The sequence below is a fragment of the Dermacentor variabilis genome, chromosome 1 (assembly GCF_050947875.1).
Source record: "Dermacentor variabilis isolate Ectoservices chromosome 1, ASM5094787v1, whole genome shotgun sequence".
Lineage (NCBI taxonomy): Eukaryota > Metazoa > Arthropoda > Arachnida > Ixodida > Ixodidae > Dermacentor > Dermacentor variabilis.
Window position 1 is genome coordinate 207,085,815 of NC_134568.1, and position 260,775 is coordinate 207,346,589.

General features: G+C 46.6%; 3 protein-coding genes across 4 annotated transcripts; 2 read left to right on the top strand and 1 right to left on the bottom strand.

Annotated features, from left to right (window-relative positions):
- Positions 1-36,551: 36,551 nt before the first annotated feature.
- LOC142591494 (proteasome subunit beta type-5-like) lies at positions 36,552-107,979 on the bottom strand. Its single transcript, XM_075703824.1, has 7 exons — positions 107,781-107,979; positions 107,569-107,719; positions 92,222-92,333; positions 87,024-87,123; positions 72,213-72,242; positions 55,834-56,038; positions 36,552-36,697 (listed from the first exon to the last, which is right to left on the bottom strand). Exons 1-7 carry the CDS (start codon positions 107,925-107,927, stop codon positions 36,606-36,608), a joined length of 837 nt encoding a protein of 278 aa, XP_075559939.1. The 5' UTR covers positions 107,928-107,979; the 3' UTR covers positions 36,552-36,605.
- A 1,845-nt stretch (positions 107,980-109,824) lies between these two features.
- LOC142591482 (phosphoenolpyruvate carboxykinase, cytosolic [GTP]-like) lies at positions 109,825-175,382 on the top strand. 2 transcript variants are annotated; one of them, XM_075703818.1, is made up of 10 exons: positions 109,825-110,157; positions 157,693-157,959; positions 159,742-159,926; positions 160,184-160,387; positions 162,031-162,218; positions 162,610-162,823; positions 164,655-164,960; positions 168,754-168,849; positions 169,639-169,880; positions 174,739-175,382. In XM_075703818.1, exons 1-10 carry the CDS (start codon positions 110,132-110,134, stop codon positions 174,955-174,957), a joined length of 1,947 nt encoding a protein of 648 aa, XP_075559933.1. In that variant the 5' UTR covers positions 109,825-110,131; the 3' UTR covers positions 174,958-175,382. The 2 variants fall into 2 exon arrangements, with proteins under 2 accessions (XP_075559933.1, XP_075559928.1); XM_075703813.1 differs by lacking the exon at positions 109,825-110,157 and adding an exon at positions 153,129-153,303.
- Positions 175,383-225,988: 50,606 nt separating this feature from the next.
- LOC142591501 (phosphoenolpyruvate carboxykinase, cytosolic [GTP]-like) lies at positions 225,989-245,540 on the top strand. The gene is made up of 10 exons (XM_075703828.1): positions 225,989-226,150; positions 226,641-226,927; positions 228,319-228,503; positions 229,009-229,212; positions 231,940-232,127; positions 233,171-233,384; positions 239,137-239,445; positions 240,140-240,235; positions 240,661-240,902; positions 245,233-245,540. Exons 1-10 carry the CDS (start codon positions 226,145-226,147, stop codon positions 245,449-245,451), a joined length of 1,950 nt encoding a protein of 649 aa, XP_075559943.1. The 5' UTR covers positions 225,989-226,144; the 3' UTR covers positions 245,452-245,540.
- The last annotated feature ends 15,235 nt before the right edge of the window (positions 245,541-260,775 follow it).

Sequence of the window (260,775 nt, forward strand, 5' to 3'; positions counted from 1 at the left end):
GCGTAGTACGTGGTTTATATGGTGACGGTAGCTTCCGTCGTGAGCGCGTCATTAAAGGGAAGCTGAAGAGTCTGTCGAATTCAATAAGACGCTCATATACGGATGCGGGAACCTTATAAACCATGAAGGTAAAATTTTGGGGAATTTTCACTTGGGAGCGACGCAATCGTCGGTTAAAATTGCGCTGTAGCTCCGCCCCCCGTCGAGCGCCGCGCGCTGCTGCTGACGCTGACGATGCGAGCGGAGACCGGAAACCGCGGCTTAGTGACGTCAACACTGGTGTTCCGCTCCTTCGCAGTCTCCGTGACCGTGCCTGACCGGGCTTATTTCTGCATGCGCGCCGTCCTAATCTGCTTCGCTCGACCCTAAATTCCTTTATTTGTGTGTATATAGGAGTGGTAGTTGACGTGCGCAGCATCAATTGAAATAGTAGGCCGATCATGCCGGCGTTCTGTGCAGCCTACGCTTGCACGAACACCAGCGGCCGTGGTGATATTCCGATGTTCCGTTAGTTCCTGCAAGACAAGAAGCTTTCAGCTAAGGGGGAGGCTGCTGTGAAGCGAAACAACTTCAAGCGCTCAAGAACAACAGTGTTGTGCTCTAACTACTTCCGTGACGATTACTACCGGAGTTTATCAATAATGCATGCTTTGGGTTCTAAAAAAAAATAGATAGCACGCTGAACGGAAGGTGCATGTTTATCGCCCACCCTTGACGCAGGTTTCATCACCAAGCACCGCGAATTTTCTATTCGCACGTGTGTTGTGAAACAGCCTGCATGCAGCTACCATAACGCAGTGCAAGCGTAAAGTTTGCATGTGTTGGAAAGCCTGCTCACGCCAAGACGCTGCGCTCCCCCTTCTCTCGCACACATGAGAAACCGACCATCTCACGTAGCCGACGCAATTCGCCGGTTACGAGTAGCGTGCGGATGGCGCGCTGATGAAGGTTCTATACTACACGTGCTACAACAGCCGGTAAACTTTTGCCGCGTTTAAACCGTCTGTGTAGATTGCCGACAGCTTTGGGGCAGCGCACAAATGCTGAAGATCGCATCACCGCTTACGTTCTACGAGGAGGCATGCAGGAACATAACACTACAGTTGTTTGCCCGGAAACGTACTCACTGGAACGCTGAATACAGCTTAGCAAAAAACATATTCGCCAAAGAACATTTCCAGCACAAGGAGATGCTAACACTTCGCCTTCGTTCGCGTGGAAAGAAGTGCTTGCACCAGCATTTTTTGCTTCTTGGAGAGGCCGGCTCTTCACAATCGGCTCGTACATGTAGTATGTGCAAGTATGTAGGTACGTGTAGTATGTAAAAGTATAAACCCCTTACAAGTGATCTTGCACGCGACAGCGCTACAAGCCAGGCGATGGCTGTCGCGTTCACTCGTCGTCTGCAAGCCGAACTCCACGCGAGCGACGACTTCCCGGTATGAGGGCAGCAATATACGTGCCGAAACTAGCGTGACGCATGCTTTATCAATTTAAGTTGATGTATTTTACTGAAGAAGGAGCATAAAATATTTCTGAAGGGCACTAGGTTCTTGCACGTGTAAAATTCAATAGTTTGCTCGTTCCGTGCGACAAACAGTAGTATTTGAGTTATGTAGATCCAGTTTCGGCTTCGCACAATTGGATAGTCACTCATAGAATTTCCGAGCGACGAGTTCCAGATTTCTAGAAACGAGCGATCGAGCGACAACACCGAGCGATTTGTTCAAGCGACGGCCCGTTTTGTCGCTCGAAGCCGTCGCCCGTCACCTTCGTGCGCAAAATCGCTCTCGTAGAGTTTGGACTTAACGCCGAACTCCTCAGAGAAACGCAAGCTCTCGAAAATTTCCATGACCGTCTCAGCAAAACACCACCAAACTACTTTGCACTGTGCTTCGTGTGTAGCGGCAGCAGTCGGTCCGGACGAACACCATTGTTGACGTCACGAGGCGCCCGACCAATCACAGGCGGAAACGAGGCGCGCGAGCTGGGCGTGTCTGCTGCTGCACTTTTCGTCGAATTAAAATATGTTTGCGCTTTCTTTCGCTCAATTTCGATGCGACATTCGAATTCAGAGGGTTGAAAACCACGGCGTACTGCTCTTCACTCAGTTTTTCTGGAAAACCTTTCAGCTTCCCTTTAAGAACAGCTCGCTTCCTTGGCACTGTTTCTACTCTTCGTCATGAGTTGCTGCGCCTATGGTTGCTGTATTCGTTTCAGTAAAGGAAAAAGGCTTTTTACGCTGCCGTCTGGCAAGCTTGGTGTGGAGCGGAGAAAGACATGGATGCACCAGATCGGTCGCACAAACTTCGCCGTTTGCACGCCGTTGTGAGCTAAGTAGGAGGTTTCTAAATAACTGTTCCGGAGGTATTTATTCCCAAGCTTTCACACCGCACAATGTAACCGCGGATGTCGTGCGCTCCTTCGTTGTGCACCATGTCGATGCATTTTTTCTTCCTTGAGCAGTAGTGTGCACTCTTTTTTACATTGTTTGGCGAATATCACAGGAAAATTTGTTCGTCACGCGAAAAGTGTAATGCCGTGTATCTGTACAAAAAGATGCGTAATTTCCGAAGTTGAGACATTTAATCAACAGTGTAAATGTAGATGATTGGTAGCTCTATAAGCGATATGGAACAATTGAAACAAAAAATATGAAAATGATTAAGGAGAATACTCATAGGATACATAGGGCTCCATAGAAAATGCATGGGGGAGCTAAGAGTAGGGGCGGGCCAGCTTGAATTTTGGGGGTATGCAGCATAGGCGCCGACTATTAGTGGGGGGGGGGGGTCGATGCCGCCTGTTTATCCTGAACGAGGACGAAGCTTGGATTTTGTGGCGAAAGGATGTGCTTTTCGGGGCTCCGTGGCGGCGACGAAATCATAAGTTTTTGTGCATGCTTTGAGCTTCTGTTTTTGATTTGCTGATTTGTTGCCTTTTAATAGTAGTTGGGTGGTTTTTCTATTTTTTTCCTTTCTTTTTTTGTCTCGTATTTCGGGTGCGCGGGTGTGTTTCATGCATATTTGGTTTTGCAGGATTGTTAGATCGTCCTTTCGCGCCACGTGCTTCAACACGTGCAGCCAGTTGGGACGTTTTGTAGTCTTTAAATAGTAGCTTGGAGGTGGCAATATTAATAGCTATTAGGTAGTTTTACTGTGCGTCTTTGGTAGGAAAGTGAGAGCGTGTCATACCTTCGGTCTCTACGGCATTGATTGCTTTTGAAACAGTGCCGAGTTGCTTTGCAACATTTTGAAGATTTGGACCCTTTGCATATCGGTTCTTGCTAAAAGGCACGTGCTATGCATTGATATAGTATTGTAGTATTTGCAAAAAGCCGTGCAACACATGGCGAGAAAGAGGGGAAAGCAAGCAGTGCGCGGAGGGTCCCTCAAGGCAGATGAGAAGACTGATGAGAATGGAGAGGGCGTCGAATCAACCGGCACACAATGTGATGTCGATATTAGGCTGCAGAAAATGGAGGCTTTCCAGGAAGAGCTCAAACAGGTGCAAGAGCTCAAAAACAAGCTAAACAGGGAGCGTGCTGCACGGAAGGTAGTTGAAAAGAGACTTGAAGCAGCCGAGGAAAAGCTTGAACAGGGCCGCCATTGTGAACGAGAATGTGCGTGACAATGGAATGCAGACCCCCGACGCGACAGGCGAGGGAGGGTCAGCGAAATAAGTGCAATGCATGCAGCGTGATGAAGGGTTAGCTGGAAAGAATGGCAGCTACCTCGAGGCCACCGCGCGGAAAAAGCAGAAGCCCAGGGGACAATGCCCCTTGTCGAGTTCGAATTACGCAGAAAAGGACAAAGGAAAGCAGGGAGAGGTAGGAGAGTGAAAGGGTGATTATCGCCAGCGACTCAAACATGGCTAGTTGCTCAAGAGCAATTGTGAAGAGAGTGAAAGGCGTAAAAGAGTGGCGGTGGGGACATTTCCAGGGCGGACACTGGGTTCTGTCATGGAGCGAGCAAAAGAATAGCTCGCGGAAAATGCCCACGTGCGCAACCTTGTTATAGTAGCAGGTGGGCTAAATGACGTCCTGAACAGGAAAGGGACAGGACTAGCCCAGCACTTGGCGAAGGGGGTGGACAACTTGCGCGAGCTATCCCCTCGGGTGCAGATCGTGGTGTGCACGGTGCCGGAGGTGCCTGTATGTGACAGTCACGTTCAAAGAGCCGTAATGGCTGCTAATGAGGCAATATGGAAAATGAGCCGAGAGATAGTCTTCGAGGTGGTCGAAGTAAATGAACGTGAGAAGGTGTGGTGGTTTTAAGCGAGACGGTATCCACTTCAATTACAGGCTGACACAAGAAGCGGGCTGGCAAATTAGTGGTTGCGCTGTTGCTTTTTGAGGGAGCCCGCTGGCGCTCAGGAGGCCAGTGTAGATGGTAATGAAGAAGGTCCCCTAGGGGAACCTCGGAAGAGCATCGCCATCAATAGCAAGAAAAAGGAGGAAAGCAAGAGAGGTCACCATGCAATAGGCTACATAAACATGCAGGGCGGCAGAAGAAAGGAAAAGTGGGCAGAGATTGAGGAACAGTTAAATAGTTAAATAGAGTGTATGCGGCTACAGAAACGCACCTTAGAGGCTCGGAAGAGCCGCCAGTTATTGAGAATTATGTTTGGGAAGGGGGAGTGCAACACAACTAAGTCGGAAAGAAAGGGAGGGAAAGTCGGAATGCTCATCCATCAGGGAGCCAAATGGAAAAGAGTAAATTCAAGATGTCAAGAGCATCTTTGGTTATCAGGTACAATGAGGGGAAAAAACTTGGCTGGGCGTTACGTATTTGTGGGCCGGAAATAATTGCACAGAGAAGAATGAAGAGTTAGTGGAATGCGTAAGCGCTGATATTAAGGGTTTCAGGAATGGTGCTGAAATTATCCTATTAGGTGACATGAATGCCCACATACAGGATTTAGATGGCTATACCGACAACAACGGGAAGGCAATGCTGGACCTTTGTGAGCAACATAACCTTGTTATCGTGAATACAGGCCCTAAGTGTGAAGGGCAGATCGCGTGGGAAGTGAGAAACCGACAATCGACCATTGATTACTGTCTGATGACAGAAGGAACTCATGATAAGTTGAGAGAAATGGTCATTGATGAGGAAGGGTATAGCAGCATAGGGAGTGACCATAAACGCATCATCATAAAAATGGGATATGTAGTTGGGAAAGAGAGCAAGGAGCGCAAAATGGCCAGTCCAAATTTGAAGACTGAACAAATAGCAAATATAGTCACTAGAGTCAAGAAGAAATTTGAAAATGGCCAAGAGTGACAATGTAGTGAGCTTCTAAGTGTAATAACGACAGAAATACGGAAAGAGAAACAACATGTTCGTTGGAAAGGAACAAAAACCGAAAAGCTGGTGGAACAGGGAGACACAAGAAGCGATCGCAGAATGACAGAAAGCATCTCGAGAGCACAGGCAGGCAAAGAAGGTGCAGTTGCCGCAGGATGAAGTGACCAGTAAATGGGAAATATACCGGGAGAAAAAGTGTATGGTTCAAATACTTGTGCAAGCAAAATTAAAAGGTGAAAGTGAACGTTGGTTGTCAGAAATACGTGAGAAAAAGAAGGCCGCACCTAGAATATTTTGGAACCACATAAAATTATTAGGCAGGAATTCAACAACAGTACAACATATCCTAGACGAAAATGAAAACAGACAGGAAGGAGAAGCGGCAATAAATTACATCTTAAAAATAACAGCCGAATCTTTCCATGGAAGTGGAAAAGGAGCTCGTGCTGACAAATTTCAACTGGAAGAAAGCGGTAGAGAAAATTACTAAGCGCACAGCCACAGGGCTAGACGAGGTTCCCGTTAGGCTGATTAATGAACTAGGACCAAAAACTAATTGCGAAGCTCTGGTGAAAGCAGCGGAAAAAACTTTAAAAGATAGACGAGTACCAGACAATTGGCGACAAAGTAGAATTAATTTATAAAAGTAGGGGGGGGGGGGAGAAAGAATTCACTTGTATAGACCGTTCACCATTTTATCGGTAATACACAGGTTAGCAATGCAGGCAATCAAATTAAACCTGCAAGCATGGGCAGAGAATAGTGGCATTTTGGGAGAACTTCAGAATGGCTTCAGAATAGGTAGGCGTTTAGATGATAACTTATTTGTTCTTATTCAGTGTATTGAAATATCAAAAGTAGAAAGCAGACCATTATATGTGGCCTATTTAGACATTACAGGAGCCTACCACAACGTAGACCGCAACATTTTGTGGGATATTCTGGAAGGGGAAGGCTTGGGTAACGATTGTCTACAGCTTTTGAGAGAGATTTACCTAGAAAATACCGTTTGCGTTGAATGGTAAGGGATGAGAAGCGAGGAGAAAGTTCGTATCAACAAGGGACTGAGGCAGGAGTGCCGTTTATCCCCACTGCTGTTTATGATGTACATGGTGAGTATGTAGAGGGCGCTAGAAGGAATTAATATCGGGTTTAATCTCATACAGGCGGGTACAGTAGTAGAGCAGCAGCTACCAGGTTTATTTTATGCGGACGCCATTGTGTTGCTAGCTAGCTAGCTAACAAGAAAAGTGATTTGCAACATCTGGCTTATATCTGTGGACAGGAAGGCAACAGTTTAGGTTTGAAATTTAGTGTTCGAAAATCGGGTGTTATGGTATTCAATGAAAACAGTGAACAGACAGTCGCAATACAGGGCCAGGAATGACCCCAGGTAAAAGAATATAGATACCTTGGTGTGTGGATAAACGAAGGCAATAAATATATGGAACAGAATAGTGCAAACCAGGATGACCACAATATGAGAGGGACACACACAGAAGTGCTTCTGTGTGTGTGCCTCTCATTCTGTGGTCGTCCTGGTTTGTGCTATTCTTTCACTGGACATGTACCAATTCGCCCCTACAGAAGTTCTACAGAGATATATCGAAACACAGGAAAAACAATAACAGTAAAGGGGAAGAGAAATTCAGCCATAATAAAACACTGAGCGCTATGGGGATACGATAGGTACGAGGTGTTTCAGGGTATGTAGAAAGGTGTAATGGTTCCAGGACTTACTTTTGAAATGCGGCTGTTTTCTTGAAATCGGGGGTGCAATCAGGACTCGATGGCAACCAAACGTCAGTGGGACGCCTTCCATTGGGCGCTGACAGGAAGACTACAAATGAAGCTGTGCAGGGTGATATAAAAAAAAAAATTATGGGATTTTACGTGCCAAAACCACTTTCAGATTATGAGGCACGCCGTAGTGGAGGACTCTGTAAATTTCGACTAACTATAGGGTTCTTTAACGTGCACCTAAATCTAAGTACACTGGTGTTTTCGCATTACGCCCCCATCGAAATACGGTCGCCGTGGCCGTGATTCGATCCCGTAACTTCGTGCTCAGCAACCCAAAACCACATACCCACTGAGCAACCACGGTGGGTTGGAGGCTAGGGTGATATGGGCTGGACAAGTCTTGGAAGTGAGGGAAGCTCGCAGTAAAATTGATTATGACGAACGACTGAGGAATATGGAAGAAAGTAAAGGGGCTGGGAGGGTGTTGAGGTATCTGTACAGGAAAAACTGATTCACAGTGGAGGAAAAGCACTAGGAACTTACCAGTAAGTATGCGGCCTGTAGGGTGGGTAACACAGCAATAAAGAACGTCAAGCGGAAAGTTAGTGGCTGAGATAATCTCATGGGTGGCGGCAATGTAAAACAAACCTTGCATGAGTAACTACTTAAAAGGAAAAGAACGAAATCAGGAAAGAAATAATTTATGATAACTCAAAGGGAAGCTCATTACTTTTCGAAGCGAGATCAGGATGCCTTAGAACAGGCACCGATAAAGCGAGATATAAGAAGAAGCATGTGCTTGCTGCGGTAAAGCTAGGGAAACGATGGAGCATTTTTTATTACAATGTGAAGATATCTGCCCAGCGGTCCCAAGTTAGGCACCGCTGGCCTCTTCGAAGCCCTTGGGTTCCCGAGACGTTCATTTGAGGGATCGCCAGCCATTTGTACGCAGGTGTGAGTAGGAGCGGGTGTGAGAGAGAAAATCTGGGGGCTTTTGCTCCTTGAATATATGACTCTGCCTAGGCACTGCAGAGGAGGTTTCTTAGCGCGTGTTAGTAAGTAAGTAAGTTTATTTTCCAGGTTCATCTGGAGGGTTTTCTGGCAAAAAGCTGCATGAGCAGCTTGACTATGTCCAGAAAACCCCTACAAGCAGTAGTACACAAGTGGTACAGAAATCAGACACACATACAATAGTTACAGTCAATAAAGAGAAAACATTCACCAGTTATACATACAGACTCTAATAATCTATTGCACAAAAATTTAAACAATAAAATCGGAAATAGAAACGCTCAAATGGTCATACAAATGTTCAGAATTAAATAGGAATAATCAAGCAAAACATAAAAAAGAAAATATTTCCGCAGCTCAGCTTTGGTATATCCTATATGTGTTTAGAACAAGGGGTAGGTTGTAAGACAACATTTGTAATTTATAGTTAGTGAGAAAACGTGGTATATTCCATGCATTAATAGTTCTTGTGTGTATGTTAGCATGACGCATGTCCAAAGATGCCAGAGTCGAATAAAAATCGGCAATGGATTCCGTCGAAAAATACATTTTTTGTAACAACTTAAAGTGATACAAATGGTTGACCTGGACAATGTTATGTGCTTCAAAAGCATATTTGGAGGTAGTTGTATTACCAATATTGGCGATTATTCGAACAATTTTCTTTTGCAGTACGAGAACCTTATTTATGTATGCGTTTGTCCCCTAGACATGCCGGCATTGCGGAGTGCGGTCAGTTTGTGTACGCTCCGCCGCTGGCTGCCCGCGCAATGAGGCAATGGGTACGGACACCCCATTTGGTGATCGCTGTCTCTGTAGTGGCAAGGTTCTGACTGGTGTTGTATAAGTCGCGGGTCGCTTTTTTTCGTCGCGACGATAGATTGAATTTCTTACAAGCACTGCTCCAGGAGGGCACATATAACTGGCAAACGAGGCCTCAGGAGAGCACCTGAGGTTATAATAAAGCAGGCGGCGCAGGATCTCCAGGGCACCCAAGGAGTAGCGGGGAGACCAAAGCAGGAACCAGGGCGGCCCGTAGGTTGGAGCCGCGGAGGCCGAAGCGTGCCAGGGGCTGTTCGAATAAAAAATTGGCTGTCCGCAATAGCGGAGAGCCGATCTTATACACGCTTGGCACGCGGAGGACTCGGCGAGCCCCAACCCACGGACCAGTCCGGGTTCTAGCTTTGGTGTCCCCGTTGCCGCTTCGGTATCCTGTAGGCCCCGCCAATAATGCGAAATAATGACACGTTGTTACAATTAGCAAAAAAAAACACGATTTAATAAATATAATTACGTCCAGCCGCCAACTTGTGACGCTAAGTTCAGCACTACCGCGCCCCGAGACTTGTGCACCACCAGTCAGAACATTGCCTCTGAAGGTACGTCGGACAGACCTTCTCGCGCATGCGGCGCTGGTGCCGAGTCGGTCACCGTCACCGGCGGCCTTTCAACCACTTGCGTTCAACCGCGGTTGCATTCTAGATCGCCGTATGCGGCGCGAGAGAGCTATATGATCCACCACGACTGAGTTAGCACGAGCGCCGCAGGTGCGAGATGAGCGAGTGAGTGAGTGAAGTAACTTTATTTCGGTCCAGAGAAGACGCAGGGAAGACCCCGCGTCACCCGGCTAGTCCCACGTAGGGACCGCCGAGCTTGACGGCCCGATCGCGGGCACTCTGGACGGCCAGGGTTTGGTCGCTGAGGTCGGGGCTGCCCAAGAGCGCAGCCCACCTATCCTCGCTGAAGGAGGAGCCGATGGCTTCACACTCCCACAACACATGGTCCAATGTTGCCCTTAGTCCACAGGCAGGGCAGTCCGCACTGGGATATCTTTCAGGGCATATGGCATGAAAAACCGCGAGTTTAGGGTACGCACGGGCTTGTAAAAGTCGAAGGGTAACCGCCCGCGCCCTGCATAAGGCGGGGTGCGGGAGGGGGAATACCCGTCTTGACAGATAGTAGTGCGTGGTGATTTCATTAAACGTAAGCAAGGGTTCCCCGCGGGGCAGGGGGACTGCTGAGGCGGCGCGGTATTTGGATCCCACCGATGGCATCGGTTGTTGGGAACTCGGCGCTGACGCCCGTGGTTGTACCTGGGTCGCAAGCCCCAAGGGTAGCGTTGGCCTGGCGGCCTGGGGTACAACTGGAAGCATCCGAAGGTCCCGGCAAAGCATGAGTCGACTGGTAACAACAAAACAACTTGTTTATTTTAACATTGCAAAGAGTTGGCGGTCAGGTTGACCGAAGTAGAGAGACGGGAGAGCACTTTACTCAACAGAAGAAATCGGAGCCCTCCTTTTGGCGTCCGGGGGCAGCTGTTTTTATACTCTCGCAGTTGAGGGCAAGAAGGAACCCCTCAATAGACGAGCACGTGAATGTACAATGGGCTAATGGTGACGCACACTGTCGTAGCGCTGCCGGTCGGGCACAATGACTGGAATGAGAGGGTGATCCCTGCTTTCGCATCGCCTGGTTCGGGCACAATGGCACATACACTCACACACGCACATGAAGACACGTGGCATCGGAACATGCCTGGAAACGCCTGGAAACACCTGGCGGGGAGCGTTGCGGCGACGACGATCGGGCCAAAATGTCTGCCGCCCCGCCGCAGTCGCGCCGGCAAAACCGCGTGTCGCAGGCGAAACGCAACAGACCGCCCCGCCGGGGGAAGGAGATCCCGATGGACAGGGGACTGCATCCGCTGTCCGGAGGGATGTCGCTCGATGATGCTCATAACCGAAGTCGGGCGTCCCTCGACGTTTCTTGAGCGCAGCGCACAGAGAAGGCCTCGTTCTCGTGTTCAGGTTCGCACGGGACACTGCAAAGTGACTTCGGGAGAGTTCACATTTTTGTTCTCGTTCCCGGCAAGCGTTAGAACTACGCTGAAACTCAACCGCTCAGTCAGCAAGCACGGCACAACCCTCACTAAGCCCTGCCAGGCTCTTTCCCCTTTTTATACCACTGCCTAGTTCCTTACAGTAGTCTAGCATCACTCAGAACGCGTCCACAAATTGGAAAATTGCACTAGAAAGCATATCATCACTTTGAAACACTAAACAAAAGCAATATGTTAAAAAAAAATCCTGCCTCAGGAAGAAAAACATCAGTAACCAACAATTTTGAGGCTGATTCCTACGTTAGGGGCTTCGACTTAAGCCATCGGCGTTACCGTTGAGACTCCCCTTTTTGTAACGCACCTCAAAGGAATATTGTTGTAAAGCGAGGCTCCAGCGCAGGAGGCGGCCATTTTTGGGAGAGATGGTCTGCAGCCATTGGAGAGGGCAGTGATCCGTCTCAATGATAAACCTCGAGCCGGCTAGATAGCATGACAATTTCTGAACGGCCCACACGAGACACGCACACTCTTTCTCGGTGGCGCTATACGCCTGCTCACGACTGGTCAGCTTACGACTAGCATACAGGACGGGGTGTTCTACTTCTCCATTTTCCCGTTGGCACAGTACAACGCCCATGCCTCGCTCACTAGCATCGCACTGAACAACGAACCCTTTTGTATAGTCTGGCGATCGTAGCACAGGCTGGTTTGTTAGGGCACTCTTTAGGGCGCTAAAAGCTCTTTCCTTTGTCTCGTCCCAGACGACTGTTTGAGGCTCTGTTTTTCTTAGAGCATCCGTCAGGGGAGCCGCGATATCAGAGTACCTGGGGATGTACCTCTGATAGTAGCCGGCGACACCCAAGAACGACCGAATATCGGTCTTGGTGCGCGGTTGCGGAAAGTCTCGCACAGCGGCCACTTTTATTTCAGAGGGGCGGCGACGACCCTGACCAATCACGTGACCGAGGTAGACAACCTCGGCCTGTGCTAACTGGCACTTAGGAGCCTTGACTGTCAAGCCCGCTTCGCGCAGGCGGGTTAGCACTGCCCGCAAGTGTGCCATATGCTCAGACCAGGATGCGGAGAATATCGCTACGTCGTCTAGATACGGTAAAGCGAATTCTTGCTGTCCCCGCAACACTTTATCCATGAGGCTTGAAAAACAGTATGGCGCGTTCTTCAAACCAAAACTCAACACTTTAGGACGGAATGTTCCCATTGGTGAAATGAACGCCGCATACCTACTAGCCTCTTCTGTAAGTGGAACCTGCCAATAACCCCTGACAAGATCTAGGGTGGAAATAAACTGAGCGCTACTAACTTTCTCAAGGCGCTCCTCGATGTTAGGGATCGGATAAATTTGATCCTTAGTGATGGAATTAAGCCTGCGGTAGTCGACGCAAGGACGAGGTTCCTTGCCCGGTACCTCAACTAAAATCAAAGGGGAGGTATAATCACTCTCACCTGCCTCAATAACACCGAGCTGTAGCATTTTCTTTACCTCAGCCTCCATAATATCGCTCTGGCGGGGTGACACCCGATACGCCTTGGATCGTACTGGCTCTGGGGAGGTAAGTTCTATATCATGAGTAAGTACAGAAGTCCTACCAGGCCTCTCAGAGAACAGACCTTGAAACTCTTGTAATAGCCGGTGTAGTTCGGTTTTCTGCTCGGGCGACAGCGGTGCTTTACTGATAAGGTCACTAATGACTTGACCGGTGTCTTCCCTGTTCGTCACTGAGCCTAGTCCCGGAAGCTCGACCGGAAGCTCTTCAGGAACGTTTACCATCATGCACACCACTGCTTCCCTTTGTCTATAAGGTTTGAGCAGATTACAGTGGTAAACTTGCTGTGCTTTCCGCTTTCCTGGCAGACTTACCACGTAGTTAACGTCCGACAGTTTCTGAACAATTCGTGCTGGGCCCTCCCACTGCACGTCTAGTTTGTTGTTTAGCGATGTGCGCAATATCATGACCTCATCGCCCACCTCAAAACGACGGGCCCTGGCTGTCCGATCATAATAAACCTTGGCCCTCTGCTGGGCCTTTGTCATTGCTTCACCTGACAACTCCTGTGCCCTTCTTAAGCGTTCGAGGAGCTTAAGTACGTACTCCACCACGACTGGGTCGTCGCCCCTACCTTCCCATGATTCTCGAAGCATGCGAAGCGGAGACCGAAGCGAGCGACCGTACACCAGTTCAGCTGGCGAAAACCCCGTAGCTGCATGCGGCGCGGTCCTTAAAGCAAACATCACCCCAGGCAGACACAGCTCCCAGTCAGTTCGATGTTCAAAACACAACGCTCTCAACACGCGCTTCATGACGGAGTGGAGCTTCTCAACGGAATTCGACTGTGGGTGGTACACTGAGCTGTGTAACAGCTTTACCCCACACCTTTCGAGAAAAGTTGTCGTCAAAGCGCTAGTAAACACTGTGCCCTGATCTGATTGGATTTCCGCAGGAAAACCAACTCGCGCAAATATGGACAGTAGTGCATTGACTATCTCAACTGAGCTGAGTTCTTTAAGCGGCACTGCTTCAGGGAACTTTGTCGCTGGGCAGATCACAGTCAAAATGTGTCTGTACCCCGTGGCTGTTACCGGCAGAGGTCCCACTGTATCAATAACGAGCCGTCTAAAAGGCTCCGTTATGATAGGTACCAATTTCAACGGCGCCCTTGATTTGTCCCCTGGTTTGCCCACCCGCTGACAAGTGTCACATGTCCTCACGAAATGGTCTGCGTCCCGAAAACACCCTGGCCAATAGTACTCTTGCAAGAGACGGTCCTTAGTTTTCTTAACTCCTAGGTGTCCGGACCACGAACCCCCGTGTGACAAGCGCAACAGATCCTGACGATAGCATTGAGGCACGATCAGCTGATCGAACTCCACTCCTCGGCGGTCTAGATACTTCCGGTACAGGACTCCACCTCTTTCCACAAAACGCGCAGTTTTCCTGGCGATACCTTCTTTGACATTGCAGCGCACGTTTTCCAGGCTGCCATCCTTTTTTTGCTCGGCTATCAAAGCCGACCGGCTGACTTTTAGCAACCTATCAAGTCCGTCTGACGTAGGCGCGATGAGCAAATCAGTAGATAGCTCTTCTAACTTTCCCGCATCGGGATTTTCCTCTCCGGTATCTGGTGCCTTTAACGTTACAGACTCAAGTTTATTCAGTTCGGGCGTGCTCTGAATATCAGCTTGCTGCGCCTCTGACCCTTTCTCGTTGTTTGATAACGTCGGCCCCGCAACTACCGCCTTTGCAGCGAGCTCCCGAACCTTCGATCTGGTTAAGGCCTGAACACTAGCTTCACCAAACAAAAGCCCCTTCTCGCGCAGGAGGTGATCGGACCTGTTTGAAAATAGGTTCGGGTACTGGGGTGGCAGCATAGATGACACTGCCGCCTCCGTCTCAAGCGCTCCGAAAGGTCCTTCAATAAGCACCTTTGCTACTGGCAGACACACGCTATGAGCTTCCACGGCTTGCTTGATCCATGCGCACTCGCCCGTGAACATATGGGGTTCTACGTAAGACGGGTGAACTACATCCATCGTAGCTGCGGAATCGCGAAGCACTCGGCACTCTTTCCCGTTCACGAGGAGGTCTCGCATGTAAGGCTCGAGAAGCTTCATGTTCTCGTCAGTGCTGCCTATTGAAAAAAACACAACTTTTGGTGTTGTTTCCGGACACTGCGCCGAAAAGTGACCCGGCTTCTGGCACGTATAACAAACGCGCGCTTGCCTCATCTCGAACCGCTTTCTGCGTTCGGCTTCGGCTGCCGCCGTCTCCTTAGGTTCGGTCGCACTGCTTCCACTCGCATCCGCACTACGCGTGTTCCCCTTTGCTCTCATGGGTGTGAACTTCGGCCTCTCAAACTTCAAGCCAAATTCACCCTTTTGACCGTCCTTAGCTCCGCGAGCCCGACGCGTCACAAACTCCTCGGCTAGCTCAGCGGCTTTAGCCACCGTACAAACGTCTGGCCTATCCAAGACCCAGTATCGCACGTTCTCCGGTAACCGACTATAAAACTGTTCTAGCCCGAAGCACTGCAGAACTTTATCGTGGTCACCAAACGCTTTCTCTTCTTTGAGCCACTCCTGCATGTTCGACATAAGCCTATACGCAAACTCTGTATATGACTCACTTTTGCCTTTCTCATTTTCCCGAAACTTCCGACGGAACGCCTCCGCAGACAGCCGGTACTTTTTTAGAAGACTCGATTTCACTGTGTCGAAATCCTCTGCCTCCTCTCTATCCAAGCGAGCGACTACGTCGGCCGCCTCGCCGGGTAACAAAGTGAGCAAGCGCTGTGGCCACGTTTCCCGAGAGAACCCCTGCTTCTCGCACGTTCGCTCAAAGTTAACCAGGAACAAACCAATGTCCTCTCCAAGCTTAAACGGCCGCATCAGGTCAGTCATTTTGAACAATACGCGTTCTCCTGCACCGTGTGCCTGACTTCCATTACGAGCGCGTTCCATCTCTATCTCGAGACGCTTCATTTCCAACGCGTGTTGACGGTCGCGCTCTTCTTTTTTCTCTTGTTGCTCTCGCTCTTTCTGTTCTTTACGTTCACGCTCTTCTTTTTCTTTCTGTTCTTTAAGTTCGCGCTCTTCTTTTTCTTTTTGCTCTTTAAGTTCGCGCTCCTGTCTTTTTGCAGTCTCCCTCTCTTCAATGGTCTCAAGGCATTCCGACAGCTCGTCATCCTCAGCCTCTAACTCAAGAATAGCCTTTAGCAGTTCTGGTTTTCTGAGTTTGTCTGAGACATCCAGACCCAACTCTCTTGCAAGCTCCAACAATTTCGGTTTGCGCAACGACTTCAAATCCATGGCTGCTCTGAATGCTGCTTTCTCTACTGCTTACTATTGTCTTGCCGCAAACTAACCCGGCAGCAACGACAACCACAATTACCAGCTCTGTTTCTGACACTAACAAAAGCCTGGCAAAGCTCAGAAGAAGAAAGTCCCGCACTCACCAAACCTCGCAGGCAGGAATTCCGCGCAGTCGTTCCGCTGCAGGCAACCAGTCGTCACACAGGGCTCGTTGCACTGCTCCCGGATCGTCGTTGAGCTGCTCAGCATACAGTCAACTGCATCTCTTCGCTGCTGGCCTCCGTTGTCGCGATCCCACCGCTGCCACCAGTTATTTGGATCCCACCGATGGCATCGGTTGTTGGGAACTCGGCGCTGACGCCCGTGGTTGTACCTGGGTCGCAAGCCCCAAGGGTAGCGTTGGCCTGGCGGCCTGGGTTACAACTGGAAGCATCCGAAGGTCCCGGCAAAGCATGAGTCGACTGGTAACAACAAAACAACTTGTTTATTTTAACATTGCAAAGAGTTGGCGGTCAGGTTGACCGAAGTAGAGAGACGGGAGAGCACTTTACTCAACAGAAGAAATCGGAGCCCTCCTTTTGGCGTCCGGGGGCAGCTGTTTTTATACTCTCGCAGTTGAGGGCAAGAAGGAACCCCTCAATAGACGAGCACGTGAATGTACAATGGGCTAATGGTGACGCACACTGTCGTAGCGCTGCCGGTCGGGCACAATGACTGGAATGAGAGGGTGATCCCTGCTTTCGCATCGCCTGGTTCGGGCACAATGGCACATACACTCACACACGCACATGAAGACACGTGGCATCGGAACATGCCTGGAAACGCCTGGAAACACCTGGCGGGGAGCGTTGCGGCGACGACGATCAGGCCAAAATGTCTGCCGCCCCGCCGCAGTCGCGCCGGCAAAACCGCGTGTCGCAGGCGAAACGCAACAGCGGTCAGTGAGTCCTCGCGCGGCCTCGTGTGCGCCCTCATTAGGGTTAGAGGGAGAACCCTCAATCGACCCTAAGTGAGCGGGAAACCAAATGAGAGAATGCGGAGAGATACTTTTGGCGCTTTGGAGAACGCGGAGGGCCTGGGGGGAGACCATACCGGTTTGGTAGGCCTTAATGGCTGCGACCTTCGAGCACAGCCAGCGCGATTGCAACCTGTTCGGCTACCACGGGCCTCGAAGTGCGTACCGTAGCGCAGCAAGTGAGCCTTGAATTGGAGTCTACGATGGAGACAGCGAATGCCTCTTGTTGGACATATGCCGCGGCATCCACGAAGCTTGCCTCAATGTGGTTATTGCGGACATGCTCGAGTAGAGCTGTACCCCTGGCCCGACGTCTGCCAACGTTTGCGGGGTGCATATTGCGGGGAAGGGGCGCGATGTGCAGTTGAGACCTGATGTCGCTGGGAATCCGCACGGCGTCAGGGCACTGGTCGACAGGATTGAGGCCCATCTCGTCGAGTATCTTGCGGCCTGTCGGGGTGCCGGATAGCCTGACCAGCTGTGAGTGCTCTTGTGCCTTGATAATCTCTTCGAGCGTGTTGTGGACTCCGAGCTTCAACATGTTTTCGGTGTGGGTGCTTGCAGGTAAGCCGAGGGCAAGCTTAAAGACTTTTCTGATGAGTGAATTGAGCTTGTTCCTCTCTGCAACATGTCAATTATGCATGGCCGCCGAGTATGAAAGGTGGCAGAGAACAAAAGCATGTATAATGCGGATGAGATTGGTCTTCCTTGATTCCCCGGTGCCTGTTGGCGATCCTCCGAATGAGGCCGAGAGCACTCTCCGTCTTGGCGGTGATCTTTCTGAGTGCGGTTGCATTGGAACCGTTAGACTCGATATACATCCCCAATATTCTGAGCGAGTCCACTCTGGGCACCAGAGACCCGTCACCAGTGAATAGCCGTATTTCGCTTTCGGACGACGGTTTCCAATCACGATGGCCGCCGCCTCTGGGTCTGTTCTTGTAGAGAAGTAGCTCAGATTTTGATGGAGAACATTTGAGCCCAGTGGGGAGGAGGAAGCGCTCGGTCGCATCGATGGCGCTCTGCATGGCGGCTTCAACTTGGCCGTCACTCCCACCGACGCACCAGATGGTGATGTCATCTGCGTAGATGGTATGGTTGATTCCTTGAATCTTCGCGAGCTCCTTAGAAAGCCCGATCATTGCGATGTTAAATAATGTTGGCGAGATGACTGAGCCCTGAGGCGTGCCGCGTGAACCGAGGGTGTCTCTTGCGAAAGGTATCCTTCGATCTTGAGCTTGGCAGTTCTCTGGCTAAGGAAGGATCGGACGAAGTCGTAGGCCCTCTTCCCGAGCCCGAGGCCGGCAATAGAGTGGAGAATGAACTCGTGTGAGATATTGTCGAACGCCTTCTGCAGGTCTAGCCCAAGGATTGCTCTGGTATCTCCCGTGCTCCGGTCGATGATCTGATGCTTTATCAGCTTCATGGCGTCCTGTGTCGAGAGGCCGGCTCTGAAACCAATCATATTGTGGGTGTACATGTCATTGGCCTCGATGTGCACCTTGAGCCGGTTGAGCAGGGCATGCTCTGCAACCTTACCGACACAGGACGTCAGGGAAATTATCTTAGATTCTCTATTCCTGGTGCTTTACCGGGTTTGGGATGAGTACCGTGCAGGCCGCCTTCCACTGTGTGGGGACCTGTCCACTGCGCTAGACTTCATTAATCCTTCAGTGAGAAAGTCGATCGACTCATCATCGAGATTCCTCAGCATCCTGTTAGTGACGCCATCTGGGCCAGTGGCAGATTTGACGTTGAGTGAGAAGAGGACATCTCGGATCTCGGCCGCGGTAAAGTCCTGGTCCAACTCCGGCACCGCACACCCCGCGTAGTCCGGAAAGTGGGTAGGGGCAGAGCTATCCGCGACCGGCAGGTACTTGTCTATGAGCCTGTCGACAATCAACTCGTCCGGGGTAGAGTCCGTAGCGAGGTGGATGGCTCGCGCGAGGGATCGTCTCTGGCTGGATCTGGTGCTGCCCTCATCGAGAAGGTGTTTGAGCAGACCCCAGCTCTTGCCTGATCTGAGCTGACCCTCGACGGATTCGCAGAGCTCATCACATTGTTGCTTACACAGGTTCTTGCAGTGCTGTTCGATCTCCCTGTTAACCTCCGAAACCTTCTTGCGGAGCCTCCTGTTATGCTTCTGCCCCTTCCATCGTGATGAGGGCTTGCTTGGCTTCTAGCAAGTGCGCCAACCTGCTATCCATCATGTCAACGTCGAGCTCAGTGACGACCTCCTTGGTTGCCGCCGCGGCGTCATCCCTGATCCCTTTGCACCAACCTTCAAAATCTGTCTAGGCCATCGGTGCGCGCTCGGCTCTGATCTTGCGGAAAACGTCCCAGTCGATCAGCTTGAATTTCCTCGTCTTATAGCGGGCAATCGGGAGGGAGACTTCGATGACGTAGTGGTCACTTCCGAGGTCTAGAGCCGTGTTGACCCACTGGACCTCCCCTACGTTCTTGACAAAAGAGAGGTCTGGGGTAGTGTCCCGGCATGCGGAGTTGCCTCTCCTAGTGGGGAAGTCCTTATCAGTGATAAGGGTCAAGTCCAGTTCCATCGCAGTCTGCCACAGTTCGCGTCCCTTGGGCGTGTCATGGGTGTACCGCTACACCCTATGTGGGGCGTTGAAATCCCCGACGACGACAAGGGGGTGCCCACCGGCCAGGCTGACGGCCCTCTTGAGGAAAGAGTTCGCCCTCGCCCTGCGGTAGCTGGGGCTGGAGCATACGTTGAGGATAAAGAGGCTGTTTCTTTTGAGGCCTTTTCTGGGTGGGTTCATGAGGATTTCAGTCATGCCATCACCAACTGCGCCGAGATCGCGAGAGAGGCAGTTGTACCTTTTGTTGACAAGGGTAGCAACTCCCCTACCTCCTGAATGGGAGGATACTACCAGATAACCTGCGAGTTTGATAGGAGCACTAGTTGCAACTTCCTGAGTAGCGATGATTTGGGGCTTAATCGTGAGAGTTCTTAAATATTGCTGCAGAAGCGGCTTCTTGTTGGGAAACCCTCCGCAGTTCCATTGCCATATACTAAAGTTCTCGTCCGCACTATCCATGGCTAGGCTGAGAGGAGGCTTGAACGGCCCTGAGAATCGCGCCCTCAGTCCGTGGTGCTAGTACATGACGTCGTGCTGTGACCTGCGAAGGAGCGGGGCTGGGTTCTCTCCTGGCATCGACCTCCTCTAATTTGCTTATCCGTTCACTGAGTGCACCTAAGCCCATTTTTGGGTGCGCTATAGCTTCCTGGACCTTTGCTAAGCTAGCCTGCATGCTGGCGAAGGCATTCTTGAGTTCTAAGAGCAATTTTATAGTCTCGTTTTCCTCTCTGTTCTCTACCGCTCGACGCTTGGGCGCGCGAGCCATGTGGGATGTCTCGGACGTATTCATGGCGACCGGGGCCAAAGCGGGTTGCGGCGAGGAGGGTGAAAGCGCTAGCTTCCTAATCTCCGCCATCTCCGCAGCTAGCCTGCGCATTTCTTGTTTAACCTGCGCGTTTTCTTTCCTCAACTGCTCGTTAACTCGTCGCAAGCCCTCGTGTGCGTGGTGCGAATCGCGAGGCGGGTAGTCACCTCTTGGACCCTCACGTCCCCCTCGAACCTTGTCGGCCCAGGAGAGCGTGAACTTGCTTCCAAGGGCGGTGGGCGTGCGGGAGCGGGACCTGGTCCGCCGCGACGTGTCGCGCCCCGGCCTGGAGTTGGAGCGAGGCCGAGAACCGGAGCGTCCCCGGGAACAGGCCCGTCCTTTGGACCCACGGCGGGAGCCGGAACGTGCCCTGGAGGCGGAGTGGCCCCTGGATACGGAACGGACTCTCGAGCGGCCCCTGGAACCGGAGCGTCCTCTGCGCTGAGCACCCGGAGTGGACGAAACCTGGACGAGTTCCGCAGTGTCCGAGCGCCGCTGAGGGGACTGCCGCTGAGGGGACGCGGCACTGGCCATCTTGGCGCGCTCACTGCGACGACGACGCACGATGTATGGGATCTTGAACCTTTGAGCGCAGTCCTTATTAGCCGTGAGATGCTGGCCACGACAGCGTTTACACTTGGGGGTACACTGATGCTGCTCATCGGGACTAGGGGCATCACAGCCACGGCAAATAGCGTCACCTGGATTGGGACACACGTCGGCGCGATGACCGAGGCGGCCGCACGTATAACACACGTCGATTTGCTTGCGGTAGAGTGAACACTGCATGAGTAACGGTCCATACGTGACAAAGTTCGGTACACGATGCCCGTCGAACGCGACGATGACCGCGCCGGTTTGAGCTATTCTCTTTGCTGCTAAGGCGAGTGGATTATTGGCGTTGACAATCTTGGCATCGATGACGTTAGGGCCGTCTTGAAGAGGGATGTTGCGGATCACCCCCTTGCACGTCGAGTGCGGGGCCGTCTCGTAGGGCACTGAGCTCATATACCTTGACCGAGATGAGCACCTGCCTCATCCCGACGTAGCGTCTCGCATTCTCGCGCTTGGGAGTACTGGCAACCATAATATTTTGCTGTAGATTCGGGCATAGATCTTCCTGACTGATGCCAGCGGCGGCGAGTATTGCCTCAGTCACCGTAACAACGCCAATCTTGGAGATATTGAGTCCACCTCGTGGCCTGATCACAATCTTGATGTCATCTCGAGCAAGTGAGGGCATTCGTCCCGCTCGTATCACTTTGGATTTTAGCGCAGCACCGCCTGGTTTGCCACGGCGCGCTCCCGGCTTGGGCGATCAGCCGTGCGCGTTTTGGCGCTGACTCTTCTGGCCCCCGCAGACTGCCAGCCTTGATCTTGGGTAACCTCTTCCGGGGAGATATCCTCCCCCGCCACTTGACACTTCATCTTGAGTAATAAATGAAGCGTACCCCGCCTTCAAAGGGCCAGTACGCGGCGGGCAGATGGTTCACGAGGCGAAAAGCTCGGTCTCAAAGCTCGGGCACGAGCAGGAGGCTCGTGGCCGAAGCGCGAGGCGCGTGGCCTCGGGGAGCAAAGCTTGGCAATCCTCCGTAGGCTTAGCTTGACGGCCGCCGCCTTGCTGCTGTCAAAGCGTGTAAATCTGTGAAAAATGAACTCACAGCGCTGCGGATGGTCTCTCTGAATGCCGCTTTTCGAGCTGCGTCGAATGATGCAGATGTTCTGGCGCTTCCAGGTTGCAGTCCGCAAGAAGTACACGTTGAATCGGGAGCTCATGTGGAACAAGTCCGTTGAGTTGGCCCCCTTCCGACACAGCGGTCGCCAAATCGGGCATCAGTGCACGCTTCTTCGCCTATTTTAGCGCGCCGGCAGCCAGCGCTCGAGCGTAAACAAACTCTACCTCACTCCGCTATGCCGGCCTTTCTAGGGGACAAACGCCTACAACACGCGCTAAGAAACCTCCTACGTAGTGCCTAGGCAGAGTCATATCATAGTTATATTTCTTTCTTTATGGTCATATAATCAAGGAGCAAAAGCCCCCAGATTTTATTTCCTTGCGCCCGCTTTTACTCGCGCCTGCGCACAAACGGCTAGCGATCCCTCAAATGAACGTTTCGTCTTGGGTTCGGCGAGAGAAGGGGGAAAGTAAACACACCGATCTATATGGCGGTGAGGAGCTACGGAGTCGCCATCTGTCGGAAGCGCCACCCTTGCGTAGTATGAGGGATCACGCGGCGCGCTCCTCATAGGTTTCGCTTACGGCGCTCAATAAGAACACCACGCGGCAGCCCTCCTGGGTATTTTGTAGGTACTCTCAAAACGAGGGAAGTTTTTGACTGTCGATATAATAATCTTGGGCAAACTGAAAGCACAGAATCGTTTACAGACGTTATCTGTTTACCGAATACGTACAGTGAACGCCACTGCGCGCGGTCGCCGCGATGGAGTCTGCCGAACCGGCTTCTTGCGTGAAAGGTAGCCAAACGCTGAGAGTAAACTATGTGAAATATGTTCTCATAGTGGGCTGTCTGTATAACCAAATGGTGCATAACAGAATGAAGCCTCAGTCTAGCGATCTCACGGGTTCGCAGCGACCGACTGCGCGTCTGCATGCCTGTCCGCGCACAATGTTTCGCTTTCGCTGTGAGCGCGTTTTCGCACCATGCCGTGAGCTTTAGGCCGCAGCATATGAGCATTTGACAGTACACTAGCAACCACTGTTGCGTGGACGCTATCAGAACTGTTCAAAAATAATTTCGTTATAGAGACTTCGACGCCTAGCTACGGCGACTGTGATCCCAGGTAGCACACAAAGTCTTGAAAACGGCGTATTAAGGGATTCAACGTCTGAAACAGATTTTTGACCAAAATCGACGCATCAAAGACGTTCCAAACAAGATAGCTTAAAAACGAGGGGTGAATACGTTTTGATAACGTTGGAAGCCAGGCAGCTTAAAAACGAGGGGTGAATACGTTTTGAAAACGACTCAAAACGCCACCGCCACGCCACGGCGCGTCAGCCTCTTTAGCGGCTTCTACAATATTCAACAACCCATCAACGCGATCCAACTTTGCGCAAGGTGGCGATACCGTCGTCAAATCATGTGACCAAGGTGGCCACGTGATTCGTGATGCCGGGCGAGCCGGGCATAGTCGCGTCGTCATGGCGTCGTCGCATCACCGCACTCGCATCGCGCTGTGGTGTGTTTGCGGCTGTTCTGAATGTGCTGCCGCTGCCCTTTGCTATGTAAGTGTTGCGGTGTTATGCTGTCAAGAAAACGATATTCTGTGATCAGTTTGGGTTGTGCGATATGTTTGTGTGGTTTTAATTTGGAAATCAGTAGTGTTTTCAATTGTTATGTGACCAAGGCGGCCACGTTATTCGTGAAGCCGGGCATAGTTGCGTTATCGCACTCGCATGGCACTATGGTCTGTTTGCGACTGTTCTGAATGTACTGCCGCTGCCCTTTGTCATGTAAGTGTTGCAGTGCTTTGCTGTCAAGAAAACGACATACTGTGATTAGTTTGGGTTGTGCGATCTGTTTGAGCCGGGCATAATAGCGTTATCGCACTTGCATTGCGCTGTGGTATGATAGCGGCTGTTCTGAATGTGCTGCCGCTGCCCTTTGTCATGTAAGTGTTGCAGGGTTTTGCCGTCAAGAAAACGACGTTCGTGATTAGTTTGGGTTGTGCGATCTGTTTGTGTAGATTAATTTGGAAATCAGTAGTGTTTTCAATTGGAGGGCGCGGAGTGGAGGGCACTAATGAGCTCTTCAAGTTCACTGTCATGTTATGTGAGGCGCATTTTCACTGACGCTGTAATTAAGGCGTTAAGGGCAGTATAAGGACGAAAGTTAGAGGGCCGAAATCGTGCCTGTGTGTCCCTAGCGTCGGGATCGGCCGCTATGCGTGATCCTAACAAGAAAGCATTTTGCAGAATGCAAAGAAAGGCGGCAAAATTTCTGTCTGTGCGCACCTTGCCGATCTCCGCAATAGAGCCGTCATCGTGGTATTTTAGTCTCCCGTTTAGCAAGAGTGTTGCAGACAAGGGAACTGGTTCAAACAGGCTTTTTTTTTAATGATTCAATACTAGTGCGGTATCCCAAAAGGTGAGGTCAAGTGCTCGCCCTATTTTCTTCCCTCGCGCTACAGCGCACTGACAGAATTTTGCGTGCACCATACCGTGCTTTTATCGTTTGCGCTTCAGGTTCTCGATTGTGTTTTCGCCCCCTTTACCCACGTAATGGGTATTTCATGGTCTTACCGGGTACCACATGTGTCCATATATTGTGTCCAATATATGAAACGGCCAAATTCGATTTTATTTGATGCCTCAAATTGTAGTAATGTATTGAGTCCCTTGTAGCTTTGTGCTTGTTATCAATTTTACTATTTGGCGAATGGATACAGCATGTACGCTGCATAACTCGCTTGTGGATACTGCATACGTGAGTCGAGTATGCCCTTGGTATAAAATAACTTGTATGCTTTAGGTAACACGATTGTTTGCAGTTTGGGACATGTCTCGGAATGTACGCTGTGCGCCCTTCGCGCTTTACGGCGGCCTGCCGAGTTCGTGCGGGTGCCATGTGTGCGCATGGAGTTCGCAAAGCGCTCTGGCAGTTTTATATATATATATATATATATATATATATATATGTGTGTGTGTTCTGTTCACGCGCTTCGCACAACAGGGCATGTCGCAGTTCTTTGTCTTTGTGCAACACATTTTCCTAGCGTACGTCTGTGCATTATTTGATACCGGTTTCACACGGGGCTCTTTTAGCCGCTATCCAGTCCGTTACAAATCGAATTTTTCGGTCGTGATTGGCTCCTCTGCGCAAGCTACGAGAGTGAGCCAGTCGCATCGGTAATTTCGATCCGGATCGGGCTTGATCGCGATCTAGAGTGGTCGTGTGACACCGGTTTTACACATGGCTCCCACATAGGGAACACTTTAAGTTCAATGCTACTGAGTGAAGAGCAAGTGCATATATATGCCAGTGGTGGTATGTGGGCAAGTCTTTCTGGCGAAGCCAATACTTGTGCATTCAAAACATTTCAATTACCAGCGTAGTGCATCAATGTGTCTACTTCGATAAAATGGAGCACCAGTGCAGATATCTGAGCATACCTGTCCAGGGCAGCAAGTGTGTCTACATTGAAACCACTACCAGCATGTGCGGCAGTTCTATTTCCAGCAGCGGGACTGCACAATAATCAGTAGGGTGCTCTCAAGCTGTTTATCTATGAAGCTCTGCCTGGATTGTGTGCCAAATATTTTTGGACGTGAAAGTGGGGGTGAATTGGTAAACATCAGTGGAACTGTGCCTGGACTTTGTGGCAAATGTTTTTGGATGTGAAAGTGTGAGTGAACTGGCAAAGAATTTGCTCTGGGCTACATGTGTTAAACGTTTTTCTCATTCAGAGTACTTTTTTTTACTTTAGGAGACTGGAGATGTGCGCAAAGTGTGACATGTCAGTGTGCTAATTAATGTATTTGCCGGTTTGCAAATTATTTGTTGCAACTTTGTTTTTGCCAGAGAGGTACAACTTTGCCGCTTGTAAAGGGCTTTTTAGATAAAACACTTACTATTTATTATGACCATTGCTTCCTTTGTTACACAAATGCAGCTTCCAGTGCATTCCAGTTTATTTCCATGTTTATGTAAGTTTCTAATATGAGGCTTGCATATTCATTTCTCACGTTCTGGAGTGGCAAGATGCAGCATTACTGTCTCATCGTTCGCTGTACTACAGTAGTGTTCACTTGTTACACTTTTGACACGTTTAAGTATTCTGCACTAATTTCACTTTATTGCTTTTTGTTGTATGGTTATTTTTTCTTGCCATTACCTTCTTTGATATATCCTAAAGGCAATATTTCCAATTTTGCATTGTTCCCATTTTTTTTATTTCTGCCACAGGATTGTTTTATGATGGTATGCGGTGGTATTTCTTTTTGTGCTCTTTTCAAGCTTCTAACTGATTGGTAACATTCCTTGGAGGCAGTTACCATCCGATTCATACTCTTGCATTTTTCAGTCTAATTCTTCCATTCGCTCCGATGTCACTTTTGCATAACTCTAGTCCATCTAATAGCACGTGCTCTTTACTATGATAAATTAGACACTTTAGTACACTCCAGGTTTTTCTGTTCATTTTTGTATGTGTACTTGGAATTTTGTTTATGTGCTAGTGAATGTTCACTTTCGAGTTCATTACGAATCCTTTCTGCGACTTTTGTCATTGTTGATGTACTTTTACTTCTATTTGCATTTCTCACAGTTTGTTCGAACATTGCATAAGCATTACATTTTAATAAAGTGTTTTTGCTTTGTCACAATGTTCTCATTTCATGCACTCTTGGCATGAAGGGCTTGGTCTGGCCACCTGCCAAGACGTGGCCATTTGTTCTTTGCAGGATGTAATTCCCATTGTGGTTGTAAGCATCGTAGCTTACTAAAGGCGGTATTAAGGATTTATTATTCCTAACAGGCTCATTTTCGTGCGACTTGGTAGAGGATGCGTCGGCCATGCGGGGAACAGTGCTTGGCACTGCGCCATGGCTCTTACAGTCAACACCGACGCTTCGACTCATCTGGGGCGCGATTGGAGATCGTTGTTCGAAACGCCCGATCAGTTTCACCTCACGCGATTGGCCTAGGCCGTGCCAACGGCCTAGGCCAATGAGGTTTGTTTCGCGTGAGGCGAAACTAAACGCGTGTTTTGAACAACGATGTCTGATCGCGCCCGTCACCCGCGAAAATTAGCTTCAGATGATCGTAAACCTTTCAAGACCGCTTCTAGACCAGCTTTTTGATAACGTCCTAAAAAAGTTTAGAAATTGGTTACGAATAGTTTTGGCAAAGGGATTACTTGTCTTTCCCAATCCTATTTCTAGACCAGCTTTTCGAATACGTCTTGCAGACCTGTTCTAGATCGTCTCAAGAAAGTAATTAAGCCGGACATTAGCAGAGATATACGACGTTTTCCCGCCGAAGTTCTCTCATTCGTGTCTTCTTTAACCCGTCTTTATCGTCTTGGATAAACGCTACGAAAACGTTACGTGTCTCTTTTGTGCTACCTGGGCCCAGGTAGCACAAAAGAGATACGTAACGTTTTCGTAGCGTTTATCCAAGACGATAAAAACGGGTTAAAGACACGAATGAGAGAACTTCGGCGGAAAAACTTCGGATATCTCTGCTAATGTCCGGCTTAATTACTTTCTTGAGACGATCTAGAACAGGTCTGCAAGACGTATTCGAAAAGCTGGTCTAGAAATAGGATTGGGAAAGACACAAGTAATCCCTTTGCCAAAACTATTCGTAACCAATTTCTAAACGTTTTTAGGACGTTATCAAAAAGCTGGTCTAGAAGCGGTCTTGAAAGGTTTACGATCATCTGAAGCTAATTTTCGCGGGTGACGGGCGCGATGAGACATCGTTGTTCAAAACACGCGTTTAGTTTCGCCTCACGCGACTGGCCTATGCCGCGCAGATGTCGTCAGCCGCACCCGTTGGCACGGCCTAGGCCAATCGCGTTAGGTGAAACTGATCGCGTGTTTCGAACAACGATATCCAATCGCGCCTCAGATGAGTAGAAGCGTCCGTGTTGACTGTAAGAGCCATGGCGCAGTGCCAAGCACTGTTCCCCGCATGGCCGGAGCATCGTCTACCAAGTCGCACGAAAATGAGCCTGTTAGGAATAATAAATCCTTAATACCGCCTTTAGTAAGCTACGATGCTTACAACCACAATGGGAATGACATCCTGCAAAGAACAAATGGCCACGTCTTGGCAGGTGGCCAGACCAAGCCCTTCATGCCAAGAGTGCATGAAATGAGAACATTGTGACAAAGCAAGAACACTTTATTAAAATGTAATGCTTATGCAAGGTTCGAACAAACTGTGTGAGAAATGCAAATAGAAATAAAAGTACATCAACAATGACGAAAGTCGCAGAAAGGATTCGTAATGAACTCGAAAGTGAACATTCACTAGCACATAAACAAAATTCCAAGTACACATACAAAAATGAACAGAAAAACCTGGAGTGTACTAAAGTGTCTAATTTATCATAGTAAAGTGCGCGTGCTATTAGATGGACTAGAGTTATGCAGAAGTGACATCGGAGCGAATGGAAGAAGTAGACTGAAAAATGCAAGAGTTGAATTGGATGGTAACTGCCTCCAAGGAATGTTACCAATCAGTTAGAAGCTTGAAAAGAGCACAAAAAGAAATACCACCGCATACCATCATAAAACAATCCTGTGACAGAAATAAAAAAAAATGGGAACAATGCGAAATTGGAAATATTGCCTTTAGGATATATCAAAGAAGGTAATGGCGAGAAAAAAATAACCATACAACAAAAAAGCAATCAAGTGAAATTAGTACAGAATACTTAAACGGGGGATTCAGTGTAACAAGTGAACACTACTGTAGTACAGCGAACGATGAGACAGTAATGCTGCATCTTGCCACTCCAGAACGTGAGAAATGAATATGCAAGCCTCATATTAGAAACTTACATAAACATGGAAATAAACGGGAATGCACTGGAAGCTGCATTTGTGTAACAAAGGGAGCAATGGTCATAATAAATACTAAGTGTTTTATCTAAAAAACCCTTTACAAGAGGCAAAGTTGTACGTCTCTGGCAAAAACAAAGTTGCAACGAATAATTTGCAAGCCAGCAAATACAATAATCAGCACACTGACATGTCCCACTTTGCGCACATCTCCAGTCTCCTAAAGTAAAAAAAAAAGCACTCTGAATGAGAAAAACGTTTAACACATGTAGCCCAGAGCAAATTCTTTGCCAGTTCACTCACACTTTCACATCAAAAAACATTTGCCACAAAGTCCAGGCACAGTTCCACTGATGTTTACCAATTCACCCCCACTTTCACGTCCAAAAATATTTGGCACACAATCCAGGCAGAGCTTCATAGATAAACAGCTTGAGAGCACCCTACTGATTATTGTGCAGTCCCGCTGCTGGAAATAGAACTGCCGCACATGCTGGTAGTGGTTTCAATCTAGACACACTTGCTGCCCTGGACAGGTATGTTCAGATATCTGCACTGGTGCTATTTTGTCGAAGTAGACACATTGATGCACTACGCTGGTCATTGAAATGTTTTGAATGCACAAGTATTGGCTTCACCAGAAAGACTTGCCCACATACCACCACTGGCATATATATGCACTTGCTCTTCACTCTGTAGCATTGAACTTAGTGTTCCCTATATGTGGGATCCATGTGTAAAACCGGTGTCACACGACCACTCTCGATCGCGATCAAGCCCGATCCGGATCGAAATTATCGATGCGACTGGCTCACTCTCGTAGCTTGCGCAGAGGAGCCATCACGACCGAGAAATTCGATTTGTAACGGACTGGATAGCGGCTAAAAGAGCCCCGTGTGAAACCGGTACCAAATAATGCACAGCCGTACGGTAGGAAAATGTGTTGCACAAGGACAAAGAACTGCGACATGCCCTGTTGTGCGAAGCGCGCGAACAGAACACATGTATATATATATTAAAAAAAACTGCGAGAGCGCTTCGCGACCTCCATGCGCACACATGGCACCCGCACAAACTCGGCAGGCCGCCGTAAAGCGCGAAGGGCGCACAGCGTACATTCCGACACATTTCCCAAACTGCAAACAATCGTACTACCTAAAGCATACAAGTTATTTTATACCAAGGGCATACTCGACTCACGTATGCAGTATGCACAAGCGAGTTATGCAGCGTACATGCTGTATCCATTCGCCAAATAGTAAAATTGATAACAAGCACAAAGCTACAAGGGACTCAATACATTACTACCATTTGAGGCGTCAAATAAAATCGAATTTGGCCGTTTCATATATTGGACACAATATATGGACACATGTGGTACACGGTAATACCATGAAATACCCATCACGTGGGTAAAGGGGGCGAAAACACAATCGAGAACCTGAAGCGCAAACGATAAAAGCACGGTATGGTGCACGCAAAATTCTGTCAGTGCGCTGTAGCGCGAGGGAAGAAAATAGGGTGAGCACTTGACCTCACCTTTTGGGATACCGCACTAGTAGTGAATCATTAAAAAAAAGCCTGTTTGAACCAGTTCCCTTGTCTGCAACACTCTTGCTAAACGGGAGACTAAAATACCACGATGATGGCTCTATTGCGGAGATCGGCAAGGTGCGCACAGACAGAAATTTTGCCGCCTTTCTTCGCATTCTGCAAAATGCTTTCTTGTTAGGATCACGCATAGCGGCCGACCCCGACGCTAGGGACACACAGGCACGATTTCGTCCCTGTAACTTTCGTCCTTATACTGCCCTTAACGCCTTAATTACAGCGTCAGTGAAAAGGCGCCTCACATAACATGACAGTGAACTTGAAGAGCTGATTAGTGCCCTCCACTCCGCGCCCTCCAATTGAAAACACTACTGATTTCCAAATTAATCTACACAAACAGATCGCACAACCCAAACTAATCACAGAACGTCGTTTTCTTGACGGCAAAACCCTGCAACACTTACATGACAAAGGGCAGCGGCAGCACATTCAGAACAGCCGCTATCATACCACAGCGCAATGCAAGTGCGATAACGTTATTATGCCCGGCTCAAACAGATCGCACAACCCAAACTAATCACAGAATGTCGTTTTCTTGACAGCAAAGCACTGCAACACTTACATGACAAAGGGCAGCGGCAGCACATTCAGAACAGTCTCAAACAGACCATAGTGCCATGCGAGTGCGATAACGTAACTATGCCCGGCTTCACGAATAACGTGGCCGCCTTGATCAAATAACAATTGAAAACACTACTGATTTCCAAATTAAAACCACACAAACATATCGCACAACCCAAACTGATCACAGAATATCGTTTTCTTGACAGCAAAACACTGCAACACTTACATAGCAAAGGGCAGCGGCAGCACGTTCAGAACAGCCGCAAACACACCACTGCGCAATGCGAGTGCGGTGACGTGACGACGCGACTATGCCCCGGCTCGCCCGGCTGCCCGGCATCACGAATCACGTGGCCACCTTGGTCACATGATTTGACGACGGTATCGCCACCTTGCGCAAGGTTGGATCGCGTTGATGGGTTGTTGAATAATAGAAGCCGCTAAAGAGGCTGACGCGCCGTGGCGTGGCGGTGGCGTTTTGAGTCGTTTGCAAAACGTATTCACCCCTCGTTTTTAAGCTGTCTGGCTTGCAACGTTATCAAAACGTATTCACCCCTCGTTTTTAAGCTATCTTGTTTGGAACGTCTTTGATGCGTCGATTTTGGTCAAAAATCCTTTTCAGACGTTGAATCCCTTAATACGACGTTTTCAAGACTTTGTGTGCTACCTGGGTAGTCGGGTGGATGACAATTTTTCATTTTCAAGAGCCTTCCTCCACCTTGCGGAGTTCTCCAGAGCCGATTTGTGAGGGCTGTTAGGAATGGCCGTACAGGGTGACAACGTGCCAGCTATTTCAGCCCGCTGCACGTGTTCCAATCCAACCGGGTGGGGCGCACTTCAGAGAACTGCGAATAACCGGCAGCCACGTGGCGCGCGGTCAGCTCAGGAATGTGCTACCTGGCGTGCCACCCGGGACGGAGCAGAGTTCTACGAAGCCCCTCTGACGTCGGCTCCGGACCTTTACACCTGTGTGTGTGTGCGGCACTGAAACCTGTGCAACACGTGTATGTGAGCCCGCCTCCTCCAAAAGGGCGGGTCATCTTCAGTGATGTCGAACTATGACGTCGAGCGGAGAGGATATAAGCAGCGATTGTCGGCTGCTAGTGTGTGCTCGTCGTCGGGAGCTGAGTGCTCGTTGTCGTGCTCGAGATGTACTAGTGAGCTGTGTGCTCGTAAGCTGTTTGCTGTATGTTAGTCTTGCGGGCTCCATATGGGAGTCACGCTAGACTGTCGAGGTATGTCTTGGCTAAGATGTAAATAAATCCTGTTCACCGAGTTCCTCTCTACGACCTTCAACTCCTTCAAATGGTGGCAGCGGCGAGATCGTCCGACGATTCCTGCATCTGGTTGACAGCGGTGGGATCGTCCGACAACTCTTACAGGGCTAACTTTTCTGATGAATATTTGAAGGTTCACCCAATTATTAGCTCTTCAAGCTTAATATCAAGCAGAATTCAGCAAAATAGCAAAACAGAAAAATCAGCTATATAATATTCAAAAGTGCGTGAACAGTGTAGGCTATTTCACGTGCAATTTTGCATGAAAAATGTGAGCTACACTAGAAAATGCATCAGGGAAGGTCGTCAGTCTAAAACAAGGAAATAAGAGGACCCACTACATGTTGATATTGGCGGCGAGCTCCACCACTGGAATAGCTGGCGCCACCGTCGGCGTGATGTGGCATGAGGGATCACGTGGACACAGCGGCCGCTTCGGAGCGAAGCGGTTGTGATTAAGTGGTGAGGCTTTCCCGACTTGGGTGTCTGCTTCACAACATTTGAGATCACTATAATAGGCAGTGGCTGCCTTTGGAGGCGGGCAGCATGGTAGGCTACTGCTCGGTGCCGCAGTGCCGGACGTACGCAACGGAGCCGGTGTCCGCCTTATTTACACGTAGCCGCTGGGCAAGGAGCTGCGTGAAGCTTGGCTGGCGAAACTTAGAACCGACAGACAGCCATCGGCCGGGTATGCAGCAAGCACAGACGCGAGGAACATTTCTGCTACGGCGCCGGTATTGCGCGATGTTCAGAAAAAAAAAAAGGCACGGAATATGGTCATGTTTGTGTTATAAATTAATGCACTGGATTGCGAAAAAGAAGCAGAGGGAAATTGCACGCTGAAAAGACCCATAAACATACAGTGCGACGCAACTTGAGAAATAATATTGAAATGTCCTAGAATTTAGAAGCAAAAAAATAAAATACTGAATCATCGCGACGGCACATCACAGTCGCCGTAGCTAGGCGTCGAAGTTCTGATAGCGTCCACGCAACAATGCTTGCTAGTGTACTGTCAAATGCTCATATGCTACGGCCTAAAGCTCACGGCATGGTGCGAAAAGGCGCTAACAGTGAAAGCGAAACATTGTGCGCGGACATGCGTGCAGACGCGCAGTCGGTCTCCGCGAACCCGTGAGATCGCTGCATGCATTGAGGCTCCGTTCCGTTATGCGCCATTTCGTTATACAGCCCGCCCACTATAAGAACATATTGACACGTGAACTCGTTTATCTTTTACGGGTGAGCGCTTTTAACGCCTAAGAAATGTTATCGCTCAGCGCAGGACGCGTCTACATGTATCGGAAGTTTCTAGAATGTTATCGATGCTTCTATCCGCTGTCTCTTGTAGCCGAACCTTGTGCATTTCTTAGGCGTTAAAAGCGCTCACCCGTAAAAGATGTTTAAACGAGTTCACGTGTCAATATTTCACATAGTTCGCGCTCAGCCGATTGCCGACCTTTCACGCAACAAGCCGGTTCTGGAGACTCCATCTGTATAGGTGTTCTGCGACTCCATCGCGGCGACCGCGTGCAGTGGCTTTCACTGTTCTTTCAGTCTGCCCAAGATTATTATTTAGACGGTAATAAAGTTCCCTAGTTTTGAGAGTACTCACAGAATTGTACAGGAGGGCTACCGCGTGTTTTTATTAAGCGCCGTAAGCCAAACCTATGAGTGCGTCGCGTGATCCCTCGTACTACGCAAAGGAGGCGCTTCTGACAGATGGCGACTCGGTAAGTCCTCGCCCCTAATACTGTTATTGCAGCAAACATGCATCTTGCAAGTCCTTTCTATGTCGTGCCTGGCACATATAAATTTTGAGGCACATTTCCATTCAGAATTCTCTTGAAGGAATTCGTGAAGGAGTTTAAGCACTATTATTTTTATTAGTACTTGACATTTAGAGCCATTTTCTTGGCACTTCTAATTGCGCATGCAGTGCACAAAAGTGATATGTAATTGTACATTCACAAGTTTCCTGCACTTGTACATGATCATAGTAAAAACTGGAAGTTAGCACAAACATTTCGCCTTTTCGTGGAAGTAATGTCAGCCTCTTCAAGTTATCCAGTTCATGGATTAGAATTGTGCTATCGGCCATAGGCGATTTTTAAAAAGTCTGTATAGTCCAAAAAATAAACACCCTATACTTGCTATATCCTTACATTTATCAACATACAGCAATTTTCGAAGCACTCATACAAAAATGCCAAACTATTCAGTATAAACCACTGCCAACCAGTCAAGCAAGGACTAAGTTAAATAAACTAAAATATGCAACTGCATACATATAAACAGCCCTTTCTTCCCAAGTGTGCCTGCCTGTGTGCCAATGGATTCTTGAAGCGTTCGAAGCCACAAGGCGAGAATGAGACAAATTTATACGCTCCCGCTCGTGATGCAAGGAAGAAAGTCATGAATTTTATACAGTGGGCGAATGGAAGCTAGAGGGCACACAAGTGCTTCGTTACACAGGTCTAGGTGCTCGACCGCAGTGTGTGTCGGCATGACAGAAGCCTGCATACAGTTTGCACACCGCGCTGCTGTGCCTGCGGCATCATGGGTGAAGTGATTTAAGAGGGGATGTGGGGCTAAAATAGCTATTATCACCAGAAAAGTCCATTTTCTAATTTTGCTTGTTTTAGATATCTAAACATATATGTAAAGAAGTCCCTTACCAAGTTTGGTTATTATCTGCCTGATAGAAAGGAGAAAATGAGAATTTGCTTTTAATTGGCGGTGAATGCGTTTCCCATTGAAAGCAGCTGCGAACAGTTTTCAAGATGTCGCCGTAGAGCGAGAAAGGAGCCAGATGCGGAGTCAATTCACTCGTTAGCAAACTTGTTTTTCGCGCTTTCTAGTGATAGAGACCTGTTGAGAGTAATCAAAAACATGCAAAGAAAAAAAAAACATTTTTGGTCACACCGAGTCCAGATTTTCTGCTTTTCTGCAATACCAAAAATGAAGCCGGAATTTGTGGATGCAACTCTCGACATTCCATTCTTCTTCCCACCCGAGGGGTTTTTCTGCCCAGCCCTCTTAATCGACGGTGCTGGTCATCTTTGTATTGCTCTGTGTTTTTCTGCTAGTTCATTGTGATCGGCAGGTGGTTGGCACTGTGGTAGACTATGCCTGCCACAATGTCTTCGATGTGGAAATAGTAGAAAAGCAATTGCCTGTGAGCAATGTTGAGTTGAAGGAGATGGCTCATCCTGTGCAGCAGGGGGCATTCAATTGAGCACTGCTGTCGAGACAGTATGGCACATTCTGAAATCTGAATAAATTTTCCTCAGTTGGCACTTTTTGGCCAATTTGCACTTACAAGACTGCATATAACAATTGTTTTAAAACTGCAATGACAAAAGTTGTTTGCAAGATTGTTTTTAGGCAGGAATCTTGTGAGGAACAAGACTATGGATGTCTTGAACTTCTAAATTGGTTCTATCAAGAAAAAATTAATATATTTCTTGATCACAGTAAAAACATACACATGCAAATTTAGTTATTCAGAAAAGCTTTATCATCATAATTTTTAAAATGATAGTTTTCCTAAGGCAACGCACTTATTTGCTCAATTGGACATGCAACTTTTTCTTGCATTTGTGCTAGAGTAATGAAATTTACGACATGTTCTAAAGAAAAGACAAGGAATCCCAACGTATTTTGTTAAAATCAGCATGTCTGTTCAAAAATTGACCTCTCAGCTCCGCATCCTCACTTAAAAGTGGTTGAACCAGGAACAGGATTTTTTAAACACATGAATAAACTAAACTGCCTGAAGTGATACAGTGCCTGTCAATAATGAACATCTTTTTCACCAAATAAGTGTGGTGGTGAAGTACCAATTAAGGAGAAAGGAAAAGAGGGCATGGTTAGCCAGTGTGTAGAATTAAGCTTTCCCATCGTTTTGACCACACTTACGGCAACTTGAGAAATCGTGAGCAGAAGCTGGCTACCGTTAACTATATCTGAAAAGAACTGAAGAAGGCAACAAGTTCACAAAACCACAACTTTCAGCTACTTTCCAGAGAACCACATAACTGTTTGAATAAATACCAATATATAACCAAATAATTCCAGACTTGCACCAGCAATTAACCACCTATTGCAAAAGTTCTCAGTTCAACAAACTAGAAATATTGGACACACTGCTGCGCACGAGTGCTGCTGTTGCTGGACTAATTTCTGAGTTAGGAAAACTGACTGAACACACACCATGCAATAATTGTAAGTGTACAAAAAGCAAGTGCTACAATTAGTGCATGCATTGTGTTCATATGTAATCATGAAACCAGTATGCTCATTTTAAATCTTGCAAGACTGTGTGACATGGTATTTAATGTCAAAAGGAATGGTGATTCAATTTTGGTCCGCATAGAACATCACATACACTTTAGAAAAGGAAAACTAATCTAATTACAGCTGGGATTACTGTTTATTTGTGCAATGAAAAACTGCAGGGACAAAGTATCACTGCATCTTCTCTGCTTGGTACTTGTAGTACAAGTCCTTGCAGTCTTCTTCACTGATGCACTCCCAGCCAGTTTCTTTCACACGGTACACTGCGCAAAAATACAACAGGATTAATGATCTCCCTGGCTCTTACCGAGTGGCTGACATAAGCAGTGCGGGCACAGGCATAAAACTCTTTGTGCATGTATTGCAAGCACCTCTTATTCACAATGTAGGTATGAATGGCTTTAGATCTTAGCATGTGCCCTTTTGTGTCTTGAGAAATTGATCATCAGCTCAATCAGAAGAGGTGTTTTTGTCGGAAAATTTAAGAGTAAATTCTGCATGACAAACGACGAAACCCAGCCTTCGAAGACGCGTACACAAGATGAGAAAAAAAGAAAACCATAAATGCTGGGATTAGCAAGAGAGTTTAATGAAACACTTGGTTCGAAAAAAACCTGCAGTTTTAGTGCCAAAACAATGATCTGATCGAGAGGCACGTCATAAAGGGGAGGGGGGGGGAGAGGCTTCGGATTAATAACATGCATGTTTTTGTTCAAGCTAAGCAAGCTAAAGCAAGAACTTGCACATACAGTTGAACCCACTTCAACAATATTCAAGTGACACGAAAATTCAATCGTTATAACCAGGTTGCATGAAAAAATCAAAATAGGGGGATGGCAGAGCTGATATGAGAAAACTATATAGGCAGGGGGGCCAGTGCCCCTCCCCACCACCTTCCTCTGCCCGGCTGCTGATTGTGTTCACTCATTTAACTGCGTCCTGGGTGCTCCCATCATGTGTAACAAGTTGTGGCTGTCAGCATTGAAGAATTGCACTGCTGTAACTACAAAGAGGTGTCATGCGTGGCAAGTGATATGCGAGCACTGCCGAGGCATCATTTTGGTGGCCCCAAAAGGGGCCTTTCAAAAATTGCGAGAGGGCTGCCGCGGCAGCCTGTCAGCTTCATAAATCCAGAAGAAATGCTGAGGAGAGATCGCCACAAGCATCTCGCCATGCATTTCTCACTGGCTTGCACAAGAAAAGTCTATGTCCGCCAGCCATGCATGCTTTACGCGAAGCTTGCAGACATCCTTCTCCAAGGCATCCAAGCGCTCCACGTAGTGCGGCGGAAGGTTCCTCGCGAAAACGAAGCCCCAAAGTGACTGAATCATGCCGGGCCTCCTGTGAGGACAACGTTGAGGCAGCCTGCCCTACTGCGTCATCGATGCCGTTGTCGCTATCCGATGCAAGCACGTTCACAATGTTTGGTTAGAAGCACTTAGTTTCCAAATCTATAGCTGTGCGCTTTCTTTTCACCGGCAACGTCGTGCATTGCCGTTGATCAGCGGGCGGATCAGCCATCTTCCGTTTCGATGGCGCGTCAAGCGAAGTTGAGAAACCACGTGGCCCGGAACGACTTCGACACAACCAACCAAAACGAACGCAAGCAATTAAGCTGTTCGCAGAGCTGTACTGAATGAGGAGCCAGCGAGCAACATGTGAGCAATCTTCTTGTGGTGCAGTTGCTGCGATCCATTTGTGTTTTGGAGAGTGGGGTAGCGTCGTAGCGCTATGGGCGCAGCCCATTTGTGTTTGGAGGGGTGGAAGGGAGAGAGCCACACAGAGATGGCTGAAAAATGAGCGTGCAGCGGCCCATCGTGCAGCGGCTTTTTTTCTTTTCAAGGATTTCGCATTTCACTACCTTTCGGCTCGGACACCCAGCAGCCAGACTTCATCGTTATAACTGATAATGCGGCATCAGGCATTGTAGTAACCCGAGTTATTTCACCATGGAAAACAAAAGTCGACGGTGCAGCAGCTTATTGTTATAAATGATATATTGTTAAAACTGGTATCGTTATAAGTGGGTTTGTAATAATATGGCAATTATATGAAAACTAAGCTAAACAAATACTGAACACCATTACATTGTTAATAAACGTTGATCAAACACAGGTGTCCAGTGCAGCACAATCACCTTGCTCTGCATGAAGAGGAAAGCACAAGTCGAAGGGGGTCGCGGTCGGTGGGGGGGGGGATGCAAGTGCCCCAGAGTTCAGGACACTTGTGAATGTGACTGTCAAATACATCATGCTTGGCTTTTTCTTTGGAAAAGCGATTGAAAAGTTATTCTGCACATGCTTGATGCATAAGTTGTTAAAATACAACTTTTGTGCACTCAGCAATTTGGAATTCGTCAAGGATGTTCTACAGAACCTGGCACCTATCACATTAATGTTAAGGAATTTATTGACAGGGGCCTAATTATGGAATCTGTATTTATCGATCTGATGAAAGCCTTTGATACTATAAATCATCACATACTGCTTGTCAGACTTGAACCATTAGGCATATGTGGTCCTTCTCTAAACTTTATTCAAAACTACTTGAGTAACCGGTCTCAGAAGGTAAAAGTTGATGGTCATATCTTGTCATCCAAAATTATCAAGGTAGCAGTCCCCCAAGGATCAATTTTAGGCCCCCTCTTATTTTTGCTCTTTAATGACTTACCTATCATTCTTAACAAGAAAAAATGTATACAGTATTACATGCTGATGACACAACAATCTTCACATCCAGTAATGCAGTTCCCACACTCCGGTCGAAACTGCACATTGACCTCAACATTATTTTATGGTGCAAAAAATAACCAGCAGCTCATCAATTCCACAAAAACCACATTCATGGTGTTTCAATCAAAGTTCAACCTTCTGTTAACAGCGCTGATTATGACTTACTGGTTTCAAATGAAGCACAATTTCTTGGCACCATAACAGATACTGAACTGAAACTTATGTCCATGCTTGTTCAATGTTGAAAAAGATTGCATTTGGCATCTACATCACAGCCGAACCCACTTATAACAATACTGAAGTGCCACGAAAATTCCTTTGTTATAACCGATTTTTATAACTGGATTGCATGGCGGGCAGGCCAGTGCACCTCCTCACCACATTCCCCCATCCAGCTGCTGATTGTGTTCATTCGTATAACTGCTTCCTAGGCGCTCTGATCGCGTGTAACAAGCCGTGGCTATCCGCGTTGAAGAATGGCACTGATATAACTGCAAAAAGGAGTCACAGATGGCAAGCGATACGCGAGCTCCACCAAGGCATCGCTTTGGTGGCCCCAAAAGGGGCCTTTTAAAAAATGAGAGAAGGTTGCCGTGGCAGCCTGTAAGCTTGAGAAATCTATAAGAAACACTGAGGCGAGCCGCCACAAGCATCTCTCGCCCCATATTTCTCATTGCCTTGTATGAGAAAACCCTATGTTTCAAATGAAGCGCAATTTCTTGGCGCCATAATAGATACTGAACTGAAACTTTATGTCTATGCTTGTTCAATGTTGAAAAAGATTGCATTTGGCATCCACATCACAAGCAAACCCACTTATAACAATATTGAAGTGCCACGAAAATTCCTTTGTTATAACCGATAATTTCCTATCCTATCCTATCGCGCCCCATGCACTTTGTGCTATAGGTGCGAGTGAAAGTGTGCGAAGGTGAGACAAGAAATATGGTGGTTTGAGGAGTGCCGCCTTCATGCGCGAGCAAAGGGAAAGCCGGGGAGGGGAGTGAGCTCACAGTAATGCGATCAAGCGCACGTGAGGGAGCGGGCTGGGGCGGAGTGGGGAGCAAGTTGGCATCCGTCTGGTCTCAGCAGCCGTGGCTGCGCATGGCTGTAGGTGCGGCTGAGCACATACGCAGCCGGGCACCCTGCTTTAGAGGTAATCTGCCGCGTGTGCAAAGAGTGGGTGTGCTGAGAAGGCGTGGCACCATGTAAACTGTCTTACCGCATGTTTAGTATCGGAGGTTGCGTAATCTCGAGTTTCGGTGACCCCTTGGAGGGAGAGGCAAACGAAGCATTCACTCCCCTTTGCCGGCGACGCCATAGAGAAAGAATTTGTGACGCTATCAGCCGCGGGGGCTTGTGAAATAAACTTGAAGCTCTAAATCATGGAAGCTATGGAGGGAGCAAGCCAACGTGATGAAGGATGTTAATGGCAAGGATGCACGTGATACTCCAAGAATGTCATGACAGGACATGCAATACGTGCACAGGGCCAATGGTGCCAAAGCGAAAGCAAGCGCATGCATGCATAAGGCTATTGTGATTTCATCACAAGGCTATCATGAGCCTTGTGAACAAAGCTCCCGTACAGGAGTCGAAACACCATTATCATTTGTTTGTGGTCGTCATCTATTTTTACCTTTAACAATGAAGTTCGTTAATTCGGGTTTAATGGCGCAAAAGCGACTAAGGCCATGCTGCGTTAGTCACAGGACAGTATGAGATCCAATGTTAAGGCAGCAATAGCTGCGTTACCTTAAAGTTGATGTAGATAACCGGTTTCATCTAAAAACTCTTAACAAGTTAGTGAATGGCACTAGTGGATCATCGCCCAATATTAAGGCAGGGTGTAAAGGTATATGCAAGTGAAAAATTTTTTAAACGTTTCCGCCTCTGTGTTTCAGTGTGTGGACATGACATAATGATGTGGCTTACTGTAAGCGATTCATGACATTTCTTGCATGTTGGTGGGTTTTCATTTCGAAGTAGAAAACTGTGTGTTAGATGCACGTGTCCAATTCGAAGTTGACATAAGATTACCTCATTGAGCCGTTCTTGGTGCATGCATGATTTCCACTGGCGAAGCAGGGGTTTAGTCATATTAACTTGTTATTTAAGCACGAGTTCCATTCTTGTTGCCATTTTGATGCTAGGGCCTTATGAATCGCTCGGATACTGTCTTTGTATGGAAGTGTTATGTGTGTTATGTTCTTGTGCGCTGCCATGGATGCGCTTCTATCTGCAGCTTCATTCCCTGCTATCCCAACATGGCTTGGAACCCAGCAGAATCGTATGGTTCCTCTGTATTTCTTGTTAAATAGTACTATGTTTAGGATATCGCCAAGCAGGGGTTCAGACACGGAGTTAAAGTTTAGAGCTCTTAGGGCACTTAACGAGTCGGTATAAATAATAGCATTCTTCTGCTTGTCGGTAGTAGTTTTCTTAACCGCCATCCATATCGCATAAACTTCAACGGTAAACACTGAAGAAAAATTATTTATCCGAATGCTATTTTCCCAATTTTTCGTTATGATCCCTACACCGACGTATTCTTGTGTTTTAGAGTTGTCAGTGTAAAATTCCGTGTAGTTTATATATTTTTCTTGAATAGCTCGGAACTCTTGTATTATGTGTTCTTGTGGAATGTCTTTTTTCTTTACATGTGTTAACGACCAGTCACATAGCTGTGTAAAATTGCACCACGGGGGCAATCTTGGTGGCCTTTCAGCAACCTGCAGGGCTTCAGGAGGAACATCAAAGTCTGACAGTATTGCTCGTGTCGTAAGACGAGTGGCCAAATCATGTTCGGTTTATTTGTGTAGTGTACTCGTGATTTGCACTGTGTTACGATGTTGTAGCATAAGAAGCCAACAAACACTGACACCAAGGAAAACATAGGGGAAATTACTTGTGCTTAATAAATGAAATAAAGAAACAATACCTTAATGGAAATTCAAGTGGATGGAAAAACAACTTGCCGCAGGTTGTGGGTTCGGTTCCCACCTGCGGCAAGTTGTTTTTTCATCCACTTTAATTTCCATTAATTAATCGTCTCTTTATTTCATTTATTAACCACAAGTAATTTTCCCTATGTTGTCCTTGGTGTCAGTGTTTGTTGGCTTCTTATGATATGACGAATAAAAATTGGGCCCCTCGGTTAACCCCCTTTCTTGATGTTGTAGCATGTATGTTGTGGTGATGACCGAATTCTTAATACATAGCAAAGCGTAAAGGCTCATTGCAGTCAACATATAAACTTAGGACAGGCGATGTTCTGTAGGCACCACTCACCAGTAGTCGCAGGCCAAGATTATGAACTGGGTCAAGTCGCTTAATGTAGGACTGCCTAGCTACACTGCAAACTACACTGCTGTAGTCGAGGATGCTACGTACAAGGAACCAGTATATACGTAGTAGACAAGTTCGGTCAGATCCCCAGTGCTTATGCGATAAAACCTTGAGGATATTTAGTGCTTTATTTGCTTTAATTTTAGCTGCGTTAATGTGGGCCAGGAAGTTCAGTTTTGTGTCAAAAGTTACGCCTAAAAATTTGTAGTGTTCTTTGACCGGCAGCGTTGTACCATCAGGGTGTCTACCAAGTTGACATTTCCAAATTCCCCGAGTTTTCCAGGTTTTCCCTGAGCACCTTTGCAAAATTCCCTGAATGAGCCAGAACTTTATTTTATGTCAAGACAGGCTGACACCACGTTGCCCGATGCTGTCACTCTCTAGTAAGCATGCTGAAACAAAACAAAAATAACTTAATCCAGTTTGAATAGTAAGGATTAATATCTATTTTATTTAAAAAGAAAACAGAAGGAAGGTGTTAGTAAAATGCACAGTGAAAGAAATGGTAAAGCCCATTCCAAATTGAGTCGAACATTTTCAAATACGAATGAAAAGGAGATGCATACATAAGTAAATATTTTTTAATATGAGCTATTTCTATCAACTGATAGCAAGCTCATCTGTATGAGGCCCTGAACTTTGTCACAACTAAGGTTCTCTCTCAGCAGCTGGGAAGTCAACCTCAACTGTCCTGACATACTCTCAGCCCGTACACAACATCTCAGTGTTGGGTTTCACTGCTTAAAACAGTTTATTTTGGTTTGCATGAGGGACACCTGTATCTCAGCGTCAGCCAACACTTAGTTTTTTTAGCTCAAGCTCCTTCAAAAAGGCGGCGGCACCCTTCCTTTCCCGTTAATTCCTCAGTGCGTCAGTCCTTCCTGTTCTGATCCTCCTTCTACCACGCTTTCACCACATGGATCATCTGAAGCATCCTCTTGGTCAGTTGTACAGTCAACGTCCGATTTTTCGAATTCCCTAGGGGCCGCAAAAACATCCGAAAGTCGGGCAGTCCAAAAATAATGAATGCCTGTCTTTGACTGCCCTTAAAGGCTAAAATTGCCACAGGCACGCCCGAAAAGAGAGAGAGAGAGAGAAAATGATAAATGAAAGGTAGGGAGGTTAAACAGGACTGAGCCCGGTTGGCTACCCTACACTGGGGAAAGGGAAAGGGGGACGGAAAGATTAAAAGAGAAAGTCCACTGGGGATATCAGTCGGTCACTTAGTCCGGATCACAGACGCTGACTCAATCCGGTATCTTTCAAGTATCGCAGCAGCGCTTTTGTGGCCTTTTGTAGCGCTTTTGTGGCCTTTTGTAGCTGCGATATTCGAGGCCATGGTCCCAAGATCTTTTTCAAGGTGAACGGCTTTCCATCTAGCTGATTGAGAGCTGTGCAGAGGTCTTGCCTTTCATCTTCAAAAGATGGGCAGTAGCACAGTAGGTATTCTATGGTTTCCTCGACACCGCAGGCATTGCACTCGGCGCTATCAGCCATTCCAATAAAAAATGCATATGCATTGGTGAATGCGACGCCCAAACGTAAGCGGCACAGCACTGTTTCCTAATTTCGCGGAAGACCTGGTAACAGCCGCAGTTGCATAAAGGGATCGAGGGAATGCAATCGATGTTGAGTGAATTCAGGTGTGTGCCACTTCTCCAATGTCAAAGAGTGCGCTAGTTTGCCTAAGTGTTGGGCTGCATTGGTCCGCGATAAAGGTATAGAAACAAGGGTTGCTCCTTCGTGTGCTTTCCTAGCAGCTTCGTCAGCGAGGTCGTTGCCGGAGATACCGCAATGACCAGGCAGCCACTGAAACACGACGTCGTGTCCTTTCGTGATCATGTGATGGTGCATTTCTCGTATCTCCGACACGAGTTGTTCACATGACCCGCGACGAAGAGATGACAGAAAACATTGTAAGGCCGCCTTTGAATCGCCCGAAAAAGCTCTTAAGGCCTGCCACTACACTTATTAGGCATATCGGTGCTCATACTGTGACAGGAGATGGGGGTGCATGTGTGTATAATTAAGGAATACATACTGTGTCCCGTGACAATTGCCCCTTCCCACGCGACGAAGAGATGACAGAAGGCATTGTAAGGCCGCCTTTGAATCGCCCGAAAAAGCTCTTAAGGCCTGCCAGTACACTTACTAGGCATATCGGTGCTCGTACTGTGACAGGAGAGGGGGGTGCACGTGTGTATAATTAAGGAATACATACAGTGTCCCGTGACAATTGCCCCTTCCCACGCTTGTTATGTTTCACCGCCTAACACTAATGTAACGAGGCGAAGCTAACTTTCGGAGACTGACATTACACAACGCGCTGTGCTCTGCGAGCTTCAAAGCCAATCGCGAGGATTACAAAGGCGGAGTCGGTGCCATTGGTGACAGCGGCGAATTCTTTCAATGAAAAACACGGCACATGGCGCATGGCAAGAAGCTTAATAGCGAACATAGAAGCAGCTGTGGTGGTGGTTACGGCTGCCAGCGGATCTGCGTGCGAGAGTGCCGGTTCGAGGCGGCGAGATAATCAAAATAGCGGCGGTGGTGGCTTTGATTAATGCCATTTCAGACCTGCAGTCAGGGCAATATACATTGACTATATGGAGTACGTGGTGGTGCCGCAAAGCCGTGCAAATTATCGGGCATGTCCGAAAAATCGGGCGTCTAGAAAATCGGTCGTTAACTACTCTGGCAATACATCGTGCCGATGACACAGCGTCAATGACGATTCGTTGCGATTCCTCTGTTACTGGAGCCAGCATTAACACGACTTTCGTTCCCTTTCAATAAAGTTACAGCTAATTTTCCCTGATAGAAGCACAAATTCCCCGAGTTTTCCCTGAGTTTTTCCAGACTGTTCAAATTCCCTGAGAATTCCCGGTTTTCCCAGTTTCCCCGGTTGGTAGACACCCTGACCATGTAATGTGAGAGCTGGAGTGCAGTGTGACCCTCATTTCTGGGAAAAGAGAACTGTAGCAGTTTTGAGTGTTGAAAACCGGAAAACATTTCTGTCAGTCCATTGTGTAAGATTATTTATCGTTATTTGTAGTTGTCGTTCGCAGGTGGGTAAGTTTGAGGCCTGGCAAGCCACTTGCAAATCATCAACATATAATGAGTGCATAACAGATGATGGGGGGGGATGATCTTATTTACAGAGTTAATTTTGACTATGAAGAGCGTTGTGCTCAGAATGCAACCTTGTGGAACGCCATTTTCTTGTGTGAACGCAGGCGAAAGTATTGTGCCGAGACGTACTTGAAATGTTCGGTTTGACGTGAAATCGCATAGACAATTTAGCATTCTTCCGCGAATCCCCCCCCCCCCCCCCCCATGTCAGGCAGGTCTCTCAAAATTCCCTATCACCATGTGGTATCATACGCCTTTTCTAAATCAAAGAAAACCGCGAGGCAGTATTGTTTGTTAAGAAACGCGTCATGCATTTCATGTTCTACTCGCACGAGATGGCCAGTGGTGGAGCAGCCCTTTTTGTATCTGCACTGGTGCTTGTCTATTAGGCTTCTTGTTTCAAGGATGAATGTGAGTCTTATGTTTATAATGCTCTCGTAGGATTTGGCTAGACAACTTGTTAGTGAAATGGGTCTATAGCTGCTAGGGGATGTTGCGGGTTTACCAGGTTTTAGAAGAGGCACTACTACGGCGTTTTTCCTATCTGTAGGCATTACCCCAGACTCCCATACCTTGTTGAATTTAAGTGCCTCAACCGATGCTTCAGATAGGTGTGCCAGCATTGTGTAGTGGACACGGTCAAAGATAGATAGGACAACTTTATTGAAGAATAAAACGCTCAATGGTTGGATCCCCTAGACAAGGGCCCCACTGGCTTCCGCACGCCGTCTTGCTTGTTGGATGATGGCCCTTTGGACCTCTTCCTGTGAGCTGGACAGCGCCGCCTCCCATTGTGTATGATCCGTAATTTCTGTGTTTGTCTTTTGTGTATATGCCGTGTATGCCCATGAGATGTGGTCTAAGGTTGGCATGGCTCCGCACCATGGGCATGTGTCCGCATATCTTTCAGGGTGAATTTTATGGAGAATGTGCAGGTTGCTATGTGTATACGTTTGCAGCTTTCTCCATATAACCTGTTCTTCCTTACTGAGGTTCTTATCTGGGGGTGGTAGTTTCATTCTATTTCCTCTGTGGTAGTTTAAAATTGCAGAGTAGTTCTGGTCAATCGGGATCAGGTCTTCAGAGGTGTCCTGTGAGCACCCGTGGTGTGTAGCATGCGCACGAGCTACTCTGTCAGCCTCTTCGTTTCCCTTGATTCCCTCATGACTGGGTACCCATATAAGGTGAAACCTGGCTCGGGGTTTTATATCTCGTATAATCCTATAAGCTGTGGTGCATACTCGTCCCCTGAGGTAGCTTCTGCATGCCGCTTGAGAGTCTGACAGGATGGTTATTTGTTGTTGGTTTGGTTCCGTCGCTTTGATAGCAAGGGCTATTGCGATATCTTCTGCTTCCATGATAGTGGTGTTGCGAGTGGAGGCGGTAATGATTTCTCTGCCCAAATAGTCAGTGACAGCAGCTACCGTTCTTTTCTGCCCGCCTGGGTATCTTGCCGCGTCCATGAAGCGGGAGTTTGGTTTGTCGCCGTGCGTTTTCTCAATGTATGCAGCTCTGGCTTCTCTTCTGCCTGCATGTAGAGTTGGGTCCATATTTCTGGGTATTGGCGCCACTTTGATGCTGTTTCTGATTATTGTGGGGATGGGTTTAGCTTGGTTGTGTTTTTCTAGGAACTTGTGATACCCGAGTCTGCCAAGGAGTTTCCTACCCGTGGTCGTTTGTGCAAGTCCGTTTCTTTGAGTTATCAATTGAGCTTCTGCCAGTTCTTCGAATGTATTATGAATTCCGAGAGACATGAGTTTTTCGGTTGAGGCGCATTGCGGAATTTGTAGGGCGATCTTGTATGCTTTCCGTAAGCACGAATTGATCGCATCCCTCTCTGTTTTCGTTAGCTCGTAATACGGCAAGCTGTAAATGAAGCGGCTAACCACCAGACTTCTGATTAGGTGAAGGGTGTCCGATTCCTTCATCGCCGTCCTTTTAGTGGCTATCCGCTTTATCATTCTTGAGACTTGTGTTGCCGTCTTGATGAGGTTGACCTGTTGCCGTTTTTTTTACCAGCAGAAAGAACTCTGTTTAATTGATGTATTGTGAGGGGATTATTATAGTCTCTTTTTCTCCGCCAACTCTTTATATTTTAAGAATGTATTTGAATAGTTTGCTGAGCTGGATATGGATAAGTGTCCACCTAATAAGTTGGCCTGGTCCTGTAGTGTTGTATGTGTGCCTGGACATGCAAGTAGTGGTATTGTGTATGATGAGTACTCTCCTCTAAATTTCCTCACCTGGTCCCACATTCGTTTTGATGCGACTGTACTGTTGATTGAGGATATGTATTTTTGCCATGACAATTTCTCCGCCTTTCTTCGAATAAATCGTGCTTTGGCTTTGGCCTGTTTTAAATTTAGAAGATTGTTATAAGTGGGGTACCTCCGTAGGATTCTCCAGGCCTTAGTTTGTTCTTGTTTGGCTTCAGTACATTCGTTTGTCCGCCAAGGATTTATCTTTTTGCGCACAATACCGGATGACTGGGGTATTGTCTTTTCTGTCGCTGAGATTATAACTTCAGTGATTTTTTTTATTAGTTCGTCAATACTAAGCTCTGGCGAAAAGACATTCTTCAGTTTCGCGTTCTCCATAAAAACCAGCCAGCCAGCGAGCTGTAATTTCCATCGGCATGGTCTTGTTACTAAGGTTTGTGGTGATGATAGTGACCATATGAAATGCTGAGAGCTTCCCATTTAAGATCAGTAAAAAGAGAGGGTGAGCAAAAAGCTAAATCTAAACAACTAAAAATGCGGGAAGTCGGTGAGAAGTAGGTTGGTGCACCCGAGTTTAAAAGACAGATGTCATTTGACAGAATAAAATCTTTGAGTTGCCCTCTTTGGTCAGTTTTGACACTGCCCCAAACAGTACAATGAGCATTAAAATCTCCTGCTAAAAGAAATGGCTCCGGTAACTGACCTGTTAGATAATCTAAGTCTTTAATACAGTGAAATATACAGGTGGAATATACAGTGAGCAAATGGTGATGGCTTCGAAAGATAGAATGGTGACAGCTACGACCTCTAAAGATGTATTCAATTGGACATTTTGGGTAGGAGTGCCGCCCTGCACGACTGTAGCCACTCCACCTGACAAAACGGCTGGAACATTCGCGGTCCCTTTGGACAACGGTGAAGCCTCTAAGGAAATGACTGTGTTTAGGGCCTAAGTTTGTTTCCTGTAGGCAAAATGTGACTGGTGAAAACTTATTTATTATGTCTTTAATGTCACCGAAATTGTGAATCAGTCCTCTATAATTCCAATGCGTGATAAAGCCATAGTGGCTGAATTGAGAATGTTAATTTATTTACATGTACTAAGCAACTGTACGTGACATTTGTTAACGGAAATGTATTATTGGAAGAACGGTGACCAATCAGGTTACTGGTCCCTTTCTTACCGTAGTTATTGTGAGCTTGTCTTTCTTAATGTGCTCCACAGAGCGCTGATCTTTTGGCGTCGATGATGCCAGAGTTTTTGCATCAACCCCCATAGCCTTCTCCGAGGCGCTGGATGGTTGAGAACTAGGCGCTGAGACGCGCGTCTCAGGCCTGGGAGTTCGGTTTAGCCTGGGGCCCTGCGAAACTAGGGTCTGCAGGCCCGTCTTTGATGATAATGGAGCAGCACTGGCTGCTGCCACCAAGGGGGTGGATGGAGTTACTACTGGGCCACTGACTGCAATCCCTGTAGACTCCAGAGACCACTGCGGCGCTTCCCCCTACTGCACTGCACTGGCGTAGGTTGTTTGAGTCAAGTGTGCTAATTTCTTTCATGCTTCATAGAAGAAAATCTTTTTCGCCGTAAGTGCAATTATTTCTTTTTCTTCCTTCCAGCAAGGGCAAGATTGTGAATACGCTGGATGATCTTTGCAGTTTTTACAGTGGGGAGCAGCAGCATTGCAGTTGTCCGACTGATGGTCATTGGCACTACACTTTGCACATGTCGATTTACCTCCGCATGATTGCGATGCATGTCCGAACCTCTGGCACTTGATACACCACCTCGGGTTTGGGATATACAGTCTCACGTTGATCTTCAGATAGCCTGCATCAAGTGTACTAGGTACAATACTGGTACCAAAGGTAAATATAACGTGTTTGGTTGGGATTTGTTCATCATTTCTTCGGAGAGTTATTCTTTGAACCTTGATTACATTTTGTTCTTGGAAACCTTCCAGGAGTTCTTCATCGCTCAAGTTTAAGAAATCTTCTTCTGATATTACGCTCCTGCTTGTGTTAAGAGAACGGTGCACTGAGATTGTGACTTTGATGTCACCGACACTGGCGAGAACAGCAAGCTTTTCAAAATACTTGGTCTTTGGTCTTGAGTTCAAGGAGGAGGTCCCCACTTGACATCTTTAAAACCTTGTATTGTTTTCCAATTTCTTCTGCTAGGTATTTTGCTACTAGGAATGGGGATAGCTTTCTCATTGGCACAGATCCTTCACTGTGCATCACATGGTGGCGTGGGAATGTTTCTATGTTGCTTTTTAGAGTGAAATCAAAAATTGCTTCGGTGCGCCCTCTTTTGTTAGGACAATCTCGAAGGGGCGGGGGAATGCATTTACCATGTCATTCTTAGAATATTCAGTGGCGATGGTAGCCACCTACCACCGAGCCCAACAAGGGGACGCTACGAGGTTAGGAACATATCTGTAGACATCAGCTATACAACGCCGCTATAACCTAATACATGTACCCAAGGCAGGGTAGATACACACGGTTAACCCTTGCTGCCTGGAAAATGAGAAGTAAAATGAAATGAGTAGAAGATAGGAAAGATTGAAAGTGAGAAAGAAAGACGAAGAGTGGAGAGGGGGACAGTAAGAGGCAGCTACCCATTTCCCCCGGGTGGGTCAGTCCGGGGGTGCCGTCTACGTGAAGCGGAGGCCAAGGAGGTGTGTTGCCGCCACTGAGGGGCCGTAAAGGTCCAAACACCCGGAATTGGCTCAACGCCCAGGATCCCTTTTTCCCCGGACACAGCTAAGCCGCGCACGGTTACATGTGGGGGGTCCAACCCTCGTGTGCTCGGGTACGTGGTGTCGCAACACAGCAAACACCTGCTGGCGCAGACGCCCTTGCGGGGTTTAACAACGAAGTAGAAACTATGTGACACAAGGCACCTTTGATTTCTATGGCCGCTCATGCCAATGCCTAAAGAGGCACTAAGGAGAAACACTAAATATGTTTAGACTTATAAAACGTTATTATTAGAGACCGAATTTAGAGGCAAATACCTCATTCTTCCTGCACATCAGAACTGCACCCCCTTGGTGTATGAAGACAAATTATAGGTTGTGAAATGGTTACTAATGGCAATGCACTAGGCAATGTGACCTAGCAAGTAAGCGCTAGTGTTGTTGATGTTAGTTGAGCTTTCGATGGCCTTTCACTATCTGCCTGATGCTGTTTAGCAATGCCAGAGAAAAAGATCACCGAAAGTATTTATTTGGAAGTTAACAAGCAACTGTTACATTGCAGGTGGAGATTTGAGAAAGGCACAGCATTTTGAGAAAGGTGTACTGTAGATTGTAGCCTGGAAAGACTTGACTGTAGCGTGTTCTCTGTGGGTGCTACGTGGAGGTGTGCGAATTCTGCTGCAGGTACTGCTGACTGTAGTTTATCCTTTTCCAGTGCATTCGCTGCTTTGAAATTGCACACCGTGTCATCTGCTCAGCAGCTTTTGAATTCGTGGTGTATGATGAGCATGAGCAAAGGTCCCACATGTCACATCACTGTAACATATCATGCATCAAGCAAAAAGAAATCTCTTTAATCCTGCCATTAATCACTGTTACACTCGAAATTATATTCTGCTGCGCAAGGATATTGCCCGCGTACTCCTCGTACCTTCGGCAGCACTGTAAACAACTTGTGAGATGGAGTATAGTTATCACTAGAAAAGAAAATGACAACCGAACTTCCTGCACTCAAAACCCCAGTGCTGATACATCAGTGTGGTGACCTCACGTATTTGAAAGTATTTTTTCGTATTTGTGCCACTGTATCAGAGTAAATGCTCTGAAGCTGGTTTGTGAAAGTCAAGACAGCATTGCTTCCTGTCTTGTTTCTGCATTATCACTGTTCAACTCAATTTGAGCTTTATATGAAACTCTACCAAGCAAAATTGTATGAACTAAGGATTCCGCAATAAAGCTGATTTTCTTCTCCGCCTATGATTGTAACATGAAATTGAGGAATGCAGACAAAACTTGGTATTGCGAACTTTCCAGCGCACTCACCAATTTCAGTTTGTGTCTGAATTCCAAGTAAGTTATATTCTTCCACAGAGCTTATAGTTTTTATACTTTTGCTCATGGGTGTACACCTAGAGGACAATAGCTTTTCCCTCTTCCTTCTTTCCCTTGTTTGTTGTATCACAGTTCATCTTCAGATTTTCAGCACTTGTGTTCTGCTTTGTTTTGTTGGTCTAGCACATCATTTTCCTTGATGCTGGTTACAACTGCTGCATGCACCATTGTGCATGCCAGAATGGGTATATTGCAAGAAACTTAGCACGTGCACATTGTTAAAGTCATGGGGGTATAACTGGTTGGAAAGAGCTGGAAGGTGCTATGTTCATAACCAGTTTCAGGGCTGTCTTTCTTTTAAAAATCTTTTACATGTTTAATTTTATCGTCACCATTACCAGGGAGCCACTGCAACGCCAGTGACAAAATACTGGTGCAGCTGTAAATAATTTAGGCTAGCAAATGGCACAGTGGTGCATCTTTTGTTTACCACTCCTGTGTGGGTTATTTCTGTTGAGTGCCAAGCAAAATTGTGATGCTTAACCAAATCTCTAAATTGAGAAAATTGTTTACTACAAGAGCATTCCAGGGAAATGAAACAGTTTTTTTAAACCACTGCTTATTGTTGTGTGTCCCAAATCTATGCCACAGACATTTGGGGGTCACTATGGTTGATGGCAATTGCAATGACCTGAAGTGGTAAGTTAACAAGCACGAAAATCTCGCCAATGTACATTTTCTTCTGAAACGTGGCTCCCACAAAAGAAAGAAACTGTGATCTTACACTAAGAGCAGCTCAGACATGCCAGTAAGTTGGGAGAGAAAAAGTGGGCCTAGCACATTCTGATTGCACATGCTTTGAGAACACAGACATACTGTATTTTAGCGCATATAACTCGCACCAAAAGTCACAGTAAAGTTGGCGTGCAGTTTATCTGCAAATTTCACTGTCAAGTGCGGCTTCACGGCAGTGCATGCTTCAAATGGCGGACCTTGAGGTGTGGCTTCACTGCAGCACGTACTGCACTGCCATACCTCACAAGGATCTCCGCCATTCAAAGTTTCGTTATCTCCTAGGGAAACCCACCCTCTACACACCCGTGTGTTGAAACTCCATTTACCTCTCCTTCATGGCTGCCCAAACTCCTCTTCTTTATCGGTTGCCATTTTGCGTTTAGTAGTTAGCAAATAGCACATGCGGCGCCGGCAAACTCGCACGTCACCCGTTCCTAAAGCGATCTCTCAGTCCGTGCAAAGTGCTTAGTGATATGGCAGTGAGCTCAATCACCGTTGAGATTTTCAGCTCTGTCACATTTGCTCCACTGCCGCTGCCCATGTGACGGCCGCTTCATCTGCGCTGCCATCCTCTGTCGTGTGAATGCTAACTGCAAAGTGATCCAATTCAGATCGCGTATCACATGACTGATTAATCTATGATAACGTCCACCGTGTGAATCCAGCTTTATAAGTATTGCCAAAGAATGGGGAACAGAGCCGCTGGCCGAAGATATGGTGTGGACCGTGACTGTCTTTTGCAGATTTGAGCAATGTTGTATGAAGTTATTTCCATGGATTATACGCGTGTACTTTCTTTCCGAGCTGTTGTAACTTGGGGTGCAGGTTATATGCAGAAAGATACAGTATATGTGATGGTGCCCAGTGAGATAGAGAGAGCTTGGCTTAGTAGCGCCTGTGGTGACCCCTTCACAAATGTTGCAGCCATGTGTCCATGCTGTGTGCAGCTCTGCTTAGCGGTCCACAAGAAGCCACAAGTACATTTTTGGCAAGTGAATTAACCATGTGGAATGCATTTTCAATGTGATTTTGCCTGAGGTATTGGTGCATCTATTTCATGCTGGATAGTGATTACACTGTAATCAAGGGAGAACTGCATCTCAAATTATTGTCGGTTGAGGCTAGAAACAGGCGGAACACCATACTGCTGCAATTACAGCATGCACAATGCACAGTGTGAAATAGGTATGCCGACACCACACCCAAAAACATACGGCAAATACAGGTGACTCACGAAAGAATGACATTAGCAGGGAAGCGAAAGAATTTGCTTTCATGAGAATTTTGTCAATGCAAAATGAGACAGCACCAACAGCGAATGTTCTGCAAAACGAAACTTCAGCGTCAAAATTTCATTAGCCTACTTTGGTGAGCCTTGCTTGAGGTTATAGAATTATACCTCAATATAACGAAGTAGGTAAAATCAGCAATTTGCTTTGTTATATCAAAATTTCATTCTATTGAAATTCGACCTTTTATGCAATATATATACAGTCGCCGATCAATTTTTTCTTACACGGAAAGGGGGCGCAGAATTTTCCAAGTTATCTGGCAATTGAAAAAAGCAAATCTGAATGAGAAAACAATTCATTTTGATGAATTTGGGAGTCGGCGACGAATGATACGGTTTCATGCCATGTCGACGATATATTCACATCGGCAGTACGAATTAAGTGAAGCCAATCCTGCTTTCGTGTGCACTCTGCCCCCGCGGCTGCAAAGGGGAGCACAAATGCTTCGTCTGCCTCTCACTCCAACGGGTAACCGAAACTCAAGATTACACAACCTCCTATACTAAACGTGCAGTGAGGCAGTTTACACGGTGCCATGGCCTCTCGGCACGGCCACTCTTTGCACACGTGGCAGATTACCTCTAAAGCAGGGTGCGCAGCTGCGTATGTGCTCAGGTGCGCTTACAGCCATGGGCAGCCATCGCCGAGATGCACCAACTTACCCCCCCACCCCACCCACCCCCTCACGCGCGTTTGATCATGTTACCGCGAGCTCGCTCCTATCCCGCTTTCCCTTTGCTCACACGGGAGCGGTTGTTGCGCTGCGCGCTATTTGAGAGGTGCGTTTGCAAGCACCTCTCAAATACAGTGCTTGTAATTCAATCGTTCGACCATGTGCGTCTACGGAAGTTTTTACTTATTGTCTCGGTATTCCTTTATGGGCGGGAGCGAAATTTCGTTATGCTGGAGATAAGGGGGATGATAAGAGTGGCAAAGAATTTAGCCGGATTTGATAAATTTTACTGGCCCTGCTGTGACCACACCAGGCACATTGCAAAGTGTAAAATAGGTGTGTTGGCGCAGCATCAAAAGCACATGCCAATTACCATATTTCAATTACCGTCTTTGCACGATTCTATCGCACCACCGATTGTAACGCACAGTTATTTTACCACCCAAATATCCCCAAAAATAACTTGGTGCAGATTCTACCATGCACATCAAGTGACGAAACCTGAGTAGACGCGTAACGTGTTGAAAAAATTGAGAAAATGGAATATACAAAAGCACACAGACATGCACACCGCTGAATCTTAGTGGCTAGTCGTTGTCGAAGTCTTACGACACCTCCTTTTCGCTGTCTGCCAACCACAGAAAGTCATCTTCAGTTCTATATAATGCATTAAAAATTTCTTTGTCACTGCCTATTGCTGACGCATGTCTCGGGAATGCATAACACATGCAACCCTGCCCAGTTACCCTGTTCTTCTGCCAGAAGGATTGCCTTACGCTTGAAGGATGCCTAGTAATGAAAATGCCTTTTTTTCCCATCCAGTCACTGGACTACCAGCACAAGAGGCAGTTGAGCAGAAGCGCTATGACAGGCATATAGCAAACTGCAAAAATGGTGACCATAAACCAAGACGTAAAACGAAGACGTCTGTTCGATGACAGTGTGGCTAGCTATCTTGCAACGAGTTTTTTTTTTAAAGTGAATATCGGTACTGTTTTTGATTTTGAGTAGAAATAATTACAACTAATGTGCATGTCAATTTGACCACACTTTTTATTAAAGAAACATGTTTGTTAGAATCGTGCAAATACGGTAATGCATTTGATTTTTCTTCTTTTAGGGTACGCCAAGGGATACACCAAAGTCATTTCAAAAAGCCAGAACTAGTACTTACCACGTACAATGCCTCCACTGGCAGAGTCCCTGAATGTGGCATGAAAAATGGCTTTGCGACCCAGCTCAAAGGCCTCCTCATCTGACATCTCGTAGCTGTATCCATTGTCAAGGATACCATAGGCATATGTTGATCCAGAGCCACATGAATACAGACTACCTGGAAGCCGGTTGCCTTCATTATCCACATAGTAGAGCCCAGGGCCCTGCAAATCCATAGAAGGAAACCAAGGTTTTTTTCCTACAGTGCATCATCACCGCTCGCAATCTCTGCCAATGAACACAGGTTTAGTGCTGATGCAGGCACCAGAGCATGCTCACTACAAAAACATGCCGACAAAAACACGGTAGCTCACCGATATAAATATTCTACACAATCATTACAACTGGTTATTTTTCAGGCAGCAGATGGCAGAGGTAATTGATTACTCTACCATGTAGGCTCTGTGAGGGTAACGTGGCTGGGATGCACGTTAGAACTTTCGCACTTTTCCAACTTAGCTATTACAGAGTTTGGGCCAAGAACACACTTTTTCTGCATTTCAGGCACCTATGTACAAGTAGAAGAGAGCAGAGGAAACTTTATTTTCATAGTACTCGGTTTCCAGAGTTAGAGACCAAAAAATTGAAAAAAAAAAAAAGAAAAATCACTTTGAAACCGGTATTTTCAGAATTTCCAACTATTATTCTACCACTTCGCCAAATTTTGCGCACTCTAAATCAATATTTTAGCCATAATATAAATTTTTGGCACCAGTGTCGGCTAAATACGAGCCAAAGTTTCCATAAAGAAAAAAAAAAGTTTTTTCCACGGCGCGTGACGGCCCCCGCAGTCGTTCGGTTGCACCGACCCATATATCGTTTGAAAGAGCAGTTTCTCGTTTTCATTTTCTCGCCTCTACCGGTTCCGTCTGCGCATTGGCAGTGAAGAAATTCTGCCTCAAAAAGATGACCCAATGCGTGCTGTAATTGGTCGACAAAGGCACGAGACCCTCAGCTAGCCATGCCATTAGCTGGACTTGCGTCTTCGCATCACTCCGCGACCGCTGTGCACACGCCATGCGTGCCAACGTTTGCAACGCTGACATAGATGCTGACCTTGACTCCGAAGTACACTGTCCGGAATATTTGGTCGCGCGTGTTCAAACAAAGATTTTGCGCTCACCGCTGCAGCGTTCTTGCTCAAATTTTGCAGAATGGTCGCATTTAGGCGTCAACTTTGTTTAGTATAACACTTGGCACGATTAGCCGCTTGTTTTTTAAGACAAAAAATGAGAAACTTATCGCCTATGAGGAAAAATCGCGTCTGAAAAGCTGGTCCTAGGTGGATGGATGGATGTAAGCGTAACCTATGGAACTCTCCCAATCTCTTGCTATTATACTGCCAAATGTCCTACCTAGGTTAAAAAAGGAAAATTTAGCAAGAGCAATGCACCGGTGAGCGCAAAATTTTTTTTTGAACATGTGCAGCCAGATATTCAGGACCCTGTACAAATTAAAGAGGGAAGGAAGAGGAAGTCGGCATACAACTTCAAGAGACGATGCTCCACCGTGCCACTTCCCGATGACATCGATAACAGCCCACTCCCGCAGTCGAGCGATGCCAGAGGTCCTAATGGCGTGTTAGGCCTAGTCCCCCGAAGCACTTCTGACAACGGCCGCATTTCATCGACATTTTGGCACGACGCTACTATTCTGCAGCCGGAATTTTTTCGGCGTATTGACGGTGAAGCTCAAGGAAAACTTTAAGCATTAGTGTCAACTCCTGCTACTGACCGAAAATCGGAAGTGCTAGATCGCGTTGACGACACTGCTGTCATGACAAACGAGCTGGCTATGCCTGCTGAGCATGCAGCTGCTGAAAACTTGCAGCGGGTGCTCAGAAGGCATCACCATAATGACACTAGCCAGACAGACTACATTGCTGGAGGCTACTAATGCAATAGAACTTGTATACATTCAAATATTTTGTGGTGTTCTGTTATAAAAATAAGCTCATCTTGTTTTTCCAAGTTTTCTCAGAATCTCATTTGTGGTGCTCTTTAAAGTTGTTGAAGCGCTATCTCGTCTTCAGGGCACATAGAGCCATAATTTTAGCAGCGGCACGTAGTTACATGTGTGTACTACACAATGCTAGGAGCAGATTTTTAAATTTTCGCTTTTGTAAATTTTAAAACCTGGCTACTAATTGGACCACTTGATTGCCATGTCTGGAGACTGAACTTCAAATTGCTGTAAAACTGGTAATATCTGCAAAATAAACAAAGTAGTCCTACAGCTGTGTTGCTTACACTCTGTAGTATCCAGCCATATGCCTTTTAAACATTCTGGCTGATACTCTTAATACAACTGTTCCGATAAACAATAGGTGATTCATCATCATCATCAGCCTAGTTACGCCCACTGCAGGGCAAAGGCCTCTCCCATACTTCTCCAACTACCCCGGTCATGTACTAATTGTGGCCATGTTGTCCCTGCAAACGTCTTAATTTCATCCGCCCACCTAACTTTCTGCCGCCCCCTGCTACGCTTCCCTTCCCTTGGAATCCAGTCCGTAACCCTTAATGACCATCGGTTATCTTCCCTCCTCATTACATGTCCTGCCCATGTCCATTTCTTTTTCTTGATTTCAACTAAGATGTCGTTTACCCGCGTTTGTTGCCTCACCCAATCTGCTCTTTTCTTATCCCTTAACGTTACACCCATCATTCTTCTTTCCATAGCTCGTTGCGTCATCCTCAATTTCAGCAGAACCCTTTTCGTAAGCCTCCAGGTTTCTGCCCCATATGTGAGTACTGGTAACACACACCTGTTATACACTTTCCTTTTGAGGGATAGTGGCAACCTGCTGTTCATGATTTGAGAATGCCTGCCAAACGCACCCCAGCCCATTCTTATTCTTCTGGTTATTTCAGTCTCATGATCCGGATCCGTGGTCACTACCTGCCCTAAGTAGATGTATTCCCTTACCACTTCCAGTGCTTCGCTACCTATCGTAAACTGCTGTTCTCTTCCGAGACTGTTAAACAATACTTTAGTTTTCTGCAGATTAATTTTCAGACCCACCCTTCTGCTTTGCCTCTCCAGGTCAGTGAGCATGCATTGCAATTGGTCTCCTGAGTTACTAAGCAAGGCAATATCATCAGCGAATCGCAAGTTGCTAAGGTATTCTCCATCAACTTTTATCCCCAATTCTTCCCACTCCAGGCCTCTGAATACATCCTGTAAACATGCTGTGAATAGCATTGGAGATATCGTATCTCCCTGTCTGACGCCTTTCTTTATAGGGATTTTGTTGCTTTCTTTGTGGAGGACTACGGTGGCTGTGGAGCCGCTATAGATATCTTCCAGTATTTTTAAATATGGCTCATATACACCCTGATTCCGTAATGCCTCCATGACTGCTGAGGTTTCGACTGAATCAAACGCTTTCTCGTAATCAATGAAAGCTAAATATAAGGGTTGGTTATATTCTGCACATTTCTCTATCACTTGATTGACAGTGTGAATATGGTCTTCTATTGTTGAGTAGCCTTTACGGAATCCTGCCTGGTCCTTTGGTTGACAGAAGTCTAAGGTGTTCCTGATTCTATTTGCGATTACCTTAGTAAATACTTTGTAGGCAACGGACAGTAAGCTGATCGGTCTATAATTTTTCAAGTCTTTGCCGTCCCCTTTCTTATGGATTAGGATTATGTTAGCGTTCTTCCAAGATTCCGGTACGCTCGAGGTCATGAGGCATTGCGTATACAGGGTGGCCAGTTTCTCTAGAACAATCTGTCCACCATCCTTCAACAAATCTGCTGTTACCTGATCCTCCCCAGCTGCCTTCCCCCTTTGCATATCTCCTAAGGCTTTCTTTACTTCTTCCGGCGTTACCTTTGGGATTTCGAATTCCTCTAGATTATTTTCTCTTCCATTATCGTCGTGGATGCCACTGGTACTGTATAAATCTCTATAGAACTCCTCAGCCACTTGAACTATCTCATCCATATTAGTAACGATATTGCCGGCTTTGTCTCTTAACGCACACATCTGATTCTTGCCTATTCCTAGTTTATTCTTCACTGTTTTTAGGCTTCCTCCGTTCCTGAGAGCATGTTCAATTCTATCCATATTATAGTTTCTGATGTCCGCTGTCTTACGCTTGTTGATTAACTTAGAAAGTTCTGCCAGTTCTATTCTAGCTGTAGGGTTAGAGGCTTTCATACATTGGCGTTTCTTGATCAGATCTTTCGTCTCCTGCGATAGCTTGCTGGTTTCCTGTATAACGGCGTTACCACCGACTTCTATTGCGCACTATTGCGCTCATGAGATTGTCGTTCATTGCTGCAACACTAAGGTCCTCTTCCTGAGTTAAAGCCGAGTACTTGTTCTGTAGCTTGATCCGGAATTCCTCTAGTTTCCCTCTTACCGCTAACTCATTGATTGGCTTCTTGTGTACCAGTTTCTTCCGTTCCCTTTTCAAGTCTAGGCTAATTCGAGTTCTTACCATCCTATGGTCACTGCAGCGTACCTTGCCGAGCACGTCTACATCTTGTATGATGCCAGGGTTCGCGCAGAGTATGAAGTCGATTTCATTTCTAGTCTCACCATTCGGGCTCCTCCACGTCCACTTTCGACTAGCTCGCTTGCGGAAAAAGGTGTTCATTATCCGCATATTATTCTGTTCTGCAAACTCTACTAATAATTCTCCTCTGCTATTCCTAGAGCCTATGCCATATTCCCCCACTGACTTGTCTCCAGCCTGCTTCTTGCCTACCCTGGCATTGAAGTCGCCCATCAGTATAGTGTATTTTGTTTTGACTTTACCCATCGCCGATTCCACGTCTTCATAAAAGCTTTCGACTTCCTGGTCATCATGACTGCATGTAGGGGCATAGACTTGTACCACCTTCAATTTGTACCTCCTTTTAAGTTTCACAACAAGACCTGCCACCCTCTCGTTAATGCTATAGAATTCCTGTATGTTACCACCTATTTCCTTATTAATCAGGAATCCGACTCCTAGTTCTCGTCTCTCTGCTAAGCCCCGGTAACACAGTACATGCCCGCTTTTTAGCACTGTATATGCTTCTTTTGTCCTCCTAACCTCACTGAGCCCTATTATATCCCATTTACTACCCTCTAATTCCTCCAATAACACTGCTAGACTCGCCTCACTAGATAGCGTTCTAACGTTAAACGTTGCCAGGTTCAGATTCCAATGGCGGCCTGTCCGGAGTCAGGGATTCTTAGCACCCTCTGCAGCGTCACAGATCTGACTGCCGCCGTGGTCAGTTGCTTCGCGGCTGCTGGGGACTGAGGGCCGGGGTTTGATTGTTGTATTGATATAGGAGGTTGTGGCCAAGTACTGCACCAGGGTGGCCAATCCTGCTCTGGTGAGAGAGTGCGTTACCGGTTCTGGTCACCGGGATCAGGCCGTACTCCAGGCCTGTTTGTGCAATTTTCTCAACACACGTTTTTTTTTTTTGTATTTTCTGGTGGAGAATTGCGCGGCAACGGGATTTGAATCACGGTCCTCTTGCACTGGAGACTGATACTCTACCGTCCCCGCAGGAGTTAAATTAAAAAATTGGGTTATGGGGTTTTGCGTGACAAAACCACTTTCTGATTATGCACGCCGTAGTGGAGGACTCCGAAAATTTCGACCACCTGGGGTTCTTTAACGTGCACCAAATTCTAAGTACACGGGTGTTTTCGCATTTCGCCCCCATCGAAATGCGGCCGCCGTGGCCGGGGTTCGATCCCGCGACCTCGTGCTCAGCAGTCTAACACCATAACCACTGAGCAACCACGGCGGGTCCCACAGGAGTTGTACGCCTCATTTAACCTAGAGTGGTGCCCTATTTGATCAGTCAAGGTGGGCCAATCTGAGCTCGGTTATACCGCATGGATGGCACTTGGCTAGAGAACCTGGTATTTATGACTTGCACATGTGTGGTCACACATAATTGAGGATAAATAATTTTTTTTTTAGGAGGGTTTCCGTACAGTGATAAAATGAAGGAAAAGACATTAAAAAGAAAGAAAAAAAAGGGGAAAAAAAAAGGAACATAACTTGTGATTTGAACACGTGATCCTTCAATGTTGCCCGGAAAGGCAGCTCAGTCGGTTGGTTCGTCAAGCCAGCGGTTACACTCAAGCGCCATAGCTCCTGCTCCGAGCCTCATACTTATGTGGAAAGGGACTGATGTTGTCCGCGACAGTTTCTTGGCATAATTTCTTGGAAAAATGGCCGCCAGAGGAGCAGCGTGAACTCGAGCGGCTTTAGAGACTAGGAAAACTGCCTTACAATATTTAGACTTGAGGGGTAGTTTCGTTAACAAACTATAACACGGCAATCAGCATTCGAATACGACGAGAATAATTATTGAGACGCGGAAAATTCCCTTGAAGTAAATCTGGTTTGCGAGACAAATGCTTGTATGTACTGAATCTCTTAAAAGATGAGGGGGGAAATATGCGCTCACCGAGAGGGCATCGTCAGCACGAGACCACCACCAGGCACCTTACTGAGATGTGGAGAGCTTCGCGGCCGGAACGAAGCCTCCCCTCTCCGCCGGCCAAGCGTGGAAAACGCGCTTTCCGATCGCTCAAGGTTGCGCAGGCATAGTGTAGCTCTAGCGTCTAGGAAAAGCTTAAACAGGTGCGAAGGCGGCACGCATAGCGTGGGAAGCTAGCCGCCGGAATAGCTATCTCAAGTAATCTTCATTATATCTGGAACCACTCAGTCAACTTAAAAAGTAATTATGTTTTTGAAACCAGCAGGAAAATCTTTCTGAGAGACAATTTTTATTAAACTTAGTTAAAAAAAAAGGTTTCTAATCACCTCTTCTCCCCTTAAAGGCGCCCTGAACCACTTTTTATCGAAGTGGAGAAAGGCATTTGAAGAGAAAATAGGCTATTTCAGAGCTACTTTGCTGCAAAAAGTACTTGAGTCCGTTCGGCAGAAGTGGAGTTACTGGCAATTAAACACTGCCTTCACTGCGCTCTCGTCCCCTCTTCAGTGCCCTGCACTGTGAAGGCTATGGTGGAGAGGGATGTGCCCTCAACACTGTTTTCTAAATGTCACCGTGGCATGCAGGTGAAATTTCATTTTGGATGCCATGACTTCAGATTTTAGTGCCTGTGACGCACTAAACGTAAGCCAAACGCGGTTGTCCTCAGTGAGCTGCAGTGTGCTTAGCCAGTCCTGCTTAGCTCCAGCCCGGACGTGCAACTCCAAGCCGTGGAGCGAGTCGAAGATGTCGCCGTCACGCATCGCCTGGCGGCGATCTGGCCTTTCTGATGTGCCCATGAATTAGCTCCCCACTCTGATGAATAAAGTAGTGTCTCTCTCTCTCTCTCTCTCGTGGCAGCACCCCGTGGTGGCTGCAGTACCGACCCTACGTAGCAGACTGCAGCTACTAATATTAGCCGTGTATGGGAATCCACTTTATTACGAAATAAAGTGTCCAGAAGAGAAAGAGAAGCAGGCTTCTGTTGAAAAGAGAGCGTTTGATAGAAAGGTGACTTCGCGCTCCGCTTGCGAGGTCCACACACTGTGTACGACAGTAAACCTTGGCTGAGATATTCACAGCAGCGTATGCTACCCACGAACTATGTTATTTCACCAAGCCCAAGGGGGTGGCTCAGAGCCCCTTTAATGCTTTGATGGTTTACTGTACCATTTGAACCATACGATTTGTACCATTTGAATTATCCAGCACACACACATGCCAAGCTAAAGGTTCTTTTAATTCTGATTTTTTGCAGCAGCAAAGTCTCTCCTCTAGTTCCTTTTGTATTTTGCCACTGCAAATGACGTAGCGCCCTCCCTTGGGCGGCACCTAGAACCTGGATAGCGCGCGCCCGCATGAAAAGAAAATAAAGACTGCGCCTGGCCGTGGCACGTGAAGCCACGGCTCACAGTTCTACTGTGGCGTCGATTCGGGTCAGCTGTCTCATTCCTTCGTGCCTGAGGCATAAGCCTACAAGTGGTGACCTAGTACGAACACAATGACTGATCCGCCCGAACCCTTTTTCAGAACAGGATTCCCGTCCGCAGGACACCTCGTCGCTGAAGCTTCGCTTCCCACCCTTCTGGCCCCAGAACTTGCATGTTTGGTTTCCCCAGATCGAGGTGCAATCCTGCCTCTACCGCAGCACCTCTGAGGCAACGCGCTGCTACCATGTCGCCTCAGTCCTTCCTCCTGATGTTGCCAGCAAGCTCTCGGACGTTATTTCTGCCCTCACGGGCACTACACCATATCAGCACCTCAAGACCAAGGTACTGGAAAGATTTGTGCCATAGGAACGCACCCGCCTCCAGCAGCTTCTTATCGAGGCAGACCTTGATGACCGGCGCCCCTTCCAACTACTGCACCAGATACGACAGCTTCTCGGGAAGCACGACGTCCCCACGTGTTGCTTCAAGAACTTTCCCTCCGACGTCCTACCCAGCTGATCCGCCTCGTCCTCGCGATGGCAGGCGATGTCCATCCTCGACCGCCTGGTGGACCTTGCCAATCAAGTTCATCAGGCAAACTCCTTGCCCCTCACTGCTGTCTTACCGCCTACAGATTTCACGCCTTGAGGCGTGAAATCGCGGGCCCATACCTTGAAAACAATCTGCGAGAGGGGCAGAGTGCAGTGTGTGCCAAGAGCTTCATGAGCACTGTGGTCTCGCTGCTTCGATCGCGTTGAAGTGACAGGTAGCAGGAAGGTAAAGTCGCTCATTGCTGCGGGCTCTATCTTAAAAGCAATCGTCTTATGTGACAGACAGTTGTTCTCGTTGGGTGAACAGAGAAATGCTTACGCATTTAACAAAGCTGTTGGAATAAAGTTAAGGCAGAGGGGGGAGAAGGAATAGTTCTCTCTGCATTTCAGTGACTTGAGTCAGGATGCACCCACAGCTTACCTTTGCAGTCTACATTCCACCTCCACTACTGGGCTGAATAGCCAAAATATGAATGAAATAGCTCCATACTCTAAAGGGACAACTTCCCATCTCTTTAGAGGGAAAAAAGTGAAATGGTATGGAAAAAGCTTACTGAATGAGCACTTAAGAAGCAAAACTTTTAGGAAAACTAAGTGGAATCTAAATTGCCACACATGTACACTCTGAGGCACACATGTACTTGAGGAGGGAACAGAAGAAACTGGTACATAAGAAGCCGATCAATGAGTTAGTGGTAAGAGCGAAAATAGAGGAATTCCGGATCAAGCTACAGAACAGGTATTCGGCATTAACTCAGGAAGAGGACCTAAGTGTTGAAGCAATGAACGACAATCTTATGGGCATCATTAAGAGGAAGCTTTAGCTCAGGTGCTCCTATCTAAATACATGTAAAAGGAGAATTTGTTTTTCTCTGCAACCACTGCACCAAATTTGACGAGGTTTGTTTCATTTAAAAGAAAAACTTAAAATCTAGTGACTGTTGGTTTTGAATATTGGAGTTAGGTCGTCAATATTTTAGTAAAAAACGTCAAAAATAAAAAATTTCTAGAAAACGAAACTATCAAGTATACAACCCTAACTCAAAAAATGATAATACAATTCTGTAAATTGCATCTAATAGTACATCTAAAGTGGACAAAATTGGTATGTTACACATGAATATAAAAAATTTAGCAATATGGAAATGCAGCTTTTGCAAAACCCTTGTAACCAACGTAACAAAGTCACATAAGATGTAAAATGACATCAAATTTGTCAGCTTTGAACGATCTAATGGATGCCGTTTACAGAACCGCGATATCTGTTCTCGATGCAGAGCTATGAATTTGTAAACTTTGTGCTTCTATTTCTTTTCAAAGAGTCAAATATTTGGCACTTTTTTAACAGAATTCAAGCCCTAAATCGAAATTCCGCTTCCAACAGTCACTAGAATTCAACTTTCTCTCTCAAATTCAACAAATTTCATCAAAATCGGTCCGGGGGTTCTCAGAAAAACGTTTTTGCATTTTACATGTATTTGAATAGGCCACGTTGGCGTTGGGCCCGAGCTAAAGCTTCCTATTAAGGAGTGTACAATAGAAGTCGGTGGTAACTCCGTTAGACAGGATACCAGTAAGCTGTCGCAGGAGGCGAAAGACCTGATCAAGAAACGCCAATATATGAAAGCCTCTAACCCTACAGCTAGAATAGAACTGGCAGAACTTTCCAAGTTAATCAACAAGCATAAGACAGCCGACATAAGGAAGTATAATATGGACAGAATTGAACATGTTCTCAGTAACGGAGGAAGCCTAAAAGCAGTGAAGAAGAAACTAGGAATAGGCAAGAATGAGATGTATGCGTTAATAGACCAAAGCAGGCAATATCATTACTAATATGGATGAGATAGCTCAAGTGGCTGAGGAGTTCTATAAAGATTTATACAGTACCAGTGGCACCCACGACGATAATGGAAAGGAGAATAGAGGAATCCCACAAGTAACGCCTGAAGAAGTAAAGAAAGCCTTGGGAGCTATGCAAAGAGGGAAGGCAGCTGGGGAGGATCAGGTAACGGCAGATTTGTTGAAGGATGGTGGGCAGATTGTTCTAGAAAAACTGGCCACCCTGTATACACAATGCCTTATGACCTCGAGCGTACTGGAATCTTGGAAGAACGCCAACATAATCCTAATCCATAAGAAAGGGGATGCTAAAGACTTGAAAAATTATAGACTGATCAGCTTACTGTCCGTTGCCTACAGTATCGCTAAGGTAATCGCAAATAGAATCAGGAACATCTTAGACTTCTGTCAACCAAAGGACCAGGCTGGATTTCGTATAGGCTACTCAACAATAGAATATATTCACACTATCAATCAGGTGATTGAGAAATGTGCGGAATATAACCAACCCTAATATTGTCGCGTGGTGGTGACCTAGAAGAAAACATTGGCAATACTGTGAACGACAAAACTAACTTTTATTGGGCGAACCTGTGCCCACAAGACGGGCTACACTTAAAGCATAACGATAGCGGCGAACGTGGTCGGCGATCGGCGAAAATCTGATCAGCGGGTCAAGCGCGTCGGCTTGTATAGATCAGTCGTCGCATGTTCCAGATTAACCGCTGGGACCCGCGTGTCTTCCGCAAAGTTCTACACTATTCGTGTCGCGCATACATGCAATCAGATTACAAAAGTTGCGGTGAAAGACAGTGGACGGAACCATCGATAACATTCCAGAAACTTTTTTTACATGCAGGCGCGTCCTGCGCTGTGCGATAACATTTCTTAGGCGGTGAAACGTAGTCACCCGATAAAGATAAGTACAGTACACGTGTCAATATATAGCTTTCATTGATTACGAGAAAGCGTTTGATTCAGTCGAAAGCTCAGCAGTCATGGAGGCATTACAGAATCATGGTGTAGATGAGCCATATGTAAAAATACTGAAAGACATCTGTAGCGGCTCCACAGCCACCGTAGTCCTCCATAAAGAAAGCAACAAAATCCCAATAAAGAAAGGCGTCAGACAGGGAGATACGATTTCGCTCTCCAATTCTATTCACAGTGTATTTACAGGAGGTATTCAGAGACCTGGATTGGGAAGAATTGGGGATAAGAGTTCATGAGAATACCTTAGTAACTTGCGATTCGCTGATGATATTGCCTTGCTCAGTAACTCAGGGGACCAATTGCAATGCATGCTCACTGACATGAAGAGGCAAAGCAGAAGGGTAGGTCTAAAAATCTGCAGAAAACTAAAGCAATGTTTAACAGTCTCGGAAGAGAACAGCAGTTTACGATAGGTAGCGAGGCACTGGAAGTTGCAAGGGAAGACATCTACTTAGGACAGGTAGTGACTGCGGATCCGGATCATGAGACTGAAATAATCAGAAGAATAAGAAAGGGCTGGGGTGCGTTTGGCAGGCATTCTCAGATCATGAACAGCAGGTTGCCATTATCCCTCAAGAGAAAAGTGTATGACCCCCCCACCAGCTGTGTCTTACCAGTACTCACATACGGGGAAGAAACCTGGAGGCTTACGAAAAGGGTTCTACTTAAATTGAGGACAATGCAACGAGCTATGGAAAGAAGAACTATGTGTGTAATGTTAAGGGATAAGAAAAGAGCAGATTGGGTGAGGGAACAAACGCGAGTTAATGACATCTTAGTTGAAATCGAGAAAATGGGCATGGGCAGGACATGTAATGAGGAGGGAAGATAACCGATGGTCATTAAGGGTTACGGACTGGATTCGAAGGGAAGGGAAGCGTAGCAGGGGGCGGCAGAAAGTTAGGTGGGTGGATGAGATTAAGAAGTTTGCAGGGACAACATGGCCACAATTAGTACATGACCGGGGTAGTTGGAGAAGTATGGGAGAGGCCTTTGCCCTGCAGTGGGCGTAACCAGGCTGATGATGATGATGACACTCTGAGGACACCACTAGACAGTCTGATGAAAACTGCCTTTAAAGGGACACTAAAGGTTACCAGAAAGTCAAGTTAAAGTGGTAGAGCAATGTTCTAGAATGTCTAAGGCGTCAATATAATCGCGAACAGAACTTTAGTTACTGAGAAATTGAGGCAAATGCATGACACGATTTGAGTCCCTCCAGCGACATTCCGGTACTAGCCCGATGACGAAAGCACTCCTCATAATTTGTGTTACTAATACTCAACTACTCGTATTAAAAATATAATTTCATGCGATTATAAGACGGAAGAAAATGCTACTTGACTACGTCTATTTGATTCTAAGAAAAAATAACATTTTGATGTTATCCTTTAGTAGTATGGGTGGTCGAAAGGTTTCGTTTTCGCTCGACTCTGCGCCGCGTACGCTTTGGAGTTTCAGTAGTTTCGTTATCGCGTCGTGCTGTGCGGGTTCTGCTGGCTCGCGAAACTTTCATTTGGAACAAGCAGCGAGAATGCCACGTCCATGTGATGTCGTGGGAAGCCCTCATTGCTTTCCCGCTCCGGAGAGCCAGTGTCGAGGCCGCCGTCGTAGTACGCAACGACGCTGGCAGCGCGAGCCATTCAGCAGCAGGTCGCGCTCGTCAGTGCTTAAATCACTGAAGTTGAGCCCAGCTTCGCGAGCCAATCTGTCGTTGTCAGGGTCCATTGCGACGAGCGTCGAAGTTTGCGCCATAGAATGAAGTACCAGCTTATGGTCGCACATTTCTCCTTCCGCTAGCCACCATACTCCCGCTTTCGCTCTGCTGTCGGCTGTGGCTTGGCTCTGTTTCTGGCCGTGCGTTGTCGTTTTGCGCAGAAAAGCCGTAGTGCCGTCTGCGTACGCCGTTTTACTCAGAAAATAATCTAGTAACGTTGGTTTTACTCACCGACGGCGCAACGTCACTATGAGACCATGATGTCAGTGCTCCTCGATCGGAGGGCGGGCGATTTGAACTGCGCTAGAGGAACGCGGACGCTTCAGAACGCATTTTCTCTTAAAATAAGTCTCTCCTTGGCACGAAACAAGCGTTTCGAGGTTTCTGGGATGGTATTTCAACAGTCCACGTTGACTTAATAGTAACCTTTAGTGTCCCTTTAAAGCGGCCCTGAACCACCCCTCGGGCTTGGTGAAAAACAAAGTTCGCGAATAGCATACAATAATATGAACATCTCAGCCAAATTTTGCAGTCATGCGTGGCAGGTGGAGCTCACAAGTGGAGCGCATTGTCACCTTTTCCTCAAATGCTCTATTTTCAACAGAAGCCTGCTCCTCACTCTTTTCTGGTCACATTATTTTGTAGTATAGCAGATTACCACACATTGCTGCTATTGGTTAATAGCTGACATCAATTAACAAGGGTGTTTGGGTCCGTGCGCTTCTTCCTACAGTTGCTACGTATAGTATATATATTGATGCAGTTCAATATACAGGCTGAAGCGAGCGAAAATTTGCTTTTGAATTTCTATAATAATTACGAACTTCTGGAAGGACCCAACTATCATCTGCTGATGCTACTAGTTTTGGACACTCCATTAGCCTTAAACCACACGGAACTTAAGGTTAGACCACACGCACGCTTGCCAGCGCGGGCTCACTTCTGGCTGCTCCTGGTTAGATGCCTTGACAGCGCTTCAAAATTTGCAAGTTGGATGTGGCTACTATCCGTCGGTCAAGCTGGTGCAGGACAAAGCTGGTCTGCACCACGTAGCATGGCCAGATTGGAGCATACAAGTGTGAGCATACACTCAAGCCCTGTCGTGCACAAAGCAAACGCTGCGCATATGCACTACAGTTGCATGCAGCTGCAGGGTGCCGCGAGAAGTCCGCTGAGGACGACCGCATTTGGCGTGTTGTAGGCAGAAAAATCAGAAGTAGTGGCATACACTTCAACATCCAAAGTCAAATTTGAATGGCGCGCCACAGTGATGTTCAGTAGGTAAAGTGTTGTGGGCACGTCCTGCTACGCTGTAGCCTTCGGAGTGCAAGTCATTGAAGAAGTGGACGCACCAAACAGGGGACAAACAAGCCATGCTCCCTTATAAATATGTGGTCAGCCACATTTCAATGTGGCATTATGTTTTAACTAAAGGTGGGTGAATACAGTAAAACCTCGTTAAACCGTACTCGCTTAAACAGTAGTTTCGGTTTAAAAGTAGTAAAGTCAAATCCATGACTTAGCGGCCATTCAACATAATGTGTTTTGTATCTGCATAAACCGTACCAGCTTATTGCGTACGCATCGGTTAAAATGTAGCGTTTCCACTTTTCGTCACGCAAACACGGCGGTGCGTCGTCTCTATCGGGCGGCCCGGCAGAACAACAAGCCTCAGAGATCGAAACAACGGCCTCCAAGCGCCCTGAGCATTAGCGCGTGAAGCCAAATCAAAATCAACATCATTACGACGCCGTGCCAGAGAGCGTTGTGGCGTTGTGCAAGAGAGGACTCTCGTCATGCTGAAGCTCAGATAAAAAAAGACGCCGGGTGCTTAGCATAGAAGAAAAATTAGACATTGTCCGTGCTATTGAACGTGACATGAAGAAGTCTGCGCTGGCATGCGACAGGGATCTGCTGTTGACTACAGTGTGTGGCATTTGGAATGTGAAGAAGTTGCTCGGCAGCGCTGCTGCGACTGCGAAGAGATGTCGGCTACGAGGTTAGACTTTTCGCCATCGTTGCCTCTGTTGCGGCCGAAGTGTCGACTAGCGACAGTGATGAGGACGACACGGAAAGTGACAGCACGGGCGATTCAGGCCCGACAGTGGCAGAAGCTGCGCATTACGTCAGCCTCATGAATGCAATCATCGCGACAAGAACAGGGGCGCGATAACCTAACTATTCCAAACGAAAAGTATTCCGAACTCTGGCACCCGGTAATGAAAAAGGCGCCCCGGGATTTCTGCAGCACTACTGCGCGTGCACGAACAATATGTAACGCAAACGAGGAATCTGCCATGCGAGTGTTTGCCAAGAAGAGGGGACTGGCTGAAAAGCTGGCACGCAGCTTCAATAAGTTTGAGGCCGCTGTCGTCATGCTAGGCCGCCGCGGCATCGAACGAAAATAGCACTTTTGTCGCGTGAAGTGAATGAGTACTGCACGTTTTTTTCCCCTTTCATCGCACTCTCTCCAAGTTCCGTTTTCGACAGTCAAGCGGGCCTCATGCTATTTCGGTTAAACAGTACTACCGTTTATTACGTACTTTTTCCGAGCTCCGGCCAACTACGGTTTCACGAGGTTTCTCTGTACAAACATTTTTAATAGGAATTGCAAGTATCAAATATCGAATCGCATATCGAATAGCAAAATGCAGACGCATATATGTACAGCAAATAATACTTTTTCTGGTATAATTAAGCATCGTGCTTACGAAGATTAGTGAAAAAAAAGAGTGCACCATCACAGACAGTTAGGATCAGCTTTAAAGAAGATCACTAACTGCCATTAAAAGAACTGCACGAAAAGCCCCTCAACATCTTGATAGCCTGGCTGCAAACAAGCTTTCCAAGAACGAGTGACTGCCGTATGACTAGCTTTCCAAAAACACTAAATAAATTGTTAAAAGAAACATCGTAAGTTGTGGAAAAATAAAAGGAAAAGCTGCTGAAGGACTTGTGAGCCATATACACATAAAAGGGTCCATTGTGAGGCAAACATCACTGGTTGCAGCACAAAAGATAAAACTGCTGCACGACTAGACTGCAAGAAACACTAAATTGCAGAGTAGAAGCAAAAATCACAGGTTGTCATTTGTAGGCTTACACCACGAAACCGAAAACGAAGCTTGCAATATCCATTTTGCTCTTGCAGTGCTTGAAAAATTTTCATTGTTATTTCACTTCTGATAATTTGTGATACTTTGATTGGGAGGCAGAAGAGTAAACAGACTTTACTAGTTGCCTGTTATGTAATATCTTAGTGTGAAATATTCAATGCGTATTCAAAACCCCTACCTAGCTTTAACACACAAAAAAAAAAATGGAAAAACAACAAATGCTTGTCTTACCCGTTTGTCCCAGCCACAGATCATGACGCCCTAGAAGTGAAAAAGGAAAAAATATATAAGACATGTGCACATAAGAATGAGAAATATAAGACAATGTTATGTCTTATGACAGTATTTGTCTGAATTTAAACATTTTTACTTGACACAAATAATTTCTATCAGCACATCAGTATCAATGCTTAGTATATTTATGAAAAGCAACACCTGAAATTGACAGCGACACCTCACTATAACAAAGCAGAAGGGAGAGCCTCTCCTACTTCACAGTATATCTATTAGTTAAACCTCGCCGATACATTCCTGTTGGTTATGCAAGTTTTCCCGGCTCTTACATTCTGCAATGCCAGTCCCATTTAGGTCGCATAACAGTCATATGTATTAGCTTCCTGTCTGTTACCTTTACCTTTGCTGTTGTTACACCTAAAAACTGTGACGGTGCATCATTGATGTGGCATTGTTGGCAATGCCTTCAATAACCACTGTATGTCGCCACTGAAAACAGTCACTACAGAGCACCTGCCGTGCGGCGCCGACGCTATGGCTTTGCGGAAAAGGAAGGCACTTTCATTTAAGAGGGGGACGCAGCTTTCGCATCACGAAAAATGGGCAAAAAAATTTTTTTAAAATCATATTTTGAGTTTCCATAACTCTTTTTCCAAAATATCATCACTGTAAACCACATAGAAGTGCTCTAAAAAATTTGTTTTATCAGTCAAGGCTGCGAAATATTTTGCGAAAATCGAAAAAGAACAGTTTTTCAAGCAACAATATCTCCGGAACAACACGGCGCCATCCAATGTTTTTAGATCTCTTTCAGTTTGCAAGCTCCCACCGAGCCGCGTACGAGAAAGCGGCCCCCTTCCGTTTCCACTCACCATGCGACGCTGCGGTCACTGTCGGCCCGGAGAGCTCGCGCTCGGCAGCGGCTGCGGCAGCCTTCTCCGCTGGATCTCATCCGCTATAACGTCGCGAATGAATGCGCAGAATTCAAATTTGTTGGCCTTTTTTTAGTTGTCACGTAGAAACTGAATTCAGTCTCAAGGTTAAATAACTGTTTGGCCTGAGCAGTAAGGGTGAGATAAAGAGCAGGCTGGAAGCAAGATCGCGAAAAACTGCGATCGTTTACTTGCTTCGCGTTTTATCTATCGCATCGTATTTGCGATGTTTATCCTGGATAGTTTAGTGCCTGTTGGCGTAACGCTATCAATAGTTCTTGTGAATAGTTCACGAACCATAAAGGACGATTTAAAATAACCATGTTCCGTTCTGTTTTTAGAACAGTCATGAAATTCTGCGCTCTGTTACCAACGTACGGAGTACAGCACAGAGAGCAGGGTTTTTCACGTTCACTTTGAACATTTATTTAAGTGCACACAAACAAACACTGAATGCAGACACACCTGGTACGAAACATGGAAGGAATGCCTACAGAAGACGAGCTTTTTTATTTGCAATGGTGACTTTTTCTCTGCTTTCCAGCCGGCGATTCACATCTTTCGTGTAGAAGTGCTTGCGTGCAACTATGACAAAATTCAGCACCTGGCATGTAAAAGAGGCCATATGCTCTGCACATCCAAGCCGCGCAAAGTTTCTCAATTCCAACTCGTCCAACACCTCCCAAAACATATCCGCGGAAAGTGGGCCTTCTTTCAATGAAATTGAAACTGCTCCGTTTACAATATTTGTAAACTCTAACATCTTTTTGGTAGGGTGCTTTAGGCAGCCTTGCTTGAAGCTCCTGTACACCGTGAGGTATGAGTGACTGCCAACAACTGGCACTGGAGAGCCGATATCCTCTATGCAGGAAGGGCATGTTGTACTCTTGCTGAATTTATGCACCACATAGCCCGAAAAGTAGTAGGAGATGCTTTCATCTACTTCTCCCTTGGAGTAAATGTGGTCACTGCCACTGTGCTGGGGCAAGTCATTAGGTTCAGAGGTTAACTCAAGAATTCTGGATTCAATCAGGTCATGCAGGTGTGCTTGCTTGCTACAAGCACAGCACTCGGTGCACCCTCCACACTTCCACGAAGACCGGTCTTTATAGGTGTGTACAGACTAAGCAGTCGGAATATTTGTGTGAAATTCACGACTGTACCCCACAGCGTAAACACGCACACGTGAAAAAAAAACACTGCTTGCTACTTTGACAAGGCGGCTGCAGCGGCGGCGACGATAGGGATGGACTGGGCCGATCGGGCAAACAGTGTGGCGAGCGCCACCGCGCGGCAGGAAAGAGAGACACTCCACGCGCCGGAGCTTTCAAACTGAAAGAGATCTAAAAACGCTGGGCGCCATCTTGGTCTCGGAAAGTGCATTTCTCTGTTATGGTGGCTAGACTGGGAGGCGAGTATCAGCCGCCTCCGAGAGTAGCAAGTGATCATGCCAGCAGCGGCAGCGCTGCTGTCGACGCTTAGATAACTGTTGCAGTATGCTTGCAGCGCGGGATGTGGCTGTTACTGTACGATCCCTTCACTTGCGCTTTCCTTGTTTTATTTACGTCGAATAGCATGCTACGACTCTATCACGCATGTACATAACATGAACTGCGAAATATTCATTGCTCGACCTGATTGTGCGATGAGGCGACGTTCAGCAAAATGTGCAAAGGAACAGGTTTTCGAATGCTCTAGCAGTATGATACTTTACTTTGCTGTTTTACTTTGATGTTCTAGAGCATTGAAATAGACTGAGAGGATGTTGTTCAATGCTGGACTTAATTTTTCCTTGTATCTGACGTCACCCTATATTTATGCTAGGAAAAAAAAAAAGAAAAAGAAAGAAAGAAAAAGAGAGAGAGAGAGAGAGCTTCAGAATATTACAATGATTGTCGAGGACAACCTGCGTGCTTTACGCTTGTTTCCAAGCTAAAAAAAGTATTCAGGGAACGTGGCAGTACAACACAGGAATTTTATTTCAGGACCAGACACATGTGATCAATCCCAGTCAGCAAGAGAAAAATTGTGGCACTATAACTGAGGATAAATACACAGCAAACATAGACAAGTTTCAGAGCAAACAAGAGAAAAAAATTGTGAAAACAGTCAATGATAAATGCGCAGGGAACTAATGTGAATCGAAAAAATATCACAGCACACTCCTCACATAACATGCCTCAGCTTGAGGTGGTGCATTTTTTGCCTCTTGCCCATCCTTGATTTGTTCTCGGCTTGAACTATAAAATGAAGTCTTGTGAGAGCATACAATTTTATGACTGTGTTCATTACCACCTTGCTGTGTTTGCCACAGCCAACTATGTTCAGCTTGTTCCTAGCCAAGCATGAGATCAAGTCCGTCATGCTGTCTGCCTTTAGCCTGTTAAAGCTAAAGCAATACGTGAACGAGTCCTCCAGTCCGCCTTTGTCCACCTCCTGCGTCAAGCAGGCTTCCTCTGGAAGATCAGAGCTGGATGGCAGAAGCAATGTCCTCGAGCAGTCATCTCACTGTTTTTTTTAAGATCTTTCGAGCAACATAGCCCATGACATAGTAGGCGATATGAGAGTTGCTTTTTAAGATAGTGGCATCATGATCACTTAATAAGCCACACGATTCAAGTACCTCATTGACTTCATTTAGGCACCCAAAATCCATAAGGTGGTCCACTTTTCCCAGAATTTGTTTAGGCCTTTCGCTGCTTATCAGTGAAGGTGAAACATTGCTATTTGCTGGAGGTTTTGCCAAACTACAAAATTTACTGACAGCAAGAACTGAGATGGAGTAGGGTGATCGTTACTCCCAGACATCTACCTCAAGATGCCAAACAAATTCTCTAATGGATCCCGACTCAGACGTGCAGTCAATAAGCACTTGTAGCCAAGCTTTATTGTCACATACTCCAGGAGGTACAATGTGCTGGCTAGCGTCACACGAAGGCCTTCTGCAGAGCCAGGTGTGAGGAAGCGTAGCTTCCCAACCTGTGCCTCCCAAGCATCTAGGTATGCTAGAAAATTCACTTCAGTGTGACTTGTTGACCCGAGGCACATGGCACCATGACTACACCTTGCATACCTGCCAACCTGGCGAGATCAAAAATCGAGAGACTTTATTTGCGCCAACCGGGGGGAGGGGGGGGGGGTTGCATCACTGTTTCAACTTCCGGTGGCCTTAGCAACTCGGTGAAACATGTTTTCCATCAGTGTTTTTCATTTTTCCAACCATAGACCGCTGCATGTCCCACCTTTCTTTATCAAGAATGTCCTCTGCAAGACTGTACGCCTGTAGTGTGACAAATTCAGCTTCGAGAGCATCTAACACGTCTTCAGCAGATTCATTGGCGTCTCGGGGCAGCAGCTGAGGGAAACTCTGAATAAAGAAACGAAGACTCGAGAGCGATGCCTGTGAAATTTCAGGTTGGCCACCTCCACATTCTTCATAGTTGCGTTTCATCAGAGTTGCGTTTCAGAGTTGCATCTACATTCATAGCGCTTCGCCTTGTCTCATTTCGGAAATATTTTCCGTGGAAGAGGCCCAACGTAGTCGCTGACACTAAGGGGTAGGTTGTGTTCGACGAGGAATCCCGTAAACAGGCACTCCACACGTATGACACTGTCGTTGCACTTGTTCCCGAGAAAGTTCACTATGTTGCCTTGCTGCTCAGCGGTACGAACATAGCTTTGATGCTTCACCATGGAAACGTGCAGTTTCAAGTCGCCGTTGACACGGTGAGACATGCTGACATCGCATCCAAACGTTTTACAAAATGCAAAATGTTCTCCTTTTCTTGATGTCAAAAAGCACGAAAATGCAGAAGTTCGCAATAACTTCTGCAAATACCTTTTCTTCGACTTTGGTAGCGCCATGGCATCAAGCACACGAGAAATCTAACTTTACATGGTGCACCGCACACACGGCCTAGCCCACACTAATCATACACAAAAGCAGCAGCAACAAGATGCACCATGGAGGACGACATGCATGGAATGCAAGAACTACATTGGCTCTGGCTTTGGTCGGCTTACTAGGCGCAGCAGTCGGCTGCTTAGTCGATGATACCGATGGGCCTAGTGCTGCCGTTGTTGGTGATGCCAACGATTATGATGCGGCTGTAGATTCCGCGGTGCTGGTTTCGCAAAAACCATTACTGCACGAACAGAGACCACTTTTCGGGAGATATAAGATAGTGATAGCACAATCGGAAAGTTCAGTAAAAAATCGGGAGTCTCCAGGGCGAATCGGGAGGGTTGGCAGGTATGACCTTGGATGTCATAGCTGCAATGACTTTCGGCATCCATCGTACAAAAGATCCTGTTGCTGAACAAGAGCCAGAACTGCACATTCTTTCGATGTCATCAGAGTAGGCATACAGCCCTCTGAGCGCCTCGTCATTAAAAAGTGAAAAGGCGAAGTTCAAAATCCATTCGGTTCAATTACTGCCCTAGTTACATGAGGAATTGCTTTTAGCCTTACAACATCCCGGTTGTCACACATCCATGCTTCTTTTACGACATCCATTCGGACATATCCTTCCGGTATATGAAGGCCTGTGGATACAAGAGTTACGCGCACACTTAACCAGGTGAGCAAAGTCTGATAAAAAGTGCAAACTTCTATTTTCATCTGCAGGGTGATGAACTTTGCAGACCGTTTCTCTGATGCCAAACGACCGCCACATGCCGCGGTTCCAGGACGCAGCATCTGTGGTCACAAAGTCCATGCACAGGCTGGACTTTTCTGATGCCAAGCTGGCACCAACGATGATTCTGGAAAGGACGTCTCCCTTCACATTACTGTGGGACCCGAAGACGCCAAGAATCTGTTGGAAATTGCCGGAAAATGGCTGGAAAAGTACTACCAGACCATGGTCGCAGGTCTCCATGCTCTGATCCAGGGAGGTGTGGCACCCAGGTACATGAAGCCTTCAATACACCCACTGCTTGTTACTTTCAGACACTCCAACTTCATCTCATCAACCGAGATGCCTCCGTGCCTCTCAAACTCATCGATGTCTTTGGTCTGTCCTGCGATTGCCGAAAAAACATTCTAATTGAGACCATAACAGTGCTTATAGCCCTTGATGTACCTGTGCAGACAGCTCTTGCTGGGAAGCAACATTAGATTGTGCCTGCAAATGTGTTCGTACAGCTTGGGGCTTTTTATTCTTGTTAGGATGCACTCTAATACCCACTCCTGTTTGTACTTCATTCCCTGTGTTTTTCTTTTGGAAGCTTGAAAGCAAGCTTGCAGTTGCTGTAACTGCTTTTGAGGTAGTCTAGTGAGGCACTCTTCAACCTTCTCTTTGGACATAGTGGCATTGTCCCACTTTATCCTTGCAATTGTGGTTTGAAGATTACCAACCTTCGCCTTTTCACGATGCAGCTGCAGGTTGCGTTTGACAAGTTTTTTCGACATGATTGCTGTCAAACTACTGTCATTTTCATCTTCTTGTAACCGGCTTGATTCACCGACAACTTCCTAAGGTATCTGCACTGCACACACGGCCTCTCGTCTTGCAATATCCCAGGACAGTCTTTGCTGTGCAGCTTGTTTCCATGCAGCCTACAATTACTTTTAGCTGTGGCTACGACGCTGTTCACTCGGTGCCAAGCTCTGCTCAAGCCCAGGGCACACAGACATTTCGTCAACTGAGGAAAGAAGATTTTCGACACCTTCGGTGTCAAGTGCATAAACTTTCTTCAGAGTTGCGCCTCACACGAGCGCGGAGCAGTGATAATGCGTATCGTCTGCCAGCACAACACTACCTTCCTAAAGCAAACACTGTCACCAGCCAGTGCACAAACACTAAATGCGAGTGTTTTTGGTGCTTCCGCAACTAATTTTCTGGACCAGCTTGGACTTGGAAGCTTTTCACCTTTCAAGTGGTCTAACTTTTCCACGGTGCAGGTGTCATGAAGCACTGCTGGTTCGTCTGTGGATACGGTTTAAGTTGGTGCTGTTAGCCTTAAAAACAGCAGATGCACACGACATACCGTCGTTTCCTTTCATTTGTTTTCCGAGCACTTCTCTTGATGTTCTCAACTCCCTACACTACTACTACTACTCAGCTTTGACAGATACCGTGGGTGAGGAAAAGTGTCAGTACTGCGTCCTCAGTGAGGCACGGTCGGCCGTGGGAAATCTTTACATCACCAAATTTACAATGTGGGTGTAGTCACGCTCGATGAAGCTTTGCTCAAAGTGCAGCTCACATAGCATCGATTTCTTCTCCAGGGGTTTGTCTGCTCATGGGATCGCCCGCTGCCACACTTTGAACCTTTGATCATCTGTGAGCGCAGCAAAGGTAGATAGCTTCACGCCTTTCTTCCTGGCGGAGACGTACTCTGACGTGCAACCAGGGCCAAAGCAGTGTGTTTGGCGCTTGGAGCGCTTTTCAATTGCCACATTAGTGCTCATGGCTCGTTAAGGTTAAATCACACAAATGAAATCATAACAGATAGCACAAAAGCTCATACCAGCCTGGGAGGGGAAAAAAAAAAAAGATCACAGCCAGTTCGGCCAGTCAACCCCAGAAAAGCGCTTCGGCCGACGCAGAACGAAGAGAGATTTAAGTTGCAGCGTGCGCAACTTAAATCTCTCTGTTGAGCCTGTCGCTAGCATGAATAACTGCGACAGGCTCTCGCATGCACGGCCCGGCGTGCTCACCTCCCCATCTAGCCACCATATCTCCGGCTTCAAATCTGCTGCTTCAGCTATCTCCTCCATACAGGAACAAGCAGACAAAGAGCAAATGATTGAAGGTCATGCCGGAGTCTTGCGATTGGCCGTGCCCTCCACGTGACTCTAGCGCAGTTTGCCATTGGTCCGGCACTTGCGTCGTCTGCTCGGCTCTTTGCACCTTGCGAGTCTGGGAGGCATGGCTTGCGGACGAGAGAAAGGAGAGCTAAGTGGCTCTTCTGGACCAAGCCCAGTGAGCCACTTGCGCCAGTAGAGCCCTGGACTAAGGGCCCAACCACGCTCGCATACTTTTCTTTTTTTGGAAAATAAACTTTTTCTTTCCTTCCTTCCTGGATGTCTCAACTCGCCGTGTCTTGATGTGTGAAAACGGAAAGTAGCATGCCCGATCCCAACGTTTGTGGACGTCTTAGACTCGTGGCCAAACATTCCGAGCATCGGCAATGCGGACTACGCAACCAAGATTCGTGCGCGGAATCCTCGGGCATGCAGCTAAGCCTTTCAGCATTTGGTGTTTCGGAATTCGTGACCAAGCATATCGTACACGCAATCCTCGGACCCGTGGCTAAGCATTTCGCGCATAGGAGTCTCGAACTCGGCAATCAAGCACATTGTGGGCGGATTTCTCTGACCCTCGCCTAAATATTTTGTGCATCGGCGCCTCTGACTGCGCGACTAAGCACATCGAGTGTCGACTCCTGGAGCCCGCGACTAGGAATTTAGTGCGTCTGCACATCGGACTGCACGACTAAGCACAGCGAGTGTCGAATCCTCAAGCCTGCGACTAGGAATTTAGCGCGTCGGCGCCTCGGACTGCGCGACTAGTACATCGAACGTCGACTCCTTGTATCTGTGGCTAGGCATTTCGCACATCGGCACCTCGGACCTGCAACCAAGCACACTGCGCGTTCACTCTATTATCATATTGTCTTGATAGCTCGTAACAATATCTATCATACCACCGCTTCATAAAGAGGACCTCGTCATGAGCTCTGTTCACTAGGCCCCTTGGGCTGGCACAGACACCTGGCTGCAGAAGTGATCGAGGCATCATACAAAAGTACAATTCTGGAAAGCACAGAGCAGCTGCATACCTATCACTAGCTCTCCGATTTTAAGTTCTACAGCCATTGTCATGTAAAGATGACTTGGGAGGCTGCTGACACTCAGAGCCTTCAATCAGTAACATGGTCAATTCTGCCAAAAGAAAAAAAAAAAAGCCTCACTAATTGTACTGGAGATGCTATCAATCGGGCAGCCTGCAGGTACAGGCTGCCTGAATGTACACTGGAACTATATTCATGCCCACACAGAGTTCTGCACCTCACTTGGTTTGAAACCCAGGCACCATGCTCTTTGTAGAGCAGCAGCAAATGCCATACAAAAAAAAAGGGGGGGGGGGGTGCAGACCAGAGGCCACATGTACAAGAAGCCCCCCCCCCCCCCACCACAAAACACCCCAAAAACCACAAATTTGGTGCCTTTAAGAGAACTGACAAGAAGGTAAAACTTTGAGAGCCGTTCTTTCAAAACTTCTTTTTTTGCCTTTCTGCTCAGTTTCTGGTGCTGATTTCGTTGTTACCGTTTAGAATATTTTGACTTTTTCTTTTGTTACATCCCTTGGGCTACAGTGCAGGTCGTGACATTCTCGCTTTTTTATCTCGATGCGAAGGTAACATAAAAAGTGACACTCAAAAAAAATTTGTGTTGTGAAAAAAAGAAAGAAAAAAAAAGGGCAAGAATGCCACAACCTTCAGCCTGCATTTAGCTATGCAGTCAATACTTAACAAGCCTTCTATCAGGTATTTTTATTTTTTTAAGTTCCCCAGGCTCTCCAGAAAGTTAGAGGGAGAAACATTCTGCTCTATAAAATTCACCAAAAGGATCTCAAGATATCGCTCTGATGCTTTTATGGAACCATCAGGGAGGCATTCTAAACATTTGTGCCAATTTTCATCAAAATCCATGAAGAAATAAGGAAGTTAATTTTTAAAGCCACGTCCTCCCTTAAGAAGCACAGCATTTTCGAGACAGCAGCTTGCAATTCCAGTGAGAAAAGAAGAGACCACCAGGGACCTCAGCCTGTCACTGTCAACTGTGAACAGCATTGTTTCCAAAGGACTGCGAATGCTCGAAAAGAAGCTGTTAGTACCGAACCTTCGGCCCAAACAGCAGATGGAAATCGCAAGCTTCATTCAGTGCGATTCACGCCTAAGAACACTTCAAAACAGTGTTAAACATTCAATCCAACCACCAGGTAGCGATAGTGAACTTTATTTAGTGAGTGCTCAGTAGTTTGTTGGCTTTCTATTTTATTTAAAATAAAGTTTTCTTTAAGAGTCCCTTTTTGCCTCATTAGAAGTGCTGCTACAAGTGTTATAGGATGTTAGATTTTCCCAGATCATGCATTCTTTTTCTGCAGTCCCTTAACAAGGGGGCCATACTGTAGTTTGTTATGATTGCCCACCCTCACAGCTCACACTGACCACCAGTAAAGGCAAGGGGTGTGCTCTTAGTGACCACTGAGTAAGGCAATGTAAAAGCCCTCTGTGTACTGCCAAAGGATTGCAAAATATTGTTCTCTGCCATATCTTCCTCAGCGAGATGACTGCTTTCTCTAATCCAGCTGTCAATGCTAATCCTTCTTTGCATGCTCAAGTAGTGATGCAACACGGCTTACAGTGTTACCCGAGTATGCTGGCGAAGTTCTGCAAGCTTGATTTTGTAAAATGCTCGCAAGAAGAGGAGAAAGGATGGCAAATTAAATTGATTGTTATATGGTCTCTTGACAGCACATCTGCACATTATTGCGACTGCAGTTGAAGGCCAACTGCAACAGAATTTTGCACCGTGCAAAAAGCCTTGTTTAGAGAGAACATGACACCAATTTCCTATATTGTGCCGAGCGAGCATGTATCTTCCAGTAAAGAACCGGTGTTTCAGCTGTGCATGCATGCAGGAAACTTCCGCTTTGCTCAGCTTGCCATGGCAATTGTTCAACTTGCAGCGGCTGAAACAATGCCTCTGTGGTGCCTATGTAGCTAGCTCTGTGGGGTGTCAAAGTGAATGGAGCAAGGAGCGCTCCGTATTGTTCTTCAGGTTCCTCAAGGAGCTCGTCAAGCGTAAGGCTTGGGAGATGAATGTCTGCAAGAAAGACTGGCACTCACCTGACGCTTTTGTATGGTTCTAGGAACACTTCATGAAACACAGCTACAACAATGATTTGCACCTGCTTGCCAAGTTTGGGATACCCGTGAAAATGCTGAGGCAGCGGCAAGACAGGATGCCGGCCGTGTTCGCGCACCAACCCATCCGGCAGGCAGTACCCCGGCCAAACGTCAGCCTTGCTATTTTTAAAATCAATATCGGGTGTAATATTGCAAGTTCAAGCGAAGGTTCAGCCAAACAGTACACTTCGCAAGATCCTTGCGCCGTGGACACATGTACATGGGAATTTGTTTACATATGCCCCCCGCAACTACAGAGGGAGAAAAAAAAATCTGGTGGGAAAGCATGGCAGCTTAACAAAATCATAGTTTTGTTGAGTATGGATCCAAGAAACATGCATGCATGGAATGCATGCCAGGCCATGCATGCCAGGAAACAATCTATGCACATAACAATTTGCATTGTGTGATGCAGCACGAGACTTCGTCTCCTGTGAACGGCTGACTAAGCAGTGCCGCACGTATGAAATATGAAAAATAAAGCTATGGTACTCTACAGTGCGGAAAGGCATCAGCAGCATTTCAGGCAACACCGATGTCGAAATCTATGTTGATCACGTTTACTACGCTGCCTTCATTTATGGCCTTCAAGATTTGTGACATCAGCCAACATGCACAAATCTCAGAGGCCATGTTTTATCACTTGAGCTGGTGGCAATGGGGTCAAAGTCAAAATGCACAGCGTATGTGATGCTGTCACTGCTTCTGCTGCTCAAATATTTGTCACTTGCTTCTTCGTGCAAGTTGGCGATGTCAAAGACAAGGCACGCAATGTCTGGAGTAACAAATGGCAGCTGTGCTCTGACCTCATGTGGTGTGGTGGCTGATGTCACAAATGGCATGGCAATATGGCGGTCGGTGGCTGAGGGCGGGGCTTGGAGCCGGCGAGTTCTAGCTCATATTTTGGACAGAAATGCGCTTCTACTGCCCAGTTTTTACATGTGTATAGCCATAATAAACCCTCTACTACAATTTGTTGTGGAAAAGCGCAAATTTTTTGGGTGACCGTGTCATGTCCCCTTTAGTATAGTGGAGATACAGAGGAGCATCTACGCAAAATTTTATACTTTAAGTATGAGTGGAAGAATCATGAAAGGCTCACAAAAGCAGACATTTGTTATACCAAAACTTAAAAAAAAAAAAAAAATTACTGCTTGCCAGAACTGACACATGACGTAGAATGCTCGGCATGACTTTCTAGATTGAGTGGTGCCTGTGGCTGCGTGCAGCGCACTGAAAAATTGTGGAGGCAATTTGCTGGGATTTGCGTCATAGCTGCTAACCACCATGTGCACACGTCATATACTTAGGTGTTGTTTAGAGGCTGCTAATATGAAAACTTTACAATTACCAGAACTGAGGCTTTTCCAAGATTGCTTCAGTGGTATATAGTACATACTATTTATTTATAACCAATTTAGTCAAAGTAAAATTTCATTGCAGTTGGCCTTTAACATGGCTGCTACCGTTGCACGTCGGGTGCGTGTGGATGCAAGCGCGCAGGCAATGCCTTGGTCTCACGGCTGTGAATGCTTGCAACAAGTGTGGTGAAGTGGAGACCCTCGAACACCTGCTCCTGTTGTGCAGTGCTTTCAAGGTACCCCAGGAGAAACTTCTGAGCTGCTACCGCGCGCACAGGCTGGCGGCCGACAGCGCCAAGATGATGATATGGCCACATGGCCCCCCTCACGTGTGGGAGGCAGCTCACAAAACAGTGTGTGGCTTGGTCAAACAGTCGGGCCTGGCCACCCTGCAGCTCTACACGACTTAGCAGTGCTGGTGCACAGGGCAGAGTGACAAACTCTTTGAAGAAAGTCGCTCACAAGCAAACAACTGATATTTTACTAAGTCACTATGTTGTACATACATAACAGTTCTTTACTTTATCCGCTTTCCCTGTACTAAGCAGCCCACAGCCTCTATTAAAGGGACTGACAACCAATTTTCATGGTATCCATTTTTTTTTGTGCAATGGAAAGCTTACCAGTCAGAGTGTCTAATCATGAAGTGGTAACACAGAAAACACTGCGGAACATTCCTTATCAGAATTTTCCAATCTGCAGTAAGTATGTAGTCGTTCACTGCAAGCATCCTGAAAACAGTGATAGGTGATCGTGATAGCAATTATGCGCCGGCATTGGTGGGAGGCAGACAAGTGCGGCCGCAGCTGCGAGAAAGTATTACTTTCTTTATCAAACCGATGTTTCTGCGATTATGTTTTTCAAAGTGTTAAATTATTTCTGCAATAAGAGCTACGTGTTTTTGTGGTTTCTTGTCCAACCGCTTTGGTAATGAACTAATCATGTATGTTTTTTAGCAAGCTCTCAAAAGTGAAGTGACGCTGCAGATCAGCTTATAGCCGTAGCCACACGTGTACTAATATTGTAGTGTTGCCACCCATTTATGGAACTAGTCGATAGCATTTTGTATCTCATAGGGAGAGCACAACTCTGGGTACTTACTTGCGAACTCGTGCACATGCAACAGCATTATGTGTGCTACTACGCATAGTGGGACATGTGTGCCACTCGTTAGTATGGATTTTTCTTTACCTCATAATACGCATAGAATAAACTGCAAGTGTATAATAATATACAAGCTGAAATTTTAAGCCATAAGTATGCTGAACTTAGTAACAGCAGACTTGGGTAATCTTGTATACTACATCCGGAGTACCACGATTTCACCCCCAGGCCACGCCACTTACTGGTTCTTGAGACTTTCTTCGCCAATTTAAAATTATAATTCCTAATTAAATCATGAAAAGCATGCTGGATTCTATCACTAAATTTCATTTTCATCAAGATCACAACACATTCTGGCCACTTGTCAGTTCCTTTAAGGTCTACAGACACTGCGAATATGCAGGAAAGACTAGCATAGCATCTGAAAAGCATGAACAGAAAAGGTGCAACATAGTCATATTTGCAACCCCTTCTGCATTTAACCGAACTTTAGTGGCATGATAGATAACATTACTTCTTTAGCCTCTTTAGTGCCACGCTTTTACCCAGAATTTTGACCAAAAATGGCCCGAATTTTTATTGCGAAATTTTTTTTACAAACACTGCTGAGAATGTTTTAGGTATTCATTTATTCAAAATCTTTACTATTGCAAAACTGAATCTTAACAGCACTGTACCATATACCGTGCGATCGGTATAAAAAGAAAACATTAAAATTTGTGTTTGCCTGCAGAGTACACACTGTAGTACTCCAATGGGTCACCTGTGTCCTCCACATCAAACATTGTAACTAGAGCCACCAAAAATGGGAAGTGAGACGGGCGTGGAGGGGATTTATTTACACCGAGTTCATACCAGCGCCTTGTGACATCAAAGTCACCAAAAGTGTAACTCTCAAAAGACCAGCCGAGTCCACTTAAAATCTCAGTGTCTTCAATCGAAGAGCAGTACACTTGAATCACTCGATTTTTCGTCAGCTTTTCTTTTTCACAAGGAAACCAACAAAGCTTCAGCTGCCGGTAGCACCATTTGAAAGAGCCAAGTTGCCAACCTGTTTATGTTAATCTGTAACAATAAACTCACTCGTGTTTGTGCTGCCCCACAGATTGTGTGCTTCCATTTACAAGAATTACGACAAAGCACCAAGACGAAACCAGCCTGTCCGTAGCATTGCTAGAAAATAACAAGTACCATCGCTCGTCCTTGGCCGTTTTTTACCAGAAACGCGTGGATGCACTCGGCTCGTCTAAGGCATAGAATAGGTTACCTAACAGCACCACTGAAAACTGCAGCAGCATAGTGATGAACAGTAATGAATGCTTCAACACTGGTGGTGTGATAATGCGGAAAGCCCATCCAAATGCCACTCTATACGGATGACAAAAAAGCGGTATCTTACTTGTGTTAGAGGGACCCTTTGAGGAAGGTGCATAAAGATATAGAGACAAGTGCCAATTTCAAATTGAAGACATTCAGAGCACTCAACTAACCAGAGAGAGCCCCATGCCCTTGTAGTTGTAAAGGATGTTTGCCAGTAGCTTGGACGCTGCTGCCACAGAGATCCGTTCTCGGTTTCTGAGTTCATATATGCTGTGAAAAGAGAAGGCAGGGAGGAAAGGAAAACGCGGTAAATGTTTGATACTGAAATGCCCCTTACAAGAAATGCAGATGGCCATTAAAGAAATAATGATAAATAAACGATAACACAAAACATATCATACACAAGGTCATACAGCAAGAAACTGACCACAATTTTTCATCCCCACTGGTAAAACAGTCATACATTTAGCACAAAATGCTATAGGGGGTGCACGAGGTGATCCATGATGGCCTGCACAGAGATTATCAGGATTGCAGAGTGCACGTTTGTGTCATAGCACGCCAAGCTTATTTCACCGGCTGCGAAAAAAGTTAGTGATGACGCTACATTTTTGCAAAGCAGATGTCTTTAGCAGACATGATGGAGCACGTTCAAACCTCTAAAAGAGAGAGAGAGAGAGAGAGAGAGAGAGAGAGAGAGAGAGAGAGAGAGAGAGAGAGAGAGAGAGAGAGAGAGAGGACAAGGAATTTCTGAACGCCGGCTATCTCATTCATTGCGGCATCCGTCAAGACGTGAAGCACTAAAGCTGCTACTATTCAAGGGCTGTTTGTACAGACATTGCACATTCAAGGCGAGCCTCGTAGGAATGCGAGTTTAGTTGCGATGAAGGCAGTCGTATCAATATGCATGAGCTTTTTGTTTTATTCTTCAGTCACACTGTCAGCGTGCCTTGCCACGCTGTGCACACCTCGCGTAAATACATAAATGGCATTCTCAAATTTATAACATTTCGCACCCTGCGCAAGTATAAATGACTATCATGCATACCCAGCATGGTGTGCTTGCTTGCTGCACGGTACACGGGCATTTTTGATTTCGCCCCCATCAAGATGAAAAAAAAAAAAAAGAAAGATGGGGTTTTACGTGCCAAAACTACTTTATGATTATGAGGCACGCCGTAGTGGAGGACTCCGGAAATTTTGACCACCTAGGGTTCTTTAACATGCACCTAAATCTAAGTACATGGGTGTTTTCGCATTTCGTCCCCATCCAAATGTGGCTGCCGTGGCCGGGATTCGATCCCGCGACCTTGTGCTCAGCAGCCTAACACCATAGCCACTGAGCAACCATGGCGGGTCCCATCAAAATGCAGCCATCGTGGTTGGGATCAAGAGAAATTACATTACTGCAAAACCAAAAGAGATAACCCACCCTGTTTCTGGAACAATTTTGTAGTGAACTATGGCAGGTCACGTGCAAGATACATAAAATAACATGTCCCGATTCTCGTCATTTTCACCTTTCATCGCGAAGCAGGAATGCAAGGATGCGGCATAGCTTCAATGTGGAGAAAAAAGTGGAGGTTGTCCAATGGTACCGAAAGGCCAGCAGCAATGTAAGATCGCATGCCAATTTGGGCTAGACCGAAAGCAAGTCAGGCAGTGGAACTGTGCTTATGAAACTTTCCTAAAGGAGTGTCACGGAAAAGGAAAGTTTAAGCACTTGTTGAACAGCGGTCGATCTGTGTTTTCCGAGGAGATTGATGACTGCCTTTTTTGAATTTCTGCAAGAAGAGAGAGTGGCGAGAAGGGCGGTTAGTAATCGTCTGCTACAAGAGCATGCAAGGAAGCTCGCATGGTCCAGCACCTGCTTGTCCTGGACCAGGCCCCAATCCCCAAGATCAACGTCATCTGCAAGGCCCTTACGTCAAAGGACATCGACATTGTGTTCATTCTGGGTGGCTGCACATTGATAGTGCAGCCAGCTAACGCGGGCTGGATGAAACCATTCAGGGACAGCATTCGGGAGACCTGGGCAAGCTTCGTTCGAGCTGGGGCAGTGACATCTAAAGGGAATCTTGAGAAGCCATCACGACAGGATGTTGTCAACTGTTTCCGAGGCTTGGGCAGCCGTGAGTGAGGAAGTTGTCGTGCGCTCCTTCAAGTGGTGCGGTATATCAACCGCCTCAATGGATCAGGGGCCTTATTCTGAAACGTTCGCCTCCCGCGATAGTTTTGCCGCCACGATAATCATGTTCAATAAATCAAGCGACTGCTTACCCGTGACGTCAGCGTGCACTACTAACATGCGCTATTGAACATTTCACATCACATGAGAGCATGCACCGTGCGAGTACTGAGTGGCTCGGGTGTGTTGTTTTCGAGTGTAGTGGCTGCAGTACGGGTTCTGCGCAGTGACTACTGTTGGTTACGGCCGCATTAGGTAAAATAAATTGAATAAGGAAGTGTGAAATGTTTATTTTAAATGAATTAACAAATATCGCCGCGAAAGAATGAGTGCAAGACTGCACCAAAAAGGCTACTATAAACTACCACCTATCTTATCTCTACTACACTCTACCACCAACCGAACGGCAAAATACATGTTCATTTATTCAATATATGTCGAGAGCACCCATCGACACCACGACGTTAAAATGACGTAGGCCGGAACTACGAGATGGCGCTGCTTATTTTCTGGTTTTGCTAAAAACCGCCAATCAGCACTCACTGTTGGCGGAGGCCTGGCCAAGGTGATAGTTTCACAGAAGGCGAGCATTTCAGAATATGGGCCCAGAAGACAGGAGAGCTTCATGAGCAGCTTGCTTTCGCAGTACCCCTTTCCGCTGTCCTACCAACCATGTTGAACACCCGCACATGAGGAGGTTGTCAACTTTTTGTATGAGAGTGACAGCGACTGTTTACTTGCCGGTTTTGACGATGAATGAATTCAGTGCTAACAAGCATGTGTTCATTCTTTGACTGCTATACATTCTCAACTTTTTTTTTTTTTCTGCACACTGAAAGTTTGCCCCCACGTTATATTTTCACTCGATTTTTTCTCAATGTTAGGTGGGCTATCTCTCGGGATTTTATGGTAGTTGCTTCTTTTGTTCTACCAAAGAGTGGCACTGCATAGTTCTTCAAGTGCGATAGATTAAAACGTTAAAAACCCGTCACAAAGCTACTGTGCCAAAAAGTAAGACTGGAAGAGTACTTGAAAATACAGTCACATGAACGTACGCAGTGTCGCAAATGGCCTGTTAAAGCTATCGACCACCTCTCAACATTAATGCACCATTCATTTTCTGCTGGCACTCGAAACCCAGAAACAGCTGCCTAATGGGTCTACAAGTAATCAACTGTTATGGTGACATTCTGACAGCCTTGCAACGTAGGGCATAGGTGCAGACTCGTTAGTTTGTCTTTTCATGTCATCTTGAACATCCCATTCACGTAAGCTACAGCCACAATGTCGTAAAACCTTAATGCTTATACTTTCGCGATCGATACAAACCTTCACTGGTGCCATCACATACTTGCCTATTGGGAGCTTTACTGCTTACTGCTTTTTAGACCCGCATCCGTCAAAAAGGGATTGAGACTCATTTCATCCTTCACCACTTGACTGGTGCTTTGAGCCACGCAACATATCCCGTTGTTTTTAAATGGTTTTATTTTCATGGTGTAAATACAAGCTGTCCACACATCAGAAACGCGACTGCAAAGACGGAGCCACATGGAAGCACTGTGGGGGTAATCCTTGAAGCATTTTTCGCAATGGCCACTTTGCGGCACAACCGTCTGTGTGCACTGTGAATAATGGAGAACATGCTTCCCCATGGTTGCTCTTTATGCACTATGCATTCTGCCATGGAAAGGTAAAAACCACGACACCAGCAAGAGGCATTCAGATCTCACTAACAAGAGCATTCGAGATAAGCAAAAAAAAAAAAAAAATACTTGGTGCTTATGGAACGCAACTTTGCACCATGAAAACCTTTGCCTTGGCTGATATTTTTAGGTAAGCGAGCTAATGGCTGTTTACTGAATAGTTGTGCATAGGATACAATATTATAGGATTGAAGCACTACTGGAAGTGTGCCAAAGTAAGGAATAATGCCCTGGAGTGATGTGAAAAAAAAGAAAAAAAGTTGCCATGCTTCCTGGCTTCTTTTTATCAAAGCACATTACTCAGTGCAGCACCAAACAGAACAGAGCACAGCACATATAGAAAGGAAAGGTGATGCTCGTCTAACTTGTACAGGAGTGACCTTATACAAAGCAGATATTTCTTTAACTGAAGACGTGTAGCAGTCACATGTGCACACATGGCCCTGTATGAAGGATATGTTTCTGCTATTTAAACCCTTGTTTTTACAAGTGAAATAAGTTTGGAAAGGGGGTTTGGCCTGTACTTTCCTACTAAGGGCAATTATTCTTTTGTGCCTCATACAATCAGGGTATTATCACCTACAATGTGAAGGATCTTTAGTTACGCAATTACCACAAGCCAATTGCATTTATAAGAATCATTTTTATTTTCTTTAGATGTGTAAAAAATGGGCCAGGAACCTGCCTCACTTAAGTCAGTTAAACTCACATTCAGGAAGCATCATGTTTACTGCAACAGTGGAGCTGCAAAAAAAGTATAAATGTACTTGAGCTGTTAGCACATGCTACTAATTTTATCAAAACCTTTTCTCAATGCAAACTGCTGCCACTTATTTATGAACTGAAGACAAAAAAGCATTGAAAGGGTATAACAATTAATTTGCTGGCACATACAGTTAAAAATGAATGTCAAGAGCACAAATTGTTGTAATGTTGTACAGTTAAAGGCAGCCGAAGACCAATCCGAGATAAACATTAACATCAATGGAATAACCCCCCCCCCCCCCCCACTACTAGCTACACCGCTAAAGAAGCAAGCCTGGCCCCTTCAATGGGCCCAGCTGACAGAATTACATGAACCTTGCCTAGGCCAAGCTGTGACCCAAGTGCTGGGAACAGCAGACCATAGCTGGAAGTGACCCCCCCCCCCCCAACACACACGCACATGCACACACACACATGCAATGAGCTTGTTTACAGCACCATTAGCATAAGAAAAAGAGGAACAACTTTGAAAGGGATACTACAGCTCATGGCAAGGAAACAAGGTGCTGTTAAATGAACAATCAGTTTCCAAACACCCTGCCACATGTCTATAGAACCTTGAAAAAGGTGCACCCAGCTTTCCATTGCAAAACCAGTCCTGGCCAAGGTACAGGCAGGGTCAGAAATGTTACGAATGGACAACTGCAGCTTCAGATGCTTGCCTTTCATCCTACAGTACACACAGAAATAAAACGAAAATGTATCCTACCGGCACCGCTCAGCAAGGACACGCTGCCAGTAGACACAGTCTGCAGCCCCGCCAGCCATGGTTCCCAGCAGGTATTTGTTGATCACGATAATCTTCTTCACCGTCTGTGAGCCTGTGCATAGGCAATGGTATTAAACTATAGCTATTGTTCAACTCGTGAAGCATATGAAGTCCCTGGTCAAGTCCTTGCCATTCATTGGACATGGAATGAGGATTAATTTTTGCAGAGTAGTTGCGTAAGCACTGTGCGTATGTCTTGTACTTCTTTGCGTCCATGTGTTTGCACTACACCAAAAAGCCTTCAAGATGACGTACCGACAAGCTCAAACCTCCACACTGATCAAATACTACCATATCAATTACCTACAGGCTGCAAATCAAAGCTGAAATATAGCAGCTTTTAATAATGAAAGATAAGACATGAAAATATGGCAGCTTAGTCTTTTATGATACATCATGCAATATTCTCTGGAATTTCAATTGACATAGTAGCTACTCATAGCAACGGACCAAAACAAGGCAGTAGGAGTGCTCAAATAGCAAGATTTAAATATAAAATTCCAGATTGCGTGGAGTACCTTTGATTAAAAAAAGCTTATTTAAATTACTTGATACATGTAATGCCATTTACAACCACACATTCGATCAATTGAGGAGCATGTAAATAAGAAATAACTAAAAGGTGATTATGATCATCTGGTGCACCGTAATAATGGCAGTAATGAAACAATAACATGTCACCAGTTGGGTTTGATGAATGAGTGAAGTGTAATACTGCAGCCCTGTACATTGCTTTAAAAGGATGCTAATGTGCCGAGATTATCCAAATAATACATTGCTGCACCTATATCGTGACAACTCGCAGACTGCTTAACCCCTTCCATGCCACAATATTATCCTAGATTGCGACACAAAATGGCCAAACTTTTTTACTGTGGAATCGTTTATGCAAAACTATGTAGATAGCATGCATTCACTTGGGAAATGGTGTCTTTGGCCAACAACTGCTGCTCTCCTGGAGCAGAATCATTTGAAACAGTCATCACTTGTACCAAGGGTTCCCCAGTAGACTACAATCAGTGTTGTTATTCCTTATATTTGAACATAAACAAATACGAATCAAATAGCAAAGATGATTGATTCGCATTTAAAACCACAGCGCAAGATAGACAGGAGCGCTGACTCCGCGCCGCTGTACAATGCATTAATTCAGGACAAATCGTGAAGCGGTGACGCCGGGCGTCTAGTTCCCTTCTTTGCTCTCTCCCTCCACTCCACTTCCTAGCGTTTCTCACCTGCTTTCTCCTCTCCTGAGCACGGCCAACTACTCTCCACAGCATTAAATGACAGCAAAAGCTGTTCGAGTGCACCATAAAATTCAGTTTAGCCAGAGCAATTTCCGCATCCAGAAAGAGTCAAGCTTCCGCCTTCATGGGACCGGCACAAGGTACGAAGAGAACTGGGCAACACAAAAGATGTCGCAAGAAAAGAAGCAAGCGAAGCATTTGTCTACTTGAACGACACCTAGATAAAAACTAATACAAAGCACCCTTGCCCTAAAGGCTTGTTTTCTCTGTATTCTGACATAGCTCGAGACCGTACAGACGGTCGTTGGGATACCCTTCCCCCATTTTCTTGTTTCGTTTTTCTTGCACAGTCTCTGTATTTTGTTTATTTGCCATGTTTCTGGTTCCTGTGCCTAGCACAATTTCATGTAACCTCCCTCAATGAAGGCACGGCATGGGGCCTATGAGGTATAATTCGCGTAAATTAATCAAGATGAAATGACACAAAACTCTCCACAAAACAGTACATATGCACGCTACTGGCGTCAGCGCATGCGCCGCGCAGACACACAACGAATGTGCAAGAGGTGCAGGAGCATGGCCAGGCTCGGCCTAGCGCTGTTGCTATAGCAATGGCTGAGAGCCAAGCTTCGCACCGCAGTTCACCCACTCCATCGGCTGATTTCTTTGCTGCTAATTATTGTGCCACCACAAGGAATACAATCAGTTAGTCAACGGTTGTCCTGTTCTATTTACTGTCCCTATCTCCGGGACAGGCCGCCATTGGAATCTGAACCTGGCAACGTTTAACGTTAGAACGTTATCCAGTGAGGCGAGTCTAGCAGTGTTATTGGAGGAATTAGAGGGTAGTAAATGGAATATAATAGGGCTCAGTGAGGTTAGGAGGACAAGAGAAGCATATACAGTGCTAAAAAGCGGGCACATACTGTGCTACCGGGGCTTAGCGGAGAGACGAGAACTAGGAGTCGGATTCCTGATTAATAAGGATATAGCTGGTAACATACAGGAATTCTATAGCATTAATGAGAGGGTGGCAGGTCTTGTTGTGAAACTTAATAAGAGGTACAAATTCAAGTTAGCACAGGTCTATGCCCCTACATCCAGTCATGATGACCAGGAAGTCGAAAGCTTTTATGAAGACGTGGAATCGGCGATGGGTAAAGTCAAAACAAAATACACTATACTGATGGGCGACTTCAATGCCAAGGTAGGCAAGAAGCAGGCTGGAGACAAGTCAGTGGGGGAATATGGCACAGGCTCTAGGAATAGCAGGGGAGAGTTATTAGTAGAATTTGCAGAACAGAATAATATGCAGATAATGAATACCTTCTTCCGCAAGCGGGTTAGCCGAAAGTGGACGTGGAGGAGCCCAAATGGCGAGACTAGAAATGAAATGCACTTCATACGCTGCGCTAACCCTGGCATCATACAAGATGTGGACGTGCTCGGCAAGGTGCATTGCAGTGACCATAGGATGGTAAGAACTCTAATTAGCCTAGACTTGGGGAGGGAACGGAAGAAATTGGTACGTAAGAAGCCAATTAATGAGTTAGCGGTAAGAGGGAAACTAGAGGAATTTCAGATCAAGCTACAGAACAGGTATTTGGCTTTAACTCGAACAGGACCTTAGCGTTGAAGCAATGAACGACAATCTTATGGGCATCATTAAGGAGTGTGCAATAGAAGTCGGTAATAACTCCGTTAGACAGGATACCAGTAAGCTATCGCAGGAGACGAAAGATCTGATCAAGAAACGCCATTGTATGAAAGCCTCTAACCCAACAGCTAGAATAGAACTGGCAGAAGTTTCGAAGTTAATCAACAAGCGTAAGACAGCTGACATAAGGAAGTATAATATGGATAGAATTGAACATGCTCTCAGGAATGGAGGAAGCCTAAAAGCAGTGAAGAAGAAACTAGGAATAGGCAAGAATGAGATGTATGCGTTAAGAGACAAAGCCGGCAATATTGTTACTAATATGGATGAGATAGTTCAAGTGGCTGAGGAGTTCTATAGAGATTTATACAGTAACAGTAGCACCCACGACGATAATGTGAGAGAGAATAGTCTAGAGGAATTCGAAATCCCACAGGTAACGCCGGAAGAAGTAAAGAAAGCCTTGGGAGCTATGCAAAGGGGGAAGGCAGCTGGGTAGGATCAGGTAACAGCAGACTTGTTGAAGGATGGTGGGAACATTGTTCTAGAAAGAATGACCACCCTATATACACAATGCCTCATGACCTCGAGCGTCCGGAATCCTGGAAGAACGCTAACATAATCCTAATCTATAAGAAAGGGAACGCCAAAGACTTGAAAAATTATAGACCGATCAGCTTACTGTCCGTTGCCTACAAAGTATTTACTAAGGTAATCGCAAATAGAATCAGGAACACCTTAGACTTCTGTCAACCAAAGGACCAGGCAGGATTCCGTAAAGGCTACTCAACAATAGACCATATTCACACTATCAATCAGGTGATAGAGAAATGTGCGGAATATAACCAACCCTTATATATAGCTTTCATTGATTATGAGAAAGCGTTTGATTCTGTCGAAACCTCAGCAGTCACGGAGGCATTACAGAATCAGGGTGTAGATGAGCCATATGTAAAAATACTGAAAGATATCTATAGCGGCTCTACAGCCACCATAGTCCTCCATAAAGAAAGCAACAAAATCCCAATAAAGAAAAGCGTCAGGCAGGGTGATACAATCTCTCCAATGCTATTCACAGCGTGTTTACAGGAGGTATTCAGAGACCGGGATTGGGAAGAATTGGGGATAAAAGTTGATGGAGAATACCTTAGCAACTTGCGATTCGCTGATGATATTGCCTTGCTTAGTAACTCAGGAAACCAATTGCAATGCATGCTCACTGACCTGGAGAGGCAAAGCAGAAGAGTGGGTCTAAAAATTAATCTGCAGAGAACTAAAGTAATGCTTAACAGTCTCGGAAGAGAACAGCAATTTACAATAGGCAGCGAGGCACTGGAAGTCGTAAGGGAATACATCTACTTAGGGCAGGTAGTGACGGCGGATCCGGATCATGAGACGGAAATAATCAGAAGAATAAGAATGGGCTGGAGTGCGTTTGGCAGGCATTCTCAGATCATGAACAGCAGGTTGCCATTATCCCTCAAGAGAAAAGTATATAATGGCTGTGTCTTACCAGTACTCACCTACGGGGCAGAAACCTGGAGGCTTACGAAAAGGGTTCTACTCAAATTGAGGACGACGCAACGAGCTATGGAAAGAAGAATGATGGGTGTAACGTTAAGGGATAAGAAAAGAGCAGATTGGGTGAGGGAACAAACGCGGGTTAATGACATCTTAGTTGAAATCAAGAAAAAGAAATGGGCATGGGCAGGACATGTAATGAGGAGGGAAGATAACCAATGGTCATTAAGGGTTACGGACTGGATTCCAAGGGAAGGGAAGCGTAGCAGGGGGCGGCAGAAAGTTAGGTGGGCGGATGAGATTAAGAAGTTTGCAGGGACAACATGGCCATAATTAGTATATGACCGGGGTAGTTGGAGAAGTATGGGAGAGGCCTTTGCCATGCAGTGGGCGTAACTAGGCTGATGATGATGACGATGATGTCCTTAGGCCATTTCAGTAAGAAAGCCAAATGCACCACTGCTACAAGGCTAATATTTTCACTACTGAAATCGGACACGAGCAAAAAATCATACTTCCTGGTGTCAGAACTACTAACAGTAGTAAGCAAGCCGTAAATACGAGGCATTTCCCATTATGATATTAAAACTTGGCAGGTATACATAATTATGTTCAGAATTCTGAAGATGTGATTATATTCGAGATATACGAGGCAATTCCAGGTAAGAAGAAGGTTTCACACAATCAGAACTTTTTTAATTTTTACAGCGCTAACAAAGTGCAAAGCAACTGGTACTATGGAGAAGACTAAAAATTTCAAGAGAAGGAAAGTTTCATTTTATCTTGATATAATGGCACACTTTCACTGTCAATACTTCACCCAGGAGTTAAATAATATAGCTAACAACATTTGACGGATCTAAGAACAACCTTAAAGTTGTATGACACAAAGATAATGTGGTGGACATAAGACAGATAAAAGAAAAAGAAAAAAAAAAGGAAATTCTTAAATGCACAAAAGAAAAATTATTTCAGTTGTACTAGCCATATTACTTTTTTCTAATACAAAAAAAAAAAAAAACACTTTTACCATGAGAAGATGCTTGACACAGATATAGGCAAAAACGAAAGCTGGTGGCGATGCCACCTTGCAGTTTCCACACCCGCTTGGCGTGATGTCATAAATTTTGATTGCATCTGCTCAGGCTTAGTAATTTTTTGATCAGTAACAATCGAATGCATTAATGTAGAGACTTGGCTAGTTCCAAGAACTTTTACAAGGCGGAAGTGGCCAAAATACGAAAAAGTAATTTGAAATCCCTGATGTCATGCTGGCACAGGACAAAAAAGGAGAAAGAGGGGGGGGGGGGGGAGGGTTAAGATAAAATGTTCATTTTATCATAAAAAATCAACCTATTACCACAAAAGTAACTAATATATAGTTATGAAGTAATACTTTGTATGTCGACAGTGGTTTAGTGTTTCTGTTCAGTTCACAGAGTATGGGGCTTCAAGTCCTTGAATGTGCGACTGAGTCTCATTTACGTCAACTTTTACTGCAATCACTGAAGCCTTCCATTATGTTGGGCATGGCTTCGCATAGCGTGTGCCGAGCACGACTCCTCATAATATTCTCGAAGAAGGAGGTAGTCACCATGTCTTATCGTAAACCATTCTTGCAGCAGCTGCAAGTCATACCAAAAATGTGTCATTGAAGCCTGAACATCTGCTGCCATATCGCAAGTTCTTCCCTCCTTCACCATGCACTTATTTGCATTCAACATGGGACAAGCCTAGTTCTCTGCTGTCGCTTCTTACAGAACACACCTTTCACCTTTTGCCTATTATCCAGTGTTGGCTTTAAGTGAAGTTGTCACATCACAGCCTGTGACTAAGGCTTTACTTGCTAACTGGGCTAACTGACTCGCGTGTTGTTTGGTTGTGATACAGTGAACTCTCCTTAAAACGAACTCGGTTAAGGCGAAAGTATCCCTGTAGCCATCTTGCGTGTAGTTCAGATTCTCCGACTAGACGATGCCACTCAGTTACGTTTCGAAAAAGGGAACAAAATCTCCTCTTAGCTGTCGCAACATGCTCCGGTCTGACCAGGTTGTGACACTGCAACAGGTGATCTGCTGCAGTTGAGAAAAGTATCCCCCATCTCCCTTCGTTTCAGGACAAGTTGTGCCAGGCATCACTGTTTTGTTGCTGCGCGTGGTGGCCTTCTCACGGCTGACGCTTTCAATAGTGGCTCGGTTGAACCTTTCTATGTGTAATATGGTCAGTGCTGCTGATCGATTGTGGCTATAGGCGTGGCAAGTGGTTAGTCACTGCTACTTTATGACGTTGCTGTCACGTGAGTGCGGGTCGCTGCTGCGGAAACCGTCTCGGTTGATGGCATGCTGACTGCAGTGCTCACTGCCCTGGCAGAACACAACACTAGCTGTAATAATGGAGACAAACTGAGACTGAAATCGACGGAACCTTGAATGACATTGATCGTCAACTAGTTTTGTTTCTTTTTCTTCCTAGTGTCTACTTTTCTTTTTTTCAGCATCCTCCAAAGTACAGACCCGCTAAACGAAGGTTTTAGGCTTGAAATGATAAATATAGCTTTGCACCTCTGAACAGATAGATAAATAAAAGAAAAAGAATGGAAAGAAATTGCTATTGACCGCAGTAGATATCTAGCACAGTCTGCTGACACCTGAACAGCATTCAGCAGCGGGAGAGGGTTGGGGGTAAAACAGTAAGGGGAGAGGTTAGTATAGAGCAAAAAAGAACTACTTTACAACAGAGCGACTAAGTAAAAAAAAAAAGGCTGTTTGTGCAGCGACTTCCTCGAGAAGGTTTGCCATCGGCACTCTTAGGTCCTATGGAAAAGCCGGGTGTTGAGGCCTGACTGCTAGAGGAAGTCGGAGTGTTTGTAAGCTACCCCGGAACATGTGCAGGTGCATAGAAATTAGAGTTGTTTGCACTACTGACACCAATTTTGTTGCGACTGTAATATAGTATGGGTATCGCACATGTATGGGTATCGTGGTTTGCAAGCTGCATGAACATGAATAGGGATTAGAGTAACATCGGCCATGTTCTGGTGCAAGAGTGCCAGCTCCTGCAATCACCGAAGCTAATCAGTGTTGATCTGAGCTAGTACATGAGAGGGAAACCCCTTCCAGGAACGCCAACTGATGATAGCTTTGCCTCCCGCGAAACAGTTCGAATGTGCGCTTTGTGCGATACAGTTACGGTAATGGCCATGAGAAATGTCCCCTTCCTCCACAATACTAACAATTCCTCACCACCAAGAATGCACCACAAACTCAAGGAAGACGAGCAGACGCTATCCACACAAAGGTCGGGGTAAGCGGACACTGCAGCCAGGAAGCACCCCTGCTCCCTGTCGATGCTCTGCTTCCCTTCTTGCGTGCACGGGCCTGCCTTCTCCCCTTCTGAAGGACTTGTGTTTGCTATGGTCCCATGAGCCAGCCAAATGGGTTTAGGCACTCGTCGGCGTGTAAAAGCATGTGGACAAAGCTGTTGCAATGTTTGTCATCAGTATGTGCAGTGCTCGAGCACCAATACGCAGATGTGATAAATAGCAGAGATTTGCTCTCTGTACCACCCACAAACGAAGCACAGACGGCAGCACTCGAGGACATGGAGTCACGTGATCAAATCGAGATTGTGAAATCTTTACTAACCAAAATACAAGCTGGCTGTAACAATTCATAATGGTAATGACAGCACTCGTGTTCTTTTATTCTGTCAGTGTCTGCGGTTGCACTACCCTCATGTATGAAGCTGGCTATCACTTTGCGACCCGTGCAAGCGTGAACAAATGTTTCCAACCACAGGCTATTGTTTTGAAATTTGAGGCTCCAGTTATGTTCAATCATTTTTCTTGTTCCTCAATGAGGTGCATATTTACTGTTCTTTCCCATTTCATTTGAAACAGTTCAGAAAACCTTGTTTTCCAGCCGTTCACTTTGCCAGGCATATAAAAACGTTGGTATGTGCACCAACTTTTGTCAGTAATTTGTGGAAAATGCTAGACAGCACCATGCCCGAAGAGAAGAATGAAATCGGAACGTAAGCGTGGCACCTGGGGCGTAGGACACAGTGGCTGCATGATCCTGTCCAAATTGTCACCTCCTGCCCATCCACCTACTCCCCCCGCCCCACCCCTTTCTCTTTCCAACGATGTCTTGCCATCGCGGCCACAAGGGAGAAGAGAACCGGTCGGTTCTAAATTCACGTCCAGCAGCACCTTTGTTTTGTCACATGCCATTACTGCGGTTTTATGGAAACTGCCAGTTGTGCCGTAAGTTGACACAACCTGAAGAGCGCCAGTCCCCAGGGAGTGCTCTCTGTGCTCCTCTCTCCCTAGGCCTGCATCTTTCGAGGTAGCACTGCGGTGTGCTACAGAGAATCTACACTACAGCATAGATTCTTTTTTAACGCGACAGCGTGAAGGAGCTCGTGTCGCAGAAAAGCCGGTATCGTCGGCCGTGAGCGAAAAATCCCGGAAGGCAATTCATAAATAAAAACAACTTGCAAGATGGGCTGGGTGGGAATTGAACCAGGATCTCCGGAGTGCGAGACTGAGACGCTACCACTCAGCCATGAGTTGGATGGTTCAAGGAGGGGCAAAAACGCCTCTAGTGAATGCGGTGTTGCCTTAGAAACGTGCCGTAGAAAGTTATACTGCCGTGTATATCGGTAATTATGAGCATGTAAATTACAGAAGTCGCAGTTAAACGTGTAGCGAAGTACGTTTCCGCTACATTTCTTCTGTGCTTGCCGCACACGCAGAGCCATCTTGCGGCAAACACAGAAGACCCCCTCCTCGCAATGTACAGCACTGTTCTGACAGGTGGCGCGCTACTCGCCCGCTTCTCGCCTTCGTCTCGTTTGAGCACATTGGGGCTGTGTGGAGACCGGTGTGAGGTGCGTTGCCGCCCGGCTATCCGTGCTGATCACGACGTTTGGCTCGCGTAGATCATTTCCCCCTCCGAAACACTGAGTTCTTTGGTTCGTGCCGCTTGCTCAGGCGAACGTTTCGTTGCCACGCCGAACGCTGCGTTGCTTGGTGCTCACCACGTGATTGATGGGTGCAAAGTTCGATGCAGGACGCCTCATAAGTGATCGCTGCGCCATAGCGCATTGTCTTACACCCCTTGGCGGGTCGACGGGAGCGCTGTAGCGTTCCATTCTTGAAGGCGAAGCTTAAGCGTCCTCATTTTTTTTTCTTAGCCCTTTGCGCTCTTCACTAGTGAAAACTTTACCCCGACTTTTGTTAGTAAATGCTGATTACTGTTCTTTGAGCACTTTCCAATTAACACACACATACATGTGTGTGTGTATGTGTGTGCGTGTGGGTCATTTCATCTCAAGTGTAGACGTTTTTTCAACCATCTTTGATTCTGCTGCAAAAAAATCATACTGTTTTGCCTCAATGGGGGAAGTGACACAACCAATTATTTTTTGAAAAAATTTTAATGCCGTGAGGACGCTTCGAAGGTTGCGCACACAAATGAAACTATCCCAGGCAGAAAAATTTCTACGAAGTTATTGCTTTGACCTGTTACTGCGAATATTTTTCTATAATGTCGCCAGATGGTACTCTTTCACGACTAGTGTCATTTATTACTTTTTGTTTTAATTTACATAATCGTTAGCCGTAAGAAAAAGCCGACAGTTGCCCCTTGTTTAATATTTTTTTATAAAAGTAACTCTTTCCATGAGGAATGCATTCACAGTATGGGCTTGGTATGTGTGTATACTAGATGATAAATATACTCTGATAAGAAATAAAACCTAAACATTTGCTTAATTTGAAGGCAAAAATGAAAAAAATTACATTCTGACTCAATTTGTGGCTTCATTTTCACAATGTAGCGTTCCAAGTAAAAATATGGCTTAGTCAGCATTGCATTGCATGCTTTGCTGCCTATCTATGTAAAAACATTTAAAGGATTAAATTTTGTTTTTAGCGAGAAAAAAAATTTTAGAACTGCACAATCGCAAGGTTGTGCGGAGCATCTCTTTGTTTCGCCTTCACTGCATAGCTCGTCAGTCGGCATTTCAGCCTGGCTCATTTTACATATTTCTTCTTTTTCTTTTTGAATATAAGGTCTTCTTTGGCGACTTCAGGTTGATTTTGGGTTCGTGGGGACTGAGTTTCTGGCCACTGTCATCTTGTAAAATTACATGATTTCAGGCCTTCTAGTGCACGTAGGACAAGAAAATAGGCATCAGAGTTAAGCTTGGAACGAAAAAGATGCACAAGTTAGCGTACAACTATATACGAACAAGTTATAACGCACAGAAGCGCCAAACGTCCATCACAGACTGGATCAAACCTAGCAAGAGTACACTTGAAGACAGTTTTCTATTAAGTTCAGCTAAATAAATGCTTATGTAATTTTTGCCCTGTTGTAAGCCTACTTCATTTATCATTTTGGAAGCACCTGTTCGTGTTGCAAATTTTTGTTCCGATAAGCTGAACTTGTGATAAGTTCGATGCAGGACGCCTCATAAGTGATCGCTGCGCCATAGCGCATTGTCTTACACCCCTTGGCGGGTCGACGGGAGCGCTGTAGCGTTCCATTCTTGAAGGCGAAGCTTAAGCGTCCTCATTTTTTTTTCTTAGCCCTTTGCGCTCTTCACTAGTGAAAACTTTACCCCGACTTTTGTTAGTAAATGCTGATTACTGTTCTTTGAGCACTTTCCAATTAACACACACATACATGTGTGTGTGTATGTGTGTGCGTGTGGGTCATTTCATCTCAAGTGTAGACGTTTTTTCAACCATCTTTGATTCTGCTGCAAAAAAATCATACTGTTTTGCCTCAATGGGGGAAGTGACACAACCAATTATTTTTTGAAAAAATTTTAATGCCGTGAGGACGCTTCGAAGGTTGCGCACACAAATGAAACTATCCCAGGCAGAAAAATTTCTACGAAGTTATTGCTTTGACCTGTTACTGCGAATATTTTTCTATAATGTCGCCAGATGGTACTCTTTCACGACTAGTGTCATTTATTACTTTTTGTTTTAATTTACATAATCGTTAGCCGTAAGAAAAAGCCGACAGTTGCCCCTTGTTTAATATTTTTTTATAAAAGTAACTCTTTCCATGAGGAATGCATTCACAGTATGGGCTTGGTATGTGTGTATACTAGATGATAAATATACTCTGATAAGAAATAAAACCTAAACATTTGCTTAATTTGAAGGCAAAAATGAAAAAAATTACATTCTGACTCAATTTGTGGCTTCATTTTCACAATGTAGCGTTCCAAGTAAAAATATGGCTTAGTCAGCATTGCATTGCATGCTTTGCTGCCTATCTATGTAAAAACATTTAAAGGATTAAATTTTGTTTTTAGCGAGAAAAAAAATTTTAGAACTGCACAATCGCAAGGTTGTGCGGAGCATCTCTTTGTTTCGCCTTCACTGCATAGCTCGTCAGTCGGCATTTCAGCCTGGCTCATTTTACATATTTCTTCTTTTTCTTTTTGAATATAAGGTCTTCTTTGGCGACTTCAGGTTGATTTTGGGTTCGTGGGGACTGAGTTTCTGGCCACTGTCATCTTGTAAAATTACATGATTTCAGGCCTTCTAGTGCACGTAGGACAAGAAAATAGGCATCAGAGTTAAGCTTGGAACGAAAAAGATGCACAAGTTAGCGTACAACTATATACGAACAAGTTATAACGCACAGAAGCGCCAAACGTCCATCACAGACTGGATCAAACCTAGCAAGAGTACACTTGAAGACAGTTTTCTATTAAGTTCAGCTAAATAAATGCTTATGTAATTTTTGCCCTGTTGTAAGCCTACTTCATTTATCATTTTGGAAGCACCTGTTCGTGTTGCAAATTTTTGTTCCGATAAGCTGAACTTGTGATAAGACGAACAAATTTTCATGGCCCCTTCGAGTTAGTCATAAAGGGATCTACTGCACCATGTAACCTCCATCATCTGTGTCCGATTTCTGTGATGCAACAAGGAAACCTGACGAGGTGTCGTAGAAATTTTTTTATATACTGGAAGTTGTAAAACTCAGTCCAGGGAGCATCCTAGCACAAGAATATAAAAGGTTTAGTAATAATAGTGAATATTGAGACAAATTAAATGTTGCGTTGGGGCTCCCATGTGATGGGCTTCCTTACATGGGAGCCCATCTGCTCAAGGGAGCCTCATACGGGGCTCCCTTGCATTAGGGCTTCCATATCGGAGCCGACATCCCATGTAATGTTTATGTTATGACAAGGGTCCTGGATTTTTGGATTAATCAGATAAAATCCAAGAAACACTTACCTGCAAAAAAATTTATGATCCAGGTTTATCCGAAAAACTGAATTTTGGGGCCCTCAGTTATGATCATGTGACCGTGCCCCAATCACACTCACGTGAAAAAAAAGAAGAAAAAAAAAAAGCAGGCGGTGCCCATCGTGACAACAAACCCTTCGCACACTCTGCATCTGAAGCTGAGGCTCCTAGATAAAAATTTAAACAAACTGCTCCGATAATTAGGGACTGGAAACTGAGTTTACCCTTTTACACAATGTGGACTGTCTTCTTGCCATGTGCCTGCAGGTGCCACTAAATCAACGGAATGACAAACCTGTGACAGCCTTTGTATGGATGTTGACTGCACACTTGACATTGTAGATGAGGAGAGAAGCGCTGTGAATTCATGAACAGCTTCCGAGCGTACTATGTCGCTATTGCAGAAAAGTTAAATAGTACTGTGCACCAAAAAATCCATCACGATTTGAACACCAGCAAGTCACTCTAGTATCACGCTCCTATGATGAACCCAAACACAGTTTTCTTCCATTTTACCAAGAGCATGACACTACCTTGCTGTCAAAAGGGTTCCTGGCATATCAGGTGCTGTGGAAGGAATTATTGAGCCCATAGTTTTCTGCAGGATGAATGCCCTACACTGGTCTGCCCTTTCACATGCTGCACTGGATCTACAGGCTTTTCGAGTATCCAGCGCGAAAGTTGCAACGGTGTTCTTGATGTTTTGTTCTGTAAATCGAGAAAATAGTGCTGCAATGAACGATTCCAGCATCACTAACTATGCATTTATGTTCTTTTTTGTAATAAAGTTTGCCCTGTGACTAAGTTGTTAATTTAATGAAAGCGTGGACGCCTTTCTCATGCATAAATTGCAGTAGCGGTATGGCAAAGTTTAGAGAGAGAGAGAGAGCATCACTAACTATGCATTTATGTTCTTTTTTGTAATAAAGCTTGCCCTGTGACTAAGTTGTTAATTTAATGAAAGCGTGGACGCCTTTCTCATGCATAAATTGCAGTAGCGGCATGGCAAAGTTTAGAGAGAGAGAGAGAAAGAGAAAATAAGAGGGGGCCGAGAAACTTCCAAATTTCTTTGTGCCATAAAAGAAATGTCCAATAAACTTAGATTAAAAATAAACTCTGAAAAACGACCTCCGATTTTGCACCACATAAGCTCTAAACATGCAGAACACTCGTTATGAGTCGGGCCTCACTTTTTCTCGCTTGCTGCATGGTGCACTTGCATTAGCGGTTTGTGCATGCCGTGTTTGACAAAAATCCCCGTGTTCATGTTTCTGCTGGCAATTTATGTGCTGTAGGTGGCACATATTAAGGTCACTAGATAAAAAGTTTCGAGGTAGTGCCCTTCTTTCATCTAGTTGCTGTCCTCTTCATCATCATGCTCTCTTGCCTTGCGCGTGCATGATTGGCTTAATGGGGTTAGGTGGCATTTCCACATGACTGCAATTATCACTAGCGCCCCTAAAAGATTCCAAAGTATTTTTTTCATGTGGCATGGTTTACAAATAAAGATTTACTGCACAGAATACAATTTCAAAATTAGTACTGATAATAAATGTAGTACGACACCAAGAAGCTACTTGTTTATGATTTCATGTTGAGAAGCCTAAAACCTTTTGGGAGCACTTGCAGCGCTCCATGTTGGAGGTGGGAGTACTGCGCTACCTTGAAGCTTGTCTAGGGACCTAACGCGTGTTATGAAGAGGAGACACCTGTGACATTTTTGTTGACAGGAATAGTGGCTGATCTGAGGAGGAGGGTGTGCACGGTTTTGTTTGAATTCTACGCATTTTCGTGGTACACATAGGGGTACAATACTTAGCAGACACTATTGTCACTCCATCATCTACTACAGCACTTGTCTGTTTGCATTGCCCAATCTGGTAAGAGCACTTTAATGCTTGTACAAGGCATAAATTTGTCAAAAATTAGCCAGAATTAAATATAATAATATTGGACAACATTATAATGGTGCAAATATGTCATTTAAATTTCACTCGAATCAGGCCAGCACATCAAATGTTCATTTCCTTGCACTTATTGACAGTACCATCTTCTTAAACATACAAAAGACTTTGTATACAAAGGAACACAAGGGCTAAAAACAAGAAAAAAAAACTGCATTGTGCGTTACAAATTCAATAAAGCAAACAGGCTTTTTACGTGTTAACTCATCACTTACAAGGTTAAATGTGAACGAAAAAAAGACTTTAGCGTAGCAGCAACATGTCATGATTGCTCGCGCATGCAAACAACCATGACAGTGAAGCCTCAACGCATTAATTCACTCGAAACTTCTAAGTATGACTACAGCGAACTAATTTAGTTCAGTATAGATATGACACTCAAAATGCCATGAGACAATCTGCGATGTAACTAAAGTACAGGCACTGAAAAGAAAACGAGTATAAATGATGAATCATGTATCATGACCAAGCTGTGCATCAGCACTCGTGCAATGTGACAAAACAGGCTTTGTTAACGTCGGTGCTTTGAAGCGATACATTTGTCTTTAATAACTAGAAGCAATTTGCACGCAATATTAACGAAATTTTGAACTGGACGCGTCATGTTTCGCGCTTACCGATATATTCTCCACCGGTGGCTCGGGAGTCCGCCGCCACGATAACTCCACCCTTGTACTTGAACGCCAGCGTAGTCGTACCCTTGTCGTAGTGGATCTTGATCTGCTTTCCAGAATCATCTTTCAACAGCGCTGCCATTCCTTCCCGAGGCTGCGCATCATACCGGTAACACCGTCAGCAAAGAAAACAAGTGCATGCGAGGCTTACTCACATTTGCAAACGGAGGCAAAGCCAACTGAGTGTGGCATTTGAAGTTACATCCAAAGGCATCACCAAAAGCAAGAAGGTCTTGCTGATCAAATGATGCTCTGCCAAATCCAGAGCGCAAGTCCACATTCGCGAAATCTTCGAGAGCCATGATACAACAGAAATAGCGGACGGTCAGAAGATGCCCACTAGAATCAACAGGCGCAATCAAAGCATCTCTGAATAGGATGGTGAGGCGCTGCAAGCTTGTTGTATACTAAAAGAAAAAGTATTTGTAATTGTACTGAGTTTCATACTTTAATGTCAGTACAGTGTTAAAATTTGGACATATAATATAAAAAGCTTAAATTTACAAACAATTTGAAAGGATGAAAAAAAAATCGATACGAGTGCTATGGATGGGTGGATGGCGCTTTCGTTTATCAGACAATATGGCCACTTCCACGGAATGAAAGCTGGTGATAATCCGCAAATCTGAACGACGATATTCTAGTTGGTTATGAAGAATGTTAAACGTTCTTTTAGCGATAGTGTCGTTTGTTTTCGCCTTGCTGCTCGTTCTTTTGCTGGTGGGCATCGGTGAGCACACTGGTATTCATGCGTTGTAGAATAAGATTTGCAAACAAAGCACGGGTTAAAAAAAAATGTATAGATTTCCAGGAAATATTTTGCTTGGCAGTTTGCCTCTCTTTTTAACTGTTAAGGCGATGTTAATTTCTAAAACCTAATTTAGTTCAACAAACGCACTTTTGCACGCTGATTGGCGTTTACTGTGTCCGTGACTAGTTCATGATTGGAATTTTTTGATTGACCTGTGTTTCACTGTTCCTTTGTCTAAGTTTCGCATTCTCAGAATACTCCTTGAAAACGTAGTCAATTTTTATTTATTTACAGCGACTGCAACTGTTTTAAGCAACTGGTGCACTAAGCTTATTTTATGTGTGTGTATTACAGGATGGTACATTGTGTGGAAGCTGTTTCTATCACGGTTTCGATTTGTGCGAGAACTCCTGGTTGCGAACAACGGTGCTTCGGAAGTTCAAGGAACGCCACGAACCCGGAACCGCAAGCCCAGAATTGACTGAAGTATGAACTGGCGGCTTGCTGTTACTTCGCCAACACACATACCCAACAATCTGTATTTTTCTTGGATCAAGAAACGGCTTAGAGCATGTCCATAATTGTGATATAATGCTGTGCCCACTGGGGAGGGTGCACGGCAATGCTGTTGATGCATTCGTGCTGTGCATCGTGTGAAATCACCCTTGATGTCCTGAACATCATGCGTGATGTGTCGCGTATGTCCTCAACAGAGACGAAGCCTTATTGTCTTAATTATGACTTGTGTGTTTGGGACGCAGCAGCTGTGCATTGCAGACATATGCTGTGGTACATATGCTCAAATTGTGTGTGGCTATTGTGTGTGGCTTTTATTCAGCTTCGTTTGTTGAGTGATTGCATGTGATCGCCCGGTATGCAGCCTTACTGCTGGGATGTGTATATATATTTATATAAAAATTATGAACTATAGAAGCAGTGCAGCTGAAAGAAAAATAGGTTTGTCATAGAAGTTTGCTGATTAAAACTGTCCATATTTGTCCATAGAAGCAAGTGCAGCTTCCTGCACTTGCTTCTTATTCATAAATGAAGCTAGTTGCTTTGAGCGGGGGTTGTATGCATATGAGTTTCATGTGAATAAATGTTTTAAGAGACATGACTTCGTTGACTCTAATTCTTGTGAGCGTGGTATCACCGTTGGAAGTAAGTGCGTAGTTGAAGTTATGTGCAGGCTTTCTGTTATTACGGCAACAAAGGTTCGTTGCAATACTGCCAGGTGGGAGGAAGTTTGACAGCCACGAAGGGACACGTCGGAAGTAGCAGACGACAATTTTGTCTTCCAGTAGGAAGCCGAGGAAGATCATATTTGTCCAATAGCGAATCTAGTTTCGCGTGACATCACAGAACTTTTCTATCTGTGTTGTTTTTTTTCTCCGTGCCTCATGCGGCTTCCGCGATAGAAGGTAGGTCTTCGCTCTAAGGCCATATAGAACAGAGCATTGCGAAGCTTTATAATTAGTGCACTGCCTGCTGATTTTGTGTTACAAGGATGTGAGTTTGGACTTTGCCGTCGCGAAGCTGGCTGCCAACCCACTTATCAGCCTTGAGTCGCAGTGTTACGTGGAAAAATTCCGTGGGACCGCCTTATCGCAAGGCGGTTGGATGGAAGTGCCTCGCCGCCTCACTCTCCCTTTACCTAGCGCGACGCACGCCACACGGCACCTACGACCCGGTGGGCGCCTACACGTGACGGGCTTCACTCCGAATACCTGTAGGAAAACCACGTAGAAACTCACGATGAAGATCATCACATGTCTACCGCGGTAAGCCTAGGAACCAATCTTTTGTAACTTTCCGCCGTTAAAATGTTCAATGTGCTTATGTGCACTGTGGTGTGCCGCCATGCACTTGTACCGGCAAGAAATGATACGATATAATGAGGCGACAGCTGTTTGAAATCTGTCGCAAGCTTTGACAGATGTCGCTGACCTAAGCTGTGCATGCGTCGTTGCCCAATGGTTAGGTATGAGGTGGTTTTACGGAAATTCGCCGACGCAATCCAGAGAGAGTAACTTTAGCGGTTCGGGACCATGCGTAGGTAAAAGCTAGCCACTTGATGTGTTGCGCAACCGTAGATTAGCTCGCGAAGTTGTTTCTTCACAGCCACCAACACCCGCTTTGCGAGTCGGCCTTGTAGCATTTCCGAACGTTCCTGACCAGCTGTGAAAGCTAACTTGTCAGCAGGTGCATTAGCTTGTCTTGAAGTCGTGCAGAGGCGGCAAGCGTAGAAACTTGCCGCCTGTTGGTCGACACATATCGTCTCGTCTTCTGATCTTGTCGCAGCCGCCATAGCTTTCATGCCATCGCCTATCAGCTTTTTGTCTATCGTATCACGCCTGAACCCTTGGGTAGGCGGACAACCACTTCTCGTGCTCATTCTTTTTGGGCAACAGAAGATTGGTATTCGCATCCGCCGCTTTACCGGCGTTCTCGTGACGTTTTGTAGTTTTATGTAAAGAGAACTTAATTTTTAGATACCCCGTCTACACGAGCCAAGTGTAAGGCAATTTTGGACCCAATAAAAAGAAACATTCTTTTTTTGTCCCAGTTTTTAGCATTTTTCTAGTTGCCGTCGAGCCATGTCGCACTGGCGCAGCTGATTCGTGTAAGTTTACAGGCGTCTTCAAGGGCATGGCTGATGTTAGCATTCCATTGACACCAGTTTTCGTTGACACGCACCGGATGGGAGCAGTTTGTTGTGGAAGAAGAGTGATGCGACAAGTCGCTTGCGCCGAGGGCCTTACGAAAGAAATGTTTTTAGACCCCGTTCGGCTAGCTCAAATTCGTAATCGTTTGGCTCGCAGCATGTTGCCTAAGCTTGCTTAAAAGGTTCTTCTAATTCAAAAAAGAGAAGGAATCGGATATTAATAATGTATACGGTATATATAATGATGGTATAATTGTCTTGCTACATTTCTACAGCAAATTCGCGCAGTCTATAATCTTTTCTTCATATTTTCAAGCTGGTGGTTTTTTCACATCTTCACAGTTTGGTCATACCCCATCTCTGCTGTGTGTCTTGACTATTTTATGTCACCAGCTACTTTGCATGTGTACTTTGCCGAGTTTACATAGTTGTTTTTGTCTGCTTTATTTCTGTATTTCTGAGATTAAAGCGTCTTTATGCTTCTCTCTCTTGGGCTGCTAACCTTTTATAGCAACATAATTTTTTTTTCTTTCAACTTCAGTAGCTTGTTCGTCCATTATTCACCAGTGCGCTTTTTATTCTAAGCCACCAAGTATTGCTTTCTCCTTGTGAATCAATTTGAAAACTGTGTTCTTCCAACTCCTTCAAACTTTGATTGACTGCTGTGGCTCTACTGTTATGCTAATTAATTTTGATCGTATAAATAATGATGGCAGGGTATTGGATGGGGTGACAAGATAGGAAAAGTCATGGAATATTGGAGTTCAATTTGCAAAGAAGCATATTGCATTTTGTGAGGAAGGCCTTAGTATTGTCATTTATCACCTATTTTATGTCCACTGCAGGACAAAGGCCCCTCCCTGCGATCTCCAATTACCCCTGTCTTGCGTGAACCGATTCCAACTCTAGTGCCTGCAGATTTCTTAATTTCATCATCCCACCTAGTCTTCTGCCGACCTCGACTGCACTTCCCTTCTCTTGGCACCCATTCTGTAACCCTAATGGTCCACCGGTTATCTAATACCGGTGTCACACGTACACTTCTGAACACGATCGGGACCAATCCGGATAGAAATTCTCGACTGCGATTGGCTCTCTCCGCATTTTGTGCAAAGGAGCCAATCACGACCAAGAAAGTCGATCCGGATCAGGCTTAATCGCAATTAAAAGTGCGCCGTGTGACACCCGTATAACCTATGCATTAAATTACTTGTCCAGCTCCATTTTTTTTCGCTTAATGTCGATTGGAATATCGGCTATCCCCGTTTGCTCTCTGATCCACACCGCTCTCTTCCCGTCTCTTTAATGTTATGCCTAACATTCTTCATTCCATCGCTCTTTGCACAGTCCTTAACTTGTTTTAGAGTTTCTTTGTCATTCTCCAAGTTTCTGCCCCATATGTTAGCAACTGTAGAATGTAGTGATTGTGCATGTTTTTTTCAGAAGGGTTTGGGTGCGAGCTGGTTGATACGGATCAATCATACTTAAAACAGCGCAAAAAACATGGACAAGGGAGGACACAGGACGAGCGCTCGTCCTGTGTCCTCCCTTGTCCGTGTTTTTTGCGCTGTTTTAAATATGAATGACACGTTTTCGTTTTAAGATAATGATAAGCTTCCAGTCACAATCTGACAATGTCTGCCGTATGCGCTCCAACCCATTTTTATTCTTCTGTAAATTTCCTTCTCATGATAAGGGTTCCCTGTGAGTAATTGACCTAGGTAAACATACTCCTTCACAGATTATAAAAGATGACTGGCGATCCTGAACTCTTGTTCTCTTGCCCAGGTGTTCATGAGTATCTTATTCTTCTGCATGTTAATCTTCAACCCCAGTCTTACAAACTCTCTGTTAAGGTCCTCAATCATATGTTGTAACTCGTCTTCTCCAGTGTTGCTGAACAGAACAATGTCATCTGCAAACCGAAGGTTGCCGAGATATTCGCCATCGATCCTTACTCCTAAGCCTTCCCAGTTTAATAGCTTGAATACTTCTTACAAGCACGCAGTGAGCAGCATTAGAGAGATGGTGTCTCCTCGTCTGATCCCTTTCTTTATAGGTACCTTCCTATTTTTGTTGTGGAGAATTAAGGTCGCTGTGGAATCTTTGTAGATGTTTTCAGAATATTCACATATGCCTCCTGTACTGCTTGATTATGTAATGCCTCTATGACTGCTGGTATCTCTACTGAATCAAATGCCTTTTCATAATCTATGAAAGCCATATAAAGAGGTTGATCGTACTCTGCAGATTTCTAGGTTACGTGATTGATGACATGGATGTGATCCATTGTAGAGTGTCCTTCCTGAAGCCAGCCTGTTCCCTTGGTTGACTGAAGTCTAGAGATGCCCTTATTCTATTCGAAATTATCTTGGTGAATATTTTATATAATACTGGAAGTAAGCTAATGGGCCTATAATTTTTCAATTCTTTAACGTCACCCTTTTTGTGGATTAGTATAATGCTCGCATTCTTTCAGTTCTCTGGGACCCTTGAAATTGATAGGCAGTTCATAGAGAGAGCCGCCAGTTATTCAAGCATTATGCCTCCTCCATCTTTGATTAAATCGACTTTTACCCATTTTATGTCTTGCAAGGCCCATCTAATCTCATCGCTAGTTATAGGAGTCTCTGCAACCTGTTCATTACTGCTTCAAATGGAGGTATCATGGCTCCTCTGGGTACTGTACAGGTCAGTATAGAATTTATCCGCTGCTTTTACTATACCTTCAAGATTGCTGATGATATTGCCGTGCTTAACTTTCAGTGCATACATCTTGGTTTGTCCTATGCCAAGTTTCATTCTGATTTCATGCTCCGTCCACTTTTTCCTCAGTCTTCCTCACATTATTTCGAATATTCCTTATTTTCTCCTTGTTGATCAGTTTTGACAATTCCGCCAATTTTATGCGATCTCTTGAGTTGGACACTTTCATTCTTTGTCATTTCTTTATTAGGTCCTTTGTTATTTAGGATAGCTTACCTACTGGTTGTTTTGGTCTTCAATTGCTGCTTCTAAAGCCTGCCTGGTTACGGTTTCATTCATTGCTTCTTTGTCGTCTTCATCTCTCTGTTCTGTGGCTGCATATTTGTTTGCAAGTAGCAGCCTGAATCGGTCTGTTTTTACCCTTACTGCACCTAGGTTGGCCTATTTCTTCTTGACCAATTTTACTCTTTCTCCCTTCAAATTGAGATGAATTCCAGACCTCGCTCACCTATGATCACTGCACTTTACCCTACCTAACGCTTCTACAGCCTGCACTATGCTGGGATCAGCAGAAAGTATGAAATCAATTTAATTTCTTGTTTCACCATTAGGGCTCTTCCAGGTCCACTTTTTGTTGCTACGCTTTCTGACGAAGATGTTCATCATTCGCAGCTTATTCCTTTCCGCAAATTCTATGAACATCTTTCCTCGAGTGTTTCTAGAATCGATGCCGTAGTTGCCAATTGCTTGTCCACCAGCCTGCTTTTTCCCCACTTTTGCATTGAAGTCACCCATTACTACAGTATACTGAGTTTGTACTTTTCTCATCGCTAATTCAACATAGTAAAACTTATCTACTTCATCATCATCATGACTGGATGTTGGAGTGTAGGCTTGTACTACCTTTAATCCATACCTCTTATTAAGTTTGATTATGACGACAGCTACCCTCTCATCAATGCTGTAGAATTAGTCAATGTTGCCCGCTATGTCCTTATGGATCAAGAATCCTACCCCGTATTGCTTCTTATCTGGGAGACCTCTATAGCAGAAGGCATGGCCGTCAGTCATCACTGTTTAAGATTCACCAGTTCTAATCTCACTGAGGCCAATGATAAAACAAACAATGCCTGATAGTTCCTCAAAGAGCCCTGCTAAGCTAGCTTCACTCCAGAGAGTTCGGGTGTTAAATGTTGCCAGGGTTGTAAGCTTATTTGTGCTGCTGATGATGGTGACCTGGAGATTTTTGTCACCAAATGTCTGACATTTATTTAGCTGCATACTCAATGCATCTTTTACAGGTTGCATAGCTGCCTTACAAGTGCTCATCCAATTTGAAGATCATTTTGGCTTTTTTCTAGTGCAGAAGTGGTTGTTTTCATGAAATGGAATGGCCTCAGTTCTCAACTTGCTTGTTCCAATGGATGCTCTTTAATGTATATCGAGCACACTGTTCAGAGTTACCAAATCAAGCATTACTGCAGGCCTGAGGTAGCCCACACATGGCATGCACCTTTCTCCACGCAAAACTATAGCGCAAGTAGCTTCATGAACCGTTGTGATAGCCCAATGGCTATAGTGTTGTGCTGCTGAGCTCGACGTCGCGAGTTCGATCCAAGCCATGGTGGTCACATTTTGATGGGGAGGAATGCATGGACCCTTGTGTACTTTATTTTTGGTGCACAAAAGAACCTTAGGTGGTCATAATTAATCTGAAGTCTCCCACTATGGCATGCTTCATCAGATTGTGGTTTTGGTATGTGAAACCCCAGGATTAGTTAAAAGTAGCTTCAGCTTTGACCCAAGCCTTAGCCTATAGTGAATCGGAACTTACATTTAAAAACTAGTTTTATTGTGTGTGGTGAACTTAATTGCAATTTTGATGCTATTAATATATATATATATATATATATAATGTTGCGCTCTTTCACACATCACAAAATCTGTGCAAGCTGTTTTCATGTAGTGATGTATCACTAGTTTTTCAACATCAATCAGCAATAACTTCCTTTCCCAGTGCTGTCCAGTTAGGCCTTGCCTACCTCATCATCCTGTCCTAGATTGTGGCTCCTCCGACTATTTTTTTTTTCTATCTTTGATCCCTATTCTATTACAATAATGCACCACTGGCCATCCTTATGTGGTGCGTGCCACGTTCATGCTTACATCTTACTCTTAATATGCTGCCTCCGACTACCAGGCTCCATAGCAAACAGAGTGGTGATTAGGGGCTCTTGTGATTCTTATATCGCTTTGTCATGCTCTTCACGTGGGCTTGCACTTGTTCATGCTTGAGCATTTTGTTTGCTAGATTCTCGAGTGTTCAAAAAGGCACTCCTTGAAATCCACTACTCGCGTATAGAAACCACAACAGCAGCCTGGTTACTGTCACTATTAGTGCAATATGGTATGCTGATCAGTCAAACCATGTGTGGCCATTATTCGTGATTCATTTGATCATTTGCCATTTTTCAAGCATGTATGGATATTTCAAATACATATTGCATCTTCATCTGCAGTGATTCAAATAAAAAAAAATTGTTAGGTGAAACGTTGCACTTATTTTGTGCTGTTCTTGAAGATACTGCATTGCTCATGTGGGCTTGTTTTTAGGTGGTTGTCCTCTGGCTGGCCTACTTTTGTGCAGCTCTCTAGTTTGGATTATGAGTTTTGCCTATGTAATTTTTGTGGCTATGATGATCTCCTGCTGAGCATGAGGCTGCAGGTTAAATTCTCAGCCCTGGTGGCTACATTTCAGTGGGGGCAGAATGCTAAAGCGCTTTCACACTGAGCATTGGAGGCACATTCAGTAACTCCAGGTGGTCAAAGTTAATTTGAAATCCTCTGTCTAAAGCATCCCTTATAGCCCTTGTGTTGGGGTGTTAAACCCATCAATAAATCATTTCTTCACATGTTACTGCTGACCTCTGTTAGGTTTGCATGCTGTCTCTGTACAGGGCAATATATATATATTTTTTTTCCAAAAAGATTGTGTAGTACGTGAAGATGGGCTGGGGCTGGTATTAAAGACATAGACTAAAGAATGTGGATTATCTAATGTCTGTTGCAACAGAGATTTGTAATACATAGAATTGATTATTTGCACTTCCGGTAACAATCCCCTGGAAAGGAATTGGAGTGAAATTGATGGTTTGATTTCTTGTGATATCGGCAACTCATCCCCTTCATATACAGCGATTCACCACTAATAAATGGAGCTGGCAGGGGCCGTAGCATGTTATCCTGACTGGAAAAATATTACTGGAATGAACCCTCTATGTAAACATTTGCAAAAAAAGAGACTGGTAAGCATTTATGTAAATAAAATGCCTGTTGGCTAAAGACTTGTTTCTATATGAAAATAAATATCATGCTGAATTTTTAAATACAACAAGTGAAAATGATATAGCTGAGATATAGCACCTACTGAGGGACGAAAATGCGGTAGTCAGTTATTCTTTCAGCGAACACCGTAAAATGCTGCAAGTATGGCTAGTAGGTTTCAGCAATAATTATGCATGGAGAAACAGGCTTATTGTCTCACTTTGACATTGACATAAGTGCAGTGCTGGCACATGTGTGTGTTTGGAAGCTAAATATATTGACAAAATTCTCGTTAGATTAGTTAGGAAGTGAATGTCTCCAAACAAAAGTGTGATTTAGAAAAAAGGATTTGGGGCCAACTCTACTCCTTCCTTTGGGGTTAAACGGCAGGTAACAAGCAGTGTAGCTTTAAATGAAGGTCTTCAAAATGGGGGGATGGGAATGGTTGATGTAGGTTGGCCTTGTTCATTTTTCTGATATTGTTGATGGGTGGGTGAAGTGGAGGAGAGAGAGGGGGGTAGTGGTGCTACTATAGTTGTGCATCACCTCTCCTTTCCTTGTTGAGGGCTGCAGGTCACAAGCATGCATGGTGAAGTGGTTATCCTTTTTGATTGACACTATTTGATGTGCTTGAATATATAATGTTTCCAGCAACAACTGTTTATTTTACTGGGGGGTTTGCCTTTGTAGCTTCTTTGAAGGTGATTTTGTGGGCAGCATGCTTTGAATGTTTGGTAACAGCACTGCTTTCTCAAGTGATGTTGCTGTCATGACATTTGTCCAAATTTTTCTTTTAGTTTTTTTTCCTGACATGTGTGGCATATGTTATTCAGCTCCTGAGGTCTTATAAACAATGCCTTGGCCCTTTTCTCTTGTGGTATGGTCTTTTGATTGCAGGAATAGGTTTGTGTGTGATGCTCAGGCCTTTCTTCAACATTTGAGAAATAGCTTCACTGGCACCTTTAGCCCAGGGGAGACCGATTTCTGAGGATGTGGTGAATCAAAAAGTAGTTTCTATAGTTTGGCTATCTCACTTTCTTTTCTTCTTCCGGTTGATTTGTTTATCATGAGTAACCTCTTGTACCACCTCTTTGCTGTGACCTTAATATAGTTGCAATGCAAGCAATTTAAACATGGTCTGAAGTAGTGACGAAAGCAGTGTTACCTTCAACATCAATAAAACAAACATTATTGACAAATATATGTGATGAGTGGTACATTTGCAAAATGGATCACTTTTTTTCATTACAATTGCTCCTCAGCACACTTGTGCACTTCTGGATTTGGTTGGGCCGTAAGCATTATGTGCACTGAGGACATTTGTGTAGGCTTTGGGCTCTCTGTAGGTTGTGCCCAGTTCCTTGTAATCTATTTTGCGTCGTAAGGAGCAGTGCAAGGATAATACTGACTGAGAGAAGAGCCTAAAACATCCGTTGCTGGTTGGGGTTTTCTCGGTTGCTGTTGTCCTTGCACCGATTCCCACAATGCAACCATACTAACTTGCCTAGATAAGCATCCAACTACTCTACAGGGTGTTTCAGCTTTTTAGGTGCCAAGTATTAGATATCCACATGTGCATTATGAGAATGCAATCAACTTAGTATTGTTCACTGTCCTCTGCTGTATATTTTTTACAATTAGCTTAGGTAATTAATTAGCAATTATTCAGTAAACTTTTAAAGTATTGCTTTAATTACAAAATCTTCTATGGAGAAGTTGTAAAGCCTATTGAGGAATACCCAAATAATGTCTTTCCATGATGATAGCTGCATTTGTTTTTCTGGTCTGCAAAAAAAGAAGTGCTTGTGATTTGATAAAAGTACCACAGGACTAATCACTAGTGTGCAACAACATTAGTACCCTCAACCAACAATACTAAGTTGGTTGCATTCTCTTAACGTACATGTGGATATTTAAAGGCTTGGCATGAGTTAGCTGAAACACCCTGTATGTGCAATATTTTGTGACAGCAAAAGCGTTCAGTCTCTAGCTTCCCCATCAATCGGTGCTCTTGCTGTGGACATTCCTTATAGCACCATGTGTGAATCTGACACATCGAACCGAGTAAGGACTTCACTGTAAATGGATGCAAACTTGTCAACTGAATAATAATGTAGGAATGCACCCTTTGTTTCAGGCATTGCCTACTTCTGTGTGAAAAACACTTGTTCATGCATGTTTTATCTGAATGACATTGTTCTAAAATGGCTGCGCTTGTCATTGCCCACTTATGTCGAGTCAAAGTTCCTTTGTTTGCTTGTAGGCAGTGTGTGAAGCCGATGACCAATCTAGAAAAATGTTTTTTTTAATGTAGTTCTTTTTTGGTACTGCGGTATAAACATGAAGGATTTTAGCAAATAGCCCAGCAACATGGTCACAGGGATTTCTCTTGATAGTTTGATAGTGTGCAACGACATTCTTCAAAACAGTGTGTGAACGCAACTGTCATATTCTTACGCATCCATACGTATTACATGCCGTTTAACCACCTTTGACGCCGGGAGAAGGGCGGGAGGGCAGTATTGCTGTGTTTGCTAATTAGCCACTGTAATCTCGTTCGGTACGTGACCTTGCGCGATGTACAGGAGGGTGCGTGCTGCAGAGCAAAGCGTTGTTTCGTCGATGAGCGTGCGTGTGGCTGGAGTTGCTCGCGCCGACCGTTGACATCGGGACAAAAGCGCGCGGAGGGCCTCGTCATCGTCCCATCGGCTGTGCCCGGGGAGGTGTTGGAAGCCTGCCACCGCGTGGCAGAGAGGACACCAGTTTGCTCCAGTCTTGGCGCGCGGGATGGCTGGCGTTCGCTCGGGTTCCAGGCGGCTCGATTAGCGCATATGGCGATTTCGATGTAATTGGTCATTTGTGCTAAATAACGGGACACCCACTGGCTGAGCTAAACTTCCAACTCTTTTGACAAAGCACACAGTTTTTGAAACCCTCAAACGATTTCAAAGAAGTCAAGAGCTATCTCTGTTATTCGCCTCTCTCTCTCTCTCTCTCTCTGCGGCCGTGCACATCTGTCTGCTGTTCTCGATGTAGTCTATTCTCACTGAAAAAATGCACGAAAAGGTTCATTGACAGTGCTCACAGTACATGGCAGTTGAACAAGATAGGAGAAGATGCCGAAAAAAAAATAATAAAAGGCAACGGACTTCGTGATTTGTGCCTCGCTCGTTTCCCCGGGATAGAACAGTTTTGGAGGATATTATTTGATTTGAAGGCATGATCTTAGCGAGCCGAGGAAGCAGAAACCTGTTCAGCCTGTTTGACCTAAGCATGTTTCTGCACCTTCGCAGTTTCCTCTGCGTCACTGGCGCTAATGAAGTCAAACTGTGTGATCGCCGCTGTCAAAAGACTCCAGAATTAGCTTCAAAAGACGGCTTTGCCTTTCCGCGTTTTCGTCTGCCTCGCAAACCGCGGAAGTGCGCGCCTGACCGCGCTGAAGTGAGCTAGAATGGATAAACCGCGTCTGCGTTCGCTCTGCTTATTTCACTTGTTCTGAGGAGCCCCGTATGTTCTCAAGAAAGGGTGGACGTGCGAATAGTAGTTGGTATGAGTTCACTTTGAAAACAAATGTGCGTAGATCGAGGAACAATGTTATCAAAGAAGCCACGTGTCCCGTCTTCTTTACCTTGACCCTCTTTCTACGCAAAAAAAAAAAAAAAAAAAACGGGACACGTGGCTTCTTTGATAACACGTGTCCCGCGGCCATTTCGAACGTCGGCATGCGAGTGGTTCCACCAATGGCCGCGATGGGGCCGTGCGTCAGGACTGTGCTGGCCACGCGTGTGTTGGGATGTGCATCTATTGTTATATATTGCCGAAATGGCTGGGTGTTCTTTTCCTGCAGGTGAATGGCACTGCGCCGCAGTAGACAATGTTCTACGACACGAGCGAATGTATTCACCCATCCGCTCACCCCTTCCAGATCATGAACGAAATTCGGTTAGCCGAACCCGCACTTTCGACCTGCAGTAGCTTCTGAGCATTGCATAGCTGGCTGTATTTCATGGTACAGCGTGTGGTGTGTTGAAACCATGATGAAAAATTTGTTCCGTAGTGTTTCGCGAGTATATTATAATGATATTGTGATCCGCTATACATCGGCGTCGTCTCGTCATCCGTTGCGGCAGCCATTGGGAAGTACACTAGGCCCGAATTTTGTAACGTTTCATTTCATTTTGCATTCTTATCAAGCCCAATGTCAATGCTAGCGATAGCGGCGGTGTGCGAGTAGTGTCCGAGCCAATGAAGGGCGAAAAGAATGGAAAACGAAAATGAGCGTTAGAAAATACAGCCCCGGGTGTACTGCACTGTTCTTTACTGTCACGCACTCTGATTTCTGCCTCAGTGCGAACAGACGGTGTGCTATTGTGGATATTGTAAAATTCCGCCATATTGTCCAATTCTAAAGCGGCAGCGTTTTGAGCCAATCAGGGTGGCAGCCCTGTGGGCCAATCAGGGCTGACAATACGGCAGAATTTGACGTTGTCCAGAATAGCACCTATACGGTTTCACCAGCGTTACTGTGGTAGAGTGACCTAGGAAATGACTGTGGTTCACGCGAGCGCTGTTTTGACTGTCGTCGGCTGCCGCAAAGGATTGAGCTCGTGCGACAAACTGGGCACACCTTATTCAAGTATGGAGACGGCAGCAGATGGGAACTTGTGAACAGAAATGATGCCCTGTAACTGTTGATTGTACCGTTTTAAATATTTATCAGGAGACGCGCGCCAAGAACGGTATGCGTTCTCTCCCGTCTGTATATTATAGTTTAACGTCGTAAAATGTTTGATAAAAATATGGCGACCCGCTTACGTCTGACCACAACTGTTTCTAAGCCGTCTGATATGCCAGCGCACACGGAGCACACTGAAGCACACGGAGAGCGAGTCCTCGCTCTCTTGAACTTTGAAACGCTAGAGGTGGCACTGTCAGACTCTTCGGCGCTCGCTACACGCTGAGCGGGCTGGATGTCTTTGACGACTGCACATGTGTTGCCGTGTTACTGGGACCACAAAGCCGATGGCGACGTCCTGTGAGGCTGCACTTGGCTAAAGTGTGTTAGGAAGATTGCTTCCCCCTCCGACTGTTTCACAGAGGGTAAAATAGACTTCATTATAGGCTGCGCCAAAGCGCTGCTTAAAACAGCGAGTGTGCAGTACAGGGTGGCTGCAGAGGCTGTACTGTTGTCGGACGGACAGCACGCAGTTGCGAAGGTACGTTTCACGGTCCCATTACGAACCGATCGACAGAGCGAACGTTCGTTCAAACCCCAGCGCCAGACACCCCCACCGTGTCACGGTCTGTACACTCTCAAAGGGACACTAAAGCGAAACAATAAATCAGTTATGCTAATGAAGCATTGTTTGAAAACCCTGCAGGCAGTCATTTCAAGAATATAGCTTGATTATTAGATGAGAAAATGAAGGTACCAGTATCAGTATCTGAGTTTCGCGCCGAAACCCCAGCGCCGGAACGTCAGCGTGACGTCAGGGATACCAAAGTATGTTTTCACATTTAAGCCGCGTTGGCTGAATAAAGGTTACCGAAATGTGCCATGTTTAATATTTAGTTCCTTTAGAACACAACGTAGTCAATCTGTACCGCTGTATATAATTAGTAGGCCCTAGAAGATGCCATCAAAATCCAAGACGTCACAGCCCCCCAGGTGCGGGAACTTAAGTAGGCGTCGCCACCCGTATTTCGTTAGTGCGCTTTTTCTGGCTTACCAAACGTCTTATCGTTGTGGGAGTGGTGTTCTTGGTGTTTTAGAACGGTGATTTACTGATGCAGAAGGAATAATTTTTCACTGTAGTGTCCCTTTAAGCAAAATTACACCCTGTGGGTCGTGTCTTGCCACACAATAATAATCTGTCTTGTTCGCATTTCCTTTCGTTAACGCTACGAGCCCGGTACTTACAAGTCACGAACGGCATGCGCGTTATCATCATGACTACCCGCCGTAGTTGCTTAGTAGTTATGGTGTTGGGCTGCTAAGCACGAGGTCGCGAGATCGAATCCCGGCCACGGCGGCCGCATTTACAGTGGAGGTGAAATGCGAAAACACCTCCGCACTTAGATTTAGGTGCAAGAACTCCAGGTGGTCCAAATTTCCGGAGTCCCCCCACTACGGCGTGCCTCATAATCAGAAAGTGGTTTTGGCACGTAAAACCCCATAATTTAAAATTTTTTATCAGCATGACAGAGCATTCTCGACAGGAAAGTAGCGAGTACAACGTTTTCAAGAAAGGAAACGCAAGCGAAACAGATGACGGTTATTGTTGTGTGGCAAATATATACCTCAAAGGGTGTACATTTGTTTAAGAGTGTACATGTAAAGACCGTCTACGCTGAGCTGACAAGACCCGAAAGAGCAGCGTTCGTTGTAGGCGCTACCGATCAGTCGAACATCTACGCGGTGAAGCAGACTTACTGCTCTCTTGTAGCTCGGTAGCATATTGTGAGAATTATAAAACTCTGGTATTCTCCAGGGACGATAATGTGTACATTTTGTGCGTGTGGAGGTGTGCGCTATCTTACATTAGATTTCATTTGCTTTAGCTGTGATACGTATGTGTTTCGTTATTGCAGAGACGGAGCACATACAATTATTTTAAGAGTGCCTCTTTTAGAAGGCAGACAATAATAGTTACGTTGAAATGTTTTTTCATAAATCTTTCTGCACAATTGACTGCGCGAGACACTGAAAAAAAAAAAAAAAAAACGTATTCAAACGGCATTGACTAACCACCTTGAATACCGTTGTAAACATTTTACGTCGCAAGCATTCTTTTCTTTCGCTGTCGTAGGAATTGATAAATTTCGGAAGTTTCTTATAGTGGATTTTTAATACTTAGAGGATTCTAGTGGGTTTTTAGCGCTTTCGAAAAAAAAAAAGAAAACGCATTTTTCTTATTGGTACAGGTGTCTTCGCTGCTGAACAGTCATTAGCGTGTTTTGCGTGGTTGGAGCCGACTGTCGACTTTCCTTATGTACTATTATGAGCAATATGAAAGGGAACACAGGAACGCGTAGAAAACACCCTCAGAGCCAGCTATGTGGGTGATACGCCGCGGCCGCCATCGGAAACAAAGTGGAAAGGGGAACGCTGTTCTAACAACTGTTCGCACTCTCGCCGTGCGTCTGCAAAGTGCGGAACTTCGCATCGCCAGCAGGCGGCGATAACACTGTTCGATATTGCGTCACTGATAACTTTTTGCGCCGTATCATTACAAAAGCTAGCACTGTTCCTGACTTCGATATGGATTTATGGTAGATGTTGTAAATCAGGAAAAAAATAGTCTTTAAGGGTAAGTTCAAAATAAGTTTATTGGCGCTTGCCGAGTATTAAAAAAGATATTGAAGCAAAAGAAGGCAATAGCGTCATTGCAGCTTACGCTCGTCCTTTGTTTTGCTCGTTGGTGGCCTAATAACGCGTCATGCCACGGTCGACTTGAACGACGGCCTCCATTCTTTGGGGCAGAGACGCGTAGAGAGCCTCGATGAATGCGGTATCACGCTGAAGGCGCTTCCACTCATGTTCTATTGCTTCCCATAGTTGGTCGGAGTTCGCCAATTCTAGTGAGCTCTTCGAAAGGTTCACTTTCATACGGCCCCAAACGTGCTCTATGATGTTCATGTCGGCACCCTTCGCGCACCACTGAAGTTGCATTACCCCTTGCTCTTCCAAAAGGCGCGCCACGTCCTTCGATGTGTGAACGGGAGACAAGTCCTGCTGGAAAAAATAACACCCATCCGGGTGCGGCCCGTTCAACACATAGGGGATCATCTGGTGCCCGAGCAGAGTTCAATACGCAGCACTGGTGAACCTCCCATCAATTCTCACCAGTGGGCCTAGGCCTTCGTGGGAGATCGCCCCCCAGACGTTCACAGACACGCGTCCGCTGGCGGCCACCTCCTGGATATTCTGCGGACTAAAGCGTGTGTTTGCGGTCCCCCACACTCTCTTTCGTTGGTCCCAGCGGCTCGAGAACGTGGACTCATCAGAGAAAACTACATACTTCCACTCGCTCTCGCTCCAGCTGCGGTGTTCAGGAGCGAACCTCAGGCGAGCTGCTTTGTTGGCTGCGGTGAGCAGAGGTTTCTGTGCGGCGATGCGACTTCGCAGTCCTGCTTCTCTAAGCCTTCGTCGTACCGTGCCATCGCTCAAGTTGTCCAGGTCAAGAGCACCTCGAACGTCCTTTGCACTTAGAAATGGTTTGTCGCTGACGGCAGCCACGATGCAAAGGTCTTGGTCGTTCATTGTTGATCGGGGTCGTCTGCGGTGCGGCGCATCGTTTATGCGTCCTTCGTCTCGGTAGGCCTGGATAATCCGGTTGACCGTTTTCAATGGGCGGCCTGTCACGAGGGCAATATTGCGCTGCGTATAACCTCTTTTAGACATTTCTATTATATCTTCCCGCTGTTTAAGAGGCATTCGAGGCATCTTGAGGCAACAAAATCAGAGTTGACTGCTCTGCGTGGGCCACTACAGTGTGCTACGTGAATTTTTCTGAACGAACTTCGTGCAACAAAGTCGCACTACAGGCAGTTTATCAATGTTCTTTTTAGAAATTTTCTTTATTCTATTCCTCTGTCGTCATTGGTTCGAGCACCGCCGCTGTTCGAGGTGCCACTGACAACCGGGTGCGTCGAAAAGAACGCTTTGAAATACAGGGCAAACTTGGTCTAAGAGTACTATCAAGCGGTTGCGCGAAGAAAAAAAAAATGAAAGAAAGAAAAATGAATCGGCGTAAGTCACTGGCGACGATCACCGTCTTATTGGCTGTCGGACGATCCATGAAGTAAGCTGCTCCTTTGTAGAAATGCCAGCGTAGTGGGAGTGCCAACAGTTAGTGGAAGAGCGCCCTCCTTTCCCTCTTTGTTTTTCACAGCGCCATCAGCGTATCGCTCCAAGTCTTTTTCGTGGCTGTTTGCCACGCGTTCCTGTGTTCCCTTTCATATTGCTCATGGTAGTAAATACATCAGCGCTCTATCCATTCGTAACATGGCACATTGCATGTGTGTTTCTGTGTCGAGCGACTCAACGTTTTTTATAAAAACGGAGTGACTGACGGCAGCGATCAAAGAGCTTTATGTGCGCATCGCTGCTACTCGCGTACCAAAGCCCATTCATTCGCTGTTCGGCAGCTAAAGCGGTGGTGGCGCGCGAATGGAGGGGTTGTACTAATGCTACTCTAGCGCACAACATGCTGGGGTAATGAAGGTAAAGCTACAGTGGCGGAGCTTGTGTGAAGGTATCACTGCGCCAAGTATTTTGGCGGCGTCTGTGGGTACTTTTCGTAGCTCCCGCGTACGACGGTTTCGCATTTGTCCAAAGCGGAAGAGAAAAGCAGAAAAAGAAAGTGAAATTTAACACAATGTAGTGTGTTTTGTAGAGGTGGACGAATATCACCTTTTTCGAATAGGTTGCCAATGTTAAATATCGAATATTCAAGTATGGACGCATATATTTACAGAAGGAATGCTGTACTAACTAATGCAAACAAGACAGCTAGCTTTCAGGGACAAATGATCAGTTTTAAACATAAGGTCACTAATTGTCATTAAAAAAAATGCGCGAACAGCCTCTCAACAATAGTCTAGTCGCAAACAAGCTTTTCAAGAAAGAATGGCTGCTGTACGACTAGCTGACCAAAAACGCTAAATGGTTGCGGAAAAAAGCTCAAACGTTGTGGAAACAAAATTACTGTAGTACGAGGACGAATCAAAGTCCTTGCCCCTATTTCTTTTTTAGCCAAATTACGGCTGTAAATGCGAAGACAGCATACCCATTCCCAGCGGTGGACCTTGTTTGGACTGGCCCGACCTTATCTGCTGGTAGCTCCGCGGCACGGCGCTGCTGTCAGTTGTTGAAGATGGCGGTTGTGCTTCACACGTCCACGGCGTACGAGTATGACGGCTATATAGTACGAGCAACGAAGTGTGAATTGTTTTCTATACGGCAAGGGACAAACGGCCCATCGAAATCAACAGGGAAATGCAGCCCATGTATGGGGAAAGGCGTCTCGTTTTGAGAACTGTGAGGTGGTGGTGGTGGTGTGAGTTCGCAAACGGCCGTGAAGGCTTGCATGACAATGAGCGTTTGGGGAGGCCGCGTGCGTCGCTGACTGGCGACATTTCTCAAATTTAGTGCTGCGATGGGAGAAATGTCTGAACTGGTGTGGGGATTATGTGGAAAAATAGTGTAAGGTACGTAGAATAGTACGTATATTTGTAATTACCTGTGTGTAGCTATTTTGGCTAATAAAAAATAGGGGCAAAGATGATTCGCCTTCGTACTTGTGTGCCGTATAGACACATGTAAAAGCGCCAGTTGCAAGGAAAACATTGCATATTGTAGCGTAAAAAGATAAACCTGCTATACTCGTGGAATGGAAAGCTACAGAGGCAAAGCGTGTATAACTGACAGCGCTTCTGAAAACAGTCCTGCGTTTTCATCCGCGTTAGCTTAAGCATGGGGAAGAGAAAACATACACACATTATTAGCAGCAGTTAAATAAAACAAAACGCACCACTGAATGTAAAGGTTTACTTATTTTGCGGCTTTTTCCTTCCGCGTCTGGGCAAACGCGAAGCGAAACCGTCGCACGTGGAAGCTGCGTCGATTCAGCGTCTGTGCCGAGCAACCAAAAGCACTGTCGAACGCTGGCGGACCACTTGGCGCGGTAACACTTGTGCATAAGGTCCGCTTCCGTAGCTTTCCCTTCGTAGCCACAGAAAGTTGTCCGCTGGTATACGTGACTGTACTCTTAAACAGAATTGCACCCGTTGGGTCTTATCTTGCCACACAACGATAAACGTCATGTCTCATCCGCATTTCCTTTCTTTAACGTCTTGAACGGCATGCGCGTTATCAGCATGACAGAGCATTCTCGACAGGAAAGTAGCGAGCGCAGCGTTTTCAAGAAAGGAAACGCAAGACAGATGACGTTTATTGTTTTGTGGCAAGATAAGCGCCAAAGGGAGTACTTTTGTTTAAGAGTGCACACTCTTAAAAAGTTGCACCTTTTGGGGTGTATATTTGTCCCACACTCTACACTCTTAAAAAAGTTAACACCCTTTGGGGCGTATCTTGTCCCGCAACAATAATCGCCATCTGTCTTGCCTGCATTTCCTTTAACGCTGCGAGCCCGGTACTTCCTAGTCATGAACGGCACGCGCGTTGTCAGCGTGACCTAGCATTCTCGACAGGAAAGTAGCTAGCGCAGCATTTTTAAGAAAGGAAACGCAAGCAGGGCAGATGGCGAATATTGTTGTGGGACAAATACACACCCCAAAGGGTGTACATTTGTCTACGAGTGCACAACAATAATAATCTGCCTTGCTTGCGTTTACTACTCTTAAGCAAAATTACACCCTTTTGCCACACAAGCGTCATCTGTCTTGTCCGCATTTCCTTTCTTTAACGCGGCGAGCCCGGTACTTCCCAGTAACGAAAGGCATGCGCGTTATCAGCATGACATAGCATTCCCGACAAGAAAGTAGCGGGCGCGGCGCTTTCAAGAAAGGAAACGCAAGCAAGGCAGATGACGATTATTGTTGTATGGCAGAGATACACCCCAAAGGGTGTAACTTTGCCTAAGAGTGTATCTCGAAAACGCTCCGCTCTTCTACTTTCCTGTCGAGAATGCTCTGTCACGCTGATAACGCGCATGCGGTTCGTGACTTGGGAAGTGCCGGACTCGCAGCGTTATATGAAAGGAAGTGCGGGCGAGGCAGATGACTATTATCGTTGTAGAACAAGATAAGCCACAAAGGGTGCAAGTTCTTTTAAGAGTGTAGTATTCGATTCGTACTTGAAACTTGGACTATTCGACCACCCCTAGTGCTTTGTCTAATTTCAGTGTTGTAAATGAGATGTATACGTTCCCCACCTTAAGCATGACGTGGATTAGAATGTGGGACTTTATTCAGATACTTGTGCGCGCTTTGCTTTCGTATAGCTTTCCTTTCATTCCCACAGAAAGTTGGCCGCGAGGATTGTTCGGGTGTAAAGCTGCAGTCGTGTAAGTGACGCCGTAGAACGACGAAAAGAGGCAGACATGCTCGATACATGCAGGATTTCGGAATCAGTTTCAACAGGGAAGAGCCTCCTTTAATTTCCTGTAATGTGAAGTACACTGGAAACATGGCAGGTTGCGTATTGAAATGGAGCATAATGGAAGGCATTTTTCGCACCTGCGCCTTTCAGGCCTGCGACTGAGCTCTTTTCGCGCACGCGCATAGCGGTGTCGCTACGGGTGCTGCCAGTGATGATTCAAGTGTTCGGTACTTGCGTCACCACGTGCACTGCTCGTTTTCGCATTAACGTTGGTGCTGTTAAGTAATGGTGTAGTGCGTCTAGGTGCCGCTTAATTGTCCTTGTGTCGCAGCCAAGGTGGAGGCGCAGTCCGCGGAAATGATGGATGACCCTGGTGCTGGCGCGTGCGGCCGCGTAGATACCGGTGGGCAAAGGGCTGTTTTGTCGCATCGTGCGTTTTTACGGCTGTCGAGGTGAAGTGATTTGCGCTCCGGAGTACCTGAGCGCTCGTTAGGCCTGCCAGCACTCCCACGTTGGAGCACCTCTGGCTATTGTGAAACCGCGCCGGTGGCTGGAACGTTGGATTATTTTATCTCACTCCGTTTATCCTTACGGTTTGGCGCTTTTATCTCACTTGGAAACGGGTTGCGGCACAGGATACAATTATGTGCCCTGCAGTATTGGGGCTGGCCGCGTTGCATTAACCACTCTCTCGTGAGGTAATTCCCGTCAGGGCTTTCAGGTATAACCACTTTGGCTGCTTCGTATGCTAACTGCGCATACAAATAAAGCAGTGAATGGATTCGGCGGAGATTTTGGAGCCACCCTTCTTTTGGGCGATTTTCGTCGGTTGCCCCGGGTTCTTAATGCACGGGGTGTATATTTTTCTTTTCGCATACATTACGCCGTGAATTCCTTGGAGCGAACTGGTTGCTGTCGCTGATGCCCACTAGCGCTCTGCCGTTCTAGTGTTCCTCAAAGTAGCAGCAGCTGGTGTCTCATTCTGTGGCAGTATAGCTTGCACTGCCTGTGCTCAGTTACCTCTGCTATGACCCTTTTTGATCCCGCATCGTGCGAGTGCATGCGCTGCAGGGCATCTTTGCTGGAGGCGTCGACTGGTGGACGGGAAGGACGGTGCGCGATTTACCGACTAGCTTGAAGCCGTCGTCACGATAAGGCGATTGCCCTACGGAGAAGCTCTCCCAAGGCCGCTGACGGAGGCGCCGTCAACAGCGTCTGAGGGGAGCGGGTTATCTAGCCGACTGCAAGGTGACTCCGGTGACGTGGACGATGCAGCGCTTATCGTCGGCGCTGCCAGACGGCCATGGCCAGCCTTGGCGCGTTTCCGTGTGCGAACAGGCGACAGGACACGTGAACGAGTCGGCCCACGCCGTGATAAACCGCAGTGGCGGTGCTCTGGAGGACTCACGCGGCCTGCTCGTATAAGACTTTCGCGTAGTTTGAACTTTCGAGACGCCCGTTAGATAACCTGCTCCGGCACTCAACGGAATATCTGGCAGGCGCCATTGGGCCTCTGGGTATTTTTTTTTCTTTTATTTCTCAGCCTAATAGTGACGCTCCTTCGTTCTCTCGGCATTAGTGAGATGTCCTGGGTGGGTGCCGGCTGCCGGAAGAACTAACATCAAAGTATCTTGCTCATTCCGTATCCCCCCGATAGAATGACCGGCGGTAGCCGTCGTGGTTTGGCAGAATGCGCACATTAGTTAGTTTTACGAGTATATTATTACACAAAAGCATAGCATCTTTCATGTTCCTGGAACTCAATGACACATGAGCTACTAAAGTGCGTCGCTGTTGCTATGACAAATGTTTACATGATGCGTTTGCAGCCACTATCGTGTGCACTCTGGTGAGCCGTTTCGAAGCTTTCTTTGCCCCTTCCTTCGACCTCTGCGCTGCTGCTGCTCTTGTATTGCACGCCGCGTCAAGGGGTGGTTCAGAGCGTGTATATGCATGGCAGGAGCGTGGCAGGAAGGAAAGTCGACGCGAGAAACTAGTTTGGACTTTTCCATCACGTCGAATGTGCACAATGCCCTCTGGAGCTCCCTGGTTGTCACCACATTAGCCTCTTGGTAGCTGTAATTATCCGTGACCCCCTCAAAAGCATCGCAGGAAATGCAGCGCTTGCCTTTCTACTAACGTGCAAGTCCAGAGGAGATGTAGATTGAACTGTAGAGAGGAATCAGGGTGAAGAGGCAAGAGAATGCGTAGAACCGGCGCAGTCGCGAAACGAGTGAAAAACATCCTTGCCACTCTTCGCTTACCACAAAGGGGGGGGGGGGTGATGGCGGGACAAAGAAAAGATGACGCGAGAAGGCAAGGAATCAACAGTTACGGGCAGACTGAAGGGTACAGTATGTACGGCACGCCTATGCTATTTATGAAAAATAAACACCATATAAATTGTCCAGTGGACAATTGACACAGTGCATGCAAATGCAAAGCCGCATTAAAACACCGTAGGGTCTAAGCGACACTACGGAAGCAGTCGCACGTCAAATCAATACTTCTGTGCCCGCCGCGGTAGTTTGACTGCTGTGGCATTGCTCGAGGTCGCGGGTTCAATCCCGGCCATGGCAGTCGCGTTTCGACGAGAGCGCAATACAAAAATGCTAATGCTCTTAGATACAGGTGCACGTTAAAGAATACCAGGGCGGCAAAATTAATCGGGAGTCCGCCACCATGGCGTGCCTCATAATCCGATCGTGGTTTTGACACGTACAGCCCCATAAGTCAATTAAAGTTTAACACTTCTGTCACGATGCGACGTGCCATGTGAGGCTATGATAATGCTCAACTCTCTGAGATATGAACGATGGCGTGCAACAATGCCTCAAACAAACGCCCCTCCCTGTGTGTTCTGTGTACTACGCAGACAGCAGTGATGCACGCAAGGTAACGTTTAATATCAACTCGCCACTCTTGTATTGGACTAAACGCTGAAGAAATTGCACATTCGCCGTCAACATCACCCCTAATTATCGTCAATCACAGCAAACAGCGTAGAAAGCTTCGCTTACATCGATTCCCGCTGTTCGTGGGATCCGTATTTTTTCTCGTGATACTATTTTTACAGCTACTCGCTGGTCATGGAAGCTCCACTGTGAAAATGATGCGTGCTCAGCTGTGCATCGGGCTTTCACTTGAGCCGTTGTACTGTTCTCAAGGCTATAATGTAATAATCTCTGAACTTCTTGCACACAAATGCTTGCTGTACACTTGTACTATTCTTGTGACAATGTGTGGCAGTCCTTCACACTGAACACCGTTACGTGTGCGAGAGCATCGCACGCGTAATGCGAAGACGTGGGATCATTCCCCACCGGCAGCAAGTTGTTTTTTCATCCACTTTCATTGCCATTAATTTATCATTCTTTAATTCAGTTATTAAGTACTAGTAATTTCCCTTATGTTTTCCTTGGTGTCTTCGTTTGTTGGCTTCTCATGACATGATTAAAAATCGGGCTCCTCGGTTAACCCCTTTCTTCTCGTGTTTGCCTCAAGGAGGACACACATAAAGAAGACACATTGACAACAGTCTTCCTTTTTGTGTCGTCCTACAAGGCAAATTCCTTAACACTTGTCGTTGGGCTACTTGGTGCATATTTCTTACAATGAAAACGACGCAACACACCGAGAGAGAGACAGGCGAAGGGAAAGGGTCAAAGGACCACATAGGCCAAGAAGCAGTTCGTTGAACACCGTTGTTGAATTATCCTTGTCTCTACCCCTCCCCCCCCCCCCCCTTACACTTAAGATCCACAGCGTAAGCCGCGTGTGTGATATAGACAGTATTGGTTGGCGTCCACCTCTCTAAAATATGACGTGCATGCGCGAATCCATCCGTCCCCTCAAAAGTACCGTATTTAGCACTGAAGAACGGGCTGATTGAGCAACCCTATAAATCGCCATACTATACTACAACCATTTAGCTCGCCTTCTAGCGACCGCGCCGAGAACCAGCCGATCTAGGTTCAGCCACAGGTTACATAACAGCGTGCGCTGCAACGTTGCCTCGTAGTTCTCAAATCATCGTGATGCCGCCGCGCAGAAGCATGAAAAATAAAAAAAAGGAAGTCGAAGGAATTTTGCTGTGTACCATTATTCGCGTGTCATCGCGGTGGAATACCAGCAATTCATCATTTGTCGTTTCCCGAAATTAGCTGACGACGCGCAACGCTGAGCGACATAGGTAAGAAACTTACGCATTCGGGAAAGGGTAATTTACACTATGGATATTTTTTGTTTTGTTTACAGAAACATTTTACTCGGGACGACTCGACTGGACCATTGCTTTCTTTTGATATATTTTAAACATTTCGCAGGCGTTCCAGATCACGGAGGATACTTTGTTTAGGCAGGCGCTTCGATAAATTAGCGATGGATGCTTAAGCTTCATTTGGTTTGGTTAGTTTAGTTTTCTTGCCCAGCATTAGTGTTACAGGAATATTCTCTCTAATGGGCTTTTGTCCGCAGGCACCGGCAGCAGGAACGATGACTAGCTTGGAAAGTCTCAAGTTGATCATGACACATGCTATGCCGTGAGGCGACATATCGTTTTGGTAGCATGCTTTAGTTTAGCGGTGTAGGGAGATGCTGTTCTCTCATTCAGCGCGGTGAGTTGTCAGTTTATCTGCGCGCAAGAAATTTAGAAACTACTGCAAACAGTGTTTGTTCCAGATTTGGAGCGTTTGACCTGGCCACAGCACCGCTAGTTAGCTGTCCGACACTGTGCACACAGTGAAATTCCATTACAATTGTTTCGATTATTTTCATAGTCATGCAGTTACACTAATACAAGTGACACTGCTCAGAAGAAAACCTTCACTAAATTTCGGAAATCTGTTGGAAGAAATGCAAGTTGGCGGCGATTGGTTATTACTTCTCACGATTCAGCGGAGTTTGAGAATTCCTACGTGCGGCGGTTGTCTGCTGTGTACCCGAGCCTGGACCCTACCTCGAACACTGCGTACTGCGAGCACGAACAAGCGCCAGTCATCAGCCTCGGACTGCCTTATTACACAGATCAACTAATTATGCAGAGAAAGGTGCACCCCGACTTACAAACGGAACAGACGTTACTGCCTATATTTTGTGGGATGCTGCGTGATATACTGCAACACGAATCACAGTGCGGAGTTGCTCATGAAAGTCGAAAACAGTCAAGTATCATACCTGTAGCTGTGAAGCAACGCCGCGAATAAGTGCTTGGACCTTTCGGAGGCCTGCTACGCACAATAACTTTACCTTTTTTTAAATATCTGGCTCGCTTGAAAGGCTCTGTGTCTTTAAAAAAGACTGATGCGTCTCGCTAGGCAGGCCGGACGTTTGCACGCACAGCGCAACGATTCCGCGGTTTCATCGCTGAAATCCTTGAGGCCGATCAAAATAAAGTAATCGGCACTAAGGGCCCTTTCGGCTTCGACAAAACACCTCGATTCTACGCTACAAACGAGAACTTTGAGCGCAGCACCAAGCGAAACAGCCGCAAAGAACCACTGTATGTCGTAGCCACCTTTGTTTATTTTGACAATGTTGGCAGCACAAGTAACGGAGTTGGAGTTGCCAATAATGGCCGCGGACACGTGTGACGTCATATAGCAGGTAACATGACACGTCGTTATCACGAGCATGACTCGACAAGCCGACTCGACTTTATCCGGTCCATCTAAACGAAGCTATTGGCGAAATGGATGAATAGTATATAAGCTTCTACACACATAAAGATCGTGAGCACAGTCGTGTGCCAGCGTCTTTCTTCTCCCTTTTGTTAATTCGCTTTCTGTTTCTAACCGCTTTTAAAATATTGGTGGCACTGCTTGGAGGAACGCAACGTTTTGCTTGCACCGTTGGCTTCTACGCTGTTGTGCCTGGCGGTCCTTCAGAGCGGGGGGATGCCGCACCAGCGACACGCAGCTGCCACGGTTGATGTTCACGCCTCATCATTCACTTCGCTTCAAGACAGCAACGACGCCCTCCTGACCGTCACGAAGAGGCTACTAACCGATGGCAGGGTCATTGACAGGGACTCCCGGAAAAACCAACGGTGGTTTCACGGTATTCCACGCGGCTGCCTCGCAGTGTTGTGCCAGGTTGAAGACAGGTGCATCGCGTTGGAGACACGAGCAGCACGTAGAAGACAGAAGCACCACGTTGGAGACCTGTGAGGGGCGGTAGAGGTGGTGATTCGGCGCCTGTGATTGGCCAGTGGATTCCCTTAACGAGGCAAAAAGGGAAGAAAATGGCATAAAAAGCGAATCCGGAAGGCTGTGAAGGGAGAGAGACGCTCGGACATGCAGCGACACTCGGACATGCAGAGACGCTCGGACATGCAAAGACGCTCCGACAGTGTGCTCCGATAGTTGGAGCCGTGTTGTAAAACTGAACCATGTACCTTTTCTTAATATAATCTTTCTTTTTTTTTTTTCGTTCTCTTCAACGTCGCTTGGAACCCTTTTTCCCGGCATCTGGCACGGCACCATCCATGGAACTTTCGTTGGCCGCACGGACCCCGATTTCACAAGAACGCACGACACTGTTCTGCAGCAGTGGACGTTACTCAGCGGTATGTTTCGCCGGCGCCTAATACAGTCTGTGTGTGTATCTTATTTGGCGGTGCTGTGGAGCATATGCCTTGCGTTGTATGCTGGTTTGTGCCATACGTGCACTGCGGCGCATTCATCGTATGCACGGTTGGCGCGCCTTGCGCCGAACGAGTCTTTTCGGGAGGATCAGTAGCTACGTTTTCGTGAAACCGATATAGGAGGGTTGAGGGAGCTTGCCGCTCCGAAAACCGGCCGTCTGGTTCATGAGCGTTTGGCCGAGCGTCGAGGCGACTTCGACCAACCCGCGTGGCAAGATGTGTCTAAACGCGGTCGGGTCGGACTCGACTCGCTCGCGTCAGCCATGTATGTAAGCGAAGCTAGTGAATGTTAGGGCCGACTTACGCTCAATAATCCACACGGCCGCCCACACGCGTGCGGAAAACTGCCCATGACGCACGCAGCTGCCAGATTTCGGTTTACATCGAGTCCGCTTGAGCTTTGTAAGCCGAAATTTGCATACTTTTGTGCGATATGTGCAGTTTTCCGCATGCGTGCGGGAGGTAGGCGGAAGGCCGCGCGGATTGCGCGTGACACTTGCCCACACGTGCGCTTTGCAAGCTTGCTTTTATTCCCATTTCTGGTGTGCTGGAGAGCCGATCGGGCCACTGGCTATTTAATTGCGTACGCTGTCAGTTTTGCTTCCTTCGCAGACGCTCTGGTTTAGAAAGAGAAAATGTGCTGCCTGCACACTCCGGACACTTATAAGGTTCGCGCGTTCTTCGAACGATATTGGTATTATGTTTGCACTATTTACGTTGTTTGTGACTGGAAAACATAGCGCTAACTCGCTCTTACTAACGGTGATAAAACATACGATATTCGAGGCCACAGTGCAGGTCTACATTGAGAGGGGTTGAAAAGGACTGCATATGTTATAATGGAATGATTGATAACACGCTGCTTCTGCTGCCAGCTCCATGTCCAAGTTGCCTGTTCGGAATCTTCTGTGGTTTACTGGCCTCTGGACACAGACGGTGCTCACTTTTCCCCGCACTGTTCTTTTCATCTATGGAGGTGAAACCTCTTTATGCAAACAACTATTGCAGAAGCTGGAAAAGTGCTACGCGTGTCCTAAGCTGCTCGTGCACATGTGGGCGAGATATCTTTATTTGCTGTTTTCAGTATACGATTTGCCCCCTATGCGCACATTCTCGCTCCCAGACCCGTGGCAGCGTCACGGAAATGGATGGAACGTGCCTCATATCTTTACGTAGCTCCTCCGTTGTCGCGCCCCGCCCTTGGCTCCCCGAAGCGCGACTGCCGTGTCTGGCAACGCTCCCCACGATACAGGCGCTTGGCCTTGGCCGCGAATCTCTGCGTCGGAAGGGAACATGCCCCTCACGTGCCGCTGCCGTCGCGGCTTTCTGTGCCGCCGACCAAAACTGCTCGAAGCGAGAAGTGCCGGTCTTCGCGGCCACCGATGATCAGTGACGATGCGAGCGGAGGCGTGCACGCGGGAATTGCCCGCCGCGAGTGCCAGGTCGCGGTGCGACGTTTGGCATATCACACGCGTGGCGGCATGTAATGATTGCGGCAACACGCGGTGTAGGTGCGAAATCAAATCGGTGAGCAGCGCTGATGCTTATAAAACCCGACCGCGTTCCATTGGAATTGCGAACGTAAAATGTATTTAAAAAACTGGAAACCGCAATCCAATAACTCGTATGAAGTGACGCGCGAGGAGCACGCTTGTCTCCTGCGTCTTCTACCGCGTCAGGCACGTACCCAAAGGGGGGGCCCGCCCGCCCTCTCCCCCCTGCCCATTTTGCTGCATCTTTCACTCCTTTTGGATGGCGGTAGTTATCGGCATCTCCTGGGGTGTGAAGGCCAGTTTTCTCATCGATTTGGTGCCCGCGCGATAACTCGAGATGCGTTCAGTTGTCACCATCTATTGCAACGGTCACGCGCATCGCTGTTCCTTCGTTAGTTCAGCTTTCTTTGTTTAGACTCATCCAGGGACCAGGAAAGGGATTCAGTTAGTTGTAAGCTGGTCTGCACGCTGTTGGTGAAACGATTTGCGGCTGGAGAAAACACCAGCTGCCTTTAACTTTTCCCATCACTTCCTCGAGTGACGGCTCACCGCAACGCTGGCAGAACCTCGGAACCATGATATGGTTTAGAAAGAAGGAAAATAAGATCATGGGAAACACCCGTGTACTTAAATTTAGGTTCACGTTAAAGAACCTCAGGTGGTCGAAATTTTCGGAGTCCTTCATTACGGCGTGCCTCATAATCAGAAAGTGGTTTTTGCACGTAAAACCCCATATTTCTTTTATATGGGTCAGATAAGGTGGAAAATAATCCGAGACGGCGTTCATCACCAGACGCTGCAATAATCGTTAAACCCATAAGCAATATGACTGTCCCCGTTACCTCTTCTGGTTTCTCCCTAATTCTACAGCACGTTTCGTGCAAAATTGGCAACTGGAAACAAGAGACATAAGGAGTTGAGAAATCAAGCGATCTACTAAAGGAGAAAGCCAAGGCAACAGCCAAACGGGAAGGCAAATAAAAAATTAACAAATTTAACCGTTGTTTGTGAAGGTATGTATAGGTCAACATCTTTTTATTTAAAAAGGAAGTAGAGAAAACGCCGCTGGAAGTGGAGAATGATTCCGTGCGTTTTGAATGACTCTGCAGTTATCAGTCGAGCCACCTGACGTAGCCACTTCTCTGCTGTGCTTATGTGGTTTTTTTTCTAACCTTCCGCAGTGGGCGCAGTACGACTAGAACCGTAGCGTCCGGCACTCTACGCGGCTATACGGGACCGGCAGCTACGCATCGTTACGCAACTTCCTAAATAACAATACGAGTGGGTTTTGGCACTTGGTAGAGCAGTAAACGATGGATTCAAAAGAACTGGGACTGTTCCGCAAATATGTATTTCTCTATTTCTTCCAGAGCTAATTCTAAAAAAATACTACTAGAAATCTTTATTTTAGTCTTTCGCTTGTTTACTTGTTCTTGGCAGTGTTCTTCCAGCTCTTTTTTTTACCTGGGCGAGTCCATTTGACGTGATTCCTTGTTTGTCAAGTAAAGGAGAGGTGCATCTCACAGGCGTGCCTGTGAGATACACCTTATTTCATTTCTCTTTTGCGGGTTTACGCGTCTTTATGGCGAACGGTAGGCATTATTCACGTTTGTACTAGTAAAGGTACCCCCCCCCCCCCCGCCTCTCTTTTTCATAGAAATGTTACGTTGGGTTGGGCCCCCTCCGAAAAGAAATCCTGGATACGTGCCTGTACCGCTCCAAACATTTTAGATAAGCAACCGGGACGCAGTTTCAGTAATTCGGCGAATCCGTTACGCTGGGAGGTATTCGCATGCGGCGGCGCTGCATGGTGCCACATACGCGCGTGGATGTGAAGCAGTCGTTGCTTTAGAACACCTTCTAGAGCTCAGCAGGGCCCGTTCCTGCGGCGAGCGGCGGCGGCGGCGAGCGCAGCGAAAGATGAGGCGCGAGCCATGCGCGAGCTGCGTACGGCGTATGAGGGCGGCTTCTTCGGTGACGTGCGCGCGGTTTGGTCGGTTTGGTGTCATGCGGACCCGGCCGACCGCTCGGTGCGTATCAACCTGGTCTCAGCCAGACCGTCTGTTTCGTACTATCGTCTGCTCGGATCAGCGCTCGCTTGCGCTTGTTTTGTTTGCTTGGTTTGGTTTCTTTCACGGGCTTGTTTCGATTGTCATAGTTTGCGATTATTTTGTAATCTGATAGTATGCGCGACGCGAATTGCGTAGTACTTTCTGGAAGCCACGGGGCACCAGCGATTACACTGGAACCTTCGACGAGTCATGCATAAAACCCGACGCGCTTGACCCGCAGATTAGATTTTCGATGATTGCCGACTCTGCTACATGTCTCAAATTCTTTGCCTCAATATATCGCGAAATGAAAACACGTGTAGAGCTGCGCTGAAATTTCGCATAAGGGAGTATCGTAATCGTCGGTGAATATTTTTCCTCCTCGCTTCAGTCTGCACTCTATACTGTATACTCACATGTTGTACTAAGGGGTTAAACTCGTCATAGAAAAATGGGGCCGGAGGGAGAGGCGTGCCGTGGGTGGTACCGGAAGCGTAAACCATGCACATTGCTTCTACCCCACTGCAGTGTCCTTGGAAGATGTGAATAGTAATAGTGTGCGAATCTGCTTTTTGCTCTTTACGAACAGTGCTGTGGTATAACCGCACTGAAATAGTTTTACGCCTCTATCCACGGATTGTATGATCAGATGTGCGTGGTGTGAAAAACTCGCATGAGGCACCTTACCCCAGCAAAATCGACTCGACAATCCAAACACCATCAAACGCGCCGATTCAACTCCAAAGTGTTCTCTGGCGTCGTTGACCGATATCGCTTCCCTCTCTCTCTCCACTTGCAGTATACACAAGGCTATTAACGGGCGGAGAACCTTCCTCTTGAGCGCAGTCGAAGTGAGGCGCAACGCTTTGCCGCCCAATATCCTTGCAGTGGAGGCTATAGGCACTGCTATTGCCGGTGTTGAAGAACGTTGCACCATTTTGAGGTGGAAATGAGTGCTTCGGGCCTTTCTCTTTCTTTCGTTTTTTTTTTCTTCTCGGCGTAGTAGTTCGGCGATTAGCCTTCGTATGGACGCTTCGGTAGAATAGTAATACGAAATTTTTGACAGCTCTCTGTTAACGTCCTGTCTTTCCCAGTCTAGATTGTGCCTTTTATAGCCTGGCTGGTTTCAGCGGCTAGCGTGGACCACCTTCCGGTCGTGTGTACGAGATTATTTAAAAAAAAAAAGTCTCTCATGTTGGCTCTCATCTTGCACTTCGTGCAAGAAATGCAACGCCATTCTTGATTACGTAGGGATAAATTCACTTTCGGCACACAACAACCAAGCAGTCTTTATTCTCTGCCATGTATACCAGTTCTTGGCTTGAACTACACACATTATAGGCGGCTGAATCAAGCGACATTAGCCCGTGCATTTGCCAATTTGCCAGCACATCATCATCATCGTCAGCCTGTTTTATGTCCACTGCAGGACGAAGGCCTTTCCCTGCGATCTCCAATTAATGCCAGTCACGGCTATTTGAAAGGATTAAGGAGCAGCGAACTGGCGTATGAAGAGAAACTAGGCGCAGGGCATCACTGGACTGTGCGGTCCGCGTGCGTTCATCGCGTTTTTTTCTCCGGGATGCGTGTCGTGTTCAGTACGCTTGCTTCTGAAATATTCCCGACTTTGGTTTCCCGTCAGTGGTGAGTGAGTTCCGCCCACGGTGGCCGCATGTTTAAGGTCATTACGTAAGTTTACGCATGTTTAACGTCATTACGAAAGAAATTGCACGGCCGTGCACTCGAGAAACGTTTTGTCTTGCCTTTTTCACACGTTATGTAGAAGTTTCGCAAACCAACTGTAACATTAAGTCTGTGCTTGAGCGTGCGAACGGAGTGCAGGCCATGTTCTCAAATTATGCGTCTCTGTTTCGAGAAGACATCTTCCTTCCCTTTCTATTTTTTTTTTTGTCGGTACCGTTATCCGTAACCTCTTAGCCGAGGGCGTGCACACGCTCCTTTCTTTAATGTTGCGCACCCGATACTTCCAGGTCACGAATGGCGTGCGCGTTATCAGTGTGACATGGCTTTCTCGGCAAGGAATTAGCGAGCGCAGACTTTTTTAAAAGAAATAATAAAAATAAAACGCAAGCAAGGCAGAGGACGATTTATGGACTGCAATATGCATCCGTGTTTCGTTTCTGGCCTCTTACGACGAACTCTAGTATTATCAAAGTTTTGCTGGACTTGAATATCGCAAAAGTTGCGACAAAACGTCAAGAAAGTTTCCCGACAAATATGTACAGATACCGACATGAGAACTGCAACACGTCCGTTGTGTGGCGTAGTGGATAGAGTGTCCTACTTCCAATTGAAAAGCTATTGTAGCGCATACAGGCCAGGACTATGCTCATAATTAATCTGGAGTGCTCCACTACGGCGTGCGTCATTATCACATCGTGGTTTTCGCACGTGAGACCCTACAATTAGAATAATTTTTTTCTTGTTTCTCAACACCCGCGTTCCGTAAACTTACATTCCTGATAGAATACGTATTGGCGACAGCTGTAAAGAACACAGTGCACCTACGTACGCAGTATTCAAAACTCCGCGAAAAAGCTTTTTTTTTTTTCTCCTTGCTTCAAACATGCAGCGGCAATCGAGACGCGTACAGTCGACCACAATAGTTTACGGACCACGGGAAACGTTGTATTTCCGAGCAGCCTGTAACAGTAGCCAATAAAACCCTACGCCAGAATGTTGTTCGCATATGCCATAGTAGAGGCAGGAAATGCGTTGCGAGGCACTGCGGAGATAATCAGATTTTTCTCAGATCCCGTGCACGGGTTCGTAAACTTTTTTGGTCGACTGTACGTGATGTTCTCTCTGCGATTGCGCACGAACCCCGTCAGTTACAGGCTCGCCGGTATTGCTACTAGAAAAAAATTGGCTTCTTTCTGTGTATTTTTGTCTGCATGTGTACAGTGTGGTTCACTTTTGAAGGAAACACGCGAGCGCAACGAATCTTCCCTCTGTAGCAAACCTGGCTATGGACGACCGCACGCCAAGTTTCATCCTAGACGCCAGCGCTCGTTTCTCCCCTGGCGGAACGATTTCATCTCGAACGGGTGTAGGTTTCCGCCGCCGCTTCCCTTAGCGGTCGTGCCCGCGTTCAGTTCGCGCTGCGCGCGAAACGTCTCTTGTTTGCGACGGCGCCTCTTAGGATGACCGGAAATTATTATTGCGTTGTTTACTGTCACGACAGCAATGTAAACACGAAAGGGTTGATGCCACCAGTGAAATTCTGCCGATTCACAAGAAAATGGTACGAAGAAAGCAGACGACAGACATGGATTACTGCGGTGCGCCGAGTGAAGTAAACAACTGGCAAACGAAGCGAGCGCGTTCATTAATCACTCCTGAGTGTATGACGGTTTTTATATGTAACCCACATGAATTTAAAAATTACTCGGTACATAATTCTTTTATTCATATAAAAACTTTGAGTTGTTCGACGAGCGCTTGTCTTGTCTTCTTTCTCGTGTTTCGTTTGTGTGTGCTCTGCCAAAAAATGGAAACCACTTCTGTTGTATGCGCTAGCAATGGCCGAAGTTCACGCGTGCCGAAAAATTGAATACATGCACGATGCATTGAACATGACCGGAGTTCATTCCCGCTTCACCACTGCATCGCTCGATCGACTTACTGGACGATACACGCCCGCGTCTTGGTCGCGACGGCATTGCTGAAGCAGGAATGATTACTAATACTTTCAACTTCCGTCTCTTGGGCACTGTTAAAAAATGGCCAAGCTGTCTACATTGCTGCCTCTATTCCATATTGTAGGGGACGTACTAGTTAAAGTTGTGTGCGCATGTCGTACTTGTGCTATGCAGCGATATATTTTTTTATTTCCGCTCAGTGTCGGTGGAAGTCCGTTGTCGCCATCAGAGACAACACGGATTTGTGGCAAACATTGTGAGACACTGCAAAAATGACTTTAGCTCGTATGTGCCGCATCGTATGTGCTGACGATTTTTCCAGCGGCACATACGATGTCGTTTACAATTACCTGCTCAGCGTCACTTACACGGTTAAACAGACGCTGCCCTTTTGCAGCCATAAAAATAATCGTCAATCGTATCGATCTTCTTAAAGGCAAATAGAAGCGTGTACAGTCTGTTTCGCACTTAGGGGAAAACTCGGAACGTATTGCATCGCGATGCGGCAAGCAATGGAGTCGTGCGGTGGCAGCAGCTCGAGCAGGCGCAGACGCTCGAGGGGCGGAGTCGTGATCTGCGTCGTCTGCTACGGCGGCGCGCGCTGGCCGCATTGTCGGGAAGCGTGCTACTGTCAGGGGCAGTGCACCGATTTCATCGGTACTGCGGGAGCTGAGCTTATATTCTTTACTAAACGTTGTGCGAAGCCAAACTCCGAGGCAATGAAGGCATTGGCGATAATGGAGTTCCACAAACTTCTTTTGACAGCATGCTTCGTTTGTTCTTTCGAAAGGCCGGGGTACTGAGCGCATGCACGTATATTTCTTCACTGTGTGTGCTACCGTAATAAGCAGTGACAAGACGCACCAAGATGTGCGCGGAACGTGCTCAGTCTTTGTTTGACTCGAAAGCAAAACAAAGCACTCAACAATGATAACTATGGGGGTCGAACACGATGAAACAAACGGATACGATTAAAGAAATGTTTTAGGTTAAGACAATGAGCTGGAAGTGATTTTTCTCGACAATCATTCACTACACCAGGCAGACCCTGCCCGCCGGCGGTGAATCGGACACGTCATGCTCGGAACTTCAGTTAGTATCTCGTCATGTCCCCAGCGGCAGCGATGACAGCGCTCATCCTGGAAGGCAGTGAAGTGTAGAATGACTTGATCAGGGATGTCTTCATTCGCAACACGTCTCAGTCGCTGACAATGGTGGATCGAAGCCTATCCTCGGGGGCGACTGATAGAGGGGATGTTGCGCCAGTGATACTTTCAACGAGCCCCAGACATTTTAAATGATGTTGGCGCGCGGGGATTGAGGCGGCCACTCCAAGAGAGTGACTGCGCGCTCTTCCGGCAGTTCTTGCACAACAGGAGCAGTGTGGATCGGCGACCTATCGCGTTAGAATATACAGTCGCCTTCCAGAAACGGGCCGTCAAGAATGTATGGAATCAGTACGTCGTCTATGACTGCCCTGCACCTTTCAGCGATGAACTTACCTTCGAGCCGTATCAGTGGGCGTCGCACAACGCTTAGTAAAGAATACCGGCTCATTTCACGCAGTAACCATGAGATCGGCGCCCTGCAACTGACAGTAGAACGCTTCCCGACAATGCGGCCAGCGCGCGCCGCCGTAGCAGACGACGCCGTTCAAGATCCCGCCCCTCGAGCAGCTGCGCGAGCTGCTGCCGCCGCCTGACTCAAGCGCTCGCCGCATCGCGATGCAATGCGCTCCGAGTTTCCCTAAATGTGAAACAGACTGTAAATCGCCCTTCCAATGAAATGTCCACGCGCACACACGTAGGCACACACCGCGCGCGGCACGAAACGTGCCCAAACACGCGCAGTGCAGGAGGCAATCAAGGCGGTGCGAACGAGAGATGGGAGAGGGGTACCACCCGCTATTAGAATTTTGCTTCGCATGCGGCGCTCTCAACGCCGGCGCAGCAGCGCCGCTCTCGGTGCCGTTCTTGTCTATAGGCAATAGACGACTGGCGGTAGTCGGGCTACTCGGTGCACGTGTATTTCCATTACCTGCGGATGGAGCAATCCTCAATTTGCGTAAATGCGCGTTTTCTCGTTTCTTTAGCGGCCCTATGCCATCTGCGCTAACATTGGAGCAGATGGGATATTTGCCCGTTAGCTCCCCAAATAGCTAACATGAGAAGTCTTACTGGTGCATGGGCTGACTTTACCGGCAATTTTTTTTTGTCTAAGACTAAACCCACAGATATACCTTACGGACATCTAAACCGCATTCGGAATTGTGTAGTTTTATTATTTGCTATATCCGCAGTACCGCGTAAAGCTGGGGAACACACACACACTCACTCACTCACTCACTCACTCACTCACTCACTCACTCACTCACTCACTCACTCACTCACTCACTCACTCACTCACTCACTCACTCACTCACTCACTCACTCACTCACTCACTCACTCACTCACTCACTCACTCACTCACTCACTCACTCACTTAGTGTATTACTTCGGGGCACTAAAGAGAAAAACTAAACCAGTTTTGGCCGATCTATTATTCTTTCAAGTAATTTTCGTATTGTAGAAGGGTAATTTACTAGTACATGTAGTTCAAATTGAGCTGTGTTAGTATACCAGCCTTTAGGCCACTCTTAGGCTCAAAACCGATGACGACGCCGCCTTGGACGTTCCCGCATCGTCTCGCCGTGACGTCATGGATTTTTGACGGTGTCTGCTTGGTGCCCGACCTAGGGGTCAAGATAAACTACATTATATTTTAGGAGACAGACTGAACCTGGCAGAATTCGATAACTGAGCAACAACGGCCCAATTTCGAAAAATAAATGACGTCGCACAACCTACTGGCGCTGTGGTTTCGGAGCTAAATTCAATAAATGGAAGGAACCATGACCTTCATTTTCTGCTCTAGTCAACAACCTCTTATTGCGAAATTAACAACAATAGTTTTGAAAGAATATATACTTTGTCATCACATACGGCAGACATTACCAGCTCCTGACTGGAAGCTTACCATTATCAGTGAAAAGGAAGGTGCGCAATCAGTGCATTTTGCCAGTGCTGACATATGGGGCAGAGACTTGGAGACTGACAAAGAAGCTTGCAATGCGAACAAGTTAAGGACCGCGCAAAGAGCGATGCAACGAAGATTGCTAGGCATAACGTTAAGAGACAGCAAGAGAGCGGTTTGGATCAAAGAGCAAACGGGCATAGACGATATCCTAATTGACTTCAAGAGGGAAAAATGGAGCTGGGCAGGTCATGTAAAGCGCCGGTTAGATAACCATTGGACCATTAGGGTTACAGAATGGGTAGCAAGAGAAGGGAAACGCAGTCAAGGAGGGCAGAAGACTAGGTGGAGCGATGAAATTAGGAAATTCACGGGCGCTAGTTGGAATTGGTTGGCGCAGCACATGGGTAATTGGAGATCGCAGGGAGAGGCCTTCGTCATACAGTGGACATAAAACAGACTGATGATGATGATACTTTGTCAGTGTAATCTGATCTAGTGTCTCTCATTAGCGTCCCTTTGGCTTTCTTGCATGCAGACTACGCACTTCATTATTGAAACATCCTGTATATTATTAAGCGTTTGAAGTGTGAAAAAAAAAGTTTGGACAATGTTATGTCCTCATTGGGGTAGGTCACTGTTGCATAGAAGCTGCATTTTTCGCTTGATAGCTTTTTCGAAAGCACGCAGTCAGCTTAGTCCGTGGGGTTATTGAACGGAATAGCGGTGGAACGTGTCAAAACCTGTTCGCGCTGACAGTCTTATAAACAGTACTAGACCATCCTAATACGAGCGACTAAGTGATAACGCAAGCCTATAGCCATAGCAGCGTACTTTAATCAGCACAAACAGGCCAACGGCTGTATGCCGATCAAAACACCGAAGTTAATTATGATGCCAAAGGTCTCCGCAGCTGTGGCAGCACTGTAGTAACTTCATCCGATAATTCCAACGGCGATGGGCTATTTACATATGCTGGGTACACAAGCTGTTCTATATACTGCAAAATGTTGAACCGGCAAGTTCGTATCTTGACAATGACTATCTAAAATTGGGGTATAGCGTCACAGGTTGTTCTTGTACTTTAGTTAGCATTGTACTTTTGGAAGATAATCCTTCTGCACCTTTTATTTAGTGTTATCGAAATTCTACACCTTCACCTGCTTGATACGGGAAGTTGCCGGAATTAATACTGCTTCACTTTTATGCCAATACAGACCGCATTCTTGGGGGCACAAGCAGGCGTCACAGCTGCACGCAAAAGCATGATGATTAAAGCGAGGCGACCTGGACTCTGAGCACGCGTTGCTGCATGGGACGTGCTTCACCATTCTTAGTAACTGCAGACACACGGCTTGCTTGCAAGCTGTCTGTTTTGCGGGAACTGAGACTGCTTATTGTTTGCATTGAAGATGGGAAGTACGTGTGCCGTCATTGCGGCATGTGCTTCGCCACTGGGCGAGGCCGTCGTGCGGTGCAGTTGCGTGCCGACCGGGAGAGGGCAGCAGTCGCGCCGCACTGGGATTACGTGTGATGCAATGGTGCTCGTGGTTGCGTGATGCGCAGGTAGCATGACGCGCAAGCCTTCCCCTTTCTTTCTTTCTTTCTTTTTGCTTTGTTCTTTTCTTTTTTCTGTTCTTACGGTTGATTTGCGCGGCAAGCTTTCTGGGCTGTCGCATGAAGCGCAGGAACACTTTTTGTTCGTTTTCTTGCGTGCACGCCAAGCGATCTTGTTATTGTTTAGGTGGCGAGAACACGAAGGTTTATCTCCGTGCTCGATTATAGACCAGGCTTCTCTCGTAGCATAGATTTCGCGCGAGTTTATGGATGGGACGGTGCAGAGCTGGCCCGAGGCCAGGCGCGCAAGCTGTCTGACTAGTGCCTCTGGCGGGCAGACACCGATCCAGAGAACGTTGGCGGCAACCCTCCTATATAGCACGATTGTTCACCCTCGCAGCGTGGTCGACTGGAGCTCCTCCTTGTTGGCTGGGTTGCTGAGTTAAGGACCCCCCTTCGGTGGCGAGCCTCAAATATGGCGTGTCTGACAGTATTACGGCGTCTGAGTTTTATGACAATTACGATGCTGCTCTGGAATGTGGCGCATGAAGGTTTTCGCGCAACCGGTTTAATGTTAGCTGGATAGAGAACTGCCGCAATTGGAGTCGCTGGATGCTTGTGACAAATACAACGACGCTATATTTTTTAACGAGCCAACTAGCAAATGTGCAGGCATAGATCCGCTGCGCGTGGAAATGACCGAAAGTGATCATATTCGAAAATATTTGGTTGCTGGCTTATCTGAACGACCGCTAATGCGCTTAAGCGCTTCATCGTTGAAGTAACATTTTTCACTGGAAGTGAGAAAATTAAGCGTCCTAGGTTTGCGGACAAGTTATATCAGTTATGACGCACGCCGCTTGCACCCTCCCGGTATCAGTATAGTAGTAGGATTTCGCAAATCTCCTTTGATTCGAGCAAGGTTTGGCAAGGATCCGGCGTGCGAATGCGGACGCTTGTGTGTCGTTGTAGAGTACGCAGCAATAATTTGTGATCAGAAGTGTAAAAATGTAGCAGTGGCATTATGTCGCTCTCGCATGTGTTTTGTAGGGTCAAAGCGCAACTGAAATTTGCGCTTGTAACGCGGAGTGGAAAGGTGTACGTTCGCTTCGCTATATAGTGGTGCAATATGTTTGTGCTTGGCTTCGCGAATATCACTCGGAGCGAGAAACTTGGTGGAGGATGCGGTTTCGCGAGTGTGTGTATTGCATCGCCGGTCCGAACAGGCGGAGTCGCGCATTTTGTCACGTCATTACTGCGAAAGCGTTTGACACTTTGAAGTGGAAGGGAACGCGACGGAAATGTGTGTTTTGCGGCTGCGCTGTCGGGAGGAGTTATGGCCGCCTTGTATTATTCCAGCGGTAGTTCGAGCCCGCCGGATTGCGCCGTATGGTTTTGACCCACGAACTGCGCGGAGTTGCGGCTGCGTGTTGCACTCGTCTGATTTCCTACCGCTTTATAGAAGCAATAATAACGTGAAAATATGATGCCATAGGGGAAATGTGTGCGCGTGTTTTTAAATGAACTGCAATGTCGTGCACTCTTGTGTAGAGTGCACGACCTGAAAAATCAACTGCATCATTGCTTGAAAAGACACTTGTGTACGAAACTCTCATACCTCCTCGCTATATGGCCGTGCTTGTACACATACGTTGATTTGCTATTGGAATATACTGAAGCGCACCTGCCAGCCGTCGTGTATTACACATATGCGAATGTGGACGGCGCTGAGCACTTGTTTTGCAGCATTCTTGTACTTTAGTGCGGAACTGCGTTTCGAGCCCCACTGGCGTGTGCTTGACCGCAGTCGCCAGCTGTTCTGCGTTCACATACCTCAGTGCATATACCAGTTCATTATATGGCGCGGCATGTACGAGCAGCGCTCTGGAATGCGCAGCCGCTGGGGCCTTAGCAACCGAAGCTGTTCTGTCATACTAGCACCGATACGACGATACCGCATCTGCCCAGGCGCGCGGCGAGTCAGTTCCCTCCGTCTGATGCGAACGCGCGAAGACAATGGCTAGGCCGGGGTACTGCTGTGGTAGACGTCGCTATCGCGGTTCCATTGAGACGTCACTAAAGGGGTGAAATTTAAGATGGCTGGTGCCAGTGCTGCGGTATAGCGCTGTGGACTTCTTTGTATATCGGGTTGTGTCGGCGTTGATTTGGGCACCTCCCTGTCCCGCCTGCATGAACACCTGGCGCACTCAACTGCGCGCTGTGATTTCTAGGGTGTTAAACCCACGCGCTCAGGTCTCATGGCGGGATGTTAATGGGGGTGTTCGAATACTGATATATATATATATATATATATATATATATATATATATATATATATATATATATATATATATATATATATATATAACGCGTTCTGTTTTTACTCTTTCTAATGGATCATTCAAACACCGATGAGGCCACATATATCGTTCACGCTAAGCGTGAACATGCTTCGCCGTCTCATTTAGATTATGTGCGTTACAAAATTCGGGAACTTGAAGAAGCGTGACGTATTGGGTTAGTTTGTATTCATTTGCGTTGTGCCCAAGCACCATGCAAATTGAGAGCCTCGGGCATACCGACTTTACATGCAAGACAAGCTGCTTATCGTTATCTGTAAAAAGCGATTTCCTGCGGTTTTACGCTGTGCTTGATCAAGTGAACGACAGTCTTTCACCTGTCACGGATGTTTCAGATATTGCAAGGTAGTTTCGTGCTTTAATGCAACTATATGTGTGTTTTCCGCAATGTCTACCTTCAGCGCGCGCCTGTCTTGTCTGGGCGATTACAGGTAGGTTTCTCGCGTTAAGCAACGCTAGGCTTCATTGTTTTGTGACGTTCTTTGTTGAAGCTGTTAGCGTGCCACACGTACTGCTTCTCTTGGCCGCTCACTTCGGAGGCATTCAGTAGCTGGCATATATTCGAATACTACTCGCAGAATATCAGAATACGGTTTGTAGAATCGAATGCTGCCTGTTAATTTCGAATAACAACTAAAAACCTCGATATTCGATTCGTCATCGGAAATGCCCGAATATGAGAAACCTCTAGGTGTTACTTTATCGACATGATTGTTTCGATTCCTTCTACTTTTGCTAGGACAAGAGCTGCGGCTGCAGCTGTCCATTTGGCGTCTGTGTGGGGTGGTAACACGTTATAGAGCGGTGCGCTAAAATCTCCCAACAGTAGAGCCGTTGCTATGTAGGCTGCTCACGGGAAGCCCAGAAATGTAAGTTTTATTGCCTTGCGCCGAAATATACGTGGCCTGCAAGGCATGGGTATAACACTCACGAGAGCACACTAGAAACACGCCGAGTTTTGCGGTGACCACACCAAGAGAATCTTTCTGCTGCGTCTGCGTTGAGCGCGAGTGTGTAGCCGCACAAAGCAGCCTGCTTGAACGTTTGTAGCGTTTGTGCACCGCATTGCGGTCCTCGTTTCACTCGCGTGGCCTTTCTGTCGACAGTGTGGAGTGTCAGCTCTGGCCGCGCGGACCGCTCAAGCGTGTGATAAGGCTCGCTGCAGCCTCGCCCACTTTCTCTAGCAGTCGGTACCTGCCAGCCGGATCCTTCTTTCGGACTAGTCTAATAGCTCTAGTGCAATAGGCGTGTCGGGATGTACGTCCTACGTAGCAATGCGTGGCGGGCAACTTCAGCTTTTAGAGCTGCCAAAGCCTCGCTTCGCCACTCTTTCTCCTCCTGCCGTTACACTGCTGTAGATACACATTTATGACGCGTTCAGCAGGTCTGCCCTCAGCCCTGCTTTGCATCGAGCGAAGCCGTGTTAGCATGTGGCCAGCGGGAGCTAGCGCTTTCGGATCCTGTTCTGATGTCGCATTGCCCTGTTTGGTAAAAATCAGAAGCACGTGCGCTGGTGAAATAACACTTCATGCTTAGAGCCCGTTACAAGGCGCCAAGCATCATCATTATCATCAGATTTTTCTGCAGTGCTGCGCGTGGCGCTTGTAGCGTTGAGTGTGAATAGGAGACTCGAGAGCCTATTTTGACCAAGCGAGTTTGAATTGCGGCTTACGCGCGCACGCATGCACACACGCGCACCACACACACTATTTTCGCACTTGTTCGGTGTAGTTGGCCCGTATTTTCGTGCCGTGGTAACTGGGTAACTGTTCTCTTGTTTTGTGGCAAAGTACAGTAGGTTGACGATTTGGAATTTTCTCAGCAAGGTAGCGGCGTACGAGAGGTTCGTCATATTCGTCAGGTGCTCTGGACCTCAGTGCATATCCTCACGCGATGGAAATATTGTATAACAGATGGAGGTTATTCTTTTTTTAATTTAAAGCAAAGAGCGGGTTTTATTCCTCCGGTTTTGTAAAGTTGTACTACGCTTACCTTCACTCCGTTCATGCCCATAATCATCGCGGTACTGCTGCTTGACGTAGCATGTACGTGCATTAGCTTCTGGCAGCAAGGCGATGGCATTAGATAGAACACAAAAAACGTATCCGTGGTTTTCAAGCGCGCTTTTCTCGGCATTGGTACAGAGCTTTGATGAAGTGCACTGAAGCGGCGGCATGCTTATTTTCGAAATGCTGGGAGGTCTCAAGAAAGAGCAAAAAAAAAAAAAAGTCTTTTTTTTCAGTGTATCATTCGCCAAGCGGTTTACTTCGCGCTGTTTCGTCGCTGGCTAGAGAGATGTTACTTCACGCCGACCGTTGCCTTTCCTAAAGAAATTTGTCTTGGGTGTTGTGCCACTTGTCTCGTTTAGCGGTGACGTTATGTACGCGGATAATAAAGGGGACCTCGTCCGGTAACGTGCGCTCAATTACTGCATGGAGCCTGTTCTAGACACGCTCAGGATGCCGACAGGGTGCGCATCCGTCGTTTATTGCCTCTGCGACAGTATCGAACTTGCATGTGCGCGTCAAGAGGCCCTGCTTATCTTCATGTCTTTCTTCCGTTCTTCCTGTTTAACGACTCGGCATTGCCGTAGAACAAAAGCGCCGCCAGCTAAACCCAGGAGGCATCGCACGTGAGCAGTGACCCTGTCGCGAAGGCGTTGTTTCATTTTTGTGCGTGTGTTTTTGACATTTATCAATTCTGTCACATGCACGTGCAAATTGCTCCTTAGTACCCGCAATATGACAATGTCTGCTTCCCTTATACTTGAAGCGCTGCCAACTTTTTTTTTTTTTCTTTCGATCATCCTACGTAGTGACGTTTATATCGCTCTTATACACGTGCATGATAATGCGCTGTTTGTGCTCCAGATGATGTCCTCTGCATTGGGGATCTTGCCAGCGGCAAAGGGGAAAGCAGATACAAAAAAAAGGGAAGCAAGCCACGAGGATAAGGGGCACCAGAAAAAAAAAAAAAAAAAACTGAAAAACCACTTGTTGGCCGGTAGGGGGGGGGGAGCGAGGTGGTGATTCCCTTCTCAGTTTCCATCCTTCGCTGATGTTGGGAGGCAGTTTTACTTCAGCACCGCGTCGCAACGTCACGGAGTGTGTGACGTTGCGTCAGCCGCTGGCCGCCATTGGATCAGCGGTGCTGGGCGAGGAGGGCGGCGAGGGGTAGAGCGGCGCTATAAGAACGGCTGGTATGGCGCCGTGACGGGCTAGTGATGAGCACAGCCAGGACCGTAGCCGCCCACTTGAAGTACTTGTCGCGTGTAGTTCCGAAATGTCTGCCTCCGGATCGACGCAGTTCTTGGTCCGCCAGAGGACCCCCGCCGCCGCGACTGGCCTGCGCGTAGGCCCTGCCTCGGACAGCGTACGGGACGGCGGACGGTGAGGGGAACGCTCGTTCTCTTGCCGGCGAGCGGTCTCCACTGTTTCGGTGCGCCTTGCATAATGCGCGCCCCACCTGATCTTCGTTAAAACCTGCGATTTGAGGGTCCAATTCGTTTCCTCTATTAACCTTCGTCCCTTGTGTTGCTTTGTTTTCGTGTATCCATTTTCCGTGTCATAATTTGCCTCGAATTGCTGTCTGTAAACCTTAGCTTGCGCCGTGTTTTTGCAACGAATATTTCAACGCATTGTCACTGTTCGAAGTGATAGCTGCTTAAATGGTAAGAAAGTGATTCATTGCTGAGATTTTTTTAAAATTTTATTTACCGGTTGTGCAACGAAGCGTTGGTTGACGTTTAATATATGATCATGTTATAGAAGTGGCCCTTCAAACGCACTTTTGTCTTCTGATGTCGAGCAGGGTGAATTGCAGCGCTTTCATTTCCGCTTGCCTTTCTCGCCAGTCCTGTCTGAATGCGTCCGCAACTCGTGCCTTGTTCCAGAAGTGGGCCGTCCGGCTCGTCAGTATCGCATTGTTGACGAGTACTGCTGCACACACACCCAGTCTCGCTTTTTGTGCCTCCCAGGTCCGCATTGCGCCTGATCCGATCTGTACTGCCAGTTAGAATTAATATTGCGGACTCTCCTGTGACGAAGGTGGGGGCCATGTGGGGCGAGGGAGGTGATTGGAAGTTATCATAGATATTTAAAAAAAAATCAGCTGAAATGCTTTCAGCGCCATTTTCATTCTGCAAGTGTGTGCGTGTTCTAATTCTGCAGGATAACATAGCAACAGTGCATGTTTAGTACGTGTGGCGTAGCGTACTATTTGGTAATATCTTAGCGCTGCAAAAGGCGCAGGACAGAAACGCGTTGACACACAAGTGTCTGTGTGTGTCTATGCCTTCTGCCCTGTGCGTTCTGTTGCGTTAAGCTAATCAATTATAACTTTTTGCTCGCAAGAGGCTCTCGTATTCTAGATGGCAGTTACTTCTGACTCCAGACTGTAATAAGAAGTTCCAAATTCTATTTCTATCTTTCCTTGAACTTTTGATAATGGACAACTCTCCGCCGCTGCTTAACTGACAAGGGCGGAGAAAAAGCGCGAGTTTGGCAAACCTTGAGCAGTTTGGGTAGCTTCAACACCCGAATTGTGAAGCGACATACGGCTACGAGTGCCGCTGTACCAACGGTAGGAATGGCGGTTGTAGGAGCCGGGAGTCGTGGCCTCGGAGTCTTGACGTCGCACAGAAGGTCGTTCTCGAGCCTACGCCGCCGGTGCGTCTCGTAACGGGTAGCGAGCCCACGCCGTCGTCCGTGCTTTCTTGACGAGGGTTGCTTCTTTAGTGAAGAGCAGGGGGTCGAGAGGATTGAGTAACGGAACAGGGAGTTTATTTACACAGGAAATGCAAACTTATTTACAAACAACAACGGGTACTCGTACCGGCCGGAGCACGGTGTGCAGTACAACGTTCTCGTAGTATGAGCTCCAGGTCAGCAGACATCTTTCCCGGAGATCACATACCAGAGCATATCTGAGCAGCCGAAAAACCTCTGTCCCCCTAGGCCAGGAAAATCTGCCGTCACACCCTCGTCCAATCGGAGCGTCCAAAGTCGCCGAAGGATCCGCCTTGAGGGCGAGGTGGCGCACAGTCATTCCGGCACCCTTGTTCGCTGAATTAAAAAAAAAAAAAAAAAGAGGAGTCTCGTAGACAGGAGTTGTCACGCTGGCGCGTCTTGGTTCCTGGGATGACCTCGCATTTAGCTGGAGCGTTTGTCAGACGACCGTGGCCGTTACGGGGGCCCTTGAGAAAATTGTCTTAGAACACCCTTTTCGAGGAGTTTTCTTGCTCTCATTAATCCGTGAAGGCGACAGTGAACCAACAAACATTACTCGGTTCGCCAAACTTGTCTCGCTTAACTGGCGTCGCACGCCTGTCCGAAGGGGCCGCAGTGTTGTCTTCACGAAGCGATTCGTCCCAGCGGGGCAGGAGACGCTAGAAGGTCATCTACCCCGCTGGCCGATGGTAACACCGTCCATGACCAGGGTAAGACGTAGCTTTAGCTCGGGGCTCCTATCTAAATACATGTGAAAGGAGAAATAATTTTCCTCGGTAACCACTGCACCAAATTTTGATTAGGCTTGTTGCTTCTAAAAGAAAAATCTAGTGACTATTGGCAGTACATTTTTTATTTAGGCCGTCAATGTTTTATTAAGAAGTGTTGAAAATCGTAAATTTTCAGAAAACACTGTCAGGTTTGCAACTAACTAATTTGCAACTATGAATAACGATATCAAAATTTTGCAAGTCGCATCTATAATATTGAAGTATTATACATGGCTCTTAAATAGACCGCTGAAGTGCGAGTAGGACTTTTGCAAAACCCTCGTGAACAATGTAACCGATTAACTTAAGATAAAAATTGATATATCAAATTTGCCCGCTTTCGATTCTCTAATGGATGCAGCCTATAGAACTGTTCTTGGTGCAGAGCTACCAATTTCGTGCTTCTATTTTTTTTTTTTCAAACTAACCACTTTTTGAAAATTCCTTTTGAGAATTTCAGGCCTTATACCGAAATTCTGCTTCCAAGAGTCGCTAAACTTGAGCACCCTCTCTGAAATGCAACAAATTTCTTTAATCTCCGAAAAGTGTCCCTGCGTTTTACATGTGTTTTAATAGGCCGCATTGGAGTTGGGCCGGCGCTAAAGCTTCCTCTAAAGTGGGGAATTCGGGGTGGTTCTGCAAAATCCAGGACGGTTGGCAACACTTGTTCATTATGCCTCCTGGGCAAGCCCTGGTTGATCTCATGTTGATGTCTCGCACCTCTCAACTGTGACCTTTCACGATAGGAGCTGCACGAGCGTCTTGTGAACTGTTGCACTGGCTGAAACTTGCTGGCCTAACATTGCGCCTATGCGCTCAGCACCCGTCGCCTATTTTGCATGGGCACCTCTTCCTCGGGCAAGTTAACCGACATGTTTGCCAGGACACAACGGGACTTTTGCCATTGTTTAACCACCTGTATGAACGCGCTTGCAGTGTCTGGTCAGTAGACCAATTTTCGTTTTTTCTGCTGCGGTACTATACCTTCCCACACGAACCCTGTCAGTGTGAATTACCTTTGTGTCCTTGCTGATAGTCCGTCTAGTTAGGTTAGTGTACCATCGTGAACATTGGTCTAGGCATTCCAGCCTCATCGACGTTCGCACGCGCTCTCCTGGAGGCTTCGTTCTCTGTAGCTTTCTTATTATACTTTAAAGCTTATCCCGGTCCTCGCGCGCCGCGACGGTGCTCGGTGTTGAACTTATGCCTGAGCAAGGTACACGTGTGGCTGTTGTGACCAAGTGGACGGGCCGCCGTGAGATAACCGTTGCAGTGCACTTGCAGGCTGCGGCTTGCATGCGAGCGTTTCCATGGAAATTCACGGGCATTCGTCCGCATGGATGATCGATAAGATAACTCGCATCCATTCTTCAGTGCAATGAGGTGACAGCTGATATCCTCTAGACTCTGCGTCTGGTTGGTATCAGGAAGCCACTCGCACGAACTTATCTGTGCACCTCTTCGTCATGAATACAGTTCACCTTGAATAAGTGTCCTTAAGACGGCTGGTGTGATAACATGACGTACGTCTTCTGTTGCGCGTCGAGGTGGTGAAGAACTCGTGCGGTTTCTCTGACCTCGGCTGCATGCGCTGCGAGCCATACAATATAGGAAATAAGTGGTCTGGCTAGTCGTCCGTTCTTTCGGTAACGAGACATTGCGTGTGGTCTTCCTTGATTTCACTTGTCTCGGGTGGCGCGCAAAGTTCGTTCCAATCACCCTCGCTCCTTGAACTATAATAAATCTCGTAGTGCCACCATTTTGCAGCATAAATATCGGACGATATAAGGCGGCGTACTGACCTAGCCACAAGTTTCTGCGTATTGCTAGTACGTTGTGCAGGATTCGTACAAGCGGTGCTCGAATCGTTTTCAACAGCAGCTCATAGTGCAGGTTATTCGATGCAGGCTCATGCCCGCCTGGCTCTCTCCAGGGGCATAAAGTACGAGGGGAACGATTAACCCAGCTGTACTGTGCACTGATAACGCACCGGCTTCTTTTTTTGTGTATTTTTTGGGGGGAACGTTATAGTAGGGGGGGGGGGGGGGTATAGAGAAGCAAGACAAGGGTAGTGTTAGCTGCCTGTAAACAGATGCCAGTGTATTCTCGTCCAACCGGGAATTCCCTTCCTCCTATGACTCCACACGCGCGCGCGCTGGCAACACATGACGTCTGAACAGCCTCGATTCAGGGCATTGACATACTGAGCAGCGAATTTGCTCGTTATGCGGCAGTTGCAGCTCTCTACATTACCTGAACTGCAACGTGTCGTTCTCTGCAGGTCCCTGAAATGTTTGCAGTCGCAACTGGCTCCCGTGAGCGCGTGCGCTCGCGCGCTGAGTACCTCGACGTCGTTCCAACAGCAGCCGCAGCCGGCCACGTTGTCGGTGCTGCCGAACCATGTTCGCGCCTACGTCGAGGAGAAGCAGCGCCTGTGCCAACCCAGTGCCGTGCACATCTGCGACGGCAGCGAGGCCGAGAACAATCACCTTCTCGACCTTATGCTCAAGGCTGGCAGTATCGTGCCTCTGCCCAAGTACCGGAACTGGTGCGTGCCGTGGCTGTATTGAGGTGCTGAGCATGTCTAAGCTCCTCCTGCACGTGTGTGTGTGTGTGTGTGTATATATATATATATATATATATATATATATATATATATATATATATATATATATATATATATATATATATATATATATATATATATATATATATATATATATATATGTGTGGTGACCCAGCTAACTTGGACCAAGATTTTGAAAAAACTTATGCGTTATTCAGAATAGAAATCGCGTGGATGCTGTTAGCGTTTATCTAAACGTACAGTACCATTCTTTTGCTCGTCTTTTTTTGAGTAATTAGCCGAGATAAATCAACTTTTTAAATATAGCTTGAAACGTTCAGGCGTCAATAGGAAAGTTGTGGGGCTCTACAAATATTGCCCAACCCAGGCACTTCCAACGAGATATACTTATCGTGGCCGTTTTTATTCGGGAGAAACAGAAGCCCGCGGAGTTTAAAAAATACCACGTGACAGTGCGGCACCTATCTAAATGCACCACGATTACAGCGCTCTCAACCGTGCTTTGTAAAAAACATCGCTCACTTCGAGCCTTTCGTGCTGCCCACGACAGAGCTTCGCGTTATTTGGTTCTGAGATAAACGCCAGTCGGTTCCAGGTGCATGATGCATGTTTTGTGCATACTTTTTCTATTCCGCATCGACTTGAACGGTGAAAAAAAAAATTGCTCTTGTCATATCCGAATAAACGGCTGGTGACAGCGCGTTCTTCGGCGACAGGCGCGAGCGGCTGCTGACGAAGCGGTTTTCGGAGCGCCGTCGCCAGCCGCTGCCGGTAACGTCGGAGCCAAGCAAAGGTTGCAGCCCTTTCTCGCAAGTGAAGGGAAGGCGATGTTTTGCAAGTCACTCACGAGAGCGCTGTAATCGTGGCGCATTCGGGTACACAGAGCGCGCTGTCAGGTGGTATTTTTAAACTCCGCGGGCTTTCGTTTTTCCCGAATAGGAACGGCCCTGCTAAGTCTATCTCGTTGGAAGTACCTGGGTTGGGCAATATTTTTGAGGCTCCACAACTTTCCTATTGACGCCTGAACGTTTCAAGCTGTATTTAAAAAGTTAATTATCTTGGCTAATTACTAGAAAAAGATGAGCAAGAAATGGTGCTGTAAGTTTAGATCAACGCGAACAACATCCACGCGATTTATGTTCTGAAGAAAGTATAGGTTTTTTCAAAAGCTTGGTAAGTTAGCTAGGACAATATATATATATATATATATATATATATATATATATATATATATATATATATATATATATATATATATATATATATATATATATATATATATATATAATGAGTGCTGACTGTCAGGTGGCTACTACAAAAGCAGCTATATGCGAATTCTGTGCAACTGCACACTTTGCTTCTGAGATGAGCACTTACACAATATTTGCATATAGTCTTTTTTTTGCTAGTAGCCACCTGACAGTTGGCACTGTGATGCTAAGATTTCATCTCAAGTTTGTGCGCTCTGACATCTGCTCCTTGGGCAGAAACTACTCTTTGCACCTGTGGACCAAATATTGGGCTGTTGCAATATCGAAATGCAGGAAAACTTTCAGCACCCATAAATAGTCATTGGTTATTAGTAATATGTAATATTTATGTGATAGATACTGCTCCTCTGATGCTTAGCCCATCGTTCTATAACCATTTCTAAATTTACACACTAGCAGGATCTTATGACAAGTTTGTTTAAACAAAGTATTGATGCTTAATATTCCTCCCCAACTCCTCCCTTTGCATCAGCTACTTGGCCCGGACAGACCCAGCTGATGTTGCCCGTGTTGAGAGTAAGACATTCATCACTACGGAGAGGCGGGAAGAAACCATTCCAACACCAAAAGAAGGCATCAAAGGCACCTTGGGCAACTGGATGTCTCCAACAGATTTACAGAAGGCCCTTGGCGATCGCTTCCCTGGTTGCATGAAAGGTTAGCCAATGTTAGCCTTCCTACGCATACTTGGAATGCACTTGGAGTGCATACTTGCAGTGCAATAAGTTGCATCTGTTCTTACGGCCTGCTGTTGTGTTGGCTTCATCGGTAATGTGCACAACTGGCAGTGCAGTTATTTGAACTGCTACTGTGCATTGATCACAAATGCAGACCTTTGTGTATTACATTTTTCTTGCGTGGTAATGGACAGTGTATTTATTGTGTCTCTTCATTCTGTTTGTGTGGTTGTGCAGGTCGGACCATGTACGTGATCCCATTCAGCATGGGGCCTCTTGGCTCTCCATTGAGCAAGATTGGCATTCAGCTCACAGATTCGCCGTATGTGGTTGCCAGCATGCGCATCATGACTCGCATGGGCTCGGAGGTGCTGCGGACTTTGGGAAGTGGCCCATTCATCAAGTGCTTGCACTCTGTGGGACAGCCACTGCCCATGAAGAGTGAGCATGTGACATCCTGTGTGCTTCCGTTGCTTTGCACCTAACTCTTTTGCTACCATGCCTATAGAAACCAATCGCTTTGAATTCTACCAGCAACATCATGCGTTGTCTGTAATGGCGACTGAACTGGAACTTTTTGTCAAATTTGACTTTTTCGCAGTTGGGCAGTCTGGAAAATCAAAACTTCAACTGGAGGTATTGTAGGAAGCTAGCCTCCAGTACCCCTAGCACTTCCTCAATAAAATGGCACAAAATTTGCACTTTTTTTTTTCGCTGTATAATTTTCTGACTCTGTCTAGGCTGTTTTAGTGATGCCTCAAACAATGGTAGCTGCTCATAAATGCGTGTCATGTTGATAATTGTGTTAGAATATCAAATGCAGCTTCATTTTCCCACAGTGGGTTTAATTCGCCCATTTGCATTTCAGTACCTTATGTACAAATTATTACGAGCAATTCTCCCCGTGTGGGGTTTTCACTTGCACAAAAGCATGCAGTTGATTTCAGACCTTATTCATTACTGTACAATATTGTGCAACACTCCACATTACTGTACAATACTGTACAGGAACTGAATACAGCACGTGGAGGCTCCAGAACCAGTTCAATGCACACTAGACCACCTTGCTTGCCCAGAAACGCAATAATCAAGTATTACTTCTGCGTGCTCCCTGACCTGAGAACCATTGCTGCGTGAGCTTAAAGAATGCAGTAAAAGATCTGAACCAGATGCCTGCTGCAATGAGCAAAAACAAATTCTACCTGTAGAACATGAATTTGCCTGCTTTTTTTAATTTGCTAAGCTACTGCTTTCCCATGTAGTATGGGTGTTGCTATAGCTAGTATTGACGCCAACAAACCTTACTAATTTTATTTTTCTGTCATCTGACTTACTAAAGTTTGGAACTAGGGGCCAGGTGCATATTTTGTATATTTCGGATTTTTTAAAATTCTAAGTGCTTGTACTAAAAATGCCAAATCGTTACTTTCATTTGTGTTCTTTGAGGTGCTTCTTCGAAGGTTCACATAAGAACTCCCAAACTGTCTAATCAATTATTACTGCATTACATCCATTCAAAACACCAGTGATTATATTATAATCACATGTATCTCAGTGTATGTTGCAATCGCGTCTTGCAATAAAATGTAAAAGCACCGAAATTGGCACATTTCTATCGGTAACGAAAGAGTTTAAGTAGCTGGTGTCCCTTTGGTCACCCTCCACATTTAAGGAGATTCTAATTCTTACCTGTTCTTGTGTTAGAGCTTGAGACCTTGGATTATTGTGTGCTGGTTTTATAAATTGCATGCTGTATTTGTGGCAACCAATAGCATATTTTATCACCTGTCCTTCAATTAGCAACTGCATCTCTCAACAGTCGATGTTTGCTTGCCTGCATAAAAGCCAGATACTTGCCTCTTGCGTAGTTGTACTGTGTGTGCTGAACATGTTCATATGCTGTGGTTTTGGAAAATTTTACGTGCTGTTTCAATAATTGAGTATTTCTGTGTTGCACAGGCATGGTATGAGCTGTATGGCTTTGTCATTCCGGTGACTTTTCAGGAGTGAGGAGATACAAGCTGCACTTCTTTGTTGCCATGTTCAGCCTACATAATTATGCATCTCCTTTCTGTTTTTTTCAGCACCTCCTGTGAACAGCTGGCCTTGCAATCCTGAGAAGACTATTATTACGCACATTCCAGACAACAATGAGATCTGTTCATTTGGTAGTGGCTATGGTGGCAACTCTCTGCTTGGAAAGAAGTGCTTTGCCCTACGTCTTGGTTCTATATTGGCACAGAGAGAAGGCTGGCTGGCTGAGCACATGCTGGTTAGTAACTTTGAATATACTTTATTAGTAAACCATCATTTGATAAGTATTAGTAAAACTTGACCATACCCTTATTGTTCACTGGGCACATAAGTAGCAGATAGCTCACTTTTGTGTAGCGAAACCATTGATTTTCATGTTTTGTTCACGTCCAATACCTGTTTACTTGTGGCAAGCACACATCTAGCACATTGTATTAGTTAGCTGTGTGTTTTCTTGTAAGCCTTATTGTAATTAATATTGCTTGTCTGTGACTGGTATTTGAATCTGTATCCTAAGTAAGATAAAAAATATAACTATCACAAATAACATTCTACCATTTTTTTTTAACGAAGGTGATTTTCATACTCGGTATCACTTTTTTGATGACATGTTTTTTTTTTCTCTCCAGATTTTGGGCATTACAAACCCTAAAGGACAGAAAAAGTACATTGTTGCTGCCTTCCCTAGTGCCTGTGGGAAAACCAATCTGGCCATGATGACCCCAACCCTCCCTGGCTACAAAGCAGAATGCGTTGGGGATGACATTGCTTGGATGAAATTTGATGAACAAGGCGTACTCAGAGCCATCAACCCTGAATACGGATTCTTTGGAGTGGCTCCTGGTTAGTGCATTATTTTCTTCTGTATTAATTCAAAGCTAGTGGTGTTAGTGCAAATTAGGGCTGTTCAGATAATTTAAATCCAATGAGTATACTTTGCAGGAAAAACGAACCTCAAATATTGAATCTAATGCCAAAATATTTTTCCAAACGTCTTTAAATCATGAATTTCATTAAGCTGAGGTTTCTGTGCTTCAGCAGTAAAAACCACTTTGCAGGTTCCTAGAATATTAGACAGCCTCTTGTCAGTAAGAATTAACGGAATCCTGCAAGAAACTCTACAAAAAATTACAGGATCATATGCCACCATCGCATGGCATGCATACATGTGCATCATAATTTTCACTGTCCACACATTGTTTACAAAGATGTACTGTGTCGCGGGGTCAGGGTAGCTGTGCAACCCTATGTCTCTAGACGATGCTGCCAAGAAACTGCCAACAGTGCAGATGATGAGACAAGAAATACGGGGTGTTTCAGCTAACTTTAGCCAGAGTTCAAAAATATGCTGATGCACTCTAAGACGACACAACCAAATGCATGTTGCTCACTTTTGTATGTGGTGTGTGTCACGCTATTTTTTGTATTTTGCTTGATTAGATATGCAGTCAAGATTAATTGACCAACTTCTGATGCAACGAAGTTCGGCACAAAATTCCAATTGGAAAGTCGTATAGCGCTTTGCAAAGTGTCCGATTAGACAGTTTCTTTCTATCGCTTAAGTATTGGTGTTTTTCAGCTTGCTTCGGTTGCCCATGAAATTTAAAAAAAAATGCCATGCAGCATACCTGCTTGCACGCCGCGATTGCAGCGCTCCCAAACTGTCCACATACAAATGAACATAGCATCGAGCAGGGCGTGCTGCCTCTTAAAAGGCGACAGGGCAGTGACGAAGGCGTTGGCTGTGCGATTTATGGCAGCAATGTGCTTCCCTCGCGGCTGTTCATGGTAGCGATAAGCAGACGGGTGTTCACACTGGCTAAATGCTATGTTCGTTTGTGCGCGGAACGTTTGGGAGCAGTGCAATCAAGACGCGCAAGCGGGCATGTCACGTGGTGTTTTTGTATTTCACCGGCATCCACAGTAAGCTGAAGAACACTAATACACGTATACTTAATAGATAGGAAGACGGAAACAGTTTATTCGGATGTTTTGCAAACCGCTCTGCAACTTTCTAATTGGTATTTTTTTCATAGCTTCATTGCTTCAGAAGTTGGTTAATTAATTTTGACTAATTATGCAATTAAGCATAATACAAAAAATAGTGACACGCTACATACAAAAGTGAGCAACATGCATTTGGTCGCATCGTCTTAGAGTGCATCGGCATATTTTTAAACTCTGGCTAAAGTTAGCTGAAACACCCTGTATGATCGTTGTGCTATGCCTCCTATATTTTATTAGATCCTATATATAAGATGGCAACATTGCAGGCACAAAAGTATCTTATCTCTTGTCTTATCTCTTGTCCAATTGTCTGCACTGCTAGTGCTGAACGAAGGCTAACTAGCTGAGCTTCAGTGCCTCAGCACGGATATGCAGCATATTCTCTTTGCTGTTGCTGATGCACTTTAGTGCATTTTCATGTCCTTACTGGCTGTTGGCACATTAAGTAGCAAGTCCCGAGACCTCTAGCACAATTGGTGCACCCCATTCTCCACAGGGGGAAACATTTGAAGAATGAAGGATGCAAGCAAAGGATGGATTCATTGTTAGGCAACATTGTTGTATTTTGTTTGAAGAAGAATTGAAGAAAACATTTTGAAAAGTACATTTTCATTGAACCAAAGATTTCTGTAAATTGAGATTTGACTGAATATCTGGTTCTGTGCAGGCACTTCCATGGCTACTAATCCAAATGCAATGAAGACCATAGAGGAGAACACCATCTTCACCAATGTGGCTGAAACAAGTGATGGTGGCTTTTGGTGGGAAGGCATGCCAGAACCAAGTCCAGGCATTCGCATCAAGTCATGGCGTGGCGAAGACAACTGGACTCGGGCTCACGGCACACCTGCTGCACACCCCAACTCTCGGTTCTGCACTCCCGCTGGCCAGTGTCCCATCATAGACCCTGCCTGGGAGGACCCTAAGGGTGTGCCCATCTCTGCCATTCTCTTTGGTGGACGCAGGCCTCAAGGCAAGTTCTTTGGCTCCGCCATCCTTGTTAACTTTCTTGCCTCAATTTCACTACTCGGTCACTAGGTAAACTCTTTGAGCCATTGAGCTACTCTCGTCTTAGAGCAACCTGCAGTGGCTGCATAAGACAGCAAATTTGTTTTTTCAGCATGAAGTTGCAGTGCTACTTGTTTACCTGGTTACAGGCAAGACTAGTCTGTTACAGAATATCATTTGTAGTATGCGCCCGATTTTCGTCAGTCTCCGCTCCGCACGCATTATCACTTTCCTTTCAATTGTGGCATCGTGATGAACTCGGCCTGTATTTGCAGTCTGCACTTCCATGTTGATAGAGCGAACGCAGAAAACGGGAAGACGGACGGTGGACTAACTAACCTAAGCACACTTACTACAGCGCATGGAGGAAGCTACGGCAGCTAGGCTCGAAGCGCGTATGAGGCGGCCATATTGAAATGCCGATGGCGATATGGTAATGCAGATTTAGGGTCGTACTTGATTCTAACGCGCACGCAATTTTTGGACCGGTTATATCGAAAAAAAAAAGTGCGTGTTAGATTCCAGTACATACAGTATATCCAGGTGGCGAGTTCTTTACTGCAAAAAGAGTAATTTAATCACTGTAAGGCTTGCATATAACCTTGTGTACAAGGCTCTTCTCGGAATTCTTGCTTCCAGAACATTATTAGACCTTTGCTGTGCACCCATTTACCGTCAGTTCTGCTGCTCTTCGTTTGTTTTTCGAATCTTCCAGTGGATAGTCATCCTCTTGCTTTCCAGAATCCTGCACCTTTAATATGTATTAATGTGCCACCTCATTCAAGCTGTCTTTGTGACCCTTAAATTGTTTACACTACACTCTTGCCTTCTGGTAGCCAAAATAGCTTTCATTTTATATGCAGCTCAGTGTAGCTGGCATTTTGCTGCCATCGCATATTGCAGTGTCGGTGATACAAATAAGTGATAAATGAAATGCCTCAATATGGTGCATCGGTGTGCACAGGATTCGGGGCATGGCACCTAGCTTGCTTGTGCTGACAATAGTGATGGGTTCTGCTTTCACTTTGCAATTTTATAAGCTATATACCTAAAGACTCGTTTCCATATAAGCGACTTTCATCATGTAACAAGCGCCACAAGCCTTGGACTAGTCCTGAATTACTTAGTAAGATCAAAGTAAAGGAGAACCTGTATAAGAAATTTCTAAAAAAACGGGATCCCGATTTGTTAAAAGTGTTTAAGTCTTTTCGGAACAAATTAACAAAAGAAATAAGATTAGCAAGAAATCACTGTTTCTGTGAACTACTTTCCGCATGTGCCACAAGGACAGATATAACATGGAAAATGCTAAATAAAATGCTCAATGGTAATACCGACACAAATGCCATTGATAACATTACTACTAATAAAATACAATGAAGAACTAACAGGAAAACGCTTACCTGATGCGTTTAATGATTATTTTGTCAATATAACCACAGATGATTTCGATCGCGAAGCGCTTGGTTATGTCGATCATACAAGCAGAGACTCCTTTCTTCTGAATCCCGTATCTGATGAAGAAGTAGCAGCAGTTTTTTTAAGGATGAGTAATAGTGCCATCCGCGATGCAGATGGGATAACTATCAAACCCATAAAATATGTTTTAGAACTAATAATGCCATTTCTAACACATATATTTAACTTATGCTTATTAGCAGGAGTGTTTCCAAAACAAATGCAAGTCGCAAAAGTAGCAGTCATACATAAAAAAGGGAGTAAAAATGACATGGGGAAACTACAGACCCATATCAATATTACCCGTTTTTTCAAGGGGACTCGAAAAAGTAGTTTTTTCTAGAATGAAAAGTTTTTGCCATAAATATAACATACTAAACTCGGCACAGTTTGGCTTTCGAAAAAACTGCTGTACGGAATTAGCTCTTCTAGAACATTAGAAATTCATACTAAAATCATTTGAGGACGAACAGATGTCTATAGGAACATAAGACTACACAAAGGCATTCGACCGCCTAAATCATGTTATTATTGAAGAAATTGGAATTGTACGGCTTCCGTGGTACTGGATTAACATTGCTGCAGTCTCTTCTAAGAAGTCAACGTCAACATGTCAGCCTAAATGGCCATTAATCGGAAATAAAACCTTTATCTGGCGTCCCGCAAGGCAGTGTTCTTAGTCCACTACTCTTCAACTTAGACAAAACAAAATGGACAAAACCACCAAGTTAATTATAATGCGGACGACACCACATTACTTTTTTCTGATGCATCACAAACACAACCTTTGTATGATGTAGCCTGCTACTGTTGCCACAATTGTACTAACCCCCATTTGTTTCCTGTTTAGGAGGCCCCCCCCCCGACAATTTTCACTTCGGGACCCCCGACTGCAATTATACTTCACCTGTTTGTACTACTGTTTGTACTGCTGATAAAAATAAATTCAACTAAAAAAATTGCCTTTTTGTCTCGCTACAAGAGTAAATAATGCCCTTGACGAACTAAGCAAATACACTAAGTACAATGCCCTTAAAGTTAACACAAATAAGACTAAACCTATTTCCCCTCCCCCCCCCCCCAAAAATATAGATCTACTTTCAATACTATTAAGTGCAACAATTCGGCAATAGTGATAGTTAATGCGTTAACTTAGGGTTATCTTCACAGAAAAAATGACCTGGGACGATCATATCAACCATATAAAATCAAAATTATCGGGAATAGTTGGATTAACCTTTATTTATAAGACCATACTACCCACTGAAGTTAAAATGATTCTAACTTGTTATTTTACTTGCATATTAACTATTGTAATCTTGTGTGGGGAAATGCCACTCTTGCAAATCTACACACAGTCCATGCCTTGCAAAAGATTTGAAGAAATATAGCTGTCTCTTTTGATCACCCCTCCACTGAGCTCTTTCTGAGACATAACATAATTAAAAATACATCACCTGTTTTCATATCACTTAGCCGTGAGTTATAAAAAAAAAACTTGCACAATAAAGAAATTTTTTCTCCCAATTATCCTCGCTAACCGCAAAAATTAATCCATGTCCCACACGAACTAAGGAAGTTTGGGAAATTAACTTTTGCAGAACAAATTATGGGACCCAAATGCTGAAACAAGAACTTCCAGAATTCCTAAACTTCCGTCGCACAAACCACATGAATGTTGTGAGAATGGACAAGGAATTGCGTGCCTTTTTTTCCCTTTTATAGCAAATCTCCCAGTTCCAATGATTTCTACCGGTTGTAATTCATGTACTGTCCTCTGCCTACCTGTCCTAACCGCAAGATATTCTTGTTGTGTATGTAACTGTTTTTCTATTTCTTAATTTACTTCTTTTTAACTTGTGGATTAATTAACCAGGACTGTTGTGTGCGCATTTTGTTGTGAAGACTGCATGGAAAAATGCGTGCAACCGTGACTGTTGCACACTTTCTGTTATTGCAAAGACTACCGTTTTTTTTTTTTTGTTATGCTGTTCCATGCTTGCACTGTACGCTGCTGAAAACATGTCACATGTATTTCATGTTGAGGGGCAGGAGCAAGTCAAGCTTTTTTTCCTAGCCTCCCCCATCTCAAAGTATGGAAAATAAAGGAATTATATTAATACTTGTGTGCCCTGGTACAGAGCAGCAACTTGGTGAACGAGATAACCATTCAAAGTGTCATGATCTGAATGCAATTTAAAGTCATGATATCCCGAAATCCCGGAACCAAACCAAGTTTCTCATTTTTCATTTATACTGCTAATGTTCCCTTGGAATTTGTTCCGGTGCTTCACTTGCAGGTGTTCCATTGGTCTATGAAGCTTTCAACTGGCAGCATGGTGTTTTCATTGGATCAGCCATGAGGTCTGAAGCTACTGCTGCTGCAGAGCATAAAGGTGAAATGGGTACACATTTACCTCAACTATGCAGGCCTTTTACGGTCACACATAAGCAGTGTATTATACATACTTGAAAATAAGCTGATGCGAGACTTGATTTGTCAAACCTCGCTTGGGGATGGTGCTTCCACATGTTGGGTTTGTTGACTATGTAATGGTGGATGAATGGTAATGCACAGTTCTACATCTGGCCATTTTCAACCACTTCATGTCACCATTATTGTTTAAGGAGAAACGCCAGTTGTGATGCTGAGAGCTAGACTTGTGAACCACTAGCTTTCATACAACTTGCTTTTTTTACAGTTTGTGTAGTGTTAGTAGTGTGTGCAACATAGACTTGGGGAGGGAGAGAGAGAGAGTGCCTGCATGTGTATTTTGAGGCAGCAGTACAAAATACAGCTTGAGTTATTCTTCACACGCCATGTATCTTGCTGAACCAGCTTTTTGCTGCCAGTCAGTGAAGTGTTGTCATGTCATCGTTGTCATTGTTGTTGCATGCAGTTGGGGAGTTTGCACAGGGTTGCACAACTTTAACAGCACAAAATTGGGGAAACTCGGGATTTTGGGGAGTAACTGTTTTTGCATAACTGAGTTAACAGCCTGAGGAACTGCTGATTCTGCCTTGTTGTCTACTTAAAATGATTTTTCTGTAGTCTTTACTATTACAATTTTTCAGTGTTCCTTTAAATTTGAGCAAATGCTTAGTCGTGCAACAGAATCCTGTGTGAGGGGGAGCTCATTCTGTTCTTTGCACTTGCAATACAACTTACTTTCATTGTTTTGCAGGCAAGGTGATAATGCATGACCCATTTGCCATGCGACCATTTTTTGGATACAACTTCACAAACTACCAAAGGCATTGGCTGAGCCTTGGTACAGAGGCAGGAAGGAAGCTTCCCAAAATCTTCCACGTCAACTGGTTCCGCAAGGGCTCTGATGGAAAATTCTTGTGGCCTGGCTTTGGTGAAAACAGCCGTGTGATCGACTGGATCTGCCGTCGTGTGGATGGTGAAAATGGAACTGCTAAGGTAGGCTGTTCCTGTACTTTAGCAAGGTACTGCTACTAGTTTATAAACATCTGTAATTGCATAGTAACTTGCTTATAGTAATACATATTACTCGAAAACATGAAGGGGGGGGGGGCAATTGTGGCACTGTCACATTCACCAAGCATTGAAATTATGATGCTTCTTCCAATGTCATTATATGGTAGTAAACTCGTTGAAGTTGTTAAATCACGAGTACAGAGTGGAGTTCGGGATGCTGGCAACATCTGTTTATGGTTAAAGGGGGCATGACATGGTCATCCAACAATTTGTGGTTTCTTGCGAGAAATTGTAGCAGAGGATTTATGATGGCTATGTACGCATAAAAACTTGGCAGTAAAAGCACATTTCTGTTCAAAATATGAGCTAGAACTCGCTGGCTCTAAGCTCAGTCGCCCACCGCCATATTACCAAGCCATGTGTGACGTAATGGACTGCTTGGAACTGAGCCATCGTCTGCTACAAAATCGGCCACCGCACCATGCGAGGTTGGGGCGTTGCCATATTTGCTTCAGATGTCGCATTCCATGTCTTCGACACTGCCAATTTCATGTGGTGAAGCAAGTGCGGAATCTTTGAGCAGCATATGCAGCGATGGCGTAGTATACGTTGCGCATTTTGACTTTGACCCGATCGCCACCAGCTCAAGTGACAAAACATGGCCTCAGAGATTCGCGTGCACTGGCTGGCTTGCGCAAATCTCGGAGGCCATGGATGAAGATCGCGTAGTAAACGTAGTCAACATAGATGGCGGCATTGGCATTGCGCTGAATGCTGCTGGCACCTTTTTGCAATCTTGATATTTCGTGCGTTCAACACTGCTTAGCTGTCCGTTCACGGGAGGTGAAGTCTGGTGTTACTTCGCACAGTGCAAATTGTTACGCGCATACATTGTTTGCTGGCATGCATTTCTCTGAGATCCGTACTCAACAAAACTACAATATTAATCTGCCGCGCGTTCCCACCAGTTCTTTCTTTTTACCACTGTAGTTGTGTGCAGCATATGCAAACAAATGCCTGTGCAGATGTGTCCGTGGCGCAAGGATTCGGCACGATGTACGCTTTGGCTGAACCTTCACTTGAACTTTCTTTGTTGCGCCTGATAACCATTAAAAAAAAAAACAAGGCTAACGTTTGGTCGAGGCGCTGCCTACCGGATGAGTCTGTGCACGAACCTGGTCAGCATCGCGTCTGGCTACAGCCTCAGCTTTTTTACGGGTATCCCAAACTCGGGGAGCAGGTGCAAATCGTTGTTTAAGCTGCCTGGCGTGAAGTGTTCCTAGAACAAAACAAAAGCATCGGATAATCGCCAGTCCTTCCTGCCCACATTAATCTTCCAAGCCTTAAGTTTGACCGGCTCCTTGGGGAACCTCAAGTACGATACGGAGCACTCCTTGCTCGGTTCGCTCTAGCACCCAACACTGCTACATAGGCACCGTGGTGGCTTTGTTTCAGCTGCTACAAGTTGAACAATTCCAGTGGCAAACTGAATAAAGCTGAAGTTTCTCGCGTGCATGCTGTTAGAGTTGTCGGACGATCTCGCCGCTGCCACCAGTTGAAGGGGTTGAAGGTCGTAAAGAGGAACTTGGGAGGAACTAGGCGTACAGGGTTTATTTACAGTATTTACATTTTAAACAAGAGATACAGTCGACAGTCGAGCGTGGCTACCAAATGGAGCACGCAAGACGAAGCATACAGTATGCGAGCACAAAGCTCCAAACACGCAGCACAGAACACACTGACGAGCACGCTGCTCACAAGCACTGACGAGCACACCTAGCAGCCGACAAACTGCCGCTTGTAAACACTCTGTTCTCCCTAGATCCCTAGGTGAGGGAAAAGCGGCAGTTCACCGCCAATTCGTAGCGTCCAACGTCAACGAAGTTGACCCGCCTTTTTGGAGGAGGGCTCGCACACACACGTACGCACTTTGGATTCCCAGAACCCGAGTTGAGAGTGTCCTCGTAGCCAGGTGGTCACGCCTGACCCCAGCCGGCGCCTCTAAATTCCAGAGCTGCCTTTCTCCTGTAATCACCACGAGTGTCAGCAGAATTCAACCCAGGGCCCACGTACCGCAAAGCACCCTTTTGTTAGGGAAGCTCTTCTTGCTGCAGAGAGACCATGAAGACCCGGCAAATCGACCAACAATACACGGGGCGCCAAACGTGGCCAGCCCTGCTACCATCGCCGATTCGCCGAACGAGGTGCATGGTGGATTAACGCTGCCGTAGTCTCCAGTTCTCCGAAGGAAGTTTATGGTCGGTTAGAGCTGTCGTCCTCGCTGATTCTCTGAAGGGCGCCACCACCGCGGGTCGATTGAAGTACGTGCAGCGGGCTGAGATAGCTTTGCAGAACAGTACCCCTGCAGGCTGATCCTAACAATGCACAGCTGACACGCAGATTCTTTGCCGGAGTATACAATATATATGCTCGCTCGGCAGGCATGCGGCCTGCGACATCATGGCTCGGGAGCATGCCAGTGTTCCCCCACTGTTATGCCATTCGAGTTCAATTACAAGTTGCGTGCTTGCTCAAATGTGCTAAAATTTAGCCAAGTTGTTCTTATCTCTGTTCTTATCTAGATTATCTCGCACAATACAGATTATGATTGAAAATTGGGTGTCATGCCCCCTTTAAAAGGAAGCTGCAAAGTCTGTAGAATTCAATAAGACGCTCATATACGGATGCGGGAACCTTATAAACCATGCAGGTAAAATTTTGGGGGGGGGGGAGATTTTTCACTTAGGAGCGACGCAATCGCCGGTTAAAATCGCTGACGATGCAAGCCTAGACTGGAAGCCGCGGCGTAGTGATGTCAGCACTGGTGTTCCGTTCCTTCGCAGTCTCCGCGACCGTGCTTGACCATGCTTGTTTCTGCGTGCGTGCCGCCATAATCTGCTTCGCTCGACCTTGCACTCCTTTGTGTGTATGTAGAGTGGTAGTTGGCATGCGCAGCATCAATTGAAGTAGTGGGCTGGTCATGCCGGCGTTCTGTGCAGCCTACGGTTGTATGAACACCAGCGGCCGCGACAATGTTCCTATGTTCCATTACTTCCCGCAAGACAAGAAGCTTTCAGCTAAGTGGGAGGCTGCTGTGAATCAAAAGAACTTCAAGCGCTCAAGAACAACAGTGCTGTGCTCTAACCACTTCCGGGACGACGATTACTACCAGAGTTTATCAATAATGCGTGAATGAGTGAGAGTACGACTTGCTAGCAGGCTTTCTAAATGCAGTGCGACAAGGTCGGGGCAACGAACATGCAAAGACAGGACGGGTGTGGGCAGACAGATGGTAACTGGGTCTTGGAAGACCTTATAAATACATAAACTCGTACACACCTGGATTTTCATTTACTGCTAGCTCCTTCGTGTTAGCACGCTGAACGGAAGGTGCATGTTTAGGTATCTCCCACCCTTGACGCAGGTTTCGTCGCAAACCGCCGTTAATTTTCTATTCATACATGTGTTGTGAAACAGCCTACATGCAGCTGCCATAACGCAATGCAAGTGTGCAGTTGCATGTGTTTGAAAGCCGGCGCACGCCAGGACGCTGTGCTCCCCCTTCTCTCGCGCACAGAGAGAAACTGGCCATCTCACGTAGCCGATGGAATTTGCCGCCTTAACGGCTCCGGTTCCGAGTAGCGTGCGGATGGCACGCTGACGAAGGTCACTACACGTGCTACAAGAGCCGGGAAGCTTTTCTCGCATGTAAATCGTCTGTGTAGATTGCCGACAGCTTTGGGGCAGCGCACAAATTCCGACGATCGCATCCCCGCTTACGTTCCACGAGGAGGCATCCAGGAACATACCAGTACATTTGTTTGGCCGGCAGCGAACTCACTGGATCACTGAATGTGGCTTTGCAAAAAAACATACTTGCCTAAGGACATTTCTAACACGAGGAGATGCTCACCCTTCACTTTCGTTCCCGTAGAAAGCACTGCTTGCTACCAGCATCCTTTGCTTCTTGGAGAGGCCGGCTCCTCGCAGTCGGCTCGTACATGTAGGGAGCAACACCGAACTCCTCGGAGAAATGCAAGCTCTTGAAATTTACCATAACTGTCTTGGCAAAGCGGCGCCAAAACATCTTGCACCGTGCTTCATGTGTAGCAGCAGCAGCAGTCGGTCCGGACGAACACTATTGTTGACGTCGCAAGGCGCCCAACCAATCGCAGGCGGAAACGAGGCGCGCGAGCTGCCCATAGTCTGCTGCAGTTTTCGTCGAAATAAAGTATGTTTGCGCTTTCTTTCGCTCAATTTCGATGCGATATTCAAAGTAGGAGGGTTGAAAACCATTACATACAGCTCTTCACTCATTTTTTCTGGAAAACCCTTCAGCTTCCCTTTTGTCAACGGGAAAACAAAGCCACCGAGGTTGGATGGCTATATCCAGCAACTCGCTACTGAAAGTAGTAGTAAATTCTACCCATGCTCAAGTGCACAGTTTGGGGCATTGAGCTTTCCCACTGTTACTGTTCCATGATGGCTTTGCCACCTCACCAGCTTGTCCACGGTGCATGATTTATTGCTTTTCAACACTGTAGGCTCATATGTTTAGCCTGCATAGTCTCTGTGTGTAAGTGTGCAGCCTCTCGCCTTATTGAAGTAAAGTTCATAGATTACTGTTTTTTTTTTTTTTTTTTTTTTTTTTTTTTACTTTGAACGAGTAAGCACTGTGACCTGTTCTGTGCTGCAGTTGAAAATATTAGTCTGTTTTAGCTTTTCTGCATAACTTGGTTGTGGCAGTAATAATTTCTAACCATTAGAGCTGTTCGATGCTGTTGTGAGAAGTTCTGACTGCAGTCAGCATGAAAACATCTAAAACTTTTTTCCACTTTAGGAATCTCCCATTGGCTACCTCCCTTCGGATGGAGCTTTGAACCTGGATGGCCTTCAAGAGCCTGTGAACATGAAGGAGCTGTTTGATGTGAACAAGGACTTCTGGCTTCAAGAATGCAGTGAAGTTCGCAAGTACTTCGACGAACAACTTGGCAAGGACCTGCCCAATGAAATTTCCCAGGAGCTGGAACAGCTGGAGCAACGGGTGAAGGCTATGTAGGCTCCGTAAAGCAATCCCCTCCGTTGTCTCCCCCATATCCAATTTAGCCTTTGTGCCATGACAAATCGCCTCAAGCTGCCTCATGACTGTAGTTGCTAATAGCCAGTTAATTACAGGCACCACATACGTGATTAAGGTACGTTACTACTTTGTATGATGTACTGTTCATGAGCAACATTCAAGTGCCTTTTGGGACCACACCTGATATAATGCGCAATTCCATTTGGAGAGAATTCTTACATGCTCTCCTGGCAGTTTTGCATGCCAATGTTTTAAACAGACTATGTGGTCTAGTCTATTTCAGAAACTTGTAAATAATGTGAAAATTGTTTTTATTTATGAACATTTTAGCTGTTGGAGCAGGTTCTAATGCCTCCTTGGGCATTTTCTGGAGAATAAAGAGTGAAACTATTTTTGACGCAGGATATTTGTCTCATTCTTTCACCCTCTGCTTATTCACGGTGGTTTGTGATGCTTCAAAGTCTGGCAGCTCGTGACATGAACTTGGAACTGTGTGCTCAGTGGAGCTATTATCAGTGTCTCCCTCAATTTGTTAAAGGTTTTGTACATTCCAGTAATGGCATCGAGTCAAGAATGTGCCTACCTTTAAGGGATATACAGTATAGGCTACTTCAGGATGTCCTCGTTATGCTCGGGAGTAGGTGAGCAGTTTATATCCAAGTGGCCTTCATGGGGTGGAGTGGGGTGGGGTGGCAGCTCTTGTTGTTTGAAACCTGTGCATGATTGCAGAGGTGGAGTTCTACTCTTCAAAGCCAAAATTTATTTCTATTGTGCTGCAGTCATGGCTATTGCCTTCAAAATAGTTCACAATGGCCTTTCGTGTCAAGCTACAGGCCCTGCAGGGCTCAATTTTGCGAGCCCTGATGCGACAGCAGCAACATTCTCATGTCCACCATACAGACCCGTGCAGTGGAATAATAGTGCGTGTGCATGGGTGGGTTAGTCTGTTTATTTTGGACTAACTGCCATTGTGGGCATGCACAGCAATATTGGTACATGCAAACCATGTCAACACTCTCCAGGGAAAGCAGATTTTTACATGGTGCCTGTGCTGAAATTGGCCCTTTAATGTTCAGTGATGAGAAAGGGATCATAGGAAAGGAAATGTAGTTCCGTTCAGATATTTTGCTGAACAGGTACATGGGGTCACTTTTTGCAGGAATTACCTTATATCTACCTGCGTGCTCATTTACATGCTCATACGAAGGCAAACAATTGCCCACTTTTGATTTGTTGAGCCAGTTGAATTTTGTTGAACTCTTGTTTGCATAAACTATGTATTATAAATAAATGAAATAAAAAAAATAATCCAATAGCACTAAAATATAGTGACACTAAACACACTTCACTGTTTTTTTCCCCATTGATCTGCATCATTATTATTATTCGGGTATAAAACGACCTTCCCAACATGCCATATGTGTCTGGCTGATGGACACTGTGCACCGCTGTGAAACCTACTTTGTTCAGGAACATTGTAAACAAATGAAATCGCCCTAAACCAAGACTCTTCTATATACAGTTAGAGGTTGTCATCTGTGGCTTAATTTCGAGTCTTCTGCCTTCTCCAGTGTTTCTTCACTTCTTTACATCATGGCTACCTGCGTAGGCCCTACGTTGCCCTCGCCCACACAGCCATAGCAGTGTTGTCATGGTTTAACAAGGTCACTAATAGGGCTAATGCGCTTGGCGTCATCTTGACATTCTTGTCCTCCTTTTCCGTTTTTTGCTAAGAAAGGATCGTATTGCCAGTGGCCAGGCGTGTCCATTGAATTCTACTGAGACTGCAGTTATAAGGTTGCTGTCTGTCGGTCTGCCCCGTTATGCTGCAGCTTTCTTCATTGGGCCGTGATGCATGCATTGCTCATTTTCTATAGGATACAGATAACACATGTGCATATTTTAATGCTATAGCACTCGAGACACTAGATCACTGTCATCACCATCGTCGGTGCCGGTTGTTAGTGCATAACTATGGTTGCCATCATCATGTTGGTTGCCATTGCTAGTGTTTTGCATTGTTATATACAGATGGGAGATCTCATCCATATTGCAGGAACTTAGCACAAAGTTCTGGGTGTTAGGTTTAATCGGGGGAGTAACTGCCATTGTAATGAGAGAGTTCAGGGCTGGAGGAGCTGCTGAAGTTTTTTTTTTAAGTGATGACATAAAAATAAAGAAGGGAAAGGGAGTAGGGAAAATGTGCGAACTGCAGCAGATTGGTCGAACTGCTTGGTGACTCAACTAATAGTGTGGACAAGAATGTAACAAGCAATGACTTCAAACCTAGGTTTATTCCTATGCACTGTAATTTCTACAGCTTATTCCATTAAGTTTGCATAAGTATATTGAAACAAAACTGAAAGTTATGAAAACACTGACATTGGTGAAGCATAGATCATGTTGCACCGTGCAGGCATACATAGGTCACCAATGAACAGTATCGCAGTTGCCAGGATTATAAACACCCTCGCACAGAAAATGGTGCAAAAATCATGTGCTAGTAAGCTATGGCATTTCATTGTTTAGTGCATGGATGTACAGGTGCAAGCATTGATAACCTGCCTGTGAAAGCAAGACTTCCATTAACTCTGATCCATATATGATGAAAAAGAACTGACATGCCTTGCAACACCTCAAACAATCTGTCGGCAATGTAGCATCAGGTAATAGAACATTTTAACAACTCTCGTGCTCATGAGCAAGTGCTTGTGAAGCCAGATGCTCATTGCATCTAGTCTGGCCTTGCATACTTGGCGACATGTGAATGAAACCTCGTAAACCACCCTTTTAACGCATGAAACAAACCGAAGGCCGTGTTTAATTTTACAATTCGCTTGTGCCGGCTCTTCCTTCTTTAAATGCCTTTGAAAAGCGGGCAAATTATTTTTGGCTTATTGGCTGGAAAGACCACAGTTGTCAACCAGTTCAGTTATTTGTATCTGTATGTGCTAAATCATAGAATGGTTTTATATACACACACATCTAACTATACTCAGAATGAAATGCAACAGGGAAAATTTAAAAAAACACCCAATAAATGTAGTTAAATGAGAGTGCGGCATCACACTGCTACACATCTGGTCTCTAAAGTAGCTTGGACTCTCGAACTGAAGATGTCGGACATGATAGTATGCGTATATTAATTTAGCTTAAATTGACTCGTTTCATTCTGTGAGATTTGTACGTACGGAATAAAACGAGGCCCCAACTGAAGTGCACGGTTTAACGGCAGCAGTGAACAACACATTTGCCGCCAATGTAATGCAGTGCCAAACAGCAAGATCAGATACATCCAATGTGTGCATGGCCATGCATATGTAAGTCGAGTGGGCTGTTCCTTTCAAGACCCTCAGCCTGGAACAAGTGGCATTTCCAATTTATGTCTTCAACATCAATGCCACGGGAAAATATCCAAAGCACGGTGTACACTTGAACTGGAGACGTTATAGCTCTGGGCTGTAACTAGAACTTATAAAAATGTTTTAAAGTGAAGCTTTCTTTGCCTCTTCCTTCGACTTTTCCACTGCTGCTGCTGCTGTCTTGCACGCCGCATTGGGGTGTGGTTCAAAGCACGCATATACATGGTAGAACATGGCAAAGAGTAAAGGTGACGCGAGAAACTTGTTTGGACCTACATCAAGATGGTAAGTTGGGCCAGTTGGTTAGGATTCATCGTAAGGTTCGTAACTGTGCAACACAAGACACGCACAAAAGGAAGGTAAAAACGATAACACAGCGCTGACTCTTAACTGATATTTCATTGAAGATATGTCTAACATATATATAGGTGCCAGTTCAAAAACCATGACATGCGTGAGACACATAGGTACATAAAGGAAACCGTGACGAACTGACGCATAATTGAGAGTGACGAAGGTAACGATGTTCCTTGTCATGAAGGGCGATAGACGGTTCGTTGATACACGCCTCGTCCCTAATTTTTATATAAGCCTCAGCGATTTCTCTTGTCAATTGGCTAGCGTGTTTATAAATGAGATCAATTTTTTTAAGAGTTAGCTCATGCTTCCTAAGTCAAACATTCACGCAGTGCTCTGTTTGTCCCACGTACTCGCTACCACAAGATAATGGAATGGCATACACAACATGCTTAACACAAGTGCTAAGCTTTCCAGTAACATTTCCCACTTTGTTGATTTCACAATATTTTTTAATAATGACATTACCCCCCGCAAGGGTGTTAAAATCTTGACAGTATTCAGGAAGCACAGCATGGGCTTTGATTTTACTTTCGAAGTCCCTTAACATCATAAATTACAGTTCGTAGACCTAAGGTTAACCTTTGGTAAAAATTGTGTGCTGGAAATCGGATCCCAGGTCTTTAAGTCCATTTTGAACTATAAATCCGGTGCAAAATAATGCAAAATGGCTTGCCCAAATTTGAACGCTGAACAAATAACAAATGTAGTTACTAGAGTCGAGGAAGAAATTGGCAAATGGCCAGGTAAAGAGTGGGAATATAGTGAGCGTCTAAGTGTAATAACGACAGAAATACGGAAAGAGAAACAACATGTTCGTTGGAAAGGAAAAAAGAAACCGAAAAGCTGGTGGAACAGGGAGACACGAGAAGCGATTGCCAAACGACAGAAAGCATCCCGAGAGCACAGGCTGGCAAAGCAGGCGCAGTTGCCGCAGGATGAAGCAACTAGTAAATGGGAAATGTACCAGGAGAAAAAGTCAATGGTTCAAATACTGGTGCAAGCAAAGATAAAAGGTGACACTGAACTTTGGTTGTCAGAAATACGTGAGAAAAAGAAGGCCGGACCTAGAATATTTTGGAACCACATAAAATTATTAGGCAGGAAGTCAACAGCAATACAACAGTATATCCTTAACGAAGATGGAAACTATTAACTGGAAGGGGAAGCGGCAATAAATTACATCTGAAAAATATCCGAATCTTTCCAAGGCAATGACGAGGTTGTATTTGAAGGAAAAAAGAGCATGAAAGAGATCCAGGTGGAAAAGGAGCTGGTGCTGACAAATTTCAACTGGAAGAAAGCCGAAGAGAAAATTCCTAAGCGCACAGCCACAGGGCTAGACGAGGTTCCCGTTAGGCTGATTAATGAACTAGGACCAATAAGTAAGGAAGCTCTGGTGAAAGCAGTTGAAAAACTTTAAAAGATAAGCGAATACCAGATGGTTGGCGACAAAGTAGAATGAATTTAATTTATAAAGGTAAAGGGGACAAAGAATTCACACGTATAGACCGTTGACCATTACATCGGTAATATACAGGCTAGCAATGCAAGCAATCAAATTAAAGCTGCAAGCATGGGCAGAGAATGATGGCATTTTGGGACAACTTCAGAATGGCTTCAGAATAGGTAGACGTTTGGATAATAACATATTTGTTCTTACTCAGTGTATTGAAATATCAAAAGTAGAAAACGGACCGTTATATGTGTCCTTTTTAGACATTACAGGAGTCTATGACAACGTAGACCACGACATTTTGTCGGATATGCTGGAACAAGAAGGCTTAGGTGACAATTGTCTATAGCTCTTGCGAGAGATTTACCTAGAAAATACCGTTTGCGTTGAATAGGAAGGGATGAGAAGGGACTGAGACAGGGGTGCCCTTTATCCCCGCTGCTGTTTATGATGTACATGGTGAGGATGGAGAGGGCGCTAGAAGGAAGTAATATCGGGTTTAATCTCTCATACAAACGGGTGGGTACAGTAGTAGAGCAGCAACTTCCAGGTTTATTTTATGCGGACGACATTGTGTTGCTAGCTAGCTAACAAGAAAAGTGATTTGCAACATCTGGCTTATATCTGTGGACAGGAAGGCAACAGTTTAGGTTTGAAATTTAGTGTTAGAAAATCAGGTGTTATGGTATTCAATGAAAACAGTGAACAGACAGTGGCAATACAGGGCAAGGAAATACCTCGGGTAAGAGAATTGAAATACCTTGGTATATGGATAAGCGAAGGCAATAGATATATGGGGACACAGGAAAAAATAACAGTGAAGGGGAAGAGAAATGCAGCCATAATGAAGCACAGAGCGTTATGGGGATACAATAGGTACGAGGTGCTCTGGGGTATGTGGAAAAGTGTAATGGTTCCAGGACTTAGTTTTGGAAATGCGGTTGTTTGCTTTAAATCAGGGGTACAATCAGGACTCGATGGGAACCAAAGGTCAGTGGGACGCCTCGCATTGGGCGCTCAGGGGAAGAATACAAATGAAGCTGTGCAGGCTGATATGGGCTGGACTAGTTTTGAAGTGAGGGAAGCTCGCAGTAAAATTGACTATGAATAACGACTGAGGAATATGGAAGAAAGTAAATGGGCTGGGAGAGTGTTGAGGTATCCGTACAGGAAAAACATTGATTCACAGTGGAGGAAATGAACTACCACCAATGCTCACCAGCAAGTATGCGGCCTGTAGGGTGGGCAACACAGCAACAAAGAACGTCAAGAGGAAAGTCAGAGAGGCTGAAATCATTTACTTTTCGAAGCGAGATCGGGATGCCTTAGAACACGCACCTGTATAGCGAGATATAAGAAGGAAGTAGAAGCATGTGCTTGCTGCGGTAAAGCTAGGGAAACGATGGAGCATATTTTATTGGAATGTGAAGACGTCTGCCCAGCGGTCGATTTAGGCACCACTGGCATCCTTGAAGCCCTTGGGTTCAGCGAGAGCAGTGGAAAAGTAAACATGTCCGCAGTAGTGATTAGTAAGAGGCGATTGGAAGATTGGTGGAAGAAAAGTAGGGAAACGACGAAAAATGGAGACGTACAAAAGCAAAGTTCGCAATAGGGGATCAGAAAATTTGGTTGTGGGAGTTCATAGGTTTTTTTTTCTTGTTTTCTTTTTAACCTAAGTAGGACATTAGACAGTATAATAGCAAGAGCTTGGTGGCGCAACCCATCACCCCATTCCCAAGAGGACGCGCATAACATCTATCCATTTATCCATCCGGATATTATTATTAATGTTATTAGTAAGAGGCGATTGAAAGATTGGTAGAATAAATGCAGGGAAATGACAAAAAACGAAGACGTACAAAAACAAAGTTCACAATAGGGGCTCAGAAAATTTGGTTATGAGAATTCATCGTGCGTTTTTTTTTTTTTTTTAATTTTTTACCTTGTAGGACACAAGGCAGTGTAATAGCAAACGCTTGGTGGGGCTACCCACCGCCCCGTTCCAAGGGGGACGCTCATAACATCAATCCATTCATCGGCTGAGGGACCTTAAAGTCAGCTGCAGGCGCCTACGGGAGTGTCCAGTGGATGTCCACTCTTTACGTTTACTGTATTACTCTATGACAGCACCGCGCTCACTGGCTGGGCTATAGTGCTGACAGTGAAACCTCCTCCGTAGTGCCTAGGCAGAGTCAGATATTCAAGGAGCAAAGTCCCCCAGATTTTCTCTCTCGCACCCGCTTTTACTCGCGCCTGCGCAGAAAGGTCGAACGCCGCGAGAAACGCCCCGCCCCGCTGTACCTATAAATGCCTAAATGCTCCCCGGTGGGGATACTCGTGACGTCACACGAAGATGTTCGCTCGGCTGCTTGGTCAGGTTCCCGTTTCGTTTTTGCGCTTTAGAATTTGCGGAACAATTCTACTATCAGACGTGTGACAGGGGAGTCTCGGGAACCTAAACATTCCATTACCAAAAATCATTCCATTCCATTCCGTTACATTCCATTACATTACTTTCACTACATTGCATGATCCAAAAATCACCGGAGTTTCACTTTAAGCTGCTGCTTGTTGCTAATATTGCCGCCGCTGCTTTCTCGCTAATGGCTCGGCGACATGTCAAATCTGCAAGTGAAAAAGTGCGATGTGGCTGGTCAGCTCAGCCAGCGTTTGTAAAGTATTTCTATTAAAATTGACCTCTTAAGTTTTCTAGTTCAAATAGACTAGCAAAACGCAAAACAAGCTTTTCGGGTGAGCTTGCTTTTGTTCATAAGCATCGTTCACGTATTCCTTTTTACAGTGGAGCTGTTATACGCTAGGTTCTTGCGATTTGTGTGCGTAGCCAAACAAGATGGCGGCCACCCCAAAGCTAAAAGTGCTAAATCATAAAGCAAAATCTTATCGCCGGGTGTGCCCCAGCTGCGTTTAATCGCGAGAAGTGTCAAAACGTATTGTTATAAAAAGATATCGTAATTGTAATGAAGAAGAAGAGCACAAGGACAAGGGCAGCCAGATCGTCTGTTCCATGCCTGCAGTGCAACCAGTGGGCCAGCCGGATCGCCAGTGCTTAGCACGAGTTTGAGCCGTTCGGGCAACCAGCTGTTCCTGCTCTGCGTCACCTGCCTTCTCGGTTACGAACACACGCAACCATCTGAACTGTTCAATACACCCCATTACAATTGATGGAAGGTGCGGGGTATTCAAGACCATCTACACCCTGGCGCTCCGGTCTCGGACTCTGCCTCCCGTCATGCTTGACTCACCAGCCGACGTCGCCGCCACCTTCCGTTGCCTGCTCTAGCGCTGTCCTGCAACGCCATCCAGCGGTTTTCAGAGGTACGGATGAGCAGGACGTCGATGACTGGTTGTCTACCTACGAACGGGTGAGCTTGCACAATCGATGGGACGATACCACCAAGTTAAATGCCGTCATCTTCTGCCATGCGGGAGCGGCTCACCTGTGGTTTAAAAATCACGAAGTCGACTTTCAGTCCTGGTCGCGCTCAAGACCAATCTCGCTGAAGTTTTCGGTCGCTCCGCCGTCCACAAATTGCGCGCCGAGCAGCGGTTACGAGAGCGAGCGCAACAACCCGGTGAAACATTCACCTGTTCCGTCGAAGAGGTTTTCGACCTATGCAAACGTGTGGATGCTTCTATGCCCGAAAATGAGAAATTGAAGCACATTTTGAAGGGCATCGCCGATGACATTTTCCAAATGTTGATCGCCAAGAGTCCGCGCACCGTAGCAGAGCTCATAAACTTGTGCCAAAGCTATAGTATACGACGAGTTGACGAGGCAGCGCGATTTGACCAGGCGCCCCTTAGTGGCTGACGAGGCCCTCTCTACCATGACAGTCTTCTCTGATCGCTTCCCCCTGCTCAAACAAATCCAAGCTTTCGTGCGAGAGGAAGTTGCACGTCAGCTTTCTCTACTACCCTTCGCTGAGCTACCCCAACAGCAGCCGCTGCCGCAACAGCCTCCTACACAGCTCGCCCCTACGCTCCGGCGGGTTATTGAAGACCTAGTTGCTGAGGCTCTACCAATGCAGCATCAGCAGTACCCAGTCGCCGCTCCACTTACTTACACATCCGTCGCCGCGCAGCCTCCTTGTCAACCACTTGTTGCGCTACATCCACGGCCGCTACCACCCGTTCATCATCCCGTTCATCGGCATGCTCCATGTCTTTGCTAATCCTTGGCGCACGCAAGACAACAGGCCCATATGTTATGCCTGCGGTATTCCCGGCCATGTTGCACGACTCTGCCGCCGCCGCATGCTGCACTCTGGTGGGTTTGTGCAGTCGCCTCCCTACGCCGACGCGCAACCTTTCCACGACACTTATTTTAGTCGGCAGTTGAACAGGCCACCAGACGAGCGCCCGGTCCGTATACACGTCGTTCACGTTCCCCGCGTCGCCGCTCGTTGTCCCGTCGGCGCACTTCACCCACGCAAGAGGAAAACTAAGCGCCGCAGTTCAGATGGCAGGAACTGCGTCGCCATTGATCTGTACAAGTCCTTCATTGTCGCCTTCGAACGTTGTCGACCTTACTGTTGACGGCGTCCCTATCATTGCGCTAATTGATACTGGATCAGCCGTGTCTGGCCTAAACGAACGCCTCTCTCGCGCTTTACGAAAAGTTACGACGCCACTTTCTGGGTTTTCTCTTCGCACAGCCAGCGCCCAGTCAGTTCAGCCTTCAGCAGCATGCACAGCTAGAGTTGTTATTCAGGGCGTTCTCTATATTGTGTAGTTTGTGGTTCTGCAGTTCTGCTCTCACGACGTGATACTTGGGTGGGACTTTATTTCTTTCGCGAAATAACGCCGTCATCAATTGTGCGCGTGCTGAAGTCGAATTATCGCCTCTGTGTGACGTGCCCCTCGTCGGCGCCACTTCTCTTCCCGCTAAGCTAGTCCTTCGGGAAGACATCGCCATACCGCCGTACTCGTCTGCCGTTGTTCCCGTCTTCTGTGGGCCTGTCTCTGAAGGCGCTGTCCTCTTCACTCCTTCGGAACTCTTCATAACCCGCAAGGATGTTCCCCTCCCTTTCGCCAAGCTTGACATTTCAGCCGGTTTCAGCTCCATCGTTGTCTGCAATCCGCTTCCTACAGCCCTGAAGGCTCTTTGCGGCGAAGCACTTGGTCATGTTTAGTCTCTTGATGACATGTTTATAACCGACGTGTCGGATGCTTCGTATGCAGAGCTCACTGACTTCTGTGCACTTTCTACTTCTGCTCCGCCATCACCTGACTTATTCACACCTTTCATTGCCGATGACCTTACTTCCGAGCAGCGCTCCCAGCTTCTTCACCTGCTTGCCCAGTTCCATTCTTCTTTTGATGTCGCTCAGCCCACTCTGGGTCGCGCGTCAACCGTCAGCCACCACATCGACACTGGCTCCAACGCGCCATTGCGGCAGCGCCCGTACCGCGTCTCCGCCAAGAAGCGTCAGGTGAGCAGTGAGCACGTGGACGACATGCTTCAGCGCGGCGTCATTCGACCTTCTAATAGCCCGTGGGCATCACCGGTGGTTCTCGTCACAAAAAAAGATAGTTCCATTCGGTTCTGCCTCGATTATCGCCGTCTTAATAAGATAACGCGAAAAGACGTCTACCCCCTACCGCGCATTGACGACGCTCTGGACAGCTTGCAAGGCGCTGAATTCTTTTTTTTGTATTTATGCTCGGGCTACTGGCAGGTCCTGATGTCAGCAGTTGATCGCCCTAAAACTGCATTCATTACTCCAGATGGCTTATACGAATTTAATGTGATGCCATTTGGCCTATGCACTGCGCCTGCTACGTTTGAACGAATGATGGACAATATCTTGCGCGGCCTAAAATGGAGCACGTGTTTATGCTACCTCCACGACATCGTTGTGTTCGCGCCTGATTTCAGCACGCATCTTCTTCGCCTTAGGCAAATTTTGACGTCCTTGACCAACGCAGGCCTGCAACTGAACCTGAAAAAAGTGCCAGTTCGCCGCGCGCAAGCTCATGATTCTAGGTCACGTCATATCACAAGACGGCATTTGCCCCGACCCATCAAAACTTCGCGCTGTGGCAGAGTTTCCTAAACCTAAGACACTCAAAGAACTTCGCGCCTTCATCGGCCTCTGTTCTTACTTCAGACACTCTGATCGCAATTTTTCCTCGATTAGATCACCTCTGACACAACTCTTAAGTGACTTATCCTCCTGGTCTCCTGCATGCGACACCGCGTTCGTGACCTTACGCCGTCTCCTGACGTCTCCGCCTATACTGCGACACTACGACCCCACCGCCCCAACTGAAGTGCATACCGATGCCAGTGGTATTGGCCTTGGCGCTGTCCTTGCGCAGCGCAAGCCTGGCTACTCCGAGTACGTCGTTGCTTACGCCAGTCGTGCGCTGACCAAAGCGGAACGCAATTACAGCGTCGCAGAAAAAGAATGCCTGGCCATCGTTTGGGCACTAGGGAAGTTTCGCCCTTATTTATACGGCAGGCCTTTCAATGTGGTTACTGACCATCACGCCCTTTGTTGGTTATCATCTTTAAAAGACCCGTCTGAACGCCTTGTCCGCTGGGCTCTGCGCATTCAAGAATACGACATGTCATCTACCGATCAGGTCGCCAGCACGCTGACGCTGACGCTCTGTCCCGCTCTCCGCTGCTAGCCGACAGGGCCTCCCTCTCCATGATTGAGGCCGTATCCTCGGTCGACATCGACACCTTCGCATCATATCAACGCAAGGATCCTTGGGTAGCCTCTCTTTTGGATCTCCTTTCTGGCTCGCCTGCATCTCCCATCTCCCGCTCCCTGCGTCGCCAAGCTGTCCATTTTGCTGTCCGGGATAACCTCTTGTATCGACGCAACTACCAGCCCGATGGTCGCAAGTGGCTCCTGTTTATCTCTAGGACTTAGCGTTCCGATGTGCGAGTCTTTCCATACTGACCCACAATGTGCACATGCAGGAGTTTTGCCGACGCCGCAAATCTCCGCCTCATCCGGTCCACGGTTTATTACAGCCGCTTCCGTGCCCTGCTCGTGCTTCGACCGTGTGGGAATTGACCTGTACGGGCCGCTACCGCTAACACCCGCTGACAAACGATGGATTATTGTCGCAGTTGATCACCTTACACGCTATGCTGAAACCGCTGCTCTATACCTGCAGCAACCGCCAGTGACGTTGTATCCTTTCTGCTCCATCGTTTCATTCTTCGTCATGGACCACCTCGGGAGCTGCTGAGTGACAGAGGCCGTGTGTTTTTGTCGCAGCTGGTTAAACATCTGCTTGCTCAATGCCGCATAGTTCAACGGACCACCACGGCGTACCATCCTCAAACTAACGGGCTTACGGAGCGTTTCAATCGCACCCTTGGTGATATGCTCGCCATGTACGTTTCATCGGAGCATACGAACTGGGACATCATCCTCCCATTTGTCACGTACGCATATAATACGGCTACACAATGTACTACAGGATTTTCTCCATACATTCTTCTCTACGGTCGCGATCCTTCCCATACCATCGATACGATTTTGCCTTATACACCAGACACGTCAGAGTGTGCTCCCATTTCAGCCGTCGTCCGATAAGCCGAGGAATGCCGTCAATTAGCCCGAAAGTTCACCTCCGCCGACCAACAACGACAAAAAGCCAATCGTGATGGCGACGCTACGAATCCGAATCCGCTCCCGGCGCACTTGTCTTGTTGTCCGTGCCTTCTACCACGCCTGGACTTTCGACAAAACTTCTCTCGAAGTATGATGGACCATACCGCATCGTCGAATGCACCTCTCCGGTCAACTATGTCATAGAGCCGCTTACACCAACATCCGACAAGCGCCGCCGTGGATGGGATGTTGTTTACGTTCACCGCCTGAAACAATTCTAGGACCCGCTAGTTTCCACGTCGTAAGTCGCCAGGATGGCTCCGCTTTTGCGCCGGGGGTAATTGTAATGAAGAATTAAGAAGAGCACAAGGACAAGGCCAGCCAGAGCGTCTGTTCCATGCTTGCAGTGCAACCAGTGGGCCAGCCGGATCGCCAGTGCTATAGTGTACTAGAATAATGTCCATTATTCTAGTACACTATAGCCAGTGCTTAGCACGAGTTTGAGCCGTTCGGGCAACCAGCTGTTCCTGCTCAGCGTCACCTGCCTTCTCGGTTACGAACAGACGCTACCATCTGGACTGTTCAATACACCCCATTACATAATAAAGAAACTAAAACCGGAATAAACATTGTTTAGTATGGATTGCGGTTTGACGTCACGGCCTGTATAGGCCGCGTGCACCGCCTATAGAGGCGCCACTGATGGCCACCTAGCGGGCGCTTCCAACAATACGCGCGTGAGCAGTAGCAGACGACAACGCTTTGCAGCAAGGGTGACTGAAATTCGCGGCTGCGATTTGTCCTTTCTTCGGGCGCCAGACTGCTTCTTCTGCGGTGACAGCTGTAGGGAAGACGCAGACCTCTGTGGGAGCGGGTATGAACAAGATGTTACCGGTGTTTGGGGCAACATGGGCCACATACGCGCCAGGTGCGTCCCGCAGACAAACGCCATGAAGACCATTTACATGAAGTGGAGCTCGTAAACTAGCCGACAAATTTTGTTGACTAATGCGATGTCTCGACCGTGTTTTTTTTTAATTCTGCCCTTGTCGTAATGCTGCTTCTGCACCTCAATAATAAGCACCCGTCGTTAGTGCATACTTAGATAACAAATCCGCACGGTGCGATGTCTGCATATGCCGTTGTGATTTTTCTGCCGATGAATACATGTGACGCCGCCGAATAAGTGTAGTGAAAGTCGCCTGAAGAAGAATAATTGCGAATTTATTGATAGAAACGCGTACACTATAGTCAACGAAGCCACCAAACGCACGGGTTAATAGAGTGTTTTAGTTGAGCGTCTTTACGGTACGCTCCGCTCCGAGCTGCCCCGCTAAGCCACAGCGGAGCGGCGGGCGATTTTCACGTTTTCAGTTACACGTTTAGCGTAGCGGAGCGAACCTTTCGTAGTTGCAGCGCCCCCTGGCCAAATTCAGGGTAATGAAAGAAAAGAAAAACACCTTATGATCACTCTTATACAGTAAAACGTATATATGTATATATATATATATATAACTATTCATCCATGAAGTGTCTAGACGTGCGCTTGTAATGCGTTACCGGTCCATTTTATCCAATGCAAAATAAAGCGCCGTCTTGGGGAACGCCACGTGTTAGCCAGCGCGCTTGCTTTTTGCATCCAATCCAATCCGTTCTGACGCCAACGCTAGCCAAAGCACTGCGAGGCACGCTCCGCTCAGGCAGCTTCTTAAGCGGACCGTGTTCCTCGCTCCGCTAGCCCGCTTACGGCTAAGCGGACGGCGCATGCGCATTCGCGCTTCCGCTCCGCTTAACTGCTTAGCGGAGCGTAAACGCGCTCAACTAAAGCTCTCCAATAAAAGCGCGTGTTAGCGCTGTACCGCCGATGAACTGCCGTTCGCGCTGCAGTTTTTGCAATTTTAAATTCCCTAAGGGAGCTGCTTGGAAACGTACAAAGCTATAGTCTGACTAACTTTGCAGTACTTTTTTTAAATGTTACTAGAGAGAGGTGCCACATGATATATTTAAAGGCAGAGCAGCGCCAGTCAAATTAGATCCAGCGCTGGCGGCAAGGCCGGGTTTAGTCCTATGCGGCGTAAGCATAATAATAAATAATTCAGTGAGTACAAAATTCACTTGCAAGAAGCGACTACGTTGTGAAACAAACAAATCACTCGGCGTGTTAAGTCTGCTCAGACAGCATCAAGGTGTGATGACTTAGCAAACGTGACGCGAACTATTCAGCGAAAAATGGATCAGCGAAAAATGGAATAAAAATACCATATGCAGCAACTATTAGCAATTCTCGCCCTGAGCTACCTATTTTCTAAACACATTTCCCAAAAAACCACAATATCTAAGATGCCCTCGGGAGAAATGAATAAAGCTGTTAAAGAAGCACTTGCTTGGTGTCATTCCGATAAGACACAGCGTGATTCATACCCTTTACAAACGAGGCAGGGTGAAAACATCGCAGCTCAAAAGAATCAAGAGTTATGCATGAAGCAACTAGCAACAGTTAAACATGTGCGAAGCCAAGCATAAAATAGATGTAAAAACATGAAGTGCGCGACAGCTGGTGCGAGGATTCGCATTGTGTTTTATGGTAAAGCTACAGAAGTTTGCAAGAACTGAAATTGTTAGTTTTATGTGGCCCGGTATGCGAGGATTCGCATTGTGTTTTATGGTAAAGCTACAGAAGTTTGCAAGAACTGAAATTGTGAACTGAAACTAACAATTTCAGTTCTTGCAAACTTCTGTAGCTTTACCATAAAACACAATGCGCTCATGCAGTCGTGCTGCCTAGCTAGCCGAACGCGGTAAAGAAGCGGAAAACAAGTAAGCGGCAAACGGCATTCCGAACTTTAGCGAAATGCCTTTAAACCGCATGTTGCACTGCAGACGAACTTCGTCGCTTACGCGACTAACTACAATCGAGTAAATAAATAATAATAAAAAAGGAAAAACACCGAAACGACAAAGGAAAGGATGAGAACAAGAAATTTCGCGCCGAAGCGACGATCCATTGCCACCGTTGCTCCTGCTGATGAGGCTTTGCGGGGAATAATTAGAACCGTATCGCCGGCACGTTTTCGCCGGTATTTGAGCCCCCCACCCTGCAACAATTCTTCGACATTCTTCGGAAGCTTTGGCCATCCCACACATGCGAAGGGTGTTGCCTATTTTGCTCTGAAAACACAAATAAGACGGAGAAGCACTATCAGCGACGCAACAAACTACGGCGTGCTACGGCGCGCGGCTCGCTCCTCTCCCATGCGTTCTGCGCAAGGCCGCCACCAGTGGCGCGGCCATCGGCGTGCACGCCGCGTATAGGCAAACCACGTAACCTTATCCCAGACAGCACACAGGCATCCTAATGATGTTTGCTGGATATCCCTGTAAGGATGTTGAGGAGAATGTTGGGACGTTCCCAAAACGTCCTACACTATAATCCAGAGAACCTCCCGTATGAAACACCGAAAGATGTCCCACGGAAGTCCCAACCGTGTCTTTTTTGGATGTTATCTGTATGCAGGATGGATGTTATATCCCAGGCTCGGGACGTAAAATGGATGTCATTTGTCACGCTTGTTCCAGGCACATGGTGGCCTTTGCATGCAAATTAGTGGAGATATAAAACTTGCGCAGCTTTATTGTAAATCGTCATAGGGCTGCCTAAGTGCATGAATTTTGCGAACAGTCATAAGGCCCCAAGAAAAGATAGACATCGTACCACGACCACGACCACCACCACGCCACCACCGGAAGTGCTAGTAAAGCGAGAACGGGGAAATAATCGGCATAATATGGCAAAAGTTGCGCGTTACATTACTGATAGGGAGGAAAGGCAATATTTATAATTTGTACGGGAGTATTTCGCCCTCAAAGTGTGCATACACTTCATATGTTACCAATATATGGCACATCAGCGTTTTTTTTGTTTAGTCGCGAAAAACAACAAAATGCACAGTGTATTGGACCCTTTAGTGCGCGTTTCAAACATACGTGTTGCCGACCAACTCTGTCAACACATCCTGATAATGTCAGCAATTGTTCATTGTTGGTACTTCGCTGAATTCCACATCCCATGGATGCCCCCGGGACGTCTTTCATAGGACGTGGAATGTCAGGATTTTTTTCTAACGTCCACAGGATGTTATGCGTTGTCTGGGATCTCAGTTCCGTTCCACCCGTGCAATGGGCAGGCCGCGTGCTGTGAGGACTGCGGAAGAACAGCGCGCCTACGAAGAACACCGTCGTGAACAGAAGCGGGAATGTGCGCGGCGACGGCGGGCGGCACGTAATGCCGAAGAAGATCGTGCCGCAAACACCAAGTGTATACGCACCTTTGGTTGGATCACCCCTACCGACTTAACTACCATCGTAATTGTGGGTGATTTCAACACAGACGTATCTCGGCCAGACGGAAAGTAGTTCGTGGCGTTTCTCAAGGAAAGGTTCGGCATTCAATGTTACGCAAACATCAGTGTGCCCACGACGCGTCATTGGTCATGTATAGACCTCAACATTGGCCAAGAACCTTTCCAGTGTCGCCACAGAGCCACTGGCCGTATACCATGGCGATCATAAAGCGATAGCCACCTTGGCGACCAGATAATAAATCCCCAAAGGCAAACAAAAGAAGTTTAAAAAATGCATTGAGTATAAAATTTAATAAAAGAAACTCGTGAAAAAACGAAATTCATTGTGTCATGTGCCTTTTATTTTCAATCAACATATTTATCATCAACATATTTATCACCATATATACAGCTCCGCTGGTCATCCACCTTCACAGAATGGAATGGCTCTGATCTTCTTAAAGCGAAGCTTTCTTTGCCTCTTCCTTCGGCTTTCCCACTACTGCTGTGGGCTACTGCGGCTGCTGCTGTCCGGCACGCCGCTAACGCCGGCCACATCAGGACGTAGTTGAGACGCACGGCACTAACGGTGGCCGCGTCGGGACGGCGTCGAGACGTGGCCATGTCACAAAAACACAAAAGGCATGCGCTGTCGGTGTTTTGTTTCATGACATTTGTTTATGAGCTGTCATTCTGAAAATTCCGAGCAATAACTTTGTAAAGAATCTAAGACAATGTATGCGCCACGTGGAGGGCCTGCGCGGTCGTGGCTCAGAATGATTATTGCGACGCGACATCGGATTTTCTGCGACATGGGGCTCTTAACGCTATCGCGTTAGTACATGACAGGAGTGTGGCACAAAGGAAAGACGACCAGAGAAGCTCGTGTCAAGGTTTACGCCGCGTCGCATCTGCACAACGCCCTCTGGACATCTAACTAGGCGTGACCCGTCACAAATGCTGTGCGGGAGCAGCCGCGATTATCTCCGCGCTCACCCCCAACAGCAACGACAGTAGAGGGAGGAGGGGTGGAGCGAGGGAATAGAGAGAAAGAGAGAGAGAGAGGAGGCGGCAGTTTTGTGAGCTACAAAGCTACAACCCAGAATGGCGCCGAAGCGTGCACTTTTAGTGCCGACGAGACGAAGGCTCGCATAAAGCGTCGAGCGGAGCAGGCAAGGTAACATTTCACATCCCGTCACAACTGTCGTATACCGTCAATATATTACCGCCAAATAACGTCAGTGAACGTGAACCGCAGACAAAGCTTCGCTTACATCGATTCCCACAGTGCGTGGGATCTGCATATTTTTTAAAATCTTTCCCCCCCTTTTTTTTCTGTGATTGTCAGACAGTACAGCGATAATCCCAGTGACCTATCGTTTGGTAGTGGCATCACGTCAACTCAAACGTCACTGCCGACGTCATCTATCTGTCCCAACATGACTTTCGGCTTGGCCGAACAGTTATCGTCCTTGTAATCTAGCTCTGTCCTTGACGGCGCCCTGGCGCCCTTTTGAGAGGAGAGGACACTGTTTCTACGATAGACGGGTTTAGTGTGAGTGTACTTGTTTTTGTCCTGCGTCGAGATAAAATGGCTCACGTCACTACGCAAATGTTTATAGTCTTCAACCGCAAACATCGGCCCAGGTACACTGCTAGAAGAGCCGTGAGAAATTTTCAATGAATCCATGCCGCCCTTAAACTGAGGCGTCATCTGCGACTTAAAATGTTGGTATCGTGCCTCTCGCCTCCAGAATGCGACGCATATATAATTGTTCTTAGGCCCAAACAATGAAACGTTCCTTTTCTTCGACCGCTTCCTAACCTTACGTGAGACCTTCTTACAGCGAAGGACCGATGGAGGAAGCAAGCGGTCCCTAAGTAAGGAAGCTTTCGGAGTGACACACGGTGGCCTCACCGCAATGAAGGCTTCCTTACTGAGGTAAGGAAGGTTTCGTTCTTTGGGCCTTAGATGCAATGAACTGTAAGCCGGTACGTATAAATCATCTGAAAAGTTTGCAGACATGCAAACAAAGGAAGGGAAGAAGGAAAGGTACAGGTTCGTTAAAGGGACACTAAAGGTTACTATTAAGTCAACGTGGACTGTTGAAATACCATCACAGAAACCTCGAAACGCTTGTTTCGTGCCAAGGAGAGACTTATTTTAAGAGAAAATGCGTTCTGAAGCGTCCGCGTACCTCTAGCGCAGTTCAAATCGCCCGCCCTCCGATCGAGGAGTACTGACATCATGGTCTCATAGTGACGTTGCACCATCGGTGAGTAGAACGGCGTCCGCAGACGGCGCTACGGCTTTTCTGCGCAAAACGCGAACGCGCGGCCAGAAACAGAGCCAGGACAGAGCCGAGAGCAGAGCGAAAGCGGGAGTATGGTGGCTAGCGGAAGGAGAAACGAATTACGTGCCACATTACGTCCCACGGCACACGGAGAGTCCGTTTTCGTTAAACTATAGGCTGCGGCGAGCTCGCAGCGTGGTCGGCGTGGTCTATGAGAAGCGACGAGCCTTTTCGCACTCGCAACAGGGCATAAAAATGTGCGAATCGACGCAAAACTCGGCCTAGAAACGTGCTTCGCCACAGCCAGGGCTCAATACGACCCAAGCTGGCACGACCCAGATGTCGTTTCCCGCACCGCCACCAGGCGCCGCTACTATACCTCAAACTCCAGCGCAAGACGCCCATAAGCTGGTACTTCATTCTATGACGCTAACTTCGACGCTCGTCGCAATGGACCCTGACACCGACAGATTGGCTCGCGATGGTGGGCTCAACTTCAGCGATTTGAGCACCGACGAGCGCGACCTGCTGCTGAGGGCTCGCACTGCCGGCGTCGTTGAGTACTACGACGGCGGCCTCGACACCGGCTCTCCGGAGCGGGAAAGCAACGAGGGCTTCCCACGACATCACATGGACGTGGCATTCTCGCTGCTTGTTCCAAATGAAAGTTTCGCGAGCCAGCAGAACCCTCACAGCACGACGCGATAACGAAGCTACTGAAACTCCAAAGCGTGCGCGGCGCAGAGTCGAGCGCGCAGAGTCGAGCGAAAACGAAACCTTTCGAACACCCATATTACTGAAGGGCAACATCAAAATGTTATTTTTTCTTAGAATCGAATAGACGTAGACAAGTAGCATTTTTTTCCGTCTTATAATCGAATGAAATGATATTTTTAATACGAGTAGTTGAGTATTAGTAACACAAATTATGAGGAGTCCTTTCGTCATCGGGCTAGTACCGGAATGTCGCTGGGGGGTCTCAAATCGTGTCATGCATTTACCTCAATTTCTCGGTTACTAAAGCTCTGTTCGCGATTATATTGACGCCTTAGACGTTCTAGAACATTGCTCTACCACTTTAACTTGAGTTTCTGGTAACCTTTAGTGTCCCTTTAAAGGGCGAGGGAACACAACGATACAACACCATCCATATCGAGTAAGTCAAGTTTATTTATTTATTTATTTATTTATTTATTTATTAGTATACCCTCAAGGCCCAGAGGGCGTTACAGAGGGGGTGGGTACAATGCAAATACAAAACAAAACAATAAAAGGAATTTACAGGAAAAAACAGCAGTTTGCAGCTACATCAGTAAGTGTTCAGTAACTGCAGACCTGAACAACGCTTGGTCCTCAGTGGCAGCAATGGAGGGGGGAAGGTGATTCCACTCTCTACTTGTCTTCAGAAGAAAAGAATGGAAAAAGAGATTAGTGGGCACAAAGGGACGGCTACTTTATTTGTGTAGTCAACACGGGATGAAAAGTAAGGAGGTTTTGAGATGAGTTCCTGTCGAAGTACTTGATTATGAAAGAGAATTTTATGACAAAGCAAGAGGCGTGAAATCGTTCTTCTCATCCCCAGGTCTGGAAGGTTAAGAGTGGATTTCATCAAAGTGACACTGGCAGTACGAGCAAAATTATTGAGTATAAATCGAGCTGAACGGTTCTGGACCGATTCTAAGGTGTCAATTAGCGTTGATTGAGCTGGATCCCAGACGGCTGAAGCGTACTCGAGCTTTGGATGGATTAATGTTTGATATAGCTGTAGTTTAAGGTGTGCTGGCGCTTGGCGAAAGTTTCGGCGAAGGTAACCAAGAGTACGACAAGCATTGTTAGTAATGTAGTTAATGTGAGAGTGCCATGATAAATCGTTCGATATGTAAACACCAAGATATTTGTAAGTAGTAACCTGCTCTAATTTAGTTCCGTTCAAGGTGTAGGTAAAAGGTTCAGAATTGTTAGAACGCGAGATTGCCATACTTTTAGATTTATTTACGTTAAGGGTCATTAGCCAAGTATTACACCAGTCAGAGACGCGATTAAGGTCAGCTTGAAGAAGGTAGTTGTCGTTTTCGTTAGTTATTCTACGGTACATGACACAGTCATCTGCAAACAGTTTTATGGATGACGTGATGTTACGCGGAAGGTCATTGATATATATTAAAAAGAGCAAAAGACCTAAAACTGAGCCTTGCGAAACGCCCGATTTAACTGCACAGGAATGTGAAGAACAATCATTAGCGGTTACGTCAGAAAGCATTCTATCCATTTGAGAATATTGGGGTCGATGTTCAGCGTGCTGAGCTTCAGTAGTAATAGTTGGTGCGACACTTTATCAAACGCTTTTGCGAAGTCTAGAAACATATAATCAACCGGAATTCTATTATCTAACGCTAAGATGACATCATGCGTAAAAGACTGAAGTTGAGTTTCGCACGAGTGGTGCTTACGAAAGCAGTGTTGGAACCTGCTGAAGAATGAGTTGGTTTCAAGAAATGTTATAAGGTTAGAATAGATTACATGCTCAAGCATTTTACAGGGGATACTTGTTAAAGAAATTGGTCGGTAGTTTAAGGGAGAGTGTTGGTTACCGGATTTAAAGACGGGAATCACCTTCCCCACCTTCCAATCAGATGGCAAAGTAGAGCACTGGAGAGACTGCATAAAAATGTGTGACAAAATTATGGAAGAGTACACTTCAGTGTTTTTCAGAAATTTCGCGTTTATCTTATCAGTGACGCAGGCAGACAGCCTAAGTTTCCTGATTAATTTAATGACTCCTTCGAAGTCAATCACGAGAAAATTCATTGGAAAACACCTGCTGTCGCATAGCTGCGGCACCGAAATCGCTCGTGAATCAGAAAAACATTGCGAGAAAACGGCATTCTTCGTTGCGAAGTGCACGCCCATCGGAATCAGTAAGTGTTATTACAGTGTCCTTCATTTGTTTAACGCTTTTCTAAAAATTGGATGGGTCAGTAGACAATAGCGAGGGAAGCGTAATGTTGACATAGTCACTCCTGGCGTTTTTGATGGAAGAGGGATATGCGGAAAGAGCTTCGCGATAAGCGTGCCAGCGACAAGCACGGCTGCCGAGCTTCGCAGAACGGAAGAGGCGCTTTTTCTTATTAAGAAGCTTTTTTAGGTTTGTTGTAAACCATGGCGCTCGCTGCTTTTTGGATATAACTTGTAGTGGTACGTGCCTGTCGATCAATGAAGCGACTTCGGCTCTAAAGAGGTTCCAATTCTGCTCGATTGGCCTGTCATAAAAGCCGGGCATATAACTATCGATGTTCCAGTTCCTTATTTATTGCTGTATAGTCCCCTTTCTTGTAATTTCTTATTGTCTTGGTAATAGTAGTTCGGGGTGAAATGTCGACGTTTAAGGTAAATGCAAGGCAGCAATGGTCGCTAAGACCAGGAAAATAAATCAGTGAGTGCACTAAATTTGGTGTCGTGGTCAGGATCAAATCCAACACGTTAGCAGACGTAAGGCCTACTCTTGTTGGTTTGGTGACTAGTTGTGTGAAATTGAAATCTGAACATAAATTAACAAATATTTTATTCTCGACGGTCGTCTCAGTGTTCGTAGGGTCGGTACCTGACCAATCAATCTTAGGAAAGTTAAAGTCTAACAGAAACAAAGGAGCACACGGGAATTGTAGAACTAATGAGTTCAACACGTCATGCAGTAATTCACGAAAATCAGGTGCCGCGTTGGGCGGCCTGTAACACACACAAAAAAGAGCGCTTTGATGACGGAAAGGGATGTTCGCACAAAAAAGCTCTAAGGAAGATTTCAGTGGTTTCATATGTGACGCTAGATTATCGGCTACTGCTATAAGTACACCTCTCCCTTTTCCGGTGTGACGGTCACATCGATAGATGGTGTATTTTTTACCGCAGTCAAATAGTTCACTACTGCATGGCTACTTCGGGAGAAAGCCACGTTTCTGTAAGCGCCACAACGTCAGCAGAGCATGAGTCAATGATAGCCGATAAAGTGTCTCTCTTATCTGTTATGCTTCGCACATTTGAAAGCAGTAAGGATATGTTTCGTGGAACTGGGGGCGTATCATTTGTTGTGCTAGGACAAGGAAGTGGCACGACCTGCAGACGTAGAAGCGGACGGGAACTCGTTTGAAATTGCGGCACTGCCAGATTCTAGTTCACAAATACTATCGGTTGCTCGCGAGTAGACAAAGAACTTTTTGTGTACATATAGTTTGTTGTAACGTACCGTGAACTGCTCCTTACTGGCTTTTCCGTATTCAAAAAACTTTTTGCGCACACTTCTTGTAGCCTTGCTGAAGTCTTCATTAACCGACACGTCACAAGCCCTCAGTTTGGCTCTTGCAGCCAGAATGCCCTCGCGTAACTTGGAAGACGCAAGTTTGATTATGACAGGCCGGCACTTTCCCGGTGTGAATTTCCCCAGCCTGTGCGCCCGAGATATGCGTTCGTCATCGGTACCCAGGTTAAGCTTTAACGCTGTATTAAGGATTTTAAAAACCATTTCTTCACACTGGGCCCATGTTTCGGTAACACTGTCTTCAATGCCATGTAATATAAGATTATCTCGGCGTGAGCGATCTTCAAGCTCGTTAGGACGTTCGGTTAAAGTTGCCAGCTGCGGTGACACGCCCAAGCTCGCGTTTTCTCCAGCCAAGCGCATAGTGTCTTCTACCAGAGAAAGCCTGTTGTGAATGTCGCAAATTTTTTCCTCAAGTGAATTCTGCGCTTTTTGACAGCGTTTAGAGATGCCATAACTTCATTGTGCTTTGCATCAACGTTCTTGTGAAGGGATTTTATCAAAGAAAGAAGTTCTTTGTGCTCTTTGCTTGGCTCCACCTTCGGTGGCCCAGGGTTCAACTCCACATCACCGGTAAGAAACAATAACCTTGTTACATATACACACTCGCAACCAAGAGAGAATAACACTTGTGGGCATGGAAGTACTAGCAAACAACGATTGCTAGACCTTTTACCTGATGGACCTGATGGAGCAGTATTGAGAAAGTACAACAGTGGCGGAGTAATTATTTTGCAGAATGTTTACCATGCAGTACAAAGGCAGGTAGTCTAAACGAGATTTCGCAAGACGAACGTCCAAAAGAACTGTAACTTATCAAACGAGACATAAAGAGAAGTCACAGAGATGGCAAACACTGGACACAAGCAGTTGTAGTCCATCGTCGGTTGCTTCTGTGTCTTCCCTTTGTGTTCCGTTTGATATTGCGCTGTAACATGCATTACAAGCATCCAGACATATACGTGCGGCTGATGAAGGAAATTTGCGGGAAGGAGGGTGAATGTTCGCATGTGGCCTCGACAAAGTTGGAAGCTTAGGGGTAAATTTTTGCACTGTATCTTTCTATTTAACTTGGTGACGCACTCTAAGAACAGTTTAACCCCTTTGGCGTGCCCCTTCTGCCACACAACAACAATCGTCATCTGCCTTGATGCGTTTCCTTTCTTTAACGCTGCGAGCCCGGAGGAGGAGGAGGAAGTAAACTTTATTGCCCTAGAAAGAGTAATTCAGCGGTCGGGCCGGATGTCTTGATCTTCTATTGGTTGATGAAGATCTCCGGCCTGCATGGTTGGCGCCCCTATTCCAGGGCACCACTGAGCGTGGCTGCTCGTCGGGCATGATCCACCAGCCTCCGTTGGAGGCTAGGGTCGCCGCTGGAGAGCACGCTCTCCCACTGCTCAGCACTCGGATTTTCTATTTTGTGGAATGCCTTATTCGTATTGCACTCCCATGTGATGTGATAAAGTGTGGGTATTGCGCCACACCACGGGCATGTGTCCCTGTATTGACCTGGGAACATTTTGTATAGTTTATGTAAATTTGGGAAAGTTCCTGTCTGCAACGTTCGCCAGTAAACTGCCTGTTCTTGAGTGAGTGTATTGTGAGGCGGGGGATATCTGATCCTCGTCCCTCTATGGTAATTTAGTATGTCAGAGTACGTTGGCATCACTGTCATGAAGTCCTCAGGATCTCTGTTTAGGTCCGCTCGGTTTGTATGCTCGCGAGCGATCCTATCTACCCTTTGGTTGCCCTCAATCTCAGTGTGCCCCGGTACCCAAAATATGGTGTGTCTAATGCTTTTATTCTGTTGGCCAGCGCGGAGGAAGATTTGGAACGCTTTTAGACCGATTCTGCCGTTAATGTAGTTTCGGCAGGCTTCCTTGGAGTCTGTTAGAATTATAAGGGATCTATTTGTGCGGTAGCCCTCCACAGCTGCTAGAGCAACAGCCATTTCCTCTCCCTCGGTTACCGTACAATCCCGTGCCGACGCGCAAGCGATTTCCCTATAGTCCGAGCCTATTACTGCCGCGACGACTCTTTGTTCTTTTTCCCTCCGTTCTCGAGGATATACCGCGGCGTCCGTGTATACCGTGTTCGCCTTGGTTGCTAGGTATTTTTCTACATACTTTGGCCTAACGTTCCGCCTGGCTGTGTGTAAATTCGGGTCCATGTTTCTTGGCAGGGACCCTACCTTGATGGTACTGCGATACTCATCGGGTAGGTTTGCCGTTCTTTGTTCTTCCCTTTCAATTTCTTTGTACCCCAGTTTTTTTAGGAGCTCTCTGCCTGTGGTAGTCTGCTGGAGTCTGAGTAGCTGCGACCCTAATTGTGCTTCTTTGAGCTCCTCGAACGTGTTGTGGAGTCCGAGGGCCAGCAGCTTCTCTGTCGAGGTATTGGCCGGCAGGTGAAGCGCTGTTTTGAACGCTTTCCTTATGATGGCGTCGGCCTGGTCCCGTTCGCCTTTGAACTTTCCAGTAACGAACGGCACGCGCGTTATCAGCAGGGGCACTCCAAAGGGTGTAAACTGTTCTATGCTGATAACGCGCGTGCCGTTCGTTACTGGAAAGTTCCGGGCTCGCAGCGTTAAAGAAAGGAAACGCATCAAGGCAGATGACGATTATCGTTGTGTGGCAGAAGGGGCACGCCAAAGGGTGTAAACTGTTCTGAGAGTGCGGGTGTTCGAGCGGAGGAATGTACAGAAGAAGGCCTTAGAATATTCTTCGTGCATGACATTCTAACCACTGTGAAACGTCGAAAGACAGTGTTGAAACGAGGTTAGAGCCCTGAAAGGAATATTTAGAGTAAAGAGATTTGAGGAAAAGCCGCAGTAAAGCAGAGTACATGACCTTTAACTATAGAAATTACTCAGAGACATAAAATTGGGTGGCACAACTACCAACAGGACAATTCAATATACAAGTATACTCTATACTTCACCGTTCGGTTTAGAAGGAAATTGATCATAGTAATTCAGGCACGATGGAAGATTCAGAAGGATGTTCCAAAAGTGTTTCGACAAGAAGGTACCAGCCTATAGGACAAATTTACTTACAAATTTAATGAAGTGACAGGACTAGCAATTTTACGTGGAATATAAACTGTGACGGTGAAAATGTACAATATTTAGAAGACGCAAGTGGCTTGAATAATGAACAGATGGGTGGAAGGAGCGAAAAAGAGGTTTCGCCCGAAAGGCGAAGCATCGATTGTGATAGCCAATTAGTAGACAGCTATACGAAGTAAGGATAGTAGCTTTATCGGCCACATAAACTTGTAAACATTCGCTTACCAACTAAATTACCAAGCGTGGTTTCACGCGCGCACAAGCAAACGTGAACAAATCTCACTCGATGACCGCGCACACTCGCTGTCAAAACCCTGGAGTGAGAAAGCGCGGCAGCAGCAGCGAGCGAATTGACCTTCGTGCTGCGTCTCGCATCAACGCGAACTGAGCGGCGAGAACACAGCGCACACGAAGCTATCAGTACTCGGTGCACTCGGTCCCCATCGCAGATCGCTTTCAAGATAGGGGCCGTGCGGCCGCGCCATATGTAGCCGTCGCCGGAGTATAGCGCTTAGCGACGATGTTATCCCACTTGGACTTTATACGGAACATAACAATGACGATGACGCCTACGTCGACGACGACGGCGGAAATGCGCCTGGCGGGTTGATATAATTGCTGTCGCAATAATAATTATGTTATGACACATTTTAACCTACGAATTGTATAGCTAGAGAGTTCGCAAGGTAAACATCCATTTGGAACGAATTCTCAGCATTGCACCAGTTTCGAGATATTAATTAGCAAATTAAGTGACCGACGAAATGCGTTGGTGTTTCAGTTACTTTTGTGCTTCAATGCATAGAACCGCGTTTCTTAAAGAAACTTAACTGGAACGTCAACGAATTTTGTCGGACACTGAAAATTAATATATCGAAACTGGTGCAGCTGTGAGAATTCGTTCAAACTAAATACGCCTTGCGAACTACTAGCTACAGTTCGTAGAACAAAATTATGTGTCGTGAAATTATTATATACAAATTAATTAGCATAGTATGTAAATTATTCAATTAAGCATTCTTATTTCTCGTAGAAGTAATGACTGCCTCGCCGAGTAATTTAGATCAAGGGTTAGAATTGTGCCATCTGCCCCAGACAATTTAAAAAAATTTGGTGCACCTGAAGAAACACCTATACGACTGCTGCTCTTTTTGTAATGAACCAGAAAATATTTATCATTTCTTTCCTTCTTTCTTTCCGCCGCTTCCCCTCCTTACAGAGAACGCTTCTTATATTTCCGACTAGTAATCTTGGTTTAGCACTTACAACACCAAACATATTGTCTTTTGGTGCCTGTCAATTAGGCACAAACCACGGGTATATTATTACTGCTCTGTAGTTCGTTGAAACACCCGGAAGATTACGCTGCCCTAGAGTGCCGACCGTGGTGTACTTTATTCTTTGTTCTATGCTTATGAATGAGCCCTCTAAAAAAATGTCATGCTTTAGTTGCCTAATGTTTCATTTTTGATTGCTTGTTTTTTACCTCTCTTTGTCTTTTGTCGGGTGTATTTTTCATTAACTCCAGTGTGCCCAATCCATGGGTATGAGCCATGTGATGACACAACAACAACAACAACAACAACAACAACAACAACAACAACAACAACAACAACAACAACAACAACAACAACAACAACAACAACAACAACAACAACAACAACAACAACAACAACAACAACAACAACAACAACAACAACAACAACAACAACAACAACAACAACAACAACAACAACAACAATTTCTATCTTATGTAAATGCACTCAAGTTTGCACTGTGCGCCTGCCTTTTTCCTGCAACATTTTTTGGTGAACATGCGGGGTACAAGCACGTCAATTCGCAGCGGACGTTCCCTACCTCCCGCCACGATGACCGACGAACGGACAATGTCTCAGCAGTCTGTGTCTTCGATCATCCTGTCCCATCCGCGGGACCCGGGACCATGTTGTGGCACAGATGGCTCCGACATCGAGGACTGGCTTAATATGTATGAGTTGGGTGGAATTAGCCACAAAAGATGGGATCAGAGAGTGATGATAGCGTCCGTGATATTCTATTTAGAGGAACCGCGATGAAAGGGCATGAAACACATGAAGGGCTAACTAACTGGGACGTCTGTAAAGAGAAATTGCGAGACCTGTTTGGCAGACCGGTCATTCGTCAGTTTGCAGCGAACAAGGAACCTGATTGTCGCGCTCAGACGTTAACAAAGTCTTATGTCGCCTATATACAAGATGTGCTGGCCCTCCACCACACGGCCGACAACAACATGACAGCGGCAGACAAAGTTTGCCGCATATTGAAAGTCATTGCACACGATGCCTTAAATATTCTCATGTGCAAGAACTGTGCCATGGTGGAAGTAATTATAAAAAAGTGCCAGCGCTTCGAACAAGCGAAGAGTCACCACATTGCACAAACGTTCCTCAGACTCCCCAACACCGCCGCGACACCTTTGTGCGAAGACCCACCGCGGTTAATTCATTTGTCCGGACGGCAACACTTAACAAGCATTATTTTTTTTATTGCGATAAAGACTTGCCCTTAAGGCATAATTCTTGATGCGTATATGTGTATTATATGTGTGCTGTGAGGCCTGTGTTGTGTATGAATTGAATCAGTGTTTTGTGGAATCTGTTGTCATGTATCCAGCGGTCATAGCTGGTTGTCACACTGTAGCGGAGGCCGGCTTGCAGTAGGAGACGCGAGCGTTCCGATTTTAAACCAGTACATGTTCATATTAGGCAGTATGCATCTGCTTCCATTACATGAAAGGAGCAGTATGGACACGTAGCACCCAGTGGTAAATGCGACCAGTTCCACCTTGAGATAACAGCCGGTGTAAGGGCCACCCCGGCCCGAAGCCTCCTAAGCACAACTTCCTCCGCCCTAGTAAGGTGAAGGGGGAGGGAGCAGACACACGGTGGGATAAGAACGCGTGTGTCCTGGCGGTGAAAGTTTTTACGGGCTCGGAGCGAGTTAAGGGGTTGAGGTGGGAGGGGAATAGGCGGAAGATCAGGATTATATAGGAGGGCAGTGTGCCTGCTGGTCAGCAGCAATGTTGTGAGGGTTCGCTGAATGACCTTGAATCCAGTGTACCTTGACGCAAGTAGCTGTCTTACTATTCATAGTGTGTATTGTCTCGCAGATTTCCATCGCCTTATCAACCTTCTTGAGTTCCTGAATAGCCGCTAAAGAATCAGTGAAGATATCTAGTTGCTTGATGGTAGGCAGCTTAGATGTCGCATCTTGCACAGCGTCGTGGATGGCTTGAAGTTCCATTACTAGAGCGCTGGCTTCCGTAGATAAATAGCGCTGGTGGCCGCTGATGAAATTATGCGTAGTACTCAGGAATGATGTCCTTCCGCCGTCTGGGAGAATGGCAGCATCCGTATAGACTTTGCAGGTGTTAGCGCATGATGCATCGACAATATTGTGTTCGTCAATAATACCTGTTGTATCGCTGCGTCGTAACTTCGTTGGCTTATTAGTTGTGATGCTGGTGAATTCCCAGGGAGGCATTGGATAGGGCTGATTGTCAATCCGAGAGCCGCGGTGAAAATGAGCATGCAACGCAGCGACAGCCGGAATAAGTTGCTTTTTTATTTCACGTGCTTTTTCACGTTGCAAAATTAGCTCTGCAATTGTGTTGAGCTGGGCATGTTCTTGTAAGGTTGGTATCGGAGTGATGCGGGGCAGTGCTGTGATTGTGCGCATAGCATCGCGGTTAATCGTCTCCAACTGTGCCAGCTGTGCCAAAGTCAGCCGTTGAAATTGCGCTTGGTATAAAATTCGTGGCTTCAAGACTGCACGCACCAACCGTCGAGCTACGTCAGTACGAGCTCCAGCTGCTTTTGCTGCAATGCGACGAATAAGGTGAAGTGTTTTTGTCGAACTCTGTCTGGTTTTACGGAGCCAGTGTGCACCACTGCCGGAGCGATGAATATCGAGACCCAGTATGCGGACCTCAGAAGCCTCAGGGATTGTCACTGCGCCGAGTCTAAATGTAAAGGGGTGCTGCGTGATTCTTGTGCGTCCTTTCTTGTTGGCCACCACAACATAACTTGATTTTTGGCCGGAAATGTCCAACCCTGCTTTCCGATGCTGAAAGGGCTGGATATTTCGGATTTGGAGGTTGTGTCAGACTCATCAATTTGGGGGCAGTTTATAGGTGACGCTTGATCGTATTTCGGGAAAAACGCTCTAGCAGCGTGTTCTGCAAATTGATGTGGCGAACTCTGCATCGCTAACCTAACGCCCGCTGCAGGGTCAGGTTGCTTATGACCGCGTTCCATTGACCGGAACGTACGCCAAAGTGCTCTGTTTCCAATGCCCGATCCAAGATTCTCGCACCACTCATACCATCGTCGTCGAGAAAGTTGCTTTTCGTGCTGACGCGCCTTCGCCGCTATATGGTTAGCACGTGCACGGGATTCCTGGTGCATCGGGATTCCTCGACGCATACAATTCTGCCTGACGTCGCTTCGCCCAAAGTTGCAAAAGGGTGAGGTCCGGTTGAGGTTGTTTCTCGTCAACTGTGGTTACAGTGGTGTTCCTCCGTAGCAGTTCTTGCAAAGCGGGAAGAATTTCTGAGGGCTCTGAGGGTACTTTATCAATCGATGATTCCCGAAACTTATCCCAATGCGTGACTGTTACTCGTCGTTGAATTTTCTTTATGCACGTTCTGTGTAAACCAATCATTATTGGCATATGATCACTGCCCCATGTATCTGGTTCCACCCACCACTGCGGCATTCCAGGACCCAACCACCACGTGAGGTCTGGAGCGTTTGTTCTAGATACTGCGGGTACAGCACAGGTAGCCACAGCGTGATGGTTCAGCAGTGTAAAAGTGGCATCGCTCATGATGTTTTTAACTTGGTATCCTCTTCGGGAGTTGTACCCCCATTCTGTATGCGGGGCATTGAAGCCTCCACCCACGAGAATAGGAATTCCTGGGTACGTAGACCGGAGATGGGCTATCCACCCCAAGTTCAAACGTGTGCGCTGCGGTCTGGCGTAGAATGACACTAGAATGACAGGAGTCTTCACTGGTCGTGTCAGGACCCCGACAACTTCTTGATTACCACTACACCATGGCTCCAGATCAATCACTGTGTGAGCAACATGCGATGATATATAAACTGCAGCTTTTCCCGCAGCTGAAGCCATTGTAGTAGCACGTCTATCTCTAATAGATGGGTTATGATACCCATTAAAATTGGACAGGGAGCATAGCTTATTATGCTCTTGAATAAGCAGTGCCCATACATGTAGCTTATTGTATTGAAGCTTGGTTTTAATTTCTCCTAACTTGGAGTTTAGGCCCCGACAATTCCACAGTAGAATTCCATCCTGTGACAGCTGCTGCAGAGAATTAGCCATGATGCAGGCAATTCTGAATGAGCTACGTTAGTTGAGCTAGTTGATCTAAAGCTGCTGTCCAAATAGCTTGGTTGACCTGTGGTGCCGGACGGGATCCAGGCGTAACGGTGGCATTCGCAGTGGTTGATGCGTCACGTGTTGGTCCTATTTTCTGACGACGCAGAATTACCAATTCTTTATGTTTGCGTAGTCGCTCAATCTCTCTGGCCAGTGCGTCTATCCGAGCGTCAATGTCACCATGGTCATCGTCCGACTGATGCAGAGGTTCCTGTAATTTCTGTTTCTTTGTCTGCGACTGCTTGTCACGTTTAAGAACAGAAGAATACAGTTGTGTTTCTGGGGCTTTTCCTTCTTCTGCCAAGAGCATCTCTGGCTCTTCTGCAAGAACCTCATAACGATTGGTGTTGTTACTATAGTCGTTTTTGGTATAGCCTTTCGTATCCGTATTGTGGCCTTCTGTTTAGTCGGACAATTTGTGCTTGTCATATCGTGCTCATCAGATTTACATAAGCCACACCGATATCGTGGTTGGCCTTCTGGTGTGAGCTTTTCTGGATCAATAGTACGCTGTGGGCAAAATGCCTGCATGTGTCCACGTTGAAAGCAGCGGTAGCAGAATATTGCTCGAGGGAGGTAGGGTTTAGGTCGCAATATGCAACCATAGTAATAAAACCGTTCTGGGATACATTGAGGGCCCTGTACCGTCACTAAGCATGTACGGCTTTTGCCCATGAATCTAGCTGCGAGCACCCTGTGTGTCGTGGAGGTCAATTCACGACATATTATCTCAGGGGTGTCTTCCGGGTCAATGCCATAGACAACACACCTCTGTATATTAGGGCCCGATGCAAAGTAGCACTGCACAGGTAGGTGTTGATCTTCTGACTGCGGGATAGATGTTAAAGTGCACATTTTCTGCACATCACTGAGAGATGCCAAGTGCACAGTGATCGAGTTGGTAGATTTATATGCTGCGAACCCTTTGTATCCAGTGGTTTCAAGAGATTGGTCGATGGCCCTTTGGACATATTTTGTGGCTACTGAAGTTATGTCGTAGCATGAAAGGGGGCGTATTTGAACTCGATATGATTGAGAAGGGGTGGGCGTTGGGTAAGACTGAGAGGGAGCGGGCGTAGGGGAGGCCGTGGAGGAATTGTCTGGGGTGGCCCTTACCTTTTTTGCCGGTTGCTCCGATGCGATGGCGTCTTGTTGAAGCACGTTGATAGGGGGACCTCGCTTGGCTGCATTCGTCGAACCGCCAGACGGCTGCACGTCCATAGTGTCACCAGTGTCCGTCGGCACGACTGCGGATAGGTTCACATTCACATCACGAAGAGGACTGTCCTTCGGTGTTGCATCTTGGGTATTCGAGCTATCGGTTGCACACTTCGGCTGCATAGTTGGCATGGATGTTGTCACGCGCAGCAGTCCAGTGGAAGGTACAAATGAGGAGCTCACATCTGGCACAAACACTTCTTCTTCGCCGGGCGAGCGCGGCGGCACGGCCGCACTAAGCCTAAGCGCCAGCCGTGCTTGTTTTGAGTCTATCAGACGAGCAGGATCAGTAGGACAAGGCAGAGAAGAGTCCTCACCAGAGTCCACAGGTCCCCATAGGCTTCCGATGAGCTTCGTATCCGGATAAGGGCGAGATTTTCTTTGCTGTCGAGCAATTTCCAAGGAACCCAAGGAAACCACGTCTGCGTGGAAACGTCGTCGTCTTCCTCCCCCAACAAGCATTAGTTCGTGAGGAGATAGCAAGTTTGGACCTTCCCACTCCGTGCCTAATCCACCCTCCGAATGCTTACAAGGTTCCTCCGGCTGCTTGCTCCCAAACGTAAAGCTTTCTTCTGTCCCGTTGCAAAATATTGAAATTAAATTCTGGTATTTTACGTGCCGAAACCTTGAGGCAAGCCGTAGTAGGGGACTCCGGATTAATTTTGGCCAGCTGAGGCTCTTTAACGTGCACACAATGCACGATATACACGCGCATTTTTGCATTTCGCCCCCATCGAAATGCGGCTGCCGTGGCAAGGATCTGATCCCACACCCTCGGGTTTAGCAGCACAAGGCCACAGCCACTACGCCACCACGGCAGGTACGCCCCGTCGCAACCCGGCTGACTGGCGAACAGCGGACGATAGGCCCATATGCTTTTATTGTTTCCGTATTGGACATGTCTTCCTTCATTGCCTCAGGCACTGGTGGTCACCTCCTCGATGGCCATCCCAGAGCTACTACTGTCAATTGCCAGGCCCTCGTACTTGCCAGAACCCCAACGCCGACAGAAGCTCCGGCGAGGTCCAGGCGCTCCCCGTCTCCGCAAGGTCGTCGGTAACGTTCATCTCTCGTTCGCCGCTCTTCGTCCCCATCTGCAACTGGTTGCTACACTTCGGGAAAATAGGCAGTGCAGTTCCTGGAGGTGACGTTGCAACTACGACTCGGACTACAAATCCTCTGTTGTCCCTGCCTACACGTGGAAGCCTACTGGACATAGAAATGGATGGTGTTCCTGTCACATCTCTCGTCAACACAGGTTGTGGTGACTTGTGTCGGAGACCACGATGCACAGGTGACCACGAATGGTCGACACCATTCGTGGCCACTACAACATTATTTATCGTCCTCGAAAAGTGCCCACATGACCTCAAGCTCTGCCTTTACTTTCAAAACTCCGCCAAAATTGACTCTTCCGCAGGTGTTAGTTGGATCTGCCGTTTCCTACTGACGCCACTCCTATAGTGCACGGCATCGCTTATGTACTGTCGAGTTTACCCGCCTGTCTCCACAGGCCGCTACAAATTTGCTCTTGACGCCCTATCCTCCCATTTCTGATGGCGAGTTCGTCGTATTCCTGTTCACTGATGTGGTTCTGTCACGCAATATTGCACTCATCATCATCATCAACCTATTTATGTCCACTGCAGGACGAAGGCCTCTCCCTACGATCTCCAATTACCCCTGTCCTGCGCCAACCGATTCCAACTAGCCCCCGCAAATTTCCTAATTTAGTCGCACCACCTAGTCTTCTGCCGTCCTCTACTGCGCTTCCGTTATCTTGGTACCCATTCTGTCACCCTAATGGTACAACGGTTATCTAATGTGCGCATTACATGACCTGCCTAGCGCCATTTTTTTTCTCTTAATGTCTATTAGAATATCATCTATACCCGCTTGCTCTCTGATCCAAACCGCTCTTTTTCTGTCTCTTAAAGTTATGCCTAACATTCTTCGTTGCATCGCTCTTTGCGCAGTCCTTAACTTGTTCTCAAGCTTCTTTGTCAGTCTCCAATTCTCTGCTCCATATGGTAGCACCGGTAAAATGCACTGATTGTATTCCTTCCTTTTCAATGATAACGGTAAGCTTCCAGTCAGGAGCTCACGATGTCTGCCGTATGCGATCCAAACCATTTTTATTTTTCTGTGAATTTGCTTCTCATGGTCACAGCTTCCTGTGATTAGTTCACCTAGGTAAACGTACTCCTTCACAGACTCTAGAGGCTGGCTTGCGATCCTGAACTCTTGTTCCCTTGCCTGTTATTTATCATTACCTTTGTCCTCTGCATATTAATCTTCAACCCCACTCTTACACTCTGCCTGCTAAGGTCCTCAATCATTTGTTGTAACTCGTCCGCAGTGTTGCTGAATAGAACAATGTCATCGGCAAACCGAAGGTTGCTGAGGTATTCGCCGTCGATCCTTACTCCTAAGCCTTCCCAGTTTAATAGCTTGAATACTTCTTACAAGCACGCAGTGAATATCATTGGAGAGATTGTGTCTCCTTGTCTGACCCCTTTCTTTATAGTAATCTTCCTTCTTTTCTTGTGTAGAATTAAGGTGGCTGTGGAATCTCTGTAGATATTTTCCTGGGTATTTACGTAGGCGGTCTGTACTCCTTGATTACGCAATGCCTCTATGACTGCTGGTATCTCTACTGAATCAAATGCTTTTTCGTAATCTATGAAAGCTATATATATAGGCTTATTGTACTCTGCAGATTTCTCGATAACATGATTGATGACATGATGTGATCCATTGTAGAGTATCGCTTCCTGAAGCCAGCCTGTTCTCTTAGTTGACTGAATTCTAGGGTTAGCCTTATTCTATTGCAAATTATCTTGGCGAATATTTTATATAATACTGGGAGTAAGCTAATGGGCCTAATTTTTCAGCTCTTTAACGTCTCCCTTCTTGTGGATTAGTATAATGTTTGCATTCTTCCAGTTTTGTGGGACCCTTGAAGTCGATAGACACTTCGTATAGAGATCCGCCAGTTTTTCTAGCATTATGTCTCCTCCATCTTTGATTAAATCGAGTGTTAGTCCATTTCCTCCTGCCGCTTTTCCCCGTTTCCTGTCTCGCAAGGCCCTTCTGACCTCATCTCTAGTTATAGGAGGAGTTTCTATATATCCTGTTCATTATTGTTTCGAATAGAGTACTCCTGAGTCCTCTGGGTACTGTACAGGTCAGTATAGAATTCTTCCGCTACATTAATTATACCTTCGAAATTGCTGATGATATTACCCTGCTTATCTTTCAGTGCATACATCTTGGTTTGTCCTATGCCAAGTTTCCTTGTCACTGTTTTCAGGCTGCGTCCATTTTTTACAGCTTCTTCAGTCTTTCTCACGTTATAATTTCGAATATCACTTATTTTCGCTTTGTTGATCAGTTTTGACAGTTTTGCGAATTCTATCTTATCTCTTGTGTTGGACACTCATTCTTTGTCGTTTCTTTATTAGGTCCTTTGTTACTTGGGAGAGCTTGTCATGGTGCTTTGCCTACCACTTCAATTGCTGCCTCTGAAGCCAGGCTCGTTACGGTTTCATTCATTACCTCTATGTCATCATCATCTCTCTGTTCTAAGGCTGCATATTTGTTTGCAAGTACCAGCCTAAATTTGCACTGCCGAACACCATAATCCAAATCCTCAATAACTGCACTCGCCTATCTATGCATCCTCAATTTTGGACTTTCGGCGCACGCGTGCTTCCCCACGGCATTGCCTTGGCGCATATCGCGCCTTTGCGAGAATTCCAGATTTATTCCCCGGCCTTTGAAGCCCTCCTCAGCAGAAACGGGTCCCTCACATCTTTTCCTTGGTCGTATTCGCCTGCCGGCCACATTTGTAAGATGATTGCTCCTGGTCTTCCTTCTGAGCAAACAGAAGCTCTTCGTAGCCGTCTGTCTTCTTATAGAGGTATTTTTTATTTGGATGACCGCCCTCTCGGACAGACATCTGTAGTCATCCATGACATCAACACCGGTGACGCCAGCCCCATTCCTAGGTCGCCTAATCGCGTCTCCGCAGCGGAGTGAGCCACCGTACAGAAGGAGGTCGATAAGGTGCTGGACATCGATATTATTGAGCTTTCGAGTAGTCCGTGGACATCCCCTGTTGTCTTGGCAAGGAAAAATGACAGCTCTTGGCGTTTGTATACGCTGACTTCCGACAATTTTACAAGATGACAAATAAAGTTGTGTACCCACTGCCTCGCATAGACGATGTCCTTGATTGCTTTCACGAATCCCACTATTTTTCACCAGTTGACCTCCATTCGGGTTATTGGCAGATTGGCGTAGATGAGATCGACCGTGAGAAAACCGCCTTCATTAATTACACCAGACAGTCTTTACCAATTCAAAGGCATTCCCTTTGGTTTATGCAAAGCCCCAGCTACATTCGATCGCATAATTGATTCTATTCTGCGCGGCTTGAAGTCGTCAACATGTCTTTATTACCTTGACTATATGATTGTGTTTTCACCGACCTTTGAGAGGCCACCTTCAGCGCTTCATGACCGTCATCTCTGTTTTTCACGGTGCTGACCTTCAGCAGAATTCATCCAAGTGCGATTTCAGCTGCCGAGAAATTGGCGTACTCGGACATCTCGTAAGCGCTGCGGGAACCTAACTTGATCCGGAGAAAGTTCGCGTTGTGCCAAGTTTTCTTGCTCCATGTTCAGCAAGATGTCCGCAGTGTTTTGGGCTTATGTCCCTATTTGAGTCGCTTTGCTAAAAAATTTGCTGACTTCGGTCGTCCGCTCACCAATTTTATCAAGAAATGTCGCCTATTTTTATTGGGGACCATGCACAGCAAGCCAGAGCCTTCTACCCTTATTGAGCGGCTTACAACTTCACCGATTGTCTCATTTTGACCCCACGGCGCCCACTGAAGTACGCACTGAGGCAAATGGTCATGGCATTGGCGCCATTCTCACTCGCCGTCAACGGGGTCAAGGTTGCGTCATAGATTTCGCCAGCGGCCTTCTTTCTGTGCCCAAATGAAATTACTCCATCACTGAGCATGAATTCCTTGCACTCGTATGGGCGGTCGGAAAATTTCGACCGTACCTGTTCGGTCGCAGTTTCTGCGTCGTAACTGATCACCACACCCTCTGTTGGCTCTCCTCTTTGAAGGACTAAACTGGACGCCTTGCTTGTTGGGCATTGCATCTGCAAAAAAGCGCTTTCGTCATCATGTGTAAACCTAGGCGCTCGCACTAAGACGCTGATTGCCTGTTCCGCTATCTGTGGATCAACCGGACGTCGCAGATACTGACTCGGACATTTGCATTCCGCCCCTCTCCGAGTTTATCTATGTCGGCGACAAACAACGCCACTATTGTCCTTCGTACTCTCATGGGCCGCCTAAGCTCCGCGCACAGTGACCCTTCCCTCCGGGTATTCACCCTGCGCGACGGGGCTTTATATCGTCGCAGCGTTCATTTTGATGGTCTCGAGCTTCTGCTAGTCGTCTCAACAGGCACGTGCCCCCTTCCCCGGGCCCGCCCCCCCTCCCCCCAAAATTAAGCAGCATAACGCCCCCCCCCCCCTCTTCCCGCCCACGCCACCACTCCTCGCATACATTCCTAAAGCGCCGACAAATCGATCTATTCGGCGGTCAACGGTTTGCTGCCTTTTACAGCGAAAGCTGTATATTGTTACGTGTAGAAAGATACAGACGGAAGAGGCTATTTACAAGCTATTTACAATGGACTGGAGCCAGAGCGCCAGGCCGACATTTTCTCGCGCCAAGGGCACAGCCCCACTTCGTCGTCGTTCTAGCGGCGGCTCGTGTCTCGGGTATCTACCGATAATATCGTAATACTACCCCCCGGCGGCAAAAGCGCCGTCACGGTGCTTTTAAATATCCAAGGCAAGTGGAGTTTTAGGGCTTGAGTCGGGTGACGTGGACAATGTCACTGGTTGTCACACCGGAGGACGTAGTGGGCGTGGCTAGAACAATTTCATAGGTGACATCGGTCACTTGGCGGAGCACGCGATATGGGCCGGTATAACAGGCAAGCAGTTTCTCACAAAGGCCAACTTTACGCGATGGTGACCAAAGTAACACGAGGGTGCTGGGCGCAAAATGGACATCACGGTGACGGAGGTCGTAGCGTCGCTTCTGTTTGTCTTGAGAGACTTGTAGACGAGCGCGCGGAAGTGACGAGCATGGTCAGCACGGGCGATTGCATCACGGGCATAAGCGCTAGTTGAAGCTGTGGTGGACGGAAGCACGGTGTCTAGTAGTAGCGTCGGTTCGCGGCCATACAAGAGGTAAAATGGTGAAAAGCCGGCAGTTTCGAGACGGGAAGAGTTGTATGCAAAGGTAATGTAGGGTAGAGCCAGGTACCAGTCACGGTGGTCGTCTGAAACGTATTTGGATAGCATGTCTGTAAGGGTGCGGTTCAAACGCTCAGTGAGGCCGTTCGTTTGAGGGTGGTAGGAGGTAATAAATTTATGCTGAATGGAGCAGGCCCTCATGATGTCGTCAATGACTTTCGCCAAAAACGTACGGCCACGGTCTGTTAGCAATTGAAGCGGAGCACCATGCATCAAAATGATATCATGTAGAAGAAAGTCCGCAACGTCAGTTGCGCAACTGGTCGGAAGAGCGCGGGTTACGGCGTAGCGGGTCGCGTAGTCAGCCGCGACTGCAACCCACTTGTTTCCTGATGTAGATTTCGGAAATGGGCCGAGAAGGTCAAAGCCAACACGATGGAAAGGCTCGCCAGGGATGTCGAGCGGCTGCAGGTAACCAGCGGGGGGCTGGGAAGGCTTCTTGCGTCGTTGGCAAAGTTCACAAGCGGCTACGTAACGTCGTACGGAACGGGCAAGGCCCGGCCAGAAAAAACGGCGACGTACACTGTCATAGGTTCGAGATACGCCGAGGTGTCCTGCCGTTGGTGCGTCGTGGAGCTCTTCTAGAACGGTTGAGCGGAGGTGTTTAGGTATGACAAGTAGGAACTCAGAGCCGTCCGGATGAAGGTTACGACGGTACAGAGTACCGTCGCGGAGGACGAAGAGGCGTAGAGTGGCGTCGGCCGGAGAGTGTTCAAAACGGTCGATGAGTCCTCTGATGTTGGCGTCACGACGTTGTTCGTCGGTGAAATGAAGCAGCTGCGACACAGAGAATACACAAGCAGCACTGGTAATATTGGAGGAGTCAGGGTCGTCAACAGGGTAACCCGTCTGTATCTTTCTACACGTAACATTCTGGTGGAGGTGAGCGATCCCCGTCCTCGCCACGGAACTCCGGAGTGGTCGGTACATCGAGCTTGTCAGCATGCCTCCCGGTGACGAGACCACCTCTGCAACGGCTTCGGCTTGTCCGACTGCTCCCGTCGTCACGGTTGCCCAACATCGCGACCCTGGTGTGTTCTCTGGCCTGGAGGGACAGGACGTTGACGAATGGATCAAGCTATATGAACATGCCAGCGCTAATAACAGGTGGGACCCAACGATCATGCTCGCCAATGTCATCTTTTATCTCGGCGGCACCCCACGCATGTGGCACCAGACGCATGACGACGAGATAACCAGTTGGGACAATTTCAAAGCAAAGCTCAGGGAACTGTTCGGCGACCCCATTGGCCGCAAGGTTGCCGCGAGAAAGGCTCTTGCGTCTCGTGTTCAGACATCTACAGAGCCGTACGTTTCATACATCCTCGACGTCTTGGCTCTATGCCGAAAATCTGACGACGCTATGTCTGAAGCTGATAAAGTATCACATGTCCTAAAAGGCATCGCCGACGACGCTTTCAATTTACTTGTTTTCGGCAACGTCTCGACAATCGACGCCATCATTAAAGAATGCCGTCGCCTTGAACAGGCTAAGAGCCGCCGTATCACACACCACATCACGCGGCTACCCAGCACCTCCACCAGAATGTTACGCGTAGAAAGATACAGACGGAAGAGGCTATTTACAAGCTATTTACACTGGACTGGAGCCAGAGCGCCAGGCCGACATTTTCTCGCGCCAAGGCCATAGCCCCACTTCGTCGTCGTTCTCGCGGCGGCTCGTCTCTCGGGTATCTACCGATAATATCGTAATAATATATACTAACCTTCCGTAGTTTTTTGGCGTCCGTCAACTAAAGAAGAATCATGTGGGCCGATCCTGGCGATAGTGCAAAAAGAGTCCAAGCTGAATGGCATATACCCCTGTGGGCTCGGGAATCTGTAACGCGCGCTTCGCAATATGCGGGATGGACCCACGTATGTGGGAGCGCTCAACGCCTGCTTCACCTCCGCCGCGGGTGGGCCCGGTATTGCACTATCTTCGGGATCGGCCCACGTATAGCGAGTGCTTAACGCCTACTTCACCTTTGCCGTGGGTCAGCCCGCATTGCACTACCTTCGTGTCCATCCGCGGTGGAGGCGAAGCACTTTGCTCTTCGTTTTAGAGCTTTGACTTCCGTCAGCTCTTGCTGCCATTCTATCTTCACAGAGTGGAATGGTTGCTTTTGGATGGCGGTAGTTATCGGCATCTCCTGCGGTGTGAAGGCCAGTTTTCTCATCGATTGGGTGCCCGCGCGATTGACTCGAGATAAGTTCAGTTGCTACTATCTATTCAACTATCCCGCGCGACGTTGTTGCTTCGTTAGTCCAACCTTCTTTTTTTAGACTGATCTAGGAACCAGGAAAAGAATTCCGTTCGTAGTCAGCTGGTCTGTATGCTCGTGGAACGAGTTGTGGCCTGAGAAAATGACAGTTTCGGTTAACTTTTCCTTTTGCTTCATTATTTCCTCGAGTGACGTCTTGCCGCGACACTGGCAGTTCCTCGAAACCATACATCCGCTATATGGATTAGATAAGGTTGAAAATAAAATAATCCGAGACAGCGTTCATCACCAGATGCTGCCATAACCGTTAAACCCATAAGCAATATGACCGTCCCCGTTACCTCTTCTGGTTTTTCGCTAATTCTACAGCACGTTTCGTACAAAATTGGCAACTGGAAACAAGATGTACAAGGAGTTGAAAAATTAAGCGATATACTAAGGCAGAAAGCCAAGGCAACAGTCAAACGGGAAGGAAAATATAAAATTAACAAATTTCACCGTTGCTTGTGAAAGTATCTGTGGATCAATTTTTTTTTGTTTAGAAAGAAAGTAGAGGAAACGCCGCCGGAAGTGGAGAAGGATTTTGTGTGTTTTGAATGACGCTTCTACAGTAAGCCTGCCCACGATTGCCGAGCCCCGCTGTCCGGGGTCACGCGCCTCGTGCCTCGTGCCTCGTTCCTCGAGATCCACGTGCACGCCGGGCCGCCCGACAACGTTTTTTTAAATGTCTTTTCTCTCTTCAAACGTAGCCGCAACCAAGCATTACGGAAGTTGATCGAACGAACTCCATAGCAGGAATAACAAATAATGAAGCAGAGATGAACGACACGGAGCCGACGTTCGACAGCAACAGCGGAAAAACACTATGCAAGACCGGACCGTGGGTGATGCTACTAGCGCGACACCAGAAGAAGAAAGAATCCATCGCAACGTCGAATACGCAGGAGTTCTCATACGAACACAACAAGGGGCAGAACACGAATGATGGAAAACGGCAACAAGCTCCTCAAAAGTCATGCGGCCAAATCAACGCAAGCAAGCCACGTACTCGCTGGCCAACGACTCCACCGCTACCAGAAAACCATTACAAGATTGTGTACAGACCTAAAGCCGGTGTGAAAGTATCAAACTGGAAAGACGGAGTGATAGCAAGAGGATTAGCCCCAGCATGCGGAGTCACACCCCAGGAGCTCTACGCCAAAGTGATCATACAGACAGAGTGGCAACAAAACCTAATTCTGGAAAGTACTGAAGAAGAGGACTGCGCACTTAAACTAGCGGAAATAACAAGCATCGAAATAGGACACGCAATATACGAAGTCACACCGTACCTCAAGCCGATTCCGGGCACTGTACGTGGCGTTGTTCACGGAATAGAGGAAGGCACCACCGACGAGCAGCTAGTAGATCTACTAACAACGACCAACAAGTGCAAAATCCTGCACGCTAGAATGCTGGGAAGATCGACGTCGGCAGTGATCACATTCAAGGGCCCACACGTGCCGTTCTACGTTAAAGTTGGATGTACGCTCACCCGCTGCAGCCCATACAGAAAGTCAGTCGAGCACTGCAGATCTTGCGGGGAGATAGGACACAGACAAGACGTCTGCCCTAATCCAAACGACGAACTATGTGACAACTGCGGATAACACAACGCTGATCCAAACAGCCACCAATGCGAGCCGAAATGTAAGCTCTGCGGAATGCCCCATAAAACGACGAGTAGAGACTGTCGAAGGAAGCTTAAACCGGCCCCACCACCATTGAGAGTCAGGGAGCGGTCAAGATCGAGACAGAGAAGCTTCTGGTACTAGGCCAGCGTAGTAACTACCAAAGATAACGAGCACATGATGACCATGTCATCATCGCCACAGTCACTGAATAAGACCGAACAGACAAAAAGATCCAGATCCAAGTCGGGATCGAGATCGAGGGAAAGAGAACAGAGCGTCCCCCAGATAACGACAACGGGCGAGGAACACGACAACACCCAGCGCAAGGTAAGCTGGGCCAACGTCATCACAGGGCACAATCATACGTCGAGGGAAAATAATGGCGTTCAAACCACAATACACTCGAGGTACGAAGACAAGATAACGATTCTCTGAAGACAGAACGATGAATTGAAGCGAGAGCTACAACAGCAAAAGAAGAAGACACAAGAGAAGGAAGCTAGCACAGAAAAACAGCTCGAATACCTCATGCGAGAAATAGAACTACGGAGAGAACAGGGCCAGCAATCGCAAACACCACTACCGCGGCCTCCATCCCCCCCACCACCATCCTCAGCAACACGACCAGAGCCAGAAACACTGTCGAACGAAGCGGTGATAACCCAGAACGACCTCAAGACACTTGAAGACCTTATCAACGCCAGCGTGACCGTCATGATGGAAACCACAATGTCCACGGTAACACAGGTTATGCGACACACGGTAACCCAGATGATACAGACTGGCTTCCAATCTCTCAAGAACGAAATGGAGAACCAGATTCAGGCCCTACGCAACAAAATGACACAATCGGGAGAAAGTTTCAGTTACCGCATCTACATACTAGAAGAAAGAGATAATACTCGCAAGAAGCCTAAGTACCCTGCGAGAGAAGCCAAGATAATGCAGACCCTAGGCGAACGAGATGGCGAGGCTAACTAAAGAGAAAGATGACTACAAGCAACACCCACGTACGGCTCAAAATTTGGCAATGGAACTGTCATTCTATCCGAAGTAAGAGAAGCACAACCTTGTACAATTCTCCACGCAGTTTGACTCAGACATCATAGCCTTACAAAAAACCGAGGCTGAAGACTTCGAGATCAGTGGTTACCTCACTCACGTCACCGACGGTAAGACGAGGACAGCAATCCTGACCAAGAAGGCCATCAACGCTCAACGACACGACATCCATCACCGCATCGAAGACACCCTCGTCGCAATCGTACCCGAGAAAAAACAGCAGCAAAGCCTCTTTGTGTTAAACGTGTACAGCCCGCCAAAGGACCACCTAAAGGATCTAGACAAGCTAATGCGAGAAGTGAAGAAGCTGAGCAAGGGTAACGGACTGATAGTCGTTGGTGATCTTAAAGCTCCCCATGTGGCCTGGTGATATACGGCCTCCAGAAAAAAGGAGATGTGCACAACGTAGCCCAACACCTCCTCACGCTACTCAATGACCCACACACACGCACGCGCATCGGCAACGGTGTATATCTAGAAACACCAGCCCCAACCTCACATTCGTACGCGGACTCAAACAGTATGAGTGTAGCTGCATGGACGAGAATCTGGGTAGCGACCATTATATAGTGCACACGATCATCCCGCACCACAAAGCGACGATGAAGATCGGAAAAGCCAAGATCACGGACTGGCAGGCCTTTTGCAAAGACGATAGCGCCATTAATGCGACGATAGACGACATAGACATATGCATCAGAGGAGTCGTGGGAAGAGCCGAGAGGCATACGAGGACAATCCAATTGTCGCAAGACACCCACGTGGTCGACCACCACTTACTCCACCTGTGGGAGGCGCGGAGGGGACTCGCGAAACGCTGACAACGTAACAAGTGCAACCGGAAACTCAAAATTCGAATGTCCAAGCTGGTCAAGGAAACGCAACAGTACTCTGAACAACTTGAAAGACAGAACTGGCGCGAAACATGTAACAAGCCTCAAGGGACCTTAAGCAGCAAGCGCACTTGTGCGGTACTCAAGACTCTCCTAGCTATCAAAGAAGGAGAACAAGAACGCCGCAAAACAGAAAGTGCTCCCGGGGAAAGAGGAAGACATCATCAAAGAAGTGACGGAGAAGTTCCTCGGTACAGAGCGGAACATAACTGTAGATTCGCACTTTGACGAGTATCGAGGCAACCCAAATATAGAACTGGATCGGCCCTTCACAGAAGCAGAAATCGAGAGGGCCTTGAGCAAGCTCACCCGCAACACGGCGCCGGGGTACGACAGAATAAACAAGACACTCCGGAACCTTGACGGACCCTCTGTAGACGCACTCTTAAAATACATCAACGAGTGCTGGGAACACGGTAAAGTACCACCGAAATGGAAACATGCCGAGGTGACCATGATACCTAAACCCAACAAGCCCATCAGCGTGCAGAACCTTCGACCTATATCCTTCACCTCGTGTGCTCGAAAACTCTATGAGCACATGGTGCACAACCGCATGATCGAACATCTCGAAGACAACGGACACGCCCCAAACACCATGTTTGGATTTAGAGCTCACCTGTCCAAGCAAGACGCGTTACTGCGGATAAAAGAAAAAGTCATCGACAAACTGGACACGCACAGCAAAAGAGCCATCCTCGCACTTGACGTGAAAGGGGCTTTCGACAACGTGTCACACGAAGCCATACTGCAACACCTCAACGTATATAACTGCGGGAAAAATATATATAATTACATCAAAGCTTTTCTGAAAGGACGGACAGCCGCAGTGGGGATAGGCAGCTTACGCTCTGAGAAATTCGACATACCGCGAAAGGGAACGCCACAAGGCTCCGTCATTTCGCCGATGCTATTCAATCTGGCGATGAGCTCGCTACCCAAACAACTGAAGAAAATAGAAGGGATTGTCACGCAATATACGCTGACGACCTGATCATCTGGACTACGGGAGGGTCGACAGGTAAACAGCAAGACGCTCTGCAAAAAGCGGCTGACACAACGGAGAAGTACCTGGAAGCATTGTGGACTGACGTGCGCACCAGAAAAGTCAGAGCTCTTGGTGCTAAGAAAGCGCACAAGAGGCCGACAACCGCAGCAGATACCAGACCCGGAAGTAAAGGTGGGAGGCATCATGATTCCGCAGGTAACGACGCTCCGCATCCTCGGACTCCTGATTCAAAAGGATGGGGCCGGGGGAGCAGAGTTGGAAAAAATTCAGAGAACAGTGCAACAAATAATTAACCCACCTTATCAGAAGAGTGACGAGCAAAAGGCACGGACTGAAGGAGGAAGACTGCACGAGAATAATACAAGTGCTGCTCACGAGCATCGTCACCTACGGTACCCCAAACGTTGACATGAAGAACAGTCAACGAGACAAAGTAAACGCCCTCATCAGAAAATCCTACAAGATTGCGTTGGGCCTGTCCCCCTCCACTTCCACAGTGAAACTACTCAAAATGGGAGTTCGCAACACGTGGGAAGAGCTCGTGGAAGCGCACAACGTCAACCAACTGGAGAGATTAAAGCTAACAAAAACGGGAAGAGCCCTGCTCCATGATCTGGGCCACCAAATAAGTCCAAGATGAGAGGCACCTACCTCAGCGTATTTCACACGAGATCAGAGACAAGCTACACATAAGTACCATTCCCAGAAACATGCATGCCGAGTACGACAAGGAAAGGGGACAGGCGAGAATACAGGCGCTCAAGCACATAGTGGAACGCACCAACAGCAAAGAAGAAAATGCGAGATACGCGGACGCAGCTGCGTACAGAACAAACGACCGCTTTGCAATCAGCGTGGTCGACGAGAAGGGCGAACAACTTATAGCCACATCCATACGTGCCAAGGACGCGAGCACAGCGGAAGAGCTGTGCATAGCCCTGGCCATCGCAACGTGCAAGAAGACCCTGGTTATCATGGTGACAGTCTCGCAAGAAGCATGCAGAAGGTATGTGAACGGAAGGATCGGAAAGGCAGCATTTCAGGTCTTGACCAAAACAGAGATAGAAACAGCACAAATCCTCTGGACGCCGGGACACGAATCTCTCGCGGGGAACCAGGCGGTGCACGCCGCGGCTCGAGATCATGCACGCCGAGCCATCTCAGAGACACGCAGAGAACACGGACCAACGACTGTGACGAGGATGATGAACGGATATCCAAGAAGCACACGGATATCCTGGCGCACTATAGGAAGCAGAGGCGTCGCTACCCGCCCGCGCATAAGACGATGAGTAGGGAACAAGCGGTAGCCTGGAGAAGACTCCAGGCTGGAACCTACCCGCATGGAACACTGCTGCACGCTATGTATCCGGGCACCTACGGGCGAGACTACAAGTTCTGCCCGCCGGACACGCCCAACACTTTGCGCCATATGGTGCTGGAGTGCAGGAATAACCGCGAAATACCACCGTCATCATCACCACCAGGCGATAACATGCAGGAAGAAGCGGATTCAGAGGACGAATCGGAAGACCAGTGAGAGGATCTGCTGGTGACGCAAGACCCTGACAGCCAGCTACGTTTGGTGAACAGGGCTCGGGCGGCGGCAGCGAGCCATGGCTACCTCGACTGAGGAGGCCACCCACCTTTGGGCTCAAGAAGCCTGATCTAGCAATAAAGTTTACTTCTCTCTCTCTCTCTCTCTCCGAGATTTGAAAGATGCGCTTTATGTAAAGCTTTAGTTTCGCGAGGTACTAATTAATGTGTAGATTGGCTTCCTCTTGTGAGTAAACTGAAGCGCCAAGGTTATCGGTGAGAGGTCTGTGGTAACGCGCGTGTGTATTAGTTAACTTTCTTTATTTTTAGAAGTGTTTTCGAGGTTTCTAAGGTAATAGCGCGTAGGTTTTCAGTAAGTGCATAATTTTCACTGAGAAGCGTTCATATAGGTGCATTAGCGCGTGTCCTGTGCGGACGGAAGGAAGCAGAATGTTTATGACTGGGTCGATCGTGTGTGTTGAGGACGGCCGCGTTCTGACTTCTCTAGTAAGCGTGCGCGGAACTAGTTTTAGAAGACGCATTTTTTAAGGGTTCTGCGGAGTGCGTAAGTTACGCAAGTTTAGATGTTCGTTTAAGGTACGTGTCCTGTACGGACTAAAGAGAGAGAGAGAGAGAAGTTTAATGATATGAAATGCTGAGAGTTCGGCCTGAGGTATATTCCTCTAGCCAGCTACTCGGCATTGGGAGAAGGGGAAGAGGGAAAGAAAGAGGGAAGAGGTGCATGATGGGTGACGATGACGATAGAAGGAAGGAGTAGAACATATCGCAAGCAATTTGGCATGCTCAAAGTCTGCAATCCAAGCCCGTTGTTTTTAAAAAGTTCAGTAATGCCTGAATGGCCTTGAAACTCGATTGAGGATCTGGCCAAGGGCCTAAAATAACGTCCTCCGACAACGGTGCGCCGTCGAGACACGTAAGGTCGTTGTCCAACCTTTCACGCTCTTCCACGTACTTAGGGCAGTCACAAAGCACATGACCTATAGTCTCAGTCACATTGCACACCTCACAGTGTGGAGACTCGGTGCGTCGCATGAGGTGCACGTATCCGCGCGTAAACGCTACCCCCAGCCTTAATCTGTGCAGAAGACTGGCACAGCTTCGTTGAAGTTTCGGTGGTAGCCTAAAAGTCATGGCAGGGTCCAATCTCTGGAGTCGTCTGTGGCGATTATCCGGATTGTCCCAGTGCTGTGCTGTCAATTTTCGGATGACACTGGAGAGGAGAGGAAGAAACGTGAGCAAGCGTCAGGAAACGTTTGCGTACGACGCAAGTACGCGTTCTGAATAGGGACCACAAAGCTAGCGCGATTGTGATTTCGTACCTGTGGAGTTGACCATACTGTTCAGTGGCTCCAGTACGTGCGATAAGTACGCCACTGCAATAGGGTAAGAACAGGCAGTTCGGGAAGTTAGGCTGCTTAAGTTATGTTCGGGTAAAGGTGGTTGAGACTGTTTTATCAAAATTGGGGAAACACAAAAGACAGGGTTCATTTGACATAGTAATAGCCTGGCGAGTCAGGGGTGAAGAGCCTGCGCTCGCACAAGGTGCAGCGCTATGTTGTTTCGTTTGTTTTACGTACGTTCTCCAGGGCCCGGGATCCCGATAATCATCACACGAGGCTCGTCACCAGTGCACTACATGTGCCATCAGCGTTCCTCAGGACCAGCGAATTGCGTTCACAGGCCATTCCGAACTTCCGGGGCGAGGAGGAGCTGTTAGATACGGACCCTTTTCCTGGCATCCTTCGAGTTCACCAGACCGCTCGAATCGCTGTAGCACCCAATTAAGGTGCGCAGAAGCGCGTCTAACACGTTCCCGGACCTGTCAGACAAGTTGGCGGCCCCAACCCAAGGCTTCGCATGTGGAGCTATTGTCTCCACCCCCTGCTTGACTCTTCCCGAAAGTGCAACGGGAGCCTGGCATGGTTCCAGGTAATCTTGGTCCCGAGCGAAGCTGTTTTGCAGCTCTGAAAGGTTATTCGAAAACAACCCGTTTCTTCCAGCTGAGCGCTTGCAGACCAGGAGGCAACACCGGTGACAAGTCACCCGTCCGACAGTGGAGACCTTGGAGCGTCCCCATTGGCCGAATGTGACGGCACTTGCACGAGCGCCTACCATTGGAGGAAAATGACGACACTTGCGCGGGCTCGACGATTGGCCGAAAATGACGTGACGCCGAGACATCAAAGGGGTTAAAATCGAGAGACAGTGAGCAGAGACAAGCATTCCTTCCTTCATTCATTTTTTCGTTCTTCTTGCCATGGGCCGCAGCGTCCGATTTGCTGCAGGCCGTCAATGACTTTATGACTCTTAATTACTTTGTGTTATTACTGTAAATAATGTAAATAAACCTTCCGTTTCCTCTCAAAATCCTTTTCAACGTCGGCCAACTCCCGCACTCAACGGCAAGATCCAATAGCATCGATTTTCGCAGAACCGGGATGGTGAGTCAACTTTTTTTGTTGTTGTGTGTACAGTGTACGTACTACGTCATAAAAGCTATGGATTATTTTTGTCCACCTTTGATATAGTGTGCTTAAGTTCTTTTTCTCTTTTTCGCATTCTACCTACATCGGAAAGCGGCCACCGTGGTCAGAAAGAGAACTCGAGTTCAGTATAGCAGAACACTGCAGCCGCTTATATAACCTCTGCCACCGAGTCGCTGACCAAATCTACCAAATGACACTGTCGTTACGTTAGAAACACAGAAGCAGTGACAGCGTCTGGTGCGTCGAGAATGCGCCTGTACACGGACGAGAACGTTCTTGTAGTAAATCAAATGGCCAGGGAAGTGCCGCAGCCAAGAGTGTTTCTGCACGAGGAAGGAGGGAAGAGGAAGAAGTGCCTCCAGCGCGAGCGGTGCGTGTCGGCTAGGGCAAGGGTCGCGCTGGGCAGCCGCTGTTCCGACTTGAGTGAGGCGTAAGGACCGCAACGGCACGTCCGCTGCCCAGCCGACATGGCGGTGAGTGCAACACGCTTCTGTGAGCTCTATTTCTTTCTGGCAGCTCGGAGTGACGAGCGGTTACGCTTTCGTGTAACCGTGAACTCAAGATGCAGGCTTACGTATACGTGCCTTACAACTTTCATAACGACAGATTTCAAAAATACGCAGTGATATTAAGTACACGTGGGCGCGATGTGCTCAGCTCCAAGCGTAGACCACGGGTGCGAGGAACTTGCTGCACCACGCCTTCATTCGAACCATAGCTATTTGTAGTTACCCAATGTACAACTGGCAACATGTCTCATTCTCATTCTTTCATGCGTAATCTCGTTAATGACAGTACCCCTGGACATTTGTTTGTGTGTTTCGCTATAGTATTAAGAGGGCATTCCAATGGTGTTCAATCACAGTTCGTGTGACGTTACCTTATGTCGCTGCGGTGAGTATTATGGACTCCCTTGTGGCCGGAGTATCGTTACAGCCCATGCATGCGAGCGCACGGTTATAGGCGCAGGAAGTGACCAAGACACCAGAGCCGGCCGCTCCCACGCTCGAGCCGCCGAAGCCGGCCGCCCCTTCGGACGACGACTGGGTGTTCAAGCCGCCGGCATTGTGGAAGGGCCACGATGTGACCGATTTGCCGAAAAAGGTGCGGCACTTCGTTGAGGAGCAACGCCGCTTGTGCCAGCCAGCAAGCGTGTACGTCTGCGACGGCAGTATCCAGGAGAATGAGGTCATCATAGCCTTCATGGTCAAGCTCGGCCTCACCGTGCCACTGAAGAAGCAGGCCAACTGGTGCGTCGCCTGGCCCCGCTTCCGACGCGTTTTCTCACACGGATGCCTCGTCGCATCCGTTGCTTTCTGTCAACCTAAAAATCAAGTGCTAAAGCCCAGCCCATGCGGAGCGTAGAGAGGCGTCTGGCTACGCGTCTGCTTCAGCTTACACGCGCGCAGGTCTATACGCGTCTATATATCTTTGAAGTTGTGCGCCTATGTATACCAATCGGTTCACGAGAACGTAAAAAAAAAGGAGCTCAAACAGAAGGCGGTCCGCCAGCCTGTCCAATGGTGGGGGCACGACGGTTCACCTCAACGTGTGGATGAGCTCCGCTGCGTAGCCCGTAGCTCAATGCTGCGCAGTGGCCATTACGGAGCATTGAGCTACCGGCTACGCAGCGGAGCTCATCCAGATTCTGGCACTAGTAGTGCCAGAATTACGCGTCCGATGAGGTGCGGTAATGGCTAGGGCCAGAAATGTGCGACCTCAAAGTGTGGAGGAGCTCCGCTACGTAGCCGGTATCTCAATGTTCCGTATAGTGCCAGAATTACGCGTCCGATAATGGTCCACACCAGTTGTCACACATAGGGCCGAGCGTTAAAATTTATATACGCCTTTATTATAGTTCATTTTCACTAGTACACGTTTCAGTTTACGCAGATGGTACGACGCTCAGAAAAGTTTGCTATAATTTACAGCGTGCTACATCGAGAGTATCAGCCACATATAATTAAGTACGACATATATATTCGATGTGGTTGACTGTATATAGAAGCGTGTTGCTCGACCACGAGTTGTGCCAGAGCTTCAACCTGTACGCCAGTTGCAACAAAAAGAAGAGAAAGAAAGTATGATTGCATAATAGAACCACTGAGAGCGTTCCTGTGGAAACGCTCGCTACGCTTGCTCTAAATGTACACCTTGTCGCTATGTGAACGCGGGTAATCGACGCTATATTATCGCGCGGAGGCCTAGACGTTGTAGCGTAATGGTTTCAGCAAAGCAGTGTTTCATGACATCAATGTGCTTTTTAATGTTCGGATGCAAATTACGCCACGGACAAAGGTTTAAAGCTTTGCTGATGTTAGTCTGCGTAACAGCGACTTGCACGAGTGTATGCGCCCAATTTTATGCGCCGCTATCGCGGGATAGACATTATGGCACGACTAGTAGCGTGCCATGAAAGACGCCGTTTTACAAGTGTTCATAACGGAATTCTTCAGCCAGAGCATCGCGTTGGTATAAACCTCTGCATGGCGGCGTTTATGGTCTCCGATAATACGCTACCGGCTTCCGCGTGAAACGAATAGAAAGTTCAACGTCAGGCGCGCTCTTTCAGACTGCTGAGATAAAGCTTGCGAAGCGCACAGGAACTGCATGCGCGTACACACGTGCCGCGGCCTTGCAGCTACCTGGTCCGGACGGATCCCCGAGACGTGGCACGCGTCGAAGGGCGCACGTGCATCGCCACAGCGCGCCAGGAGGAGACCTCGCCTATACCGGCACCTGGTGTCAAGGGCATCCTCGCAAACTGGATCGCCCCCGAGGAGCTGCGCAAAATTCTTTCCGAGTGCATGCCCGGATGCATGAAAGGTGTGCTTCCCTTCTTGACCCAACCTTGCGTTCGTGACAGCAGCGGACGATTGTAAACCGTCTCTTTCACAAGATTTTAGGCCACACGGTGACGAATCGGGCTGGTTGGCCAACTAACATTACCAGGCCAGTTACGTGCTCACCGCAGTGCACTCGCGTTGTGTTCACCCACAGAACTATCTTTGTGCTTGTTTTCGTGTGCCCTTTAGGAGGGGGGATATAGGCACGGGCTAAGAAGGGAGAGCGAAGACAACTCTCGGTCTATCCTTGAACTCCCGGTTTTGGAGCACGGCTTCCCTAGGACATATATGCTCCAGCAGCGGTTCTAGACACGTGCGGTTTGCCCTGGCAACCTCTGCCACGAAATTAAATATATATGCTCGACTAGACTTGCGACCTCGTCGATATGAAAACGGTAGCGTGCCGCTTTCAATGACAACCGCGTGGAAGAATGAGCGGCTAGCACGCACGCGACAGATGTTAAATTGCGTGGTGCGGCGCGCAGGACGCACCATGTTCGTGATTCCGTTCAGCATGTGCCCTGTGGAGTCGCCGCTGTCGCGACTAGGCATCCAGGTGACGGACTCGCCGTACGTGGTGGCCAGCATGCGCATCATGACCCGCATGGGCGCCAAGGCACTAGCCGCCACCAAGGACAAACAGTTCGTCAAGTGCGTCCACAGCGTAGGCCGACCGCTGCCTCTCAAAGGTGCGCCGCGTTGCGGACTCGACTGATTGATTGATTGAATGCACTTCACATAAGGTGCAAGGTGGAGTAGCCAACGTCATTGGCAAAATGATAGTTACAAAACACAGTGCTTACTAATATACACGGGGTGAACGAGAAAAAAGGGGGTTAACCGAGGGGCCCGATTTTTATTAAGCATATCATAAGAAGCCAACAAACATTCACACCAAGGAAAACATAGGGGAAATTACTTGTACTAGTAAAATTGAATTAAATAAACGATAAATTAATGGAAATGAAAGTTGATGAAAAAACAACTTCCCGCAAGTGGGGAACCATCCCACGTCTTCGCATTACGCTGCGATGAGCTACCGCGGCGCCATTTTCCCATCCACTTTCTTGTGTATTTGTTTCCTACTAGGTCTCGAATCCGGCAACATTGATGCCTTCAGGCAGCATGTGTGGGTGTATTGACCAGTCGCCTTCACCCAAAAAGATCACGTACTCGTGACGCCTGTGGCAGAATGGATGTTCCACATGCGCCGCCAAGCTTTGTGACTGGTGGCGCTAGCTAACACTCCCAGGGATCTAGTAGGAAACAAATACCCAAGAAAGTGGATGGGAGAATGGCGCCGCGGTAGCTTAATTGGTAGAGCATCGCACGCGTAATCCGAAGACGTGGAATCGTTCCCCATCTGCTGCGGCAACTTGTTTTTTATTCCACTTTCATTTCCATTAATGTATCATTTCTTTAATTCATTCAGTAAGCACAAGTAATTCCCCTATGTTGTCCTTGGTGTCAATGTTTGTTAGCTTCTTATAATAACGAGGTGGCCACTTCTCAGATTTACAGGATTTTTAAAACTCGCCTGTGACCGATAGCATAATTCTTGTCCTTGAGCTGTATTATTCCAAGAGGCGGACATTACTAGCACGAGAAATCAAAACACATATTCAATTAATTAGCGAAAATTCACTGACTTATTAATTATTTACATTACGGCGCATATTGTAATGCAAGAACTTTAGCCGGTGAGTTTGCAAGACGTATTCACTTGAAATTAATTTCCAGAATGCCACCTGTTTCGAGATTATTATTTCCCAATCTGTGGGACAAAAAATACAAGGGCTTTCCCGTTATATTTCTGTTTTGAATGCATAAAAGAGCGTTATGGTAAAAAAAGTCAGCGGAAGAATTGAATTCTTAGGTTTTACGTGCCGAAAACCACGATTTGATAACGAGGCACGCTGTAGTGGTGGACTCCAGATTAATTTTGGCCGCCAGGGGATCCTTAACGTGCCCCCAATGCACGGAACACTGGCGTTCTTTTTTTTTTCTTTTTTTTGTTGCGTTTCGCCTCCACCGAAATGCGTCCGCCACGTCCGGGATTTAATCCGGCAACCTCGTGCTCAGCAGCGCAACACCACAGCCGCTAAGCCACCGGGATTGGTAGGTAAGTAAGTAGAACAGCGCATTTTTCACGGCGAGTTTGGTGGCGCGTATCTCCAACTCCCGTCACTCTGTCTCGAAAATTCATTCAGAGTGGATACGTCTTGCAAACTCACCGGCTATAATTCGTAAATTGTGATATGTGGCCGTAAATTAATTAGTTCAAAAGTTAATTAGCGATTTTTATTAATTAGTTGAATACGGGTTTCGATTTATCTTGCAAGTAATGTCCGCCTCCCTGAATCGTCCAGCTCAAGGACTATAGAATTATGTTATCTGGAACTGGCGATTAAAAAAAAAAAACATCCGTAAAAACTTATAAATGATCGCCCAGCGTACACATATACCCACCGCGATGGCCATAGTGGCTGTGGCTCGGCTTCGATTCTCGGCAGCGGCGGCTGCATTCCGACAAATGAAAGAATGTACGTGTATACACTATTGTTTTGGGTGCACATTAAGTAATCTTGGGTTATTTAATAATAATCTCACAAATAATCTGGAGACTCGAACAATCGTCACTACCGCACTGTGTATATTTTGAGACGTAAATACTATACAATTTGTTATTATTCACAGCGGCAGGTTGGTCTAGATTTCAACTAATAAAGCGGGTAGTATTTCGTGCTGAGCTTGTGTTCTTACTGTTCTTTTGTACTTCACTTTTTGTGTCGTTGGGACAGTGAAATTACGGTTATTACGATCATTACAGCCACGCAAGTAATCGTGTAAAATATAACTACTCACGTGTATATTCAAAAGCTGTATGTATGCGGCGCCAGCCCTTCCTATGAATGAACTTGCAGCATAAGACGCACAATGAATGGCGTTGTTCGAAAACTTCACGCGCGTATTAAATATAACTAGGGAAGAGTCTGACTGCGATTCAAAGAAATCGAAACGTTTTGTCCAGTGGATTTAAACAAACAAACAAACAAACAAACAAATTAATTGATTATTTTATTTATTTATTTATTTATTTATTTATTAATAAACGAACGAACGAACGAACGAACGAACGAACGAACGAACGAACGAACGAATGAATGAATGAATGAATGAATGAATGAATGAATGAATGAATGAATGAATGAATGAATGAATTTTCATATGCAACATCAGCTTGAAATCGAGGTTGTCTTCTTTGGGGTTACGTTCGGTGCCTACAACCGGCGGGAGTACATATTGATGTGCCCGAGTACATAAAAGTGCGGCTCTTTGTGCGCGTTGTGGTTCAGTGAAGCACAACAACACTCTTCCAAGTGTTTTGAGTCCGAGTGTTTCAATTATTCTCGCAGAGCCCTTGATCAACAACTGGCCTTGCAATCCCGACAAGACCATCATATCGCACATACCGCACGACAATGAGATCGTTTCTTTCGGGAGCGGCTACGGCGGAAACTCTCTGCTCGCGAAAAAATGCTTCGCCCTGCGCATCGGCTGCAATCTGGGGAGACGCGAAGGCTGGCTCGCCGAACACATGCTGGTAAGGCGCAGGCTGTTATAGCTCCATTCAGAGCCGGATGGAGTATTTTCAAAAGGGCTAACACAGGTGTTGCTAATTAGATTAATATCTTGCGTAATACCGCATTTTTTTTGCCTATGCTGCTAAATGTATGTACAAGGTGTTGATGAGGTGACTATGTACGCAAGGGATACGGTGAAAGTCTGTCATGCACGTGCTGAGCGCAAATATTTTGAAACCTTTCTGTTGTATGCATTTCAATAATCAGTCGCACTTCTTTCCCACCGTGAAAGGCGCCAAACATCACACAGAAGCAGTAAAAAGAGAGCTGTAGTTTCGGCTGAAAGGCGAAGAATCGATTTCAATAGCAAATTACTGGGCAGCTATACGAAGTAAGGATAGTAGATTTATCGGCCGTATATACTTGTAAACATATGCATACCAACTAAATTAACAAACATGGTGTCACGCGGGCACAAGCAAATACGAAGGCGTCTCATTGAACGACCGCGGACACTCTATGTCAAAACGCTGGAGTTAGCAAGCGCGGCAGCAGAAGCGAGCGAATTTAACTTGTGCTGCCTCTGCCATCCCCCCCCAACGCGAACTAAGCCACGAAAACACAGCGCGTGGCGGACTCTATGCCCGTCGCAGATGGCGGCTTTCAAGATGCAGCGGCACGAGCGCTCACGCGCGGCCGCGCAGAGTAGAACGCCCTCCTCCCTACCCACGGCGGACCTTGTCCTCGTCGCAGATGGCTTTCAAAATTCAGCGGTCCAGGCGGGCGCGCGCGGCCACCCGGGAAGCACACGGCTCCCAGATACAGCACACACCTCGCGGCGGCGGTTTTATCTTCCTTTATACGGAACCTCACGGCGACGCCGACGGCAGGAATGCGCTTGTAGTGTCCTTATAATTGCTATCGCAATAAAACGCGCGACGTCGAGCATTTACGCGGCGTGCATTTACCGCGTTAAAGCTAGCTTTGCCACATGATTGCCGAGCATGCGGCCGAGCAAACCTTGGGACACGACAGCCGAGACCGTTGCCGGTGGCGCTCGCAGATCCTTGGCCTAACGGCTCCTTCTGGCAGCAAGTCATACGTCGTGGGTGCGTTTCCGAGCGCTTGCGGCAAAACCAACCTGGCCATGATAACACCGACGCTGCCGGGTTACCGTGCCGAGTGCGTCGGCGACGACATCGCCTGGCTCTACTTTGATGAGAACGGCGTCATGCGTGCAGTGAACCCTGAAAACGGCTTCTTCGGTGTCTGCCCGGGTAAGTGGTAGGGATGACGCGATGGTTTGGCCGAACGAACCGACTCGCTGTGCGCACGTCGGCTATAGCTGGCGCAGTGTTCAAGTCACCTTTGTCACAGTGGCCGCGCAGGAACTAAAGTATTGACATAAAGGGACGAAGCGAACAAGACGTGCAAAAATGTTGTCGGCCAGACGAGTTAGCACGCATCCGTAGTCTCATAGTTGGCCAACAGCGCGAAAAGACGTGCAAAACAAAAAATAAGGGGGACTAACAGTTGTGTCCTTGATTGCTTTCTTTCTGTCCGCGCCTTTTCACGCTATTAATAATCTTGCCTCGAGAAAATCAAGTCATGTTTATTTCAAAAATTCATAAAACTGAATACGCATTGCCGACCACTAGCATACATGCATTGTGCTTGTGCTACAGACATGGTCGGGTGTCGTTTTGCCAAGAGTCAGCAGAAGTGTGCGAACGTGCAATCTGCGTGGGAATTAAAGAATCGAATGAAACTATACTCGTAGAGTTTGCGCACAGAATCGAACAAGAGTGTTTTTCTGACATGTTTTCAGTGACCAGTATTTCGTATCGGCGATTATGAGGGAAGGAAGTCGCGATAGTTCGTACGCTTGCTGAAACAGTTGAATAGCGCAACCAGGCGGTGCACGATGACTAAGTGGGTCATGCAAAACAAAACACGGACTTACCGGATCGACAGTATTAAGGGAAATAAGGATGGGAAATAATTCAAAACGCTAGATACAATATCGCAGCGTGTCTAAGTTGATACAAGGCCCTTTGATATGTACCCACCTCATGCTCTTTCTCAAACGGCCAAGAACTGGAATGATGTCTTTGAACCCTGTCTCACGCATAGCAAACCCGCAAACTTCAAGACCGCCATCTGGTCATTATTGCAGTAACTTGACATTACCAGTCACCTCATGTGAGACCCAAGTAAAATGTATGGTCTTTAAGGCGCTAAAAATGATAATAACGAAGGACTATCCCTACCAATGGGCTCTCATGGCTTATGCTATGTATGGAGTAAATAAAGTTTGGGTCACATAAAGTTGTATTAGCTCTCAATAGTACTATGTGGACTGTGAAATTCTAACACAGGACTCTTGTTAAGCTGAGCTGGCTTGTCGCAAATCAGCGCCTGGTCATGGTGCGCCAGTTATCTAGCGACAACAGCGGAAATTAAATAAGGGAACATGTCCCCAGATGCACGTAGAATTTTACGTTAGTTGGACCGTATGCGCGCATGCGCACACGCCTGTTAAGACATGCATGGCACGCATTTTAAGAACAATTAGCACGCGCAAATCGATATTCGTTATAACAAGAAGGTATAATTTGGGCGGAACGAGCAGCCTGCTAGGCCACTCACGTCCTCAAGCAGCGAAACTACGCAATGCGCGGTGCGGTACTAGCAGGGCGCGTGAAAGCCCTAGATGTTGCGTCAGCGACTGCAATAGATACATTAAAGCTGTGTAATTACCTCACGCAAGCGTGGTGTATATTTGTCACCACCCCGACCCAAAGGCGATTGTGATTTCTAATGGCACTCCCTTTGAAACGGGGCGTCGAAAAATATTCACATAGCCTGCTTGAGCATTTTGCCTATCTTTACTTTTCATTCTTTGTTTTCATTAAAACCATGTAGCTCTGTATTGTAAGGTTACGTATATACCTACAACGCCGGTTCCATCTCTTCTGTGCTTTTTTGTCCACCAATACTCGATCAAGGCGTATCTTGCTTATCTCGGACGCTGACCACTTAACGCTATCATCATCTTTGAGCCCCAGGGCTTCTGGAAGGTGGACGTTCCCTACGGTCCTGGCTGGGTGAATATATTGCATATGTATCTTTGTACGTACTTTTGCTCCAGCAGACACATGATTCCCCCTGTTTCGAATAGTTACTACGCATGATTTTGTCCTCAGGCCTCAAATAGGGAGGTACTGCCCTTTCTGTTGTCGTACAGATTTTGCCTCCCGATTTCTTTCTTGCCGTATTTTGTAAATATCCACGAACATTTTTGTTTGCACCCAATTTACCGTCTCTGTTTCTCTCAGTTTCTCTTGTGATGACTCCGAGTTTTATATTTACACTTATTTACACTTATTTGGTTGCCAACTTTCTTGACGTCTTCCTCAATCCCGTGTACACACTCTGAGATACACGTATTTAGTGCAGTTAAGCCGCCCATTTCTTTTCTTCCACGTTCCTGAGTCTTTCTTCAAAATTAATTTTACTCTGCGATTCTGCGACTTGAAAAAGAGGCCCAACCCATGTCACCCTGCACTGCCTATAGGTTTTACCGTGGGGCCCCCAATACCAATCGACTCACCATCGGCAGCAGCAGCACCGCATAACGCCAGTCTGGCGTTGCGTTGCGAGCTGATGCGCCGTTCACTGTCTTTACTAGTTGCGCATAGCTAGTAAGGCATTACGTTCTTAACTAGCGTGTTGAAAACTATATTTAAGACCTAATAATTATTATTAGTGAAGAAATAGGCCAATGTTAACAGCCCTCCACGCTTCTCTGGAGGAATACAGGCCTTGAATAGGGAGATACAAGGTTCATGGATTCGGGTAGAACCCTGACTGAAAGGCTGTATATGTACACCGCGAAATGAACGCACTGTCCGCTACAAAAGCGCCTTACTGCGTTTTTAAAACAGGCAGTGAACTCGTGTTACCCGGGCTTTTCTAATAGTGAACTTTCGGAATCGAATATACAAATATTCGAGAAAAATGAACGTTGAATATTCAATCGAATATAATTTTTTTTTTAATTTCACACACAAAAAAGTCAAATACGGGGTTTGCGTCGAGTCCGTTTTCTTTGAAAAATGAGGCCTATTTGCATTGCATCATGAAAGCAAGCAATGCCATTCGAAATGGTTGTCTAGTCAACTGAGGAGCTTCTAGACGAGAAACAAATGATTCGCTATCTGGCGCACAGTGACAATGAAGGTAATGAAATGTAGAAACGGCATGTCGCCAGATGTACGTATATTGTGCTATATATATATATATATATATATATATATATATATATATTATGAATTGAGCTTAATATTATTCGCGAACCTCGGCATTAACGTCCTTTTTAAAGTGCTATAGTCCCCCAAGTAATGTACGTTTCGTAGTCAATCTCAGTGGATGCAGAACCATATAATAAAATACCTACGTTTTTGTTTACGCTTACTAATTTCAGCTCACTGTGTTCAAAGTTTAAGGGATGTAATAGAGGAAACAAAACAGCAGTTAATCTGCTTATGGCAAATCGTTACGTCAAGATTACTTGATTGAGTTGCCGAGCTGTAATCAACAAGACGCGCGAAGCCAAGCAGGTACCCATTGAAAAGAAATCGCGGTGTCAACGCCCTCGCTTTCACTCCTTCATTAGTCCTCACAGCAGCAAGAAGCAAGGAACTGTACTTGTTAGGATGTAGCCACGTCACTTATTTGCCTGTGTTGTCCAACTTCTTGGAAGAGAGATTTGTTTGCGCCTTCTTGCGATTTTACTCTCACACATCACACAAAAAGAGAGAGAGAGAGAGAAAAAAAAAGGAACGCCACGCGAATACAAGTTTATCTAGCATTATAATGAAATATAACTATAACGTGAAATTTATACTGAAAGGACAAAGACAAACGAACTCGTTGAAAGTGCAATCACGTCTGAACACTGGGGAAGTTGTGTTGGATTGCCACAGTTTGTTTCGTTCTTTACAGCTGAAGCACACGCCCTGGTTCTATATAGCCTCTGGGGAAAAAAGTGACAAGAATGCGGTTCTGTAAAGGATGTCGCAACGAAATGTTATTACTTCTGGTTTTATTTTGAATCCAGCTGAAAAAAGTTCCGTTCCGCTGCTCCGGAACGAAAAAAAAAAATGAACCGTAACTGTTTATAACGGTTTTATTTCGCACGACAAAAAAAAAATCGAAGCAATGTAACGATAAAAAAATAGTACTTATTTTTCTCAATAAGTGAATTCTAAATTCTGAGATTGGTGCTGAGTGCCTTGAGACAAGGCACTGAGCGTATGATCTTAGAAGCAGCACGTCATCGATCGCCGAAATGCGAGACCGCCGTTCCGATAAAACGAATCTAAACAAACATAAAGGAACGATAAAACTTCGGGGACAAAGCGTCGTACCCGCAGAAAACGAAACGATAAGCTCTTCAGCGCGCAAGCCCTGGGTTTTGCTGCGATGCCGATCTGCTAGTGCACCGAGAATATAGATTAGCTGATCACTCGACCGGCTATCGCTCGCACTATCCCTGCCTGAGATACGCGCTTATGCGGAACCCTAAAAAATTACATTATGGGGTTTCACGTGCTAAAAGCACTTTCTGATTACGAGGGACGCCGTAGTGGGGGACTCCGGAAATTTGGACCAACTGGGGTTCTTTTAACGGGCCCCTAAATCTAAGTATACACTTAGCCCCCATCGAAATGCGACCGCCGAGGCCGTATGCGGACCCCTGAGATACACGCTAATGCTGACGTTGCCTGACATCGATTGTTTCGGATTCCCGACTTTCCCCTTGAACTGAAAACCGATGAAAAAGATTTCGGTTTCACTCCGAAACAAAATAATAAATAACGCTTCGGTAATACTAGGAGAATGCCAGTAAACTTTAAAAAGGGGGAAATCGAGAACCAGACATAGAGAAAGAGGCAGGGAGGTGGCTGACCACCTTCCTGGAAGGTCCAGCCACCTTCCTGTCGCCTTTGTCTATGACTGCCTCTCAATTTCTCCCCTTTTCAAGTTTGCGGGCATTCTAATCATATACCCACTAGCCCAACAAGCCACTCTTATGAACTCAGTTTCGGTTACGTTCCCGTTTCGGTAAACAATTTCGTTTTTTTTCTCGTTTCTCGTTTTTCTTTTCGTTCCGTTCCGACACACTGATTGTGTGCACAAAGTCATTAAGCGCACGAAACGTCCTCCATACAAAGTCAGAATGCGAATCTCTTCTAGGCGACATTTTGAGAATGTTGTGCAAAACTGAAAATCATGCATGGTAACGTAAGGTCCTCTTGGGTTCCGAGCCACGTTTTTATTCCTGGAATTAAAAAAAAAAAGCAGGCAACTGTGCATTAATGCCGGTCAATGAAAGAGCGAGGGAAAGGAAGATACCGTTCAAGGACTAAATCTGAGTGGTTCGCACAACGTTCATCCTAAAGTGGCCAGAGGAAGGAGGCTCTAGAAATTAAATATCAAACTACAAATCACCAAACCTATACTCAACGAAAGGAGGACACTTCGCCGCCAGGAACGTTTTATGGAAGTGATCTCACAATTTTTAACCAAGAAGTGAAGAAATACCTGTGCGTAATCGATGCCAGCAACCTCTTACCGAGAACGATATTTTAATAACGTGTCCGGCGTTGGAGAACTAAAAGACGGAATAATTTCCACAATCTTCACAAAACACTTCCGGCACTTCATCTCTCTTTTATCCTATCGGAAAACGCACTTATATCTCCTGACGATGTTTTTTGAGTTTTTAGAGGCAGCAGGTTTTTTGAATGAACTGTAATATAAAAAATTTTGTTTCGTCAAACGTTTCTCATTATAGAATCCTACATTGCGGTTGGTGCATCATATAGCTTGTGTTGCTTTTGCGGTATAAAAAAACCAACCTTACAACGCACGCTGCACTCGCTGGCCACCGTCCGGGCCATGACAGCGCGTGCCACCAGGACGTTACGAGCATCTCGTCGCTCGGGCCATTGACTCGTGCAGGAACGTCGATGAAGACCAATCCGAACGCCATGATGACCATACAGACCAACACCATCTTCACGAACGTTGCCGAGACGAGCGACGGTGGCGTCTGGTGGGAGGGCCTGGAAATGCCACCGCCCGATGTGAGCATCAAGTCATGGAAGGGCGAGCCCAACTGGAAGCCCGGTGAAAAGTCCAAAACGGCCGCGCACCCTAATGCGCGTTTCTGCACCCCGGCTGGCCAGTGCCCCATCATCGACCCGGCCTGGGAGGACCCCAAAGGCGTGCCTATCTCCGCTATCATATTCGGAGGCCGCAGGCCCGAAGGTGCAGTATTCGTCGACTCTCTCGCGATCGACAGAGTTAGCCTGGAGCGGGCCTTCCTTGGCGTCTCATTCCGTTCGCAGAAGTGGGCGCTCTTCCGCCGAAACCCTCCGCGTTAACAATATTCTTGTGGGAATGTTGCCAACACAGTAGACACCAAGAAAAATGAAAGAAACAATAGGTGTATCTGCTGCAGCGCCGCAGTAAGGAGTTCACTTACTGTCATAGAGGGAAAGAAAGAACAATTGGTGCTAAATAGCGGAGGCAACCAGTTTAGCGTATACCAACGCAGTAAAGCCGGACAGTTGTCAGTGACACTGCGCTCACTTAGAAATCAAACCCAGGTTGCAATGGTTTCTTTAAGGCGTTGCTCAGCTTCGCGCCGCTGGCGCCGCCCGCTGCGCGCCCGGTGTGGCAAGTGTATGCTTGCAAAGTCGGCGAGCACTCGAGCGTCGGATGAAAGCGTGGTACTTTGAATCAAAACGCTTTAGAACATTCCTTATACACTGATGATCGTCATGGACCTTCAGACCGGCGAGCTCGAGATCAGGTGCGAAAACGCCTAGCCCGCACCACAGTCCCCTAACGCTTAAACATTCGCGTTGCGCACTCGTAACCGTGGTGATATTTTTTTTTTTGCGCGCAGGGTTGCACAATAACTATTGACAAAACCCCACGGTATTGTTAAACTTTTCAGGGGTGCCCCTGGTGTTCGAAGCCTTCAACTGGAGCCACGGCGTTTTCCTTGGTGCGTGCATGCGGTCCGAAACTACGGCAGCTGCCGAGCACAAAAGTACGTGGCAGGGCCCAAGTACTAAGATGCATGACGTACACAAGATGCAGTGTTGACTGACAAGCTGGTCTGCTTACGCGATTTTGACAACGTTATCTGTACCCGCCGCGGGGGCTTGGAGACTATGGTGTTGCGCTGCTATAAGCACGAGGTCTCGGGATCGAATCCCGGCCGCGGCGGCCACATTTCGATGGGGGTTTTTCCCTCCATTCATTTAGTTTATTTTAGGTTGCTATAGGGAACAAGACTATGAAAAGGGGGCGAAATGCAAAAACGCTGTTGTCCCGTGCATTGGGGACAGGTTAAAGATCTCCTGGTGGCCAAATTAATACGGCGTGCTTCATAATCAAATCGTGGTTTTGTCACGCAGAAAACTCCAGAATTCAATTCAATTTACCAACCTTATCTGTGTGCATTGTTGCCAGGCAAAATCATCATGCACGACCCGTTCGGGATGCGACCTTTCTTCGGATACAACTTCGGCGACTACTTGACCCACTGGCTGAGCTTCGCCAAAGAAGAAGGCAACCAGCTTCCCAGGATCTATCACGTCAACTGGTTCCGCAAAGGCCCCGACGGCAAGTTCCTATGGCCAGGCTTTGGCGAGAACTGCCGGGTCCTGGACTGGATTCTTCGCCGCGTCGACGGTGAAGTCAACATAGCCAGGGCATGTACAGTCCATATCTTGAACAAATGCACACTTGACAGACATGATCTCCCGGTGGCAAAAAAAAAGAAAACAAAGACTACAGACTAACGCGACCTCCACAACCAAAACTCCTAAGAAAGAGAGTTTAAGACAAAGAGGCCGCGGCGCGTGATTGCTCCTTGTAGCGTTTATTTCCAGCAAAGCGGGCCCATTCCGGTCCCTGTGAAACTTTTTTACAGCTCTCATACACCCAGCTCCTCACCTCCGCAAGCCGCGCCAAACGACAGCTCTTGCGCCAGCGCCGCGGCGTTGAACGTAGAACTGTTTAAAATTAACGCTTTCAAATTAACACGTTTGAACTTAGAATCTATGAGTTCAACGACATATTTCAAGTGTAGAGGGTCTCCCGTATATGTGTATAGAAAGTTTCAAGTGCGCTTCTCTGCATTATTTCAATGAGCGCAGAAAACGACGGCAACACAGAAAGGACACAGGACGAGCGCTTCTCGGAGCGTATTTCTCCGCATTGCATATTTGCCCAACTAATGGCGACAGCGGCGAAATGAAAACGAAGTGCTGTAAGAGTGCTGCTTCTTGGGCGAGCTGGTAATTCATGCTGTGCTGCTGGGTTGCGCTTGGCTGACAAGGACGGAGTGGGAGAAACACATGCAAAAACGCATACGAGAACACTTTGTAGCAACTGACGTTTGGCAATACACGTCAACTGCTAGAGCGCTGCCGTATGGGCCTTTGTGTGCCTCACTCTGTCCTTGTCTGCCAAGCGCAACCCAGAAGCACAGCATGAAGTGCTATAGCTGCACATGCTGAGGCCTGTCTTCTTGCGCGCGGTTGCATCACGACAACCACGTGTGCATTTCCCATTAACGTCAGACAAGCAAACTGCTCGTACGCGCTGAGTGCAAAAATCTCTATGTGGCCATGAGCTTGGCAAACTGCTTCGCGGGAAAGCTAGCTTTAGAGTGATGAAAAGGGTATACTCACTATTGTTAAGGGCTACGACAGACGGCGTTCTGCATATTTCTTACGTCCTCTAATGCGCTTACAATTTTGAAATTGATCCTACATGTTCCCCAAAAGTCACGCTTAATTCCTACAAATTTTCCTATTGATATACCCATAGTAGTTAGGAGAGGACAAGCGTCTTAGTTTTCGACCAAGTATTCAGAACCCCAATAAGCAGAAATGTGATAATTTCTTGCGGCGCCCTCTTAGCATCTACACCCTTAAAAATGCCGGGCGCGTCCTTTCTGCGGCCGACTTTGGTTGCGATCATGATGATGGTGCAATATCGCATAGGCCCTCAGACGAAGCAGTGTTAGTAACTTTTACTTGGACAAAGTCGCCAGGTCCCGGCCGAAAACACTCCATCTTTAGTGAAAAGTGGCTAAATGAGGATGACTTGCTCGTGATGTTGCCTTTTTTATGTTTTAATTGTTTCTTGACGTCTTCGTTATTACTTTAAAAACTATATACCTAGAAATTACGTTCTGTGGTGGCGAGTCAATGGTCAGAATCTGAAAAAGGGAAAACAGCTCCCGATTTCTTTAAACGGTATCAATTCTCAAAAGCGCTTTTTCTTTAAAAGCAGCTTTGGTGCACTCAGATGGCTCAGAAATAAGCTTTTCAGTATGTATTTTGAAATAGCGACAATTGGAAGCGCATACATCCATCTTTAAAAAAAAAGATGTGGCAGGACATTGAACATAGGCAAAGCCCCTTGAGGACTTTTACCAGAGTAATTTACTGGCTGCTTACTCCACTAAAAAGGTCACAAAAAACGTCGCTAAGACTACAATAAGGTAAGGTTTTCGTTAAGATTACTAAAAACGCGTTAAATATAATGACTCGTTGCTAAGCGACTTGGCAGGCGTGCCAAGCGTCTCAAAGCGCTATAGCTCGCACGATGTAAGTGCTTTTAGGGTTCTTGTGCTGTCATGTGTGCGTTTGTAGCCAAATGGGTACAGCATCAGGCGCATGGTAATTTTTCATCCATGACCATCGGTCATGGTAATTTTTCATCGTTGCGATTGAAAGCTACCCGGTCGTACGCCTAATGTACAAAGAAAGCCCTGCCTGGAAGTAATCCTATGAATGCTTCGCATTGAACGTTTTCCAAACTGAGTCTCCAAGACGTGTAATTTTATTCTACCGAGTTTCATCTCGATGGGTCTGATAACTTGGAAAGACACAATGTCAACAGAAAGAGAGAGAGAGAGAACATATATACTTCATGTGGAGCTTGGTCCGTATCATCGTTATAGATATGAACGAGGATCATGAAAAGTGCCGGTGGGGAGGATCGTTTCGTGGTCCCTCTCATGTGCAGAAAATGTGGGACACCAGGCGAGGGGCATTCGTTTCCCTTTTGTCGCATCTCCCAACCCGCTGCTTGGGAAAACTGGTTCAAGAATGGGCACATGTACGCAATGACACATAACCATCAATGGGCCAAGAATGGGATAAGCCAGGTATAATAAATTTAAGAAAATCAGTGAAGTCGTTAAATTTCATGCGCTGTTCTATTAAGATGTGTGTGTGCTTTAGTGATATCTCTCAGTTTACATTATATGCGCAGGTTTTATGCCCCGATTTGTTGTTTTCTTACGCAGAACAGAGATGCGCTCACTGGCACTACTTTGTCTGTCAAAATTCCGTGATATACGCAAAAGCCGGAGCATTCGTCTTCGCGAGCTGCCCAAGAACGGCGTAGGACAACTATAGAAAATTTAAGAATGTCGATGCCGTTAAATATCATGCGCTCTTCTATTAGGGTCTGTGTGATTTAGCGATTCCTATATGGACTGACATTATATGTAGATGATTTATGCCGTAATTTAATGTTTTATTATGCAAAACGCAATTGTGCTCACTGGCACTATTTTGTCTGTCAATATTCAGTGCTGCATCAATCAATCAATCAATCAATCAATCAATCAATCAATCAATCAATCAATCAATCAATCAATCAATTTATTCGCATGGCAATACATGGGAACGGACGCCAACTAAAAGCCACGAACGTGGCTTGAAAGTGTTGCCAGGCCCAACAGGCAAGGCATCGCGAGTATGCCGGCGCTCTTTAAAAGAAAATCAACTCTGTACCCATCGCATAAATGAGATCACGATCGGCATGTTTACAATTTATACAGGCAAAAATGTAGTTTGGTATGCCCATGCTAAATGTTAGTTAATTGCTACAAAATGAAATAACTCCATTACAAGATCACACTGCTAGTATGAAGGAAATAATTATATACAAAGTCGCACTACATAAGACCAGTTATGCTTCCCTCTGAAGAAAGTGAACTTTAAAGTGCTTTCGGGGCGATGTAAGAATGTTTGTATTGTTCTTTCTTGTGTATATTTAATGTGTTAGAGAGAATAAACTGTAAACCTTGCTCCCCGTAATTGGTACCCGTACGGGGTACTGTCCACTCCTCTGTATAGCGAGCTGCGACACGCTTCTCTTTGGATTTTAGCTTGGCGATTGTTTTCATAAAGTAACAAACGTATTGCGGATAATATCTTACGTTATCATGTAGACGGTATTCAAAAGTGAGATCTATGCGTAAAACGTTGTATTTGTAGGAATCCATTTTGTGTGCAGTGGATGCAGCGTCAGCAATAATGCTTATTGCTTTCGTATGGAGTGTTAATAGGCGTATGGTGTTAGTCTTACGTGAGGTACCCCAGACAAGGTGACAATACTTAATTTAGGTATAAAATATGGCATGATAAATCGTATACGCTTTCATTTTGGTGGGAATTCAAAGCGGCATTTGGATAAGAAACCAATTGAACGACATACTTTCCCTGTTAAATAGGACACGTGTTCACTCCATCTCATGTACGAATCGAAGACTACTGCTAAAGATTTAAAGCTAGCTACAATTTCTATTTGGTGGTGCTGAAGGAGAAGTTTGTTACTTACATACTTTTTTGTTCAGTGCACAAAAGATTTAGTCTTCCTGGTGTTAATTCTTCAGTAATTCATTAAGTAATTCATTCATAGTAATTCACAGTAATTCCATTTGCTGTAGATCATTCGTGCAAGGGGTTGAGCGCTATTTTTCCTTTAGTAATTATTTTGTCATTACACACATAAGCCTGTTTAATCGACGAGACAGCACCGAAGGATGTGGAACCCGGAATGATAGTGGGCAAAGAAAGCTTCGCCTTAAAAGGCTATAGTTGCATGCCAGCCCAAAGTTTGCGCCTTCCGCTTTGTACCTGTTAAGACTTCAGAGGCATAAACCCAGTTTGGATATCGGAGGAACTGCAGGACAGCGAAGGGAATCGCATGAGCAGCCTAGGCTACCACTTTCAGGAGACATTCCTGGGTTACGTGCCGACCGACGATGCGCTGAACCTGACCGGCCTGACCGAGCCGATCAACATGGCGGAGTTGATGCGCGTAGACAAGGAATTCTGGCTCAAGGAATGCCGCGACATCAAGACTTTCTTCGACGAGCAAGTAGGGCGCTCGCTGCCACAGGCCATCGCCGATGAGCTGACCGCGCTGAAGGAGCGCATCAACAAGGCCTGAAAAGTGGGCGCTATGCCCTTGCCGACCCAGAGGAGCCCGCAGCTGGCAATAAAGCATCGATTGAAAGGCACAACGGTACAGCGGTCATGCTCTCTTCCAGGATTAAAGTGCATCTTGTTTCTCTATAACAAAAGCTCGCGCGTCTTTTCTTTTTTTTTCGTTCGACGTAAGCGGACCACCGACACATTACCCGCCCTTTCATTCATTGCATACGTAAGTCAATGTTAAAATTGTCGCATTGTGCTCGTCGCGCTTGTTCGGCACAAAGAAATTTGCCGGAGAAAGCTGAAGTAACCATGTGTGTTTAGAAATTCAAACTTGCTCAAATGAGGAAACGCAACGTAAAAGCCTGCTTGGGAACAGTGAGACATCGTTTTGTCGAAGGGCACAGGTAACGTAACATGCATGCTCTCTGCATAATACTTTCAAGGAACGCAAGAAGACGGACAGAACACCGTCTCTCATCTGTATCGATTACGCTCCTCCGCCTGCAGTGGTTCCTCCATTTATATTTAATATACCACAGGGGGATCGACCAAAAATTGGCCCGTAGGGTGGGTCAAGAATGCGGAAAGTAATTTGAGGAATGGTAAGGTGAAACAAGTTGAACCAAAAATTTTAAAATTAAATGGTCTATAAAGGTTGATTCATAGAACAACCTTTTCACAGCGTCATCTTTTCGGATGAACGCGTTAGCGCTAAACAATCTTTCTCGCATTTAGTCGAAAAAATACAAACTACAAGATCGAGAAAAATAAGACATTTATTAATACATAAAAGGCCAAGAAAATCTCTGAACGCTTGATTGACGCTTCACGAAAAATCTGCAGTAGGTCCCGACAGATTTCACTAAGAAACACTCACTCTTAGTGTCCACGTATATGCTCCCAAAGGGAACTGCAGGAGTTTGAGGTCGTAGAGAGGAACTTGGGAGGAACTAGGCGAACAGGGTTTATTTACAGTATTTACATTTTAAACAAGACATACATTCGACAGTCTAGCGTGGTTCCCAAATGGAGCACGCAAGACGAAGCATACGGCATGCGAGCACGATGCTTCAAACACACTGACGAGCACGCAGCTCACGAGCACCATCACAGAGCACGATGACGAGCACCCCTAGCAGCCGACAAACAGCCGCTTATAAACACTCCGTGCTCCGTAGATCCCTGGGTGAGGGAACGACAGTTCACCGCCTATTCGCAGCGTCAACCGTCAACGCAGCCGACCCGCCGGTTGTCCATTATCTTGAGCCTTGAAAGGCGCGTCTTATTCCCCGAGCTGACCCCCGCAGCGTGGCCGCCGGTTGTCCATTGTCTTGCGTCCTGTAGTCACCACGTGTGTCAGCAGACTGTGACGAATCCTTGGGCCCACGTACCGCAAATCACCCTTTTGTTAGGGAAGCTCTTCTTGCTGCAGAGAGACCATATCGACGGTGGCGGGTTCAGTAACAATAGTTGGTCCGCCGATCGCGTTTAGTCACAACGGTGCCGAGGGGGCATTGAAGCGGCACCTCGAGGTCCTTACGAAATGAGTCACCGCAGCAATTGTGATAGGCTTCCATGATTCTCTTCGGGGAAGCTCGCAACGCTCGCAGCTCCAGCTGGCTGAGAAAACTTGCATGTTGCCACCTCGGCAGGCCATTCCTAACAGAACGGAGTTGCGCCGGCGCTTTCCTTTCGCCGCTGGCACTGCTACTCGCCGATTGATACCGCGTGGCCCGAAATGACTTTGAGTGTCCCGCTGCGTGACAGGAAAGCCAACTTCCCGAATGTGACGCCGACTTTTGTTACCTTCAATGCCACCAACATTGCAATCCGTTGTTTCCATAACACGCGCGACATGAATATCTAATGTCATGGATATCATGTCATGCCATGACATGTATTATATGCGCGCATGGCATGACATAACATGATTGGCGTGCATGACACGAATGACATGTACACATGTAATCACACGAATGACATGAACGACTTGGTATGTCATGAATGCACGACCACGAGCACATTTAGTCACCCAATTAAGCTAGCAATGCATGACACAATATAAATGAGGCGACATAAATAACATGATAATCCATATAATGTCATTCATGTCGTAATATGCATTTCATTCATGCGACGATATGAAGCTTATGCCAGGCGCATGCAAGTCATGCATGTATGTCATACATATCCTGATATGATATTGCCGCGACACCTTGGTCACATTTAACTTGCGCGCCCTTCGTATAGGACACTGTGCACGCTGCACCGTGGTGTTGTTGAGCAACAGGCAGCGATCTTCGGGGCACGGGTAGCTGGTTGGACCCGGCTCGCATGCGCCACGCGCACGACGTGTCATGCGAGAAGAAAAAGGAAGATGATTCAAAGCCAGTTTGAGAACGCGACTGCCGGGGATTTCTTCACTACCGCAGTGACATTTACTTGTGGGCACAAGTTCGCCCTTAATAAATATCGTTGTTTTATTAACATCGTTACAACATAGTTAAAGGTACAAACACTATATGGCGTAGAAGACTAGCTAATGACATTCATGTCATTCAGTTCATAAATATCCAGTCATTCCATGCAGTCATGACATACGGATCAGGATTAAATCCAGTTGAAGGTGATTCAGCTAAAGAAGCAAGCACTACGGCATCATCATCATCACCATCAGCAGCAGCAGCTTGGCTACGCGCACTGCAGGGCAAAGGTCTCTCCCATACTTCTCCAACTACACCGGTCATGTACTAATTGTGGCCATGTTGTTCCTGCAAACTTCTTAATCTCATCCGCCGACCTAACTTTCTGCCGCCCCCTGCTATGCTTCCCTTCTCTTGGAATCCAGTCTGTAACCCTTAATTACCACCGGTTATCTTCCCTCCTCATTACATGCCATGCCCATGCCCCCCCCCCCATTTCTTTTTCTTGATTTCAACTAAGATGTCATTAGCTCGCACTCGTTACCTCACCCAATCTGCTCTCTTCTAACCCCCCCCCCCCCCCCTTAACGTTACACCCATCATTATTCTTTCCATAGCTCGTTGCGTCGTCCTCAATTTAAGTAGAACCCTTTTCGTAAGTCTCCAGGTTTCTGCCCCGCAGGTGAGTACTGGTAAGACACAGCTGTTATACACTTTTCTCTTGACGGATAATGGCCACCTGCTGTTCATGATCTGAGAATGCCTGCCGAACGCACCCCAGCCCATTCTTATTCTTCTGATTATTTCAGTCTCATGATCCGGATCCGCGGTCACTACCTGCCCTAAGTAGATGTATTCCCTTACCACTTCCAGTGCCTCGCTACCTATTGTAACCTGCTGTTCTCTTCTGAGACTGTTAAACATTACTTTAGTTTTCTGCAGATTAATTTTAGACCCACCCTTCTGCTTTGCCTCTCCAGGCCAGTGAGCATGCATTGCAATTGGTCCCCTGAGTTACTAAGCAAGGCAATATCATCAGCGAATCGCAAGTTACTAAGGTATTCTCATTAACTCTTATCCCCAATTCTTCCCACTCCAGGTCCCTGAATACCTCCTGTAAACACGCTGTGAATAGCATTGGAGAGATCGTATCTCCCTGCCTGACGCCTTTCTTTATTGGGATTTTGTTGCTTTCTTTATGGAGGACTACGGTGGCTGAGGAGCCGCTATAGATATATTTCAGTATTTTTACACATGGCTCGTCTACACCCTGATTCCGTAATGCCTGCATGACTGCTGAGGTTTCGACTGAATCAAACGCTTTCTCGTAATCAATGAAAGCAATATATAACGGTTGGTTATATTCCGCACATTTCTCTGTCACCTGATTGATAGTGTGAATATGGTCTATTGTTGAGTAGCCTTTACGGAATCCTGCTTGGTCCTTTGGTTGACAGAAGTCTAAGGTGTTCCTGATTCTATTTGCGATTACCTTAGTAAATACTTTGTAGGCAACGGACAGTAAGCTGATCGGTCTATAATTTTTCAAGTCTTTGGCGTCCCCTTTCTTATGGATTAAGATTATGTTGGCGTTCTTCCAAGATTCCGGTACGCTCGAAGCCATGGGGCATTGCATATACGGGGTGGTCAGTTTTTCTAGAACAATCTACCCACCATCCTTCAACAAATCTGCTGTTACCTGATCCTCCCCAGCTGCCTTCCCCCTTTGCATAGCTCCAAAGGCTTTCTTTACTTCTGCCGGCGTGACTTGTAGGATGTCAAGTTCCTCTAGACTATTCCCGCTTCCATTATCGTCGTGGGTGCCACTGGTACTGTATAAACCTCTATAGAACTCCTCAGCCACTTGAACTATCTTATCCATATTAGTAATGATATTGCCGACTTTGTCTCTTAACGCATACATCTAATTCTTGCTTTTTCCTAGTTTCTTCTTCACTGATTTTAGGCTTCCTCCGTTCCTGAGAGCATGCTCAATTCTATCCATATTATGCTTACTTATGTCAGCTATCTTACACTTATTGATTAACTTGGACGGTTCTGCCAGTTCTATTCTAGCTGCAGGGTATCACGACTACGGCATCACGATGGCATAAGAACACAGATCGATCGATGGATCAATAGATAGATAGATAGATAGATAGATAGATAGATAGATAGATAGATAGATAGATAGATAGATAGATAGATAGATAGATAGATAGATAGATAGATAGATAGATAGATAGATAGATAGATAGATAGATAGATAGATAGATAGATAGATAGATAGATAGATAGATAGATAGATAGATAGATAGATAGATAGATAGATGCCAAAGTAGGCAAGAAATGCATGGTGGCAGAAGCGCATAGAGGCTGTTCAAAGTTCGGCTTCTGCGCGCGCGATTTGTGGCTTTACCGCACAGCGATGGAGCAAAGTGGCGCACGTATGCCCAATTCTGCTTCCTTTGGGAGCATATACAGTGTAAATAAAGCCACTCCATCGACGCGCCACCGCCGCCTGGTCGGTGATAACGTGTATGCATGGAGGGGCTTTAATGGGAGACTACTCACTCTCTGGTCCCTGGCTCTCTACGAATTGTCTGGCGAAGTCGTATGTATGACAACACAGTAAATAATACCCTGACATTCATTCTCGCAAACAAAGAAGGCACTAGACATTCATCATTATGGCTACAAGAAGGGTTTCTGAAGAATGAATCATCTTGTCGGTCTGGAACACAGAATACACGAAGCCTCTTTATAGACTATACGGTCTATCGGTCCTTTTTGACCTGGAAATGGCATTTGACACTACATGGAGATCTATAGGATTTTACGTGACCTATCAGACCTAGGAATCCACGGCAGAATGCTTGGTTCTGGCTGACCTTATGTTAAACCAAATGTTTCAGGTGCGGTTAAGCACAATGCTCTCGCTCATCTTTGTCGAAGAAAATGGCGTCCTACAGAGTTGTATATTAAGCACTACGCTACTCGTACTGAAAATGAATCAATTGAATACGCAGTGAATACCGTACCCTATTTTATAACGCATTCATCATATGTGGTCAGCCTCTAAATCGCATGCCTCAAGCGCGTGTACATGTTAAAAACAGGCTCAGCCCACAATAAGCAAATCGACGCAGTTGGCCGATAAAAAATTTCTGCACGATAATTTACACTGTGTGAAAGAATCGTACTGGCGACAGCCACGCAGTTGTAATTTTCCTTCTCATTGTATAACAAAAAGGGCACGGGCTGGGGTACTTTGGTTAACTTTTTTTCCTTTTTTAACCCCAACATAACATATGTATCATAAAAAATAAAATTCCTAGTGCAAAGAAACCAGGAGTAAGGAGACACAGGAATACACAACACAGGATGAGTGCTGCTTACAAATGAATTTTATTGCACCCAGACACTCTTATTTACGCGCACAAATTTCAACCACAACAGAACAATAATAATAAAAAGAAACAATATACAAAGGGGAGCGCAATCAGTATACAAAGAATCGAGAACAGCAGTTCTTTCGTGGTGTATCAGTTCCATTTTGTGAACTTGATATACAAAGCCCAGAGGTAAAATTGCACGGAGCATAATCACGAGTTCTTTTTTTTTTCTTATCTTGATTTTTCTGAAACACATGCTGCACGCATCTCAGTGGTGGCTTTATAACAGAACAGAAAAACGTGGTCGTAAATCACGCAATGCAGACTACAAAAGGCTGCAAAGCTAAAAAGTATATTGTTTAAAATGACTGCGAAAACTTTTTGGGTAAGGGGGAGAGGCATATTTGGCCAACAAAAACACCGAAGAAAAATAGATAAGATGGGACTGAAAAATCTAATAAGAACATAAAACAATCGGCAAAAAGCGTATACGACCATACACACAACGCAATTGGGACAAAACTTTGGAGCTGTTACACTCGGATAGCAGAATGACCAGTAGAAACGCGGAGGGAGAATAATGTTCAGTATAGTACGATCGAGTGCCAATGTACTTCGTTCAAACAATGCGAGGAAAGCGAGTGAACTGTCTTGCAAAAACGGCGAGTCCTCGCCGAGATTATAAGAGTGCAAAGAGCAGCGCACTGAGGCAGCCTAACAACAGGGGTCGGCGCACTCGAAGCGCCCTAACAATTGCGCCAGCTGGACGGACGGATGGATTTTATGAGCTTCCTATTTGAAGTGGACGATTACCAATGCCAACAAGCTCGTTATTTTTATTTAGTGCTGTGTTTGTCCTGGGGGGGAGGGGGGGGGTACTTAAAATCTGTTGTTCGTGTTAACAATTTTTTGTTGCCTTAAAAAACTAATATCTTTTCGTTCTGCATGATATCTGCCTTCATATGCCCTGAACTCCTCCATCCGTCTTTCACTACGCTTCGCCGCAAATTCATTCACCTTTCGTGAATTCACCTTTCACCATCTTTAAAATGCAATGCCTCGGGGAGGGTAACAAAGTGCTTATTATATTTCAAGTGGATACTGCGTCATGCAAACGAAACGTGCTGAATAGTTTCTCTGCCACTTGCACTCGCTACCCATGAATAGTCGTCATCGGCAAACTTTGAAACTGTGCGCTCTCGGATACTATGCTTATGGCTTCAAACAAGAGTACACTGCCCCTTAAGTTATCATAAACCGTTTATCTTTTGATTTCCTGCTTTGATATTCGATATAGTTCCATAGCTCGCTTTATCTTCATCGCGCCTTTCCAACATGCTGTTTCTGCATCTCTGACTTCTCTGTAAAATTTCGATGTTACGTTGGCGTACGCACTACTAATGTCCACGAAGGCTAAGCATGCAGCGCGTCTACGACCACAAGTACCAAAGGTTTGCTTAAAATTATGACATAAAAAGTCTAATTTTCACTGAACGGATTCACAGCAGCGGCGGGCATTCGAATTTGAGCGCGAATCGCCAATATTGTAATTAATGAAGAAAATTTTACTAATTGTTCGCATCTCACAGTGAACTAATTCTGCATTACATTCACAAATATGCAGTGAAATGTATTGTTACTGAAATTATTGTGTTTCCTCACTGTAAAAGAATGCCGCGCGGAAAACTGCTAACTGGAACAATTATTTCATTTTACGGCATACTTTGATCCCTATATTGCTCGAAACAGATGCTATAGGCCGAAAGTTTTTAGCAAAATGCTTTAAGTTCTGTTATATAATCTCGACAGGGTGAGGTAAGCCTTCACCGCAGGAATCAGGAAACAACGACGAAGCCGGGCATAGTGAGGATGAAAAAAAGTAGAAAAGACTGTATTCACTTCATTGGTGCCGTTGTCAGTGGGAACAGGACTTGGCACCCGGAGGTGCCGCTTCCCAGAGCTTACATGTGCTCATCAACCCAACATCATTCGGTACATTGACCCCGGTACTCCCTCTCTACCCGGGTTGACTGGGCGGGGGGCTTTGGTTCGGGCCGACGGTCCTTCCCGGACAAGGGCGCTGCTGTGGTGCAGCACAATTGAGTTACTGCACTCAACACACAAACATCCATGTCGGTCTTACAGGACACGAGCCTGAGAGATCCTCAGACTGTCTTGACACAAAAGAGGTCAAGGCATACGACTATGGAGACCACCAAAGCGATGCGCGCAGTAGCGCGACCACAAGAGGGTGCGTCGCGACCGGTTCCGGCTCTGGGTTCCACTGAGCCAAACAAAACCCCATGGATCGACTGGCACACACGGCCAAGTCGAGCGACCTTAGGATAATGCATCATAACTTAATGGAGAGCTTTCCACCTGACTCATCAAAAATCACGGCAGGACGAGCCCACACTTTGAGAAACTCCTTGTCCCCCAAGTGATGCCGCTCCCGGGTTAGATGGAACAAGACCTCCTTCCGTGCTTTCGCAAGGACTTCGTGAAGGCCCGGCGCCCGTTCCCTGAAAACCGCATCACAGCGTGCCAACCAAACTTGGTATGAGTACTCGACAAGAAGGAGCACGAACTGGCCCGCCGTGGTTCCTCAGTGGCTATGGTGTTGGGCTGCTGAGCACGAGGTCGCGGGATCGAATCCCGGCCAGGGCAGCCGCATTTCGCCTCCATCAAAATGCGAAAACACCCGTGGTACTTAGATTTAGGTGCCCCCAGGGGGTCAAATTTCAAAAATTTCAAAAATCAAAAGAACCCAAGGTGGTCAAATTTTCCGCAGTCCTCTACTAAGGCGTGACTCATAATCAGAAAGTAGTTGTGGCACGTAAAACCCCATAATATAAGAAGCACGAACTGATTGATCGCCTCATTAGGCAAAGGGTGCAAAAATCGAACAGCCTGATATGGAACATCCGGGAGATTAAAAAGACTAGCAATCCTTTGGAGAAGAACAGCAGGAAGCTAACACTGCTTCAAGATACTATGAACCGAATCCTCACGACCGCTACAAAAAGGGCACACTCCACGAGCCGGGAAGGCTGTGAAGGGCGTGTAACTCACCGGCAGGCACACGCGCGCCAGGCGGTACATGAGCGTAGCTCACCTAGCGTCGAGGAAACTGGCCGTAATGAACTTCCAGCTTGGCCTGTGGATGGACAGATCGTACCTTTGGCAATGCGGGGGCAGACCTGGGGTGAGGATATCGACTAGTTCTTGGATTAGAGGTGAAACTACATCGATGCCGGGGTGAACCTTGCGGAGGCATACCAGAGAATTGGCAGCCGCCGCATAAATGGTGGACGGGGAGCCTGAGCGAGGCACACAGTGGGAAAATGTGCTTTGCGAAAACAAGCGGAGTCGGGTGCTAAGAAAAAAAAAGAAAGTTAAGCTTCGAGTTAGGAGCATATCCGAGTTAAGAGCGACCTGGGTCCACCTGACGTGTATTGCTGCAGCCACGATGCCCATGTCGGGAATTCCGAGTCCTCCTTTGTCCTTGGGCAACTTAAGCACCTGCCAAACTACACAACCAGTTGTCCATTTCCAGAGGAAACGAAAGAGGACCCTCTCCAAGATAAGATTGGTTCGGGTTGGAACAGGAGACACACACGCCACATACGTAAGAAAGGAAAACAGAAGTGAGCGAAGAATTGTCGCTCGAGCGGTCAATGGACATGACAACGCGCTGAATTCCTGAATCCTGGTTTCAAGCTACTCCTTAGCTTGCTGCCAGTTTTCAGGAGACAAACCGCCTGGATCGAATTTGAAACCTAGAAGGCGCAACCGCGTTTTCACGGGAAGACCATGAACGGGCTGCGGACTGGACGGAGTGGAGTTCAAGTACATGACTGCACTTTTCGACCTATTTAACCTTGCACCACTCGCCGCGCAGTAACTGTCCATGACATCCAAGAAGGTGCAAGCTTATGCCTCGTCCGGGACGATAATAGACAAGTCATCCGCATAGGCAAAGAGTGCAACCGGAGGGGAACCTAGTGGGAGTAGGAACCTGCCAATTCTACTGTCACAGGACAACCTCTGCAGAAGCGGTTCAAAAGCGAGCACATGTATATAGGGCAGTCGAGAGATGATCCCCCTGCCGCACACCACGTCTTACAATGAACGCCTCCGAGACGCGATCCAGCATGAGAATAGCAGAAGTCGGTCGAGAATACAAAGCTTGGACCATCTGCCGAAAACCCACACTAAAACCAGCCTCTTCCAAAACCTGAAACAGGTACCTATGGCTAATGATATCGAAAGCCTTCTCCTGATCGAAGGAGCACAGAATACCTGGAAGTTTCCTGGTATTTGCCCACAGGAGAAGGTCCTTCACTGCTAAACCATGAAGCTGAGTGGAGCGTCCCTGGACACAACATGCCTGCTATGGACCCAAAACAGTGTTGAGTACTGGAGTGAGTCACATACACAGACACTTTGCTATGAGCTCGTAATCGCAGTTCAGAAGTGTGATTGGACGCCATGCTTTTAGATCGGAGCTTCTCGACTCATCCTTACAAAGGAGAGTGATTAGCCCCTTTCGTTGAGACGCTGACAGAGTCCCTTCACTGAGTAGCCTGTTCACCAGTGATGTGAACGGCTTCCTTAACAGTGTCCAAAACTTCACATAAAATTCAACTGTCAGACCATCGGATCCTGGACTGTGATTATGCTTCACAGACTTCAAAGCCGAAAATTGCTCGCAACCCGCCGTGGTTGCTTAGGTGGTTGCATGGTGTTGGGCCGCTAAGCACGAGGTCGCGGGATCGAATCCCGGCCACGGCGGCCGCATTTCGATGGGGGCGAAATGCGAAGACACCAGTGTACTTAGATTTAGGTGCACGTTAAAGAACTTCAGGTGGTCTAAATTTCCGGAGTCCCCCACTACGGCGTGCCTCATTATCAGAAAGTGGTTTTGCCACGTAAAACCCCATAATTTTTTTTTATTTGCTCGTCCTCGACTATGGCTGAGTCACAGACTTCCGGCGGCTCAGCTGGTGAAACGAATGGAAAGACAGCTGGGGTGGCAACTCGTTCGGCATACAAGGTCATGTAAGACTGCCTCGCCAGTGCAAGAACGCCATCTGGTGAATCGACTATGCTTCCATCACTTGGATCTACAAGGGGAGAGAGAGTTGTGCTCTTCCTTGAAAGATGCTTACGTAGGACATTTCTGCTGCACCACGCTTCCATTTCCCACTGCTCTGCTCGGGTTGTTACTGTCAAGTCATCCCAGTGTCGCTGCAAGAGAATCCGAAGTTCCTTTCGGAGTGAGGCTAGCGCCGGAGTAAGCCCAGGTCCGCAGGACAGTGGCTTCGAGAGCAGGAGGATCGCGTCAGAGACGATTTTAATCTCCTCGCGCTCCTCGCGCACTCGACGCTTGCCCCAAGGCCTGAAGCACTCGCGGACACTGGCCTTCACTTCATCCCATTCTATGCCATTTAGATTATCTTTGTTGTGCAGCGATCGAAAGAGAATGGATGATACCTCTGCGGTTGCCTGCCTGCCCTTTAGGAGCCGTGGATTTAGACGCCATGTTCTAAATCCATGCCCTTGCGAGGCTATGTTCGAATCGGCAAACCGCATAATTAGGAAGCAGTGGTCGCTAAGAGGAGAAGGAACCAACCATGAAGAATGCACACTGGAAGCCAGTGACTATGAGACGTAAAAACGAACGATGCGGCTCTGCAAGCCCCTTCCTCTCCAAGTCATTCCTGACTGTCCAGGGCGAAGCATGCACCAAGCGTCGACCAGTCCCAGCCCATCGACGAGCTCTCGCAGTACAGCATTTCCCGCCCTATCCTTGAATTTTCGAGTTCCTGCTCTAACACACAGTTGAAATCTCTCATAGAATAAGCCGAGAGGGGCCTACCAAGTATGGATATAATGCACGGAAAAACTCTCTCTGACCTCTAGCCTTGTTTGGAGCGTAGACATTAACAATTAGAATGCCTCAGTCAAGATCCACCGACAGGATACGACCCTCGGCATCCCTGGCATAACGAAGAACAGGGCCACTAAAATCCGGCATCAAAATGATGGCCGTACTTCGGCAGCTCGACTCGCCATAACTCCAGGAAGACCTGGTGTGAAAAATTCTGTCAAAGTGGCTGATCTGACCTAACCTATGGACATAAGTTTCTTGGAGGACGAGAATATCTACTTTTTTTGGATTTAGCCAAGTTGACGACCTCTAACTGTTTGGAAGCTCGAGGCAAACCTCTACAATTGAAAGAAGATATAGAAGAGAAGGAGCCATATTGGATGAGAGAAATTTAGCGGAAAGCTAAAGAAAGACAAGAAAAAGCCCAAAGAAAAAAAGAAAGAAAGAGAAAAAGAAAGAAAGAAAGAAAGAAAGAAAAAAGAAAGAAAGGAAGGATTGGCTAGTACTGAGTAATACTAGCCGAATAAGTTGCAAAAGCTAGAACTGCCTATGAGGTAGTCTCCGAGATTGGAGACCCCTCATAAGAGGAAGCGTACATGGTACCTGACATTTCGGAGCAGTCGCTTCCGATCCTTTCGGACACTGAGAAGTACTCTCACTGTCCGAAGGGACGTCAGTGTCCGAGTCTGAATCTGAAGGTTACACAGCACTGCGCTTGAATTCAGGAGCGCCAGGCTCCGAGCCTAGGGGGCCACCGTCCGACGCGTCACCATCCACCAGCCACCAGCCACCATCCGAGTCCGACGCCCGACGCGTCTCCGGCAGCCGAGTCAGCGCGCATACTGCGCTGTTTTTGACGCTTCTTGCTCACCTTCAGTGCCCAAGGAACACCGTCAGTTGCGCCAGTCAGCGGCTCCGGCTTGCCAGAGGCCGTGGCCGGCGCACCGGGCGCCGCAAGAACTACGGGCGCAGCAGCGACAGTCGAGTCAACCGTTTCGCCCACTTCCTCTAGGCACGTTGAAGTGTGAGACAGGAGAGTACGCGCGTCGGAATCCACGGAATCGTCTCCGCCCTGGGCAGTGTCTGCCACGCTCAAAGACCGGCTGTCCCTGTCCTCCAAGTCGGCTGCTGTGCTATCTACCGGCGAAGCAACCACCTCCACAGCTGCATGTTCCTGCTGTTCTGGCAACGCGACTACTGACGAGTAGGTGCGGATGACACACGCCAAGACGGCGTCGACGGCGTGGTCACCGCCGCATCGTACGCACGCCGCGTCGCAGCCCACGTGGCCGAACTGCTCGCAGCGCGCTCACTTCGGTGTGTAGCACACGGCCGCGTGGTGACCTTCCAGATTAATTACACCTACGGCACAACCGAACGACTCCCTCATACTCAAACTGCACGACCGGCTCTCCTACACGAAGGTTAGGAACGGGCCGCGCCATCTCCATCCGAATGCTCCGGTTCCCTGTACCGATGCCAGAGAACCCCGGCACGCACTCTTCGGAGATCTCTTGGATCCTACCAAAGACCTCCAGCTCGGTGACAAGAGCTTGGTCTGGAAGATCCGCGGGGTAGCCAAAAACCCTCACAATCTCCACACAGGCACCTCGGTACTCGAAACGAACCTCGACATCGCGAACCTTCAATGTGGGATCAGCTGAGAAGCGATCAAACGCGGCCTTATTCTTGAACGTCACGTCAAAACTACCCGCACCAAAATCCTGAACAGACTTCATCTCGGACTGCGAAAAGCGCTGCACAAGCGCATTACAAACGTCAACATTGGTCGCGCCTTTCGGAACACGACCGAAGAAAGTAAGCGAACGAAGCCGCGAAGGAGCCACGTGGCGCCCGCGCCTAGCCGAAGTGAAGACGAGTGTAAAAGTTAACAGCCTCAGCTATAGCGTAGGAAAAATAAACAGAAAAGGAAAGCCACGAGGGCAGCCCACCAAACGTATGGACACCTGACTGGAATCCTCAAGAACCCGCGCCGTATCCAGACATTCAGAGAGGAGACCACTTGGAAGGAATCAGCTGCTCACGAACTCGAACTCACGAACTCCAATGGATGTGACTCATCTGATCTCGAGCGGCCTCCTCTAACACGCGGGCTAGCACGGCCTTATACCGGTGTCACACGGACACTTTCGATCGCGATTATGCCCGATCCAGATCGAAATTCTCGACCGCGATTGGCTCGCTCGTGCAGGTTGCGCAGAGGAACCAATCCCCACCGAGAAAATCGATCCGGTTCGGGCTTGATCGCGATCAGAAGTTCACCGTGCGACACCCGTATTAAACAACTACTGGCAGTCCTGTCGTCGTCGCCGTCTTCTTCCGTAGCCTGTGGAGTAGTAGTGCTTTTCGCCGTCCATCCTTTCGTGCCAGCTTGTGGAGAGCAGGAGGGCACCTTCTTGCCTTTTGGTTTGCCTTGCATCCTTTTGTGTCAGCTCGGAGAGCGGGGGGGGGGGGCGCCTTCTTGCCTTTTGGTTTGTCTTGCCTCCTTTTGTGTCAGCTCGGGGAAAAGCGTGACTTCGTCTTGACCTCCGGTCTATCCCTCTGTGTCAGCTCGGAGAAAATTGTGTCGTCGATTCGGAGAAGAGGGCAATCATGTCGACGTGGGGAAGCCCGCCTGAACCCCTCTCACACCTGACAAGTCGATCATAACAGCTGGTTGACTTTATTGTTGCAGTTAAATGTACAGAAAATTTCGCAATTAACAATAATTTAGTCAAATCTTGTGAATAGTTAATTGTATTGACCATTATCGCGCAAATTATGTTGCCGCGGCGGCCGCTGTGTATCTGGTCGGCAAAAAAATTGCCTAAAATAATTTCGTCAAGAAACTCATACTTTTAACAATCTGAAGCAGTCGTTTCAGAAACAGACCACACTTGCCTAAATATTTGTTAACAGTCTTGAGCAAAGGAAAAATACAGTGTAAAGCAGTTGACAAGATGAATAGTTAATCGTGCACTCGTGTGACACGTGAGTCGAAGGTACGCAAATTCTTTGTCCAATATGCGCATTATAATGATAGCTGGCTGAGACGCTTAACCCCAAGTTTTCTCATGGAAAATAGTCTCGACAATCACCGTGATTTTTCTTTCCCAGGAAGGAATTGGTCTTCGAAAACAAGTTGTATCAGCATACACGGCAGTGCTCAGCTAAAGAGAAAATTAGGTCGGCGTGAGGCACCTGCTAATTTGCGCCAGAATGAAGGGAAGGGGAGAGAAAGAGGTTTATCAGCGGTGACGATGTGGACAGAAATGCGTCAGTAAATCTGATGCAAGCAGTTCCTACAACGACTGCTGATACTTTTACAATTAACTTCTTGTTTGCACAGCCACAACCTTTGCCGATGTAATTTTTTTCCCCAGTTCAGAGGAAATTTGTGGACTGCACCAACCTTTGATGTGACATACTAGTACATGCGCCTGACGTCACACCGCTACTTCCACATCCTGTGGAGCTTTCACTTTTTTGTGCGCACTAAAGTGCAGAGCTTTGAATCTGACCACAAAATACTGTTCGTAACCCCATGCCTGCTGCCCACGTTCTTTATTCCGTGAGACAATCTGTGCTCTGATGGAATTACTGCGGTCTTCCGGAGCCTGTATTGG

Excerpts from the sequence above, each read along its gene's own strand:
- LOC142591494 (XM_075703824.1), bottom strand. The coding sequence starts at position 107,927 with ATGGCTCTCGAAGATTTCGCGAATGTGGACTTGCGCTCTGGATTTGGC. Across the intron at positions 87,124-92,221 it reads GTCCTTGCTGAGCGGTGCCG|CATATATGAACTCAGAAACC; the intron begins GTAGGATACATT and ends CTCTTTTCACAG. Across the intron at positions 36,698-55,833 it reads CAGTGGAGGCATTGTACGTG|TGTACCGTGTGAAAGAAACT; the intron begins GTAAGTACTAGT and ends ATTTTTGCGCAG.
- LOC142591482 (XM_075703813.1), top strand. The coding sequence starts at position 153,197 with ATGTCTGCCTCCGGATCGACGCAGTTCTTGGTCCGCCAGAGGACCCCC. Across the intron at positions 160,388-162,030 it reads ACAGCCACTGCCCATGAAGA|CACCTCCTGTGAACAGCTGG; the intron begins GTGAGCATGTGA and ends TGTTTTTTTCAG. Across the intron at positions 162,219-162,609 it reads GGCTGGCTGAGCACATGCTG|ATTTTGGGCATTACAAACCC; the intron begins GTTAGTAACTTT and ends TTTTCTCTCCAG.
- LOC142591501 (XM_075703828.1), top strand. Across the intron at positions 229,213-231,939 it reads CCGACCGCTGCCTCTCAAAG|AGCCCTTGATCAACAACTGG; the intron begins GTGCGCCGCGTT and ends TTATTCTCGCAG. Across the intron at positions 233,385-239,136 it reads CTTCTTCGGTGTCTGCCCGG|GAACGTCGATGAAGACCAAT; the intron begins GTAAGTGGTAGG and ends TGACTCGTGCAG.